This window comes from Prionailurus bengalensis, chromosome C1 (genome assembly GCF_016509475.1).
Source record: "Prionailurus bengalensis isolate Pbe53 chromosome C1, Fcat_Pben_1.1_paternal_pri, whole genome shotgun sequence".
NCBI classification, from domain to species: Eukaryota; Metazoa; Chordata; class Mammalia; order Carnivora; family Felidae; genus Prionailurus; species Prionailurus bengalensis.
Genome location: NC_057345.1, coordinates 39,995,437 through 40,224,636, shown reverse-complemented (window position 1 = coordinate 40,224,636; position 229,200 = coordinate 39,995,437). Strand labels below are relative to the sequence as shown.

Genomic DNA, 229,200 nt, shown 5'->3' with positions numbered 1-229,200 from the left:
TTGAACAGATAGATGGATGAAGTGGGCCTCCTTATAGCATTCCATGAAATGCTATGAAGTTTCATGAACATATTTATTTATTCATTCTATATCTCTCAGGGTAGAGTTTTTTTTTTTTTTAACAGTGTAAGACAATTTTCTTAATACATTATTAAATGGAAAAGTAACGGGGTGCCTGGGTGGCTCAGTCGGTTAAGCGTCTGACTTTGGCTCAGGTCATGATCTCGCAGTTTGTGAGTTCGAGCCCCGCGTCAGACTCTGTGCAGACAGCTTGGAGCCTGGAGCCTGCTTCTGATTCTGTGTGTTCCTCTCTCTCTGCCCCTCCCCCACTCACACTCTGCCTCTCTCTCTCTCAAAGATAAGGATTAAAAAAAATTAAATAGAAAAGTAACTATATGGTCGACTAATCTTCAAAAAACAGGAAAGAATATGCAACAGAAAAAAGACAGTCTCTTCAACAAATGGTGTTGGGGAAACTGGACAGCAACATTCAGAAGAATCAGACTGGACCACTTTCTTATACCATACACAAAAATAAATTCAAAATGGATGAAAGACCTAAATGTGAGACACAAAACCATCAAAATCCTACAGGAGAAAACAGGCAGCAACCTCTTTGACATCAGCTGTAGCAGCTTCTTACTAGACACATTTCCGGAGACAAGGGAAACAAAAGCAAACATGAACTATTGGGGCTTCATCAAGATAAAAAGCTTCCAGGGGCACCTGGGTGGTGCAGTCGGTTAAGCGTCCGACTTCAGCCAGGTCACGATCTCGCGGTCCGTGAGTTCGAGCCCCGCGTCGGGCTCTGGGCCGATGGCTCAGAACCTGGAGCCTGTTTCCGATTCTGTGTCTCCCTCTCTCTCTGCCCCTCCCCCGTTCATGCTCTGTCTCTCTCCGTCCCAAAAATAAATAAACGTTGAAAAAAAAATTAAAAAAAAAAAAGATAAAAAGCTTCTGCACAGCAAAGGAAACAATCAACAAAACTAAAAGGCAACCAACAGAATGGGAGAAAATATTTGCAAATGACCTATCTAATAGGGTATGCATCCAAAATCTATGGGTTAGATTTTGGGTTAGTATCCAAAATCTATGAAGAACTTATTGAACTCCAAAAAACAAATAATCCAGTGAAGAAATGGGCAGAAGACCTGAGCAGATATTTTGCTAAAGAAGACATCCAGATGGCTAATAGACACATGAAAAACTGCTCAACATCACTCATCATCTGGGAAATACAAATGAAAACCACGATGAGCTACCACCTCACACCTGTCAGAATGGCTAAAATTAACAACACAGGAAACAGATGTTGACAAGGATGAGGAGAAAGGGGAACCCTCTTGCACTATTGGTGGGAATGCAAACTGATGCAGTCACTCTGGAAAACTGTATGGAGTTTCCTCAAGAAGTTAAAAATAGGACTATCCTATGATCCAACAATTGCACTACTAGGTGTTTACCCAAAGGATACAAAAATACTGATTCAATGGGGCACCTGCACCTTGATGTTTATAGCAGCGCTATCAACAATAGCCGAATTATGGAAAGAGCCCACATGTCCCTCGACTGACAAATGGATAAAGAAGATGTGTTTTCTGTATACAAAGGAATATTATTCAGCCATAAAAATGATGAAATCTTGCCATTTGCAATGACACGAATGGAGCTAGAATGTATTATGCTAAGTGAAACAAGTCAGTCAGGGAAAGACAAATACCATATGATTTCATTCATATGTGGAATTTAAGAAACAAAACAGATGAACATGGGGGAAGGGGGAAAAAAGGAGAGAGGGAGGCAAGTTATAAGAAAGTATTAACTATAGAGAATAAACTGAGCATTGTTGGAGAGGAGGTGGGTGGGGGATGGGCTAAATGGGTTATGAGTATTAAGGAGGGCACCTGTGATAAGCACTGGGTGATATATGTAAGTGATGGATTACTAAATTCTACTCCTGAAACCAATATTATGCTATATCTTAACTAAAAATTTTTTAAGTGAAAACTTGAAACATTGTTAAGTGAAAAACAAAAGGAAAAGAGATACGAAACTATCATCTGTAGTTAGTGTAGGTATGTAGGTATGTATATATACACTTGAATGAAATCCAGTAAAATGCTTCTGAGGGATCCAGTTATCAGTCAGAGTGTGCATTAAAACACCTCTGAGAGGGGCCCAACAGGCGATCTGGTAATAGGGAGCTCAGTGGACATCAACTCTAGGCTGACTGAAGTAGGGCCTCTAATCTCCCTCTAATGGTTTCCACCTGGGGAGGTAACACAATGCTAAGGGAGGATAGCACCAGTCTCTTCCAGGATGGGCCAAGACCTGGGTCTGGAGATGAACGGGGGTTTCCCCCCATTTTGGTCTTAGCCTTTTGGCTGGGCCCAGGTTTGCTCATTGGAGACCCAAGTTAAGAGGGCCTCCAGGCAGGGGTACAACTTCCTTCTTTCAAAAACCCATTTGGACAGGTGAATGTTAATTTGTGGATCATGGAAGGCTTTAAAAGTCAAGACTCCAAGAACAAAAATCATAAAGAAAAAGATTAATAAAGCTATAAAACTTTTAGACATAATATTATGTAACTATTATAATTACTTGCTTAAGGTATTTTCCATAATGGGCTGTGAACTCCATGGGATCAAGTGCTGTGTATACCTTTTCCACTGTTTTTTTGACTAGTCTCTGGTGCATAGCAGGTACTCAAATAATGCAGGTATCCCCCAACTTTTCAAGTGTTTGCATTAGGCCACTTTGCTTTTATGAAAGACTTACATTAGTACCTGTTTTGGGTAACCAGAAAATATCTGGAGAGGATTTTTGCTTTCATAAATAAAAGCGAAAATAGTTTTCAGCACTTGTTTTGCAGTGAGCCATTATAGAGGCAGCAGGCATGGAGCAGTCAGAGTGGCAATGCAGTCAGTTCCTTCCTGGGAACTCTACTCAGCAACTCGCTGCCATAGCTTTGAACTTTGTGAGCATCTGTGCTGTATCTCAATTTATTTTCTGCATCCTTGAGCAAGATATATTAAGGTGTCAGGCCAAAGAGAGGTTGTTTTTTTTGGGGTCTGAGAATGATAAAATTTTTCCATATAAATTAATGGTAATTGCTGCTTCACCTTGTATCATTTTGGCTTATAAAAGTTTTCATAGGACAGGTCTACTTTCGGATGTGGGGGAGATCTATAATAATAATACATAAAATAAATAACTGGGAGTTCACCATGTGTTTTGTATATGTTATGGTTACAGGGAATAATTTAATTAACAAAAAACCCCAAAAACCTTGGAATGCTCATTCTTTCTTTCTTGCATATGCCAGGATTATAGAAAAAAGGTAAGTTCATAAACCTTAGGGCAGATTGCAAAAATAGCCACAATACTTTGTAAATTCTCCCATCCAGACGTGGAGAGCACTTCAGGCTGGCTTGCATCTTGCTTTGGTCAGTAGAATAAGTAATATTGGGTAAGTTATAAGTCTAGGCTTCAGGAGGCCTTGGCAGCTTCCTCTCTTGGTATTCTTAAAACACTGAGACTACCACCAATGTGACCAAACCCAGGCAAGCCTGCTAGATGATGAAAAACATGTGGTTCAATTGACCCCATTAACCCTCAGCTGACAGCCATCTAACCCCCAGAAACAGACCTTCCTAGCTCTTCCACAGCTATACACAGAAAAATGAATGAGCCCAGTCAAGACCAGCAGGAGAATCGCCCACCTGAGGATAGCCTAAATTGCCAACCTACAGGATCATGAACTAAATAAATGGTTGTGTTAAGACACTAGGTTTTGGATGGTTTGTTATGTAGCAATAGATAACCGGTAAAGACCTCTTCAGGGGGATATTGAAGACTAATTAGAAGGTGTTTCATCCTATACCCTGCCAATAGAAACACAATTAAAATAACCAAACAAATCTCATCAGGAGATAGATAGTATGTAATGACTCTCATGATGTAGGAGCAACATTTAAAAAAATTTTTTTTTACATTTATTTATTTTTGAGAGACAGAGACAAAGCACAAGTTGGGGAGGGGCAGAGATAGAAGGAGACACGGAATCTGAAGCAGGCTCCAGGTTCCGAGCTGTCAGCACAGAGCCCGATGTGGGGCTCAAACTCACAAACTGTGAGATCATGACCTGAGCTGAAGTTGGACACTTAACTGACTGAGCCATACAGGCGTCCCAGGAGCAACATTTTCAAGAAGAACCATACTAAGCAGATATTTCTGTAATGGATACCTGTCTAAGGGAGAGATTGCTGGAGCTTGGTGGTGGTGGTGGTGGTGGTGGTGGTGGTGGTGGTGGAGTGGTTGGGAGTTGGTGGTGATGATTATAAAAATCCAGAAGTTTCTCAATTTCTTAAGTTATGGGTTCCCACAATTATTCTTCCTGGGACCCAGATAGGCTTTGCTCACTTATTCCTCTCATCTTAATGCCACCACAACTCTCTTGTCAGGGAAGTATTCAAATTCTCCCTATATTACTTGACCTTTAAGGATGTCCCCTTTCCCTTTCATGTCTCAACACCATACCACATACACTATGCCATCCAGACCAGCCCTGATGGTCTAAACACACTTCTCTTTCATGCTTATGTCTTCATATATGTTCCCTCTACCATGACCTCTTCTTCATCTGGCAAAACCCCACTTATCCTTCAGGGCAAAATTATACAAATTTACCTTTTGGGGGAAAACTTCCTCATTAGATGACAATTGGTCAAGCTGTCTCTGAGCCCCCAGATCTTAATTATAGCACCTTGTCTCATTATGAGCTAAACTTTTCTTTCTTTGTCTCATCTCTTCCCCTAAACTTGTCTCTTCCTTACCTGCCAAGTAGAGTCTCCATCTAATTCCTATTTGTGTAGGTTGATTTCTAGTGTAGCAACTAAAAAATATTCTTTGAATGAATGAACACTAATATTTGAACAGGGTTTTCCAGCTTGCAGAGAAACCATTGTCCCAGATACTCTCATTAGCCCCATTTTCTTTTTCTTTTAAAGTTTATTTATTTATTGTGTGTGAGAGAGTGTGAGTGCATGTGCATGTGTATGTACATGAATGGGAGAGGGGCAGAGAGAGAATCCCAAGCAGGCTCAGCTCTGCCAGCACAGAGGCTGTTGCAGGGTTGGTCCCAGGAACCATGAGATCATGACCTGAGACGAAATCAAGAGTCAGGTGCTTAACCAACTGAGCCACCCAGGCGCCAGAGCCCCATTTTCTAAATGAAGAAACTGAGGCTTAGTGTGGTTAAATGACTTGTTGGAGATTTCTCAGTGAGTAAGCAGAGGAGAGGCTGTTGAATTCTAAAGCCCAGGCTGTGTAATGCCTGTATTATCATTTAATCATTTATTTATTCCACAAATATTTAATTTGTGATCACTCTCTGCCAAATCTCCTGCACATCTTCCCACCTTCTACTTATGCTGCAATTCCTATCAAGCTCACTTTTCTCCACTTTCACATTCATCCCCTGGGAAGTCTTAATTGAACACAGGCTGAGTTATGTATTTATTTCTGTTCCACAAACTCCTTAATTTTCTTGTCATATCACTGTCTTCCCTTTGGGCTACAAGGAGAGTAAGGGCTTCCCAGAACCCCATTATGATCCCCATACCCAGAAAGTTCTTGGGTGGGGTAGAGTAAAGAGGCCATGTGAGTAATAAGCCTTAGAGATGATCAGCAGAGGACAGATCACGAAGGAGCCTCTTAGTCATTTGGAGACTTGGACTTTATCCTGCAAGCAGTCAAGAGCCAGGGATGGGTTAAGCAAATGAAATGTTATCACTTAAGGAATAAAGAAAGTGGAGCTCTTATAGGAAAATGAGAAGAGATAGCCAGAGAGGCTGGGAAACCAATACACAGGCCTGGGGAAACCAACACAAATGGAAACCTTCTAGTATATAATGGTATTCTACCCCAGTCTCCTTCGATCCTCACCCCTCACTTCATGTGCTTTTAATAGCACCTGTAGCTTTTCTTCAGTGGGACTGCCCTCAGGCTATTAGACTAGAACTAGCCTACTATCACAGACAGCTAGATGTGTCTGGGAGTTGACCAATGACTGTTGGGTTATTGGCAGGGAGAGAATGAAAGCCCAGCCCCACTCTTGAGTTGGGACGACTTACACTTAGGAGTTCCCCTGCAGGATCAGGCTAAAATCTACTCTCTGCAGGACTTTTACCTTGTTTATCTCCTTTCCTTGTCCTCCTGCTTTTCCTACTCCATTACTGGTTTCTTCAGGAAGCATTTCCTTAATCACTTGTACATAAATGCCCATCACAGAGTCTGCTCTGAAGAAGCCAATCTAAGACACTTACATGGGTACATACATTAATATAAAATGGGCATACAAATTGTGCTCATACCCCAAAGCAATAGCTCAGAAACACATATTATCCCCTCCCCACATACCTGGGTGATGAACAGATATAAGAAACCACGGATCCTACCTTTTAGGACCCTAGTGAGGATCAACCAATCCCATGAAGCTGAAATGAACTTCTGTTTCCTTCATTCATGAGAGATTTATTGTAATATTTACCATTTCCAGAATACTTTTAGAGTTGTTATTTTGCTGGGCATCCAAAATGTCTTGCAATATGGGCAAAGCATGCTTCAGCCTCATTTAACAGACAAGGAAGCTCAGAGTGACTGGGTGATTTGCCTGAGGCCACCGAGCTCATCTGGTTTCCTAGATTTCACTGCCTCTCTTCACCATTCTGTTCCTCTGGGGCTACTGGATCTAGACCTAGGGAAAAGTTTCACACCTTTGTGCTACAAGATGGAGATGCATAGTACAAGGGAGTAAATGGATTCCTGCACAGTAATCCAGTGCATCAAACCAAACCAGAGAGGCAAAGGTGTCTGGGAGTTAGTGTCAGGGTCAGATAGAGCACCTGAATGGTGAACAGGAAATAATGGAAAGTACTGAAGTTGAAGAAAACTATGTGTTCTTCAGGACCTTGATGGCCAAAGGAAGAGTAAAAGTATCCCTCAAAACAAACATTGCATACAGCACAGAATGCTGGGGGAAATTGGGGAATGGCAAAGCAAATGAGGCCACATGTTGAAAACAATATTAAAAAAATACATTGAAATGAAGCTGCTCAGGTTCTCCTGGACACAGTTCAAGCATCACCTTCTCTAGAAGGTGTTCCCTGGGCCCCAGATGGGACAATCTGGTCCTTTCTTGTGTTCTTACTGTTTCATGTTACCTTCTGTTACAACTTTTAATAGTTGGTAGAGGAATTTCAGTTTACTTGTCTCCCAAACTAGACTATGAAATCCATGAGCAGAAACTGGGCCTAATCACTTACGAATCCCATTGCCATGTTACACACTGAGCCATGATCCTGACCACAATTTAGCCTGGCCCTGGCCAGAGACTAGTCCTGGAACTCAGGTCCCAATTGAGCCCTAATCTTGGCCACAGATTGAGCCCTAATCCTAGTTATAGTCTGAACCTTGATCTTGGTCACAACCTGAGCCCTGATGTTGGTCCCAGCCTGAGCTTGGATCTTGGCCGTATATTGAACCATAAACCTGGCTCCAGACTGAGTCCTGATCTTGGTCCTCAACTAGACCCTGGCTCCATCTAATATACCTGTCATTTCACAAGGGGCTCAGCCCAGCCAACCCTCTTGCTGTTTAAATGACTCCTTGCAGGCTACCTGGGTGGCTTAGTTGGTTAAACGTCTCACTCTGGATTTCAGCTCAGGTCATGATCTTGTGGTTTGTGAGTTTAAGCCCTACATCAGACTCCATGCTGTCAGTGTGGAGCCTGCTTGGGATTTTCTTTCTCTCTCTCTCTCTCTCTCTCTCTCTCTCTCTCTCTCTGTCTCTCTCAAATAAATAGAAACTTAAAAAACCCTCCTTGCATACATGTTTATCCATCCTATTTCACCTATATCTCAGCCTTGTAACTCTATTAGATCTTGAGCACCCCTAGGGCATGTCTGTCCCACAGGCTGGCACAGGGGAGGCCTCTAAAGGCTGCTAATGAGAATGGGTTCACTGAGTGACCATGCCTTGATAAAGATGCACTGTGGCTGCACCATGGGAGGAACAGGAACCAATATAGTCAGATCATAAAGGAACTCTACTTCTTGTACCCTGGCCATCTCTGTGATCAAAGGACATTTGAGAAAAGATATCTTTTTTTACATGTAGCACAGTCCCAGGTAACAGAATCTGCTTTTCCTTAATCAAGAGTCTGTCAGAAGTGGGAGAACAGTCAGGAAGTTGAGGGCAAAGGAAGTGAGAAGGAGAACTTTTGCCTTCCCAGGCAGAAAATTAATTATAAATCAGATCGTGTTACCAGAATTGTTTATATCTGTGTTTTAAGAAATTTGCCATCTTCTGAATCTAATAGATGAAGCAGTCAGAGCTTGACTGCTACAACAGTTTTTAATTTGTTTGGAAATTAGTCCAAATGATGAAGAAATGCTTTTCAATACAACACAAAGGCAATACAATTGACACGTCTCCTTTTAAACAACAATGACAACACAGTTCTCAACATTGAATAATTAGAGAAATGCATACGTCAGACATAGGTTGTATACCCCTGGTTCTGAGAAATGCCACTCCTAAGGGGGATACTAACACCTACCAAGACCTCTTAGTTTAGCACTTTGGTGTCTGTATCATTTTACCCTTTGGAATAGAAGCAGGAGAGGGATAGGTAACCTCACCTTCCATTTCAGAGAGAGGAAATTCAGGCTTGAAGGAATGAACTAATTTGCCCAGGGCCACACAGCTGAGCTTGTGCTCTCTGCAACCTCCATGCTGCCTCTTTCTGAATGTGGTAAAGGCTCTGCCCTTACAAGGAACAGATAAATGGCTTTCCCCAGTAAATTGTGAGGTTTTTTTTAATGGGAAAATCACTCTGAAGTATTAAGTTGATTGATGATATAGACAAAGACTACATTACAGCCTCATAGCCCATTTTCATGTAGAATTGCATACCTGCTCCAGTTTTACCATCGTCAATCCACTGTGTGATCTTGTGCTTGTCACTCGTCTTTTCTGAGACTCTATTTCCTCTTCAGCAAGTGGGGGTAATATCTACCTCACTGATTTGTATGAAAATGAAGGATGTTGTTAGCATATTAGTATGTTAATAAGAAGTTGTGAATTATTTTAATTAATGACTGTGAAGTTTTAAACACTGGTCAAGACCAAGATGTTGTTACAACACCTAGAACCATTCTTGGCACCCTGTAAGTCGCTGAGCTATGCCTTCTGAGGTGTTCCCATGCCCATTCTCAGGGTGAGATGTAGCAGTGAGCTTTCAGGAGCCACAGAACAGCATTCCTCAACAGATAAGTGAGCTTTGAGACATCTTGTCATAAAGTTTGAGAAAGCTTCTCAGATACTCCACTGAAGAAGGGAAGATCACTCCTTGGTTTCCTGCTCTTTCTTCCACTAGGAAATTTCAATGGATTTGGGGATGGTCTGATGGGGCAGCCTTGCCTGTTGGAGCTTTTAAAATTGGAATTTTATTGTATTTTTTTCTGGGTCCTGAGAGGTAGACCAGATTTCCAAAAGAAAACAGCCAAAGGAAGGGTTTGCTAGGAAGAATCAGCATTCTGAGCAAATGTGCAGAGGTGCAGGGAGGTGACAACCAGGGAGGGGGGTGGGGGCCAGGTGGTCCTAAGGAAGCCAACTCCTCTGACAATTCAGAGCCATAGAAGAGTTTGGGGGAGAAGAGTGGCATTTATTGATTTTTCTGTTAGGAGCTGTACATATGTCAGCCATTTAACCTTGTGAGGTAGGTATCATCATGTGCATTTTATAGATTAAAAAATTAAACTTCAGAAGTAACTTGCTGCAGTTGCATAGTTTGGAAAGGTGAGAGCCAGGGTTTGAGAATTTAAGGTCAGTTCTAATCAATTCTAACACCCTTACTCTTTCCAGCACAACTTGCTGCACCCCTCCCACCCCTGCCAGTGCAAAATTATATATATATATTCAAATGGAAAATTGTGAGGTCAAGTTCCTGGGGGTGGGAGCCATGAGAGACTGAGCAGAAGGGGAGACCACAACATCCAGCTTCTAATTTCCTCTGTTCCTCCCAACAGGAGGCTCAGAGGCCTTCCATACTAGGTGTGCAAGGCAGTCTGCTATTCTCCTTCCTTTCCCTCATCTACTCACACCTGATGTTCTACTGGCCTTCCTGCTCCAGCCAGTTATCTAGCCTTTTATTGCCCTCTAAGATGTCTGAAGATAGCCTCCTTCAGTGGTTGGGTCTCAGTCCTAATAAGTGATTTATATGCACAACACACAGATGAGAAATGGTGGAGCTGGGCTGGAATCTAGGAAGTTAGAGCTTTTTGTATTGTACTGTTTTCACAGTGCCTACCAAATAGTAAGTGCTCAATGAGTAGGAATCCTCTCTTCCCTTCCTGCAGCAACAAATGACCATTCCACTGGAGGTTCATTGGCCCCTGCTTTCCCTTTGGAGGTGGCTCTTGTCACTGGCCAGGGTTCAGCTTTTTCTGGAGGAGTAGGAGCGCCAGTGTCTGCAGCTTAGGCTGGGGGGCTGTGGTCCAAGGGTCTGGCCCCAGATAGAAAGAGGGTGGCTTGGGAAGGCTCTGGCTGCTTTGCATGCAGGATGAGGGCTCCTCTGGTCAATTTGCTTTCACTAATGTCAGGCCCCTGCGGCGCCGTTGTCGGTTGCATAGCAACTGGCCGAGCAGTACGGCAGAGGTGGCCATGCATAAAAGATGACACATGATGGTGGGGCGCGGGGTGACGATTTGCAAATTTAGATACAGTCACAGCAGGAATATGAACTGGGCACTCGACAGGCATTGGGGGGTGGGTGGCTCTCTCTGTCTCCTCCCACCTCATTTAAAAAGCTAGGTTCCCAACATATTTACAGAGGTCTGGGGAAAGGGAGCGTAAGGGGAAAAAGGTGGCTTGACTTGAGCTCCCAGAAAACCAGGGGCTGGGCAGGTGGGGGCTGAGAGGGGAAAAGGGAGGGAAAAAAGATGGGTAGCTATAGAGGCTCAGGACATCCTGTGGATCCTTCTCAGACAGTCAGGCTCCTGGAGACCATCTCTGCCCCAGGCCTTCCCCTGCTCAGGTGGAAGGATGGTGAAAACAGCTATCTGGACATCCCTCTTCTCTCAGCAGCTCTCCTCTGTGCCACTTCTGGTCACTGCAGGGAGGTGGGGTGTGCTGGACTCTGCATACTCAGGTCTGGGTTCCAGTCCTAGCCCTGTTATTTCCTGATACTAGAAACCTCAGCAGGTGACTGTAAATCACACTCAATTCAATCTATCCAATAGCAACTGAGCACTTGCTATGAGCCTCATGCTGACCTAAGGCCTAGAGAAACAGTATTATAAAATAAAGTCCCTGCCCTTGAGGAGCTCTCAGTGTGGTGAGAGAACAGATGTTCAAATCAATAAATTATATCCTAGTGCATTGACTGCAAAAATAGACAGCGTTAGGGAGGAGGCGGCTTCTACTCTGAGTTTTAAAGGTAATATAGGGACTGGCCAGGAAAGCAAGGAATGGAGGGGAGCTCCCAGCCAAAGGAAGGTGTAATTTCAGCTGGAGATGAAGGGAACTTGGAGGTGTTTGATGTGGCCAGGGAGTGAAACTTGGTGTTTCAGTCCCAGTGAAGACATGCCTGGTAAACTCCAAAGGTCATACTGGACTTGTGGGCTCATCTTCCTGCCCACCTCTGACTTCACCATACAGGGGAGAGTTCCACTCAATGAAGGAGTAACAAACCGTACAATCACTGATGGCCACCTGGAAGGGCCTGGAAATCCATGTGACCTCAGATCCTTAAATTAGAGAGGAGGAGTCAGGGCCAAAGAAGGAGTGAAATGACAGGGGACACCCTTGACCTAGGTGGGGCAGAGGAGAGAGGAGACGGGACAGCAGTGAGTAGGTGGGTACCTGTCAGTGAGGATCCGGAGGTTCTGACATGATAGGGAATGTGGTGGTTTCATAAACAGGAGACTCCTTCAGGAAGAGCTGGTCTGGAAAATAACTCCAGGGCAAAAATGTCACCTCCAAATATAAACTCTGAGAGGACAGGTCCTTTTTTTGTCCTGCTTGACAGTAACAGTGCCAGGCACAGGTAAGTACTTGCTGAGCAATTGTTGACGAGTTCTTCTTGCTTGTCCAGGGCTTTAAAGCCCACTATTTTATTTGACCCTCCCTAAATCTCTGATATAGGTATTGTATCTCTATTTTTCAGGTGAAGAATTTGCTCAGATTGTAGCAGGAACTTGTCCAAAGTCATACATAGTGTCAGATGTTGACCCCAAGTTTTCTGACAGCTCCACCATGCCCTCGGGCCTCCACACATAGGACTTTTGCTCTGGGGTGAATTGTGGGTAATTACAACAATGGCAACAGATAGAATTACAATGTCAGGAATTCAGTCCAGAAGGATGGATTTGGGGTCATCACTGAGGAATAAAATTGCTTGGGAAAAAAGATGTAATTTGGCTAAAAACTTTGCATGGGCTTCCCTGAACAGGATCATGTATCAGAATGGAAGTTGGGCAAGGCAGCTCTTCTCATGCCTCATCACACTTTTTCATCACTCATGAGAACAAGGCAGGGGTTCAAATCCCAGCTCTGACACTTATTTGCCAAGTGACCTGGGATAATTCATTTTGCCTCTATTTCTCAGTTTTCTTCTCTGTAAAATAAGGACAATAATAGCATCCACCTAATGGAATTGTTGTGAAGGACTAAATAAATATATGTGACATGCTTAACACAGTACCTGGCATGTGGTAAGTGCTTGATAAAATAATGATAATAATAATAAATAATTATAATTATTATAAATATATAGTATATAATTCTTATATTTATATTATTATAAATATATAATATATAATTATAATTATTATTATTATGAAGGAAGGCAATCCAGCTTGGGAAAAGAGTCAGAAGATGGAAGGTGGGGGAAGACCTCCAGAGGGATCTAATAACATGAGTTGAGTCTAGAAAGTTAGATCAAGTCTAGGAGTAAGATCAAGAAGAGGAAGGATTTTCAGACAGAGGGAAGAGTAGGTGGTAAACCGCAGAGGCTGTATCTAGCTCTCTGTTTAGCAGATGAAGACACAGAGCTGCAAAGAGAGTAACTTCTCTGTTGAGTGCTATGCAGCAAGCAGTAGCAGAGTGTGGCTGGCCTCCAGGCCCAAGGCTGAGGGGCGGGGAAAGCTCTAGGTATGCCAGGCATAGGGCCTGCCGAAGAAAATGGCCTCAGCCCTCTCTGCTGGGGCTGTTTCTGGAGGGCACAAAGCAGGGTAAAAGTGGAGAGGTGAGGTGGGCCTTCTCCAATATCTAAGGAGTTAGAGGGAAAGCCAGGTCCTGCTTGACCTTTGAGCTGCACCATGGGGAGAGGGTAGTGGTGGCTCTCATGTGCTTGGAGCCTCTGACAGTTGAGGGGCTCACTGAACTGCCAAGTAAATGAGCCAAGCATTGGGTCCTCATGAGGATGTGTGATCTGTATTACTTACAGATCTGGAATCTGGATGTGGGAGCAGGCACCTGGTCTGTTAAAGATCTGAGGAGTTACCAGAGGAGGCAGATGCTTCTAAATCCACAATCCCCTGTGTGTGGGCTATGCATTTTCAATTGCCTTTACAATCTTTATAGGGTCTGGTATCTGTGAGGAGCTGGACAGAGATTCTTACCTGGAGTGTCCCATGGTGAGTCCTTGACTGAGATGAGCCCAAGAATGTTGGTCTTGGTGATAGACTCTCTTATGGAGTGTTCTGTTTGCTCCTGGGGGGGTGAGTAGTGGTGGCTAAAGGGACTGGTAGCTCCTTAGGGACAAATGTTGCAGTCTAGAGAAATGCACCAAGGCTTCAAATCTCTACTCTGTCTCCTGGATATCTGAGCTTTGCCGAGTTATTTAACTTTCCTCCTTTCCCTCCTCCATAAAATAGGGTTAATAACAGCATCAACCTCGTGATTATTCAGAAGATTACATGAGGCTGTGCATGTATAACACTTGGCAAACGAATGAACTGACACAAAGGAAATGCTCAGCAATGTTAATTATCATAGTAGGGTCTCAGATTTAACTCATTGTCTAACTCAAATCTGCAGTAAGATTGCGTCATGTTTTCAATTGATGATCTAACCTCACTTTTGAGCCTCCCATCTCTCTCCCCACTGCTAAGGGGGAAAATATAGTTTTTAGTTCCAGCCAGGATAAAATTCTGTGTTTTTTTTTTTTAAGTGTCAGTATCTACATATTACCTCATCTTTCTCTTGGAATTCCTTCTGGAAGATTCTCAACTTCACATTAGTCAGACTGGGCAAGGCTCATGTACTTGGAGAAGCAAAAGTGTATAATGCATTAACAATTTCCAAAATATTGCCTCTGCTACCCTTTTATTATTATATGAATGATATAGGGCTCCTGTCATCCACTCCAGGCTGTGGTTAGGATTGCAGCCGATCTTACTCCCCCAGGCCAAACAAGGCATGGGCTGTCCAGGGTGGAACGACTGCAGTGGGCCCCTTGAGGGCACCTGGCTGCAGTTGCAGAAGCAGCTGGTCACAGAAGCCCTCACCAGACGGCCCCTCATCTCTACACAGGCCTCATCTGCACCCACCGCTGCTCCCTGTGCCAAGGGAACGTGCTGCCCGCTCAGATCCAGCCACCTGATCTCCAACTGCAGCCCTGGTCTGGTTCTCAGAGCATTGTTCTGTTCAGAGATTTCTTTCAAAAGAAAAGCAGCAGCTCCAGTGGTGCTGGAAAAAAAATTCTTTATTAAATACAAAAAATAAAAATAAAAATAAAAATACCCCACTCTCTTCTTTCCTTCTGGAGAAGCTTCTCTGGATCAACATCCAACTCTCTGTCACCCACCAGCCATAGAACCCAGACTCAAAGTCAGATGGAGGGCACGGAGGCCCGATGGGGGCCACTTACAGATGTCACCACTGGCGGGGCTGAGCCGTGAGGAATCGGTCTGCAGCTACCTAAAACTTGTGTTTGAACAGCATCTCTTGCCGCATTCCTGCAGCTCTGGCCAGGACAGTGGCTGGAGAAGCTCTGCGATGCTCTGACTCACCAAAGTGCACATGACTTCAGATGATAGTAAGAGGTTTTTTTTTTTTTTAACGTTTATTTATTTTTGAGACAGGGAGAGACAGAGCATGAACACGGGAGGGTCAGAGAGAGGGAGACACAGAATCTGAAACAGGCTCCAGGCTCTGAGCTGTCAGCACAGAGCCCGACGCGGGGCTCGAACTCACGGACCGCGAGATCATGACCTGAGCCGAAGTCGGCCGCTTAACCGACTGAGCCACCCAGGCGCCCCGATAGTAAGATGTTTTGAGGTGACCATTAGCAAGTTACTGAACCTCTTCTGTGCCTCAGTTTCCTCTCTCTAAAATGGGAATAGTGCTGTACCACACAAGGTTATTATACAAATTAAATAGAGAAGGAGTTAATTTTCAATTTTTTTGGAATGTTTATTATTTTTGAAGGAGAGAGAGAGAGAGAGACAGAGTGTGAGCAGGGGAGGAGCAGAGAGAAAGGGAGACACAGAATTCAAAGTGGGCTCCAGGCTCTGAGCTGTCAGCACAGAGCCTGACGTGGGGCTCGAACCCACAAACTGTGAAATCATGACCTGAGAAGAAGTCAGATGCTTAACTGACTGAGCCACCCAGGCCCCCAGGAGTTAATTTTTAAAAGAACTTTTAGAATGGGCTCTGACTCATAAGATATGCTATGTAAATGTTTGTTAAACTGCAAAGGTCATCGCATTAAATAGCACTGGTTCATACAGTGAGAAAGTGGATTCCAAGAGGTGTGTACACCTTGACTTTCTACTAATATGTCTTGAGCATCTTTCTAAAACTTGCTTTTCCCCAAATGGGGTGAGGCTTCAGACTGAGAACCTTGGGCAGGCAAAGACCTCTCCAGAATTTAATACTTAAATTTTTGTTTTCAGTATAATTAATTTTACATTTATTTTCCCTTCCTGGTATGTAATATTGGTTTTCCACTTATGATAGTGGTATAAAATTTATTTAAGATAAAAGTGAATAAATCTAAAGAAAAATAGAAAATGAATAATGGTATTGGTGATATGTGGACATGGCAAAAGTAATAATGGGAAGTAAATCCTGGAATACTAAGAAAATCTTAGAAGCAGTAAATGTCTGTCTATGATCTCTCTCTCTCTCTCTCTCTCTGATATATATATCATATACATGTCTCTCTCTCATCATCATCATCATCATCATTTATCTATCTAATCTATCATCTTTCTATCATCCCTAAAGAGAAGAGGGTGTGGAGTGTTGACTTTTAGGTCTGTTTTGAGGAGTGCCTTTCTCTACCTGAGTCCCAAATGCCGGCTCTACCAGTGCGTGTGGTCCAGCTCTCTAGACACACCCCAGGCTGGTGCTTCTTAAGGCTCTGCCCCTGCAGGTCTCCCTCCCCTCACTCTCTCTCTCTCACTCTCTTTTAATCTTCTTGCCTGGCAGAGTGGCTGTAAATTACCACATTAATTTCCAAATCAAGCCAAGTTCCATAGTAACAGAACAGCTTCTATCCAGACCTGAAAAGATTCATTAGGAAGTTGATTTGATAAGTGCCCTCAACTTACTCCTTCAAAAGAACAGCTGCATTTACCCAATTCTGATAGCACTCCAGGGGCTGGGGCACAGAGTAGCTGTGAGCCTGACACCCGGGCTGCCAGAGTGAGTCCTGCAGCCGGTGCAGCAGAAAAGCCAGGGATTCAGGAGCACTGGACTGTGGACCTCAGGAGGACATCAGAAATTTGGGTACATGAGTGAGGGGGGTGCTGATTTGCCTGCCCCCTTTGAGAACTCTTGGATGCCTCCAACTTCTAGTTGGTAAACTTGCTGGGAGAGGTGCTGGGGGAATGCTTTAGACTGAGAGTCGCAGGATGCTGAGATTGTGACTTAGAGGCAAAAGTGGGGACACAAGACACCCCAATCTCTATATGTCAGGGGGAAGGACTGAGTAGCCAGGGCACATACTTCATGGCTTAAATGGATCGTAAAATGTTTATTTTATGAGATTTGAGTCATTTTCAATGTAAATTGTCCCGATAAGTTATTGCTTGAAAGCCTCCATATTCTCATCTATAAAACGGGGACAATAATACCTTCTCACAAGGTTTCTGTGAGGCCCGAGTGTGATCACATATGTGGAGCTCTTAGTGCAATGCCTGGCATGAAATTACATCCACCTATGGCGATGCCGATGATGAACGTGATGGCTCACAGTCCACATTTCTGACCACAGCACCACTATCTACCCATCGCTATCTCCCTCAGCACTCTCTCACTCAGCAAGTGAAGGGATCCTGACCCGCCCTTCCCTAAGCATCTCTCCATTCTCAGCACACCCTGTTGAGACTCTTGTCACCTTTCATTTGCATATGCTACGACTGGCTTCCCAACCAATGTCCCTACCCCAGTTAAAGCTGAGAGAGGGAGGTGAAGCAATTCCTCCTCTTTCCTCCTGCCTCCCCTCTCAGCAGAGTGGCTCTGGAGTGGTTAAAGCCCTGGAGGAGACAGATGCGCAGTGTGATCGGGATGCCCCACTCACAGGAGGTGTGACTTTGGGCAAGGGACTTGACTTCCCTGAGCCTATGTAAAATTGTATGATGCTTCTTCTTACTTTATAAAGTACTGTGCTGTTCAGTGAGATTGTGTTTATGAATTGGTTAGCCCAGAGCCAGGCCCAGAGCAAATGCCTGATAGATGTTAGTTACTCTGTTCATTTTCCCAGACTAGCCCTTGTGCTTGGCCGTCCCTGGAGCCCAGAGCTGGGAAAGACTCAGGCGCTGCCCTTCAGGTCTTCACTTTCCAGTGGGGGAGATGGACACCTGCAGGAACAGCCAGAACTCAAGGTACCAGAGGAGATACTCTAGGGGCCTCTCCAAAGGCTTCCTAGAGAGATCCACACCTGGAGACGGGCAGGATTTGCCATGTGGCCTCACATGGTGAGAACTGCATACATGAACAGAGATACTTAAGCCTGTTGCAAACACACTCTGATGTGAAGGGCCTGAACCCAAGTTTCCTGCAGGAGTCTGAAGAGAGAGAGACAGACAGAGACAGAGAGAAAGAACCGTCAGAGGGCACCTGGCTCAGCCAAAAATGCTGGGAGTGACTTCAGAGCCAGTTTCTTTTTAGTTGAGAAAATATTTTGAGGAGACATTGTGTCTATTGTTTTTGCATACTTTATGTGATTTTATTTAACTGTGAGAAAGACAGTAATAACAATAGCTGACAAATTATTGACAATCTACTATGTAGCCAAGCTCTGACTAAGTGCTTTTCGTGTATTATTTGATTTGATCCTCAGACAGTCCACTGGGGTTTATATGAGAGTTGTTTCCTTGTTTAACTGACAAAACAGAGGCTCAGAGAAGTTACACAACTCGGGACCACAGTTAGAACATTGCATCTACCTGACTTTGAATTGTCAGCTCTTCATCATCATTCTTCTCTCTGGCACCAGGAGATCCAGTTTGCAGATGGGAAAACCAAGGATCAGAGGAGCAGCCATCATTTTGGAAGGGAGTTGCAGGGCAGTGGTGCCACGTGGAGGATGCAAGGACAGGTGCTGGGGAAAACAAGGGAGTGGCACGTTGGCGGGGGGGGCAGCCTTCCAGGAACAGAACCAAGTGCCCCCCTCCTGGCAGAGCTTCCCTGCTGACAGGGCCCAGTTTCAGGCCAGCAGTGTTCTGTTGGTACAAAAACAACATTGTACAGGTTCCCTGGTTAAAGTCTTCCTAATAGCATTCATATTTGCATTACACATTCCTGTGGCCTGCGGTGGGGAGGGATCCCTTGTTTTAATTTGGCAGAAACTAATAAGTCTGAGTGGAGAGACATCACACATCAGGCTGAACATGGCATTGTCACCCCCTCTAATTTGTTAGACAATACAGCCCTGCTGCAGCTTCCAGTGTGGACGACGAAAAATAAACACATGTATATTAATGACTTTAAAAGATTTCCGTTTATCCAAGCGTGTCTTTTTCTTTTTATTCAGAATATCATCAGATCAATAATTAGTCCCCATACATTTTAATAACTGGAATTTTCACTTATGATTGTTTTTCATAATTTTGCATTTATGTTTGACAAGTTCAGGAACTTGTTTAGTTTGAAAAGGGAGAGAAAAAGTCAGGGTTGGTTTCTTCTTGTGTTGTGATGTCCAAAATCTTAAAAAGCAGTGGAGGTATGAGCTGAGAGGGGCTTGCTGAAATCCAGTAAGTCGCTTGGCCTGACTATGTTCTGGATGGTTGTAACCTTAGGGATGTGTGTGTTGGAGTGGGGGCAGGGATTGGATTCTTCATTATTCAGTGTTTTATGTTTTATTTTTTTAAGTTTATTTATTTATTTTGAGAGAGAGAGAGAGAGAGGTGGCAGGGGAGGGGCAGAGAGAGAAAGGGAGAGAGAGAGAGAGAGAGAGAGAGAGAGAGAGAGAGAGAGAGGTGGCAGGGGAGGGGCAGAGAGAGAAAGGGAGAGAGAGAGAGAGAGAGAGAGAGGTGGCAGGGGAGGGGCAGAGAGAGAAAGGGAGAGAGAGAGAGAGAGAGAGAGAGAATCCAAGCAGGCTCGACACTGTCAGCACAGAGCCTAATACAGGGCTCGAACTCACAAACCATGAGATCATGACCTGAGCCAAAGTCAAGAGTCAGATGCTTAACTGACTGAGCCACTCAGGCACCCCAGCCCAGGGTCTTATGTTTTATAATTAACAATAAGTCCTCCTCAGAAGGGAGACCCACTGGGGAATGTGGGGAAGCATTCCACATGCAGAAGCCAGCAAAGTGTCTTTAAGAGGTATCTTGGCCCCACACACTTCCAACTTTAATCTCCTTTCTCCTTCAGGAAAAGCCATTGTCACAGTAATGGTGGAAGGGACCTGATATCCACTGACACGTAATTCATGCCAAATCCTTTCTGTATCACCATCAAACCCATGACAACCTTGCCCAGCAAATATTATTACTCCTCTTACAGAAGAGGAAACTGAGTTTCATACAGGAAGCACGAGCTATCCTGGGCCACACAGCTGAGAGGGCTCTCAACTGCAGTTGGCCTGACTCCTTTGTTGTGTCTTCCCATCCTTCCCTTGCATGTCATACTTTCTACTTTGCCATTATGACTAGCACAGAACAGTATTCTTCCAGGGAGCATCCACTGTGGTCTCTACACCAGTGTGTTTCCCTTCATCATGGCACTGTTCTCTGCTCTGCGGATGTGTTGATGCCCCATATATGCACCTGTTTACATGATGTTTCCCACCTTAGAATCTGGACTTCTTAGGGTAAGGGCTATACCTATTTATATTCATTTACAGGGTTGGAAAATAAATCTTTAAGGGAAAAAAAGGAAGGGAGGGAAGGAAGGAGAAAGGTAGGGAGAAAAGGAATGAATTATACTAAAATAAATTATGCAGATTCTAAAGTTGCAGCCTGTCTCAATGCCCCATATTCATGCCGAGTGGAGAAGCCTCATTTCTATTTTCCCATCTTCTTCTTTTTATTTTTTATGAATGTGAAGGTTTATTTATTATTAAAAGCATATTATTATTTTTAAATGAACTAGGTGCTCTGAGTAAGGCAAAGAAAGGTATGACATGATCTTTACTATCCCAGACCTTATAATGGAGCTTGAGAGACACACATACAGGATCTGTTAAATAACTAAATAAGGGAGCTTATGATTCAGAAGGGGGAAGAGAGCAGGGATGCACATAAGCATCTGCAATGGGCCAGGAGCTGGGCTAGGTACTTTACACACATTATTTCACTCAATCCTCACACTTGTTCAGTGGGCATGACAGCCCCCCTCCCTTTTATAAACCAGGAGATCATGGGTTGGGTGGAGGGGCTAAGTGACTAACAGAACTACCTGGTAAAGAATGGGGACCCAGGTTTGTCAAATTTCCAAAGTTTATTCTCAGTCAGGCTCCCAAATGAAGAGAACAGACAACACAAAGTAGTTAGGTTACTAGGGGTAGTGGAAGCAGGCAGAAGATATCCTGTTACCCTTGCATCTCCTGGCCTGTTCACCTGCCAGCCCCAAGGTTCTCTTGCATTACCCAAGTCCTGAGCAATCTTGATGTTGGTGGGATGGCTTTGGGGCTCAACCTCAAGAGTGGGTGGATTCTGGAATTAGGCCCAAAGCCCAAGCCTGGTATGTTGGATACCAGCTGGCAGCACTCTCCCACATCTTCCTTTGTTGGTGTTGGCCCAGTGGATGCTTGCCTCAGTTTGCCTGATAGACCTCCACTATCCAACAGAGTCCTCAGCCTTGCCCTCAGTCTGTTTGGCAGACACACTGATCCTATAACTGGCTATTCCCTTTAATTGAAGGAGTAGAAAGCAATACTGTGTCAGCCAGTGTCTGGTTGAGAAGTAAACCCCTCTAGGTATTTCAAGCAAAGAGACTTTGTTATAAAGCTATTGGAGGGGTTGGAAAACAAAAGAGGAAATAAAGGGGGCGCTCCCCAGAAATCAGTACCGAAAGGAAGCCATCACTGCTCTTGGTCTAGAAAAGCAAAAGGGGGAGGAGTGGAGGCTTCACCCCCATGACATTCCTGGAACTGGTATCGGCACAGCTCCTACAACCCAAGAGTTCACACTCTTGTGGATTAACAGAAGCCGAAAATGACATCAATTTCTTCTGGCCTTCTTATCACACACGTGTGCTTTCCAGTTGTAGAATCAGACTGGATCCCAGTGGGCACAGGAATCTTAGAAGTGTAGTTATAGGTTTTCCGCTCTACAGGTGCCCAGAAGAGTTTAGAACAGCAGGTATAGAGCTGAAGACCAATGACAATATCCAGGACAGGATGGAAAGAGCAAGGGTTTGGGAATCAGACGGTTTTGGGTTCATATCCTGGCTCTGTGTTAATGGGTTCTTGGGCAATTTACCTAACTTCCCCTGACTTAGTTTCCTCATATGTAAAATGGGAATAATAGTAATTATACCTTCCTCATAGGGTTATTGTGAGGCTTAAATAAGATTTACACATATACAGCACTTAATACAGTCTCTGTCCATACTAAGTACTCTCTATAAATGTTAGTTGTTGTTGGCAGTAGGGTATTTCAGTTTATTTCTCTTTCATATACACACAATCCTGTGTTTCTTGAACTCCTTATCTCTACTTCCTTACCATTACAAATCAGTATCCACGTTCACCATCCATGAGTGCTTTTAAAAATGAGCCAGATCCTTGGAAGATATTGTACATTTGCAGAGAACCTTCCTGTCTATGCTGTACAAAAGTGGTACCCTACCCAAAACTGTGCTTTTCCTCACTCTCTTCACCCCAATTTCCCTGGTAATGTCAAGAAACTTAACAGGAATCAAGCAGGAGTAGAAAGTCTCACTATATGCCTGCATCTTTGATCTCCTTGATTCCCATGACAACCATTAAGATAGGGATTTTTGACTCTATTTCACAGAGGGGAAGACTGAGGCCCAGAGATATTATAGATTTAGGTACTGCACCTCCTGCTTCCCACCTACTCCTCTCTCCGAGGCCCCACGTAGGAATTGCAGGGCTGGACTGCTTGGTGATGCTCAGCTCCTTTGAGCAAGTGTTTCCTGGGCGCCCACGAGTGGTGGGCACACAGCCAGGCAGCCACTGCCAAGCCCATCCCATCTGGAGTCAACTCACGAGACTCACGCGGCTAGGAGGGGGTTGGCAGCAGGAAGAGGACGGTGTGAGAAAAGAACATCTCATGCTCCCTTTGCCCACGCATGAGCCTCTCCTAGAGAAGTTGGATCCAGCCACTTTATTCTGCTTTCTGGCACTTAAAATGCAATATTGGGCTGGTTCCAATTCAATCCCATCTCATATGGGTTTATTGGGCATCTACACAGATGGGTCATGCCCAGGGTCTGACCTAGGGAAGCTTATGGTTGGGGGAGGTAGATATGTAACAGTAAAGGCAACACTGTGTGGTTAGTGCTATGTCAACGAAGCACAGGGCTTATGGGAACAGAGAACATGGGTTCCTAGTTCTGCCTGGGGAATAAGGGATGGCATCTCAGAAAGAGTGGCTATTGAGCTGAGCCTTGAAGGAGGCAGAGGAGCTGGTTTGATGAAGGAGTTGGGGGTGCTGGCCCAGGCAGTGGGAGCAGAAAATGCAAAGGCCATCTGGGGAGCTGAGAGAGGCTCATGTGGCTGACCCATGGAGGGCGAAGGCCCTGGTGGCAAAGGCTGAGTCTATGAGAGGCCAGAAAGAGTTGAATCACAGAGGGCCTTGTGAATTATGTCTGTGAGCATGAACCTCATCCTGGGGACAATGGACAGCCACTGCTGGGTTTTAAGCAGGAAGTGACATGGCCAGATTCATGGTTCAGAAATAGCATTCCGTGGCCAGAGTGCAGTGAGGAATGACCCAAAGCAAGACAGGCCACTGAGGAGGAGGTTGTTGCTGTGTTTGTGGCCTAGACTGGGCAGTGGTACAAGGAATGGAGAGAGGGGCAGATTTGTTCAGGAGATACTTAGGAAACAGAAACAACCAACATAATAACAGTAACCATAGTAAGCAAACACATAGAACTGTCGCCATGTGCCAAGCACCAGTCTAAATGCTTGACATGTAACTGATTTAGTTTTCACAATAACCCATAGAAACATAACTGAAAGGGTATGTATCATATTCAAGGATTAGAGATTATATACCTAGTAAGTAGTGGAGTCAGGATTCAGTCTTGGGCAGTCTGGCTCCAGAGTTCAAGCTCTCAATCCCACATTATACTGCTCTTGAGGTTCCTGTGCTCAGTGGCTGATTAAGCATAGGGTGTGAAGGGCAGAAAGACTCAGTTTTCACAGAAGCTCACACTCAGCAGAGCAGGGCAGAGCTGAAGGAAAGCACAGAAAGCATAGCCTGAATCCTCTGTGGCTCGTGACCAGATCCCTTCTTTTTGGACCCAGCTTTTTGTCCTCACTTTTTACTATAGATTGAATGTTTATATCCTCATATGTTAAAAACTAACGACAGTGTGATGATATTTGGTGGTGGGGCCTTTGGGAGGGTTCTGCCCTCATGATGGGGATTAGTGCCCTTTTTTTTTTTTCAACGTTAATTTATTTTTGGGACAGAGAGAGACAGAGCATGAACGGGGGAGGGGCAGAGAGAGAGGGAGACACAGAATTGGAAACAGGCTCCAGGCTCTGAGCCATCAGCCCAGAGCCTGACGCGGGGCTCGAACTCACAGACCGCGAGATCGTGACCTGGCTGAAGTCGGACGCTTAACCGACTGCGCCACCCAGGCGCCCCTAGTGCCCTTTTTAAAGAGAGCACAGAGATGTCTCCATCCCTTTCCTCCATGCGAGGACACAGCAAAGAGACGGCTGTCTATGCACCAGGAAGCAGGTCTTTGCCAGACACCAAATCTGCTGGTGCCTGGATCTTGGGCTTACAGCCTCCAGAACTATGAGAAATAACTTTTGTTCAATTGTTTAAGCCATGCAGTGGATGGTATTTTGTTATAGCAGCCTGAGTGGACTAAGATACCCTTCCTGGAATCCTGTGGGAGTCTTGGCATTGTTCAGGACCCTCAGCTCCTGATGAACCCTGGGATTTCTAAGCCTTTCCTCCTAAAGGGGTCCTGAGGACACAGAGATACTTCAGACATGGTCCCTGTCATTGACAGTCTTGCCGGGAGCACTCCTGCTTCCAATCTCTCCCTGTCCCCAGCATACCCCATTCATTAGTATGTCCTCTAAACTACCTTGTGAAGGACCTTTTATTTTTCCATTTCCAATATGTTCTGGACCAATACTTTTGTAAAATACAATAAAAATGTCTCAGCAATGTCAAATTGCTCTAAAGGTTTCTAAGTCCTTGCTCTCACCTTTTCTTGATGTACTTCTCTCATTGTGGACTGGTAATAGTTCATGGATTAGCCCCAGTTCACAACCCATGCTTTGTTGAGCACTGCTCAAGTCTCTGACTCCAATTCCACTGCCACCACTCTAGACTAAGCTGCTTACCACTTGCCTAGACTTCTGCAGTAGTCTTCTAGATGGTTCACCCTTATCACATCCTGGTTGTCTCCAATCATTCTGCACCAAGTAGCTAGAGGAAGCATTGCAGCCCATAAATTGGGCCATGACACACCCTTGTAAACCCTGCTGGGGCTTCCCATTTTCTTTGGGGTGGTTTGTGATGGGCCCATTTCTACTTCTTGCTTCCTATTTAAACTCTCACTTTCCTACTAATTCACACACATTAGGCTCCACTTCATATCAAATTGGTATAGTTTTTAAAAATGAATGTACTCTTTCATGCCTCAGGGCTTTTGCACACTTTGTTCTCTCTACATGGAATGTCTTTTATTAGAAATTCATTCATTCTTTGAAGCAATACTTCTGGGACACTCACTATAAGCTAAATATCATGCTAAGCACTGGCACTGCAAAGGTGAAGACAATACAGCCCCTGCCCTTAGGAGCCCATGATCATAGGGAGAGAGATATGTTGACAAACACTGACCACATAGTGGAGCAAGGCAGTTACAAAAGAAAGCACAGGGCAGTGGGAGCTCAGAGAAGGGTTTCATAACTCAGACTGGGGTAGGCAAAGGCTGGAATAGGTAGCCCTTGGAAAAATCACCAACAAATCATTCAGAGCTCTTCCAGCAAGGGCAAAGGTCGGGATGAGGAAAGGTGATCTGGGCTGAGGAACAGCCTACTCAGAGGCTCAGAGGTGGCAGGCAGGGAAGGGGGGTGGAAGCACAGCAAAAGAAGTTTTCCTCATTGCTCAGCTGTCAGGCCTTTTCCCATGTCCTAAGGACACAGCACTGGTGCCAACTACCCCACACATAAATACACACCTATTAAATACACACAAATGTCAAAACATATATTGAAAGCCTTAAAAATATTATCCTAAGTGAAAGGAGCAAGACACACAAGGTCACACATTGTATGATTCCCATTTATGTGAAATATCCAAAAGAAGTAAATCCATAGAAACAGAAAGTAGATTAGCGGTTGCCAGCGACTGGAGGGAGAGGGAGTGTGGAGTGACTGCTTAATGGGTACAAGGTTTCCCTTTGGGGTGAAGATGTTTTGGAACTAGATGGATGTGATAGTTGCACAACACTGTGAATATACTAAGTGCCACTGAACTATACAGTTAAAATGGTTAATTTTATGTTATGTCAATTTTACCTCAATTTTTAAAAAATGTATGGAAACCCATAGACATATTCATTCCACAAACATTTACTGAATGCCTCCCATGTGCCAGGCACTGTACAAAGCACTAGAGATTCAGGGATAATTCCTGCCCTGAAGGACCCATACATGTAAATAGAAACACAGATATGAACCCATGCAGACAAAAATACATGCCTCATGAAGACATACAGACATATTCACTTAACATTCACTTAGCAAATATTTATTGAGTGCTTACCACGTGTCAGGCAATAGGCCAGATGCTGGGCCTACAGTGGGGAACAAATAGACATAATTACTGTCCCCATGGCTTAAGGACACGAACACATAATCATCTACAGAGGCACACCCAAACTGAAGTACAAAAACACACACACATACCTAAACAAGGACACATTGCAGCCACATATGTTTTGGGTGGAAGAAATGAGCAGTAACACGCAGGCAGGCAAGCATAGCCCCCCATGCTCCCTGACGTGCACACACATCCCTCATGCAATCAACGGGAATTCCATTAAAAGGCAGATTAAAACTGGCTTGAGATTTCAGAGCCTTCTCAGGAGAGGGGAATAAACAGACCTCAGTAGAAGGGCCTGGAGCATTGAGGGAAAAAAAAAACCCAAGTCTCACTTAAGTGATTTTTGGCAGAAATCAAATTAACGGCGAGACTATGGACCGCTGACAAGGTGCTCCATCATGCTCTGCTGTGTGAATGTGTTTCTTAGACATGTTGTTTTCATTAGCACTTCATTTGATAATGATAAATGGCATTTTCATTTGAAAGGAAAATATTAAAAAGTTCTGATTTGCAAGAGCAAGTTAGAATAAATGATATTATTATGTTCTGTCACTTGTTTGGCTCAGAGAAAAATAATAATAATGATAACAAAAAACCCCAACAGCTTTCCCTGCTGAAGAAACACAAGCATTTTATTTCTCCAGTGAGCCATTTGCTCACCATCAAATCTGTCCTTGGTGCAGAACCTGCCGGAAGGAGATGGTTTAGGATGGTGGTAGAGAAATGCTAGACATCAAAGGCCATTAGGGTGACCTTGGGAAGTCCTTGGGTCCTTGTGCGCTAGGAGGGGGAGGGATTGCTCACTGGCTGAGGCTCTGTTGGGACCTGGGATGCACTTTCTTGCTTTTGGGTTAGATTTCAGCTTTCTTTCCACCAATTTATAGAAGCCCAGCCTCCTCTGAACTTACTTCAAGCACCCCAGAGTCATGGTGGTTGACCAAGTCACTGCCCTGCTTACAACCCGTGAAGGGCTCCCCATCAACCTATAGGATAAAGTCCTAACTCCTTAGACTGGCATCCTAGGCCCTTGGCTACTTGCCCCTGACCCAACTCACAAATTCCCCCACACTCACTTTATGCTATAGTAACTCCATACCATCCCTTGCATATGCTTTCCTTTCTACCCACATGGCACACAGAGTCCCTGGACATCTCGAGTGAATTCCTACTCATTCTAGCATCTCCCTGTGAGATCTTGTCTGAACTGTCTTCCATGAAGGGGCCTCGTTATTGCTTCCCAAGTCTTATTTTTATGTACCTTATCACTGGTGTGAATGCATGAAATGGCCTGATACAGATGAAAAGCTGCGAGTTATTGGCATGGTGGTGCAGTTGGTGCGAGCAGGTGTGGTGAAAGGGAGTGCTGGGGTTGCAGCTGGCCCTAGCCTGTATAGGGCTGGTTGTCTTCAAAATCTCTATGGCCTTGCCTATCCCAAGCTAGTGAGTGCTCCCTACTCTGGCTCCCACAGAACTCTGGACTATCCTGCCCTGTGATCAATCACATCTTAATGTTTGCAGCTTTCTGGGTCCATAGTTTTGCTCCTTTCTTGCCCCTGGATCGAGAGCTTCTTTAACACAGGGTCTGCTTTGTGTTCTCTTGGTGCTCCCAGGGTCTGGCTCAAGTTCTGCTCAAAGTGAGTATCTGTTAGGTAATCAAGTGAGGAGATGATGGCATGATGGCTTCTCTAAGAAGGGCCTGTCACCTAAACTTAAGTAGAAGTTGTGAAAGTTGAAGGCTGGGGAGAATTGTTGTTGTTTGGGTGACTTTGTTCCTGGTATTTTTTCATATCAATAATGTAACCTTTCTTTTCTCCAGAGGTGAATCAGAGTCAAATAAGCTTGTTTGAAAACCTAGCACAGCTCGGTGAGGGTCGATGGCATTAGCATGCATTGGGAGATTTCCAACGTCTGGGTCAGCCTAGGCAACGGATAACTTTCTCTCCTGTCTCCTTTGTTGTAGAGGGAGCTTGGCGTGAGGGGAGAGGGCTGAGTCTGCTGCCTCTGGATGGAGTGAGAGCTTCTCAAGGTCAGTGACCACAATAACACAGGACTTTAAGGCTGTCTTTGGTCTTTCTTCCTAATCACTTGACTATTCACTGTCTCATTAGATGGCCTCCAAGAGCCCAGTTCAACTAACATGAGGTGAGCTCCCACAAAGTGCCAAATACCCTACTGGGTACTATTGGCAGGAGAGATAGTATACATCCTATTTTATAGATGAAGAGGCTGAGGTTTAAAGAAGGGAAGAGTCTTGTCTAAGGTCACACAACTGGATGGTGGATGAATCAGGACTAGACTCCAGGTCTGTCTTGCTCTTACCTAGGTTAAGGGTCTCCTTCTCCCATAGCATCCATAGGTATTGAGCCCTGGAATGGGTGCTGGGGGAGTTAAAGGGCTGAGTTAGTTGTGGATATTGGGACAGATAAGAGAATTTGTAGCCTGGCTGACACTGAAGGTCTCCATAGCCAAGCCCTACTTCTGTCTCCAAAAGTACTTCTGCCTCCTCCCTGCACATCCCACATCTTGACCTGTACTCCAGTCACAACTAGGAGTTCTCTAAGCTGACCCTGCCACCTTCTCCACCCCATGTCTTTGCTCAAGATGTCCCTCCCACTTGGCAAGCTCTTCTATCATCTTCACCTGTTAAGGTTCCTAGCATCCTTTAGGATCCAGCTCATATCTCATCTCCTCCAAGAAGCCTGCCAGCTGCATATGGTTTGGTATCCCCATAGCACTATAAGCCTTGTGGACGTGGATTTCTTGAACTATATCTGACACATAATAAGTGCTCAATAAATGTATATGTAATGACAATAACCGTAGTATGTTCACTATTAACATGGTAACACTTGGGCTCCTGGGTGGCTCAGTCAGTTGAGCGACCGACTTCGGCTCAGGTCATGATCTCATGGTTTGTGAGTTCAAGCCCCGCACTGGGCTCTGTGCTGACAGCTCGGAGCCTAGAATCTGCTTCAGATGCTGTGTCTCCCTCTCTCTGACCCTCTTCCATTCATGCTCTGTCTCTCTCTGTCTCAGAAGTAAATAAACATTTAAAAAATTTTTTAAAAAACATGGTAACACTTGCAAAATTTGTCTAGAATGGTGCTTCCAACCAACTTTGGGTCACCTCCTTTGAGAATCTGTTGCTGGGAGTCACAGACCCTCCTGCCACAAAAGCACAGAGGAGTCACATCTTATGCAGAGGTTAAATTCTAAAGATGGTCTGTGAGGCAAAAATCACATGTAATGGAAATTATTCTTGAAAATCCTTTGAATTTCCCCTAAAGTCCGGAGCACATAGTCTACACAGCAGTTAGTTGGTTTACATTTGGAAGCCATGTAGTATAGAAAAGCTTTTCTTTATAAAACGGAATCACCATCCACACAGCAAGATGCTTACCTATAAAAGAGGCATGAAGAAAGTCACATTTTTTGCAGGACCAGCATATTTGTGCCTTTACATACAAATTTTAGCATCATCTTTAAGGGGTTCATGGACCTCAAAGCTCAGGCATGAACCTCAAGTTAAGAACTTTTTATATAGAGCTTTAAAATGTGCAAGGCTCTTATCATGCAATAGCTTCCTTTAACCCTCAAAGCCATCCTTTGAAATGGATTTCATTGATACTATTGCTACTTTATAGATGAGGAAATTGAGATTCAGAGAGGGAAAATGAATTTTAGTTCGAAGACCTGGTCTCTTGTCCAATGACTTTGCCCAAAGACTCCTCATTCAACTGCTTTGATGGCCACCTTGGAGGGTTGTACTGATCCTTCGTCCACTTGTCAATGGAAAAGGAGGATGTGTGACCTTAGACTAGTTACCTAACCACTCTAAAACTCAGAAGCTCTGTTTGCAAAATAAAGATAATAATATCCACTGAGTAGTGTCCTTGTAGGATTAAATGAGCCATTAGATATGAAATTGCCTGGCAGGGTGCCTAGGATGTTACAAGGGCTTCCTAAGGGTTAGCCTTTCTTCTCCATCTCTGCTGGCACTCCTGGGAAATCAAACAGATAAAAGTCTTCCTCTGCACAGTGTCATCTCCCCTCCTGACCCGCAAAGGTCTTCAAAGAGTTAGAGTCCTGAGCAAAACTGCTTAAGAATATGCAAATTATTTTTCTTGTCTTTGAAATTTCTGGATTCTCAATGCCATTTATTGAGCACTGAGTGGAGAGCAGAAGAGCAGGCACCAGAGGTCTGTTCATCACATATTTTGTGTGACTTTGGTTAAGTGTTTTCAATTCAAGAAGTGCTTATGGAAAAACAAATGCCTCATTCAGGCTTTCAAGGTCCTTCATCCACCTCTGCTTGAACCCTCCAATGGCTTCCCATTTCACTTAGAGTAAAAACTCAAGTCTTAACAAGGGCCTATGGAGCCTGGATTAGTCAGGGTCCAGCTGGCAAGACACAACTCACACCAGGTAATCTAGTAGAGATCATTTAATGCAGGGAGTTAGTTACAGAGGTATTAGAAGAGCTAAAAGAGCAACCAAGGAGGTGAGGCAACTGTGAGATTAGCAAATGAAGGGGCTGCTACTTTCCCTAGGGATGCAGGAATAAAGGGAGGGGCCCAAGGACTGGAGCTGTTCCACCAGAGCCTGAACCTTGGTAGGCTTGTCTGGTGGGAGCTGGAGCCATGGGGGGCAGTAGCCCCTGCTTACCACTTGAAATATACCACTTGAAATAGAAATACCACTTGAAATAGAGAGAGTGAGAGATATACTTAGCTTTTATTCCCTCCCTCTCTAACCTGCTAGTGCCTCCCATTGGCCAAATGTAACCAGAAGCCAGAGGGCAAGGGAAAAGTACAGAGAAGAATGATATGAGAGGAAACTAGCCATTGATGGCACAGGACCTTTACAATATGGTGCACCCCTCCTCAGTCTCCTATCATGTCTCTGGTCTCTGGAATCATGTTGGAAATCTCACACTTTGCTCACTCTACTCCAGCCACATTGGCCTCCTCAGGATTCTTTGGATACTCCAGCCCTCTACATTTGCTATTCCTTCCATCTGGATTTTAACCACTAGATATCCACATGGCTCCCTTCCTTGCTTCTATCTCTTTCTAAGAGGGGCCTTCTCTGACCATCCTAATTAAGTTTCCACTCTCCTCCCCCACTCCTTATCTCTTTGTTGCTGTATTCTTCTCTCTAGCTTTTATGACCATTTAACATGTATGTATGCATATAGTTTTAGTGTTCACCTCCTTTCTCTAGAATGTAAACTCCATGAGGGCAGAGATTTTTTTTTCTGCTTTGTCTACTGCTGTATCCCCAGTCCCTAGAACAGTGTCTGGAAAACGGTAAATACTCAGTATTTGTTGAGTAAATGAATGGATGAAACAAGATCCAAATACTCCCTCATTTGTATTCATTTGTTCATTCAATAAATTCTCATGCAGTGGAGGGATTGAAGCAGGAAATGTAAGGAAGCAGTCTGAACAATTAGGATGCACTTCTGTTTCCCCATTCATAAGACACTGGGTTAGAGCAGGAAACCTCAAAGGACCCTTCCAGCCTCACCATTCTACAAATTTAAGAGTATTTCCCTGGCAGAAATACTTGGAAGATAAAATTAATCCTCTCCTTAATCAGCGGTTCCCACCTCTGCACGTGACTTGTCAGGGGAACTTTTCTCTGATGCTCACATGATGTGGGAACTTGTCACATCTTCCATCTCTGGGAACATCCTCACCTGAAATTGAAAGGTAAATATTTCAGTTGTGAGTCTCTCTGTCATGACTCAAATAATTTTAAAATTGCTTAGATGTCTTTGCCTAACAATGTTCAGATTGTTCTAATGCAGGGGAAAACGGTAGTTTTAGACACAGTAATATTGATAGCAGCTAGTAATTTCCATGTATTTCTCACAGTTATTGGCACTGGGAGGATTATCAAGGAGAACTTTTTAGTTATTAAAAAGATGTTCTATGTCAAGGAACTAGCATGGCACCTGGCAATAGAAGGTGCTCACTAGATAAGGATGTTTTCAATCATTATTTTCAAGGAGTTGGGCTGGAAAATGCCTATTTCCTGGATGCTATAATGTCATCAGGGATCCCAGCTCAAAGGTCCTCAGTAGACCACTTTAGAATGTTTGTATAAATGAATTGAAGGTTTATGACTAGGGGTCAGAGGACAGACAGTTCAGTGTTGGCACAATCTTCCTCTCATTCATTCAGCAGATAGTCTCTAGTGCCTTTGTGAGAACAGAATTCCATCCCTGCCCTCAAGCAGCTCCTCATCTAGTCCAAAGGACAATATAATGCGCTGTTAACATCAGTTAATGGGTCTCAGTGCAATGGTAGGGGAAGGTACAGGGTATTTCCATGAGTATTTAGAACATCAAAGGTGTTGGGGTACCTGGGTGGCTCAGTCGGTTAAGCGTCCAACTTCAGCTCAGGTCATGATCTCATAGCTCGTGGGTTCAAGCCCCGCATCGGGCTCTGTGCTGACAGCTCAGAGCCTGGAGCCTGCTTGGGATTCTGTGTCTCCCTCTCTCTCTGCCCCTCCCCTCTGCCCACCGTGATCTGTTTCTCTCTCGGTGTCTCAAAACTAAAATAACTTTTTAAAAAATTAAAAAAAAAAACAACATCAAAGGTGTTTCCAAAACTACATTTTTATTTTTTTGAGAGAGAGAGAGAGAGAGAGATGAGGAGCAGAGAGAGGGGGAGAGAGAGAATCTTAAGCAGGCTCTGTGGAGCCTGACACAGGTCTTGATACCATGACCCTAGAGATCATGACCTGAGTCAAAACCCAGTCGGACACTTAACTGACTGAGCCACCCAGGCACCCCCCAAAACTACACCTTGAATCAAGCACAGATTTTGTTTTGTCCCTTCCCTTACCAGTTCTAGCAAAAAGAGAAAAGGAACTAATATGGTAAGCAATTATCATAGCATTTAAAAGACTATATTGTTTATTTATGCGGTCATTTATTGTCTGTTCCATCCTTGAAGGCAGGGAATTTTACTTGTTCTGTTAACTGCTTTCTCCCCAGCTTCTAGAGCCAATTTAGGTGCATAATAAGACCCTGATGTGTATTTATTGGTTGATAAACTAGACCAGTCAAGTTTAGGCCGCTGTATAGGAAAAAGATATAAAACTGGGCCTTGGTCAAGGAAAAGAAGTTGAAAGAGCCCTGAGGTCCTTAAAGTCAATGGGGTCCATGGTCATTGAGAGCTGTGCATATGGGACAAGGTTGCAGAGATCAGAGGTGTGGCCAGATCATAGAACTCTTGAATGCTAGTCAGGCCAAGCATCTTGACCTGTGTTCTAAGGCCCTAGAGAGACACAGAAATATTTTTAACTGGATTGAGGCCTTCTCAGTCTCCTGCTCCATGACCTTCTCTTTCTTTCCAAAGAGCTTTCCAAGTTTCTTTGGTGTCACTTGCTTTATTTGGACTGGCCCAGAGTTATTTGGGAGTTCTGTAACCAGCAGAAGTCCTTCAGCACGTGAAAGAAATCCAGTTATCTGTTCCCCCTTCCCTAAATTCAACTGAACCTAACCCAAGCCCACATTCTCCCTGTAATTAAACCCAAACTCCAGCTAAATTAGGCAAATATTTTATTTTATTTTTATTTATTTATTTAAAAAATTTTTTTAATGTTTATTTGTTATTGAGAGACAGAGAGAGATAGAGCATGAGCATGGGAGGGGCAGAGAGACAGGGAGACACAGAATCCAAAGCAGGCTCCAGGCTCCAAGCTGTCAGCACAGAGCCCGACGGGGACTCAAACTCACAAACTGTGAGATCATGACCCGAGCTGAAGTCGGATGCCTAACCGACTGAGCCACCCAGGCGTCCCTAGGCAAATATTTTAAAATGGTAACTCAAAAAAGGGTGTTTTAGTAATTGTGTGATGAAGATGTCAGATCTCTGTCATCTCATTGCAGCCTGAAGGATAGTTGAGAGGGAAGTCACTTTGAGAGATTTTAATAATGTGTCCAATTCTTAATGTGTATGAGGATGATGACAACTGGATGTCAGCTTCAGAGAGGAAGGGTCAAATCTGCTTTGGTATGTCTGTGCTACCTGCCTTGTATCTCAGGGTCTTAAAAAAAATTATTATTGACAAAACTCTATATTCATTGGCAAACATTTCTTAAGCATTTACTAAGTTCCAGACATTGTCCTAGATGCTGGGACCAGGGAATCTGTGTTCATAAGAAGCAAAATCTTTGCCACAAGGACCTTTTCATCTAGTAGGGAAGATTTGACACAGGCCTTACGATCGTCACGAAGACTTTTCTTTATTTATCAGGTGTGATTTACATATATTTTTTCATTTAGCCCTCACAGAAACCCATTGAATTTGATACTTTTATTTACATTTTATTAGAAAAGGAAACTAACTGTTGTTAGATCAGTAAGTGGTACAGTGGGAATTTGAACTTTGGTCTGACCCCAAATCCATGCTCTTTCCACAGTGGCTGTGTCTTGCTTTAGAGATCTGGTGTGCGTATAGGGAGTAGAGCAGGAGAAGGGCAGTCACACGGCACATCAGAAATCATTAGGAATGATGAAGGTACAAATGGAAGCTGGCTCAAATTCCATAATCGTGACCAGGACCAACATGTACTAGACACTCACTATGTGCTCCCCCAAGTGCTAAATCACTGAATCCTTTCAACAGTCTGATAAGGTAACTATTCTTAAATTTCTACCTGTAGGGGCAAATGTGCCTTAGAGGTCCCTTCCCTCTGGCTGTGTCAGATGAGGCAAATATCCCTGGAGGAGGTAGTGAGACTTAGCGGAAAGAGTTTATAAGTTTTGGAGTCAGACAGACTGGACTAGAATCCCACCTTCCCTGCGGCCAAGCTGACGATGCTGGAAAATTGCATCTGACAACTCCGCACCTCTGATTTCTTACCTGTAAAATGGGAAAATACTCTGTGCTTCAAAGAGGTGTTAGGAGGATTACAGAGAATGTATTCAAGCCTCTGGCTCCTGGTCTGTACTCACAAAAAAGCAGCCATTTTTATTATCTCTGCTCTGAGCTCCCAGACCCCATCCCTGGGCCAGGCCTGGCCATATTAGCATGTGGAGTCTATTCTTTTCCCTGACCTGCTTCAGCTTCCCTTGAGCAGCCCTTGGCAACTGTCTGAAAGTGGAGGAGGAGGTGCTGCCTGTAGCCACCACCCTGCCCAGCTGGTGATGACCTGGAACGCCAGCCTGGCTCTCTTAAGTCACCAAGGCACATGGGACCGGTCAGCCTGATTCAGATGTCTTACTCCTTTTGTAATTCTTCTCAGGGGTGTCCTGACCTCAAGACAGCAGTGGCTACAGTTGCTTTCATTTTATATTTAGCTCTCCCTGAGCAGAGAGATGGGGTGTGGCAAGCCTTAGCAGAGGGAGAAGGAGGGGGAGAGTTAATGGCCAGGGCAGGAGTGGGGATACGCAAAGTGAGCCCTCACTTGAGGGCCTTGACAGGACAGAATTTCCATCTCCAGGTACTCTTCTGTCAGCAGGTCACTTCTCAACACGTCTTCTCGAATGCCAGGAACTTGGCTGGAATCTTGGCTGGAAAGCCTCAGGCAACGCTAGGAGATACTTTTTAATTTATACCATAGCAAAACAGCCTGTGCTGATTTTAACCATATTTATCCTCTTTAAGTGCAAACCATTCCTAGCTTTCCCTTTTGCTTAGTCCAAGTCTTTAACAATCTGGTTAAAATGCCCCCTAAACTCTGGCAGTGACACCTCTGAAGGTCCCTGGCTAACCTCATGTGAATCTAAAGACAATGGTACAAGGTAAGCAGATCAGAAGTGATCCCTAGATTATAGATGTGGAGTTCAGAGAGGGAGAGATAGTTGCTAGAGGTCACATAGTGTAAGCCTAGCAGAACAGGGAGCCAGATCTTCAGGTCTTAACATTACTCCACATTTTTTATTTCGAAAGTTGACAAGACAAATGAACTCAGTGACCTTGGAATAAAATCCACATTCTTTTTTTTTTTTTGAGGACTTTATTTATTTAATATGAAATTTATTGTCAAATTGGTTTCCATACAACACTCAGTGCTCATCCCAACAGGTGCCCTCCTCAATGCCCATCACCCACCCTCCCAACCTTCCCACCCCCCATCAACCCTCAGTTTATTCTTAGTTTTTAAGAGTCTCTTATGGTTTGGCTCCCTCCCTCTCTAACTTTTTTTTCCCCTTCCCCTCCCCCATGGTCTTCTGTTAAGTTTCTCAGGATCCACATAAGAGTAAAATCCACATTCCTAACTAAGGTCTGCAAAAGCCTGCATGATCTGGCCCTGCTTAGCAATCCAGAGTCTGCTGGCACCTCTGTTTCTTCCCTCACTGTTCTTCTGCCCCTTTTGTCCATTCGTTTCTTTCCTAGATCCCCTCAAACTCTCCCCACCTCCAGGCCTTTGCACTGATGTTCTTTGCTTGGCTCTTCCACAATGACTCCTTCTCATCCTTCAGGTTCCATTTCAAAGTCGTTTTCTGAGGGAGAAGACCTCTACCCTAAGTAGAACCCCTCTGTTATTTTCTCCCACAGCACCTTCCTTCTCAGCCTTTATCCAATCTGTAATTATTTATTAATGAACATATGGATGAATAACTTGGTGCCCAAGACATTCATTGCTATTAATTTAATTATTCACTTATTTAGCAAATATTTATTGAGCACCTACTAAGTGCCATTCTTTCAGGAGCTGAGGTCATAGTAGTGAACAAAATAGGTACCAATCTCTACATGAAGGGGAAATTTTCTAAAGGATAGAAGAAAAGCAAATGGAGTTAGTGTCACCCCAAGTGTTTTGGCTTGAGCGAGGTAGGATGGTGCTGCCATTTGCTGAAACGGTGAAGAGAGCAGGTTGGGTGGACAGGAGGGTAAAAAGCTATTCTTTTTTTGTTAAGTATAAGATGTCCTTAAGACAGTCAGGTGGAGGAGATGTCAACTTGGCAATTGTGTATTTGGCTCCAGAGTTCAGGGCAGAGATCTGGGCTGGAAATACACATGAGAATCATCTGAACATTAATTATACTAAAAGCCATGACCCTGGATGAGTGATCCTGGGGAGTGAATGTAGTTAGAGAAAAGGCCCAAGAAACCAGCCTTCAACATTTAGAGGTCAAAGAAATGAAGAAGAAACTGAGAGATGGCCAGAAAAGTAGGATAGGAAGCAGGGTCTTTGCTTGAGAATGAAGATGGGGGAGGGGGTATTAGAAATTTGAAAAGTGAGGAGAAAGCAGGAAAGCACCATCCAAGAGGGAGGGAGAGAAAATGAATTAGAGAAACAGTGCTACTGCAAGTAGTCTCGGGGCCCCTGTGAGGCTAGTGGTCCATAATTTAAAGGGAGACTGAGGGCATTAACATGTATTTTCCTCTTGTCATGTGCAGCTATGAAGGTGCAGGAGAAGAGTAGCTGGAGAGCTAGCAGGTGCAGTGGAATGAGGGCTGGCCAGGACATCATGAATGCATGCAAGGCAGGGTTAGATGTTTGATCTTGGAATTTACACTGGCTAGGAAGGGAATGAGGACAGTGGGGGTGGGGGAGGGGGAAAGGGACAGTACAAGGCAAATTGAAAGTCCCAGTGGGATTGAGTCAGTTTCCCAGAGGAAGTGGGAGAGGACGTAGGCACTGACAGAGACACTTGAAACTAACATTAGGGTGTTCAGATCTGAGGTCTGAGCAGGAAGGGAGTAATGAGGTGGAAGGGGAAGCAAAGGCTGAGGAATTGAGAAGCCAGGATATTGGAGGCATCTTCCATATGCGTATTGAAATCATTAAGGCTTATGATGAACTAGTTTCAGAGTCTTAGTGTGGTTTGGGGGGAGTGTGGGAGATGAGGTATGTGCCCAGCACACAGTGGGTTCTCAATCAATGTCATTTAGTCTTTTATTTGCTTCGTATTTGTTCGGGGCACTGAGGCTTCTCCCTCAGCTGCTTTCAAAGCAGAACTTCATTGAGGGTCGTGGCGTGGCTTGGTGGGTGGGGACGGAGGGTAGGAGACACCCTTGGGGCCCAAGCTGGCTCAAGGGAATGCGCAGGTCCCTGTGCTGAGGCTGCCCCACAGTTTAGGGTCCAGGCCCTCTGCCGGCTGCCGGCTGGACGCCCACCAGAGCTGCACGCCTCCGGCTCCGCGGCAGCAGCAGCAGATGGTGAGAAGTGGGTGGGCTGGGGGTATCTGCAACTGATCCCACAGTTGCTGGATTAATGAGGCCTCGTGCCCGCCTTCTTTTCTGCAGTGTGCCAGCCGACAGTAGCTTCCTTTGCTGGGGTGGGTTTGTTTGTGAGAAATTTTTTGGCAGTGAAAGCTCAGCACCTGATGAAAACTTCCTCTCCCCCTCATTTCTCCCCCTCCCCTTCTTCCTAGACTGGTTCTATGTATTCTTGGGCCTCGAGCCTTCCCCTGGGGTTCCTTCTAGTGTCAGCATGGTGTAGCTGAATTCACATAGACCTGGTTCTGCATTTACAGATAGGGACACTGAGGCCTAGAGAATTTAATCATTTATTCTGTAGCAGGAGGCTCAGGACTCTACATATATTCCATGCCCTTCCGGTGTCTAGCTACATCCCCGGGTTGACATAGACTTCATGAATGAGAACTTGGATGGTTCGTATTTAAGGCTCAGACATATATAAGCGTAGCTGATGGGCACTGAGGTCATGGGGATAGGGGCGTTAGCAGCCAGATTACAATAAGAACAACAGGGTCCCAAGAGAAAACATCACTGTAAGTGAGGAAAGCATCTGGCACAGAGGTCCAGACTAGCAAACAGGCTCGAGGATGAAAGGGACTAGACGAAAGGCACTTCTTAGCCCACTCTGACCTACCTCCACCCCTGCATATCCAAAAAATGATTTTACTAAGTCACCAGGGGTCTAAGCAACTCAATGGTAGGACTGTTCCTTCCCTAGCCAAGTGGGATAAGAGAAAGGGAGGGTGCATCCCTAATGATGAGCAAGAGTGAGAGAATGAGCAAGAGAGAGAAAAATGAGCCCTGTAGATCTGGAGGTAAGCAAAGACACTGAGATCTTCCAGTTAGTGGGATGGCAGGAATTGAATCCCCAAGGAGCATCAGAGGTCAGAAATAGGTCAGTGCTGCTGAATGGGGAGTCCTTAGATGCATGGAAGACTGATGCAGGCAGCAATAAGACAATGGAGATATGGAGGCAGGTGGGGATGGAACTCCTAGAGGTGGGGATAGCAGGCATTTGTAGGGGCATTGGACATCTGGGTGGGTCTGAAGACCAATGTGAGTCTCTTCAATGTGGTCAGACTGGGAGGCATAAGTAATGGCCAAGTGGGACAGGGTAATAATCAAACTTAAATCAGTGAGGCAAAGTTGCCTAACCTTTTTCACATAGTGTCATACATACAATAATATTTTTTTTGTCCCAATAGGGTAGAGGGACAAGCTGTTTGGGGTCAGAAATAAATGGCCTGGGGACTCTGACAGCCCAGAGCATCACCCAGCTGCTCAGAATGTCAAGGAAATAGAATGAGAACATCAATAAAAATGTGTTCACTGGCTGGGAAACTCTGCAGTAAGGAATGTATTTTTTTCTCATGTAATGAGAAGCACAGGGAAGACAATCCAGGCTGCTGTAGCAGCTAAGAGATGCTACTGAGGACCATGGTGCCTCATGTGTTTCAATTCTGTCATTCATGGTTATTGGCCGTTGCCTTCATAGTTGCAACATGGCACCTGCAGCTCCAGATATCACATCAGCATTCCAGGGGGGAAGAAAGAAGAGGTGGGGAGGACAATGACAAAGGGAAAGTAGAATGTCAGCTGAGTTTGCTGTCTTTTAGATCTTTCCTGGAAACCTCACCAGGGACTTGTTACATCTCATTGGCCATAGCTGTGTGATGTGGCCACCTCTAACTGTAAGAAAAACTGAAAAATGTTTTGAAGCTAGGCGTTTTGTTGCCTTAATAAAATTAGGTTCTGTTAGAAAGGAAGAAGAGAATTAATATAGGCAGTTTTGCATGGTTTAATATAAACCATGAGGCAGGAAGAGGAGAGGATGAGGCTAGTTAAGCAGTCAGAGCCTAGATAATGCAGGGCCTTGAAGTCATGCTCAGACATCTGGACTGTCACCTGTTTGGGACTCTCCTCAGGGGATATAGGCAGGGAAGGCATTTGGTCAGGTGGATATTTTAGGCAGCTCATTCTGACTGAGGGGATAGGAGGGGTACAGATGTTAAGGAAGGGAGGTCTCCTGTGAGGTTAGTGCCAGAATCCATGTACATAGAAGATGTCCAGTTGTCTCTGATGAGCAGATGAGACTTAAACTAGGATAGCAGACATGAAGAGGGGGAGGAGGGGATGAATTTGGGAAATTTTCAGGAGGTAAAATTCACAGGATTTGGTAATTGATTGGATGGTTGAGGGAAATGGGTAGAGTTAAAAAATATTCCTGGGTTTCCCACCATTGATTGGGACGTGGAACAGAAGAGAAAGAGCTTGTCTGGAATATAATATTTGTTCAAAATCACACAAGAAATTGGTGGTAGGGCTGGAAATTGAACCCAGGTCTCCTGAGCCAGTGTTCCTTCCATTACTGCACTTGATACTCTAGCCTCTATCCTCTGGAGCCTGGAGAAACAGTGCACTCATCTCTTTGGACACACTGATTCTTTTCCCCCTTTCTCGGTCTACCAAGTTGAAAGACCAGGGATGAAGTTAAAATGGCGGTGGCATCTGCTTCTGGGGGGCCCAGTTTGATGAGGGTATTCTGACAGAGCGGGCAGAGGGGCCACCATAAACATCACCCCAGCTCTCACTGATGTGATGGGGTCAGAGAGTGCTTGGTCTGAGCATTCGCTTCTCCCACAATTATTCTTTCTCTAATCCCTGCTTCATGTTTGGCTGGCACATTAATTTCCTTTTGCTGCTGTAATAAATTACCACAAACGGAGTAACCTTAAAACGTCAGTTTATTCTCTTACAGTTCTGGAGGTCCTTACCTTTTTCAGCTTGTAAGAACCACCTGCATTCCTTGGCTCATGGGCCCAATCTTTTCCTTCTGTCATCACATCTCCTACTACTGATTGATCTCCCTGCTGCCTTCTTGCTGCCCTTATGATCATATTGGGCTCACCTAGATAATTCAGGATAATCTCCCCATCTCAGGATCCTTAACTTTTGCACACATTTGCAAAGTCACATTTATTACATAAGGTAACATATTCTCAAGGTTCAAGGGTTAGGGTGTGAACATCTTGGGGGGTGTTATTCAGCCTACCACAATTGAGCACCTTCACTGACATTCTTTTTGTGCCCAATCTTGTGCTGACAAGTAGGTCACCGTCCTTTCCCCTGATGAGCTTACAGTTTAGTGGTGAAGGCAGAGATGTAAACAGCAAATTACTCTGCAGGCTGAGAGACGGAAGCACAGGGACTTTGGGAGCCCAGGGGAGTGGTACATAATCTGACTGGGAAGTCAGGGAAGGAGCTCCCGAAGAGATGGCATCCATGCTGAATTTTGAGGAATGTGTGAGAATTAGCCAGATGAATAATGATGAGATGATGGTGATGATGTTGCTAATGATGATGATGGTGATAGCAAACATTTTTATTGTTATTGCTATTTTCCAGGTTGTGTTTTAAGCACTTAACACATATTAATTCATTTGATTCTTCCAGTACCATATAAAGTGGGTGCTTTATCATCCCTGTTTTATATATGAGTTCATTGAGGCTGAGAGAAGATGATCCGTTGGCTGGAATGTGGGTCCTTCCCACTACTTTTAAGGTAAAGGTCAAAGTCCTCTCTGTGGCTTGCAGGGGTTATCAGGTCCCTGCTACCACTCCCAGCCCAGCCCCAGCCCCACCTCCACTGCTGAGTCACTATGCTCCTTCCCGCTGAGCCTCCTCTCCACCTCTGGCTCTTTGTCCATGCTCTTCCCCTCTGCCTAGGATGAGGGATGCCCATCTTGTCCTTCAGACCTCAGCTCAAATGCCACAGTAGCAGGGCATTCCTTGTCCTCTGATGGGCAGGTGTCCTTGTTACTTTCAGAGCAGCCTGTACTTGACTTTAACAGCATTCGTCCCCAACTGTATACAAACATCTCTTTTGTCCCCTCATTGTATCCTCAGTACCATACAGTAAGTAATTAATAAATATTTGCTGAATCAATGAAAAACATAAGGGAAAATGAAAATCTAGGAGAAAGCAGGAGCAAGACCATCAGAGACCATCTAGTCCCTAACACCTTCCTTTAACTTCTGGGAAACTGAGGCCCAGTGAGGTACAGTGATATCACACAGTATGTCAGGGGGCTGAGGATTCTGACTCCTGGTCCTGGGTCACTTCCATGGTTCCCATTGTGATGCTCCTGACCTTGCCCCAATGCCTGCCTGTCCAAGTCTCATTCATCCTTCAAGGTAAAGCTGATTCCTACACATGTCTAAGGATGCCTTTCTTATTACACTTCAGTCTCACCCTTCCCTACCAAAGTTACACTTGACTGTTTTTTTTCTCTGTGCTCCCCAAACAACCTCTGGTTTTGTTCTTGTTCTTCAGTGCTCTGCCTGCGTTTGAGCTCTTCCAAGGTAGGCACTGCATTTGATTCCTCCATCCCCAAGGAAGCATGCATACAGTGGTACAAATGTGGGGTGTCAAAGTGTGCTGTGAGACAGGAAAGAAGAGGGATATGGGATTGTCCAGGAATCCCTAACCCAGCCTGAGGGGTATGAAAGTTTCTCAGGAGGGACTGGATTGTGAGCTGAACATGTAGGATTAGTCATGTGGATGATGATGATGATGATGTGTGTGTGTGTGTGTGTGTGTGTGTGTGTGTGTGTGTGTTGAGTGAAATGGGGCCTGGTTGGGGGTGGAGCAGTGGTTCAGAAAGGGCATTCTAAGGAAAGGAATCCTAATGTTTGTAGGATGGGATAAGGAGCTAGTCACCTAGGGTAGGATTGGGCAACCCAAAGCCCTTTTTTCTCCCAAGGATTCAAATGAGGAGATTGAACTGACTTCCAAGGGCTTTCCATAGCTAACTAAGCAGGCAAAGACCAGGCTGACTGTGTGACAAGTGGGGGAGGGCTGCCCTTTACAAATAGTCTAATTGGATCTGTTTGTCATCTTGAGACAGAACATATGAGTCTTTCTTGTGCCTACAGCAAAGACAAGCAGGGCTTGGGGATATCAGTATTCCTCTGCTATCCTCCCACTGCTGTCTACCTATGTTCCTTAGCACCTATCGCCATCCCCTCACCAATCCCTGGAAGGCCTGTCTCCACTCCATCTTGCCCAGCTGCTTCCCACTGTACTGCACAGGCTGTCCAAGCTGCCTGTCCTGCCCCAAGCCCCTGCTCAGGGCAATTCCCCCAAGCCATTCTTTGCCAGCAGGCCATGTTGTGTAGCATGTGACTTCAGCTCTGGCTTCAGGACCAGGTTGGTCTATGAGAAAGGGAATTAATTGTGCCAGCAGCCTGTGAATGCCAATGAACCAAGGCATTCAGGTTCCTCTCTCTAGAATTTGAACAGTTTATTTAGAGAAAATTGGACTGCTGGTAAAGGGAACATCACTGAAGAGTCCCAGGGAGGAGGTGGAATGGCAGAATCACTGTAGTGGCCAGGCACCAGAGGAGGGACCGACAGGGTCTGTGGTCCCTGTTGTATTGTTGTATTTCAAGAGGAGCTCAAATTCTACAAGGCTGAGTGAAATTTCCAAGTGCTTGTTCTCATATGCATCCTACTATTTCCTCCCTCCTTGAGGCTTTTTCCTTGTTCTTTACATCCACAGGCACCCACCAAACCCCCTTCCCCTGCCAAATGGTCCGGCCCAAGCTCCTTGCCTCTGGGGATCTTTCTGGCTACTGTTTAATCCCTACCACTGTTGACCCTTGAACAACACAAGTTTGAACTGTGAGAATCCACTTACGTATGGATTTATTTTTACGGCACTGTAGATGTATTTTCTCTTCCTTATGTTTTTCTTAATAATATTTTCTTTTCTCAGGGCACCTGGGTAGCTCAGTCAGTTAAGCATCTGACTTTGGTTCAGGTCATGATCTCATGGTTTGTGAGTTTAAGCCTCGTGTTGGGCTCTGGGCTGACAGCTCAGAGCCTGGAGCCTGCTTCAGATTCTGTGTCTCCCTCTTCCTGCCCCTCCTCCACTCATATTCTGTCTCTCTCTCTCTCAAAAATAAACATTAAAAAATTAGAAGAATAATATTTTCTTTTCTCAAGCTTATTTTATTGTAAGAATAGCATATATAACACATGTAACATACAAAATATGTGTTAATCAACTGTGTGTTATTGGTAAAGCTTCTGGTCAACAGCAGGCTATTAGTACTTAAGTTGTGGGGGAGTCAAAGTTATATATGGATTTTTGACTATGTGGAGGTCAGTGTCCCTAGGTCCAGTGTTGTTTAATAGTCAACTGTACTCTTCATTGAGTGCCAGGAACTTGACATATTTTATTTATAATCTGTCCTTCTCTGATCAGGACTCTCAGAGACATTAAACAATTTGCCCTGGGATCCAAACTTAGAACTTTCTTTCAATAGTGCTTGTCCTTCTACCAGGCCATACTGTCTTTCCTCTCTGGGTACCAAAATACTGTTTCACTCCCCACAGATTTTTCAGAATTTCTTGTAATTCTCCTTCCAGCACAGAAGCTACCTGGCATGGCTAAATAATTGTTTCATATGGCTTTTCTTTATAACAAAACTCTAAAGTTCCTTTCTTTTCTTGTTTCCTGTCATAGCCCATTGCACAGTGCCATGTACAAAATAGGTGGGAGAAAAAAATGCTGAATATGTTTGTTTATTGCTGTGTGCCCTACCTCAGTGCCTGGCCTGTGGCAGATGTCCAGAGCAGAGGTTCTCATGTAGACAAGGCTTAGGTTGATTCTCCCACCCCCAGCCTACCTTACATCACAGGTAGGTGGGGGTGCAACAAGTGTGGTATCACACAGAAAGGCCCTCAGTGTGGTTTAGTGGAAAGACCTTGCCTTGGAGCCAGACAACGGGTGTAAATTCCAATTCTGCGACATGCTGTAAAACCTTGGGCAAGATGCACAACATCTCTGAGCCTCTTTTGTCAGGTGTAAAATAAGGATTATAGTGCCTCCTACGAATGTTCTGAGGATTTGGAGGCAATACAGATAGCAAAAGGAGCTCTCATCATGGCGATATTGTTCACATGATGACTTTCTCTCTGAGGGAGACTTGAAGGGTCAGCTCCAAGTGTGGCTGGCTTAGCTTGTAAACATTTTTTATCCTATGGTCGGTCCTATCCTCAACCCCTTTCCACCTCATTGACTTTTGGTGGTTTAAATAGACTTGTCAACGAAATTTTCATTTTTAAACACTGTTGCTCATCAGTATTTAAAAACTCTCATTTTTAGTTTTTCCTTGTCAATTTGCTTGTAAATCAATGTTATGGGATCTGTTTTTCCATTAAAGAGTTGGGGATTACCCCAGGCACAATGCATTAATGTTATTTCCCTTGTTCCTTACATAACAGGACTCATCTCCACCTTTAATTGAAGTAAGGACCATTTGGTAATTGTTTTGGCTCTGATTATGACAGAACTGGCTCATAGCCAGGGTGGTATAACTGGGGGCTTCGAGGTCAGGCAGAGATAACAAATCTCTTCCGAATCTCTTTTTGCTCTATGTAAAAGGAGGATGATACTCCTGAGTTGGCAGAAGGACCAAATGCTAAATGTATAGTGCCTGGCATATTGGAAAGATAATAAACGCTTGTGCTCTTTCTAGAAATAATCTCTTAAACCTCAAGGACTTTGGTGGAAACTGTTTAAAATAATTACATGGTATCCTGGAGTGGCATGTGAGTCTACTTTGCATTTGAACCACTAGTAGATTAAGCTGGACTTGCATAGGGAAACCTTCCTGTAATTAACCTGGGGTTGGGTGATTTTAAGCCAGTTTTCATTCTGCTGCAGAAACAAAAAAAAAAAAAAAAAAAAAAAAAAAAAAAAAAAAAAAAAAGAGGAGACTGAAGAAATGCTATTCCTTTAATTGAAGGAACACTTTTATGTTCTCAGGTCTATTTTAATCTTAAGTGCCGATTACGCATCATTCTCTCCTGTTAACAGACACTTCTGTAAGTGATCTGCACAGAGAGAAATATGATTCTTACATAAATACTGTACCATGAGAAATTATCTTATTACTTAATATGCCAAAAAGCTAATAAGATAAAGGAATGCTACGAGTCATTTTTGGACAATATTAAAACTTGATTGTAGCTCGTGGAAATAAAATGTAATTTCCTTTTATTATTCTCTTTTCCAGGTAGAACAAAGGCAGTGAAGGGTGTAGGGATATTATACAGCTGTGCTCCATGAGCATGTGTTAAGGCTGTAGAATGGATCCTGGCAGGATGACCTCAAATTAAGATTTTAATGACTCTTCCATTTAGAAGACACACTCTTTCCATTAATGCTGCCTTGTCAGGTATGATTTTTGAATTTGCAAGTGAAAGTAAAACACCCCATTTCCTATTCAGTTGTACAAGTGCTTGCCTCTGTGTATTTGCATGTATATGTCTGTTGAAGAACAAATGCATAGTACTTACAGAAAGTAAGGGCAAAACAATTCGAACTGAGTTTCCTGAATTGCCTATGGTGAAAGGTGATTAAGTGCCAAATTTTGACAAGGTTAAGGTAGTCAGACACAAATACTGACTGCACAGGAGCCCTATGAGACTTTGTGAGTTTCAAATGTACTTTTAAGTGTTGTTCTTTGGGATTTAAATGTTTCATTTATAAGTGAACAAATAATGACTGATCTCAATGAAAGAAATTTAAACAGGACCCAAGTTGATAAACTGTTCTGACTGTAACTAACATTTGGTCACTCTTTGATCCTTTTGGTCAGATGTAAGTAGTTTTGATGCTGGTGGTGATGATGTAGGATGGTTACAGACACAAGCACATGTTTTTTGCACTCTTCCTATCAGTCTGAGAAAAATAACACTAAGTAAATGCCTTCAGCCTTCCCTGACATGCAATTTTTCATCCAAGTAAAACATAACGTACCTAGGACCTAAAAAAAAATGTAATAACCTCTGCTTTCTTGTGATTTGCTAAAACTTTCCCACAAACACCTACAAGAAACTATATAACGTTTGTCTGGAGATTTAAGGTACAGGCTTACACTCACAGCAAAATGAATTTTTTATTGGTTGTTAGGCAGACATGTTATGCTGATGTTGGGAAGTGCTACCAAGAGAGTGTATATAGAATGGCCTTCCATGGATATTTTAAAGACCTATTTAAACACGTACAGCTCTTTGTGAAACTGTCAAGATAGGTCTGTTGCAGGCTGGGGAGTGAATTACATGAACTGGTTAAGATTCCACCAACTTCCAATATTCCAAAATAATGTATCCATTCATTTAAAGTACACTAAAATGACACTTTTAAGGATCAGAGATGGTGATAATTGGTAATAACTATCTTAGGTTTAGCAGTAACATTTTTAGACCCTATACACATGTTTGTGAAGCCGTTTTCTCTGGGGGCAGCTATTTGTGCATTTTTCTTCAGAAAAGAAACTTAGGGACTTGTCTTTAAATAAAACTGAAATAACCCTCAAGTTCATCTATGTAAAGTTCAGGCTGACTTCGTTTTAATATTTAGCTTGGTTAATTAAATCCCATTCTTTTCCCTGAATTTAATTATCCCAACTACTGTGGTAATTTAATATAATAATAAAAAAGGGGAAGGGTAATGAGAAATGGAAGAGAATCTGACTATTTCTTCATCTGGCTCACTTAGAGGCATTTCTTCTGCTAGTGTCAGTTTATGGATGGTGATGTTTTATGAGGTATTATGAATTTTCAATTAGTGAGAAAATGAAAACGAAAGACAGTAGATCATCAATGAGTGGTTGTATCGGGAAATCACTAAAAAGCTCATCTGTAAATTTAAGGGAACATTTTAATATGACTTCATGATACCTTAGACATTTAGTCCCCCCCTTGAGGTTGAGCTTAAAATCCATGTTTTTTATACACTGTATAAGTTAAGTCCTTGTTTAGGTTTCTATTGGAAGTAAGAAAGTCAAATATTTGCTACTTCTAAGCAAAAATGAATGCTAACATAACAAGGTAACCTTTCTTGTTTTGCTACCACTTCCAATGTAAATGGTCTGTTTCCTAAAGACTGCTCCAGCTCTGCAGTCTCAACGCTGAGGTGCTGTGCAGTCGACTCAGACTTGGAGTCAAGCCCCAGCTGGAGACTTGCCAGCTGTTTCAAGTTACTTAATCTCATTGAGCCTCAGTCTTACCATCAGTGAGATGAGGACAGTGCTATCCACCTCTCCCAGATTGCTGGAGGACAAAGTGAGAGAATGTAGAGGACAGCACAGAGCCTGACAGGAGATGCTCTGCAAGCAGTGACTTCCTTTCTTCTGAACAAGTCACAAATATGCTTATAAATGAATAACCGACACTAAATGTATCACAATGCCAAACATAATGCCAAATGTACCAGCTTGTTATCAATCAGTGCAGTGTTCGTCACTTTAAAGTACCAGTGATTCACCTGGGGATCTGGTTAAATATAGATTTGCATTCAGCCCGAGATTCTGCATTTTAACAAGCTCCCAGATGATGTGGATGCTGCCGGCAGGAGCCCACACTTTTACTCGTATGGAACTAGGGCAATGACTTTTGAATACCGAATTGACTTTGAGAGACTGGGCTAAGTTGCAAAACACAATTTTACTCTACCTTTTTTTTTTTTTTTTTTTTTTGCGTTTGTTTAATGATAAAATTACTGGGGAAATTTGAAGATGCTACAAAAAAAGTTTGAATGAACACATTTAAAAATCTGGGAAGCTCAAATCCATTCTACACACTTTCATTTATTGTCTGGACAGATAAAGTACAAATAATTCAAACACAACAAGATTATGAAAAAAAAAACATTTACAATACTTTCCCTCAGAAATCATCTAAACTAGCAAGATTAACATGAAGTCATTCATTATAACTAAAGTATACAACTGCCTGGTCCTAAGATTTTTTTTCCTTTTTTTTTCCCCCAAGAGTGAACACATTATAGAGAAGAGATTTTGGCACGCCTTTCCCACTAATGCTTAGCAAATGCATCAAAACTTTGCCAGCAAACTGCGTTCATTCATAGCAGGTGATGTAAAAAGTTTTCCCTGAATGTTGAACGAGTGTTCTCTGAACTGAAATCTGGTGGGTTTTTTTTTTTTCAAAACCGAAAAGAGGAAAAAAAAACAGAAAAAAAATTTAAAGGAGGAGTCTATGATGCAGCCTTGGTTTTCGTTATCTGTCTACCACTACGACTACTACTACAGTTTGCCTCTTCAGTGTGAAAACAACAGTTCTGTCTACATGCACTTAGTGGGTTCAGCATGGGAAAAAACGCACAAAATAAGCACAAGTTATAAATAACCATAACGTTTTATTACCATTAAGACTAAACTTGTATTGAAAAGATTTTATATAACAAGACAAGAAAAGCAATAGCAAATTTAACTATCAACTAGATTATGCATAGCGAGTAACTGTTTCTATTACCCAGGGAAGAGCATGAACCCTTGTATTTTTTTGTTTTGTTTTTGTTTTAAATATATAACCGTACAAAGCACAAACATACTAAAATGATCAGTGCACTGGACGTGGGAGAATGCTCCCTCAGTCATTTTGTTCCCTTAGCTCTGTTTTTTTTTTCCCCCAATCTGAATTACATTAAAATAAAGACCCAGTTGTTTTTATTTTTCTACTGTGCAGTAAGAAAAAATATTCACAACAAACATGACAATATATCAAACAATAGTTCTACACAAGTTACCTTGATACCTCTTTAACTGTCACTTAAATATCATAAGAAAACATTTTAAGACATATACAAACAAAACTAGCCAAGTGTTACAACTTATAATAAATTAACCCAAAGAAAAAATAACTTTATATATATATATTTATATTGTATATACACATACACACACAACAGAATGACACAATAATATGCTTCTTCCCATAGTTTAAGTAAACAAATAAGTAGTCTAGCCAATCTAGCTATATTTGATCTCGGCCATAGGCATCATCACATCGGCGATTAAATAAATAAGTGTTTCAAGCAACATAAACAGTGTTTCAAATGTACCAACACAGCCCAATTCTACCAGCATGGGCTACAAAGTGAATTTGAAAATTCCTTAATGAATTTAAAGCAAATGTATCTTTTGTTTTCCTCTCCTAAACACATTACATTTAACTATGATACTAAGATATGTAAATAATTTCGTAGCACCTACTGCTCAAACTAAGGAAGTTTTAGATCAAAAGGAAAATTAATCTTTTTAATTTTTGTTCTGCTGACATCCCATACTGATGACTTAAAGAAAAACTGTCTTTCAACTCATCTCCTTGCTTTTGGGTTTTGACTGTGGGGAACTGTGGTACCCTGGGTAGAACGAACACTCCTTTCCCCTAGTAATTAATAATTGTTTTTTTATTATTACATGCTATGAAAAGATATGAAGATCATCTGTTTATAGCCCATCCTTCAAAAAACAGTCTACGAATCCAGTTTAAAACACACATCTTGATCTCTAAAAAGTTACCAGTGCAGTATGAACGCGACAAAGTTGTCAATTTCCCCTAAATTAGCCAGTCAAAATATTTTTTTCTCAAATCCAGATTCTCTTGTAAAAATTCTTTATATTTTATAAAAATAGATTTTTCTTGAAACCCATTTTCAGCAAAGAGACCACCTCTTTGGCAACAATGTTAATGTTATTAAATTGTTAATGTCATCAGGTATCCCCCTTGCCCCCATCCCCTAACAGAAGACTGTTTTTAGTTCACATGATATAAAAGAAAAAAGGAAAAATAAAAAAATTTGCAAAAGTTTTTTTTTCATTTTTGCAATTTTTATTATTCCTCTTTAATTTGTGTGGGGGGTTTTTACCAATCTGATTGGATCAACTTTTTGACAAAAAAAAAAATCTTTTTTTTCTTTCTTTGAATCCCATTACTTTGTAAAAATTGTTTTATTTTTATTTTTTTTTTGTTTTTTGTTTTTCTTCTTCAAATGAGCGAATGGTCATCTTAAAAAGACCCACCTTCAAGGAAGGTAGTAAAGTTAGCTGGCTGGGTTAAAATCCCTGCACATCGCTATCTATGTATATTATATTCAACAACGACAGCTATGAAAGAACATTCAATGCATCAAAGGTATTTTTTTGTTTTTTTTTCTTTTTTTTTCTAAGCATTATAAAATCCTTTCCTGGTACACCTCAGGATAATCCAATGTTTTAATACTTAGGCAACACTGGCTTATAAAGTCCATGGTTGAATATAAGCCTCGAAAAGTTTGTTTCTCTCTCTTTTGTGTGTGTGTGTGTGTGTGTATGTGTGTGTGTGTTGTTCGTATATATTTATATATATATTTTAATAAGTAAGGATGGGAAATTCAGGACTTGTGGGCTTTGTTGGTTTTAAAGGAAACTTGCAACACTCGGTCTCCTAGGCGGTACCCGTTGAGGCTGGCAATGGCCATGGCTGCCTCATCATAGTTGGTCATGGTGACAAAGCCGAATCCCTTGCACTTATTGGTGTTGAAGTCGCGGATGACCTTAACGTTGTTCACTGCGCCAAAGGGGCCGAAGAGCTGCCAGAGGACACTCTCGTCGGAATCAGGGGACAGGTTGTAGACAAAGATGCACCAGCCTGTTCCTGTGTGACCAGGGATGTTCATTCCCACAAGGCTTGTCATTCCGTCAATGGTGATTGGGGAGAACCTGGGGGGACAGGCAGAAGGGGGGACTGGTCCAGACATCAGTCTGACCACGGATAACACACAGATGCACAGACACAGACATGGGGCAGAGGGCTGAGTGAGTGTTTGCAGGAGAGTCTTCAAGGTTTAAAAACCAAAATGCAACAACTAATGTCTGTGGCATTTCTTCTGAATGGAATGGCTCAATTGGCTAAGGGACATAAATGCCAAGAGAAAAGCTAGGTCAATTCCTAATAACCATAAGAAACTCCTAGAGCAAGGCTCTACCGTACTTCTACCACAGTATATGGTCATAGGGTATCCCACTCTGACCCTTATCCTCCCTCCCCACAACAGACAGCTCTTGGGGGAGGGGCTCTATTTCATTCATTCTGTTGCTCTACTTATTCACTGAGGCACATGTGGGACTATCACAGACATAGTGACACATAGAAAATAATAAATACTTATTGACTGCATGAGTGAATAACACTGGTGGATATCAAAGCTTGGGAAATTTTTTTTTTAATTTTTAAGGCAGATTAGGGGATGGCCCGAGGAGTTTTCAAGTCTACCATCTTTGCAGTCCCCTGACTTATGGTTGTCAAAGATCTCTTGATATTTTGTGGACAGAGATGTGTGACAATGAACAGACATGCCTTGTTATTAACCACATGGGTGGCCCATGTTTCATTTAGCATTTATTTAAAAGAGTTCAGAAAAAAAAGCCCAACCAATAATATTAACGACAGATCACTCCTTGATGCTGTATTATCTGGAATTAATTTCTAAGCATCACAGGAGTAAGATTTCAAGTGGTTTGTGCATTTATATAACTTGAATTAGAAAAGCAGGAAACTGTTACTTGCCTATTATAACTTCTTTTGTATTAGCCTTTGAAATCTCAGTTTTCATGCTATCATGAAAAGAAAACCCTTCAGATTTTATTCACCGTCTGATAAAATATATACCGTGTGATTCATAATGGATGCATCAGATTATGTTACCAGTGCCTACAGCAGAAAAATATTTGCTAACTTTTTGTTTTATACCAAACATATACAGGGATTTTGTCCATATCCACTGACTAGTGTCTTCGTTTTCATGTGGTTGGGTTTTTTTGGTTTTGTTTTTGTTTTCTGAAAAGGAGGATAGGAGGAGGAAAGGAAGCAAAAACTGGGGACAAGAATGGGGTAAAGTGTTACTTAGGATGTTTTAAAAATAAGCAAATGTTCTTGGAGATTGGAAAGTCCTATGGAAGAATAGTTCTGCATGTAACTAGAATTTAGGTAATCAAGTGGCTGCTGTAGATATGCTAAACATAACTCAATAGGTATTAATTTTGGCATTATTCACTAAGTCAATCTTCCCTCTTGCTAAAAAACAAATAACAAGGGGCACCTGGGTGGCTCAGTCAGTTAAGACTCTGACTCTTGATTTGGTTCAGGTCATGATCTCATGGTTTGTGAATTTGAGCCCTACATAGGTGCTGTGCTGGCAGCGTGCAGCCTGCTTGGGATTCTCTGTCTCCCTCTCTCTCTTCCCCTCCCCTGCTCTCTCTCTCAAAATAAATAAATAGACATTAAAAAAAAACAAGTAACGAGACAAAACCAAAAATCATCACAGTAAGAATTCTTAGAAGGGCAAATGCATGTCTATTATTTGCATTATTTCTGAAGACTGTCTTCTCAACCTTCTCTCCTCCAACTGAGTGAATTGACTCCTCTCAGTTTAAAGGTAGAGAACAGCTATAAGTAATTATTTTAAGGCCAAAGTCAGGAGCCAGCAAAGAGGTTTCAAGGAGAGTCTCAATTCTAGTTGGGAATGGCTACCTGGAGCACTTTGGTAGGGAGGAGCCTGGATCCAAACCTGGGCTTAATAGGAAAGGAGAGTGCTCTTATCCACTAGTGACGTGTGCTCTGAGTGGGGAAGCACAGGGGGTGGCGGCATGCACGCTGCAACTGTGTGCCTTCCCTGGCCTCGTCCGTGCATGAGCATTCCTCTTTCTGTAACTGGTGCCGCCTCACTCAAGTCAGAGGGGAGCAAAGGGCAGAGTGGGAAAAATGCACAAGTGAGAGGGGGAACAGGCAAGCAGTGTGCTAGACACGTGGAAGTAATTCAGTTATCCTCACTGGTGCCAGGACTGAGATTCAAGAGGCTGGCACTCTCGAAGTGAAGTCTGCAGTCAAGTTATTCCCTTTACTGTGTGCAGTTTCCAGAGTCAGGGTACTTACCACGCATGGCCAAGTGGTGAAAGAGCTGCCTCATATGGGGGATGTGACTGGGACTACTAAAGACCACATTGCTTTCCCTGACTGTGGGAAGGGGAATTAAAGTGTGCAGCTCTACTGAGCAGGATGATGAAGATGCTATGTCCCTAGCAGCTCAGTGGAGCTTATCAAAAGCACATATGGGAATCTCATGGACACACTGACATAACGCACTCAACTTCCAGAGATTCAGCTTTCAGACTAGGTCTGGATCACTCTTGTGACTGCATTCAGAGAGCCCCCACAAACCTCGATTCTATTTGAACCCCCAACCCCACAGAAAGGCTTTAAATGAAAGAAACTGCAAGTGTAAAACATATATACATGTATAAAACCAAGGGAGGATTTATAATAACTGTTAAAACCTGTAACAAAAGAAACTCCTGGTTGAGGTGCACACAGATACACTTCATTCTCAGGCTGTACCCTGAAATGCACACTGAGCTGGGGGTGGGAGTCAGCAGGTCCTCCACAAGTTTATTCATGCTTTGGCCAAGGGCTGGTAGTCCAAAATCTAATTTTTCCACTGACAATCATAAGATTGTCAACCGTGATTAGCAAAGTGTTCTAATTTTGATTTGCTGGAATCTGCCCTCTTAACTGAATCTTGGCATTGCTAATGCAAAACAGTTGCTCTGCAAGTTTGCAAAGTCAGCTGGCAAAGACTAGGAGCCTTCTCCCTTGGGGGAGCCGTCTAGAGAACCAGATTATCAAGGGCTTGGTAGCTGTGGCACCTGAACCATAGGAGAAGCCCACCTGCAAATAAAAGAAAAAGTGAAACACACAAACACGCTTTGTGTGCCCTAAAAGAAACAAAACCAACTGAAGTCTGAAATTAAAATTAAGAATTTGACATGCTGGTGGAGGAAAAAGGAAGAATTAAAAAAAAAAAGTAAAGTTAGTGAATTAAAAAAAAAAATTTCTAGCCCCAGTCTGTGCCAACACGGACATCTGGCAATCTGTGGAGTTTTAATTACCTCTTTACGCCATAGGCCATATTAAGCAAATTGTCCAGCCTGCAAAGAGAAGGAGGGTCTCTGGGTTAATGCCTCACAGATGGCAAGATCGCTCAATGGAACTATTAATAAGAATGCTCCATTTTCAAAGAAGAAAAGCTCGACAACTTTCCCCAATGCTTAGAAGTCTATCCACTGGTCGTTTCCCCCTTTTCTGCCTCCAACTATGAGTAATCCACGTTCAGGTCAATGCTGGAGTTTAAAGCAAGTGTCTAATGAAGCTCCCTTTCTTTCAAGATCTGAATTAATCCCACTCACCCCTCCTCTCAGAACATTTGTGTGGATTTCATTTTATATTGTGTGTGAGACTGTTAAAAGGGGGCAGCTTCTTAAGTTGTTCACCTTTTATTACAATTCACCTTTTACTGCAATTAAACTTGTGAATAAAAGGAATACACGTGCATGCACAAGGCATTATCAGAATAGATCTTTTCTCTTAATCTAGCTACATTAACTAAATCTTTGTACCACACACATTTTTTTGAGGGGGAAGGAGGAGTTTGGGGTTAAGATTTTTTACAATGAGCTGACTGTTTGCAACCTGAAAGCTCCTCCCAGCAAACTGCCATTATGTTGTAATCTCCGTCATGGTCAGTATTTTACTTGAGGACAAGCTATTCACACCATGGGGCAGTAGTAACCATAGTTTCCACCATTAGAAGCCTGCTGGAAAGGCTTTTTACATAAATACTGCATGTGCTCTCACACAAAATAAAAATTAGATGACTTGGACTCCTCATGAAATCATTAACCATTTCAAATTCCCAGGGCATGGGAGGACACTGCTAAGGCTGATTTTCTCCTCATCATGGCCAGATGGAAGGGCCTACTATCTTCCCATGTGATGTGTGAAAAGGAGAAAAACCCTTTCATTAAAAGGAAGTTGGGGCATGGGTGGAATAAAATCATTATTTAGAATTATTCTTAACGAGTAGGTCAAGAATATTCTTAACTCTTGCACAATAAAGGCAGTCAAGGTAAGACTGCCTTCATGGAGTGAAACCTGCCTTTCAGAAATGCCCCAGGAGAAGGGAAGTGCCCCCATTGCACCGGGAGGGTTTGGTACCTGAAGGAAACACTAATAAGTCTTAGGCAAAATCTTCCTTCTTGTCCCAGAATCTACTGACTTAACAGTCAGAGCGAAGTTAACACAAAAGAGAGTACCTGTCCCTTCCCCAACCCAACAGAGTTACCTGTAGAAGAAAGAGGGGGACAGGCCAAACAACCCATCATCTGTCTCCTGGCCTACACTTTTCTTTGACTTTGTTAAAAGCCACTCCCTCTGCCTTAAGTCTAAGCTACTGAATGTGGTCACTTATTTGTGATTTAACTTGTTGAAACAGAACACCTTCTTGTTTGATGAAATGTAGACATTTTGTTTTAATCCAAGAATCTGAAGTTTAACCACAGCCACAGTCGTAAGTTGAAAGGGGGCTTGGAAGAGCATCTGGTCGGACCATCCCATTTAACAGTAGTGGAAACTGAGGTTCAGTAGGGAACTTCACACAGTGATTCCTGGGGACAGAGGTTCTTATGCTTGTCCCATCTTTCTGGGATGTGGGTTTCCCTGGCCCCCACCCAGCTCTGTACATGTGGAGCAGCGATCTTTCCCCCATGGGTGTGCCTACCTGAATCTCTGGGCCTGGTGGTGAAGCGGGCCAGGGTAGCGCCGATTGGGAGACTGGTAGAGCTGGGAGAGCAGGGCCTGGCTGGACTTCTGGCTGGGGTTGTTGGCAAACTTCACAGTAATCGGTTCTGTAGCACCGCTGGGCTTCTGGCCATTCAGCCCTTTGATGGCTTCTTCTGCCTCGATTCTCTTATCAAACCGAATGAATCCCACCCCTCTGGACACTCCTAGGGAAAGAGAAAGAGCCTTCATAAAAAGTGAACAAAGCACACTGGTAAATACTCTGAGAAGAGATGGGCTGGGCCCCATGGACCTCCAGTGGTGAGTGGCCCCACTTGTGGGGCCAGGGCTGAGTATCCCAGAATCTCTCTCACCCATCAAAATGCATCTGCCTGCATTTCTGCCATCATGGCTCTGGGCAGGTGCTTCCCACCCACAGAACACAGGCACCTCTCACATCTGTCCATTCCAGCCTCTACACCAGATTGCTCAGTTCTCGTCTCCTTCTAGTTGCTCTAACCCATCACCTCCTGTCCAGTTTGTAGTCCTGCAATGTGCCCTCTGCACCTAGCAACCATGTAATCTATTTGACAAGCAAACTCTGACCACATTACACCCCTTCAAAGCATCTTTTACACACTTTTTGTAACTTTTCAATTCTTTACTTTGTGCATGGTACCTGTTCCTCACTGCCTCCCACTCCACATACAGAATAACAAACAAAACCCACAAAAAATCCTCCCGTGGCTCTATGTTGCATACAGATGAAGTTAGACTTTCTTAGCATGGCATTTAGTGCTCCTGATGATGTGGTCCCAAATCCCCTGTTGAGTCTCATGCCAGCCATACTGAACCACCACATATTCCTTGAACAGGCTGTGTTCTTCCTTGACTCCATGCCTTATGACATGTCCTATCCACCTATTCTACAGGACACATCATGTCCACCTAGAATTTTCTGTCCCTCTTTGTGCCAGATAACCTCAATCCATCCTCCAAAACCCTGCTCAAATGTCACCTCCTTGATGTAGCCTTCACAGCAATCTCCCCCTGCCCAGGCACAGCACACCTTCTCCTGAGCCCCCGTGGTACACTGGACAGCCCCCAGCAAGTGCTCATCATAATGGAGTCCTGCAAGGACAGAACTGTGCCTCCTTCATCTCAGGCCCCCAGTGTCCCTCTGTACAGTGTCTGGGGCAGAACTGGCTTCAGTAAGGGTCTATTGCAGGAGTCAAATGAGAAACACACGCTGAACTGCTCTCAGGGGGTGTTTTAAAATGGGATCAAATGGAGAGTAGGTAAAAACATTTTGTCAATAAAAATGCAACCCAGGGTACCTTACATTTCTTACTGAGAGGTGGTAGATGCCTTTCTTTATTATGGACAAAGTACCACAGTACCAGGTCTTGGGTTCATGTCCCTGCACTGCCACTAACTAGCTGGGCAGAAGTCAGATCCCCCACTTAAGACCTCTCTTTTTTCACGTGTGAAATGAGGCAGCATGCGGTTCCCTCTAGCTCTATAATGATATCATTGGAGCCGGAGCTCTAACACAGGTTCTTTTCACATACAAAAGTAATGTTACTTGGTTAAGGGTTGAAAGAGACTTTGAAGGTCATTCAGTCCCACTCACAACCTGATGCCCGAATCCTCTTTATAGCCCTGCCAAGTAGTTTAGCTGCTGCTGGAACAGTTCCCATGATGGGAGATCTACGTCCTAAGATGGCCCATTTTAAATGTGGGCATTTGATTGATAAGAAATCTTTCTCTTATGTCAAAAATCTGTCTGCGCATGATCCATACCCTTTACCCTAAGTAACCATTATCTCTCTGCTCCTATGGGTCACAGGGCACTGGCTGTGGCATTGAGACACAAGGAAAGAAATGACAAAGAAACACTTAACCTGTGACTTGATCAACCAGGATTCGAGAGGTGATGATACGGCCATATTGCGAGAAAAGCTGCTCCAGTTCCTTCTGGGTCATGGTTTTGGGAAGGCCGCTAACGTAGAGGTTAGCATCCCTGATTGAGGCAGAGCTCGGACGGGCATATGAGACCTAGGAAAAGGCAAGAGGAGCTAAATCCATTACAGGCAACACCCTCTGAGTAGAGACTGAGTCAACAACTGAGATGACAGCCCCTTGTCTATCATTCGAACTCATGGTGTCGTTTAAATATCTCAGTAGTTCAGATTCTTAGCTACTCTTGTAATCGTAATACGAATCCTGAGAATGGCAACAGAGGAACAAAAGGAGAGGTGACGATAACTTAAAACAAATGCACAGATAAGGGTCTCTAAGTGCAGAACAAAATAGCTACTGTATGGCAGCTGTTAAATGCAGAACGACCCACGCATGGAGCTCTGAAGATTTACCTCCTGGATGTGGGTGTATAGATGATTTACTGTATCTAACACATAATAATCTTTGAATAAACCAAAAAAAAAAACCTCCATGAAATTCTGCTCTGCAGATTTCTCTCCTTGCCACCCTCCCCACCCCCAAGCCCTTCGTCTTCAACACATTAAAGCGATCAGGTTCTCTGCAAGATTTTTTATGTCCCATCCTCTGTGTTGTTCCAATCTGCTCCCACAAGGTCTGCTCTCGCTGAATGACAAAGTGCAATGAAATGGGGCTTCATGAACATCTGCTTGTGATACTGGATACATGACCTTGTCATAACATCTGCAAGAACCGGGTACCTTCTAACGTGGAGGAAGAGCAGACAAAACTACAATCAAGGAAAGGAGAGCAGAGGGGAAAGGAGGGAGGGAGAGGGCAGTGGAAGAAGGAAGTGAGCCTCACGGATGGTTATAATAAGTTCGACTTTGTAAATTTGTCCTCCCAGATCTCTCAACTGCTTTTTTTCCCCCAAAAAGCTAACACAGAAGTGTAAACAGATCTGAAATTCCATCTGCAAGAAGCCAAATCTGTAGCAGTACACATAAGCAAAGCAAACCCCAGCAGTCATTAATTTTAGACTTTCATTTACTTATTTATTTATTTTTTAAGAAAACAACATCAGACATTTGAAATATAATTTACAGCTAGTCTAACAAAAGCACTTTCCTGCTAAAGCTATTTCTGGGGTGGTTATGGCTCAGAATAGATGATGAAAACAGTCATTTCAGAGCACATCTGACAATGTTGGACAGGAAGGGACCTATATGCCTTAGCATTTTTCAGTTGGGAGTCTTATTTAATCCATATATCCAATTTACAAGATCTGCTAAGACTCTGGGTGTGAGTGAGTGTGCATGTGCATGGATGTGTGCGTGTGTGTGTGGTACACACACAAAAGCATGCGTACAAAAGAAATTGTACATGTTAAACTGGACCCTTGGCATCAAGAACTAAAGCTCCAGCAGTGGAGGAGAACTTGCTTCTGAGAAAGGGTCTGGCAGTGTACCTAGCAAAGAGGAATGAAGGATGAGCAGACCCCCTCACCCTTAGCACTCTCTCCCTTTCCATGACAGAGATGCCGAGTCCCTTTATGGGTTCCACACCTAAAAATAGATGTTGACTCAACAGATAAAATGATGTGAGTGACTAATCTGCCTCGTTGGTCTCCTCCTGCTGATGGAGCAAGGCAGACTGTCTGCAGTATCTACCTCTTCTAGAAACTGAGGAGGTGGCCTCTGTAGGCTCTTCTCCAGCACAGGGCTGGCAGGCAAAGGGACCTTTACATGGAGTCCCTGGGGAGTGGGAGCTGAAGGACCAAGAATCTCATGTGACTGGACAGAGCATCACTCCACACAAGGCTCTCCTACCCCCATTCTTTACAGAACAAAGTCCTTCAGATTATAATCTAGCAGAACTATGTTTTAGACATGAGGAGGGAGTGGTAGGGACAAGGAAAGAAAAACAAGTAGTGATATGTCCATGGTAATGAGAGTTACCCCTGTCTAACCCCTGCCAATTATTGACAAATTAATAACCTGTATGACATTTGTGCTCCCCCAAAACATACCCTCCTACTTCTATGTCTTACAAGGAAAAATTTCCCACCTACTTTTTCAGGCCCTGATCCTATTTTTCTTTAAGGCCCAGATCCAATGCCATCTTCTCTAGACAGCTTTCCCTGATCTTACCTCCTCCTAAAAAGCCTCCTAGCAGTGTTCTTCAGTGAACCATACCCATGATACTTAACCCATTCTGACCTTGATTTACCATCCCTCTGTCTAGACTGCTGATCTCCTTGAGGTCATGGTTGTGTGTGTGTGTGTGTGTGTGTGTGTGTGTGTGTGTAGGGGTGGTGTATCTTATTCACCTTAGTGGCTCTAGCTCCCAGCACAGAGCCTTATACCTGCAGAATGCTAAGCATCTAGTGAAAGAATAAATGAATATATCCACAGAACAAAATGAATGATGTAGGAATTAATGACTCTGGAGTTAACTGCAGCTTGGATTCCTCTACTTAGGAGGATCACCAAGAGTTAAGCGTGCAGAAGCATAGCTGTGTTTCCCTACTAAGCTAAGAGCTAAGGGGAAGGTTTCCCATTTCCCAGTGTCTGAGGTTGGAAGGACTGAAAGAAGACTGTTCTAGAAGTAGACGCCACGTAGAGGCTTTCTCTTGGCAAACACTTCCCGAGGACCTATTATGAACCAGACACAGTGCTGTGTGCTGGGGATGCACAACAAGAAAGAACACGGAGTGGTCTCTTGCCCTAAAGGATTTCCAAGTCCAATGGGGATAATATACAACATACAGAAGGTACCCAATAAACATGAGTTGAATGGAAGAATGGTACACAATATGGACCAATTATCACAATGCTGTAAGATGTGTGCTATTCTAGGGTTGTATAGCTGGGACTAGAACACAATGAAGGGGAGGGTTTAGTTAAGGGTTATAAGGGCCAGAAAGAAGACAGAGCTGAGATGGGTGTGTGGTGGGGTCAGGGCATGGCGGCCTAATGATAGCCCTCCTCTGGTGTGAGGACAAATAAGACGATGAAGGTCAATGGCTTAGTGCAATGCCTGTTTGACACTCAATAAATGCACAATGGATAATAATGACCTTGATACCCAATGGTCTGGGCAGCCAGAGCTGGGGTAGAGAGGGGAGCAGGCTTAGGACATACCTGCTGGGGAAAAGGGGTAGACATTGGAAAGTAAATGACAGAACCAAAACCATTTCCTCAGAGGATGATTCTGATGGAGGCAGAATTCCTGCCACAGAGCAGTAACAAGTGCCAAAGGTGAACAGCAGCACCTTGATAATTCACCAAACCTAACTCTTGCTTACTTTTTCTCCTCTATTTGAAAAACTTAAGTCTCTTGTTATCTTAGTCTTCCATCCAGGAAATCTGTAGAAGTAGGTATGGGCAAAAATGACAGAAAAAGGATCTCCCTACATTTAATATACAAATGCTGATTCCTGGTATTTGTACTTTTCAAGTGTCCTCATACATTTATGAAATCCAAACTGAGTGACTATAGGGGTCAGTTCCTTTGTTAGGCTGAAACATTTCTCAAAAATTATCCACTTCTAGCCCCTGCAGACAGCCAGCCATTGCTGGTGTATTAACCCCACTAAACTAGTGGCCTAGAGCCCAGGGCTTCCAATGCTAAAGGCAGTGCCCTAGAGAATCCCATGCCTCAGTCCCTCAGGATCCTGCTCACTCCATTCATCCAGAACGTATGAAGACAAGACTGGCATTTCTAGGCTGGCACTGATCTTGCTCTGGAGCTCAGAAAGAGCTGGGAATACAGGGGCCACTCCTCTAGCTCTGGGTTAGGATGGCCCAGAGGCAGGTGACTTTACAAATGACCTTGATAAAAGATTTGCAGTGCCTCCAAACTCCCCATCCCTGCAGGCTTACAGTAACCCTGACCCACTGCAAGAGTAACAGTACAGTGTGGAGTTTACAGCCCTGACTGTGAGCTGGCTCCCACACTCACTAGCTACTACTTGGGCAAGTAATTTGATCTTGATAAATCTCAGTTTCTCTACTGGTATAAAGGGGGACAATTTTCCTTTGATGGGTTATTATAAAGAAGTGAGATAATAGATTTAACAGGGGTAGCACATTCCTAGAATTTAGTAGATATTTAGTAAATGTTATTATATTATTACTACGCAGTGAGTACTACAGGCTTTTGTGGGCAGTGTGGGACTCTAGCACCCACTGGGACACACCTTTCAACTTTACCACACAAGCAAACATCTGGGATACCACCAGTGAGCACCTATAGAGGCACCACTTTCCTCCTGTCAGCCTGGTGGGGTCTGGGTGATCTGTTACCACTTCACTGCCATGAATTTCCTCTAGCACATTTCTACAGATTCCACTGTACTTTCCATATCCACAAAGTACTTCCCAATTTCCAATGTGACTTCACAAGTCTGCTGTCAGTGATTCTCATCAAGGTGGTGCAGCAGCATTATCATTCATCACAGATGGGGCAGCAGGACCCCCGCTGGGGGCTGCCCCTCCCATACAGCACTTTGCTCGCAGGTTCCTTCACCTGTTCACAGCCATGGGGGTTGGCCTGGGCAGGGATGGGGGAACAGCATGGCCTTGGGTAAAATGTTTCCTGAATCCTCTGGCAATACCTTGCCCCTTGTCTAACCTGCCGTGGTACAGAAAAGGGAGAGTGCAGTTCAGAGGGCTGTTCCTGGCAAGGGGTTACTCATCTCCCACTTCCAGTGTTAGCTTCCATGTGGAGGGAGCCCCCTGGGTGTAGCAGTCTAGGCTTCTTGGTACCCCCTCACCTCTCTTCTCCAGGGGAAGTACAGTGACCATTCTGAACAAGCTTCAATACTGGCAATAGGCACAGAAGCCTCAGCCACTGTGTACTTCTTCCCTTCTGGCAGCCAGATACCAGCTGGAAGCACACTTTCTGTTCCAGGATCTGTTCGATGAGAGCAGGAAGCCTGTGGGGTCCAAAGTCCCTGTAACATGGTATGTCAGTCTGTCAAAGTGTGGGGTTATGTGTTAGGAAGTCCAGTGTGTTCAGGAAATCCATCCAGGACATAATCTGTATTAAAGGTGACCTTAGGATTCAATATGCTTTTCTCTTTTGTGTTATCTCTCACCTGATTTACAGTGGTTTTACAGGATATGGAAAACAAGAGCATCACTTGTTAGGTCCCTTCAAATCATAATAAGGATCTCTATCATTGACTGGATGTCTCCATGAGCTAGGCATTCTATTCACAAGACTGCTAATCTCTACAACTGTGGTTCATGGTAAGTGGAAATAAAGGTGACAGGTGCCATTGGTGATACCAGCAGCAAGCACTATCCTTGAAATCTGCTTCACAGAAATTTGGTGCTGGAAGTGGCCTGAAAAGTTCTGGCTGAGATCTCAGACAGCTGGCCACCCACCTTATACATTACATAGGAAGCTCACTATTTCATGAGGTGCTCTGCCCCATCACTGGCCATCACTGACTATTGGTAAGTTCATCCTTCAACTGTGTTCAAACCTGTCTCTTCTATAGTTTCCATCCTTCTCCTATTTCTATTCTAGCTCCACACACTAGGAACATCCTTCCTGTTCTCATTGCCTCTTATCCTGTGGGTTTCTCTCACTGATAGGTGCAAGTTGGAGCATCAGGAAACTTTATTTTGAGACAGGCCTTTGTTCCAAGGAAGTTCTTGTTTATGTTACTTTAACTGACACTGAGCATCTATTCTGGAATGGAAAAGAGAAAACAGTTAAGAGCAAGGGGCTTTGGGGCTAGAAAGATATGAATTTAAATCCTGACCACTTCCTAGTTGTGTAAGCTTGGGGCAAGTCACTTAACTTTCTAAGTTATATCACTTGAATAACATAGCTTAGAAGCTTTCTAACAGAGTTCTTGGAGCATTAAACAAGCTAATACATATAAGATTTCTAGGCACTATGCCTGGCACCTAGGAACTGCTCAATAAACAGCTCTGATATAATTGCTATGGCCTTATGTGAAACACTGGTTGGTACAGAGATGAAAACAGCCATCCTTGACATGTAGGACTAATAGTCTAGCAGAGGAGACACACACAGAGACCAATCATTTCAAAAGATCAAGCTGCAGATTTTCCCCAATCTGTTGTAACACCCTACTCTCTGAGTGAGCATAAACTCCCCAGAGTACATAGATCCCTAGGGGATATTCATTCCAAAGAGACCAGGAGAATGGCAGCTGAGAACAGTCTCTGGTGCTGCCAGGGCCTTCTAGGAGCAAACCCTTGCAGGTACCTCTGATTCCCACCTCCAGGAGCAGGGAGAGAAGAAAGAAGCCAGCTGGCTCCTAGAAACAACAGCTTTGATTGTGAGGATCAGCTTTCCCTGTATCTGTGGCTGCAGCCCTGCCCACAGGCAGAACAGGTGCCTGCTTATGTGGCCCCACTCCTCATACTTTCCCCACCTGTCACCTGATACATGATATTCTTTTATCAGGGGCAAGACCTGATGGTAATGTTTCTAATGAGCTCTGATTGTGCCACTTCTCCCTGCCCAAAGCCTTCAATGGTTCTCCAACACCTTGTGATGGATGTTCAAATCCCTCATTTGAGCATTCAATGCCCTCTGCGATCTGGACCAACTTCTCAATTCCTGCTAACTCTCCATGTACTCTATGCCTCAGTTCAAATTTAAAAAAGGTCAGTTTTCAGAATATGCACTTAAAGTTTCCACTTCCTTATCTTTGTTCTTGCTATATGTTCATCATGATGTCAAAATGAACTCCTGCTCATCCCTACAGACCTGGTCTGAATGCTATCTCTTCTCTGAGGCCCAGGCACAAATGACTGCTATCTCCTTAAACTCCATAGATGATATACATTTCAACAGCAGCAGCTATCACTGTGTCTCCCATTGTGGAGTTTAAGAGTATCCAAGAATATCAAGAGAGTGTCTGGCATACAGTAGGCAGGATAAATATTTCTATGGTGTGGTGATATATTCATATGTCTACAACTTTAACAAAGTCCATTAAATTCCAAAGAAGCTTACTTAGTACAAGGATATTTCTGTCCATCTAGTGGCCTCCAGAAGGTAGAGACATGCTAACGGTTTCATGGCCTGGTTAGTGGAAGAGCTGGTCTCAGACCCAGAGCTGAAGACATCAGTCTTCTCACTAAACTGCAAATCCTGATTCTTGCTATATGAAAGATTGATAAGATTACTGTAGCCACCTGGGAGCTCCATAATACTTCCTACGATACAAAGCCTCTATATGTGCTGCCTGAGGCTTAGTAAGGCTCAGACTCTTTATTTTTTTATGCATCTTTGAAGCATGTACATCTCTGAAACATGCAGATGGGAAAAAGTCTTCTCCTGTCATGTAATTTTCACCTTAGGGATAACCCTATTCACTTTTGTCATCATTCTGGGAAGCATTACTTGAGTACCCCACTATAAGCCATGATTACCCATGAGATATTATTCGTTCCATTTTCTAGATGACTAATTCTGGTTCAGTGAGATCAAGTATTTGTCCAAGGTCACATAGCCAAACTAAGACAAAGCTGGATATGACTCCAAGTTCTGGGATCTTTCCACTATACCAGGCTAACGTGGACAGTGAAATAAAAGCTGTGTGCTTGGCACAAACTGCTACTTTCTCTGGAAAGTTATCAAGCTGACAAGATCACACTATAATATTTTATTAGACTGTTGCAGCTGGAAGGAACCATTCTGCAGATGAGGAAATGCATCCAGGGAAGTAAAGTAAGTTGCCCAAGGTCATTCTGGGAGTTTTTGACAGAGCTGGGACTTGACCGACTCTTCATCTTAACTCAGAGCTCTTTTGAATGGACAGCAAAAGGGAAGGGAAGAGGGATTGGCTCTATGATCTTTGACAGACCAGCTGATTTTCTCTGGGGCTTCATGATAGCCATAGAGAAGAGATTCCTTATTCCCCACGGCCACTGATGTTCTAGGCCAGCGCTGTCTAATCAAACCTAGGATCATGAAAATGTGTTGCTTGATATGGTAGCCACTAACTACATGTGACTACAGAGCACTTCAAATGTACCTGGTATGACTGAGGAACTGAACTTTTCATTTGACTTAATTTTAATTAATTTAAACTCAAATTTAAATAGCCATGTGTGGCTACTATGCTGGATAGAAGAGTTGAAGTCCAGGAACCACACAAAAATTCAGAATCTCAGAGCTCAAAGGGACCTTTAGATCAGACTCTAGTTTGGTATAGGAATCTCTTCTACATCATCCCTGATGACTCCATTTGAATGTCTCTAAAAGAGAGTCACTACTATCCAAGACAAATGTTCTACCCTGATAGCTGCACAGGGTCTCTTCCTAGATTCTTGAAATATAGGATTGAGTTTCAGAATCACTGCAGACTTCTTTCCCTTAGAGAACAAAAACCAACCACTGTGGGTGAATCTGAGTATGGCATCATCTTTGCCATCTTCCTCATTTGCCTCTGGACAACCCTTAGAATGTCAGGTCTCTTTAAAATGTGGGGCTGAGAATGGGACACAGACACCAAGGACAGGTTGACCAGAGTGCACAAGAAAGCAGCATTACTTCCTGTGATCTGGAATCTACAATTCTCCTAACACAGCCGAGGTGCACTGGCTTTTTTTAAAGCAGCTCACATCCTACTGTTGGCTTCTTTCACACTTGTAGACAACTAAAGCCCCCAAGTCCCATTCCACACACTTCTGAAACCAATATAAGGTAGCACTATAAGGTGTCATCTTAACCTGTACCTGTCTGATTTTCTTTTGCAATCCAGACCCAGGACACTGTGGACAACCTTCAAGAGATACTGGAATTGTAACAGCCTCACTGGGCAGAGAGAGCAGGGAAGCTCTAGTTCTCTCTCTCAAACTCCTACACCTGTATCTGAAATCATTCACTCAGAGGAAGTTAGCAGGGCACCGGGAAGCAGAGCAGGCAAACGGAAGCTCTCACCGGAGAGAAAGAGCAGCCTGGTACAACTGGGGTAAACGAGTCTTCAGTTTCCACTGCTGTGGCTATGTGCCCTCTCTTGGGTCCTTGGGGATTCAGTGATCCAGCCTCCCCTGCTGACCTTGGTGGGGGAAGTGCTCCCACACTGCTCTGACTATAGCTGTAATGGGGGAGGAGAGAAAAATGCCTTTTTTATTATTAATAAGACTGAGGGAGGCAGTCTATCATTTCTGGGTGGGGTGATACCCGTCAGCAAAAAATGATCTGCCAACTCTCTGAGAAGCATTAAGAGCAGTGATAGGAGAAATAATTGCTTATGCCGAGTGCAAAGAAAAGATGCTTCAGCGGAACAGAGGCCTCTAGCAAGGCAGGTGGATTGCAGGGCGAGGGAGGGAGGCCTAGCGCCCCAATGACCCCTGGCAAGAGGAAGAAGTGGGAGGGGCATACTGGAACCTGCAAAACTCAAGTGTGGAAAGATCCCCTGGAGGCACCGTTAGTGCTATTAGAAGAATAAAGCGAGAACAGAGAAATGGCTAAGCAGCATCATGGTACAGAGAGGCCTGAAGACAGGAGCTCAGTTTGTTTTCCTTCCCAGTGATGGGAAGTTTCTTCCTTCTGAAAAGCCCTTACTCAATGCACCTTCTCCTTCTCAGTCCTGCTCCCTCTGGAGCTGGGCTGCTGCCTTGTGATAAAGCTTCCTTCTTAACTCTTCACAGCCCCTCTCCTGACTGAGTGCCAACCCTCCTGGGTTCACTCCGAGTGGCAGAAGCAGCCTTTTGTCCCCTCCTTCCTGCTCCAGTCCTGAAAGCACTCACACCTCCAGTTTGCACAAGAGCTGTGCTCTGGGAATGTTTTCTTTAAAGTCGTATTTTTTTAATATGAGTAATAGCTTAATGTAATTATTTGAAAAAGACAAGACACAAAATCATTTGTAAACCTGTAATGCAATGAGAAAAGGAAGGAAATATATAAAAACGTTAACAGTATTGAGTTGGGAATGGCTGATACTGCCACATTATATGATAATGTGTTTTCCAAATTATTTATAAATAAGCATGCCTTGCTTTTAAAATGAGTAAAAACAGCTCCTAAAGAGCTAATGAAAACCAGTGTCTAGGCTGACAAAAACCTACCACTACAGCTTGCAAGCCACTGGTTTCATCCGTCCAACACCGCAGGTGACACACCGTCGCCAGATGAGCCTTCTTGGAACTTTGCTTTGACCAAGTCCCTTTCCTGCTCAAACCTTGCATAGCTTCCGGGTTCCCACTCCTCCACCCCAAACCAACGGGCAGCCCTGCAGCCCCATAAGCGCCCCATCCCACTGCATTAGAGAAGATTCTCTGTATGTTTGTGCCCCCCATGAGACAGGAGCTTCTGGAGGCAGAGCAGTGAACACTTCTTTACTCCTCTGCCCTTGAACTCAGGTTAAAAATCCAAACTGGTGTCCCACTATTCTGAAAGATTTACTGGGCATGATTCCAAACCCTCAAATTACACTCTGGATCACTTTTTACTGAAGGTTCTCAGTGTAACTTGAATATCAATCCAAACTTTTTGTAAAGATATCTCTTTTGAAGGTACTACAGACATCTAATTTTCTTTGTTACTAATTAATGCAACAAAGAGCTGGACCACTACAGCTGGATTCAATGAAGTGCTTCCTAGTAAGCAGCTGAAATTACAGTGTGAATTCAGAAGCTGCTGTTTTAGAACCCATGGAGAGAGGAGAGGGCCCAGGACTGGGACAGGCATCCACTGTGGAGTCAAGGAGTACCCGGAATCATTTTCCAGAACCCACAGTCATTTCACCCAATACGTCCCAAAGTCTAACGTGATCTCTGTTGGAGACAAGTGAGGAAAAAAGCTCAACAAAGAGCACTCTCAAAACTCTAAATGGGGCAAATCATCTCCACTGTGTTCAGAGTTGAAATCCTAAGAAAAGACCCACTTTCCCAAGTGGAGTGCCAGGCTGGTCTGGCAGGCTAGACATGTAAGCCCACGGTCCATGCTCTGTGCCTCTCTAACACATGTAGATGGGAGAAAGTCTAGGGCACTGCCATCTCTGGGTCACCTAAATCCCAGGACCTAGCACAGAGCCTGCAAAGCAGGGGTTCAAGAAGAAAAGACCTGAACTTAGGTCTGTACTCAGGTTGATGGCAGAAGTCTCAAACCACAAGTCTGTTTAATGAAGAACCTGGAAGAACCACACAATTTGTTTGCTTTTTATATCTCCTTCCCATGCCAGGGAGTATTATCTGTGTGTGCAGAGCCAAATACAGACCCAAACAATCTCATAGAATGCACGTGCTGCTGAGCAAACACACAGTGTGACCTTCTAATACTTACAGCCTACTGCTAGAGTTATTTTTAAAACACCTTTCTTTACTCCAAATCTCACATACCAACCATGTGATCCTGGGTAAGTCTCCTACCCTCTTTGGGCCTCAGTTTCCTCAACTGTACAAAGGAGAGAATAGCACCTTCTTACAGGGCTATCTTAAGAAGTAGAGTTCATGTGTGTAAAGCATCTAGCCCTAGGGATGTTTCAAGAATTCAATCCTCTCAAGCATGTAAAGGGGTTAGAATACTGTTGGTACACAGTAAATATTCAATATAAGGTAGCATTACTATTATTAGTAGTATAATTATAATAAATAATTATTATTATTTCAAGCATATGCTCACATATTAAGCATCTCCTCTTGTGGCAGAGTCCTTCACAGGCCCTTCAGATGCTAGCTCAGCTCAGCTGCTGGTCACTTGTGTGCCATTGGACAGGTCATTTCATCTCTGAGCCTGGCCACTTTCTCCCACTAAACAAGTTATAATCCAAAGAATAATTCCTCTGTAGTCACGTCTCCAAACATGTACTAGATGTTCCTAGGAGATCACTGTAACACATGTTTCCAAAAAATATATTTGTTTGATCCAGATAGGCACGTTATCTGCAGTCATCCACACTACTCATAGGGGCTTAATTAATGAATCACGTTCTTTCTCTGCTTTGATGCTGTGTCTATGCCAAGACTGTATTCTCTTTGAGGACAGAGGCCTGGCCTTGCCCTCTATATGCCTTTGATATTGGCACATAGTCACATTACATCCACCTTACTAAAGCGACAATGAATAGTTGTTAACAGGGAACCATCATTTGGGGGCACCTTCCACTAGGAGGTGAATGAATCATTCACGTCCAATAAGCAAAACAGTGTTTTTGTACTTAAATTTGACTTCAGAGGCCACACACTGCTTGCCCACAGGTCAACTATTAAGTTTTGTTTGACCTGACTACCTATGCTCTAAAAATTTTAAGTTGGTTTCCAACCTTTAGAAATTGACAGATTTGGCATTAAAAATATCTAGATTTCAGTTTTTATTGAATAATTGGAAGACCTGGCAACAATCTGGGCTTAAACAATCTGTAGTAGCTGACGAGTACCTGCCATTTTTATTGCTCTCCACCTCACTATAGTCTCCACCCTTCCCTTAGGGCTTTCTAGAACTATCACTGAATTTAGCAGTTAATCATTAAAACCTAGGAATTAAAATATAACAACAACAATTAACTCTTGGTTTTCCTGCAGCTATGTTGTACATTACATTTGAAATAGGGTGTTTTGGGGCACCTGGGTGGCTCAGTCAGTTAAGCATCTGACTCTTGGTTTTGGCGCAGGTCACGATCTCACAGTTTGTGAGTTCGAGCCCTGCATCAGGCTCTGTGCTGACACAGCAGAGCCCGCTTGGGGTTCTTTCTCTCCTTCTCTTTCTGCCTCTCCCCTGCTCTCTCTCTCTCAAAATAAATAAATAAACTTAAACCAAAAATTTTTTAAAAGTATTGTGTTTTGCACAAAGCACTTCAAAAATGCTCCAGAAATGTGAGAAGGAGGGACAAACTTGACCATATCTTGCAAACATGTACTAGATAGTTCTGGGCAGATCTCTGTAAAGCATGCTTCCAGGAAGATATTTGTTTTTTCCAGATATGAAAGTTATCTATTCCTTCTTGGGAGTCAGAGCAAAGAGATAAATCTCATGTCACTTATCAAAGCAGACTGAAGCAGAAGTAAACAGTGGCCTGAAAGGCAGAAAAGCAATTTTAAAAAATTAATAAATGATGAGACTATTAACAGCACATGAAAAGGGTTTGCTTTTTTCCTCCCCTTTAATATGATTTTTACCTTAAACATTGTGTCCCTTTAGGAAAGGGAAGAAAAGTTAATAAAAGAACCTATCACTCAAACTTAATTTTTAGTATGGCAAATAAACTGTTTAATGAAAGGGCTGAAATCCCCAGGTTTGCACATTAAATTTTCATTCGTAGTAGAGGATGGAAATTATTGATTCAGCCATGGCATCATGCATTTTGAATCCTACAATGCCTCGGAAGCCCATGTTACTGCTGGGTGCAAATGTGTTGGCAGCGTTTTGATGCAGGGTGAGCACAGGGTGGGTGAGGGGGTGGGGCAACGAACGGATGTAGAGAAGAGAAGGCAGACAGCCTTCCCACAGAAAGAAAATAATCGACGTTCCTTGTCTGTAAGATCTACTTAGACAAAGCACTACTTCTGATGGCATGATGGATCAGGGGGTGCATTCTGAGAGCAGAAATGCCAGGTCCAATCAGTCTTTCAGGAAACCCAACAGCTTCATGGAATATTAAAAAAAAAAAAAGGTAAAATGGATGGCTGATGATTTGATCCTAAACTCTTGGGAAGGTTTGGGTTTCAAGAAAACTGTAGAGGAAAAAAAAAAGTACCTTTCTCAGTTCAAGGTCAGGGTGTCCATCAAGGGAAGAGTAAATGTCTGACATTCTAATGCTGAACTGGATAGCACAGAAAAATCAATCAAACCCACAAATACAGCTCTCAACCTGGTGTGGCCTCATCAAACAATCAGGGACGTGAGCATCCCATCTTCACGTAAAGCGTAAAAATAGGTATGTTTTTCCTTTGAAAGAAATTAATCCTCCTGCCTCTCAGAGGACTGCCCCATAATTAAACAACTCTTAATTATTTCTCCATTAGATAGCTCAAAGGGATTGATTGTAAGATGAGACTGAGGCAGCCTGAATCAGGCTGATTTGGGGGTCTTTGTGTACTACAGACTGTATGAGACCATGAAAGCAATCACTTTTGGAAATAAGCTAAACTCAATTGCAAAAGTTAAGCTGCTTAAAATGAAGGAAGGAAGGAAGGAAGGAAGGAAGGAAGGAAGGAAGGAAGGAAGGAAGACAATCGGATAATAATATTCCAAAAAAAGAAGATTTTTGTTTTGGTTTTGCTTTGATTACCTCCTAGCTGAAATTATCTTATACCAACAGTCTCTCTCTGTCAGTCCTGATGTTGGAAAAGTGGCTCTGTTGAACTAAAAAGTTCTGCTTTTGTGTTTTCATACGCTGAGAGCTGGTGCCATCTATAGATTTCCATTCTGGGAGAGGTTCTCTTTTGTCCTACTTTGCGTCAGACCTGCTGTCGTGAGGATAAGAGCGCCCAGGAGACACCTCCCTGTGGTTTAATAGGCTATGAAGGATGGGACTCATTAATGGGCTGGCAGCTGCCCCCAAGCAGGATGCTGCCTGGAGGTGGGGGAAGAAGGGGAAGGGAGACTGAGGAGGAGGAGAAGGCTCCATCCAGGAGACCACCACTAGCTATCAGAGGGGGCCCTCAAAGCAAACAGCACCACCTCCTGAAGGATCTCCACAAGGGGAAATCTGAACCGAGAGAGTGACGGCATAGTCATAGAAACCTCTGGAGAAACAGGCTCTGGGTAACTGTTTCTCTTTTTCGACTTAAAACAACCCCACCTGAGATATTATCTACAGCTCTAATTATTTTCCAGTTGCTCGAATGTTACTTTTTCTGTCATTCCTTTACTGTGTTCCTAACAATTTGATAGTCCCCATCCCTATTATATTAGTGTTTATTTATAACAGATTTTTTTTCTTTTCTAGTCACAGTTAGGAGGGTCCTTGTCCCCTTTAGGTAAAGCCAAACTGTTTCAGCCTGCCACATGAGGCTCCTGCCCACCTCCCATCCCAAATCAGACCATGCTATCCTATATGCTGTTCCCCACTCATAATGTTTACGTTCATTTTCACAGCTTCCCATGTGCTGTTCCCTCTGTGTGGAACAGCTTCTCTGGCTCAGCTTCTTCCCATGGCTTAGTTCTGGCCATCTTTGCAGGCTTGGGCTCACAGGCCTTCTTGGTGGGCCCTGACACCCCATCTGCCCTCCAGTCCCTTCCCTCTACTCAGCCTACATCTCATTCTTTGTAATGATCTGTGTCCTCCACTTAGCACTGTGGATGATAAATGTCCTTTGCATAAATAAAGAACACCACTTCCAGCTCCCTGATAGCCTGGATTTATGAGATCAAAGGAACAAAATTTAACCAGTGCCTCCCAATCAGGACAGCATATCACTTCTTACCTTTATGGTTTTGGTCTGGAGTCTGAGTCCATTTAAAGTATTGATGGCTTTCTCTGCATCCTTTGGATCAATATAGTTAACGAATCCATACCCTAAACTCTGTCCTGTGGAAACATTTTAAAAAGAGAAAGAGAGAAAGAGAGAGCTCAGTATCTTTATAGCAGTAATACTTCCCATTGCAGTGAGTCAAAACCCTCCTCTAGTATATGGTTTCTTTTACACCAGGGTTTACCCCAGGTGAAGTTTCCAATTCTTCCATCTCTCACTTTGGTCAGCCTATGAACTCCCAGCAGCTGCCCACGTTGGGAATGGGTAAGTGCCCCTGCACATCCACATACATACACAAGTGTCCGCTTAATTGGACAGAGGTGAGAAGGTAGTTGAACGAGAGCAGGTGTGCTTTGTTAGATCTGAACTGGAGTCATGGGGCTTTTCCTATGGGCAGTGTGACTGTGGAGAGAAGTCACTGGATGTCCCAATTTTTTTCCCCCATGTGTCTTCTCTGGAGATAACAGCACTTGCCAGAGACAAGTTTGAAAGGGTTAATGAGACACTGTGTATAAAATGCCTACCAGGTACATTGCCTAGAATATAGTAGCTGCTCAACGAAAGACAGCTATGCTATGCTCAGTCCTGTAAAACTGGGGCGAGCGCTCAATGCGGTAGCTGTGTCTGCTGCCTCAGTCATGCCAGCCACGCCCACACTCAGAGGAATGTAGCAGGATCTGAGCAGCAAAGACTGAGACATTTATAGTGAAGGCATGACCAGAATTTAAAGCAGTTGCTACAAATCATTGGTTGCCCTCATCATCCTCCCCTCCCAGCCCGAGAACAATTTTAAAAAAAGAGGAGGTTCTATTAGAAAGAACTGGGGAGCTCCTAACACAAAGGGGAGAGTGCAAACACATTCTGCAAAGAGGATTTAGCTCCTTTAGGTGGAGATGGCATCAACTTGTCTGCAAAGAGAGGTAGCAAGTGACAGGGCTCCCCCCAAGTGAAATAAAAATAATGTGCTTGCGATCGTGCCACTGATTATAAATAGTCCATCAGCTCTGCCATGTGTCATCAGCCAGAAATATCATTAGGAAACTTTACATTTTTTGACATACCCTTTAAGAAATACAGAGCTTAGGGTGGCTGAAAAACCAGCTTGAACTTCCCAAGCAATGTTATTGATTTGTGGGCGGCAGTGGAGCCGAAAGGGAGGAAAATGACAGGACGTCACATGTCAGGGAAGACTGATTACATAAAGCTCTTTCTGGAGTACCCGGGCCAGGGCTGGGAGACAATACAGCAAAAAGCCTGCCATGTCCTGGTGACAGGAGCCCATTTCAGCAGCCAAAAAATCTTTCCAACAGCTTCTGTTTTGCTGGTAAATGTCTGTGTTTGTGTTGGTTGTAGGAGGGAACCTGGGAAAACAAGTTGGGTTCTGGATCAGAAAACGGGTGACTTGGTTATCCTTTATAGGACGCAAGCAAAGAGGATCATGAGTAATGGCTCAGTGCCCACTTTTGTCCCCGAAATGGAAAACCCAAAATGACAATACTTTCCATTAGAAAACTCCTCTGTGTTTTGGAATAACAGGAAAGACAGGAGCAAACTTGGCCAGATATACCCTTTATAGGCAGAATTAGTAACTGAAGGAGGAAGAGTGAATGCTAAACACACTGTAGCTGCTGGGGCTCTTCTACATGTGTGTGTATGTGTGTGTGCAGAAGAGTAAAAGTGTGTGTGAGAGAGAGGTGTGTGTGAATTACATGACCCTGCCACATGTTCTGAGAAACGTTTGCAAATCCTAAAATACAAGAGGCATTAGTTTAAAAATATCATTATCCTAAATTTGGCTCCACCTCATCAAGCCCAACTAAATTCACCTAATTAAATCCATTTTCATCATTCAAATTTATCAGTTCTATTTTCCTTGTAAATAAGAGAAGCCTTAAAAATTGCAGCACTAAAATATTCTTACAATTATTTATTTTAAACAGTTGTGCACCAAGTTGAGATGCTTTGAAGGACATTTTTAAAGCAATAATCTCAATGATAAACCTTAGCTAGTTCTAGGAAACAAGTCAGACAGTCAATTTATCCAGCTAAATTGAATTTTTATAAAATTAAAATGAAATATGAAAAAATACAGACAAAACACTCACCACTTAACTGCAAACACTGAACCTAAACCCAAATAGTTCATGATTCGTCATGCTGATGGAATGTATGTGGAGAAATTTATCATGCCTACCAGTGGTGCACATTCCCTGATACACTAGATCTTTCTTTCTAATTATCATATAGTTATGGTAATCTAAAATAAATACAGCAGCTATGTTTTTACATTCTATATTTTATCTTTGGTTTAGACCCTTGCTTCAGGTCCTAGGAAGGTTCTGAAGGTCAACTGAAGGAAAGGACTCCTGTCCAGCAAGCTGTGTCATACCTCCCCACCTGCTTGTATCAGTCCCAAACCCACCATCACCTCAGGTTGACTGCAATTAGCACAACTGTGCTGTCATCACCTGCTCTAGGTTTAGAGAGAAACTGCACTTAACATCAGGAATGAAGGTGCTTTGGGGAAAAACTAAAAACCAGATGAACATCGTTTCAGAAAGGAAGAGGGGGGAAAGACTAGAGATTCTCCTTGATCTGAAATAACGAGGTACAAACTCTGAAACAGAACACTGCATTCAAGCAGAGGGGAATGGAGGTGAAGAACATTGCCTGGGAAATAAAAGACATGAGATAAACTGGCATCACAATGAAACTACCTGTGCTACCTTGTTCACAAATGGCTTCCTCACGTGCTTCTTGCCAACGTAGGAGGAGTCCAGCTAAGTCCAATAAAAAATACTCGATGGAACTAAGCAGTCTCTTTTTAAAAATGCTTATTTATTTATTTTGAGAGAGAGCGAGAGAGAGAGAGAGAGAGAGAGAGCACAAGCGAGCGCAAATGGGGGAAGGGGCAGAGGGAGAGAAGAGACAGAATCCCAAGCAGGTTCCCCGCTGACAGCACAGAGCCTGAAATGGGGCTTGATCTCACGAACCCTGAGATCCAAGCCCTGAGATCATGACCTGAGCCGAAATCAAGAGTTGGACTCTTAACTGACTGAGCCACTCAGGCACCCCCTAAGCAGACTAAGCAGTCTCTTTTAAAACACTCTAGAGAGGATTAAATCCCAAGGTAGAACATATAAAAACCCAAGCCTCATTTCTTTAAAAATTATTAGTAGGGGGGAGAGTAAAATGAGGAAGAATTCTATGTTTTAACTTGTATGTATGATGGACATACATTGTTTGATGAGTTTTGGGTTTGCAGTCCTATATTTAAATGCACATGGAAAAATGTGGATGAAACACATTCACAAAAAATACCAACACTATTTCCATGGGGACTAAGAGAGCCATCATGCTGGGAAGGCCCAGGGGACCCAGTCTGGAGCCTAGAGCCAAGTGTGTGTGTATCTGCATCCCAGAAATAGATAAGGTCCTCTTATTATTTTTTCCCAAATAACTACATTTTTCTTTATCAGCAATAGTAAGATTTCACCAGATAGGTATAGCAACAGTATTTTTAGAACAGAAAGTTTTTTAACTTTTGTTCTCAATTTAGGAGTTTATTTTGATAGCAAGTTGGTCAAATAAAACAATTAAATCATTGAAGTTATGTTTATTGAATCATCAATAAAAAAATCAATAAAGAACAGATGATATTATAAAATGAAGACTGCCTCCAAAATTTGTAAACTGTAGTGAGCACATGACTCCTTGATGCTCAGGTGATCAACCACCCTGACATGTGTTACCACTCCTTAATAGTCCTGTCCAGCAGGCATAGATGAGGGATCCCCAGTGACCATGCATGGGCAGGAAATGCTTTCTTGGTAGTTTGGGATGGAAACTTAAAATTAGAATGTAGTTTCCAAAGGGAAACAGTTATACATAATGGCTACACTTTAAGGCACTTCAGTGTATTTTAGATTAAAGAGGTTCACAGGCTTTTCTTAAATCTGAACATGAATATTTCTGTTTTTATAAACTGCACATATGTACATGCACACACACAAACACATGATGGGTCCTCCTACTCTGACATGGCAACATCTCTATTCTGTTGTAATAATTTGTATACCAACTTCTCCCCTTGGAAACCAAACATTTCTCCCTACAAGAACTAGCTTATAAAAGTTTGCTTCCTTGAACACAGTAGGTGCCCAACAAATATTTGAGGGACGAAAGAGTGGATACATATGTTTGTACCAATCCTCCATTTCTAGAAGAATGCTTTATGTTTGGGGGAAAGGTGGGATACCTGGGGAATTCTTTTTCCATTTGTGAGAAAGGGGGAACATGACAAGTGGACACCAAAGATTGGAAAAGAAAGCACAAAGGATGTCTGGGTAAGCTCTCCTCCAGCACAGATCAGGTGCTGCCTGTCTTCTGCCTTTCCAACGAGCTTTGCCACCCATTCTGTCACATTTGACTCTCACAATAACCCCATGGGAGAGATAATCATCATTTTATAGATGTGGAAACTGAAGATCAGAGAAAATAGTGCTGGATCTTAGTCTAGATCAGGGATTGGCAAACTTTTGTTATACAGGGTGAGATAGTAAGTAGCTTAGGATTGGTGGGTCCTCTGGTCTCTGTCATGACAACCTTGCCATTGTGGCATGAAAGCAGCCGTAGACAATATGTGTTCCAATAAAACACATTTAGGAAAGCGGGCAGTGGGCTCAATTTGGCCTTTTGGCCATAGTTTGCTGACCCCTGGTTTAGATCTTTTGACTCCAAATCCAGTACCCTTTGCCATACTCACAGTTAACTCTATTTGAAGTAAAATGTCCCTGACAACTATTCCAAAGCCCTGAAATACCTCTGAGGCTTTTTTGAATCATCTAAGAAAAACAAAATTATCTTCAATAGTTGTGCTAAGCATTTTTATTGCATTCAGACTCTAGGAATCACCCTTATAGCTGATTATAGTATCATTTTCTTGGTCATTCTGGATAGAAGTTGTTTTCCCTTGCCTTTGGGGTCCTGGGGGTTATGACAGCAGGACCCCAAATGTGACATCCTCATGGCTGACTGCAGCAACAGAGAAGCCATCCCTTTGCAAGGCTGGCTGGAAAGGACCTCAGCATTTTGCACTGCCAACCTGCACACTTTGCTCTTTCTTTCTTCAAAAATCGTCATTCTCCAGAAACCTAACTGCTACTCCCCTCATCTGCAAAGTCCCTGAGGGGGCAGCCAGATGGGTAGCTGCTGTTGATAAAAACTTCTGAGTTGAGTAAGGATTCTTGTGAATGTTAGAACCCCGAGCTCAGGATGAAATTCTGTTCTCCAAGCACATGATAAAATCCCCAGTCACCTTAAGATCACCTGCATGGCAGTAATCCACATGCTGGGTTAACTGCAGCCAACTCTGAATCCCAAGACTCCCTCCCTGCCAGTCCTGAGATGTCAGATGGCTCAAAATCTACCTGAACACACCCTAAAGAGGGTCAGAGAGACCTGAAGCTGTTATTACACACTTCAGCTGTTATTACACACTTCAGCTGTTATTACACACACACACACACACACACACACACACACACACACACACTGTGTGTGTGTGTGTGTGTGTGTGTGTGTGTGTGTGTGTTTCAAAACTTATTTGCTGTATAACTTTGGTTAAGCCATTTAAGCTTCATCAGCATATTCCTTTATCTGGGAAAACAGGGATAATCCCTTATCCTCACAATCAGAGATTCACTGTGAGGGTTAACTATGTTAACACATAGACTAACAGCAGCTACCATTTATTCAGGGTCTGCCTTGTGTCAGGCACTGTGCTAAGTGGCCTACTGTTACCCAATTTAATCCTGTGTGAAATGGGTACTATCAGGCCCATTGTGCTGCTAAGAACAATAGACTAAGACATGTTAAGTAACCTGCCCAAAGGTAACCTGTAAGTAGGGTCCACGGTTAGGATCTGAATAAGCCCAGATCTGTGTGACTGCTGGGCTCAAGCTTTTCTCTCCACAGGGCCTGGCTTCTGTGAAAAGGCACAGCAGAGTGTCCAGCATCAAGTAAGCACTCAAGGACATGCACACACTCTGTGCTGGGGTCTCTTCCCCTTCTTCACACTGACTGGGGATGCTTTGAGATTCTGGAGCATCCATGGCTCTGTTCCCACCCACCCCACCTCTGTGGGTTTTACATGGTGTTGGGCATTCTGGGTCTTCACTTTTCTTCTGCAGGCTCAGGGTTAGTAGAACCAACTAATCAGAGAATTTCTTTTCTTTTGGTAGTTCACACAGTTGCTTCAAACTAAGTATGGTTTAAAGTTTTTGTACTCTAAGTGTGGTCCCTGTACCAGTATTGTTGGCATCATCTGGAGACTTGATACAGAAATGTAATGATGTAAGAAATGCAGCTTCAGCTTATTGCTGTGTGGCCTTAGCTAACCAAGTTCAAGTAATGTCCCTACACATTGGTTTCTGAGAAAACTATACATCTAATTCTTAGTAGCAGGGAAGGGAAGCACAGATGGGAAAAGTCCTCAGAATTTCTTTGTGTACACTATTTCTTTTCATCCCCCAATTCTGCATTCCCACTTTGTTCCTTTCTGCTGCAGTAATTGTACCTGTAAAATGAATTTAAGATTACTTTTTCATGGAATTATTAGGGAGATTAAAAGTGATAATGCATGCAAAATGCCTGGCATATTAACAGATGCTCAGTGGATGCTGGTTCCTTGTCTTTCTTCTCTCATGCCCCATTAAATATTGCTTTCTATTATTGTCTATGAGACTGTTATCTTCTCATTGAGGTTCCAACCTTCTTAAAGGGAGAGAATGTTTTTGATGCTTTTCTTTTATATTGGAGCACATAATATGCTATAGGCACACAGACTCCATGTATAACAGGCATCTACAACATGCCAGATACCATGAGTGGGCCCCCAAATGACCAAGATATTGTTCCTGACTTCAGGAGACTTAATATGTAGAAGGGAAAAATAGATATAAGAATTAATTATAGCTCAGCAAAAATAATAAATATACCAGAGATATTTCTTTTAAAACCATATACAAGAACAAGAACAATAACAAAAGTATACACATAATAGAGGAGATGAAGACTGATTCTGACTGAGCAGAGTACAGAAGGCTTCCTGGAGGTAGAGGCACATGAGCTCAGCTTTGAAGAAACAGTAAAATTTTGATAGGATTTTCCTACCAAGGGATGACCTTCCAACCTGAGAGCTGAATCCAAGCACTGCATGAATTTACCCCACAGGTATTTACTGAACACTTGTCATGTGCGAGACATAGTTCCATTTACTGAGACTAGAAGAGAACAAAAATACTTGGTTTCTGCCATCACTGAATCTATATTCTGATTGAGGGTGATGGAGCAAGACAAGAAACATAAATAAAATATAAAAGTTGTCAGATGATGGTGAGTACTGGGGAGGAAATAAAGCAGAGGAGGGAAAAGTACAGGGGATGGGGTTGCAATATTTTAATAGAATGGTCAAGTGAGGCCTCGCTGCTAAGGTGACATGAGAGCAGAGACCTGAGGGAAAGGAGGCAGCCAGTCCCTTCTCTCTGAGGGCAGGGCATCCCAAACAGAAGAAATCTTTTTTTTTAAAGGTTTATTTATTTATTTTGAGAGAGAAAGACAGAGAAGGAGAGGGAGTAAGCAAGAGGGGCAGAGAGAGGGAGACAAAGAATCCCAAGCAGGCTCTGTACTGTCAGCACAGAGCCTGATGTGGGGTTTAATCCCACAAACCATAACATGCTCCTGAGGCAGGAGCATGCCTGGAATGTCAGAGCAATGACACAAGTGAACGTGAGGGCAGCCCCCACTGCACTTGCTAAGTGACTAAACAGAGGAAAGGGGCACCCCTGGTTTCTTCAAACTGACTCTGTAATGCTGCGGAATGAGACATATATGAAAACCGTGCCAGCCCACTCCCCTCAGCCCTGCAGATCAGGGGAACGATCTCACTGACATATCCTTTCAAAACCATCTCTTAATGTATCCCTGTTCCTCACTAGGTGGGGAGCAACTTGGGGCCAAGATGCTATTTTATTCATCTCTGTATCCCCAGGACTTACCAAAGGATCCATAACATTGTTGGATAGTCAGTAAATACCTGTTGGGTGAACAGATGAATATGATCTATTCACATACATACTTACATCCTCTTAACCCACTCAATTTCCCATATACCAAACAGAAAGGGACCAGGAAGAGCTGCAAACTTTTTTACCAGGGCCTTACCCATGTCCAGAAGAATCAGTACCATGAGACACATCTGAAAGACCTGTAGTCTTTAGTCTGAAGGAGAGAAGACTCTAGAGGTGCTCAGAGCCAATTCTAATATTTGAAAGGTTGTCATGGGAAAGCAGGGGTAGGCTTGTCATAAGGGAGAGAATAAAGATCTGGGAGAAGAAAGTTAGGGAGCAGATTTCTGCCTTGATAAAAGGAAGAACTTTCTAATAATGATTGATGAGAGTGTGGCTGCCTTGTGAGATGGTAAGGGTGCCATGACTAGAAGTATGCAGAGACCAATGTTTGTTATCAGGGAAGGGGGCAGCAGTCAGCAAGACGGACTGATCCCTTGTAACGCTAAGATGAAAGGTTCTAAATTATATTTTATTTATTAATTTGAGGAACAAGGGCTAAGTTTTTTATTGTTCATTTCTTGCATTTCCAGTATTCCTTGGTGACATCTGTGGCCTGAGGCTCTTTGCCATAGTCCTGAACCACCACACAACTGCAACAACCACTTCATGGGATTTTCCTTCTCTGTCAGTTTTACAGAGGCCTACCCATTCCCCTAGTTTCCTGTCATCAACCTTAATTTGGTTGATTTGGTGTTCAGCACAAAGGGCCTCTGCCAGCTTGACATACATAGGTTCATCCAGTTGGACGCAAGCACACAAAGATGGGCTTGGTGTTTGCTTGTCTAAGGCTTTGGCAGCTTCATGAATTCCATGTGCTAGGTCATCGTGGAATGAGTCTTTCAACACTTCTTGTAAAGCAGTATTAATGTCCATTATACCTCCAGCTACAATGCCTTCCCTGGCCATGGTGGTGGGTTATGGGTGGAGCCAAATCTTGAGTGTACTCTAGCCTCCCCCTCTGCACTACTGGGCGGCAGCAGGGAAAGAACTAAATCGTATTTATTTTAGACCCAACACTCCCAACTTGTTTCAGTTTATCCTGATTTCTAACTGAGGAAATAAAAAGGATAGAGAATAATTACTAAGCACCTACAAGCAAAACACATTACATATATCATTATTTAAATCTTCACAGCTTCTGGGGCGCCTGGGTGGCGCAGTCGGTTAAGCGTCCGACTTCAGCCAGGTCACGATCTCGCAGTCCGTGAGATCGAGCCCCGCGTCAGGCTCTGGGCTGATGGCTCAGAGCCTGGAGCCTGTTTCCGATTCTGTGTCTCCCTCTCTCTCTGCCCCTCCCCCGTTCATGCTCTGTCTCTCTCTGTCCCCAAAAAAATAAACGTTGAAAAAAAAATTTAAATCTTCACAACTTCTGAAGCAGACATTTTTTTATGTAAGTACTATTTTTTTTTATTTAAATTCAAGTTAGCTTAAAAAAATTTTTGTTAAGTTTGAAAGAGAGTGTGATTGGTGGGGGGTGGGTGCAGAGAGAGGGAGAGAGAGAATCCTAACTAGGCCCTGCGCTGTTAATGCAGAGTCCTATATGAGGCCCAAATCCATGAACCCATGAGATCATGACCTGAGCCGAAACCAAGAGTTGGTCCCTAAACCGACTGAGCCACCCAAGTGCCCCAAGTTAGTTTTTTTTTTAATGTTTATTTATATTTGAGAGAGAGAGAGAGACTCTGACAGGGTGCTAGTGGGGGAGGGGCAGAGAGAGAAGGGGACAGAGGATCTGAGAGTAGGGGAGGGGCAGAGAGAAGGGGGGAACAGAGGATCTGAAGCAGTCTCTGTGCTGACAGCAGCGAGCCCAACGTGGGGCTTAAACTCACCAACTGTGAGATCATGACCTGAGCTAAAGTTAGAGGCTTAACCAACTAAGCCGCCCAGGTGCCCCTTAAATTCAAGTTAGTTAATGTATAGTGTAGTACTGGTTTCAGGAGTAGAGTCCAGTGATTCATCACTTTGAGGCAGGCATTTCTATCCCTGTTTTACAGTAGGGGAATCTGAGGCCCAGGAAGTAGATGTTACATATCCAAGGTTATTTGGCTGCAGAATAGTAGCCAGACTCCTCTGATTCCAGAGCCTGTGCATTTTTTTTTTTTTGCTGTGCCCTGGTTTCTTGAATATGTGCTCATTTGTATGCTAAACACCTGCTGGACATGGCACAGTGTGTCTGAGACTTTGACAGAGCCTGAGTTTTCTAGGACTATCTCTAAGTCCTCATTCTTCTCATTTAATTTCAATATATACCACCCAAGTATCCCATTCCCACTTTCTAACTTGGTTGTGCCTGCCAAACTGGATCTAGTATATCACAGAATGATAGTCTTGGAAAGGACTTTAGTATCAATCATCTTCAAGTCTGTTCTCCAGATTCTGAAACTGAGGACTGAGGAAGAAGCAAGGAGTTCATGGTCTACTAGAAAGTCAGACCTATGAATCAATAATGATAGTGGAGTATGGTTCAGTGTTATGACAGTAGGAAAGAGGGATTTCTGAGACTAATTCAAAAAGATTGATAGGAGACAGCCACACAATAGACAGAGAAGGGCATTCCAGCAGGAGGAGGAAGCATGAGCATCTATCCCTTGAGGAGACAGACCTGCCATTCGGTTCACAGCCACTACTTCCAGGAGGCCGCTGATTGTTGGTATCAACCTGAAATGTCAATACTGTTTCCATGTTGAATCTGGGCTCAGATGTATATGTGATATCTCCCCATACCTCTAGCACAGATTGAAGAATCATTTAGGCATCTGAAATTCTGAGTGTGTCTGCTTTCTGCCAACAACAAACACTATTGAAAAAGACAGGACCTGGTCTCCCTTATTTCGAATTCTTGAAGTATTTAAAATTACATTGAACCAGTACTAGGTTATTTCCAGAGGCTACATTCTGGCTTCCTAAGTAGACGTAGTTTCCTTAGAAGCTGAGAACTCATCATGTAGCATCAAGATGGCAATGAGCAAAACACTTGTCCCACAGTGGGCATTCAGTATGAGCTTGCTGAACTAAATGTATTTCTTAATGGACCCTAAATCCCTTAAGGGCAAGGACATGGATCTTATTAATCTTGGTATGACCAATGTCTGGCACATAGTAGGCTTCCAATAAATCTATGTTGAATGAATGAATGAGTGAATGAACTCAATAAGTGAATGAACTCAGTGAATAAATAGGAACAAAAATAGTTATTTTTTGAGTGCTTACCATGTGCCAGTTATTGTACTGAGTGCTTTATTTTTTTTTCTAGCTTTACTGAGATATAGTCAACAAATATGACTGTAAGATATTTAAAGTGCACATCATGATGATATGATACGATTTGATATGATGTGCAATGATAAAACACATTTATTTATTTACTTATGCATATTTTTGGTGAGAACATTTAAGTTCTAGCTGAGTATGTTATTTCTCTCATCTCATCTGCTCCCTGAAACAATCCTACAAGGTAGGCATTATCACTGCCATTTACAATCAAGAAAACTGATGTCCAGAGACCTCAGATCCCAAGACCCAAGTCCATCTGGCTCCAAAGTCCAAACAGGCTGTTAACAGAGTTTCCTGATTTCAGAGGCAGTATCACCCAAACTGTTCAAGTAAATGTGAAACAAAGCCTGTGTTACTGGGGTAAGGTTCATGGAAATGCAGAGTATACAAAATGATTTCCAGCAGTCCCCAGAGCAGGAAGGACTGGTTACAAAACTACAATATTCCACAAAGAAAGCCAACCGACAAATTCCCAAAGGAGGTTTTTTTTTTTTTTTAACCTCTTTTGGTTTGTCCTATAAAATAAGTTGCTCCAATGACAGATCTTCAAATATGTATTTCAATAATATACCTCAACAAATGACAAAATGAAACTAATCTGAACCCTATTTTTCTTCTGTCTGTTCAGGGAAGAAAGGTGATTCGTGAGATAAAAAGCTAGTATCAAGTACTTAGTTTAAAAAAAAAAAGCTTAAAGAGAAAAAAATAGGTAATGTACGAGGGATAATAGAAACCTCAGCGACAACCACCTCACCCTTCAGCATTTATCACACAAAAACAAGTGTTCAGACTGATGACCCTGGGGCAATGAAAGATTCTTAATCGAAACAACACTCAATTAAATTATGTTCAGAATATTCTTACAGACAGGAAAGAATAGTCAAACATTTAAACATATTTTTAACAAGGGTTGAAACAAAAAGAGGAGGATTTTGGCAAACTCCCAGCTAGTCAGAGAAATGAACCAGAATTCTTAATTCTTGGTTGGCTTACTCTCACATACAACAAAAGGTCTGCATGTCAGACAGACAAGACTTTCCACCCAGAATGGATGCAAAACCAACAAGTGATTCCAGAAATGCAGCTGATGTTAAACGATGGTCTAACAACAACAAAGGAGGAAGGGGTAGAAAAAGTCATCAGGTTAGTAGTAATTGTATACACTGTAATTAGCCTTTGGGCAAAATGAGATTCTGTGGGTGAAATGTCTGTGGGTGAAAGGAAGTGCTGTGTGTAACACTAAGACAACGGCTTCCAAAACTCCCATCAGACACTGTGGAGAAGGCGTGTGTGGAGGCTTCCGATATCATGTTGGGATTTAGATTAAATGAGATAACTTATGTGAGAGGGCCTGGCACAAGGTAGATGCTTTATAAATATTAACTGAGTATAAATCTATTAAAACTGTCTTTATCCAAAGTAAAAGAAAATTCATGACTCTCAATGAAGGAGGTGAGAAAAATAACTTGTCTGTGCAGAGCTGGAGAAGGACTTTGTCGGAGAATCTTTGTCAGTGTGTCATTTCTGAAATCAGGGCTTGGGGATCTCTGGCCTTGGATTCACCACTAACAGCGGTGTGAAATGCAGAGATGAGTACCCCATCCCTATCATCAAGGAGTTCACTGATAGTGAAGTACCAGACAGGAATCTCATGATCATGTTAGGATCTGACAAATGCTAAAATAGATATTTCCCAGATCCATGAAAAAAAAAAAAAAGAAACAAGAATCAAAGCACATTTTCCCTTTTCATCACCAGTCAGCTTGCAGATAAGAAATAAGACAAAATCAAGAAATAAAAACCCAAGAACAAAAGGACTCATGCAGAAATGGGTCTGTAGTGTAAGAAGCAAGGAGGGAAGCCATCTTCTTTGATTTTTTTTTTTTAAAGCTAAGGGCTTCTTGGGGAATGGCTATTCTGTGCAAGTGTGACCAGCATCATTACACTGAGTCAAGTACCTGGGAGAGGTGAAAATGAAGGAATGCCCAGGAATGTGTGTGAGAATTGCAAACCATAAATACCTTCTATGGCTCACCTCTTTTGGGCAATGGAAAATGAAATGTTACCCTGACAATCAGAAAACCAAAGGAACTCATGATTTAAATCATGCCCAGAACATGCTTAGTACTCGGTAATTTTTAACAAAAATGCCTAATGTTTGATGGGGCTGTGTTGGTGCAGAAGGGATGGATCCATCTGGCACCATATTCGGTTTCTCCTGAGAGCCATTAAGACTTTCCTAGGACACCAAGGCCTCTGCTTGCCCACTCATGTGTAGTAGAGAACCCCACCTCTTTCTTAACAGAAAACAGGAGGTCATCAGGTAGGAACTATCCCAAACTGCCTCCTTCCCTTCTACTATAAACTTATCCCTAATAGAGCTCCTCCTGGCTTAGAATGACAGTCCATAAAATGCTGGAGGAAAAAAAAGTTCCTAGGGCAATGTTATATATTATACCATTCCTTTTAAGATTTGTAACACGCATTAGCACAGACTCAAAGAAGCAGTGATTAAAAAAAAAAACAACCCTTTTTAATTTGGTTCACTTCAGTTTCCCAAACTCATTTGGTCACAGAACCTCTTTTAAGAAAACATATAACCTATTAAACACCTTTGGGAAAGACTTTTAGATGAGATTCCCAAATGAGCACTACTCTTTGAAACAGGACAGAATACTGCCTCAGGATATAATTACCCTAGCCTGGGGGTGTGGGCCCCAGCTCTGAGCTATAGTTCCTGAGATACCAGAGGGGCCCACAGGAAAAAGGAAATGAAGCCAGAGAACAGTTCTAAGGTCTCTTTTTACTGTAACAGTCTATGATTCTGTTTCTCAGAGGACATCACATAGACTTGCTCTGGGATAATCTAGACACAGGACAGAGATGCATAGTGGGGAGGGGGTCAGACGTCTGAAGACATATTTTCATCTTGTACAAATCTGGGTCTAGCTCACTATGTATCAGCATACAATAGCTCAAGGAGTTTCACTCAGAGAACCAAAGACCCAGGGGAGAAACAAAACATAATTGTGTGTGGCTGTATGGACACCAAAGCAGAAGTACACATGTAGAGGTGGACAGATACAGCCATACACTTGCACATTATCTATACTTAACTAACTAGGCACAATACCCTGGGAGCCACTTTAGTATTACAGATAAAAACAGAGTCAAACAGGAGTGCCTGGGTGGCTCAGTCGGTTGAGGTCTGACTCCTGATTTCCGCTCAGGTCATGATCCTTGGGTTGTGGGATTGAGCCCCATGTCGGGCTCCACGCTGGATGTGGCCCCTGCTTGGGACTCTCTCTCTCTCTCTCTCTCTCTCTCTCTCTCTCTCTTTCTCCCTCTACCCCTCTCCCCCGCTCACGTGCTCTCTCTCTAAAGTAAATTTTTAAAAAATAGAGTCAAACAAACATGGGTTCAATTTTGTTCTGACACTTAGAAGTTGTGTGACCTTGAACAAGTTAGTTAACTTTTCTGAGCCAGTTTCCTTACCTGTAAAATAGGGCTAATAATACCTACACCTCACAGAACTGCTGTTAAGAATTATATACTATTTACCAGATGCTGTTCTGCGTGTTTTATATGTTGATGCTCACAATAATCCTATCAATATCCCTATGTTACAAATGAGAAAACCGAGGCACAGAGAGGGGAAAAACTTGCCTGTTACACAGCTAGTAACTAACGAGGCTGGGATGCTAACACAAGCAGTCTATGTCTTAATCACAAAGCTATCCTGCCTAGCACAGTTCCAGATTATAGTAGGTCTATGATATTCCCCGGGAAGACACAGACACACATACACAAATATACAAATACCCTACACCTCCTCTTCCTCTCTCGGATTTAAAATGTGCTGTTTTTGTCATTAGTTTGTTACACGGGCAGTTCAAGTGGGCAGCATGCAGACACCAGCTTCCCAAACACAAGGATCCTACGTGGCTCTTCAAGGAACAGAAGAACAATTCAACATTATAAATGATGACTCACGACCACTATTTTCACAAACAGCCTGCTAATTAAACTTTCTTATGAACCTTGCTAACCAATTTTTCCAATGCATGGAGGAAAAATCATTCATTATAGACCGGAATCCGAAATCTAATATTAACAGCACAAGTAGGATCTGTGGCATTGTAATTTGATCAGCTTGAGCATTAATAACAGTTAGACACTGATGTCTGAGGCAGTTAATCAGCTTTTGTTGAGATGTACATAGATAACTGAACAAAACATCTGGAAGACAGATGAGAAAGTAAAACTAGCTTATCATAAGGGGTTTAGTATTTACTTTATCCTTACAAATTCCCTCCTCACAATGTTCTATCTTCTAGGTGACCACAGTAATATCCTGAATTGGTATAGCACTTTAACGACTTACCAACACATTAGTAGCTCATCTCCCATCAACACACAGTAAGGTGGAAAGTACCAGTGTCGTTTTCCCCATTTTATGTACAACAATCTGAGGCACAGAACAGTTTGATCCACTGCAAGTCCCATAGCTATAATGAGAACTTGGTGGAACCTTCCATTTTACCATGTTGCCACTCATAGAGGTGGCCTGGTTTTAAAAACAATCTCAGAAATCATCCTGGCATTTTCAAATACTGAACTGAAGGCTTTCATTTACAATCTTCCAGAACCACTAAAACTGCTATTCATTATTACCGTAGCTATTTCTGAGGTTTACTGGAATACATCCTACACAGCCACATGCAAGATTCAGGATGAAACAGCAAGAATGTGAGGAACCTTCTCTGTGAAAGTCTCTTGTTCCAACTGGCAGCAGCATGTGGTCAGACAGACATGGGTACACAGACAGCTCGGTCAGTCACTTCAAACAACGTGAGCTTTGGTTTCCTCATCTAAAGAATGGGGCTGCTATTACCTCTTGGGGTTGTGGTCAGGATTAAATGAGATAACAAATATAAAGCAACTGGCATCCAGCAGTTCTTAATAAATGTAAGGTCCCATTCCACTCTCCTGCCTTCTCATATGGCATTTCCTATTTCCTATTTGGAATTATATAACTGAGGACTGAACCAAGAACAAATAGATACCTACTTTTCCTTTCCTCTGTCTTTATCCATCTATTGGCCCAGGGGTAGGACACTTGGTGAGAAGAGGGAAGCAGTCAAGAGACAGAAGGGGCCCCTCCCATTTATAGGCTGCTTTAGTTTACAAGTGCCTCCACATGTGTCAGCTGTTTGAATTCCAAGTCCCATGCAAAGAAAGTAGGGTAAGGATCTATCTTCGTATTGTATGTCGGGAAAATGGGAGGCCCACAAGAAAAAGTGACTTATGCAAGGCCAGGCACATACCTATTATGTGTGTGTGTGAGAGGGGCTGGGGAGTAGTGCAAGATTTCATTGATATCTGTCTCACTTCTGGTTAGAGTTCACTGCACTGTGTCTGGTATTTCTGAGAAGGAAGCATTCGGTATGTGTGTGTATGTTGGGGAGGGTGGAGCACTCTGGGGTAGTGTTGTATTTCTTTTGTACTTAGACAGTGGTCTGTCTCATTGAAAAAGCTCCACTTACTGGCAAGGGGCACTGGGGAAGAGAAAAGGTGGCTGAGAACTAGTTCCAGTTTCCAGGGTCAGGGCCAGAAGGTGAGAGCAACATTTGATTTTCCTCTTTGCTGTCCAGCTCAGAGTCCTGGACAATGCAGAACCTGCCAGAACTCATTGCAGGGACCCTTACCAGGAAGATGGTAGCAGAGTACTGGAGTACCTGTGTGCCCAGCCTCAGGGTTTGAGGGGAGAGGGGAAGACTGAAGAGACCTGGAGACCAGTTAACACCTCAGTTCATGGCAGCAGGCAAGGAAGCTCACTTCAGAACACTTCCTTTGGCACATTGTTTACAAAAACAGTGAAAACAGGGACTCCAGTCAGGCAGCCTCTCTCTGTTGCTGACTTCCTTGGCCAGAAAAAAACATGTCAATCAATCCAACATGGGCTCAAGCAAGAAAGATGAAGAAAGAAAAACTCTATGTATGTGATTTCAGGCTTCATATCCCATCCTGTATCATAGCTGGCAAGTGTCTCCACAGAGGTCTGTGGGCTAATGTGAGTGTCGGGGGGAAGGTGGGAGGGGGCTGGGATCCTGCTTACCACTTGAGAATGGGATCAAGGTTGTCACCATCCATTTTTCCTTCACGTAAAGAAAACTTAGGCTAGGTGGTTGGTTACTTCTCAGACAAGTCACCTAGCCACATGTAATTTAATTTTCCTTCTGGTTCTCCTTTTACCATTCATTCTATGCCCATTTTGCTCCACCTTGCTTTTTAAAAAACCCATAGCTATTTTAATTCTAGCTCTCTTTCATATTATCTTACAAAGCCAATTCAAATCCTCTTTTAATCAAATGGCACGTGAGTACATAAGAAGGCAAAAAGAGGAGACAGGACAGGCAGCAAGCAAAGAAAAGAAAAAAAAGAAGAAAGCAAGGAAAAGAAGAAGCCAAGTGTTCTTGACTCAAGTCTTCTTTGGGGGGCACTGGTCTCAATATGTTGGCTATTTTGATAGGGTCAGAGGAAGTACTGAATGTCAAAGCCTTTGAAAACAGACACAAAGGGAAATTTGGGGGATTATTAAGTATACGCTTTATGCTCATACCACCAATAAAATGATTAAATCTGAGTCAAGATGTTTGTGGTAAGAAATTCCATTATCAGCCATAGGAATTGGGGTAATTACCCAAACTATCTGTATCCACTTAATGGTAATGGGACCTCACATATCACCAGACATCCAACTACAAAACAAGGGCCAAGCAGAAAACCAAATTTGTAAGTCAGCAAGAAACTGAAGTAGGTGCAAGGAGAGTCACTGAGAGAACTTGTGCCTGACCTCAGCAAGATAAACAATGATTCTCAAATCACAGACATCATGGGGAGTCTGCAAATTGTCCACCTCCTTCTGTGTTAGGTTGGGTTATTTATTAGGAAAGTAGAAAAAAACACAGACTTTGGAGTCTGACAAACTTGGGTTCAAATCTTAGCCCTACCGCTTATTAGCTATGACCTTGGATAAATTACTTAACCTTTCTGAGCTTCAGTTATTTCATCAACACAAAGGGGCCACTAATAACACTTTCCCACGGAATAGTCCTGACTGTTCCATTCACTATCCCTTGAAGATGTCTCTGAAGCCTTGCTCAACTGCTTCCCTCTTCATGGACTAGTCTCCCACAACCTGCTCTCTACCAAGATCAAGGCTCATTTGACACTTGTTCTGAGAACCCCAGCCTACTGTCGTCTTTCTCTCTTTTGAACACCCATAGCTGATGTGTTCATATTCATTTAGCACAGCCAGAGTGACAAGGTAACAGATCACAGACTTTGCAGTCAGACAGATCTAACCCCACTCTCCAGCTAACTGTTCTAAGTCTTGGCTTCCTTATCTATAAAATGGGGATAATACCACTGATCATACATAACTGACATAAAGCTTCAATGAGATAATATATATAATACGTAGCTGACACACAGCAGGCATTCCATCAAAACTCCGTCCTTCTGTGACGCGTCCTTCTGTGCTAATGAAACTACTAGCCAGGGTCAGGAAGGGTCAGTTTGGACCTTGGTGAAAAACAAAACAAACACCCCCACCCTCACCCCCACTACCATCACACGCAAAACAGTAAAGGTGGACAGACATGCGTTCCAGCCCCTTCCAGAACTGCAGGCTGCCGTAGGACCCTATACTTTGTCCTGGCTTCCCCCATCACTGCCCTGCTGGCAGCAACGTGTGGGCACGAACTATGTCTTATCCTCTCTGGCTTCTTCACAGACCCTGATACAGAATTTAAGAGAAGAGAAGGAAGGGAATAACATTTATTTGGTCTGAGAGAGCAGACACTAAATAAATACTGTTGGCTGAATGAAAATGTTTTACAAATGTAAAAGCCTTATCCAAATATATGGTCTCTATCTGAATTTTATCTTCTCTCCAAACTAGAAATATCTTCTCCTATCAAAGCTCAATTTGGGGACTGTAGAAAAAATAAAAAGGCAACTTAAAGATCTTTAGTTCTTACAAGGAATGAAGACAGATACAGAGTTCATCAGTTAAGAGCAGTAAGGGAGATGTGGAATGGGGCTGTTGTGGGGTGGGGGAGGCAGACTGAAAAGAGAAATCACCCTGCCACACCTCCCAGAAGACAAGAAAAAAAATGAATTTCCCATTAACACATTTCAGAAAGCACTTTCCTCCTACCCTGAAGCTGATGAATTACATTTTTAGATAATGTGTGGAAATTTCAGTTTGACATTACCTTCCTGCTTAGTTCCTAGTCTCAATCAACCAGGTCATTCTACAGAGAAGGGGGAGGGAGTGAGGGAAGGAGTGTGTGTGGGGGTGTGTGTGTATGTACTGGGGGAAGGAGGGGAGGCTGGGTGAACAGGGAATTGGTCCTACGAACCAAACAGTCAGCTAAAGCACAGAAATAGAAAATCCTTAAAATACCCAGGCCTGATTCACATCCCAGGTAAAAATCCTTTGAGACATTTCTCTTGGGACATGAGAATACTTTCCTACGGTTATCTGAGTTTGGAAGCGGGGCAGAACCATCTAATATGGAAGGGAAGATGAAGGGGAAGATAGCCAGGGGGCAAAAGGAAACCATACCTGCTCTATAATCCTGACTCCTGCCACCCTGGGAAAAGAATTATATCCAAAGGAGCAGAATGTACCTGTATAAGTTCTAATCCTCACTGATCCATTCAGTTGCCAACCCATCCTAATTAGAAAGTATGGGAGGTCTCTGCCCCATGGGTGTGTAAGAGGCACAATAATTACATGGTTTACTGTTTGCACTTAACATTCTGACATCTTCCAGTTCCCCTTAATAAGGGAGACCCCTATTCTTCCATTTTGTAACCCTACTAGGCTGCCAAATCTTCTCCATAACTGAATATTTTCCATTCACCCCCAACAATAATCACTTTCCCTCCCCAAGTCCACAAGTCAAAATTCTTTCGTTCTTCTTTGTGGAATACAAGTAAGATGACTGCAGGGGGATGAGAAATAAAATGACAGATGCAAATCTGCCTGATTTTCCTTTGAATTCAAGAAACACGTTGCACTGTACCAAACACATTTTCAAAGTCAGCAGCAAAATGTGCTGATAAATGCTACTATTTCCTGTACCCTTCTCATCACTAGCCCTCTGATGTGCATGTAGAAAAGTTCATTTAGCTAATCAATATCTTGGGATTTTCTTGGATTATACATAATTGAGACTGGGTTTTAACTATGCTTACATTTAAGGCAGCATCCATTTTAATACAGTGCTTGCAAAATCAAGAAAAAGAAAACACAGTGAAGAGTATTTTGTGAAGAGACAAAACCTGAAGTTAAAAAAACCACTCTGTTCTTCTTTGTTCAGGTAACTGGTGACCTGCTTAATTAAAAAACCACTGGTCCTTATTGTTATTTTTTTAATGTGTAGTATGCTCTTTTCCAAAACAAAAGATTTTGAACTCTAATTGTGTTTTCCCTGAACTGAAAGTTTTCATTCCCTGGGTAATATAAGCTGAGTTCATTTGTTAAGGGGAGAAGTCAGTTGAGTATTTTTAGAGAAACTGCCAAAGATAAACTATAAATTGGACAACTCACAATTAGACAGTCCTGGGTTCAAGTCCCAGCTCCTCCACTTGGAAGCCAAGACACCTTGGGCTAATTACTCAGTTGTTCCTAAGTCCAAGTTTCTTCATCTGTAAAATAACTATCTTGAGGATTACATGAAATTCCATCAATTCATCTCAGCACAATGCTTAGCACATAGTGCACAATAAACACTGGCTATTATTGTGAGTCTCCAAGAAATCCCAATTTACTATTTAAATGAGCTACTCTATTTAAAGCATTGAATACCATGCCCAAAACACACAGAAGGCACACAGAAACATACAAAAACTTCTGCTATTATATTTATTTGGCTGGGTGTTGTAAGAAAGTATGCCAATAAACTCACCTTAGGCTGAATTCACATTTTAGGAATGAATTAAAAGCACTTTCATATTTTAGGATTTTTCAGGGCCTTTTATTGTTTATAAAGTTATCTCAGAAGTAAAACTCACTCAAATTTCCATAGTGCCCTAGAAGTACAGTTTCTTGAAAGTATATGAGGTAACATAAAGCAGTCCACAGCCCTCACTCTCCTTTCTCTTTTTAACCCAAGAGACCATACTCCATGCAATGCCTCCTGACCTTAGAGGGCCCTAACAATCCCCCCACCCCCGCTGCTGTACCCACATGTCACCTACTGAGAGGGACACACAGGATTAATAGCATTTTCACAAATCTGAGAAAGAATAGAAGTTACCCAGTGGCACGAAATCAAAACTGAGTTGGTTCCTTTAACTGGAGATGTGATTCCAGATACAAAGGTGGTGGCAAAGCATTCATCCTGATGTCCACAGCAGTGAAGGGTCTTTTTTGCCTTGTTCTGCCTTTTCCACTGAATAACATTAATTAAGCCAAAGCCAAGTGTTATAAAGAAAAAAATGAAAAAAAAAATGGGCTAGAGGTGAGGTTTAGGAAATGCTGTCTTTGTCAGGGTGCAACTCTAACCAGCTTTGTTTTTTGGTATGCTTAACTTCATCTGGTGATGCTGCTTCATAATAGACTACTGTGTCCTAAGAGGCATACTCTAGCTCTACTTCCTGTGTCCAAAACACAAAGGAATAAAAAAGGCTTTTGTTCTTAGACTGGAATTTTAGCTCTATACCTTTGCTTTTCTTCCCTCTACCTAAATCCTAACCTCATCTTTCAAACCTCTCCCAGCAGCTCCAGCTAACAAAAACCTCACCCTTTCTCAACCATCTATAGTCTTACAGTCTGTTCCATGCCCTGGACACTCTATATATTCAGCTTTATAACAGATAATGTTCAGTTTGGACCACTCCGTCCTCAAAACCCTCCCTTCAGAGCTCTTACCTGCCTGAACTGGGATTTATAAAAAACAAAAAAACAAACTACACTGTATGGGCACATGAAGAGTAGTATCAAGTAAAAATTCTTTTTGATCGCTAGAATGCAAAAAATCACACGAGCTAGACAAGTAGATCAAAACTGTTTGTTTTACATGGATTCATTTCTGGGGATTTTTCTTTGTTACTTTTTTTCTCCTTTCTGTCTTTCTTTTGGAGAGCAGTGATAACGAGGTAGACAACTATTAAAATGTAATTTAGCATCCCAGTTCTGCTGGCTTTAAGACACACCCTGAGCCATCTAACTGCATCCTGCCTAAGCCATGTTTCCTCCCCTAAAATACTGAGCATCTCTAATGCAGTCTCAAAGCTTGAAAAAAACAAAAGGGCAACAAAATTAAAAATGAGAAACTAATTCAATTCTTTGCAGTTCATGGGAATAATATAATTTCTACCAGGAGTTTGATGTTTTTTTGCCTGAGTTTTGAGGTTGCACAAAAGCTCGTGGGCCACACACCATGTCCCTTTCTCTCCAGCAGCAGAGTCTGCAGATGGATGAAAGAGAGAAATGAAGAACATGGCTTCCTGTGCCATCACGTGTCCACGGCTGCACACAAAAGCAAGTTGGGAGACATGTTTTCTCTCTCTGGTACCTAGATTATCCTGATAAGTGTCCTTTTAAAATTGGAAAAAGAAAACCTAATATCACTGAGAAGATAAGTAACAGAGATGTCCAAAAGCACTATAACAGAATCTTAAACCTGGCACTTTCAGTAAATTTGGTTCTACTCTGAAGGCTGAGTTGTATCCCCAGAGGATGATAAATATTGTTATCTTTGCCTCCTGTTATACACAGGAGTCTAGTTTAAAGCCATGGTGCATTAGGTAGAATCTCCAGAGGGTGGCCAGCAACTACTGCTCAGAAGATCAAAATGTTTCATTGGGTTATGGGGCCAGGGTTAGGCGGGGATCTTCGCTTAACACAGGCAGGGGCATCCTGCACATACTTCCCCATAAAATCATGCTTTTGGAATCTGGGGGTGAACCCCAGCTCCACCATCTGGTGATAATTGTTTTGCAGGGGGAAATTACTTGACCTCACAAGGTTTCAGTGTCCTCATCTAAGAAAATGGATGTTATTCTCAGGGTTAAATCAAATAAGGTATGTCTAGTGCTTAGCAAGTGCCTAGCATAAAGTATCTGATAAATGATAGCAATTATGTCCTCAGCACCAAACACTTAAGCCCATGCCCAAATTTCCTCTATGTGTTTTCAAATGGAGAATTCATTCACAACCCACAGTCAGGAGCCAACCCAGCCTACCTACAATGCTTTCAACAACAAGTCTCACTCTCTTTCTCTTCCTCTGAGTGTCTCTCTTTCTCTCTTTTTTTTTTTTTATCGTTTTATTTATTTTTGAGACAGGGAGAGACAGAGCATGAACAGGGGAGGGTCAGAGAGAGGGAGACACAGAATCCGAAACAGGCTCCAGGCTCCGAGCTGTCAGCACAGAGCCCAACACGGGGCTTGAACTCACAGACCCGTGAGATCATGACCTGAGCCAAAGTCAGCCGCATAACCGACTGAGCCACCCAGGCGCCCCTCTCTTTCTCTTAATTTGATAAGCTGGAACCTTCTAAGGGAATCCATTCACTTAGGGAGTGGTTTGGGCTGGAAAATCTTAATCTTGAATTCTTATCTCTTTGCCACTTCCCACCCCCCAATCCTCCCACTAGATATTTAAACTCCTTGTAAACTTCACAGGATCGAGATGTATTGAGATCTGTAGGAGGTGTTGGAGGAAAAGGGGGGACTGGGATGTTAAAAATCAGGGCAACAAAAATACTTATGATGTCATTTACCCTGACTTCTGAACCACCGGCAGCAGCCTTTCAACTTGCCTGATGTTCCACCTTGCCTCTCCCAGCCTGTGTTATCACCTCCCACCAAATGTAGGCCTCAGAGGGTCTTCCATTAGAGCAATTCTCACTCCTTCCCCAACTCCCCACAGCCCTCTCTCCCTCCTTCTCTGACTTTTAGCGTAGTCAATTAAACCTGAACAACTGGTGGATGGAGGAAATATGCTGCATCTATGGAATGGTACAGCAGGGACCAGTTTCACTGTTAATTTAAAATGCTAGAATTAATTAGGTAGTGTAAATGAAGAATTTAATAAGCACTCTTTACAACCACAAGTTCTACTTTTATTAAACACTGCTACCAAATGAGGGCAAATATCTCTGTTCTCTTATATATTTCCTTGCCTCATTCCCAGAAGTTCCCTGCAAATAAAAAAAAATTTTTTTTGCCTGAAATTTAAAAAGTGCATAATTATAAATTTATGCCTGAATTATATTTCTGCTTTCAACCCATAAGCTTCTTCTTTAAGCTCAGATGCTACTGTCTCTGCTTGTGCTGGAGAGGGTGCTAAACAAACCAAAGTTGACAATTTTGGTTTTGTATACCAAATTAAAGGCTGTCTTCGAAGCTGTCACTCCTATTCAAATCTACTCGGTGAACTACCAAATTAGCATTCTTTCAGTAAAGGAATCTGCTTGTTTAAACATGTGTCTTTAGAAAACAAGGAACAACACCATGAATCAGTACTTTTAAAAAATCTCACTACAGTTCTAAGGGAAATCTTTTGAAAAGGTGATTAATAATATTCACTAATATAGCTGGCAGAGTCCCTATTTAGAAGGTAAGGCTACACCAAAAATACATTTTCTATACAGGAGTGGGAGGAAGAATCATATGCTTAACTGGTTTTAATTTTGTGTGAATTATCATCCTATTATATAAAGATTATTCAGGAATCTAAACATTGGCTGTCTGAGAGGACAGGCAATTCTGTTAAAGGATGGATGATACGGTGTTCTCAGATAAGATCATCAAAGCTCCGGTCCTATTTGGAGACCTTGATAAAATTTCTCTGTTCAGCCACTTTCCTTGTAACATACTATATGCCTCTGTAATAACAACATCTCCCATTTACTAAGAGACCACTATGCAATAGGCGTTACACTATCCAGTCTCTCACTTAATTCTCAAAATAAGCCCTTTGAGATAAATATTATTTTCCAATTTTATAGATGAGGAAATTAATTTTGGAGGGTTATGTGACTTTTATTTTCAACAGTTATTTTAGTTTTATGATCTTGCAAGGTACTTAATTTATATAGGAGACAAATTTACAAGTGAATTAGAAGAATTGGAGAACACACACAGCTATGTGCACACGTATACACTGGATTCTCAGACTTAAAACCAAGATGATGTATCTTCCTATTTTAATGACAGACTTTCCTTTTTCTTAATAGGCCAGTTGCTTGTCAATTAAACTGTCCAGAGAAAAGGAAACAAAAGTCAACACTCAAAAATGACAAATGCTCAGGTGGGCGGAATGATTTTAGGAATGGAGCATCAGAGATGAGCAGCTGCACTCTGTCATGACGTAGCCAGTAGATTTCTAAGAAAATATTCTCACTTCCAAAAAGATTACAGGGACACTTTACTCCAAAGAATTACAGTATCAGTGTCTGGCAAACATTAGGTCTTCAGCAAATGGCTGTTGATTAGAAAAACATCGGAAGCTATAAAATGTTCAAGTATTGAAATTGTAAGGGTATTGTGTTACTATTAAGTAAAAAGTCTCCGACTTCTCAAAGAGTATGCTCAAAACAAAACAAAACAAAACAAAACAAACAAAATACCTCAAATACAGATCTTCATTAAGCTTCTCCCTCCTACTGCAGAGTAGTTTTATTCCAGAATAATCTGCTATCCTTACAGCCTATTTCTCCCAGAGACAATGGGCAGTTGTGATCTCCATCCACAATGGCTCCCCCGCCCCATTAAAACACTGTCTCAGACACTGGACACACACAAGCCAAATGCTTGAGAGGAAAGGAATAGATAAAAACTAGCATGGAGTACAGGGAGGGTGGAGGGCAGAACTGAGAACTATAGAACAAAGGGAAAGGGTGGCTGATTGAGAATAAAAGGGGATCAAACCAAAGGGTTATTTCACAAAAGTAAAGCTTGAGGAAGCTCCAAAACCTCATCTGCTTCCAAGTCCTACCAATCTGCAGAATGGTTTTATGTAGTGTACACGCTTGCAGGAGCTTACGACTGTGTTCCCACGCCATCCCTGAAGGCAGGATACACGATGCAGACACTCAGATGCATTAACCATTCACCGTGCGTGTGCGTGTGTGTGTGTGTGTGTGTGCGCGTGCATTCCTGCTAAGGTCTGCACATTCAACGGAACAGATAGCTGCTGATCCTAAGCTTAGAATATTGAAGAAGACCATACCTGTAATTTTGTCTCTCACGAGTTTGCAGGATTCTATTTCACCAATGCTCCCAAAGAGACTCCTGAATTCCTCCTGGGTCATGTTCTGGGGTAAATAGTTGACTATGAGGTTGGTTTTGCTGTCATCTGTGGCTGCCCCTGTCTGCATGGGAGAAGGACAGTTTCTATTGTTGCTGGAGGGTCCATTGCTTGTATTGGATGTCGGGCCATTTGACACCTGTGGCTCCATGGTGCTAATTATCTAAATAAAAATAAAAATAATAAAAATAAACCTCCTGAAATCTCAAAGACACAAAGTCTCTTTCAAGATTTTATTTTATTTTGTACTTTGAAAAGAAAGGGAACAAGATAAAGCAAGATGGAGCAAAAGAGACTGGGTTGTGAACACATCCAATTTAGAAGCATGTTTTTAACCAAAATGTTAAACTCCCTTTGCTATTTTTAGGCCAGCCCATAGATTTTGAACACAGACTAGAATGCAATGGGAACGCTCCCATTATTTTGTTAATGAAAAGCTAATTCCTGTTTTCATTACACAATCACTCTCAGAAATGTATACTTAAGCCACACCAAATTATAATTAAAATGTAAAGTAATAATCATGATTAAAATTATAGTTCCATTAAAGCTGAAAAACTAAATATAGAGGTCTATGCTCACAAGATCAAACACAGTACCTGTTTATTAACTATCTTATAAAGTAAAATGACATTAAATTAAGTGGGGGCCATTCCATATCGGAAGGGTTTGGATTGTCACTGATGTTTAAGCACTGATCAAACTTCAGATTTCATCAACACACACCAAGGAGCTGCTAAGTCATCTGATGATTCTTCTCCCTAGCCGCTCCATTACTGTTTCTCCTGGACCTCTAATAAAATAAAGAACATAAAGGAAAAGGTCTCTCTGGGTCTCCACCTTAGGTCCAGCACAGCCTGAGGCTATCCTCTCACACTTTACTCAAAAAGGACTTTCTGTGGATTTAAATATTTAATTAAACAAAAATTTCCACAAATGAGTGAACTGTTCCAGGCAGCATGTATGGGAAAAAAGACAAATAAATCTTAGTCTCTAGCCTCAAGGAGATTACAGTCTATGGAAGACACAGACCGGCAAATGGCTCACAGTAGGACAATGGGCATGTAGTAGGGGAACAATTAGCCCTGCTTTATAGGATGTGATTGAGGAAAAGTACTGAGAAGATGAAGCAGGAATAAAGTTCTACGGAAAAAATGAATTTAAGCTCATGGAGCCTGGTTGTAAAGAGGCCCTATAAGGCATGACAAACATAGAGAATCATAAAACTGCAGAGCCAGAAGTCACTTAAGGAAATAAAATCTAGTAAAATCTAGTTCAAAACTCTCATGTTTGAGATGAATTCCAGAGACATCCAGTGAACGTGTCATCGCAAACTGGGGCAGAGCCTGGGCCTACAGTTTTCCTGGCCTCGAATGCAGCCCAGCAATCCCTCTTTTCCATTCTATCCTATCACCATCCCTTACTAGTCCTTCATGATAAGACTTCCATTGCCTCCGAAATTGATCAATTCTTTGGAAATGGAATCATGCTCTGCCTTTCACTAGCTGTGTGACTTTGAGTAAGGGACTTCAATTCTAGGAGCCTTAGTTTTCCTCATTTGTTTTTTTTTTTTTTTTTGTTGTTGTTGTTGTTTTTGTTTTAATTAAAAAAATTTTTTTTACATTTATTTATTTTTGAGAGACAGAGACAGAGCACAAGTGGGGGAGGGGCAGAGAGAGAAGGAGACACAGAATCCGATGCGGGGCTCAAACCCACAAACCGTGAGATCATGACCTGAGCTGAAGTCAGACGACCAAGTGACTGAGCCACCCAGGCACCCCTAGTTTTCCTCATTTGAAAATGGGAACACCTGCCTTGCGAGGTGGTGACATGATGTACAGAAACCACCTGAATAGTAGTGGGAATGTAATTCACATTCATTGATATTTATTTGTTTTTATTTTTTAAAAAGATTATATTTTTAAGTAATCTTCATACCCAATATTGGGCTCGAACTTAGAACCCCGAAATCAAGAGTTGCATGCTCTACTGACTGAGCTAGCCAGATGCTCCCATCATTGATATTTATTAAAGTCACTCTACCAATTGTCTGACATCACTTGTCTCACTTCTCACAAGAAGGCAATGAGGCATATTCTTATATTCTCCACATCTTGTAGACAAGGAAAGCAAGGCCTAGCAGATATCTGATAACTAGCAGCTTTCATTATCATCACCATTTGGCTATTGAGAGAATTTCTGGGGGATAAGCACTTTTATATCATACACATGTAGTAAAGTGTGCAAACCTTAAGGGTACAACTCAAAGAATGTTTACAAAGAGAACACAATTCGTACCTGAGTAGTCACCTTTCAGATCATGATATAGAACATGACTAGCATTCCAGAAGTCTTTCCTGTGTCCCCACCTCCATCATTCACACCTCCTGAAGGTAACTGACTTCTAATCCAGAGATTTGTTTTATCTGTTTTTGAACTTTAAATACATGGAATCACACAATATGTACCCTTTCATACATTATGTCTGGGTGTCATCCATGTCGTTAGATATAGTGGTAGGTTCTTCTTCTCCACTGCTGTAGAGAATTCCACTGTATAAAAATATTGGGGGCAACTGGGTGGCTCAGTCAGTTAAACATCCCACTCTGGTTAAGGTCATGATCTCACGGTTTGTGGGTTCGAGCCCTACAAAGGCTCTGTCAGTGCAGAGCCTGCTTGGGATCCACTGTCTCCCTTCTCTCTCTGCCTCTCTCTCTCTCTAAAATAAATAAACATGTAAAAAATTAGGGGCACCTGGGTGGCTCAGTCAGTTAAGCGTCTGACTTTGGCTCAGGTCATGATCTCACAGTTCGTGAGTTTGAGCCCCACGTCAGGCTCTGTGATGACAGCTCAGAGCCTGGAACCTACTTCAGATTCTGTGTCTGTCTCTCTCTGCCCCTCCCCCCCCCCTCAAAAATAAACATTAAAAAATTTTTTTTAAATCACATTTTGGGGTGCCTTGGTGGCTTAGCTGGTTAAGTGTCAGGTTTTGTCTCAGGTCATGACCTAATGGTTTGTAGTTCTGAACTCCATATCAGGCTCTGTGCTGACAGCTCAGAGCCTGGAGCCTGCTTTGGATACTGTGTCTCCTTCTCTCTATGCCCCTCCCCCACTCACACTCTGTCTCTCAAAAATAAATAAACATTAAAAATAATTTTTTTTAAATCACATTTTATTTATCTCTTCTACTGTTGATAAACATTTGGTTGTTTCTAGTTTTTAACTATTTTGATAACGCTGTTATGAGCATTATGTACTTGTCTTGTGGTTTACACACACACACACATTTCTGTTGGGAATATTTCTGGGAGTCTATTTTTGGGTCATAGAGTATACTTATGTTCTGCTGTAGTAGCCACTGCCAGTATCTTTTTTAAATGGCTGCACCAATTTACACTCCCACCAGCAGAGTATGAAAGTTCCAGTTGCTGCACACCCTTATCAATACTCGTTGAGACTTTCTTGGTTTGGTTTTATTTTTGCTTATTTTCTCATTGAAGCAGAGTGATAAAGTAAAAAAGGAATATGTTTTTAGTCAAGGCAACAGCTGATTTAAATTGTAGTTCCACCACCTGTTAGCTATGTGCTTTCAGGCAGGTTACATCAATACTCTGAGCCTCAGTTTCCTCTTTGTAAATTGGAATAAAGCCTCTCGTGTAGGTTTATCTTCAGAAAGAATGCCTGGAGGCATAATGACTAATATTCTGCATCATGCCCTATATAGGTGTTACTTTAATTCTTTCCTCTTCTGAATGATCATAAATCGGAAATGAAACCAAAAGAAAAAAAAGTCTCAAGAGGAGTCAGAGAAATAAGGCAGATGGAGCAAGGTGAGGAGCTTCTAAGATTCTTTATCATTATAAGTAACTTAAGTGGCTCCCCTTATCACATCATCAGAACTTTTTTCTTGGATTCAGGTCAACTGTGGGATTCTGGAAGGCTGGTTGAGACAGCAAGGAGAAAACGAAGAGTTTCTGAGAAGAATCTTATTATTTTAAATGTTTATTTATTTGAGAGAGAAAGAGAAAGAATGGAGGAGGGGCAGACAGAGGGGGGCATAGAGGACCCAAAGCAGGCTCCAAGCAGCAGAGAGCCTGATGCAGGGCTTGAACTCACAAACCATGAGATCATGACCTGAGTCGCAATCAAGAGTTGGAATACTTAATCCACCAAGCCACCCAGGCGCCCCATCTGAAGAATCTTAAATCAAACTCTTCTCAGCACTGATAGAAACTGTACCAACACAGCCTAGTCAGCTGCTCTGTCCAGGAAACAATGAGGGAGATGCGCCCAAGGGATGTGTACATGCTAATGGAGATGATGTCGTAGAGCATCATCACAACTCCTGGCTGGGAGGCAGGTTTCTGCTCTGCCAAACTGTTGGGCCTCCTGGGCCTGAGCCGTGTCTCCATTTGCTGTGTCGTCTCACTGCCTCACTAAGTGTCCAGGCAACAGACACAAGGAGCACTGCCAACTTGATAAGGAACTTAAAAGCAGAATTTATCTGGTTCAGAAGGCTGGGTTGGCAGAACCACAGAGCTACCCAGCTGCTACATTTTGACTTAATGGCAAAAGTGCTAGTCCCATGATCTATAGAACACCTTCCCTGCTGTCCATATTTGTCAAGTTACCCTTCTTTTTATTTCTTTTGATTTTTTTTAATGTGTATTTATTTTTGAGACAGAGAGAGACAGAGTGTGATTGGGGGAGGGGCAGAAAGAGAGGGAGACAGAATCTGAAGCAGGCTCCAGGCTCCTAGCTGTCAGCACAGAGCCCCGACACAGGGTTCGAATTCATGAACTGTGAGATCATGAACTGAGCCGATGTCAGACGCTTAACTGACTGAGCCACCCAGGTGCCCCTGTCAGGTTACTCTTCTTATGGCTCTCCCACAAACACCTAGAAAATATCCTGCACCGAGGCAGCCTTTTCGGCATGAATGATGGAGTATGAAGAAGAATGTAAATCATACCTAAGCATGTTGAGATGCTATGGGATCAAGACTGTTAAAGGTCACCTGACAGCCAGGTTCATCTTTTGTTCACTGGATGCTCGCCTCACAGACATGTGTGGTGAAAGCCAGCACTTGTCCATGTAAACATCTCACAGGTTTCCTTGCTCTAGAGAAGCCTAGGAAGCATCGAGTCTGCAGTAAAGTCATGTCAGTTCCCCAAATCTTCCCCTACATCTTATGTGCATTTCCTAAATTATGCTGACTCCTGGACTGGAGCCCCATCTGTAGATCAGACAACCTTAACTGGGCTCAAACTTTTGAAAAGGATCGATGAGATGCAATATTTGGTACTGAGCTACTTCAACCGACCAAACCTATAAATTAGGTCAAGTCATTCTTGGCTTATGGAGATGGAGCTCTCTTTGCTCTGCACACAAACTACAATTATCCTTTTGTGTATTCAGAAAGAACTGATGAAAATACACACAATCACACAGAGTTTGCTCAATAAAAAAGTACAATGCTAAAGCTGAGAAACACTTGTAAATGTTTAACACACATCACATAGTAAGCCCCTCACTCATCTTAATGATGCATCCCAGGATACAAGACAGGCTTAAAAAAAGGAATCACAAATGTAAAATGTCAGAATCAAATCCAACACACAAGTGAACCAAGAGGATTTTAAAACATTACTTGGAAAATAAGAGAAATTGCCAAGGTCTAAAGATATGGAACCCAAGAATATTAAACTGTAATATTTTAAGGTTATATGACGTCTTTAACGAGAGGACACCTGTAATCTCAACTTGGGGAACAGACCAGAGGTAAACGTATGTTAGCAGGAAGTATATCCTCCAATAAGTGCAGAGGCTGGCTTCACAAGATCAGAAGACTTCCTTCCCCAGGCTAAAGCCTTTGATATTCTAACAGCACAATTTTCATTGCAAATAAATATATCAGTTACTCAAGTGTGACTATGTATTTTCAGGAAACAGTCTGTGTGGGTCTCATGGCCAACTTTGCAGCTGACCAGGTTCCAAACCGTTTTTGCCCTCCTTCCCTCTTACGAATGGCAATTAAGAACAGAATTACAGTGAGCATCCAGGATAGAGCATTGAGGAGGTTCAGTTGACTTCAACTCTAATGGTTGTACAAAGCACTGCATTAAATCTTTTATGTTCCTGTGATATATTTTAAGAAACATTATACAGGCAGAAAATTTCAGGGATAAACTATTAGAGCAGTGCACAATAACACAGGCACTCAAATCCTGTCATTGTAAATGTCAATGATTTGAATGACTAATTATTCACACTCAACGCATTAACCTCACCCCTCCCACCACTTTTTTTTCAGAAAAATATACAACAAAAGCAAGAGGGAAGGCCTCAGACATGCAGCTGCTGGATCAGCACTCAGGGATATTTATCTCTGTGGAGGGAGGTAAGAAGCAGAGGCCAGGCTCAGCCTCATTCTTAAGGTGCTCCTGAAAAAAACAGCCCATCGTAGTGTCTCCATCGCCACAATCCTGGGTCCTTAGGCCCCATAGCCTTAATTACCTGCTCAATCCCATCTTTTATTTTGTTCCCCCAAAGGTATCTGCTTCACTGTTTCCTGGACTTGTCAGGTCAGATGCACATAAAAAATGGCGTTTATTTCCATTATGGCTAGATCTTAGAATGCTAGATGAACAGAGATGGAGCCCTGGAGTGCCAGGCACTGTGCTGGGCCCTGAGGATACAGAGACAACAAAGACAAAGAGATAGCCCTCATTGAGTTCCTGATGGAGATGCATGACAGATACCAGAGAACACTAAGGACCACAAAACCCAACCCCATAATGTTAACAATGAGGAAACCTAGGACCAGAAAGGGGAAATTACTTGCCCTGGGTGATACTGCTAGTTAGAGCAGGAAATGGGACTTAAGCCCAGGTCTACAGACTACCTCACTTGTGTACTCTTGTGACAATGCAGACATGGACATTTAGATGAGGGTTTATTTCTCCTTTTCTGGGAAGAGGGAGTAAGGTGGCCATATCATAAAAATGCCCTTGAACAGAGGTGTGGAGACATGTCTACCTCCATACTTTATTGAGTATAGCACTTTACAGTTTACAAAGAATGGTGACCTGAGCTCCATAGCTCAGAGAACACATCTGTTTTGTTTATTATAGCATCTCCTGCATGTATAACAGCACCTGATGATTCTAAGTTCTGGATAAAGGACTATTGAATGAATGAAAGTCCTTGCACGTTCAGTAGTTCACTAGATCCCTCAAACAACCCTGTAAAGTACAAGCCAAAAGGTATTAATGTCATCCCATTCTTAAATATAACAAAAGAGGGCAGAACACTTACTGAGTACCCACTATATGCCAGGCATACATTTAGATATTATTTCATATACAGATTGTAAGAGGCATTTGTTCAAGCAGGAGGGCTGAATCTTTGGCTGACATGAGCCCCCTTGAGAACCTGTTGAATGCCTTTTTCCATTCTCCCCAGAAAAATGTACACACACACACACACACACACCATTTTACGTACACTAAAGGCAATCCTTTGTCTCCAGATTGAAATCCTCCAGCTGATTCTAAGAATAGCAATACAATCAAAGTGCAAAAACTTCCCTTCCTTCCCAAATCTTTCTTTTCATGTAACTTCTTGTTCTCAGAATTCATGAATTCATTAACCAAACAAATATTTATTGCCAAAGGGTCTACATGTCAGAGGAGAGAGCAAGCATGTCTTATGGCCAGAAGGTCCTTTAAGTATATTAAACCGGACTATTGTAAAATTCTAAAAATGTACTTAAAGTCTCCTTTAATATTTCTTCCATCAGCTCATGGACTCCTCACAGTTCCTTCTGTCCTTCACTCTTCACAAGGCTTTCATCTGCTCAAATCTGGGGAAAGACTAGAGATATAGGGCTGGTCTTCCTCTTCACAACTAAGGACAGTTATTGTCCCGGGCACCAGAGAGCCACCTTGGAGGCCCTACCGCAGCTCCCTCACCAATCCTGTCTGCCATACTGTGGCCTTACTCCAATATTTTCCATAAAAATGCAGTCCCACAATAAACTGCTTGGTCTTGCATTTACATATCTTAACCCACTTTACACTCTCAGGATTTACTTCATGAGACACATAAAGGGTTATGACTTTATGTTACAGGAACCTGTGCTATGGTAAAACGCAAGACTGACATTCGTCATCCAAGAGCCCAGTGCAGCGCCCTTGTACTCCTATCACGGCAGTTCTCAACTTCTGGTTTTCTGGAGGAGGGGTGGTCTCAAGGCTCAATCTGGGCAAAAAGACCAAGAGAAAAGAAACTAAGAAGGTCACAGGAATATGGTGCTTCTTTTCCAAATACTCTCCCCTTTACTTTTAATGCCCTCTAAATGTCAGCATTCCCAGAAACTAGAAAGATGGAGTGTACTGATTGCAAACATGTCTCAGGTGTGTACATCTGAGACACATGCACACACGTATTTTATTCAATATTTTAATGAGTATTGAAAGGTGTTTTCTTTTACCATGTTGGAAGGACTTTTGAAAATTTATGTATAAAGGCTAACCCTTATGTAATAGAACAAGCGCTCCCGAGAGCATGAAGAATAATGTTTACCAAGGGCAGTCACTGAATCGAACCATTAAAGAAATAGATTTAAATTATTCATGAGAACAAAAATAAAAGTCCTAATTCTCTTTGTAGGCATTTCCCACTTAACCCTTATAAAATCCTGACACGCAGTATGTTAGACTCTGGTGGTGCAGCCCAGACTACTGCATCTCACCCGCCTTTCAAAAGCCTGAAAAACAAATCCCCAAAGTTAGAAAATTACACAGCAGGCTCTGTGTTCCTGAAGACAGATATTATTTTTAGGAATAATTCCTCACTTCTCTTCTTGCTCCTTTAAAGATACTAAAAATGTCCTTACAACCCCCAATTTCATATTTTTTAAAAGTTTTATCCATCAGCTCATAAAATCCACACTCTCCCCTCCTTCTCTTCAAGAGGCTTTAATTCACTCAAGTCCCTTCAGATTAATATTTTTTTCTAAATGCAATGCTTTCCTAGTTATGATTCAACTGGGAGGGAGACACATGTTATTAATGGGTTCCAAGAGCAGGGGCTGAGATTGATGATCTGATCACTCTAAAAGGGAACTTGGGAATATACTCACCCCGCACCCCCACGCCCCCCACCAAATTACAAGTGATGACTCACAAAAGACCCCTGGAGCAGAAGAATCTGGCTGAAGACTGCACTCATGTCCTTCAAAAACATTTGTACCAAGTTTCCCTAATTCTGCTGGAAGGTAACTAGAAAACTCTAGAAAAAATATTTAATTCCAACTGGGGAAAACATGCTGACAGTTTAATAGTACCTTTGGGTAGATGCACAAATAACCTGAAAGACCTATTTACTCTAGGAAGTTATGTGGTAATAAATTCTCAGCATATCCTTAAAACAAGTGCGTTCAAGTCAACACAAGTTTATTGAATGCTATTATAGACCAAGGCATTGTTCTAGGAATACAGACAACAAAACTAATTTGGTCCCTGCCTTTAGAGTGTTCAAGTTAGGAGGATGGAAAGGGAGGGCAGATAAACAAATAATTAACTAAAACCAGTTGTATATACCCCTTTCTTTAAGCAATTGCCTCCAGAGTTTCTCTAATGACTCTCCCTCCTTCCCAAAAAAGCACATACATGAGATATACACGGACAAGTTCTGATACTGTACTGACAGTCCTGTTTCCAGTCTAAATGCTTGCGTCCTAAACAAATGACTGTTTGTAACAAGGAGGTAAGCTTAAGGCATTACTCCTTTGAAACAGCATCTTCTTCACTGGAGAGGAATACTAGGCATGCCAAAAGTATTCTCAGTGGGGGTAGTCAGGGTTTTTAAAAACTCAGCAGTCGCTGGAGAGAACAAGAGGCATTAATACTTAAAATAGCAGGGCCAGCGTGGATATGAAAAGCATAATCAAAATTTAATTTCTCTTAGGCATTATTCTCAAATTCACAGAAATCCAAGTTTTTAATCTTCCTCCCCAGATACAGCACACACATTTCTCCTCCTAAATAAATACTGGCCTCCTTTATATCTTACAGTGTTTCTTTAGGGCTTTAGTTTGGGCCTAAAATGATTTCCTGGTATGCCTGTCCTGGGGCAGTCCTAGTAAAACCCCTGGGTACTTGGTTTTGGCAGACTTTTACAGCAAACCTTCCAGAGCTGAGGGATGACCCGGCCATCCAGTTCATTATAAAGATGAGGAAACCTTTCTGTCACCACCCCTTGAACCCCCAATTCAGTGCTCTTTTCCAAAATAAAGATCATCTCAAACTTTCAATAAGCCTTCTTTGTTAAAGACATATTTGAAAAGCACAAATGTTTTCATTTCAATATAAATACAATTTCATGGCCAAGCTCTCGCTTTCTGCAAAAATATTAGATCTAATAAAAAAATCAACAGGAGGGGCACCTGGGTGGCTCAGTCGGTTAAGCGTCTGATGTCAGCTCAGCTTATGATCTCAGTTTGTGAGCTCAAGCCCCAGGTCAGGCTCTGTGCTGACAGCTCAGAGCCTGGAGCCTGCTTCAGATTCTGTGTGTCCTTCTCTCTCTGCCCCACCCCCCTTCTCATTTTCTCTCTCTCTCCCTCTCTTAAAAATAAACAAACACTAAAAAAAAACTTCAAAAAAAACCTTCAAAAATCAATTGGAAAACAATTCCTTTCCCATTCTACCCCTTAAGCTTCTAAACTCTGAATATTTAATGTGGACAAAATAACCAAAATGCCTCATAATTAGCTATGGGTACCTGTCGGGGCAGGAACCAGTTGTGATGGTAGACACGTCATCTTCATACAAAGAACATCAATGGATAATTTGTAAAATTGCTTCCAGAATTATCAAGTTGAGCTTCTTTTTTTTAAGTTTATTTATTTATTTTGAGAGAAACAAAGCCTGACTGTGCATGCGCTCATGTGCCTGCGCGAGTGGGGGAGGGGCAGGGAGGAAGAGAGGCAGAATCCCAAGCAGGCTCCACACTGTCCACTGGAGCCCTATTTGGGGCTTGAACTCATAAACCAACCATGAGATCATGACCTGAGCCCACCAAGAGTCAGACTCTTAACTGACTGGACCACCCAGGCACCCCAAGTTAAGCTTATCTTCTGATTAAATGCATAATCAATAGCCAGTGGTATAAATATTGTATACTTATAAAGTGCCTGGCTGGTGGCTCAGAGTGTAAGCAAACTCACCGGGATTCAGCTGAACGAAGCAATGTGTTATTCTCCATCTGTATCATAATCTGCAGCATGGGGTCACTCCTCCGCATTTGTGTTAATGCACACTCAGATTAAATTCTTCAGAAATACAAATAAAATTTTTTTTATTAAAATTTTTTTTTAATGTTTATTTATTTTTGAGACAGAGAGACAGAGCATGAACGGGGGAGGGGCAGAGAGAGAGGAAGACACAGAATCGGAAGCAGGCTCCAGGCTCTGAGCCATCAGCCCAGAGCCCAACGCGGGGCTCAAACTCACGGACCGCGAGATCATGACCTGAGCTGAAGTCGGACGCTTAACCGACTGAGCCACCCAGGTGCCCCTAAAATGTTTTTTTTTTATTGTGAAAATTTGTATTTGTTTTCTTAACAAACCTGGGTGGGAATGGGGAGGATAGTGAAGGGAAGTAGAGGGAGTCAGTATCTAGAAAATTCTATACAGGGCAACCTTCTCTTTGTTAAGAATTGTATAATGCCAATGGTTCTTCCAATTGTGCAATTCAAAGGAGAAAAGATTATTTGGGGGCATACTGAAGCTAAAGATACTAAGTGAAATAAACAGTTCTCAGCACCTCAGTGTATGTGTAAGTGGCCATGGTAAATTAGACCTGTGGACAATTCACACAGCCTCATGTTATATCTACATGTTCATTACTGAAAAAATCTTGAACGTCATTCTGATAGGGCAGTTTTAAATTTGAAAATTACTTTATCACATTTGAAATTTTATTTTTAATTTCTTCCTCTTCTGAATTTCTTTCTTTCTTCCCTTCCTTCTCTCTCCTTTTTTCCTTCTTTTTTTTAATAAGAAGGATTCATTAGAAAAAAAGACTTTTTGACCTGATAGGGGAACTTTTTTCCTCACACTACCTCAGAGAGTTATTTGGGACTACCATTCATCCTGGACACCCCCTGGGAAGGCAGATGGGTGTGAGTAAAATGGGACTCTAGCCTAACAGCGTTCCTAAGAATGCAGACCTAGGCTGGGAGAAGTGTATCTCTGAATTATTTGTGGACAGCTTGTTCACATAGAACATAGAAATTCAAGGTTTGCAACTGTCAAGCTTTAAGGTGCAGTGAAATAGTCTCATTCACATTGGTGGAAATGTAAACTGGCACAATCTTTCTGAACCTTACGTTCATATTCTTGGACCCAAGGATCCATTCTGAAGCTCACAAAAGCACTGTAAAATTCTAAAGACCAAAAGTATGCATGATAAAGTATATTATGAAAAGTGTATCTTAGAAGAGTGAAAAAATAGAAACAACCTAAGGGCCCAACAAGAGGGGATGACTAAGTAAGTTACTGTATAGTTTTACGACACAGTATTCTGCAGCTGTTAAAATTATGTTTATAATGGGTTTTATAACAGAAGAAAACATGTATGATAAATGTAGAAAAAAGTGAAATAAAAATTGATTGTCTTGATTACATAAAATGTACAATGTAGGAGGGAAAAGTAAAAATACTAACAATAAAGGGTGGGATTATAGGTGACTGTTACACTCGTCTCTATCTTTATTTTCCAAGTTTTTGTCTTACAATGAAAATACAGCACTTTTATAATCTGAAAGGAAGTTATTTTTAAAAATGAAAGAAAATGTCAAATCCTTCAAACCAGTTTGGAGTCACAGTATTAAAAATTATTCCATCTCCTTTCCAGAGCTGTCCTGCGGGATCTCTCCTTGGCCACACTCTGCTCCTACATTAGAGGACACATAGGAGCCCAAATGAATAAAAATCGCATTTCTTGAAACGGCCTGTGATTCAGTCTCTCCTTCACCTAAATCACTGTGTATTAGCAAGGTTACAATCTAAGTCTGCCTTATCGCCTGGCAGCAACCTTCAGGAGGACAGCAAGGAGAGAAGATGATTTATAAGAAAACCATTCCCTGGATCGGGGAGTGAAAAGTACTGATCCGTTCTAAAAGCTCCTGCTGACAAACTCTGATATTATGAACATTCTGCACTTGGACAAAAAGCTCCCACTTTTCTTAATTACATGGTCTGAGCAGGAGCCTGCTTTTAGGATCTGCCCAATCACACAACAGCCATTTATTTTCCCAACCGCAGCTGCCAAAATTTCCCTGATCTCTGTTCTGTGCTCCATCTTCAAGGACATCTTGTGAATGTATGACACTGTCAAGCAGCATTCCATGCCATGCTTTTTAAGCTTCTCTCTCTCTCTTTCCTGCATACAGAGATCTTCCTAATACATATGTATTAAAAATCTCACGAACAAAAAGCAAAGTGGAGAGGAATAAAAAATCACAAATACCACACATCAGAATGTTTGTCTACTTTAAGACAGATACTTTATTATGACAATGAACCATTAACACTCTTTGTCCTCTGTATGATTGGTTTCCTTTAGTTTTATGGACTCTGCATCTTATAATTCATTGTGTCTCCTCTTTGTAATACTGCTAGAAAAATGAGGGGCAAATTAGTAGCCCTCTGTGTTTAAGGAAAGAACACAGAATCTCCCTGCAAACTTTTGATTCTTGTTTTTAATGTTTGTTTTATTTTTGAGAGAGAGAGCAAGGGGCAGAAAGAGAGAGAGACAGAGGATCTAAAGCGGGCTCTGTGCTGACAGCAGAGACCCTGATGCGGGGCTTGAACTCATGAACCATGAGATCATGACCTGAGCTGAAGTCGGCTGCTTAACTGACTGAGCCACTCAGGGGCCCCTTGATTATTTTTCAACACAAACTTAACCTCTGAATTTATCTTGTTTTTTTTTTTTATTCTCTTAATTTTCCTTCACCTCAATTTCCTCATTGTTCTATTTTTTTAAAAAAGAAAAATAGATGTAGTTTTACATATTTTTATGATGTTGCCTTATAACAACAGAGAATTTTGGATTTGAATAAAGAACAAGTTAATATTTTTATCTTCACAAATCATCTTTTGTCTTTCAAAATATGCTTCTGAAATCTCACTAATTCATATAATTGGACAAAAGTCAAACTGGCATTTTAAAAATTCAGAAATGGTAAGACTTTTTAAAACACAGGATAAAGTTTCAAAATTGTTACCTTTATACTAAAATTTAAACTGCATTATATATAATTCTCAGATAAGACCCTTGTAGAACTAATTTAATAAGTCAAGAATAATTTGGATACATGTATATACACTAAGGTATTGAAGAGTTTACATCTTTGTTGTTTTTTTTTTTTTAATTTTTTTTCAACGTTTTTTATTTATTTTTGGGACAGAGAGAGACAGAGCATGAACGGGCGAGGGGCAGAGAGAGAGGGAGACACAGAATCAGAAACAGGCTCCAGGCTCCAAGCCATCAGCCCAGAGCCCGACGCGGGGCTCGAACTCACGGACCGCGAGATTGTGACCTGGCTAAAGTCGGACGCTTAACCGACTGCGCCACCCAGGCGCCCCGAAGAGTTTACATCTTTGAGTCAGGTAACCATGTCCTTTGAAATCACAAAGTAAATTTGCTTGGCAAACTGCTCCAATTCTTGATATATTCTTTTTATCCCAGAAATTTATCTTAAAAAAAACAAAACAATGAAAGGCTAACAATATTCAGAGTCAGCTGTTGTCAAATTAACAAATTTTAGGGCAAACTAAATTTTTTTTAATTATAGGCATACTTTAAAGCAAGTCAAAAGTTTTAAAAATTTTTTTTAATGTTTACTTATTTTTGAGAGAGAGAGAGAGACAGAGTGCAAGTCAAGGAGGGCAGAGAGAGAGGGACACAGAATCCGAAGCAGGCTCCAGGTTCTGAGTTGTCAGCACAGAGCCCGATGTGCGGCTGGAACTCACGAACAGTGAGATGACCTTAGCCGAAGTTGGGACGCTTAACCAACTGAGCCACCCAGGCGCCCCAGCAAGTCACAATTTAATAATGACAATATTGAACTTCATTTGAACAGCTCTTCCCCACAACTGAAGTTAGTTCTTAAAAGAAGAGGAAAGGCAGCACAAAGGAACAAAAGTCAAGCTAACTTCCTTAATGTCAATGAGTTCCTTCAATGGGCCAGAAGCCATTATGATAAATGCCTGAGATACAGGAGAGAAAGGGGTTTCCTGCCTGCAAGGAAATAAATAAATCAGTAAATAAGTAATTACTCTATAATGTCATAAATGTGGTAATGGAGAAGTATATACAAAGTGCCCAGCAAAGTCCCTGCTTGGAATATAGCAAAGGCCCAATAAATGGAGATCCTGTGATAACACTGATTAAAAAGTGCTTTGGGTTACACAGGAAAATGTTTAGGCAAGCAATTACCATGAACTTCTAATACTACCAACAGCGCATAATAAACAGTGATAGATGTAGTCAGGTAGGTTACTTCACTTAATTCTCCCACAACTGTGCAAAGTAGGTAACTGTCGTTCCCCCTACTTACAGTTGGGGAAACCAAGGCTTGAAGAAGTGAAGTCACTCTACATAAGATGAAGGAGAAGTGAGGCCTGAGGCAGTATCTGCTCTCACTCAGCCAGAACCACAACTTGAACTCAAGTGTGAAACCAAACTCTGTCCCTTCTGAAACCTCCAAGTCAGAGGAAAGAGCTCCTATTACCATAAAATGCAACCCCAATGGTCTTGGGAGAAAGTAAATGATCGAATCCAATTAAAAACCTACTGGGCTATATATCTACCATTAGTCATTAAAACTGTCAAATAAATGGATGCTAGAGGAAAATCTTAGTTCAAAATTCCACATGGTGTACAGGCAAGAGCATGAAGTTTGGAGTTTGTATTTGAAAACTGGCTCCAGCCTTGACCGTGGTTTAGACACTTAAGACTCTGAATTGCAATTTAAATTTACTCATCTGAAAAATACACATAATTCTATCTGCTTTGCAGGGTGGTTGTGAAGATGAAAAATAACAAATTTAAGGCATCTGGCTCAGAACTTGGCACACAGTAAGGACACAATACATGTTCATTCCCCTTGTCAAAATTGTAACATTCTAAAAACATATCCCCATTAAAATGAGGCAGTAAAGTTGACTAGAGCTAGTAACATTTATCCTTGGAATTTAATTTCTGAAATGGAAAAAAATACTTAAAAATGTTAGTACTCATCACCTATGTCAATAGCTATTTCCTTCATCTTCAAAATGTTTCACAAACATTAACTAATAAATTCTCACAATAATACCAGTAAGGAACATACAGAGCAAAGGGAAAAGGATTAAGTGAACTTTAAAAAGTGAGTAATGAAATCACCATTTTTAACATTTACAAACATAATTTCTGGTACACTTTGCCTTTTTAAAACACCCTCTACTGTGAGTGGCTTAAAGTTAGATACTTCAAATGTAATAAGTGCAGTCACTCAGGTTTCTGATTTCCCAAGAGGAAAACCCTCTTGTTTTCATGGGAAATTTCAGGAAATTGCCACAGTGCTCTCTGTGGAAGGATAGCAGAGGGCATTTCTGACTTTCCACATGGACCTGCTCAGGGTGGAAGCATAGAGGTTGTCTGTCCTTGGTGCACCCTCCACTTGGACTGCTCCTTCCTTCCTGTGGACCCCAAGGAGCAGCTACCTTGACCACATGCACTTCAGGAGAATTTTACAGGGCACTGTTGGAAAGGTGTGGTGGGAAGTGCAGAGATAACACAGAAAGTGTTATCTTCCTGCAGAAATGGAATGAAGCCTTACAAAGTCACTGGAAAGAATTCTTTAAATCACATGTTAGACTCAGGGGATTTTATAAGCACATTCACACCCAGCACCCCATTTCATCTTCATGAAGACCCTGAGAGATGAGTGGGCTTTGCCCCCCTCCCCTATCATTTGTATTTTACAGGTGAGCAAACCAGGGGCTAAGCAGCAAACAGAAAGCAGAGTGACTAGCCCTGGTTCCCAAGGTACAGAGCTGGGATCTGACCCCGGGTCTTCCTGTCACTGACTCTCATCTTCCTCCTTTACCCACCACAACCTCCATAAACCCTGGAAATCACCCTCCCAGCAACATTTTCTCCAGCCTGCAAGGACAAACTAGAACATGCTGTGGTCTCTCCTGTGCCACACTCTGCGCAGGCACTCCTGTTGGCCTGGAAAGCTGTCCTCTCCCACCACCAGGCCTAACAGACCTTCCCCAACACCCCATCTTTCCCCAGCTCCCACCTCTATCCTTTGTACATGCTTCCGTCATGGACATTTACTACACAGCCTCGAGACTCTCCATCTTCCTGTCTTTATCGCTGGACTGTGAGCTCCTTGAGGACAGGGGCTGTGTTTGATTCATTTGTAACCCCAGGGACCAGTGCAGAGCTCCAGGTTTTGTTGGCAGACTAAATGAATAAACAGGAGGCTCTCCAGGTGCTCACCTGCTCTCCATAGCTAAATCTGCTTTCCTTGCTCTGTTCCCCACCATTCCTCTCTCATCATAAACCTCTCTTGTATCTTTCTCAGCTCTTCAAAATCAATTTAAAAATAACAGCACTTTTGGGGCACCTGAGTGGCTTAGTGGGTTGAGCATCTGACTTTGGCTCAGGTCATGATCTCATGTCGTGAGTTCAAGCCCCACATCGGGCTCGCTGCTGTCAGCCCACAGCCCACTTCAGATCCTCTGTCCCCCTCTCTCTGCCCCTCCCTCTCTTGTGCTAACTCAAAAAAATAAATAAAAACATTAAAAAAAATAAGAGCACCTTTACCTTTTAAAGCTATATTGCACTTATCACGCTTGTCTTCCTCAACTTCTTTCAAACTGTCCCCAAAGACTGTATTTTTAAGGCCATTTTCTGGGGAAGGCCATCTTCATAGCCTCTTTTCCTTTACCATTCATTCATTCCAACTCAGACTGCCTCTGTTTCAGGCCTAAACTCATATTTTATTTTCACTTTGGGTCTAAATCTGGCTAAGGGCTACAGGTTAAGAGTCCCACAGAACACTTGCACCTAGGAGAGTTGCTACAAGTCACATAGGCAGAAGCCAAAGCCAATGGAGACTCAATACTTTGCTGTAACAACTATCAAAGCTAATGACTTGCGTGTTATTTAAAAAAAAAATGATTGAATAAACCATCATATAATTGCTTCTACTTCCATTCAATTCAAATCAATTTAAACACTTATCCAATATCTATCTATCTAATGGTTAGGAACACAGGCACCAGAGCCTGAATGCCTAAGTTCAGCTTTGTGATTTTGGGCATGTTACTTAACAATTCTGTGTCTTAAGTTTTCTCAGTGTTGACAGTGTTTATAGGAATGTGGCAAAGATTAAATGTATTATTATGATTAGATGACTGAGTTCCATGGCATTTGATCCCTGCCATTGAGGAATTTAGTCTTGTAAGGGATGGGGGATGGCAGTGGTTAATGGACAGATCTGTGAATAGACAGAATTCCAAAATGCAACAAGGCAGGTACCATAGTCTGCCTTCTGTGGTATGTATGTCTTTTCCATGTCTTTACATGTGTACTTCCTCTCCTCCCACTAAAATGCTTCTCCCACCACCATCTAAATAACTGGGCCATGTTGCAAAGTTCAGTTGAAGTCTGACTTCCTGACCCAGATGGCCTTGGCACCTCCTCTCTTTGCTTTGCTGTGGCATTCATACTCCACATTCGGTCACAGTCTACCTGCCTGTCTCCCCACTGACTGGGAGCTCCTGGAGAACAGGGCCTGAATTTTAGTTGACTTCTTGCTCCAGGCATGGAGTACACACGAAGAATCTGACCAAAGCCTGCTGAATGAATCAGTGATCAGCGGCAGGTGCAGGGTGCCAGGAGGGTTTAGAGGGAGAGAACACGGGAACATTGCACGAGACTTCCTTTTTTCCCAACCCACCAGGCTCTGCAGTGTGCTGAGAAAACCATAAGAGAAACTTGTGGTTCTATATTTTTAAATCCTTTCCTTAAGCCTTTTCTTCACTCTTCCTGTGCTGTTTATTTTAGATGAGTACAGGCATGAAGATCAAAACAAATGTGAACTAGTGGCTAAGGGGGGGCAAATAAATTTTGGGAGACTCACAATCGTAACATGCCACTAAACACAAGAAGAGGAAAATATTTAGGGCTTCACCCGGAGCTCTGCACAAAAGGTGCACTGCCAAATGTTCAGTTATTCTTCTACTCTTAAGAGTGTTTGATGCAGAATTTTGCTTTTTTTTTTAAAGTAATTTAAATCTACACATTGCAAATGAAAACAAAAGAGCTTTGGCAACAGAATAAACAGTATCTCTCCTTTTTTAATCTTAATATTTTAATCTAATTTTATGCAATAATATACACAATGGAGAGAGGAGATAAAAATACATAAAATATACATATCTATATTTTAAAACTAATGCTTTCTGGTTGCTTTCATCATGTAGGTTTATTTACAATTCCAGTTAATGCAGTAGTCTTGGCCTGAATACTTTTGACCTATGAAAATACATATTCAAAAGTAAGCATTTCAACTTAAAAACTTGACAGCAGAGTCAAGAACTGAACTCAGGATCTCACGCTCCAAAGCTCTTTTACCAAGCTCTTTTTATCTTCTGCTGGCATCCACGAGCCTTTCTTGGATGATATATCCTCAGTTTTGAGGTTATCTGTTCTCCTCTTTGAAGGTTATGCAATGGGAAGTAGCTTGCATATTTTAGTCTAAATCTCTCCCTATGAGCCCTACAAAAAGTGACTAATATCTAAAATACACACCATAGCACCCTAGGTGGATTGAACTATTTTTTAAAATAGTCCTTTATTAAATGCCTACTGTGTGCCAGGACCCGAACCAGGCACTTTACATATGCTAATAATCCTTTGACCAAGTCTTTGAGGGGTGCCTGGGTGGCTCAGTTGGTTGAGTGTCTGAATCTTGATTTCGGCTCAGGTCATAACCTCACAGATTGTGAGATCGAGCACCAAGTCAGGTTCTGCACTGACAGGGCTGAGTCTGCCTGGGATTTTCTCTCTTCCTCTCTCTCTGCCCCGCATCCACTTGCATGCACTCACTCTCTCGCTCTCTCTCAAAATAAGTAATTAAACTTTAAAAATAAAAAAATAAACCAGTCTTTGAAGTAGGTATTATTAACTGTATTTTATAGACAATGAAACTGAGGCTAGAACAAATTAGTGGCCTTACCAAGACCCCCCCACAGTTAAGTGGGAAAGGAAAAAAAAATCCTCAATTTCTCTGACTCCAAAGCCTATCCTCTTAACCACTAGATTACTTTTATGGAAATGAAGAATCTTATGATAATGACAATGATTATTGAACTTTTTGAATGATTGACCTAACCTTCTTTCTGACCTTCTTGGGATTTTTATCCCCATTTCATAGTCTCAACTATAGGGAAATAGAGTGGAGCTTCTCCCTCACAGACTGAAGACCTCTGGTCTTTTTATGAGTTCTCTATGTTGGGTTTTCCTGAGGCCCAGAAACCTCAAACCAATCTTTTAATTTCCTGCTACTCCAGGGATGACCACCCCAAACTGAATGCAGGTAGGGTATGCCTGTCACCCCAAGAGTCAGCAGCTAGTCAGAACAGGACAATGACTGCTCCAGCTTACAGCAGAAGCAAGACGCTGGCTGAACTGTTGTGGCCTCATTACACATTCACAAACAAATACTCATTAGTGCCACTCTCCAACCCATTATCTGACTGTATTTTTTAACTTACTATATTAGAGAGAACATGTGTGCACAGCAGAGGAGAGGGGCAGAGAGTGAGAAAGAGAGTGAGAGAGAGAGAGAGAGAGAGAGAGAGAGAGAAAATTTTAAGCAGGCTCTATGCTTATGACAGAGCCTGATGTGGGGCTCAATCCCATGGTCCTGGGATCATGACCTGAGACGAATTCAAGAGTCAGATGCTCAAGACTGAGTCACCCAGGCGCCCCTCATTGTATGTTTTAAATAGCATTTAATCACATGGAATTATAAAACATCACACAATCTATCTACTAATTCTACTTACTTACTTATTCTGTTGCCTGTCTTCCCCCTCTAAAATGAAAGCCCCATGAGGGCAAGGACTTGTCTTAGTTACTGCTGTATCTCTAGTACCTTGAACAGTGTCTGGCATATAGCAGGCATCCAACAAATATTTGAAGAATAGGACCCAAATTAATTTCACATGACAATAATAATGATGCTTATCATTAGCACTTTATATGCTAAGCACTGTTTACATTCTTTATTTTTATTGTTTTAAGTTCTTAAAGTACATTGGTCCATTAAATCCTCAAAATAACCCTAGTTTACAGATGAAGAAACTAAAACATTGGGGGGTGGGGGGCGGGATTAGTGATTTGCTGAAAGTCATAATTGATAAAGCCAGGATATGAACTCTGGCAATCTTCACTGAAGTCTCTATTAATAACCACTAGGCTAAATGTCTATCATCAGTCCCTTCCTTTTAAGAAGTGAATAATATAAAATAGGAGATAGAACATGGGCTCTGGAATCAAACAGACTAGGCTTGTAATTCCCAGTCTGATACTTCTTAGACATGTAACCTTGTAGAAGTAACAAAAACTATGTGGTGCTCTTTCTAAAAATGGGAATAAAAACACCTGCTTCAGGAGCACCTGGATGGCTTAGTCAGTTAAGTGATGGACTCTTGATTTCAGCTCAGGTCATGATCCCAGGCTTGTGGGATGAGCCCTGTTTGAGATTCTCTCTCTCTCTCTCTCTCTCTCTCTCTCTCTCTCTGCCCCTCTCTCCAGCATGCATGCTCTCTCTCTAAAATAAAATAATAAAAAATTTTTTAAAAGAAAAAAAAATACCTGCTTCCTAGAGTTATAAGGTTCAATGACATAACCTAAGTTTGTTCTGTTTGTAAAGCCTGACACATACACTATAAAAGGTCACTATTATTGTGATGTATCATTGTTAACCATGTGGTAGAGACCAAGGGACATAAAGAAGTCTGAAAGAAAGAAGAATTAATGAGGAAGTACAAGGTGAGTCACGGTAGTCAGGGAGTTTCACGTAAATAAGGCATCCTCAAGATCTTCAACCCAAAGTTACAGAACTACGGTTGGTGAGCAACAGCAGTGTCAAAATCAGTCTTCATGGCAGAGGGCTTTGGGTCCAACTTCCCTCTCACAGGCTAGAGGATAACGGCGCACCTGATGGCAACCCCTTTATGAACATATAACCAACATCCAACTCTATCATTCAGTTAACAATTCATTACCGAGCACTTACTAGGAAACAGGCACAGAGATAAACTCAGTCCTGATTGTTGAGGTGGCAGTGAAACAGGAAAGTCAACAACTGATAATGCACGGGGGAAGACCAATGACAGAAGGATGCTGGCAGTGCTCATGAGTCCCAGCATGAGTCACCTTTCCTAGGTGAGAAGTCACCTATTTGTCTCTTGAAGACAGGTGAAGAAAAGAAGAAGGATGTTTGACACCAAGGGATCTGTTTGAGCATAGGTACGGAAGAGCATGGTGAAGTTCCACAGTGGAGAATGAATGGAAGGCCGAGAGCTGCAGGATGGGAGTCTGGAAAGGAGGGTGGGGACAAGCCACAGAGGGTCTCATGGGTGTTGTGAAGGCAGCTGGGCTTGATCCTGAGCCACAAATCTCTAATGTAGCCATCTCTGAGATCACATCTCAACTGTGTGCCTGTAGCAAATACACTGGTTCCCCACAAAATACAAACAAAACAGGGGCACCTGGGCAGCTCAGTCGGTTGAGCATCTGACTTCGGCTCAGATCATGATCTCACCGTTGTTGGGTTCGAACCCTGCATCGGCTCTGTGCTGACAGTACGGAGCCTGGAACCTGCTTAGGATTCTGTGTCTCCCTCTCTCTCTGCCCCTCCCCTGCTCATGTTCTGTCTCTCTCTGTCTCTCAAAAATAAATAAAAATGTTAAAAAATTTTTTAAAATACAAACAAAACAGCACTAAGAAAAAGAAAGAAAACACTATTTTTTTTAGGTTCACTGCCATATTTTCTTCCTGAATAGATCATAGGCATTTTTAGCAGTAGGGGAATTTATCACCACCTCATGATACTGTTCCCCTTTTATACGGTGAAGTCACTTTAAACTCAACTCTGTTCAGCAAATGTTACTCTCCTTTCCCAGCACAGCACCTTGAGCAACTTAGTAAATATTTGCTGACCTGGGTTAGATTCATGAGTGACAACTGTATAAGGTAACCTTGCACCAATGGGTAAGCAGGGGCCCACGGGTAGTAGAAGATAAAAAGACGAATATCATGACAACCTTACCCTCAATGAACGTGAACCTCCAATGATGCAAAAGAGGCACATATGACAATAATATACACACCCCAAAGCAGAATGCAAGGGTGCATTCTTTCAGCAGTGGGCTTTGCAGGTGGTGGGGCTGAATCCCACTCTCATTGCACTTTTGCCAGATACTCAGAGGCTATGTGTCTATGCTAAATCCTCAGAGACCACTAAACAGTAAGTACTTAGCAAGGTTTTATTAAATGGACCTATTTAATCCTCACAACAACCCCAAGAAGTATAGATTATTTTACAAATGTGGAAACTGAGGCTCACAGAGGTAATGTGACTTGCTCAAGATATAAGGTTAGTATAGAAAGAATAACAATAACGACAATAATAATTATTGTTTTTCATTCTAAGGAAGCCCGCCTTCTATTTTCATTCTCTAAATGTTTCTGCCAATGGTTTCTCTTTTCATACTAAGATAGAGAAGGTTCTCTCTGCCTGAATGAAACTTGAAATTCATAATTTGAATTTTTTCTAAAAACATTTATTTACTTTTTGAGAGAGAGAAAGGGACAGAGAGAGAGAGAGAGAGAGAGAGAGAGAGAGAGAGAGAGAGAGAGAATCCCAAGCAGGCTCAGCATTGTCCACATAGAGCTTGACACAGGGCTCAATCCCACAACCATGAGATCATGACCTGAGCTAAAATCAATAGTTGGATGCTTAACTGCCTGAGCCACCCAGGTGCCCCCACAATTTGAATTCTTGAGCTCCGGTTGGCTTTTCTCTGTTGCAAGTTTTAGGAATTTCAAAGGGCATAGGTTGGTTTTAGGGCAGATGGATCTGCCACTTTCCAGGCAAGGACATTCTTGAGTCCAAAGGTTCTCCAATACTCTCCCACTCCCTTCCCAATCACCAGCTATTAATCCAATTTCAATTCAATTCAATAAATCTGGAATAATTACTATGTGGCAGGCACCTTTCTCAGTACTTCCAAAATTAAATACTTGGTACGGAAGTTTCTGTGGCTGCCCTCCTGTGATTAAATCACATCTCACCCACTTTCACGCACAGTAAAGCCTGAAGAGCAGAGAACAACTCGGGCTCCTGGCTGGCTCAGTCAGTTACGCATCCGACTTTGGCTCAGGTCACGATCTGGTGGTTTGTGGGTTTGAGCCCTGCGTAGGACTCTGTGCTGACAGCTAGGAGTTTGGCGCCTGGAGCCTGCTTCAGATTCCGTGTCTCCCTCTCTCTCTGCCCCTCCCCCGCTTGCGCTCTGTTTCTCTCTCTCTCTTTCTCAAAAACAAATAAACATAAAAAAAAGAGCGGGGACCAACTGACCCACCAATATTTGTAAAGAAGTACAGTGCTACCACAGAGTAGGCATCTTAATACATTTTCATGGAACTGAATAAAACGTTTAAATTTCACTCTAGAATCAGACACACCTGAGTTCAAATCAAATCTGGCCCAATCAATTACTGCCTGTGTAACCTTAATTTACCTTTCAAAATCTCCGTTAGTTCATCCATAAAATAGGAAAATTAACATTTACCTTTTAAGGTTGTTCTAAGGATTAAAAGGGATGGTGTGTAAGGCACAGTGCCTGACTCATAGTAAGAGCTCAAGAAATGAAAGCTAATCTCATTATTTCTAGTCTCACCTTTAGATCACCTCCACTACTTACTACTATCATTAGTATTATTACTTTGAAGGTTCAGCTAGGTGGCATGACCAAGGAATAAGATTTGCTAGTTAATAAATACTTTGATTAATAGAGAGCCGTAGCATATACCATGCAGATAGCATGAATTTTCGAAGACTAAAGATACAGTTTCACATTAAATGTAAAATAATCAGATGCCATGCTTCCTTTAATAATTTGGAAGATACTAGAGATCTTGCATTGCATAGCTCTGAAAAAAAAAAACGATGGATTTTGTTTGTTTGGAGAATGCGGAGCTCATGATCATCTAGAACAGTGTTTTTCAAGGGCCTGGGTGGTTCAGTCAGTTAAGTATCTGACTTTGGCTCAGGTCACGATCTCGCGGTCCATGAATTAGAGCTCTGCGTCAGGCTCTGTAATGACAGCTCAGAGCCTGGAGCCTGCTTTGAATTCTGTGTCTCCCTCTCTCTCTGCCCCTCCCCTACTCACGCTCTGTCTCTGTCTCTGTGTCTCTTAAAAATAAATAAACATTAAAAAAAGTAAAAAAAAAAAAAACAAAAAACAGAACAGTGTTTTTCAAAATTTACCGACCGGAATCCAACAAAGCAAAAAAAGTAAGAAACATACTGAACACACATCAACTTCACATCACAACTCAAAACATAGGCAACTGAAACAAAAGATTCATGAAATAATACTTACCCTTCCTAAGCACTAGCTACTGATGTTTTCTTTTCTATTTCATTTATTATTTTACTTAAAAAAATTCTGGTCAAAAGACCCAGTAAAATAACTGGAGGCAAAACTAAACCTAGTAGTTTACTAATACTGCTATTCTGTCTGTGAGGGTGTATCAAGGATATGGTTTAACTGATCCTCCCATCAAGATATGGATTCTATTTTACATATTAAGAAACTGAAGCTCTCAGCAAGATGAGGTGACTTGGACTAAGGTAGACTAAATGGCAGACCCAAGACTCACAAGTCTTCCAACTCTGTAGTTCAGGCTCTTTAAAAAAGGATAACTCAATTCAGTAAACATTTAAATTGAGTAGTTACTGTGTGCCCAACATCGAAATAAGAGAGCATTTGACATGATCTCTGCCCTCTAGGGCTCACAGACTACCAGGGAAGACAAGCATGCCTTGGTACATGCACTTGGAAGTCTGAAGCGGGTATATTCTATTCTGGGGGAAATAAGTTTTTTTCCCAAACTACCACTATCCTATCTCTGGCCACACATTTTCCCATGACATGAGCACTGGTACCTGCTGGTGAGAGAATGCAGAGTGCTCCTCTAACGGCACATTTCTTTACAATCTGAAATAAAGTTGGTATTTTTCCTCCTAGTGCTTTTTGGCACTGTAAGCCTAAAAGCAAGCCTCAACGTGACTTCACCAGTGTGCATCATCATCATCATCATCACATCACACTCTGACCAGAAGAGTGCTTTAATGTCAATTCTCTCTGAACGACCAATATCTAATTAAGAAGCATCTTTAGGGTGACTTCAACTTCTGAGAAATCATGACCCAATAAAGGCAAGTCTTCCCTGCAAAACAATCAGGAAACTAACAATCCTTTGAACATTCCAGAGCTACTGATTCAAATAAAGTTAAAACCAAGTCAAAACACCTTAACCTTCCTAAATGATAGCTTTTAACTATTTCTTTAACTTTACACATCCTATGCTGCATTTACACCAGACTACTTATTCCTTAAGCAAGTGCCCATCTCTGTGCCTTTACTTACATTCTTCTTTACACACAGAATTCTCCCTTTCCCTAGTTTCTCTGCCTATCCATCTTTCCTGGTTCCACCCAAATGACATTTCCTCCGTGAAGCCTGCCTCCTTCCTCCAACAACAACGAATGTCTCCTCTTCTGTATATTTTACCTTCTCTGCTGAGACATTCTTCACATTCTGCCTGTCACTGTCCTTACCCACTAGATTAGAATACGTTTTAAATACTATGACATTCCAGAAGGCACCTAGAATGTGATTTATATGCACAGACATGCCATTGTATTTGCTAATTCCACACTGAAAAACTTGATCTAGAAAAGGAATTGCTTCACTTGTTTTGTTTTTGTTTTTGATTTCCCCTAGAGACGTAAACTTTGGCTAAGCTGGATGTATTCCTAAATACTTTGGAGCTAAGACTTCTGATATTCTTAAGCATGTATCCTAAGGCAGGCAGCTAAGCTTTATTTTCTATAAAAAGGGGTTAATAACACATGCCCCAACTACATTAAGGAGATCAACCTGACACCATAGAGCAAAAATTATACAATGTTAAGTGAATATGAGAAATGATCTCCCTAGTCACAGATCCATTACAGAACTGTGCTGGGAATAGCTCAAGTTCTAGAAATACAAACTTGCTCCTCTGTTCTTAGAAAATTGACACAACGGTAGCTCGGGAAGAGTGCTGTTATGATTATAGCAACTGCAAGCCCTGTCTCCAAAATACACCAACTAGAGACCTGTTTAAGAGTTTTTATTAAAGCTCCTCTAAGCTAAAAGTCTTTTCTTCTTGCAGATAACCTTAAGCCAGTGGTGTAAAGCAAGAAGGAATTGAGACTCAAGTACTGGCTTAAATAGGGGTGAATTTTTAAATAATACAAACATTTAGCTAGCCAAGAGATCCTAAGAATATCCACCTGCCCCTCCCCTGTCTAGTCACCTGCTCAAATCATTCACCTGATCATCTCTTTTTGGTCCTTCATTAATACGTGTGAGATTTTTCTAGGCTAAACTGTACAGAAACCTCTTCTACCCTTCTCCATATTCAAGCCCCTTTCTTCCACTGGCGTATTTCTGCCCGAACACACACAATGTAAAAATCGACTAAATTCTTCCAGAGAGCTTGCATACCATATATGAGGCTGCTTACAAAATCCTTAGAAGAACTTGGTGAAACCTTGAAATAGATACACATGGAAAGAGAAAAATTCTATTGTCTGTTTCACAGTAAAGGGTCTTTTTTTATAAAAGCATAAGTCCTGGAAAATAGTGCTTGGGGGATCAGATCAATTTATAATCCTTCCCCTGATTTTAAGGATTAAATTGAAGGAAAGAAAATTACTCCCTTTCACATCCTTCCCATGACCATATAAACTGGAATCCAAAATCCATGACATTAAAATAGTGTTCTAAAGGTTACGTTTTCAGTTTAAGTCTCAAGCACCTTCAGGTACTACTTGTATTATTTCTTTGTCCTCACTTGTGACAGCAACAGGTCCCAATTTAAAGCAAGTTGTCAATTTTATTAAATGTGCCTGTTTATTCCCCCTTTCAGAGCCTTGGGAAAAAGGCACAAAGTTAGGCTCAGCTTAACACGAGTCCTGACACCACTACCTTTCCCAAGTGTGTGTGACCAACAGTTACATCAAGGCCTTCCTCTTTTCTCTTTCTTTCCTACAAATTGGAAGGTATTAAATTGAGGGCCAGCATTCTGCTCACATCTCCCACACCTCTTCAGTCAATGCAATCGCTTCTAGAACTGTTTGCACTGCCAAAGCCATCCATCATCCTGCCTCACCAAGCAGGAGAAAGAAAACTGATGGCGAGTTAGAAAAATCTCATTAAGCCACTTTTTGCCTCAACCTCTTCACCACTCCTTGAAAATCAGAACTTCAAAATTCAGTCTTTTGGGGAAACAAAAAGGACAGAAAGAAAAAGGTGATGTGGTGAAGAGGGAAAACATAGTTCCAAAATAAGTTGGTTTGGGCCAAATTCAAATAAGTCACAGGTTATAATAACATATTTTAGACAGCAGAGATGATATTGCATTAATGAGCTTCACTTTTTTTTCTGGTTTTTATCAGTTGACTTCTGAATTTCCTAACAGACTCATGAAATAATAATAATAAAAAGAACAGCACAAACTAAAATTAATTTTATGTTCACCTTTTTTCTCTTTTAACAACTAAATCCCAAGTTAATTCTAATTCCAAAGGAGACCGTGAATGTACCTTACAAAACCCTAGGAGAAACTTAATAAAGCCACACAATTCCAGGGAAGAACTGAGGGACTATCTGTGTTTAAAAATTACTGTGCCACCACCCCTGCCCCCTTCCTTGAGTTCTGGGGAGAGGATGGAGACTATGAGGGCATCATTCAATGTCACTTCTCCCCAGGACATCTGGCACGGGCAGACTGAAGGAGACTTAACATCCTCTAAGCACCTTTAATATTCAGGTGTATGACTGATGCCTTCACATACCATTTCTCATTTGATCCTCACAAAAACCCTGTGAGTCAGGCATTATCATCTGCATCTTAAAGATGAGGAAACTGAAGCTCAGAGGCTGAAGGACTTCATCCAAGATCACCCTTTTACTAATAGGGAAAGTCAGGATTCTAATCCAAATCCACCTGACTTTAAAGTCCTTTGCCCTTCCTGGTTTCTTAAGACAAAGGGCAATATTTCCAGATGGTTGCTTGTACAGGCACACCATGAAAGTCCTGTAAATCCACAGGCAGACTTGTGGCTCCGTGGCTTCTGAGCTGGCCCTGCCAATAAAGACATGGAGACAGTGGTATCTAGTAGAAACAAATCTAATTTTTCTACATGTGTACAAATCGATGTGGTATGTATTTAGCCTCATCTGCACATTGGCCCTCTGGGTCCTAATCACAATAACCAGGTTGATTTCAGGATTGGAACCTTTTCTACTACAGAGGCGATTAAAATATAATCAAGCTAGAAAGTTATCCTCCCCCAAAGCCACCTAAAACAGAACAACTCCAAAATAAAACCAATTTACATATTTTAGCCCAAATTAAAATGTAAAAGCTAAGGATTCCCTTTTAATATCCTGAATAATAAATGCACATTTATGTAAAGCTTCCTTTGGGGAATGGTTACTATGAGGACAACTTTCCCAATATTATTCATAAATATCACTTTTGTTTTGGTGTTACAGTAAGAATCTGGACTTGTGGGAATTGTACTGTCTGTACCCAGTGCATCAACAGAGATAATTAATATTGAAGACAAGTACAATATCCAGAATTTTAGATGTGTGGTTGGCTGCATTACAAAAAGTAACATAAGAAAGGATGAGTCAAATCTGGTCAAAATCACACATTACAGGGACTTAGTCGTTTACTCCATTTTAAGTGAGCACTCTCCTAATAAAAGTTTCATTAGTAAAGATTGCAAGTTCTCAGGCTTTCCATGACAGACTTTTAAATAGCACTTAGAGCTAAAGTTTATTAAAGCTGTATTTACTACTACTGCATCTTCAAAGGGGGCACTTGAAAAAAAAGTTCAATTCAGCCTATTATTTTTCATGTACAAATTAGAAAGGAAAACTCTGAAGGTTTAGACTGGCAGCTTAGGAAAACATAGGCTACTTCAGAAGCCATTATTGGCACATCCAGAGCACACTGGGGGTCATGGCTGTCTATCTATACATACCCCGCCACACACACACACACACACACACACACACACACACACCATGCAGTATTTAGTGTGTGTCACAAAGTTACTCTATGATTTCTGCTCTATGTGCAGACTTACAGTTTGCACAGGTACATGCCAAGAGGGCCACTATCTTCTCAGGTCCTCCCCAGAGGGTGACATGGGGAAAGGTACTCAAAGAGTCATCTCTGTTGGAAGAAAGGCATTCGTATTTCTGTAAAATTAACAGGCTCTAGCCAAGCTCCACAGTAGCTGACAGAGAGATGAGTTCCTCCCAAATGCCTAAACTTTACTTTTCCTGAAAGTAAACATCTACATATATGGAACCTTATAGACAAAAATGTCCAGAAGACCTTTTATTTCTTTCTAATTTTTTTTTAACATTTATTTATTTTTGAGAGACAGAGAGAGACACAGCACAAGCAGGGGAGGAGCAGAGAGAGGGGGAGACAAAGAATCCAAAACAGGCTCCAGGCTCCGAGCTGCCAGCACAGAGCCTGACACGGGGCTCGAACTCACGGACCGCGAGATCATGACCGGAGCAGAAGTCAGCCACTCAAGCAACTGAGCCACCCAGGTACCCCCCCCCCCCTTTTATATCTATCTTTTGGAGTCATGCCTAGGCTCTTACAAATACAAAAAGAAAAACATTTGTGTACTTGAATGTTCAAACAGATCTCTTCTCATAACTTGACACAAACCTCATTATGTAACTTCCAACTTTAAAATCCCTCACCACAACGTTAGCCCCAATCACAGGGACTTAGCCTCTTAGAAGTTTTTTGATCAGTGTCAGAAGAAAAAGAAAACGGTGAAGCTGAATTCCACCTTCCAAAGAAATACACATAGCAAGTCCTCAACAAACATATCTTCATCCAACAACAAATGATAGCTAACCTCTACTATGAACACAGTTGGGAAAACAACTTCAAGGGCTAGTTGCTACAAGACAGTAGATGACAGCAGGTAACTGATTCATACAACAAGCAGGAGTGGATTCAATGCCACAAAGTGCAGAGAGGGGGAAACCTCCACCCTGTAGTGTGTTTTTCAGAATTCGCCATCTTGGCTAGGATGGTTTCTCTGCTTCCTCGTATCCTGAAAATAGAACTAAACTTCTTATAGAAAAAATGTTTATGAATAACATTTTATAGCTTTAACATGAACAATTTAAAAATTAAACTCGAGTTTAAATGTTATTTTTCAAACCAGAGTCCAAGGTAAGTTATTTAAGAGATACCTATGACTTGTAATCTTTTTCCATTTAAAAAAAATCACATATGCTAGTTTTGCACTTTATTTTTTTTTGGTTAAAAATAAGGCTTTCCAAAAACAAAACAAAACAAAAAACAAAACCCAAGCACAACAATTACATTGACCTTATTTCTTCAACATTTTCACTGCTTCCTCAACAAAAATTATTTAAAGATTCCTTTATGGTGTTCAGCATTTCATGATCCTTATACAGAAAGATCCATATTGAGGGGAAAATATCTCTGGTATTAAATACAATGAGGAACTGAATAACGATCTTCCCCAAAGCAAAATGGTCAGTCCTAAAATGGTCAAGTAAAAGGCAAAAGCTTGGCGGTGGAGCGTGGGGAGAGAGAGAAAAGAGTAGAGAGAGTGACAGGGTTTAGGGGAGCCACCAGCAAATTAGGACTCTAACACTGCATAATTTATTTCTTAATGAATGTACAAGGAACAGCATAAATATTACCATTAAGCGGAGTGAACAGCCAAAGCAAGCTAGCTGGCTGATTGCTTTCTTATTTTTTATTCTTTTGTAACAATTCCATTTCCAAAGTGCTTGATTCCTAACACTGATGCTCCATAGCTATTGTGAGCACACTGCCTGAATACTTAATGAAGTAAACAACAAACAAAATGGCTCATCTTTGGTGCCCCTAGCTAGCATCCCAAACTGGATATAATTAAAGGTGTGAACAAGCAAGCAAGGAAGTAATGAACCTGCAAAGTCAAGGTTCTGAGAAATTATCGGGCATCCCGCACTGCACCAGTTCAAATTTATCACTCATTATCTCTTATATCGGCAAGTGCGGATCCACATGTTGGTACCTCTCTCCACTCTTGTCCTCCGGCCTTTTTTTTTCCTTTCCATTTCTAGATGAGTAATTTATGACAATTACTGCTTGTGACAATTCCCACCCACCCCCAGATCACCTTTCTTTTTACCTTTAAAAAGTCACTGACCTATAATGGCCCTCTATCCTTAAAATACACTGAGATTTTAAAAATAAAAGATGTTTCTAAAGCACACACATACACACACAAACTCAACAAAACAATGCACAAACTGCTAACACAGCCACCCTACCTCCTACTTGTTTTCACCAATGGTTAAAGATTAGGTTCAAATGTTCCCAAAGAAAAAACAACTCTCCTTCCACAAACATATACATTTTAATTTGAACCCAACCCCTTGATTGAAAGAGCAGCTTCTAGCTCACAAACACTGTTAGGGATTTGCACATTTATAGTTTCTCAAGTGGCAACTGAAGAAAGGTGTTTGGTTACGAATGGAAGTCTGCAGGGTCCGGATATATCTTTTTTGATTGAGTTTTATATTTCTTCTAATAAGAAAACTCTTGGAGTCTGTGAGGAGGAGAAGCCACTTCCTATGGGAAGCCAGCCCAGTTTGGTTTTCTTTCCATTTTTAGATGCACATATACTTGCAAGTATGTATACACATTTGGTAATACCAAATAAGGAAAACCTAAGACAGGTGCAGGATTCCAGAAACACACACACATGCTTACACAGATACACACACACACACATACACACACAGAGTCTCCCTCTGTCACATACACATAATTTCTACATATCTATCAAACGCATGGAAGAACGAACACTGGGCAATAAAAGGTTGACTTCACTTTCAAAAGGAGAATTGGCCAATTCTGTGCAACATGGTCCATCTACTGGAAGATGGTAAGATAAAAGCTTGAGAATGTTTATGTCCCTTCATACCCCCCAAATTCCCAATGACATTGGGAAAAAATACTGCATTGCAGCATTTGCCAGCGCACACTCATGTGTCTAGCATCCGCTGGCCAGCTCACCAACAAATGTACATATTAAGTGTCCAGACATATAAATTAAGTGCCTGGTGGCCACAGATCATTGGAACTGATGAAGAAATTTGTCAAGGCCAAAGTACTTCTGTTCACATACAATGACCTCTATCAAGACCGCCATTCCTTATTTGTGGTACACACAATTTGTTTCAGTTTTCTTTTTTCTTTTTTAAATTAAAATAAGGCATTAGGATGCCAAGGGCTAATTGAAGCAGCGTATATCCTCATGGAAGGAATAGTATTTGGTCTACATATAGGAAAAGATTCCACCCACGATAAGGAAATAAGTGCAAAGGGAAGAAATCAAACCAAAGAAAGGACTTGCCCTGAGGGAAACCCTTTCATTGTTCATGGTAATTCTTGAGAAAAACACCTTGATTTACCCACAAATTCTTCTAGAGACCCTGAATACACACACAAAGCACTATTCAGGCAATGATTTCTAGATTTGAAATGTCAAATAGATTATCCCCAACAGAAATGCTAAGTTTAGAATACCTGAAGTCTATCACGTCTCAGACCCTTTTTCAAGACTGAGTTAAGAACTAAAATGCAAACACGTAGCTCATTTTCTTTCTCTTTCTTTAAAAAAATATTCGATCATTATTAGCTCATAACAATCTGGCCTTCCCCTCACAACAAAATCCTTGAGTGTTCAAAGGACCAAGGAAGAGCTATCGGGAGAGAAAAAAGTTTGAAGGCTTTGGAAAACTATCAAACAGAAGCAAGCTCATCTATATCTGGCCAGGAGGACGACTTGAATGAATGGCAGTTAGAAATGAGTGGAACTGAGATTACAAAAATGAGTGCTCAAGTTGTCTGTTAGGCTTTTTTTCTGAGATATTAAAATTATCTTGTAAGTCAATGATTCTCAAAGCAGTTTCTCAGCTACTTCCCTATCTATGTTCATTCTATCCTTTTAAAAATTTGAATATTAAATGATTTAGCCAATATGTTACAATGAGGTATACAGAAATTCTGACCATTAAGCCTGGGATGTAGTCAGGCTATATATTTTTTGCAGAAATATATCTGATCAGATTTTCATTTCTCAATAAATGCACTCTTAGCCTAGTGCTTCCATAAAGGCACACCTCGTGCAGGTAGTAGGCATTAATGTTTTTAAGACAAAGAAGCAAGAAAGGTCAGCAGTGGAACCACGTGTCTTTTTTACAACCCAAGACAAAGTGCTAGTTCTATGGAAATGGTTTTGCCCTAAGGAAAATATGCTAGAAATTCCTCAGAAAAAAATATGTTAGAGATAATAAAAAAAAACCTATTCTAATTTTTAAGAGAGACATATGCTCAAGACAGAGAGCAAAGGTTCAAGTATATGACATATGACAAAAATAAGTTTATTTATTTTTACTTCAAGAGTCAAAACAAATAAAAAAAATCCCCCAATAAGAAGACAAAACAAAAAGAAGCATCTTGCAAGGTAAAAAGAATGGGCGGGGGGTGGGGGTGGGGGTGAGTGCAGAGATTTGCAATGGAGAGAGTAAAAATTAAGAGCACTTTCAGTAAAGCCAATTACATTTCCGAACCTTTTAACGTATTTCAGTATTTTTTAATCTCTCATTTTTGGGCTTAATATTAGCTACCTGATCGTGTATCTAATTTGGAAGAAACCAGAACAGATGATGGTTTTTATGCGACCTCCTGTTTGCCTAAGCACTATACCTTTCAGTCCTTCTGGTACCCACCATCATGAGAAAAAGAGACTACTAGTAAAGCACACTCAGAGGAAAAGGGAGAGATGCCTGTCACCCAGGGCACGCACGGGTCCTAGACGTTCAGAGACTCTAAAAAAAAAAAAATCAGCTTTTCGCTCAGTTATGCCAAGACTAGACCCAGGACCAAATGCACTGCAGTGGTTGCAAGGGTACACCTGATGGACCTTGTGGTTGGAGGTATGGAGAGGTAAACGAAGCAAGAGGCTAGAATGCAGCTTTTCATTGATTATTTTTAAAAGTAATTTCTACTCGGGATATAAAATGAAAGATACAATGAACTCCCTGGAATTGTAGTATCAACATCTGATTTAGTAAAAACACCAAAATCAGCTAGCACAAAATCATTGCTTTAGGGTAGATCTATACTACCTATATTTCTCCAATGGATATTTGCTGGAAATTTCTAAGAAATCATTTGCAGAACCTATCAGCTGTGGGAGTTCACTATTATGCTTCCGTCAACTTCATTCAATATAATTTACATTTTTTTCAAATGGCCTCACAGGATTCCTTGCGATTTTTCGCACGTACAATTTCACAGCAGGGGAAAGGGGTAAAGAGAGAGAGAGGAAAAAAAAAAAGCAAGATTCCCTTCCCTCCCTTCCCCCCTCCTCTTCTTCTTCTCTCTCCCTCTCTATTTTTTAAACCAAAAAAAAAAACAGGAGAGACAGAACAGATGCTTAAAAATAGATTTCTAAAAATCACTGTAAACCAGAGTTAGAAATGTAATTAACACCTATTTATAAAGAATAATTAAAGTTGGGCCGGCCACAAAGAACAGCAAAGATAATCGAGGTCCTGTCCTCCCCCCCTTTTTTACACTGTTTGCAGTGTGTTCTCATGATAGCCACCTGCTCCCTACTCGGCTTTTCCTCTGTTCGTTTCCCCGGCAACCTTTCATTGGGTTTTCCTCCCAGCTATCGCTTTCAGTTGGGCTGCTCGGTCTAATCTTATTTGTTTTACACCCATCAAAACAAGCAGCCAGACAAAGGCAATCCTCTAAGAATGGGAAAAAGACCACAGCTTTGTTATAACATCTATGCAGAGCAAAAAGTCCTCCCCAGGCTTTTCTAGCAAAAAATAAGTGAGATAGATATGAATTTACAGCCTCCCCACATACCCGGCTTTGAAACCCTGTGAAAGCTATTGCTGGTGAAATTCAAAGTCAAAGTGGGCACTCGTGGCATTTGATTGTGCCATTTTGTGCCATATCTTCAGGGTCAACATCAGGCGACAGGAGTGGCACTCAAGGAGTTTCCCTGCTTCTTTTTTTCCCGAAAAAGATGATGCTAAAAATAGATTTACTACTTTGGCAGAATGGTTTTCCACTTCCCTTTCCACATCCAAAAGTCCTGCTTCACAATTGCATCTGCTGGTACTGAACCTCACCTCCTCCACCCCTCGTACCCAGCCTTCCCCATCACTCCTAGCAGGAGACTGAAAAAGAAATGTGCCTTTAACTTTAACAGTCATGTAATTCTGTTGAAAGCTCACAGAGGCGGTGGACACGCCAGCCAACAGCTACGGTGACATTGTGATTGTCAAAAAAGACACCAGCCTCGCTTGGCTAAATGTGTGTTCGATGGAAGAGGCAGTGTGTGTGCCTTGTGTGCATGCAGTGCCATTACACTTGGAGATGGATGCTGGGTTTCAGAAAAGAGAAATACTAATAAACACACACACAGACACACACACAATCTGCACAGTGATTTACGATGCACAGTCCATCATCCTTACACACACACACACACACACACACACACACGCACACACACGCACACACACGGCTGGAATCTCCAAGCTGCCTTCCTCTGAATTTTCACTTACCATCTTCAAGCCATTCCACTCCATCTGTGATCAGAAGAAGATGGACCCTCACACAGTGTGTCAAAAGCGGAAAGGAACGTTATGTAAAAGCTGACATTCCTTCTTACAGAGCTGCTGCCCAGAGAAGGAAGCAACAACTCAACACGCCAGGCACCGCTACACATACAAGCCGCCTCCTCTTTTTTATGAGGTCATGACAGGAAACTCTTTGAAATACAAGATGCAGCATTTACTGAAGCCCAAATAAATCACTCTCTTTGCCGTTTTGACTGCGCAGTCCCCCGAAACACAACTGCCCATCTCAACGTTCAGTATCCAGGAACTGCCTCTCAGCTTTAAATTTCCAGCACGGAAATGGAGATTCCTAACCCCGCTACATCCCCTCCAGCCCCACAAAACCCAGGCACATAGACAAACCCCCTCTCCCTCACAAAAAAACACAGAACAAAACCCTTTTTTTTTGTCAATATGGTCTCATGTAATATAATCTCTTTCAAAAAATCAGCAATTATTTTGGCCCACCTCCCCTCTACATCACCCCCCTCCTTTATGTTGAAGGGAAAATTGACAATGACCTGTTAAAAATGACAATCTATTTCCCCACTGCTTTTCAATAAAAGGACCTACCGGCACTCTCTACACAAAAGAGATAGTAAATGTAGGAACCAAACAGCAGCAGAGAACTAAACTCTTGTGCAAGCATAAGACTGGTCAAGGTGTAGATGTTTTTCTTCCCTCCAGCAACACAAACAACAGATTATAAATCTAGTCATACCTACCATAACCATTCTTATTGGCAAATATTGGGTCTCGCAGAGCTTCGACTCTTCTCTTAAAATTTGCAAAGGTTTCAGAATGTATTTTTTAAATGACTACTATTGTTATATATATTTAAAGATCCACAAAACACAGTGTGGATGATTGTAAAGTAAATCAATTATTTGGGGGAGGGGATGGGGGGAGAGAAAGAAAAAAAAAGAAAGAAAAGGAGCAGTGAGCTGAAACCCCCGATTCTAGGATGTAGATAAGAACAACTGAACAGAGCCTTGCTGAAATTGGCTCGAAGCTTCCCCTTTTTACATCCATTTATGGGACCATCTGTCAGCCGAAGCCAGGATCTGATTGGCTGGGGAAAGGAAGGGAGGCGTTGCAACATCAGGTGCTATTTAAATTAGCTACTGCCAGATTGACGATGTTAATGATTTGGTGACCTCTACAACAACAGAGACCAGATTTCTGAACTGCTTCTTGTGTCTGGTAATTAAGGCCAGGCAGAAGCAACAACAGCCATACTTGTATTTTTACCTTTTCTCTCCTCCCAGCTCAAAAGTACTGTAACAACTGCAGGTCACCCGCCGCTTGCAAACCTTAATAGTGGGAGTGTCCTCCCTTTCCCCTGTCCTGAGGGCTGCACCATCAAACCCCTCTGACAGAGGGCTTTTCCAGTATGGAATATTTTCAACCACCTTATCTTTCTGGACAGTTGCTTTCTAGTGAAATGCATATTTAATGATCTGCCTCTAGGCTTAAAGATACAACAAAAGCACTTTAATGTGCTAATACATCCACGTTTTAACTTTATTATTTCCTAATATTGCTGATTTTCAGTAAGTAATGCTCCTTGTGCAGCTAACATGGCCAGGGTTTCAAGAGAAGGCAAGTTTGAGACTGTGCTTGTTCTGTGAACTGGGTTCATACAAGTTTGCTTCAGAAAACTACTTCCTAATAAAAAAAAGAAAAAAAGCTGGGGGGGGGGGAGGGGGAAAGCTGTCAGCCTCTACCTTTCTGCCTTCTGTCTGAGCTTTTCAAAACAGAGAATGATGAATGATTTATTTAAATGAATATATTTCTCAACTTGGATAGAGGCATGATCTGAATTTTTAAAAATCCACTAAAACACATCTTCTCTGCTTTCACTACTGCTATAGAGAATGGTAAAGCATGCTTTTGACAACAGCATCATTTCATAACCGGTGCAGAGGGCTCATCTTGCTTAACTGAACACGTGATTTTGCTTCTCTCCTTCAAAAGATGTCTTTTATCTTTGGCCCCTTGAAAGACTTGCAAAGAGCTATTTAGCAAGTGTGTGGTGATATATACAGTTTGTCTGCCCATGCTACACATGTCATAACCTCTGCGACGCCAGTCTTCCAATAGGATAGTAATTTGTTCTGGTTTGGGTTTTAAAATGGCTTACCTGAAGAGTTTCTGCTTTACTTCTATCCAAAAGGCTAAATTACTGCTATTTATTTAATTCACAATTTAGTCAATTTGTTCCTCAATGAATACACAGAGGTAACAAGTATTACTAAGGAAATAATTCAACATTATTTTAAATCTTTGGCTGTAGTTGACAGCAAGACGGGACTGGGCAGAATAGAAATAGAGGCCGAAAATCATGCTACACTCTGGGCTTCAAAGTCCAAGAAAAGACAGGCCCATGAAAAATTGTTAGAAAAGAAAATGACCTTTATATTAAAAAAAATTAAAACTGTTTTTTTCCCAGCTACTATTTCATGAACACACACACACACACACACACACACACACACAAATGCACATATTCACACTTTTAAAAATACAGATACACCACAAAACGGTATGTGCTGGGTACACTCTATGATACATTCAGCTGTTCGAAATAAAAATACATGAAAGAGAAAAGTAGAAATGTTAAAATGGTAACAATAGTTATGGTGAAACAATACTGGTCTAAGTAAACTTTTAAAATAATTTCTCCAGCAAATATACAGAGTCCCACAAGTCACAACAGTACTATAGTATCTGTTGAACTGTGTTCTAGGGACGAATTCATAGGTTAAGTGTTCTAAAGAGCTCAACATACAGATACAGGGAAGGTACAGGTGCCCCAAATCAACAACAGAAACTCTGAATGCAATCCTATCAATATCAAAATATTGTGAAAAGAAAACCATGAACACAATGCTGAAAAACACAAATGAAAACAGCTCTGCTCCAGAACAAAATCTTTACTTTGTATCTCTCTGGAGGTTATAAGAGTCAGAATGTCTTAAAAGCATTCTCTCCCTTCCTTACTAATCTCAGCACACTTAGGTATCAATCAACAGTAGGTATATCAAAAGATGTTCTGGCCACTTTTCTGAAACAGGAACTGTATATTACAGTATAAATAATTAGCTGGTTGTGCTAGGCTAAAAAAATCCATGCACTTTGTATATTGATTACTTCTCCAAAAAACCTCCACTCTAAAGTCTTTCAACGGAATCCTCAAACAAATGCACAAATGTCCTCAGAGGCCTTTTCTCTAAAGACAAAGGCAGAATCCTATTGTTGGGAAAAGTCAACCTTATTATTGCATTTCCAATAGTACCATTCATCTTTCAGAGTGAGGGGCTGACCGCTCCATCAGTGGTGTGACATTTGTAAAGCAACAGATTCTCAATATATTATCTCAAGAATCAGGCAGGCGAGTCTCCCAGTCATGCATGATTTTTTTTTCTGCCACAATCCTCCACCACCACAGAAAGAAACTTGTCTCACTCAGGCAGCTAAGGCAACCTAAAAATGATATCCCAGAGCTGTGGGGCTGCCAGTGCCGCTGTATCCCTCTTACCATAAATGAGCAGTTTCTTGACTCATTAATAACAATTTCCCTTAAAAGAAGTAATCTCATATCAGTCAGCCCCTTGCCACCATGCACACATCCCAAAGGTTGCAGATATGTCAGCATCAGTCGCCGGCAGCCAGCTTTCCCACACAGAGTCCAGATGGACTGTACCAGAAGCCAATTCAGCGTTAATAACTACCTACTCCGCGCAGTGGAGAAGCCTTACGTGGCACAATGGGCTAGGAAACAGCAGCCGGCTGAAACTGCAAATAAAAAAGACAAACCAAATTCTCCAAAAGCACCAAAAGGAAGGAACAGAAAGGGAAGCGTGAATTGTATTCCTTGACTTCCATGAGAAGAAAAAAAAAAAAGAGAGAGAAAAAGAAAAAAGAGGAAAAAAAAAAAAAGAAAAAGAATCCTTCATAAACATAGGGGGAAAAAAATGAAGGGGGGGGGGGAGGGAAACAGATGCTGCCCAGAAAAAAAGTGACAAAATATTACCTCATTATTTAACAAAGCAGCATTAAGCGTCCTGCTGATTTCAAACATCTTGCCACAGATTTTGTTTTAAGAGAAACAGATAGAATCCTTTGCAAAGCACTCCGTCTGCAAAGGGTTCTTCAATTTTCTTGCGCGCCACGGAACAGTCAATATATTATTTCCCTAGAGTTCGCACATTAAAACCTCTAGTCAGTGAGCTGAATTTTCCCCTTATCTCACACACAGTAGACTCCTGTTATATGTACTGCTCTCTTTGCAAGAGCAGCCTGCCCCAAACATGGCTGGTGTTTAAACTACTCTTTAAAGTAACAGTTCACTATATAACCACCAGGTGGGTAGAGTGCACAGATTCAAATGAACCATCTTAAAGGATCGTGGTGTTCCCCCCCACCCCCGCCCCCGCCTTTTAGGTGTACAGTGTGACATGATAGGCATCGTGTCTTGTATCTCTCTGTATCTTGTCAAAATAAACAAATAAAATTCCTTCTCCTGACTTATAGGGAGGAAACAAAACACCATCACCAATTCTAATAAGAACTGTGAAGAATGAAACACAAACACGCTTTGTTTCATTCAGCAAAGGATGAACAAGGAAAATGCAATCAACACAGAGCAGGGCCGTGGGGGAGGGACCAAAAACTCCCTGGAAATATTTTCCTTTAGCAAAAAGAGAAGAATATTGACTCACGTGATAAAAACCCATCAAAAGTGAGCATATGGATGAATCACATATAAGATGGAGGAAAGAGTTTAAGGGTTGTACAACTTTTCTTCTGAGTAAAGCATGAGGTTATTTGATAGGGTCTTTTATGATAGGAAATAACTGAAAGCTTAAACATAAAGACACTGGAAAAAAAAACAGAAACAAAATCTTAAGCATCTCTTTTAAAAATACAATTATACCAATAGCTATAAATGACCACAAGAGCAAATGAATCATATCTCTCCTCAGTCCTATTCTTTTTCCCTAAGATCCACCTCAACGTGGAACATTTCTGTCCTGTGTTATTTTGGATGTATAGCTAACTTGGTGTCTCCTTTGTACAATTCTATTCCAATTAATTTGCTCCTCTGCCAGGAATAAATAGAATGTCCCAAGCTGAAAGCCCCAAGTGATGGAGGGTGGATGTTCAAAGATAAAGAATCACCTGGACATAAATAAATCTCATCCCTTATATTGTTATATGGCCTGATTTAAAGGAGGATATTATTAAAGAGCATGCATGCACTATTTTACGTTCTCTCGTATCTAAAAGAGAAACCAACACACACAGATACCTGGAATTTTGTTTTCTTGGCTGGACAAAATTAATGCCCTAGAACTTACACATCCTCTTGCAAACACAAATGTCGATACTAGTATTTTTCCAGCCCATCCAGGCAATATTTAGCCACATACAATAGTGACTGTCTCCTTCATGTTTAAGTCTAGGCTGCCTCGCTTAATACCATTTAACCTCCTCGCATATATTAAGTTTCAAGTGACAATTTTTAACTGGGGAATGAGAAGGAGTTGCTCTCATCAAATTCTGGTTGTATGAAATAAGCTAATTTGTACACTCACCATATGTCTTAAACACTAATTAAAAAATGTCACTTTCTTCAAACATTAAAATGTAATCAGCCTAGTAAATAAAATATTCCCGAGTTTTCTTGCCTTGGTGATAATTTAAAGAGTGTTTATCTCAAGGTAACCTCTCTATTTTGATTACCAGGAAAGGCTTTTGATTTGAAAAAAGAAAAAGGGAGATATTGGGGGCTTGGGGAGTGAGAAGAGTAAACCACAACTGTACGTAGTTACACAAAGGAAAATAAGATGAAGCGGGGTTTTAAGGACCATAGTCTTGTTACCCTAAGGCAAATCCAGCCAATCAATACCACCCATTGACGGTCTACCATCTGCCATGCTACCCAGCGATGTGGCTAAACAGACCTGTTCCATATGACCGTAGCCGGCTCATTTTCAGTCGATTAGGGCAGTTCCAGAGCATTCACGTGCAATAGCACAAAACTCCAAGTCTGACTGAGCCTCTCTCTTCACACCAGTCCCTCCCAGCACAGCTGCAGACTTTTTTCCTCCTGTTCTGGGTATCTGGATTATCTCTTCTTGCACCTCAATTGAATTAGCAAAATAGGGTGGGAAGGTAGAACAAATAGACACACACACACACACACACACACACACACACACACACACACACAATTGCTGGCCCTTCTTCACTGTCATGCAGAAATCAGGAATTCCACGTGCTCTGTCCTAATATGATTATGGCACACCATTTAAATAGCATCATCAGTGACTATGACCTGACATTTTCCTGTAGTGCTTGCTATTTCTTGTTATCTTCTCCCTCTTCCCTTGAAAAATAGACCCAAAACTGTTGGCATTTCTTCCTTTGGAGAAAATACAATCAGTATGCCCAGACAATGGTATACTCTATTTAAGGGCTTTGGATAAAATTTAAAGCCTAATTTTCCTTTGATGAATTGTGGCACTGGTTTTGTCTTTCTTTTTCCTGTTAAAAACATTAAATCAAATTTTATAGGAAAATGGAAACATACCATAGAGGCAAGAAAAATGCACCAGACTGACATGGAGTCCTGGAATTCACTGTCGATGTTCTCTTAGAGATATATGACCTGACCGTATGATGCTTTTCTCTTTCCTAAGTAGTTTTGTCTACTATGGATTGCAGGAAAGAGCTACAAGAATGCTCCTGTGTAGAAAAATGTGACAAATGGATGTCTAGTCCACTTAAATTGCCTAGAGTTCACCTGTGCAGGTAAACCAACCTCTGGGTTGATTCACACTTGATCTTCCCATTTTCTTTCCATTCCTATGCCTTATGCTAGAAAAGCAGCTGAAAGCAGATTTCTTTTCAGAATTAAGGTACGCTTTTTCAAAAGTGCCTTTGACCATTCCCTTAAAGCACTAGGATGTCTTTCTGGGAAAGAAAATTTAAAGGACAGGAAAACTGCCTTACTTACAAAATTCTGAAAAAGGTAAATACACATTTATCAAAAAAAATCTAATTTAGGTGGAGTCCCTGTCTGGACTTTTCACTGTTATATTCTTCATCACAGCCTAAGAAAACTCAACAGGGTCAATGTGCAAACACACAGAGATTTCTGAAGATCCCTGCATTAAAGGATTTCCATTTCAGCTCAGATGAGCTTCACTAAAAATAATAAAAAAAGAAACAAACAAAATACCCTCATGTAAATATAAATCTTTACAAATCAAAGGCCACTGAACAGATAAATATGGAATAGCCATACCATCAAAAGATTCAGTGTTTAACCAGATTAATACAGTTTAGAAAATAATTCAACACAAGAGTTTTTTCAAAAAAAATTCTGGACTCATAATTCTGCAACTACAAATAAAGAAAAAATGTATAGTACCGTAAAAAAGTATTGTAGAAGAAGGAGGAGGGGGAGAAGGAGAAGGAAGGGAAGATGAGAAGAGGAGAGGGAGGAGAAGAAGAAATAAAATAATAGGACTTACAAAGTACAAATAAAAACTGTTTTTTACCAGCAGTCTATTGTATACTGAACACTACACTAGGCACTTGATATGCACAATTTCACACAACATCATAGGAATCACAACGGTTATATCTAAGCATTCTTCTAGAAAGGTGTTTTCCTTATCTAAAAGTAAGACTTCCTCTCCATCACTTCATAGAAGAATATGCTTAATAAATATCTGTTGAATGAATGAGGAAGATGGATACAGACTAGAAGAGAAAGAAAAAGATGTAATTTTTTCTCATCTAAAAGTGACCAAGAGATTTCTTTGTGAAGTGCTTCTAACTAAACATGTCCTCAAAATGTATCTCATTTAGCCTGTCATTATGACCAGGCTATAAATCTGAAGTGAGTGAGACAAAGGATTAAAGCTGGAAAGCAAAAAATTTTAGCAGGTAGGATGAGTACCTGATTCAGACCTAATTCTCTACTTCTTCCAAATCTGGCAAAATTCCTTACATACAGTAGCTGCTTAGCAAACATCGGTTGGATGAACTCTGATGTCCTGAACCCCTTACAGGACAGAGCTAAAGCTGGAAAGCAAAACATTTTAGCAGGTAGGATGAGTACCTGATTCAGACCTAATTCTTTACTTCTTCCAAATCTGGCAAAATTCCTTACATACAGTAGCTGCTCAGCAAACATCGGTTGGATGAACTCTGATGTCCTGAGCCCCTTACAGGACAGAGCCAGGCTCCAGGCAACACTCAATTATGAGGAAGGAATAAAGATCAACGATTCCATTCAACATCATCTCAAAAACTATCCCAAGGCCTATTTCATGTGATTCAACTAGCAGGCACTAAACACCATCTTAGGGAAAAAGATATGCTAGGCTGCCTAAGCCTCAGTTTCCTCACCTGTAAAATGGGCACAGTAATACTTCCCTTAAGGTTTGTTGCCAAGACTAAAACAGATAGGCTTGGTAGGGGCAGTACTCTATATGGTACTTGTTATTAATATGGAAAATAAGGAAAACTGTATGAATTAGTACCTAGCTATAATTCAGTCTTGCTGAGGAAGATACAATTCAAAGACTCTCAAAAACATTTAGAGAATAATAAGACAATAATAACTAAGAAAGGCTGAATGGGCTGTTCCAGTTCTAACCAAAATGTCTGCTGCAGATTAGGACTTAGTCCAATAGGTAAAGTTCAGGGCTAAATTCTGAGTGTGAAGAATAAAAAGAAATACAAGTCATAATTCCCACCTTCAAGAAGCTTACAGTTGGGTTGGGAAAGAAACATTCATATTTATGCATGAATCTTGATAGTGTAAGGAATAGAAAAAGAATAGTATCAAAACAAAATACTGAAGGATAGTTGATGGTGAGGATGCCTTCTGCATTGATGAGGAAAGCCTTCAGGGGAGAAGCTGGAACTAATACTAGGCTTAAAGAATGATAGGATTTGTCTAGGAAAATTCCAGATATTTTATATAATAACAAAGGTGGGGGGTATGGAAGGAAGGGGATATTGGCAGCCAGCTCATTGTAGCTAGACCCCCTCTGAGGTTTCCTCTAAATCTATTCCAATCTCTTCCATATTTTTAAAGTTATAAAAAGAGGAATATTATGATATAACTGTGGGAGAGCAGGCCTTTTATTCAGTAAGTACTTTCATAAAAAGAATAGGAATTAATAGTTACGGCACATCTACTCTGTGTCCAACATTGCACTAGACACTTTGCCTATAAATCTCATTTAATCTCATAACTCTGAGATTTCCAATAGGGAAACTAAACATTAGGGAATTTAAATGATTTGCTCAAGATCACACAGCTAGTAAGAGGCATATTTATACATATCCAATCTCAATCCACACTCTTCACTATAAATACTACCTTATATAGAAGAGTGTAGATCTAGAGAAATTTAAGTCTTATTCTCTATGTTATTATATATTCAGAAACTAACATTCAAAGTAATGTCATTGATATCTGCTGACAGTATAACAATAACAGTAAAAAACCAAACCAAACCCAAGAACAAAAAACCTAACCTATGCTGGCAATTTCAGTATTCTGCCACCAGGTGATGATAGAATCCTGGTCCTATGAGAATTACCAAGGTCATGTTTTTGCCTGCTATAATTTTGTGTGTGTGCTATTCCTTCCTCCATCTCTGGTAGTGGAGGAAAGAGTGCCTGATCCTCAGATGGACTTGTCTACTAAAGCCCCAAGACATTAATCTTTCCAAATATTTTCCGAATTTTATCAAAAATTCAACTCTGAGCATAATTCTAAATGTCAACAATTTTCAAAACAATTTTATTACAGATTGTATTCAATGAATAATAGTTCTTTTTTATTTTCACACTCTACTGTGAGCTTGCAGGGTAGAAATTGCATGTTGTTTGCCTTATCATCCCAGCACGAAGAACGTCAGTACCTAGAACATAGTGGGCACTCGGTAAAAGAACAGAAATAATTGGTTCCAAATATTTTAGAAAAACTTTAAAACCAAATGCTTAGGACACAATTGTTTCGTACTTTATTCATTAATAAACAACTTTCTCTTTCAAGTCACCCTTAATGCAGAGTTATTATAAAAAGCCCTTTCCTGAGGTTGCTCATCAGCAGCTGCATTTCTCTCAGTGGTCAGGTACTTCCTTCTGCCTTAGGAACAGTCTACATTCATTATAAGCCCTGCCCTGCACAGCAGTCTTGTTTACCTTTTCACCCTTTTTATGCCCAAGAAAGTTGCTTCCATTCTCTGTGGGAGATGAAGAAAAACCATGAAAAACAAGAGAGGCATGCTATATACCTGTCAGAAAGAGGCAACTCTCCACTTGACCCTTTTTAGTTCTCTTCTCTGACTCTGAAGCTGGGGGAATGATTTAACTACTTTTAAGCAGAAGAGTAAAGTTGCACATTAGTGCTGAGTAGCTCATTTCCCTTAGCAACCCCTTAGCAACAGCAGCTTCAAGTTCAAAATACCTCCTTGAAAAGGATCACATCTTTAATGAAGATGAGTATTTTTTTTAATGTAAGGTTTTTGAACAGATGTTTTAACATTACAGCCCCCAAAGCCTTGTAGGCTACAGATATCTATTTCACGCTAACTTTTCTTTATGATATTATGTGGTAACCATAATGATGCTGGGCTCCTGTGAAATTTCAGTCTCTGGAAAAGCCCTGGTCTTACTCTGAAATTATTCACAAATACATAACTTTTATTTTATCAAGTCACCATTAATCCTAGGTTATTACAGAAATTATACTTAAGTTCTTTAAAAAGGGTTACTGATATTGACCTCACTATTCGGTTTGCTCCCTACTGAGAACAGTGAACAACTTAAATCACAGTTTTTAAAACCTACATCAGGGTTTTACAAACTATATTTATTATATGTAACCTAAGATTCTATGGACAGTTTAAAGAAAAATATAAAAAGAAAATTCCAACTTTACAAACAGGTACTTACTGATTTTATTATTCAATACTTACTTTGTTTACTTCATTGTCTATAAACTGGATGATGGGATATCGAATAATCATCACATTTAATTGTTTTTACATTGTCAGTGAAATGAGAAGGCTTGCAAAAGGTTTTGCTAACCATCAAGAACCCTTAGGGATATAAAATGTTCATGTCATATATGTTATGCCTATCATTAAAACTTTTATCTTGTTCAAAAATTTTGAAGCTCTTTTGTCATCTTAAAGTTTTCATAATTCAAATAATATATAAACTTCTGGCTTGAAATTTGTTTATTGTCTATTAGCACATGGGTCCCTCGGGGCACAAAATGCACAAGGGCTTAGAACAATGAACATCTTCACTATTGATCTACGTGTGCCAATTCCATGATGTGGACAGAGAAAAGACGTATTTTTACTTGGTATCAGTAGATAACAAAACCGTACCATTCACCTGACATGAAGTTTTATATGTTTCCACGTGTCAGGGTGTTACTGAAGGACGTGCCTAGAGCAATGACCTTTATACACAGTAGGTGCTTGATGTGTGTTCCTGAAAGTAAGATCCATTTTAAATCACTAGGGAATATACAAGAAGGAGCCAGAAGACCTCAAGGCCAGTTCCATCTCTACCACTAATAATTCTATGACCTTGGGCAAATCACTCTCCTCTTTGGACCAGAATCTTCTTGATTAAATAAGAACTGAAACTAGGCGATTTCTGAAGTCCCTGCCAGCTCTAATATGTCAGAGTCTATAAATAAATAGTTTTTAATTAGCAAACAAAATTTTTGGTAAGGTTAACTCAGATTTTCAACTGACATTAAAGTGTAAGAATGCTGGCTAAAGGGAAGTGAAGCTTTTGAGGATTTTAAAATCTGTCTCAAATGAAGAGCCAGGTTGGTATTATGTTCCTCCGATATCCAGTCTGGTGACCAAAGTTATTTTAATAAAATACAGAACTAGAGACAGTTGGTTAAAATCATTAAACTTGCAAGCTTTGACCTGGACCTTGATCAAGTTTAAAGATTCTCTTTGAGTTTTAGTGTCATCATGTTCAAAATGGGACAATAATAATGCCTAAGGTGTGAGGCTTAAGTGAAAAAATACACATAAAGCATGTATTATTATAGGGTATAGGAAATGCTGTTACATACTCAAAGATGCTAAATATTTTTAGTATTAGGTAGAAACACATGAAATTGTTTTTTTAGATTAAACAGAATCAAATACTGTCACTTCTATTTTGCTCAAGCTATGTTTTTTTCTTCTCCTGCCTAAAACACCTTCCATGATCCTCACTGCTTATATCAAGTCCAATTATTCAGTATGGAATTCAAGGCTCTTTGCAATCTGGTCTTCATTTAAGCTTTCTGAGTCCTTTGGGACATTCCCTCCCATACATACAGCTCTAGACATGCCAGTCTATTCTCCCATGTTGCTTGGCCCTTCTACCTCATGCCTTTGTTCCTGCTATTTCTTCCATGTGAAATGCATTCTCTCCCTGGAAAATCACATTCATCCTTCAAGGCTTCAACCTCACAAAGCAAAATGATCTGATTCATTATTTGAGCTTTTATAGCAGCTTATTCTTCCTGCCTCCACCATCACAGTTGTTTACAGGTCTGTTTCCCTGAGCTGCTTTCAAGATACTCCAGGGTGGGGCACCTGGGTGGCTCAGTTAGCTAAGGTTCTGACTCTTGATTTCAGCTCAGGTCATGACCTCACAGTTCCTGGAATTGAGCCCTGCATACGCCTTTGCGCTGTTAATGTGGAGCCTGTTTGGGATTCTCTCTCCCTTTCTCTCTGCCCCTCTCCTGCTCACACACAGGTACATGCACACTCTCTCAAAATAAATAAACTAAAAAAAGAAACAAAAAGATACTCCAGGGCAAGGGCTGTTCTTATGTGTCTTTGTTTCCCTCCAGTTGAGCGCATTGGCTGTCTTGTAGTTTGTGCTCAGTAAATATCTGCTAAAGTAAAATGAACATAATCACATGGCAGGTTAAAATAGAGTTTCTCTTAGGGGCGCCTGGGTGGCTCAGTTGGTTAAGGGTTGGACTTTGGCTCGGGTCATGATCTCACGAGTTCGTGAGTTTGAGCCTTGCACAGGACTTTCTGCTATCAGCAGAGCCTGCTTCGGATCCTCTGTCCCCCTCTCTCTCTGCCCCTCCCCTGCTTGCATTCTCTCTCTCAAAAATAAACATTAAAAAGGAAATGGTTTGTCTTAGAAATAAGTCAATCAGAGAATGATAAATATCATATGATTTCACTCGTATGTGGAATTTAAGAAACAAAACGGATGAACATAGGGGAAGGGAAGGAAAAGTAAGATAAAAACAGAGAGGGAGGCAAACCATTAAAGAGACTCTTAAATACAGAGAACAAACAGAGTTGCTGAAGGGGTGCTGGGTGGGGGGTAGGGCTGAGTGGGTGATGGGCATTAGGAGGGCACTTGTTGGGATGAGCACTGGGTGTTATATGTAAGTGATGAACCACCAAATTCTATTCCTGAAATCATTATTACACTATATGTTAACTAACCTGGATTTAAATAAAATTTAAAAAATGAAAAAAAAAATAGATGAGTACCAAAGAGGACTCCAAAAAAACCTGAACTTTTGGAATCCACCCCTCCAGAGAACCGTTTTTTTTTTTATGTGAGAAATCTCTACCAAAGTAAGGTCTTTATCCCTCTGGAAATCCTCAAATGACTAAAATCAGAAACTCTAAAGTGGAAGTTATTCTTCAGGACAAATCCATCGAGCTGAAGCCATGAGCCTTCAACAAAGACCACTGTCTTACTACTAGAGATGGCAATGCTCTGTCTGCGACCTCATTTAATGGCTATTATATGAGAGTTTGCACACTGAATCTGTGCTTCCATAGCTGGAGAAGTACCAGTTGCAGAGAACTCCAATAAGTCTTGGATGATGTGAAAGGCATGGAAAAGAGGAGGATACTTCAGCAGCCTGGAGTGTGAATTCATCATTTGCCCACATTACCATGCTCTACACAATCAGGACTCTGGAAGAACTCTAGGATGTGCAAGTGCTTGAGAGAATTAATAACGTATTCTAAATATTCTTTAATGTTACTGCCTATATGAATAATAACAGTTAATATTTAATGTGTGTATGTATATGTATGCAGGTATGAAATTACATCATTATGGATATGTGTATGTATATACATTTGTATATATGTATGTATATATATAATTTGTATATATAATATATATGTATAATTAGTTTAAAAGGAGAGTCAAGAGTCAACACTTCTGCACTATAGGAGTAGCAGGCTATTTAGCTGGTTTGTAACTCCAGAGGATTTACTTTCAAGGGTTTTTTTCCAAGTAAGTGATTTTTATCTAAGTAAAAGCTTATTAGAATTCTTAATATATAAACAAATAAAACAGTACTGCTCTCATGGTTGGGAAAAGAGTGGGTCCCACTAAACCAATATAGTCTAGTCTAAATCTAGTCTTGTCCAGTCTATAGTGCAGTAGGAAAAAAGTTAATTGGGAATCAAAAGACCTGGATTCTAGCACCAATGAGACCACCCTTAGGCCCAAGCCTCCTCCTCTAGTACATCTAATTCAAAGCATTTGGTAATTGCTATCCAAAATTACAAGCATAATGCCTCAGTTTCTGGGGTTTCTCAAGCACACAGGATAAAAGTGCTTACTCCTCTCCTACTTTCTACCTACCTTAAATCTCCCCAGTTAATCTGTTTCCCAATCATTCTTCAATTACACAAAGTTCAACAATGGTGTAACAATGGTGACAGTGAGGACACACAAGGTTAACAACACAGGTTTCACAAGTACCCAGAGCGGGCTTAGAAAATAGACCTGGTATCTTGCTCTTGTCCTTCAAGATATCTCTCTCTAGTCAAGAAAAGTTATCTGTAAGCTTCTCAAGAGTCCTGAGAACCACTTAGTTGTGTAGATCTATCTCCTTAACTTTTCTTATACCCACTGCTATTTGCTTGATTCAAATCTCTGTATCTCTCTCCTAGATTTTTATCAACATATCCTTACCTCCAATTTTGACTGAACCCCATTAGCCAGACACACTGACCTTTCTAAAATTCCATTTTAACCACATTGCTTCCTTGATTAATATTAATCAAAGTCCATCCCTCTTCTGCTGAGATTTCCAGTGAAGGTGTGTCAGCAGACCTCTAACTGTACATGTTGATAGGACATTGTTTCATAACACAAATGTATATAAGTTCAAAGTCTTCTCTTGCATGTCTGTTTCTCCTACTAAGCTTGAACTCCTTAAAGGGTGGGGAACATATATTATTCATAATAAATTATGGATGAATAGATTAACAAATGAAACTTTCCCTAAACAAAGCTTCCAAATAGTTGCTTTTCTCCTTTTTAAGCTGCAGAGAGCTATAGGTAGCTTTCCTCCATTTGCAAAGTGGCTTTACATAACAACTACTATCTACTGAGCACTTACTATGTCAGGAATTAGTATTAGCTCTTTACATGTATTAACTCACTTAATATCACAATAATCCTATAAAGTAGGTACTGTGATTGTTAACCCTACATTGACAGATAAAGACAACTAATGAGGACAGAGAGAGGTTAAATAATATACATTGACTCATTATAACCATTCAACAAACATTCAGAGTGTTTACTGTGCTATTTTCACAATCATCTATTAGCAGGAAAGAATATGTACAATCATCACTTTAAAATAAAGGCAAAACCATGCCTTGTTCATCCTTAGGGGTCCCTAGAGTACCCAGAAGAGAATCACATTCAATAAATATCTGCTGAATAAGAACTGAATTAGTGCCTCTGAAATCTAGTAGTGGGCCCTTCTACATCAACTACTTTTCTTGACTGATGCTTAAGACAAAGGACCTCTCCTTCTTTTGGTTGAATTCAGACACTTTTTAGAGTGCAAGGAGGCTCTATTAATAATTACACCAAGACAACAGGCATAAACCAGCACTGTCCAAGGACAAGAAATCCCACTGATATCCATACTCTTCAAGAATCCCTTCTGGAATTATATTTAGGGAAATAACTTAGGTAAATAAAGATGCACACTTATGTATGTATCTTTGTATGAGCTATTCTCTGTCTGGAACACAATACCTCCCTTCTTCTTCTGCTTAGTGAACCCCTACTCATCCTGCAAAATAAAGTTAAAGTATTAATTCCCACTAATTCATTCAGCAAATATTTACTAAGCACCTACTATGTGCCAGACACTAAAGAATTAACATTAAAGAAGGCACACAAACCCCCTGCCTTGAGAGTTTACACTGAACTGAGGGCAGACAATAAAGCTTCCCAAATTTCCTCAGAAAGAATTAGTAGTTTCTTTTTTGACTTCTCATAGAACTTGTTCTCCAGATTACTCCATTCCTCATGGAATTGCAATGGCTGCCTTCCATTCAAGACTGTGAGCTCTTGGGGCCTCTAGGTGGCTCAGTCGGTTACTAAGTGTCCAATTTTGTAACCGACTTCATCCAACTCAGGTCATGATCTTGCAGTTGGTGGGTTTGAGTCCCACGTTGGGCTCTATGCTGACAGCTCAGAGCCTGGAGCCTGCTTCAGATCCTGGTTCTCCCTCTCTCTCTTCTCCTCTCCCACTCGTGCTCTCTCTCTCTCTCTCTCACTCAAAAATGCATAAATGTTAAAAAAAAATCAAAGAAAAAAAGACTGTGAGCTCTTTGAGAAACAACCCGTCTTTGTCTATGTGCCCCAGGACTGACACAGTGCTGGGTTACCCAACTGAACTGAAGTCCACATGCTTTCCTTCTCACGATGCCATAGCTACTAACATTCCCTTGAGCTCACTGCTTGATTGCTGAACATTTTAAAAACACCAAGCAATCTCTTGGCATCCACAAAATACTGTTCTTAGCACTGGGATGGCAATGTGGCAAGAATGTGATATGGTTCAGGATCTTTGAGCATTTATAATCAGACTTGGGGGGCCAGGTTTATTGATGACAACAGGGACAGAACAAGACAAGATGGTACATAATCAAGAACAAGACGGTACATAATCAAGGACTCGATTGTGTGGATCAGACTCAAAACATTCCCTAAGTTCTGAGAATTGAGATGTCAACAAGGGACCCAGAAACTAGGGTGAACACAAGTATTAGAGAACATCAACCTTCACTTTAGCCCAGCAATGTGGCCAGGCTGCCCCCTGGGGTTTACCACTTTCCAAAACCATCCCCAAATATGCCAGGATATCCTTACATGGATCACACACATTCTCTTAAGCTTCTATGCTTTTGCACAAGCTTGTGCCCTAACTGGGATGCCTCCATACCCCTTGTATATGTGATGGTCATTAAGATTCAGCTCAAATGTGGCCCCCTTTGTGATACCATCCCTGAACTCCCTAGGAAAAAACTGACCATGCTTTCACTGTGTGTCTAAGCCTGCTCCTTCCCCACATATATACCCATTGTGCTCTGTCTATACACTTAATTGTATCCATCATTTATTTATCTATAGGTCCATCTCCCTTACTAAGTTATGAATCTGTTGAAAGCAAAGACCTTAATTCATCTTTGTATCTCAATCACAATGCCTGGCATGGAGTTTGTGGATGGACAGATGGATGAATGGATCAACATACAGATGGACTCAGTTATGAGTTTGTGTGTTGCCCCCCTCCCCGCAAAAGAGCATCAGCTTATATAACCTCATGTGGTCTAGTGAAAGAATTTGTAAGTGTAGAGATTTGGGTACCAATCCTGAAGTCCCTTAATCTTAAATGAAGTCACTTAATCTCTCTGGACCTCAATTAGTTTTATCTGTTAAATTGGGATAAAGCATGAAATCCCTACCTCACGCAAAAATGACCGGGAGTTTTAAATGAGATGAAAGAAGTGAAAATGCTTACAATAAAATGTTGCTTCAATTTTGGTGTGGCGGGGGGAGCATCAGCCACATCATATTATCTGGAGATATTTTTAATTTAAGCCAATACGTCCTTCCTTCTAATCTGACACATGGCTGTGCTTTTTCTAGGTCTGCTAACAGAACAACTAGGTGACAAACCTCTGTGCTAGGAGTCTCTGGGATGAGTTTCTTATTCTCTTGCTAGACAGGAGAATAAGAATTTGTCCTTTTGTGGGTCTGGGGCTTCAACTCTCCAGGTCTAAACATTTTTGATGGCCTTGAACTAATTTTGGCCACCATCGACAGAATGGGAGTGGAAAAATCCCCACCACATCTGCCTTGTCAGGGGGTGGAGGAAAGAACTTTCTAAATAGCCTCATTATTGGTCCCAGCTGAATTCTGCTCCTGTTCCATGATGCCAGCAAAAGCATTTTAGTAAGATGCTGCCAGCATCAAAAGCAGATCCACTTACGGTTTCCTGTAAGCGTATCTGCAATGGCAGAAGGTGGCGGGTAGCCAGGTGTGAGTGTGCGTGCTAAAAATCTCCAATACGTCAAGCTGGAAGAACAATTTATGAAATGAAATTCAATGTTCTATTTCTAATCCAAGAACTCAGTTTAAGGCACCGGAAATTCGGCTGGGTAATTCGGCTTTAATTCTCTGCTGCTTTACTGAATTACAGGATCTCAGAACAGACAGAGAAATGTCCTCTGTATTCTTCTAGCTTGAACATGTCCCACCCCACCCCGCAGGACACTCCAAAAAAGGGTTCATCAAACTCTGCTTACATAGCTTCAGTGAAAGGGAGCTCACTACTGTTCTAATCATTTGCCCAACTTGGGGTTAGCTCTGACTATAGGGCAGGGACCACCATGTATCCATCCTGTTTCCTTTTCTGCCTGGCCACCCAGCTAGACTACAGTGTGGCTGAGTAACTGAGATCTGACCATTGGAATGTGGGTGGAAGTGATGTGCATCCTTCCAGGCCTGGTCCCCAACAACTTCTGTATGGTGCTGCTTCTTCTGTTTCCTCCCTTTACTAGAGTAGATGCAGAGGGTACAATGCTGAACTCTGAGGCTGAAAGGAGAGCAGAGCCACTAGATGGAGGGGGCCCAGGGCCATGAATGACCATGTAGAGCACGGCCTCCTGCAGACCCATCTGAACTGTGATATGAGATATGAGTGAGAAGTTCCTTAACTGCATTAAGCCACTGAGATTTGAAGGCTGCTTGCTACAATAATTCATAGTCTGACAGAGACCTTTCATCCATTTTTTTTAAGTGGCAACACCAGACTAAGTAAGTGTCTTAGTAGTTACTGTATCATCATCTCTCTTAGAAGCCTTAGTGATATTAGTATGATCTATACTTTGTATAGAACATATGTACTATTAGCTATGTACTATTAGCTCCTGAAAAGTGAAAAGGAGTAGTGCAGGAAGGCAGGGGAAGAGGATATGGGAAGGAAGGAGAGGTGGGGAAGGCCACATTCTCTCAAGAACCAGTCTCCTTAAGCATGTAAACTTCATTTATCTCTTACAATAACCCTACGAAATGGAATCACCACCATTTTAAACAGGCAGAAACAGATACTCACGCAAGTTGATGTATATAACTCAAGTATGCTTGGGCTCAGCCATTTCCCACTGATTTCAGCACCTGAACCTACCAACTGGCTTCTGTGAACAGACCTCACAACCTCCACCTGCCTCTCTGATCCTCAAACACCAGCCTCAGAATCCCTGTTATTATGCTTGCCATGTTAGGACTCCAAATGCCAGGTGTTTTCATGACTCTTAAACAATTGAGTCCTTTGGACACTGGGTTTCCCCATCTGGCTGTTCTTCTGCAGGTGGCCTTAGCAAACTGCTATGTTCTCCTGCACCTGGCCTCATCCTTCCCATACCTGGTGGCATCTGCTGAGAAAATGTGCCCCTACAGCCCATTCTGACTACAGGAAGGGTGAAAAAGAAAGGTGTTTTTTAAAAGCTGACACCCATCAGGGAGCCTGGGTGGCTCTGTTGGTTAAACATCTGACTCTTGATTTCGGCTCAGGTCATGATCTCACAGTTGTGAGACTGAGCCCCGTGACGGCCTCCAAGCTGGTCATGGAACCTGCTTAAGATTCTCTCTCTTCCCTCTACCCTTCCCCACTCATGCTCCCCCACCCCCCCCAAAAAAAAAGAAAAAAAAAGCCAACACCCGAACACCCGAGGGAATGTTGAAATTGAATCAAAGTTCCAAAAAGTTTGAAATTCTCAGCCTCTCATCTTCCCTACTGCAGAGCTGGTGCCCTTGTGCTGACAAATGAAGCTGATGTCAAATTGGAAACAAATATTTAACAGCCCAACCCTGGACAAAGTCTAAGATCTAAAAATGTATGGGTGGCTCAGTCAGTCAAGCAACCAACTCTTGATTTCAGCTTAGGTCATGATCTCACAGTTTGTGGGTTTGAGCTCCATGTTGGGGTCTGTGCTGACAAAGCTTGCTTGGGATTCTCTCTCTCCCTCTCTGTCTGCCCCTCCCCTACTTGTGCTCTGTCTCTTTCCCTCTAAATAAATAAACACGAAAAAATTTTTAAAAAATGTATGGCCCTATGTCTACCAAAGTTCTTAAAATACTGGAAAGCCAATGTATATCAAAAGTCGTAATTTTTTTTAATCGCATTAGAAGCTATGAAGATCATCTTAGAATCAAAAGGAAAACCTTCCAAAGTAACGATACCTTATCTTTTTAACTTAGGTTGACCACCTTTTAAGAATCTGCATTAGGTGTCCTCTGCCCTGCCTCATAGCCTCCTCTGCTTCCTTTCCAACACTGCAGTACTTTTCCCACTGTTATGACCAGTTTATGGATCTTTCTTTCCCACTACATTTAAGAGTTTTGCAAGGCCAGGCAGGGACCATAGCTGATACTCCTCTTTATTCCAGTGCCTGGCAGTGTGCCAGATAATCCTTGTGGGGCTGGTTAATTTTCAGTGTGGTTCGTAGTAGCAGTGCCGCTCAATTCCTTTGCTGTGGAGCCCTCAAGTCTTGCTCTGGATCAGCATCATCAGCTGTGAAATGGGGCTCTCACTGCACCCAGCCTACTCTACAGAGTAACTGCCAACCCTGAGTCAGAACCAAACACAATCATTTGAATGGATCTGAAGTATCGCTGATGCTCACCAAGGTTTAACTGATTATTCTACCCTCTAACATTTGGAGAACAGGGTCTGTGGGAAGATGTAAGAGGTACTGGCTGGCTATGTGGGTGGATTCCCTTTATTGTTTCCTGGTTTCTAGTGCCCTGAGTGATCTAAGGAGCCTGACCATCCCAACAGGTGGAGGACATTCAGTGGCTAACATTGTGTAAGTAGCATTACTACCCAGCTAAGACCTAAAGACCAGCAGGTGGCTTTCTTTTAAGAACTTTATGAGGCATAAGGCCATGCATTTTCAGATGTCATACTTTGTCCAAGGTTGCATTGTTAAATATTTGTTTTCAATTTTTACATCAGCTAAATCAAGGCAAGGGCACCAACTCTGCAGTGGGGACGATCAGAGGCTCAGAATTTTGCTACAGATGCTTGTGGAAGAATTAGTCTACAGAGAAAAGGATGAGCTGGATGACCTCCTAAAAAGATTCTATGATTCAGATGCTTTACACAAATGTTAACGAATAACTCAGCATGGCAGGGAAAACAAAACCAGTGCAGTAGTGCTGTTTAGGTATTATGTGTGTTTGCCTTTAATTAAGTGATTTCAGGAGCCAAGAACTGAGTTCCCAGCCCAGCAAAGACCTCTGGCTGCAGTGACATCACAATGCTAATGCATACTTTATTCCTGGTTCAGCAGAAGACAGGCCAAGTTCCATCCACCAGTTCAATTTGTGAGCAAGGATATTCCCAGTCAACAAAAAGCTATTTCTTACAAGTAAAGCAAGTGTTCTGAAGTGCTTACAACCCAAACACACAAAAGGTATCCAGGGTATCCTGGGTCTATTGGGTCTAGAAATCAGAATTTAATAAGGCGATAAAACTGTTCTATTGGTCAGCTTGTATTGCCACAACAAAATACCATGGACTGCATGGTTTAAACAACAGAAAATTCTTTTCTCACAGTTCTGGAGGCTGTAAGTCCAAGATCAGGGTGCCATAGGTTCTGAAGAGGATGCTCTTCCTGGCTTGCAGATGTGACTGCCTCGTGTTGACTGTGTGCTCACATGGAAGAGAGAAAGATCTCTCTCTCATAAGGCCACCAGTCCTATTGGATTAGGACCCCACTCTTACGAGCTCATTTTTTTTTCTTATGAGCTCATTTAACCTTAATTGCTTCCTAAAAGTTCTATCTCCAAATAGTGTCACATTGGAGGGATAGAGCTTCAACATATAGATCTTAGAGGGACATAATTCTGGCCATAGCAACTTTCACATGCAAAGTTCAGTGTCTATTTCAGGTGGTTATAGTTTAAGTTGTATCACTAAGGTGAAATTCACAAAAATAAAAATATATTTATCCTCAATGGGTTATTTAAAAATTTTTTTTAATTAAGTAGTCTCTATGACCAACATGAGGCTTGAACTCACAACCCCGAGATCGAGAGTGGCATGTTCTACCAACTGAGCCAGCTAGATATTCACTTGATGGATTATAGCTAAGATTAAAAAAAAATACAATCCAGAAGATGTATGTTGTTTGCTATTCATAATCAAAGTTGTAAAATATGTTTCTCTGGAGATTGTAAGAAGAGAAGCAATGGAAAGTACTGGAGTGGAAGGCATGAACATCAAACATCTTTATCCTGTAACTAACTAGCTGTGCCACCGTGGCTAAGTCCCCAGCCCTCTCTGTGCTTCTGTTTCCTTATTATACCAAGCTGGTTTAAATAATAAAACACATTAGGGCACCTGGGTGGCTCAGTTAAGCGTCGACTTGAGCTCAGGTCATGATCTCACAGTTCATGAGTTTGAGCCCCGTGTCGGGCTCTGTGCTGACAGCTCAGAGCCTGGAGCCTGTTTTGGATTCTGTGTCTCCTTCTTTTTCTGCCCCTTCCCCACTCATGCTCTGTCTCTCTCGGCTTCTCAAAAATAAGCATTAAATTTTTTTTTAAATAAATAAGAAAACATTATTAATTTAAAATAAACTGTGTTTCAGAATGCCATTTCTGGGTGGTTGTTTTGAGGATCCAAATCAGTATAGTGATTAGGAAAAGAATCTCCTGTTCCAAAGGGGTCTACATAAGGAAAATAGTGGATGGTAAAATAAATATCATTAATCCATTTAGTTTTCTCCTTTTGTTTACTTTTAAGCCCAAAAGATAATTGATTGCCCCTTTATACCCACCCTCCTCCTTGATACTAACATTCTCCCTTTGGAAAAAAAGATTAGAACAATCAGTAGCATTTGGGAATGTCTCCCTTTAGCTGAAGAACAGCCAAGGCCAAGAAGTGACTTGAGGGACCGAGAATGAAGCACTGGCCTTGGATCTGCAGAGACCCAGAGACAATGCACTCACACTTAAGCAGCCCCCATCCCTTTGGGAATATAATACACAACCTCCCCTCCCTGAGCAGCACACAACAAAGGAACACTGGCCACAATCCAATTATGGGGGGAGATGCACCACTCCCAGGACAGCCAGCAGGAGGGAGGGGTTGGGAAAGCTCATTGCAAGAAGAGCTCTGAAAATATATCTTATATAGAATGCAGGCTTCTGGCTTGAAAACATTAATTCCATTGCAGAGAGTCACCGAACAATTTCCCAAGGATTCCCAAGATCTCTTAAGCCATAAAAAGCATCCTTATTATATTAGTATGCTAAAGAGTTCCTCTGCGTACTATTCTAGGAGATAGAAGGGAGAGCATGAAAAAAAAAAAAAAGCTGAATGATTCCAAGGAAGCAAACAAAGAAACATCTTTAAAGCTTATATGGTTACACCTAATTTTGAAATCTATTTTTTCAAAGCCAAATTGGAAAAAAGTTCATGCCAATTTTTGGGAAGGTACTACAGAACCAGTTATTTACAACCCAAACAGCTTTGGTGTTCCTTTATACAATTAAAAAGCACCTTCAAACAAGATATGCTTATCAAACTGTAAAATAAGAAAAAATAACCCTTTATCCAAATCCTAGACTTTTCTAAGCTTAAAATAATTAACAAGGAAAAATATTGATAGGCTTGATTACATGTAAATTCAAAACATCCATAAGTCTAAAACAATAAAAACTATAAAGAAGATGAGCTGAAAAAATATTTACCACAGGTATAAAAAAGGACTACTGCTTTTGAAAACACTCACATAAATCACAGAAGTTATCAGTATAGACTCAGACAAAACACACAAACAGTTACTTAAAAGAGGACTTAAAACTGGTTAATAAATATGGAAAATATTTAACTTCACAACTAGTTGTAAAAAAAATGTTTACATTAAAACAACACTGATAAGGGGAGATCTCAGTATCTATCTCCCCCTTCACTGACCACCTAAGGAAGATGCTTGCAGGAGCAAATCCAGTCAGGTTCAAGAGCTTTTTATTGGATCACGATCTCAGAGGGTATAGTTTTAATCATGCCATGCATGAAATATTATCAATTTTTAAAGGCTTTGTTGAATTGGTATATTTGAATAAAAATGGTATCTCATCTGTCAAGGAAATGATATTGAAATGGCATGTGGACAGGTCTAAAACCAGCAACGATAGGGCAAATAGTCTTCCTTTGCTCTGAACAAGACTTTCCTCACCAATCCAATGCAGATGGGGAAAAGGGACAAGAGGCAACCCCATTTTTAGCCTCTGGCCACGTCTAGGCCCAGCAAAAGGAATTTTTCACAAGGTCCGGCCCAGATTACAAGGACTGAAGACAGAGCTCATCTGTGCATCTCTTGCTTGTTTTCTTCACTTACATTTCTGTGTGACCTCACAGGAAAAGGAGTCCAGAAAAGGATTTGAGTGTTCTTGGAACTCTGGCTCAATGCAACCTTATATCATCCCCTTATCAAGTGAAATTCCTCTATTCCTCTATTCCTTCAACAAAAATGTCCTGGGCACCTACAATGTGCAGGCATCATTTGAGCCACCTATTAAAATAGCTAAGGCTGTGTGTGTGTGTGTGTGTGTGTGTGTGTGTGTGTGGTCTATTTTTCTTCATTTATTTATTTTAAGCCACTTTATGGAGGTGATGGTTTCACAGATATATACTTAGCTAAGACTTCTAAAACTGATCACACTGGCAAAGGTAGAGTGAAAGAAGCACCCTCACACAGAGCTTGTAGTTATATACATTTTGGGCTGCTGGGATGAAATTTTTGCAGTAATATGAAGCAAGAGCCTTAAAAATGTTCCTACAGTTTGACCTCATAGGTGAACAACCATGAAACTACCAAAATAATAAAGAAAGCATATTATATATGAAAATGTCCAGTATAGAATCATGTGTAAGCCCACGCTAGGCTAGACGTAAAAAGGAGACATGAGGATACAGTAAAAAGGCAAATAAAATAAACTAATGGTAAGATGCAATAAGTGCTACGAAAGAAATCCACATGGGGCTAAGAATGAGAACAGGATCTACTTGAGACAGACATTAAGGGAAAGCCTCCACATTGAAGCTGGGGCCTGAGTGATGAGAAAAAAACTAATCATTTGAGAACCGAGACAAGAGAAGTTGAGCCAGGCCAGTGCAAAGGTCCCAAGGCAAGAGCATTCTTGGCCGGTTCCCGGAACCGACAGAAGGCCAGTGTGGCTGCAGTGTGACATGCAAGGTGGAAGGTGGTATGAGATGGAGTCAGATGCAAAGGCAGAGCCAGATCCTATAAGGAAAATGCTTATGCCATTATGTTAAGTGAAAACGGGAGGGTCGCAAATTATGTTCACAGTATGATCTCAGCCATGAAAAAATATGCATAAAAAAAGACTTGGAAGAAACATACTAGAATGTTAACAGTGGTTATGTGGGAGAGGCACAAAAAGCATATTGGCTTTGGAACTAGAAAAATTCATGTTATATCCAGGCTTCACTAACTTACCACTTAGGAGCATAGATATTTAACCTTTCTAAGCCTTAGTTACCAAATCTATAAAATTAGAATTAGGTCTCCTCACAACAGTGAGCTGACACATAGTAAGCATACCTTACTTAAAGAGCATTTTTTATTATTACTGCCACTGCTCTTGGAAAAGAAGATTATGGGTGATTTATCTTCTTTACACTGTTTTAGACTTTCCTAATTTTTAACATTCAAGCACGTTTCATAATCAGAAAAATACAAACTTTGTTTTTTAAAAGGTTCTGATAGCTAAACTATCACTGTGTATGAACTACACTGTGTTAAATCAAATGCCTTTCCACTGCAACAAATGCATTTTCACTGGCATACAAGGCATTTAAGGCAGCCCCAAACATTGAGGGCAATGCAACATTTATAAGGGACCTTTAGCAATAAAGGTTCAGCTATGCAAACATGCAGAGACTCACAATTAACTCGAAATATCAAACAAGTTGTTATTGACCTTTTGGGAGTATCAACAATGCCGCAGGTTCTCTACAAAATACAAAATTAAGATACATGGATGGATGCCCAGTTTGGTCCTAAAACAACCTTCAGAAACCTTTAACAAAAATCACAGAAACCATTCTTTTTGCTTCAATCCAGCTGATCTAAAAATTTTTGATTTGCTAACTTTCTTGAAAATGGACTTTTCACCTAAAATTCTATGTTTAATGAGAACAAAACTGGTGGCTCTAGAAAAGTCTGATGAGCTCTTGTGCCCACCTGTGGGTAGCCAGAAATATATGTTCATCCAGAGAAAGGGAGCAGGGAGCTTTGGGGTCAGGCACACCTGGATTCAAGTTACAGTTCAACCTCCAAGACTCTGGAAGACTTGAGTAGTTACATAATCTCTTTAAATTTCTGGCTTCCTCACCTGTGAGCTACTTTTCTAGATTAGTAACGATGTACCTAAAAAGACTTATAGAATACCTGGTACCTTGTAGGCACTCAGGAAATGATAGTTGGTATTATTCTCAGGGGAGGTTACTTCCTGGCCAGCACATCTCACCTTTCCGCATCAAGAATGCCAGAATCCTAGGGTAACCCCTGTCTCAAAAGGTTGGCTCCTTCTGTGGTTCATGTTGGTTTACCAAGCACAAAGCATAAAATGTAGGCTATTCCATAAATATGAGTAGGTAGGTACAAAGGTATGTAGGTAGGCAGGCAGACAGGCAGGTGGGTGGGTACAAAGAGAGGGAGGAGGAAAAGGAGAAATTTTGTTCCATAGAGATCAAATGCTAATTCTAACTAGCAATCCCATGTACAGAAATGAAGACCATGTCTTGCAAGCTGAAAATCAGGGCATGAGGTCTAAAAAGAGTGCTATCAAGGGACAATGGCTCAGAATATCTAAAATCATGACTGCTAGAGAAAGTTGCCTGGTAATGGAAAAGTGTGTAAACGACTCTATAAAACCCATCCCCACTGCAAGATGTGTGTGGGTCATATCCATTAAAATAACCCTAGGGTGCTTATTAAAATGTATATTCCTAGGCTCCAGCCCAGACCCACTGAACCAGAATCTGGATGAGAGGCTCAAAAATCAGTATTTTAAAAGAGCTCATCAGGTGATTCTTGGGCATGACAAGAGCCATTAATCTAAGGGAAACAGAACTGAAAGTGTTCTTAATTGTGATTTCTTCAGTCTGTGAAGGCATGCAAGTGAAAAGTCATGTGCATCTAGCACTTCATCTGCCAGAGACCTCTCTTAACCACACGTGGCCTTTCTCTATGTGCTGTTCATAGCCTTCTTTTTGGATATTCTAATGTTCTTGATGGACCATCTGATTCATTAGAGGCAAACTGAATTCATTTTGGGGTATGACTTGCTATACTCTAATTCTTTAAAAATCTGTAATTATCTACAAGCGGCAGCTTGATTAAACAGAACAATGGACAATGCAGAATATACTTACTACTCTCTCAACCTAGGGAACAAGGTTTATGTTTTTATCCATCATCTCTAGGCTCTTTCAGCACCTCCACAAGAGGGCAGTCAGGGGAAAGTTTTACTTCTGTCAGAAAGCCTCTCCTTAGAAGCTCTCCTAATCTTTGGGTCAGAAGGTGGTTCTTGTTTCTTCTTAAAACCAAAACCAAAATCAAGGATCAGATACATTAAGTTACACTTTTAGAGATATAACTGAATATTGATTCTACAGGACATAAGTTTTTTTAATGTTTTATTTATTTTGAGAGAGAGAGATAGCGTGCAAAAGTGCAAGCAGGGGGTTGGAGGAGGGGCAGGGAAAGGCAGAAAGAGGGGGAGACAGAGAATTCCAAGCAGGCTCTGCATTGCACTGAGCCCAACCTGGGGCTTGCACTCAAGAACCATGAGATCATGCAAGAGTCAGACGCTCAACTGGCTGAGCCGTCCAGGTGCCCCTCTACAGGACTTAAGTTTTAAGTAAAAGGGTTTTTGCATATTTCTTCTCCCATTCTCTCTCCACCGTGACCCTATCACCTCTTCAACAGGTTCATGAATTTATTTCCCTCCCATCCAGTGGCTCAGTGAGAGGAAAACCAGTACAGAGCACCAAGTGTCAATGTGACATTGTGGGGAAGCCAGGGAAGGCTGCCTGGTAGGGGCGACATTTGAACTGAGACCTGAAGGATGCATAGGCAATGAGAAGGCTTTCTGAGAAGAAGGGAAGGGCATGCACAAAGACACAGCAGCATACAAGATTCTGACATATTCAGGGACTAAAAGAGCTTTGCTAAGACTTTAGATTTTATGGTGGAGATGTTGCATTTCAGCAGAAAAGTGACATGATGAAATGTGTGAGTTAGAAATATATACACACGTATGTTTGACAGAAATCATATGATGGAATTCACAGTGTAACTGCCTGAATACATCAGTGCTGTGTTTGTGTGCATGTGAGTGTGAGTTTGTGTGTGTGCGTGTATGTGAAATGAACAATGTATTACACCTTTGAACTCACATACATAGTTCTTTCTATAAGCAGCTGGTCCCTGGAATTGACTCAGAGTTACTCAATATTCTTGATCTCTGGAACATTCATCTTTCATGTTGATGGCTTTTGCTGTGTTGTTCTCATGTCTGAGCCCTACAAACTGACAGAACTGTGACAGAACTGACTCCAGGGTCAGTACAGAGTTGGGAATGCTAGGGCTGGCATTCAATTATGTTTAATTAACCTCACTGATAACAGGAATAGTTAATGTTAGCAATGTTTAAAAACTGCACTAGGACTTAGAATTTTTCTGAGCCTATATGGAATATAAAGTGTGAAGATAGATAGTCAAGAAAGTGCTTCCAGCTGCTCTAACCATCCCGGATTAAGGTCAGAGGTCAGAACAGTCATTTTAGTGGAAAGGAGATCAAATCAAACCAATCCTAGAGGTTTTAAAATAGGATGGCATAAGCACTTTTAAGATGAGATTAATAACAAAAGAGAGAGGAGAAAGGGTGTCTTTGGGGAAGTGAGAGGAATAAAAACAAGGGTATATACAAACTTCATGGTTCTTACTGAGAACCTATTCAAAAAAATAGACTCAACTCGGTTTAAATTTTTTTCCTGATCCCCGAATATATTACTATTAATGTTAACAACAAAAATGCTATATTTGTCTAGCATTTCACAGCATGCTTTTACATGTATCGGATTTCTCCAGTAGAGGCTGGGGTGAGCTGCCCAGATCCTCCTTCACGACTGAAGAACTTAGTCCCTTAGATAGTGCTCAGCTGACCGGAGAGAGCTGTCTCTCCCAAAGTCATGCCCCTTTCTTGGGGCACCCCACATCTAGTGACTGGTTGACATAGGGTATGAAGACCTGGAACCCTTGCTCTAAGTACACTTGGAAGGGCTATCTCAGCTTTCCATCCCTTCATAGGGTTGGCTGAGGCCTTCACTGAGACTGTAGCCCAGCCCCACTGGTCCTTCTGTCTGATCCTGCTTCTTCCCTTCCCCCCAACTTCCCTCTGCTCTCCTCCACTCCCTTTCCCTCCCTTTCTCTTTCTTCCATGGTGATGATCCCCAAAGTACCCCCTAATAAATCTCCTGCAGGCTAGTCCACATCTCAAAAGTCTGCTTCCCGGGGCGCCTGGGTGGCGCAGTCGGTTAGGCGTCCGACTTCAGCCAGGTCACGATCTCGCAGTGTGTGAGTTTGAGCCCCGCATCGGGCTCTGGGCTGCTGGCTCGGAGCCTGGAGCCTGCTTCCGATTCTGTGTCTCCCTCTCTCTCTGCCCCTCCCCCGTTCATGCTCTGCCTCTCTCTGTCCCAAAAATAAATAAAAACGTTGAAAAAAAATTAAAAAAAAATATCCTTTTAAAAAAGTCTGCTTCCCAAGGAATACAACCTGTGGGAGTTATTATCCCAATTTTGAAGATGGAGAAACTGGACATCTTAGACAGTAAACTAATTGCCCAAGTTCACCACCTGATTAGAGATGACTAATGACCAGAACATAGACCCATCAGATGTTACTCAATGGACACCAGTGTGGTAGGGAGGCTGGAAATAGAAAAATGAATAAGGCCCCAACCCTTCTAAGCTCACAAAGGAGTAACACAAACAAACATAGCCATAACCCCCAAGGCCACCAACAGAGGCTCCTGTGTTAGGCATGAGAATGGCATAGAGACAGTGATCAAGGTGTGGGATCTGCATAGGGAGCGCCCTTTGTTCAGTCCCTATTTCCTCTGGTACTTATTACCTGGGGAGTGAACTTTGCTTTTGACATCTATAAAATGGACCATCCTGCTAGCAGGATCACTAAGGGAACTCTTTGTAAAACACACATTACAGCAGCTTGACATATGGCACATTGGGGTGTGGGGGGTCAACTCCTTGCATGATTTGTAAATTCCCCAATTTTAATGGCTTTAAGTGAAGAGGACACTTTCTAGTTCTCCACTCACCCTACCACTCCTTACTAACTTATTCTCCGCTGCTTCCTACACACTGATGTTACCTGACTGGCCAATGAAGGCAAGTAAGTTTGTCTGTGTGTGATCACTGTCACCCCCACCACTGCAACACACATACATACACACATACATGCTACCTGTACATATATACGTACATAGCATGTATTTACATATTAGGTGCCAAGCTCTGTTCTAAGCACTTTACAATTATCTCATTTCATAGAAGAGGAAATTGAGGCATAGAGAAGTTAATAACTTGCCCCTAAGGTTGTGCAGCCAGTGAAACAGCTGGCATTGAAACCATGACAGGCTGGCTCCAGAGCCTGAGGTCCTCCTCACCATGTCACAGACAGTTTGTATGCAGTAACAATTATAGACATGGACCCCTCTGAGGGTAAAAGGAGAGAGAGAAGGTCATTGTGAGAATTAGATGAGATAAGGCAAGTAAAACAGGGCACTAACTGGCATGCGGGAAGCACTAGGTAAATGCATGGTATTATCATTAAGGAATAAATAAATACCTTTTCCCTTGAATAAATGGTAACACTCTTATGTTTGTACAGTATTTTTTTTTTAACTCTCATAACATTTCTACAACAAGCACGGGATGGTTAATTCATATGCCAACTTGACTGGGCCACAGGGTGCCCAGCTATTTGGTCAAATATTATTCTGGGGGTTTGTGAAGGTGTTGTGGATGAGATTAGCATTTGAATGAATGTACTGAGTAAAGCAGATTGCTCTCCCCACTGAGAGTGGGTTCATTTAATCAGTTGAAGGCCAGAATAGAACAAAAAGATTGGCCCTCCTGTGAGTAAAAGGCAACTTCTCCTGCTTGACTGCACTGAGCTGGGGCATCAGTTCTTTGCTGCCACCCAACTCTAATTGAAACATCAGCTCTGTCTGGGTCTTGAGTTTGTAAGCATTCAGACTGGAACTGCACCATCAGTTCTCCTGGCTTTCAGGCCTCTGGACCCAGAATGGAATGATACTGTTGACTCTCCTGGGTCTCTGGCTTGCTGACTGCAGCTCTTGGGACTTGTGAGCCTTCATAACCACATGAGTCAACTCCTTCCAATAAATCTCTCTATATGTACATACATCCTCTGGAAAACTCTTGACTAAGTAACCAATACAGGAAGTATTCTCACCTTTCCCCTCTTACAGATGAAGCTAGAGGTTGAATTCCTTTGCACAGTTTATAGCTTATTTCTTTATCCTTCATCACTGGAACTCTCTGGGTCCTGCTGATGACACTTTCATTCATTTAGGGAACATCAAACAACTGTTATGAGCCAGGCATTGTACCCCTAAATAATATTCAAGTCCACTCCATCCCTCTCTATTCCTAGTCCTCCTGGCTCTACACTGTATAGCATGCCTTAAAGCCATGACTAGCCAAAAACCAACTCACAGTCTTGTTCACATGGTCCACTGAAAATGTCCAGAAGCCAATGGGAGGCACAGGAGTCTTACATGGAAGTCCAGAGTCTGGCCCCATGTTAGATTTCTACTTTTCTAAGTGCTTAAGGACTTTGGTACTTGTGGCCTGCCCAGTATAGTTATGGCTACCATTGTATTTCAGGCAAGACTCTTGGTATGTTCCTCATCTACAAAGCCACTAGATCTCAAACCCCAGAAGACAACCAAAAGTTAACATTGCATGTTAATGTGCATACATGTATATGTATTCACTAAAAGGTAAGGAGTTGTTTTATCCTTAATTCATCTTTTCATAAATTTTTCAGGTATATTATTGATTTTGCATTGAAATAGTTTTGCAAAAGCATTTTAGCTAGAATCCTTATTTAGCATCTTGCAGACCACAACACCTAGTAATAATGATTTTTCACAAAAAGAGGGACATGGGTTTTTGTGACTTTGCTTTAAAAAAAATCAATAGAGCATTTGTGCCTGTATTAGAGATTAAAATAGCTTTTACCACACAATTAAGGTAGGCTTTTTAAAAAACAATATAAGAGACTGTGTCAAATGTCCTTGCCCCCACCCAGAAAATTTCTAAGTCTCTTAAAAGTTTAAAGATACAGAGGAAGGGGAATGACTAAATATGAAATTAAGGACACTGAGTTTATATCCCAACTTCGGTGCCTACAAAAAAGGCACCGAAGAATACTTCTTCCCGTGTAAAGATGGAGTAATAACCCCACCCTTTCCCCAGGTGCTATGAGGTTTGAGGAGATTGCCTGAGCAAAGAGCTGAGTAGAATGTGATGTGGGAAACAAAGGCAAAAGAAAAAAGTAAATTTCCTTACAACTTACAGCCCACTGACATGTCCTTAAAATAGGCAGAGTGATGTTCTTTCTGCCCTCAGGTTCTTCCCTGTGCTTTAATAAAACCACCTTCTTGCACCAAAGATGTCTCAAGAATTCCTTCTTCGCCCTCGGCTCCAAACGCCAACATTTTTACATCAGGATGCACAGATGTAGCCACTTTCTATCTTGAAGCTTGAGCTGTATGTAAACTAGGGCACCATCCACACAGAGGGAATTTTAAATTTTCATCTTAATAACCATTGACTGAGCTGGGCATTGGGGATGAATGGGGATTAAGGTGAGTAAGATCTATCTCTCCTCCCAAAGACTTCATAGTCTGGCAGAGATGACAGACTTTAGTGAATGACAACCCAACACAGGCACCAGAGTCAGATAACTTTGACCTCCCAACTCCTCCTCTTTGTAGCTGGGGGACTTTGGAAACGTTATTTCCTATCTTGAAATTTCAGTTTCCCCACCTGAAAAAAATGAGACAATAGTACCTATACCTTCTAGAGTTGTGGAAGGAATCAGATAAAGGATTGAGTACAATGTCTGACAGTAGTAAGTAATCAATCTTTGTGTCAAGATTATTAGTCATGTTATTCCCGGAAGTTGCAAAGACCACAGATTTGAGGGACCTTCAAAGTTAAGTTGGAATCCTATTACCAGGAAGAGGAGGATCTATGTACCCTGCCTTGGTAAGTTAAAGGAAAAGATGACTTTTTTTCCAGGACTCTTGTCATTCACCAGTGATGATGACAGTGAGTGGCTGATACCCAGTGAGTCTTGGCATCTGTCTCATAAAACAGTAGGAAGAACCAGTAGGGCTGTGTGGACAAGCATGCCCCAGTGTCTGTGAGGGAAGAAATGTAGGGTGGTTCACATTCATGCAGGGGTACAGAAGGCATCTGTGAATTATCTAGGCTACAGTTTATTTCTCTTTATTCTGGTACTTTGCCCACAGTGCTCCCTTCACACGATGGACAGCAATTTGAGGGGGAAAGGAAATTGAAATTTGCCTGGGCTAAGTAAGATTAGGCTTGGACACTAGTCCATTTGCCTACTCATTTATTCATTCATTTCAGGATTTGCACTCATTTCTATCTGATTCCAAAGTCCACATTCTTGCTATGCTCAAGGGCCCTCTCATGCTCACTAAATGCAAACCGGGAGTAGGAGACAATCCAACAGTTTGTTTAAAGTTTGCTGAAATTCAAAAAAAGCTAATCATTAAGATATCCAAATCATTACAAGTGTTTCAAATAATTTCCAAGTGTTTTAATAATTTTAATACAAATAATAGGTGCCATTTGTTGAGTACTTACTGGGTGCCAAGCACTTTATATGCATTTATGTCAATTTATGTGAGTGCCACTTGATATAAACGATTACCACATACATTCCCTCAACAGTTTTACAACAACCCTTTTGGGGTAAGCAGTCCCTCCCTCATCTCCCTTCTCCAGTTATGAGACTCATTTTACAGACAAGGAATCTGAACTGCAGAGGAGGTCAAAGGACTTGAACAAAGTCACACCATCAGTAAGTATAAGGCCTTTAGAAATCTTTGCCTGTCCAGTTTGGTTCCAGCCCCATCATGTTCAGACAAAACTCTTTGGTGTTCTCTTCATATACCCGAATCCAGTTCTTTCCAACCTACCTCAGCTGCCTCTCTAAAAATCATCTGCCAGTGATAACCCTGAACCTAACAATTCCTAGTCACCTAATCCTTAGGAAGCTGTATCCATAGTGGACCTCAACTTGACCCTGACTCTCTTTAATCAAATTGTTCAATAAACTTTTATTGGTTACGTTAGTAAAAATAGAAAATGCATTACCCAGTAAAAAAGTTGCTACAAAGTTGAAATTAAGAAGTCTATCCATGCCACAAGGAATGGATAGTATCAGGCATATTTATCCCTGACAGGAAATACTGTTTGAATACTTACCATGTGCCAGGCACCACTGGAGGGGCTGAGGAGATAAGAAAACAAGACAGACAAATACCCTGCCCTCATGGAGCTTCCATTCAAGTGAAGGGAGAACAAACAAGTAATAAAAAATAAAATAGGTTAAGATAGCAGTGAGTAGTATAGGGGAAATAATGCTGGATAAGGGAGATAGACAAAACAGGGAAGGAAGGAAAGTTCTTCTGGACTATGAATAGGAAGGCTCTCTGAGGAGAAGTAATTTGAGCAGAGGCCTGGGTCAAGCTAAGGAGGTAACCAGCCAGCTGCTTGAGGGTCTAGAGGTGTGGGTAGAGCAGGAAGGCAGTGAGGCAGGAGCCAGTTGGGCATCCTGGAACAAGACAAGAGGGTCAGTGAGGCTGGAATGGTGATCTGAGAAGGTTGTGAGAGGCAGGCTGAAATTATACAATACTGGATGTTGCAGGCCAAGGTTAGGAATTTGGATCTCATTTATTCTACCAACAATTCTTTGGAGTACATGGTATTTACAGAGGAAAACACTGAGTTCTAAAATGATTATACAACTTTCTCTGCCCCTATGAAATCTCACCATTCAGCTGTGGAAGTTTCATATTCTATATTCTTGCTATCAAATGAAAACACGGGTTAGTTAAGAGGAAAATGAAAATGATAGGGAAAAAGAGCCCATAGAAGAGCCCACAATCCTCCCACACCACCCTCCACCAGGAACCAGTCTTCAATAGTGCTAAATGAGTAGAAATCTCAATGAAGACTCAGGAAAATAAATGCAGTGTTCAATCCTCTCTGACCAATGCAGTTCTTTTGCACTCCCCAGAACTAGAAATACCATTCCCAAACTGCTATCCTCTCCATCCTAGTGACCATTATTTATATCACAGATATACTTCTATGTCCAACCACATTAACAATGCCAAGATAGCTTCAGAAAACAAGGAATCTTGTTGCTTGGCAAAGCCAGGGGCGGCAGATACATCAATTCCAGCTTAGGCTAGCTATTCCCTGTAATAATTCTGTACTTATACCAAATTCAGCTAAGAGGAAAAAGAAACTACAGAATTTCATAGAAAGTATTAATAACAGCCCTGACACTAAAATAAAAAGGACTTAGAAATGTTTAAACTGGTTAGGCAATGCCTTCAATCGGCCTTCTCCAGAAATTCCTGATGACTGATCCCCTGTGAGTTACTGAGTGTAGAGAGGGCTACAAAGGAAATAGCACCAAGGTTAGGAGGTTGGGCTCTGAAGACTACCTGGGTTGAGGGGGTGGTTGTAAGGGTTTAATAATGTAATTCATGTAAAGTACTTAGTGTAATGCCCAGCACATAGGAATAACTAAAAACCAAGCTGTTATTCTTATTACCATTATTGCACAGATAAATAAACCCCAGACCCTTCCTGAAGGATGGTGAAGAACATCACTAAGAAGAATACTACTAAACAGAGATGCCAGGAACAAGGGTACAGGGGAACCAAGCCGACATATCTAAAACATATTTATTGAGCACCTACTCTGGGCTCAATACTTGTGGCTAGGAATATAAATGAAGTGGACAATATGACTTACGCCCTGGAGAAATTCACTACAACTTTCCTTTCACTAATGGATGGCTCTGAATCAAATAAGTAGTTCATAAGCATCCATGTCTAGTGTCACACAAAACATAAATGGAGTTCCTGCTTTAAAAAATAGCTCTTTGGAGGATGCTGGGTGGCTCAGTCAGTTAAGCGTCCGACTTCGGCTCAGGTCATGATCTCCACAGTTCGTGAGTTTGAGCCCCACATCAGGCTCTCTGCTGTCAGCGTGGAGCCTATTGGGATCCTCTGTCCTCCTCTCTCTCTGCCCCTCCCCTGCTCGTGTGTGCTCTCTCTCTCTCTCCCAAAAATAAACAAACATTGAGCTCTGGGGTTAGAACAGACAACCCATCTAGGGAGATAAGGTTCAACCAGAAGAAACAGTAGGAAAACAAGCTAAGCGTGAGAAGGTGTGAGGGCAGGGTATAAATGTTACAGAAACCAGAGACAAGAGAGAATAATGGGGGCCAGAGAGATCCAAGAGGGTTTCATTAAACAGGGGACAGAGAGTGAGGTGTCTTCCTTAGCACAGTGATTAGGTTGCCATCCAGAGCAGGCAGTCTTCTTAGCTGGTAAAATGATGCTGCTGTTAAAGAAATTGAAATGTGACACAGAGGTACATAAACAGAACTTGCATGAAATGACATCTGTTTCATATGAGACTGTAGGATGTAGTAGAAAGAGCATGGACTTAGAGCCACAAGGCCTCGGTGATTATTGTCTGTGAAATCCTGGGTAAATTATTCCTTCTGAAATACATAAATGTTTGTGAATAAGCAAAATAAATAGAAATTAAATTATTATACACTGTTTAAATCAGGTACAGCTCTATGGACAGCAAAACCAATCTCTGGTCCTAGAAGAGAAAATGTCTGTGAAATGAAAAAGGGATTACTTTTAATTCATTTCATCCAGGGGAGCCAAAACAGAATAGGCCATCCTTTTTGGGAAAACTTATCTGTAGACTTCCATGTAAATCCATAGCCATCTCAACTGAATACTTGCAAGAAGATCCATGGGTTTCATACAACCAAGTGTGTGATGTTCAGAAACGGAATTCAAAACTCAACTCTTGATCACCTACTATGTATTAGATTCTGGGATAGGCAACAGGTATATTTTTATGAAAAAGACACCATTCTTGTGCCCCTGCAGAGTTCACAGGCAGTTAACCATGCTGTTCTAACATGGTGCCAGAACTCCTTCTACTACCTACTACTAGACAGCATAGACTTTAACCCCTAAAACCTCCAGTCATTGGTTCCAGGTTAGTCTTAACTGCTCCCCCTTAAAAGCCTTTTCAAAATAAAAGATGGAGGTTCACCAACTCCCCTGAACCTGATTACCCCATCTCATCCACCCCAAAACCAGTCCAACTAGAATGCTCTTCCCCAAATACATTTCTTATTCTATGTCTAGTCATGTCCACTTTTTTATCTCAGGGTCACCTGGTGGCTCAGCCAGTTAGGCGTCCAACTCTTGAGCTCAGCTCAGGTCTTAATCACTGGGTCATAAGCTCAAGCCCTACATTGGGCTCTGCACTGGGAATGGAGCCTACTTAAAAAAAAATGGGGGTGGGGGGAAGACCTCCATTTCCCACCCTCATCTCTCCATAATCCTGACCACCTAAAACAACACCCCTAGGTCTCTCCCCCTAACCTGTATTATTTTATTTAATAGTTTATTAGCTTGTTATTTATATGCCTGCCCTGCTAGAATGTAAGCTGTGTCCCCAGCACCTACCATGGTGCCTGGATGCAGTTGGTACTCACAGAACATACAAATTCTATATCACTTGATACCTTTCTGACAATATCTGTCCCTTTTGGCATGGTAATATTATATGTGTACTCATATGCATAAATATGTCTTCCCTACATGGTAGTAAATTCCTTGAGGGTTTGTCTGTTTCACCTCTGTATCCTCTAATACCCATGATAAAGTGTTTCCTTGATTAATGCTATTGAATAAATAATGTGGTCTCTTGCTTAAGACCTGTAGAATAAATAAATAATATGATCCCCTTCTCATCAGACTTCTTAATCTTGACTTTGCCAAACCTCTGCCTCAATCCTCAGAAATATGAACATAATTTGAGTGGTAACATGGAAAAGTTAAGGACCTTTTAACCACATTTCTTCTGCTTATTTTTAAGAACTATACTTGACCACCAAGTTTAAAGGTTATTTTTTCCCCATCCAGCAAACCCTTACCTGGTACAGCTTTTGCAAACACCTATCAATTTCTTGGGGGTAAAAAGTGAATCAAACCTTTAAAAAGCATGCACTCTTCTAGAGTGCACCAATCTCTGCTTGCTGTGGGTATAGCTATTTTTATCAGGTGATACTGTGATATTCCTTTTCAACACATGATATTCACTCTTTCAAGCTGTTCGACACTGTTCTATTTGGTTTTATGTTACATCAATGAGACAGTTTGAGGGAAAAGGAAAAATGGGACATGCTATATTTAGTAGCACCACTAAAACCCTAAATAAAAACTACCCAGTGTACATCCAGGACCCTACCTTCCAACCCAAGATTAAGGCCAAATAGGAAATGCCTTTATCCAGGAGATATTTTTCCTAAGAATGTTAATTACAGAAAGCCATTTGCAGTGTCTCTAAAACTTTAAGGAGTTAAAAGTCATACATAAAAGTCACAGAAAGGCCAAAATATTACTGTATGTATTTGTATTTTCATAGTATTTTCACTCTGGGAAGTATCAGCCTAATTAGATTTTAAAATGATAACACATCTGGTTACACATCTGGACAAGATGAGTTTGAGGCAGTCATGTGACAACTATGAAACACTGGTTAACAAGCACTAAGAAGAACAAAATTCAAGAAGATTTAGGCTGGAGTATCAATGTCTCTACATAAAGGGAGAAAGTGAAATCCCATGGAAGTAAATAAAATGACCCTGGAAGAGTCAGGAGAGCAGTTGGCCGAGAAGGAAAGCTTACTGCCTAAGCATTAGCAACCAATGTATGCTGAAAGGGTAAGAAAAAGATTTCAATAGAAGTACATGCTTAAGATAGTATCTAGCACCTAGTAAAGGCTCAAAAATACCTAACTCACAGTCTCATTATAAGACTCAGTATTTATAGGCAAAAGGTCTTTGTAATCTACAAACCATGGTACAAATATTTGTTTTCATATTTCTAGAAGGAATGTAAAGGTAGTATGGTAGAGCAACTGTGAAACTAGCCACATCTTCACCCCTCCTTGTATCCATGCCCTTTGCAATGTGACTTTGTAGATCTTACTATCAAGAGATGTAATCTTTTTTCCCCATGCCTGTATCTGGGCTGGTCTTGTGATGTGCTTTGGCCAACAGGATGCAGTAGAAATCCCAGGGTGTCAGTTCTTGCTTACTTTCATTCTTTCTTGGATTCATGCCTACCTGTCATGTGAACAAGCCCTGACTGTCCTTCCAGAGAAAGAAAGACTATGGAAAACATCCCAGTGAGCCCTGGGAAGACCATCCTGGAACAGCCTGTAGCCCACTGACCCTACACATGTGAGAGAGCCCAGCCAAGATCACAGAGTTACCTTCCTGCCCTAGACCTGACTGCAAATGTATGAATGAGCACAACTGACATCAAAAGAACTGTCCAGCTGATCTGTATACCCATGAGCAATTATAAACACTCACTGTTTTAAACCACTAAATTTTAGAGTGGTTAATTATATAGTAATAGGTAACTGATACAAGTAGCAATAAATAAAACAACCTATCAGGAGCCTTACTATGTGCCTAGCACTATGCTAACAAGCATCTTACAGGGGTTGTTTCATTTCTTTCTCACAGTAACTTTATGCAGTAAATATTACTATCCCCATTTTACAGATGACAAAATTGTGGTCCAGAGAGTTTAAGTTGACTTCCCCAATGTTGTATAGCTAGCAGAAAATGGGGCCCAAATTCAAATCAGACAGTACAACTCTAGAGCAGCACTCAAGCCCAAAAAAAGGATCTTCTACTTAATCCAACATAAATAAGTAACTTTTTTCCAGTCTTTTCTACAACAAATAATCTGCCCTAACCTTTCCCTGTCTTTCTGATTTTTCCAACACAAAGAGCTATTTCTATGAAGAATAACCTTAACAGCAGTGATTTAATTTGCTGATATATTATCTCATTTAATCCTTAAACAAACCTGTGAAGTTTCTATTATCAACTTTGTTTTAAAAAGAAGAGGAAAAAAAACAAAGGGGGGAGGAGCTCAGAGAAACTAATCCACCTCCCTAAGTCACACAGCCTGTGAGCAGCCTCACAGGGCTGTAACTCCAAGTCTGATAACTCCAGAGCGCAGGCCCATGCTGCCTGGCTGCTCTTCTGAACCACCTCTGGGTTCTCCAAGCAGTTCAATCTTTCCTGCAGTTCATTCGCCTGTGGCCCAATTGTTTCATTTAGCAAATATATACCAAACACTTCCTATCTGCACCAGCCATAAAAATGGCTCCTGAGGAGGCTTCAAAGCATTTAACTCCATGTTCTCTGCCTTCAAGGAACTCACAATCAGTTGGGGATTCAAGACTGAAATACACAAAAAGACTGAAATTTAAGAAGTATTAGTAACTGTCAAATGAATGAAATAAGCAGTCAGATTCCAGAGTTCAAAGGAAAGTAAGAGAAACATGGACTGACAAGGCTTCACATGGGAGGGACCATGACAGATGCACAGGATGGGAGTTTCCTGTGGGAGCACAGTCTTCCATTGCTGTAGGAATATGATTTTGTCGTAGGGTTGTCATGGTGATTGCTTCTTCAAGATATCCACATGGTGACTATTCAAATCTGGTTGGTTTGGACAAGAGTAATTCCTTGCAGGGGGGCAAAAAAGACTCATCTGAGAGGTGCCTGGCTGGCTTAGTCAGTAGAGCATGCGATTCTTTATCTTAGGGTTGTAAGTTCAAGCTCCACATTGGGTGTAGAGATTACTTAAAAATAAAATAGAATCTTAAAAAAAAAAGACTCATCTGAGAGTCCTAGCATATCCAAAACTTGGAAGGGTTAATAACTGGATTCTGGAAGCTTGAAGCAACTAGCAGGTCATGACAATCAACAGATTCAGAAAACAGACAATAAGTCTAGACATTGTCTAGACCAGTCCCATTAGGTAGTAAAAAAGATGGACAGAAGGACCAAGAAGAAATGCAAGGCATGCATAATGCATACAAAATGTCAGCAGCTTGTGTTTCAGCTTTTGAGAGTCAGGGGAAAATTAGTTACCAATAAAACACCTGCATTTGAGAAAATTCAACCTGTTTCATTTCCAGATTATTTTTTTTCTGTTCTCAGAATCCAGAGAGGCCCTTCTTGTTCTGACACAATTTAGCTTCCCAGGATTACCTCTTGCCATCTAAGCCCTTCCATGCTACAATGCACTGGCTACATTGCGATGCTTGCATTTTCTCAGCATACCTAGCTCTATCACACACCCATGCTGTTCCTGGTCTCTGGGGCTTTGCATAGAGCCATTCCTTCCACTGGATCTCTCATCTCCTTTATGCACCCTATGCATCCTTGGTTTAAAACTTCCAGGTTGAACAGAAGAAAAACAGAAATCCTGTGGGGGAAAAAACCACCATAAAGGAGGAAACAGGCTGGTACAGTAGGCCTAAAACCTCGATGGGATCAGTGGTTCCAGGTACAGTGGGAGGTTCTAACTGAAAGCCACATTTAACAGTGCAAGAAAAGATGTGTGATAATGAAATAACTCTGTCACTAGGAGCCCATGTCACAATATCATGGGATCCCTACAAAAACAGGTAGACATAAAAAGAGGAAAATGCTTGGGGCACCTGGGTGGCTCAGTCGGTTAAGCGTCTGACTTTGGCTCAGGTCATGATCTTGCGGTTCGTGAGTTCAAGCCCCGCGTCGGGCTCTGTGCTGACAGCTCAGAGCCTGGAGCCTATTTCAGATTCTGTGTCTCCCTCTCTCTCTCTGACCCTCCCCCGTTCATGCTCTGTCTCTGTCTCAAAAATAAATAAATGTTAAAAAAGAGGAAAATGCTTGCGCTATTGACAATAGCCAAAGTATGGAAAGAGCCCAAATGTCCATTGACAGATGAACGGATAAAGAAGATGTGGTATACATATACAATGGAGTATTACTCAGTAATCAAAAAGAATGAAATCTTGCCATTTGCAACAACCTGGATGGAACTAGAGGGTATTATGCTAAGCAAAATTAGTCAGAGAAAGACAAATGTCATTATGACTTCACTCATATGTAGAATTTAAAATCAAAACAGATGAACATAAGGGAAGGGAAGCAAAAATAAAAACTGGGAGGGGGACAAAACATATGAGACTCTTAAATATAGAGAACAAACTGAGGGCTGCTAGAGGGGTTGTGGGTGGGAGGATGGGCTAAATGGGTAAGGGGCATTAAGGAAGACACTTGCTGGGATGAGCACTGGGTGTTATACATAGGGGATGAATCACTGGAATCTACTCCTGAAATCATGATTGCACTATATGCTAACTAACTTGGATGCAAATTAAAAAATAATAAATAAATAAATAAATAAATAAATAAACAAAGGAAAATGCTTGACCAGTGACTGGAGAGAGGGGAGCATCTGAGATCTGGAGGTATGAAAAATGGCAACAAACTCAAACTGGCAGGAGAAAGAGCAGATGCTCCAAGAGGTCTTGTGGGGAGAGCAGTGGTCAGCTAATGAGATGAATGCAGCAAGTCTTAGTACTAGATCATTCCAGATGCTGATAAAGGAACAGAAATCTAGAGACAGGGGCCACAGAGGAAGCTGAAAAACAAGCAGGTCACATGTAGGTGTTTCCAATAGTGGTGGTAGCACAGTGGAAAGGCAGCTTTATAGCAACAAACAGAACAGCATACAATGGCCAGGATATATGGTAAAAGGAGGCATCAAAGAAGAAGAAAAGTAGAAACGTAAGTAGGAGGAGGACATATTATATGATTATATTCATAACAATGATAAAAATATTCAATTTGTGAAAGGTTTATTCAACTATAAAGCACATACCTATGATAGGCATTATTTAATTTGTAGGAAAAAAATAGCCTTTGAGTATGCCCATAGACATAAGAGAGGGACAGAACTGATAGCTTGCCATCTGGTACATGGAAGAATATAGACATACTGGACTCAGTGACAAAGATTTAAAATGACCTCATCTAAGATCTATGAACTGGAGGAGTCTAGGGGACATTCCGGTTGTATTTGTTTAGAACCCAATTGCCCTGCTAGAATGAAAACTCCTTGAGGTGAGAGACTGTGCTTCTCATTCACCACTATTACCAGTACCTAGCACTGTGCCTAACACACAAGGGACACTCCATAGATATGTGTTTACAGTCTTAATAAACAAATGCATGGATGGATGGATGGATGGATGGATAAAAATATCAGCTTACCATATCTGTATCATAAACAAGATAGAAAGCATTTGTCCATGTTTGAACCCAAGTTTTAAAGAAGACAAAAACATCCCTGAATTCAGGCCTGCTGATGACAGTGAGAAAAAAAGTGAGATTCTCTCAAGAGAAAGGTATAATTCATTTGCCTCCTTACCATTCCCGTCCTGTGCATTCTCTTCTAACATCTCTTTTCTATTCACAGCTTGAAAGGTTCTAGGTTTGGGAGTTAACAGGCAAGCAAACAAATGATTCTCTTCATTCATTGATTCAACAAACACTTTTGTAGCTAGGCATGCCACTAGGCACTGGGCACATGGACAAGCAGGAGACAAGCAGTAAACATCAACTAAGGTGGTTGTGGTATGGTAAGACAGATGGTTCCTGAAAGAATACAGAACAATCATGCCCAACTCAGTTTTAGGGGGGTCAGAGAACATGACAGGCATCCCAGATGGCATGGGGCAGGGGGATAAGAAGAGGAAGGGGATGTCCATACCAGGGGTAGAGGAAGTGAGAAATGACACAAATTAGATTCCTTCCCTTTAGACTCTCAGGCCCCCTGCATTCATCTCATCATTGCACTGAGAGCAAAGATTGAAACCATCTGCTTATTTTCCTTGTTTTCTCCACTATATTATGGGTTTCTTGAGAGAGATAAGGGGCTATATAATTCATTTCTTTATTTCTAGAACCCAGCAGAGTTTCTGCCATACAAAGGATACTTAATTGGATAAGAACTTAAAAAAATTTTTAATGTTTATTTATTTTTGAGAGACAGAGAGAGATAGAGAATGAGCAGGGGAAGAACAGAGAGAGAGGGAAACACAAAATCCGAAGCAGGCTCCAGGCTCTGAGCTGTCAGCACAGAGCCCAACGCAGGGCTTGAAACCACGAACCGTGAGATCATGACATGAGTCGAAGTCAGTTGCTCAACCGACTAAGCCACTCAGGCGCCCCAATTGGATAAGAACTTTAGAATGGAGAGGTAACATACCCTAATGGTTTAAGAACATGATTAAAGGCACTGAAACCAATTTAGCTATGAGACCTTGAGCCACCTCTCTATGCCTTGTCTTCCTTATCTGTAAACTAAGGATAATAATAGTACCTACCTGTATCAGTTGTGTCCTCCCAGAAGGAGACACTGAGATAGGGTCAGGGATGCAAGAGATTTATCAATTTATTGTGAGAATACAGGGAGAGGAAGTAGAATTGGAGAGAGGGAGCCTCACACCACAGTAAAGATCAGACAAAGGCTTGGCCAACCCAAAGGGGAGCTCTGGGACAAAGATTTTCAATAGGAGGAGTCCCACATTGGGCAGAAATGGTCAGGTTCTGGTATCTCCACCATTCTCAGTCATTGGCTGGGACTGTCCAGGAAAAGCATGCCCTTAAGGCACTGCAATTGGAGGCTGTTATCTGTGCTCCTTGCAGATAAAGTGAGTTGTCTCTTGAAGGGAGGTCTGAATAGCAGACCTCCATGGTGGCCACAGTACCTAATAGGGTTGTGATCTTCCATTAGTCAGTACAGATAAAACACTTAAAACAGTGCCCAGAAACTTAGAATGTACTATTAAAGTATTTCAGTCTTTTTTGGGAATTATAAACTCAGAACACCATAGGGGCTAGACAGGAAACATAAATGTGTAAATTGGCCTGAGTAAAATAAAAGGGAGAAAGAGGGCCCATGGTCTCTGTAGTTTACCTGAAGAGTACATAATCTACTTAATGATATTAAGATTAAAAACAGTATCAAAGAAAATAGCAACTATTAAAGCCTGGCTAAGATTCAAACTTTGAAAACTTAATTTGTATATAATTTTATGAATAAACAGAAGCTATTATGCAAAGATCTTGTCAATCATTTGTGGTCATTGACAGCTAAGCAGGGCATCACAGGCACTCTGTTTTTCACAATCCATGCTGGTGAACTTGGCCTCTTTGATATGTTAGGAGTGATATTACAATCTCAGAAGGCATCAAGGAATATTGGGGTTTCTTCTGTATTTGGTTATTCAAAGTTTTGATACTTTTTAACGTATGGAGATGCTCTGCTGGATTTGAAACATGTGTTTATTTAAATTTTTCTCCAACAAGAGAAAAAAAGAAACATTACCTTGAATGAGGAATATAAATCATGCTTGAGTATTACAAGGCACTCAGGGTATCTGTCCCTTAAGAAGTAAGCAGACAGCTTTGTCCAGCCAGACTCCAAAAGACAGAGTAGGTGTGGCATGACCAGAGTTCTGGGCCTGTGAGGGCATGGAAACATGAGCTCACAGTGCCACTGGGTTCTGAGGCTGTCTGAGACTTGGCAGATGACAGTGGGAATACTGCTGCTACAAATGGGGTCATGCTGGTAGTAGTGTCACAGTTAGAAGAGGACCCAGTCTAGCACATCCTCAGCTACTGCCTGCCGAGGTTCTCCTCAACATGGTAATAGCAGGAGACTGCTTCACAAAGTCCTTGGTCATTGCTCTGGATCCACCTGGCCCAGGCAAATTGCAACTCTGCCATCAGTGCTTACTCAAGACTTAGCTGCAAAGGGCAATACCACTCACGAGTCCTGAGTGGGGCATACTGATGTACTCTGAGCTTCTGAGGGCAAAAGGAACATGGATACCCCAGTTATACCTGATTATGTATAATAAAGCTTCTACTGGAAGTCAAGCTTTTGACTTTAGATGTCAGGTGCCTGTATAACCATCCTTGATGACACATGAAAAAGTCATACCAATCTCTCTGAACTCTGAATTCTAAGATCTATATAAAGAGATTTGACCATTTATTCTGTTTTTAACTGCACTGATAGTATATGATAGACAAACTTGAGGGCACAAAATAACCTTTATTTGAATTTTGCATCATAGTATAGTATTTTTAAAAATAATTTATCAAGGTGAAATTTACATATTATGAAATTAACCATTTTAAAGTGAACAATCAGTGGCATTTAGTACATTCACAATGTTGTTCTCTCTAGTTCTATTTAGTTCTAAAACATTTCAATCACTCCAAAGTAAAACCCCCTTGCTCATTTAGCAGTTTCTCTCCATTCCCACTCCCATAACTAGTCCCTGGCAACCACCAATCTCCCTTCAAATTCTTTGGACTTTTCTATTCTGGATATTTCATATAAGCACAATCATGTGTCACCTTTTTTATCTGGCTTCTTTCACTTCTTTCAGTGTATTTTGGAGGTTCACCCATGCGGTAGCCTGTACCAGAACTTCATTCCTTCTCATAGCTGAAGAATATTTCATTATATGTATATACCATAATGTTTATCCAGTCATCCGTTGATGGACATTTGACTGTTTCCACCTGATGGCTATCATGAAGAGTGCACTATAAACATGTGTGTACATGTACCTGAATAACTGTTTTCAATTCTTATGGGTACCCATGTAGAAGTGGAACTGTGGAGGTCATATGGTAATTCTATATTTAACATTTTGATGAACCGACAAACTTTAACACAGTTGCTGCATCACTTTATAATCCCACTGGCAATATATGAGGGTTCTAATTTGTCCACATCTTCGCCAACACATTATTATTATTATTAATTTTTATTTTTATTATGGCCATGCTAGTGGATGTGAAGTGGTATCTCATCATGGTTTTGATCTGTATTTCACTAATGACTAATAATGTTAAACATTTTTTATGTGCTTTTTGGCTATTTTTTAACTTACATGACAATCAGGGATACAAATTGAAGTTATAATTCAATTGCATATGGGACTCCTAAATGCAAATAATGCAACTGAGGTGATGATTGAACAGATACCTACCATGAGCTTCACTAAGTTCGTCCATGTACAGGTCATGATAACCACACCACAACTCACTAAGTTCTGGTTTAGTTGTTTTCTTTTCAAACATTGATTGTAAAAATGGGTTTCCATTTCAGAAATCTTATCTTTAAATCAGAAATATGTGATGCCTAAGAAAATGTAAGTTCCACAAGTGCAATAATTTTTATCTATATCATTCTCTCTGAATAAGGTACATACTAAGCACTCAACTAATTAAAAAAATCAAATTGACTATCTGGCCTCAGAGACTGTAACTAAATGTAGATAGTAAAGTAGAAGGATGCATCTACAGTAACTCCTCAGCATTTTTCTGCTCAGGTTCACTGGGTAAATGATGATGCCATAAACTAGGATAATGAACACAAGAACAAGAACACTTATAATAAAGAAATTATCTCAGAAGTCTTACCACTGGTTCAGAGTTCCATTTTTACTTTTGTTCTTCAGTTTTAATGCTCCTTTTATACCACTCTTTTTTAAAGTTTATTTGAGAGAGAGAGAGAGTGAGTGTGTGTGTGTGTGTGTGTGTGTGTGTGTGCACATGCACACACAGGGGAGGGGCAGAGGGAGAAGGAGAGAGGGAATCCCACGCAGGCTCCACTTTGTCAGTGTAGAACCCAATGAGGGGCTCCATCTCATGAACGAAGAGATCATATAACCTGAGCTGAAATCAAGAGTCAGATGCTCAACTAACTGAGCCACCCCGGAGCCGTTATACTACTCTTTTTATGCAGAAAATGTAAGAAAAAAGTGACAGAATCCTCTACAAACATAAGGTAATAACACTGCTACTCACAAACATTTCTCACCTTAATTTTTTGTGGTTTGCTTTTTCTTCTTATAGGTCCTATCCTGTCCTCATCCATGCTGAATATCACTCCATCCCACATATGTCCAATTTTCCATAGGAAAAAAAAAGACTATTATGACAGTCTTTACAGTACAGGTTATCCCAATTTGGTTTGGCAACTTTATTACGTCTCTTCTGTCTTATGAATCAGAGAATGTCCCACTGAACAGAACTTATCTAGAAAAGCAGATAAACAAAAAACTGATCTAGAACTTTTCTAGAAAAGCAGAAAAGCAGGTCCATTGTGATGCCATATGACAACATTTTGTAACTAGAGGACAGATCACTGAATTTTTGTTTACTTCAATCACTTCTCCTTGTAGAGTGTGATTCTCCCATTTCAAAAATCAGAAAAAATAATTCAAACTTACTTTAATTTGGTAAAAATGTTTGATACCACTTGTATTTTGAAATTATTTTAGTATAAAAATATTATAACCTTGAATAATATACACCTGAGAAGAACAGATCACATCTTCAGAGGAGAGAGAAATACTATTTCAACACACAGTAAGAGTGTCCCATGTATACTAAAATTTTTTCTTCTGCCCTATCTCTCCAAACAACATAGTAATTTGACTTCAAATTACAGTATAGTATTACAGTTAGTATCATTTTCCCCTCAACAAGTGATAGCATGAGTGGACAGGGAGAGTTTGTAGTACAAAACACTCACTTGTAATACAAACTTGGGATCTGACTTCTATTATTACAGTTATGCACCAGGCACTTTCAGGAACACTAGCTCCAATGACCTGAGTAAGATCCTCAAAACTGCTGCTTCCCAGATGACCCTTTGTTGAGAAATTCATGCTGTGAGAACTAAAAGATCTTTAATATCAGAGATGTAGGGAAAAGATGGCCAACTCATCTTCAGGGGGAAAAATAAAAGAAAAATCCCTTCTATAATAGCAGCAGAGCAAGCTAATACAGGTCAACCACAGGTGTCTATACATTGAGTAAGAGGCCAGAGTTGTACAGAGTCCTACTCAGGCTTCTAGCAGCAAAAACATGACTCCATGGCATGGACTCCCTAATTAGAAACTCTAGTTGATGACAACCCCGAATTTTTGCTTTTTATCTTTTCCTTGCTACCACCCTCACCCCATCTTTCTGACATTTTTTTTAACGTTTATTCATTTTTGAGACAGAGACAAAGCATGAATGGGAGAGGGTCAGAGAGAAGGAGACGCAGAATCCGAAACAGGCCCAGGCTCCGAGCTGTCAGCACGGAGCCTGATGCGGGGCTCGAACCCACGGACTGCGAGATCATGACCTGAGCTGAAGTCGGCCGCTCAACCGACTGAGCCACCCAGGTGCCCCAACATTTCAATTCAAATCAGTAAAAACAACTTCAAAACTTTTCTTATAAAGGTTTTGGTTGAAGGGCCTTATACTAAGTCATTTGCTCAATAAATATTTGTTGATTGTCCACTAAGTAGAGGGTCCCAGAACTCAGTAAAGGGTTCACTAAGTAGAGGGCCCCAGAACTCAGGAGATAGAGTGATGAATAAAATCCATTTCTGTCCTTGGGGTGCCTGGGTGGCTCAGTCAGTTAAGCATCTGACTTCAGTTCAGGTCATGATCTCACAGTTTGTGGGTTTAAGCCCGTGTCGAGCTCTGTGTCTCCCTCTCTCTCTGCCCCTCCCCAGTTTGTGCTCCCTCTCTCTCTTTGAAAAATAAACATTAAAAAAATTTTTTTAATCCATTTCTGTCCTCAAGGAGTTTGGCTTCTTTCCTCAAGTGTGGCAATTCTGCCTGCAGGGGCCACAACGTTTCATGTGATGATTTCCAACAGAACTCTGATGGGTAAGTGGTTCTCCTGACAGATACTGGGGCTCAGGGCAAGGGTAGTTGATTTTGTAGGCAGAGAGAACAACAAATGCAAATAAGCAAAAGCAAATATGAAGCATGTTTGGTCAACTGCAAATGATTTAATATTGTAGCAAGTGGAGGATTTGAATTGGAGAAAATCAAGGGGGATGAGGTTAAATATAAAGGTAAGGATAGATGGAGAATGACAAACCAACAGCTTGGGCTTTATCCTGTGGAGAGTGGGGGACAGGGAGATCTAAGTTGAGATCTACAACTTTGAGACAATGTTTGGTGCTGGGGAACAGTTGGAGGGGAGGAGACAGGAAGGTAAGACAATGTGTAAAGAGGACTTCATGGTAGACCAGTAGAGAGATGAAAAAGGAAAATCACAGATTATTCACATTGTCCTTATTTTTCATCACCCTGAAAAACCAAAAGCAGTCTAATTGCTTCCTGATGTTGTCTCCATGCTTTTCTTATGAAGATATGATATGTTAAGGATTTTGTCTGGGGGCAAGAAAGTGAATAATATTTCTTTCTAAAGAGCCCTATTCTTTACAAAAGCCTTTCCACATTTAAGGAAATATCAATAAATAATATCCCATATAATATACTTTTAACCGGAGACCAAAGTAGAAAGGCTTTTCAATAGTATCCGCCAGCTGGAATATATTCCTCTGTGGTATATTTAAAATTAATTGTGCCTCTGAGTCACAAAAATAGGATTCAAGTCCCTATTCCATCATTTACCAGATTTCTCTCATTGACAAGTCACCCAACTTCTCTACGTTGTCATCTTTAAAGCTGTGCCTCAGTCAGGGTCCCAGACAGGAAATGGAGGGCACACTCAAAGCGTAAAATTAGGCAGGGTTTAATAAGAGAATTCATCAAGGGAGATGAAGCACCCCAGGCTGGCAGAAGTGGAGACCCTTTGCCATCCCTTAGACCTTAGAAAATCCAGAGAGAAAGCTACAGTTGTAGGATGGTAGGGGTTGTGGCCTTCACACACCACTATTAACCAATAGCCTAGCACTGGAACTCAATTTCTTTCTGCCCTCAGATATCCTGCTAGTACACCACTGGCTGAATCCTTCCCAAAGCAAAAGGACAATGGACCTCACAGATGCAATCTATGAAAGGCAGCCTCCAAATCCACAGAAAGGATGGGGAAAAGGGTAGAGAGTAGATCTAGAGAGCAAATGGAAGACACTCAGTCCAAAAATGTAATAATGGCTCTCCACCTTCACATAGATTTGTTGTGAGGGACAAATATGTAAAAAAAATGCTTCATAAACTGTAAATAAAGTAAACAAATATGATAATTATGTGATGCATCCAATAAGAAGTAAACAAGAAAATGCTATGGTGTGGGAATCCTGAGGTTGACACATCTCAAGCTTTCCAATCAAAAGTATCCCCTACACTGGAATTTTTACTTTCTGCTTAAAAATTTAAGTCATGAGGACACAAACCAAATTGAAAAGGAATTTTTCAGTACCAAATGTTTAAGTCGAAGTGAAAAATTGATTCCCTAGTGAGGTCAGTGTGACAACAGTAAGGCAAGACTCAGTCATCTGCACATCAGCATCTCCATGTTAGTTTCCTGCCCTTCTCCTTTCCCAGCTCCAATTCTAACTTTTGCTGGTGCCAGAATCAGCAACAATTCTAGAAGTGATTCCATTTTTTATTGTGGTTCAGAACCAATTCTTAAAAGCACCAATACATTTGTTAAAGAAACATTCAGGAAGCATTTGCAGAGCCCCTACAATGTGCGTAGTATATAAGTTAAACATCTATCTACTTAGCAGTGTATGATGAACCACGACAAAATTTATTCAGCATACAAACATTATAATCCAATTTATAATCTTTTTTTCCTTCTTGTTCACTCCTCTCTAGCCTAGAGTGACTTTCTTGCTGTTCCTTGAAGCCTTCTAGGTACACTCCTGCCTTAGGGCCTCTCCTCTGGCTGTTCCCTCTGCTTATTCTCCAGGGAGACATATGGCTAACTTCTTTACTGCCATCAAGTTTGTTCAGATATCACCTTCTCAATGAGGCCTGCTCTATTCAAGATTGCAATCCCCCACCCAAGCTCCTCATCTCCTTTATCCTACTGTACTTCCTCCAAGCCCAGAGCACTTATAACCTTCTAACATGCTATATAATGTACTTGCTTATTATGGCTACTTTTCATGTCTATCTCCCCTTGCACCCTTATTGACAGGGATATTTGAATGTTGTTCACTGCATTATCCCAAGCACCTACAACTGAGCCTTGCCCATACTGGACACTCAACAAACATTCGCCAAATGGATGAGTCAGTCAATTATCTGATCAATCATGTGAAATGAGGCTCAGTGATATTAGCAATTTTTTTCTTAATGGAAATTTTTAAAGTCAAAAAAAGAAAGGTTTGTTGGCATTGCATTCTAAGTCTAATAGCCTCACCTCAACTATGATTTGTTCCAAGTTTTTGCTTGCAGGTAAAAACTGATACAAGTGATGATTAATCCCCATTATAATTAAATATAAAAGCTGCAACATTTCTGTTAAAAGAAATTTAAGATCAAGAATAAAGCTGGTACTATAAAAGATAGTGTTTGTAATTAACACGCTGTGGATAACTGTAAACTCTATCATTATACAAATAAAATGTAAAAATTCTTAAAGCAACTGGGAACACTGCAGCAGCTGCAACATCAACACTAGCCACTTTGCCAGTTTGTTCAGAGGCTGTGCAAATTAGCACAAACTGATAGTAACACACAGAATGCATTTGAGAGCCATTTTTGCACAACATAAGTTTAGTTTTTTTTTTCTTTAGATAAAATATCATATCCTGATGCATGAACATGAAGAGCCAAGATGAACCTCAAACTGGTAAGGGGAATAAACCATGAGGTGGGCAATTTAGGTACCTCTGAGTAAACTATTTTTGATTTAAGGAACTTTGATTTAAGGAACTTAAGGGCTTTGATTTAAGGAACAAAGGTTGTTTGTGCAGTAAATTTGGGTCCATAAATTCATGGTTTGAATATGTACAAAATATGTATAAAGGTATTAGTATAATTATTTTGTTGGAGAGATACCTGGAAAGTCAAACAAGAGCTCAAAAGACAGCACTAAGTATAAAGGTATCAGAGGAGTAAGTGGTTTCTTTCCAGAGAGCCAAACCTTCTACCTCCGTTATCCAAAGTACTAAAAAGGCAGAAAGATTAGGACGCTGCTGTATAGCTATCTTTCCCAATCAATGAAGGACATGATTTTTAGTGGACCCATGCATGGAATACTCAGCTTAGACAATGACCCTAACTCTGCCTCAGTTGTAATTGGCCTTACATGTAAAAGGTGTGTGTGTATGTGATGGATATGTTTGGGTTTCTCACTGCAGTAGGGAACTACACCATTTAGATCAAAATTGAACTGTTCTAAAACAAGAATCAAAATCTGACTTGTTTCATATTCTATTGTTGAGTTATTTTGAAAGAACCAACACAGCTTTTTACTAGATACCATGTGTTGTGGGCTGACCTATAACCTCCCAGAATTAATATGTTAAAGTCCTAAACACTTACCACCTCAGAATATGATTATTTGGAGATAAAGACTTTAAAGAGGTAGTAGTTAAGGTAAAATGAAGTCATACGAGTGAGCCCTAATTCAAATATGAGTAGTGTTTTTATAAGAAGATGTGATTAGGACACATACACACACAGAGAAAAGACCATGTTAAGATAAAAAGACAACCATCTTCTAGCCAAGGAGAGAGGCTTCAGGAAAACACCTGTTTTTCACATCTTTATAGTGAATTGACATTAAAATATACATAATGTTGATTTCTGACCTCCAAAAAAGATGAATATGAATCTATCAGTTTTAATAATAACATCTAGCATATATCAGCATTTACTACATGCCTGGTGCTGTGCTAAAAACATGTTAGGTATCTCACTTAAGTATGAACGATACAAAGAATTTACTGAAAGCAAGAAAAGGGATAGAAAATGACTCTGGCCTTTCAGGAACTGTGCCTACTTGATGGATATATTATGCAAACAAGTACTACTGGATCAAATAAAACATTTTAATCTGATTTTAAAAAGCTATTTAGTAAAAACTAACGCTATATGTACGTTTCAAATTACGTAGCATCTCAGCACAAGCCACACAATCATTCTTCTCCATAGACCATCAGTCCTGCAACAACCTGAAAAATGAGAGTGCCTTCTATGACCCAACATAAACTTATGAAGAACATATGCTCATATGCAGAGAGGCCTCTGGAAATGAATCACTAGATTAAGCAGAATTAGGTTGGTATGTCAGCTACCACCTCCATAAAGATATATACTTAACATATTGGGAGATTAATTTTCTTAATTAACTTTATTGAGATGTAATGCACATACAACCAAATGCACACAGATCTTAAGGGTTCAGTTTTGATGAGTTTTGACAAATGGATACACCCTTCTAATCAACACCCCAATCAAGATATAGGATATTTTAATCACCCCAGACAGTTCCCTCCTGCCCTTTGCAGTCAAACTCTCTATCCAACCATAGGTAGGTAGGTATTTTTAAGTAGATATAGTAATAGTGATGGTAATAGCTATTGCTTAATGATAGTGAACAACAGGAGTATTTGCTGAGTGCCTAATGCCAGGCACAGTACTTATATAGTATTCTATTTAATTCCCTGTTGAAGGTTGGTATTATCCCTGTTGATCTACTGGGAATAAAAAGGGAGGGATGGTAGGACCAATAAATTAATTATGCAAGGTCAGATAACTACTGAGTCGTGAGATGAGACCTGAACCAAGAACATCTGAATTAGAATCCCTTATGTTAAACTATATTGCCTCTACACAAATGCTAAAGTGTTCTCTGTTAATTCAAAACACACACTACACAGTGGAATTAGCGAGGCCACCAGTTCTACATCACAGCCTCACCACATCCAAGTACCTCATCTTAACAAGCAAGCAAAGGCTTCAGGGTCTAATACTAATGATAACTAAAGAGGATTACTTGCAAATTCTTTAACTGAAAACCTGCTTGTAAATCCCTCACATATTTCTAAAGTAGTTGGGAGAGGGGGAAAATCCTCTATATAGGTGGGTGGGTCACAACTCCATCAGTCCCAAAGAATGGTTAGTGCTTTAGAAAATGAATGGAAGGAATCCAACCATCCACTTGTTCTTAGTCAACCACAGTGCCACAGCCCACTTTACCCAAGGACCACGAGGAAAGGCAGCGTGCAGCACTGCACTGTCATTTTTTTATGGATTCGTGGAGGCAAACATCTGGATTGAACCTTTTGATTCTTCATTACACTAATTTTATTCAGTTTAAAATTCTACCCACTCACATTTACAAAACACTTCACACAGACTACTTCCCTCATGAATGAAGTTCCATTCAAAACTTTAAAACATCAAACTTATTCTGAAATGACTGAGGTTAAAACTTATTCAGTGTCAATTTGCAAGTGTTATAAAATATAAAAAACTAGGCACACAAATGCAAGACAGAAAGGGAGGCAGCCTCTTTAAGGGATACTACTAAAATAAAGCAGCTAGGGGTGCCTGGGTGGCTCAGTCCAATGAGCATCTTGATGAGACTCTTGATTTTGGCTGAAGTCATGATCTTGAGGTTCAGGGGACTGAGCACCCCCCCCCCGCCGCCCCCCAGTCTCTGCACTGACAGAGCTAAGCCTGCTTGGGCTTCTCTCTCTCTCAAGAAATAAACATTTTAAAAAATAAAATAAAATAAAGCAGTTAGGTAAGGGGCACAGATAGGCTTTCAGGATCCCACAAGGCTCCTGCCAAACTGCGTTATGGAGGCAGTATTTGAATCCCCAAGAGGAGGATTTTATGAGAATTACCACCGTTGAACGATACCAGCTAACACCTTGGGAATCAATAAGACTCACTTTTCCCCAAACCTGGAGGTGTTTCCTAGAAGCCCTTACCCTTGGTTTCCCTATAGTCTACCTAAATCCCTTAAGATATGTTGGGGGAGGGGAGGTTCTCTTCCTATTAGAAACGAATTCATCTCCCGTAAATTAAAGACTTCAGGACGTGTGTTTACTGAATCCCCAACGTTTGACAACCCCCAGCCCAAAGAGAAAACAACAATCAGAAAACACTGATAGCCCCTAGCCAACACCTGAGCCTTCTTTTTCCTCCGCTAAACGAGAGCAGTGCTTAGTGAAACAGAAGCGCCCTCTCAATCTCATCCAGAAATATCCCAAGCCCAGGTCCACAGCTGCCAGTAATGGGGGGAAACCATTGGAGAGTGCAGCTTCTCAACAATTAACGGGAGTCACACTGAGAGACAGGCCCCCGGAGGATCCATGCCCGCTCGCCCAGCACCCTGGGGCCTTGCTCGCTCGAAGCCGCCCGGACTTTTTGGCGCCACCAGCTAGTTCAGCAAAACCACTCCGAGGACAGCTCTCGAAAGGCGCAGAGGGGAGTGGCGCAGGGCGGCGGCTTCTTCGCGCGGGCACAGCCCGCAGTTGCGGGAGAGAAGGCGCGCGCCCACCCAACTTTCGGTTGTCTCCCCAGAGGCCAGGGGAGTCTCGGGAGGCCAGCGGGGGAGTGACCCGGAGCCCAGCGGGAACAGAGCTGCCAGATGGGCGAGGGAGGGGTCTCCAGGAGTCCTCCGACCAAAGGCGCGCGGCACGATTCCCAACTGCAAGGGCTCCCACTCCCTCCGTGGGAATCGGGGCGGCCGGACTGGGCGCCGGGGGCAGCCGAGTCCCGGCCACGTGGCCGCGTGGCCGCCGGCTCCCGTGACAGCGGGTGGGCGGGGCGTCGGGGGCGCGGGGCCGATCAGAGGCGCGGCTACCTGATTCTTGAGGCGCATCTTCCTGGCGGTGCGGTCCGGCAGGAGGCGGCAGCTGCTGGGCGCGACACGGCGAGCGGGGCGCGGGGCGCGGCGCGCGGCGCGCGGGGGTACGTCCGCGGAGTCGCACAGCGCTCGCTAGCTCGCTCGCTCGCCCGCCCAGCGCGGCGCGTCCGCTTCGCCACCCCCGCCGCCGTCGCTGCCGCCACCCCCACCGTCGCCTCCAGGGGGCGCCCCGCGCGAGAGACGGAGGACTGGCCCCTGTGAGGCAGGCTCCCTTTGTGGTCCTGGCGCTTGGCCTGGAATCTATGCTGGAAAAGGTGAATGAATAAAACTCCCTTTCCTCCAATACTGCTGCCTGTTCTTAAATTTTAAGCGTGGTAGCTGCTTTGCCGTTCATGTCTACCAACACCATTTGGACCAATGTTATTGGCAAAACGCTGTGCTGAGCCTTGAGAGTTTACAAACTTGCCCACTTTGGAATCCTTAGGATAAATCTTACCCTTTGTGGGAAGGCACACTAGGAACATGGCCTGTCTCCGGCAGGCAGTGTGGGCGCTTTAAGTTGGTCCCTCAAGCCATGTTTAGCTAGTTGACTCCTGTCCAAGTTATGTCCAAAGAGAAGTGAGAAATGGAGACAATGAATGACATCACTAAACCCCAAGCAAAATGGCCAACACTTTAGTGCTCTATAATTTAAAATAAATGTGTTAATGATAATTTAAGGTTAAACTGTTTGTTGGCCTGATTTGGGAGAGCCCTTCAGTTTTACTGTCTGGCCTGCTAAACCACGCCAGAGGTTTGAATAATATACAAAGTTAGTTCCATGCTGGGTAATGTGATGATAATTAAAAATGTGGGTGGAGGGCACCTGGGTGGCTTAGTCGGTTGAGCTTCCGACTTGGGCTCAGGTCATGATCTCATGGTTCATGAATTCAAACCCCTCTTCAGGCTCTGTGCTGACAACTCAGAGCCTGGAGCCTGCTTCAGATTCTGTGTCTCCCTCGCTCTCTGCTCCTCCCCCACTCACACTCTGTCTCTCTCTCGAACATAAGTAATAAACTAAACATAAAAAAAAAAGGTAGGTCAGGGACCCCTGGGTGGGCTCATTCGGTTAAGTGAGTGAGTCTTGATTTTGGCTTAGGTCATGATCTCACCCATTGCAAGATTGAACCCCACCCACATAGGGCTCTGCACTAACAGTGCAGAGCCTGCTTGGGATTTTCTCTCTCCTTCTCCCTGCCCATCCCTTGCATAGTCTCCCTCTCTCTCAAAATAAATAAATAAACATTAAAAAAATAAATACATAAAAATAAAAATGGGTAGGTGAAAAAAAAAAGGGCAAGTGGCTTCTTTGGCTCTCCTGATCTTTATAAAACTTCCATGTTCTGAATTCAGAAACTCACAGACCATAGGGTTGTAGAGAATGTCCATTATTGCCTACAGAAAATCTACCTTGATTCAAAATACAAGAAATACAAGTATGAATATGAATTACTAAGTAAACTGCTAAGTTACTTAGTAATTCGTAATGCTCAGGATTCCCAAATTTTTTCTTGTTTTAGGGCTTGATTCATTGAGACCTTCAAATAAACTAAAGAGGAAGCCTAGGTAATAAAAGGACTTGGGGGACACCTGGGTGGGTCAGTCGGTTAAGCATCCAACTTGGGTTCAAGTCATGATCTCACAGTTTGTGAGTTCAAGCCCTGCATCAGGCTCACTACTGTCAGTGCAGAACCCACTTCAGATCCTCTGTCTCCCTCTCTCTTTGCCCCTCCCCTACTTGAGCTTGTTCTCGTGCGTGTGCACTCTCTCTCTCTCAAAAATAAACATTTTTTAACAAAGGATTTGGAATGACAAATGAAACAAATTTGATGTTTTTTCAATATAATAATAGCAATTAGTTATTGATCACTTATCATATTTACTTTCCATGGATTATATCATTTAATCCAAGTTTTAAATGATTTCATTCTTAGTGCCTCCTTAAAACTGAATAATCCCTGTTTGTAGTAAGAGCTGTTTTCCTACAATCTCATTTATGTAATACAAAAGAGTTTTGTACCTGAGAAGATGGGATATACCAACTCAAAATTCTGCTAACTAGTATCCTTTGATCTGATATCTCCATTTCTATAAATTTATTTTAAGGAAGTAATCATTAATGTGTTCAAAGATGTAGCTCTATGATTGTTTACTGTAGCATTCTTTGGAATGTGGAAAGATTGGAAATCCTCTTTAAGGGTCAACAAATGGGACTAATCATACAATGTAATAGTCTGCAGACATTAAGAATGATACAGTAGATAAATATTTATCAATGTGGAAAGATGTTCACAGTATATTTCAAAGGGAGAGAAAAAGCAGATCACAAAATTGTATGCTTAGAATGATTCTGTTTGTGAAAGAGTAACAGTAATTATTTTGGAAGGTGGGCTCTTGAGTGATTTTTAGTTCTCCTTTTGCTTACTTCTATTTTTTTATTAAGTTTCTGTAGTAAATTTTTATTATTTTGGAATTAAAACAAGTTTTGTTTTAATGAATCCATATCCCTGATTATTATCAAAGTACCTACAATGAGCAAGGCATTGTGGCAAAGGTGAGCAGATAAGAATTCAGTGCAGTTTAGCACAGTAAACTGTGCTAAGACTTAAGGCTAAGACTATGTTCTTTAGCCACTGTAGTTAGGGCATTAATTAGACCTAGCTTCCAAGTTATAGCTCTGCCCTCTTCAAGGTATGTCATCTTGAACAAGTTACTTGGTTTTTCTAAGCCTAAAACCAGTGATGATAATAATAGCTAACTTTCAAAGAGAATTTACTTTGTGCTAGGCAGTATGCTAAGCACTCTGTATATAATCTCATCCCCACATCAGCTGCTGAGGAAATTGGGGCTTAAATTAAGGGAAGTCAAATAACTTGCCCTAGTTTACATAATTAGATAAATACATCACAGTGTGGTTATGAGGATTAAATGCAAGGATATACTTAAAGCACTTAGCCTAACACACTGCCAGGTGTGTGTGTGTGTGTGTGTGTGTGTGTGTGTGTGTGTGTGTGTGTGTATACATATACATATATGTATGCATATGTATATATACTGTCATTTTCAATAATTTAGGCACAACCCTTATAGCAAAGTCTGTTCTTTATAATCATTTTATTACTCAGATCACCTCTCTAGTGAGTCTAATTTGTCTATTCAGTGGGGTGGGTAAGAGCATGGGCTGGATCTAAAGCCTGCCTTGGTTTGGATCCTAGCTCTACCACTTACTAGCTCAGTGATCTTGGGTAAGTTACTTAACCCCTTTGTTCCTCGGTTTTCTTGGCTGTAAAATGGGCATAATATTAGACTGACTTCATGGGGGTTGTTTTCAGTATTAAAGAGTTAACAGAGCAGTAAGAACAGTGCCTGGTATACTTAGAGTTCTTTAAATTATTATACATTTTATAAATTATAAGTTGTTTTTATACATTGATACAAAGATTTTAGTACATTGCTTATGTTGATATCTGAAGATACTGTTATTTAACTTAAAAGGTTAATGCACAACCTGTCAGGATTCATAGGAGGAAGCTGTCCCCATTTAAAAGAAATCCATGTAGCATTACATGTGCTTGTATTTACTAAAACAGAATTCAAACCCAGACACGATATACACAAAAAAATACCAATTCTTTCAGTCTAACTTTTCCAAAATCAGTTCAGCCATGAATTCTTCAAAGAAAAGAATCTGGCATATTTAGAACTTCACTTTGTCATGCATTTTGTTTATTATATTCAAAGATTTGATCTATTCTCTGGATTTATGAGGTCTTTTGAAAGCAACTGAAAAATTCTACACATAAATAAAAAATAATACATCTTCAATTTTATACTCAGATATGTTAAGGTAATACTACTTATGAAAAATCTCATAAAAAACAAATCATCATAGCATTAAGGATTATGGTACAGGAAAATAAAACAATTTTTCATCAACCGAAAATATCTTTCAGGCTGATACACACACACACATACTTCATTAAATGCAACATATTAAAATTTAATTTTATAAACCTAGTATTAACTATTTAAAACAAATGTTTTGGAATTACTTTAAACTCCCCAAAGTATAGTGTTAATTTACATTCCTTCCCAATACAAACCATAAATAGAATCTGTTATAATTTTACAATTACACGTCATATTGTGACTCTAGGATAGTCAACTTCATGTAACAAGCAATTAGTAAGAGCATGGAAACTTACTTTCTTCCTCTGAAAGGCAATTCCTGTATTAAGGACAATGTTATTTTTCTTTAAAAGTCTTGAATCTTCACACAAAGGCATCACAAGTTCATTGTGAACCTTAATTATAAGGGCACCTGTGTTTCTTTGTTTATCTGGTTGGTTGGACCTGAGGATTTGATTTGCCACACTCCTCCCCTGTCCCGCCCTATTTCTCTCTTAATGAGAACAACTTAACAATAGCATCTGTACAACCTCCGGGGCTCAAATAATGACTGGGGAGGAACACAGGTATTAGTTATGATGGGAGAGCATTACCCTTCAGGTAAAGGGTAAAATTCAGGGTAGTAAGAGCTAACTTGTGTGATAGATTGCTTTTAAGACACAGGAGAGGTTTCAGAACATGAGGCCCCACCCCCATCTACCCAACCCCAGCACCACCCCACTCTTCTCCCTGGAGAGTCAGTGTGAAATTAGATGGAGTCAGGCTAATCCCACCTCTGTCCTTCAGGAGCTCTGTGATCTTTGGCAAATTCTATTATCCCTTTGAGCCTCAGTTTCTGTATAATGGAGATAATAAGTAGAGATAAACTTACCTCTTAGGTTTTACGAAGATTATTTTTAATGTTAATGGAAAAAGTGTGTGCAGTAGCCATTAATACAAGTTGCTTCTTTTTCCCCTTTCTCCTCTGCAGGAGACACATTCAAAAAGGCTCCAGCTATGCCCATCCATAGAAGAAGAATAGGCATGTGTGAAGGTATGGATAATATTAGAGGGATTTGGAAATTTGACATAAGATAAAAAATGCATCTATTATTTTCATCATCAACATCTGGGCACGCAGTAGATCTAGGCCTCCTGCTAACCACTGACAGTGGAGTTGTCTTCTGTCCTCCAGAAGGTCACAGCCCAAGGGGACAGTAGACAAGGAAATGACAGGCAGTGATAATACGATGTAACACTGTTAACAAGTGCTAAAACAGAAGGGTCAGGGATCTTGAGAGTGCCATAGGGGCATCCAAAACAGCCTGGGGGAGAGTGGGTTAGATGGGAGAGGGACCTGGGAAGATTCGTGGAAAATAAATTATTCTAAAACTGAGTTTTGAAGAACAGGTAGGATTTAGAAGGTGAAAGACTAAACACTGAAGCTTGATAGAGGTGAGGTGCCTTTTAAAGAAAGACCTGCTTGGGGAGCCTGGGTGGCTCAGTCGGTTAAGCGGCCGACTTCGGCCCAGGTCATGATCTCGTGGTCCGTGAGTTCGAGCCCCGCATCGGGCTCTGTGCTAACAGCTCAGAGCCTGGAGCCTGTTTCAGATTCTGTGTCTCCCTCTCTCTGACCCTCCCCCGTTCATGCTTTGTCTCTCTCTGTCTCAAAAATAAATAAACGCTAAAAAAAAAATAAGAAATAAAAAAAAAAAGACCTGCTCTACATAGCTGTGAAATAATTTGTATATTCCATTGTCAGATGAAGGCTACATTGTAATGTTATTATTATGGATATAACAGAATTTGTGCATTCTCTAATGTTTGATCACATGAGATTTCACTAGGAACAATGAATAAGCTTTATTTTCAAATAAGCCCATGAGCATATGTTTAGAAACATTTTATTAGAACCTTTGATGTAACAGTTTTAATTAACTATTCTTAGTTGCTCCTTAACTGTTGCAGTTTGCACTTAATAAATTAGATAATTAATTGCTTAGTAGTAGAAAATGGCTTGGCCCATCATGACATGCAGGAAATGATAAAAAGAGTACTCAGTCTTCATATAGGTTTTATTGTTGTAAAGGACCTTAGAGATCATTGATATCATCCTCCTCATTTCATAGACAAGGAAAGGCAGGTCCAGAGAAGTTCAGTGATGTGCCTAAGTTCACACAACTGGTGAAAAGCAAATCCCAGTTCTCTTGGCTTTCCGCACATTGCTGTCACCAATGGCAATGGCTACCATTTACTGGATAATTCTGTGTGCTGACGTGATTAACTGGAATCTCTAAATATTATTTCATTTATTGACATTGCTAGTCTAATGCCTATGCCTTGAATCCTTTTAGAATGGAGCAAAGAATACTTTTTTTTTAATTTTTAATTTTTAAATTTATTTTATTTTTTTGAGTGAGAGAGAGAGAGCACAAACGTGAGTGCATGGGCAAACGAGGGAGGAGCAGAGGAAGAGGGAGGGACAGAATCTTAGGCAGACTCCACGCTTAGTGTGGAACCCCACTCAGGGCTCCATCTCACAACGGTGAGATCATGACCCCAGCTGAAATCAAGTCGGCGGCTTAACTGACTGAGCCTCCCAGGTGCCCCATTGGAATAGGTACTTTTATTATTTTATTTATTTATTTTAATGTTTATTTATTTTTGAGATAGAGAGAGAGGGAGCATGCAAGCAAAGGAGGGAGGGCAGAGAGAGAGAGGGAGGGAAGAGAGAGAATCTGAAACAGGCTCCAGGCTCTGTGCTGTGAGCACAGAGCCCAATGTGGGGCTTGAACTCACAAACTGTGAGATCATGACCTGAGCCGTAGTCAGATGCTTAACCGACTGAGCCACCCAGATGCCCCTGGAACAGGTACTTTTAAAAAGTAAATGTTCGTGGGTGCCCATTTGTGAGTGGCTCACATTTAAAAAGTAAATGTTTGTGAGTGGCTCAGTTGGTTATGTGGCCAATACTTGATTTCAGCTTGGGTCACAATCCCAGGGTTGTGGGATTGAGCCCCACATTGGGCTGGGCATGGAGCCTGCTTAAGATTCTTTCTCTTCCTCTCCCTCTGCCCCTGCCCCCACTCTGTACATGCTCTCTCTCTCTCTCTCTCTCTCTCTCTCTCTCTCTCTCTCTCAAAAAAATTAAATTAAAATTTAAAAAATATATAAATTTTTTTAAGTAAATGTTTGTTATGTGGATATCAGTGAATAAAGAAATGGTGTTCACATAGTTTGTTTCATTAGCTAATGTATTTCTTTCAAAGCTAGCTTTAGTTTTATGTATATATTTCAAATTTTGTTTCTAAGATTCTCCTCTAGGAGTTTGAATTCAGTTCAGTTTGACAAATATTTATTGAGTCTTTGTGATAGCAAGGAAATCTTTCTTTTCTGTTGCATTTTCACTGGATGTCAGGCTTCATGAGAGGCTGTGTCATGCCAGGAAGGATCACAAGCTTGAGAGTCAAATCCCAGCTCCACAAGTAACCGTCTTGGTCTTGGGGATCTTGGCAAATTACCTATTTTCCATATCTGTAAAATAAGGGTATGAATTAAATCTACCTTAAAAGGTTACTCTATGGATTAAAATGAATGAAATAAGGGAATCCACGTTGTTCGTGTCCATTTGTTCTGCAGATTACTCATATTCTTTAGGCTGAGCAGTATTGTTAAAGGTCATTTATTGTAACGTGTGGCAGATTGTATTTTCCAAATGTATCTACAACAGTATCTCCCAGCTCACCTGTTCTTCTGCAATGTGACCTTGCTGCTCCCTCACCAAAGGGGATTCTAATCCTCCTCCTCCTTGAGTCTTGGTCACTCTTAGTGACTCTAGGTCACATTATCTATTGTCCCTTCTTTCTTGCTGATAGGAATGCAGATGTCATGATAGGAGTTGAGATGCGAGTTGGCAGGACAACAAAACAGAAAGACTCTGGGATCTTGATGATTATTTATGTTGTCATAGCAGCCGTGGACTACAATAGCCAGACTTTTACATGACAGAGGAACAAACTCTTGTCTTGTTTTTAGGCCACTTATTTTGGACTTTTCTGTTGCAACAAACCAACCAATATTCTAATCAACATAATTAGAGATACTGTAATGAATCTAAGCTCCTGGCATAAAGCAAGTGCTCCATGGAAAGTAGGTAGCACATTTCAAATGCAAAAATTATCTACTGCCCTCCAGGACATAATCCTACCTTTCTAGGTGACTTTTACACCTAGTTCACTGACTTCTTCCACATAGCCTTCCTTCTATCTCTGCCCTCTGGTTCATCAACAGACAATAATAATCTTTTTGATCACTTAATCCCACTAATCTTTCAATCCCTCATCTCTAATGACTCATTTTCCCTTCATTTCAGCCATTCAGCCTCACTGTTGACCCCAGGCTTCATTATGGCATTAAATGGCTCCACCTCTAAGTTCTAGAATTCTGCCATATTTTCTCTCCTAGCCCAGGCTGTTCCAAGTGGGCCTCTGTTGGTTTCCCAAAGCACCTGTACAGTCCTCTGTCACAGCTAGTGTCACTCTGCTTTGTCAATTTCAGTTCCTATATCTGTCTCCCTACTTTATGAGGAGAGCATTTTGAGCTTTTTGAGGTTGGAGATTGACTTATTCTTCTATATAACTACAATTCCCATCAAAAATATGTCTACTAGTTGGAAGTTCTCAGTTTTTCCTGCCTCCATGCCTTTGCTTATGCCATTCCTCCCTAGGAATATTTACCCCCTACTGCATTGCTTGCTTTTAACATCAGACAAATCCTATAAGGTTTATCTCAGATGTCACCTCTAAGAAGTTTTTCCTGAAAGGACACTTTCCTCCTTTGAAATTCCAAAGCATTTCAGTGTTATTTCTTTACAGGCACTTTGATTTTGCAGTCAATTCAATTATTGAGTACCTACTATTCACTCAATACATGCTGCCCATTTCATTCATGGCTATCTTTTATGCCTTATAAATACCTGGTCATCCTGATTTTGCACAGAAGAAACTGAAACTCTGAAAGGTTAGGTGACTCTTCCCATAGTCACACAGCTATAGAGTGGTGGGATCACAGTTCACTCCAAGGTCAGTGTTCTTGTGCTGAACTGTGTTGTTCCACTTATGCTTTGGATTTTTGTCCCTTGTGTAAATGTCTTGTACCTCTGTTTGAATTTTTGTGGGCCAGGGCTATGTTCCTTTGCCATCTAGCCCAATCATTTGCACATATTGAATGCAGCAAATTCATAGAAAATAAAATACTGATTTAGAGACTTTCAGAAAACATCTATAAGGCAGTACATAGACTCCTTCTTCCACTCTCATTTTCCTCTCACTGACTCAGGGGGCCTGGCTGCCAATGGACTCACACTCTACCCTTCTAGGAGCAGTTGCTAATTCAAACACCCTCATTAACAATCTGTGGGGCTCCCACAATAATTATGGTGGGGTTTTAACTATCTCCAGTTCCAACAATTCAACAGCATCTATCTTTAACCCATTTTAATGGTAGGATCTGAAGGAGAAGAAGTAGATAGGGATCTAATAGTCTTCTGTGCCACCCTATGTCCCTCTCAGTGTTCCAGAAGAAAAGAACCTGTCAAAAAGCAAGAAAATGTATTAAATCAGCTACATAAATTGTGATTTATGTCAAGAACAGTTTATCTGTTCCTTAGCTGTGTAAATGTTGCAATTTTTTAATCAAGGTAAGTCTAAAATCAAAGAACATTTACCAAGCTACAATTGACCTTGACAGAATAAGCACCCCTTCTCCAGCCATGTGGTTCCCATGATACATTAGTAATTTCAAACATTCCTTCCCTCCACAACATCACTCCTCTCCTAGGGAAGAAGGCCTAGACCCCAGAAAGTTCAGTTTGATTTTGCTTAATGTCTATTTTTCCCATTTCACTTTGAACTTCTTGAAGCTGGAACTCTGTTAATTATATATTGTGAACTTAGCTCTTAGCAAAATGCTTAGCACAAATTACACATAGTGAATGTTTGTTGAATGAATAAATAATCTAACTTAGTGTTATTGAAACTTTTTTAACTGGGCAAAGTAAATATAATTTATGCTCTACCCTGCCTCATTGTATGAAACAATACTTCCCTTTAGTAATTGCAACACACTCTGATGTTTGCTACCAATCCTACACCATCCTATTTCATTTCTTTTAAATGCTTATTGTGACCCAATACATTGATTTATGACCCTAAGCAGTTCCAGACCTAATTTGAATCAGATTAGGTATAAGAGCTATGTTTTATTTTGTACATAGGTTATTTTATTTACCATCACCACATTAAAAAAAAATTTCAAGTGTTAAGTGAGGACATAAATTTAAACATATGGGGAAAAATTCTTTGCACAGAACAGACAATAGCTCTCCTCTGCAGGGTCTCATAGTTTTTAAAGTTTGCTTCTTGGGGTGCCTGGGTGGCTCAGTCAGTTAAGTGTCTGACTTCTGCTCAGGTCATGATCTTGCCATTCCCGGGTTTGAGCCCCGTGTCGGGCTCTGTGTTGGCAGCTCAGAGCCTGGAGCCTGTTTCAGATTCTGTGTCTTCCTCTCTCTCTGTCCCTCCCCTGCTAGCACTCTGTGTCACTCTCTCTCAAAAATAAATAAACATTAAAAAAATTTAGAAAAAAAAAGTTTGCTTCTTGCCCTTGGAAACACCAAGAAAGCTTGGGGTGAGAATGAATCATTCTTGCCACTGAGTGTTTCCCAAAATGTATGTGTCCATTCTTCCTTGGGCGACCAAGTAATAATAACACCAAGTAATAACAACACCTAACATTTACTGAGTACTTACTAAGTCCTAGGTAATGCCCTTCTTCTTGTTCTTCTTCTTGTTCTTGTTCTTCTTCTTTTTAGTCCCATTTCTTTATTTTTGCTTTGGTTTCCCTTGCATTGGAGTCAGATTCCAAAAAATATCATTATGATCAATGTCAAGGAGCTTATTGCTTTTGTTTTGTTGTAAGAATTTTATGGTTTCAGGTCTTATATTCATTTTTAAAGTTTTTATATTTATATTCTAGTTAGTTAATATATAATGCATTAAGAAATGTTCTTTTAATCACTTTATATGTGTATCCTCAATCCTCACACACACAAAAAAGCACTCTTAGGTAAAAACCATTATTATTCCCATTTTATAGTTGAGAAAACTGAGTCACAGAAAGACTCACACTGCAGAGTCAGAATTTGAACCCAGGCATCCTTAAGAAGATGTGTATGTCATAGTTAGGCTGCTATATTCAAATCTTGTCTCTGCTTCTTAAAAATTGTGAGATCTGGAGCAAGTAACTTAACATCTCTGTGCATGTGTTTTCTCAACTATCAAATGAAGTTGGTGGTAATAATAATAGTTCCTACCCACAAGATTTGTTGGAAAGATTAAGGCAGTTTATATATAATACTTAGAAGAATGCCTGGCACATAGTAAGCACTTACCTGCATACTACACCACTGTACTAAACTGTCCTTATTGTTCATAGATGTTTCTTCCACGGTAAGAAAACATTTGCCCTGGGGCGCCTGAGCAGCTTAGTCGCTTGGGCCTTCGTCCGACTTTGGCTTTGGTCATGATCACACAGGCCCCACGTAGGGCTTTGTGCTGGTGGCTCAGAGCCTGGAGCCTGCTTCGGATTCTGTGTCTCCTTCTCTCTCTGCCCATCCCCAGCTTCCACTCTGGCTGTCTCTCTCTCTCTCTCTCAAAAAAAAAAAAATAAACATTGAAAAAAAAAAAGAAAGAAAGAAAGAAAGAAAGAAAACATTTGCTCTGAAAGGGACCCTAGAGATCAACTAATTCCACTTGGTCCTATTGCAGAAGGGAATGGTCTGAAGAGGAAAAGTAATTTATTTGTCAAAATAGATGTCGTAGAGCTGGGACTAGAAGTTGGGAATCCAGTTTCTCCATCAAGTGCCCTTTCCACCACCCTGCCTCTCTCTCCCTCATGTATTTAGTTTCTTAGTTGCTTGCGAACTCTACTGTTCTGTGCATTCCGTTTTCTCCATGTAATTATGTTGCTAGAAATAAATCTAAATGCTGGATGCTAGGGAAATTCTTTTACTCAACAGGTTATACCACAAGCATCCTGCTTTCTATGCCCATTCATTGCAGGTATTTAGTATTTTATTATAACATAGAAGGTTAGAAAACACAAACTTTGGAGGAAGATGAACCGGCCAATTCTGACTCTATGACTTGCTAATGACTCTGTGCCTAAATTTACTCTTCTGGGACCTGGCACATAGTAAGCTGCTGCTCAGCCTGCTGCCTTGGCCTCCTCAGCTCTTCCTTGTCCCTTTTCCTTCCCCTCCAGTCTCTTCTCACAGCTGCCTGGTGCCTTCCTAAAAATGTGATTATGTCCCTGCTTTGCTGGCGCCCCTCCTCAACACTTTCCAAAGGTTTTTCAGTATTTGTAGAGCAAGGACCAAAGTCCTTAAGATGGAATACAAGGCCCTGCTTGTCCTTGCTCCTGCCTGCTCTCTCAGGTACTGTCCCAGGAACCCAAACCCTTTCACTCCCTTGAAAACACCATCGTGTGCTGCACCACAGGAGTTTTGCACATTCTGTCTCCTTTGTCGCCATTGCTCTTACTCAGGGTTTGGTTTAGTTAATGCCTACCTTTTCTTCAGCTCTTTCAGTGATTTCTTTTAGCTCAAACATTGCTGTCTTAGAGAAGCCTATCTTTTCTAAGTCACTTTGTAGAATGCATTATTTTGAAATTTTTACTTTTTGTTGTTGTTATTCCTTGACTAATCTCGATGTCTTACACTGGATTATAAGCTCTGTGGGGATCAGAATAGTATTTTCTTTCTCTCTTTCTTTCTAATTCAGAGCCTGGTATGTATTAATTAGGCTTTTTGCTATGCATCTAGCCTACATTATATGAAATTGTCTTAAGAACTTAGGCCTAGTGGGTATTTTATAGATGAGGAAACTGAGATTCAGGGAAGTTAATTCATGAGAGGTCATATTGTTAGCAAGTGGTGAGGTTAGAATTTGATATCAGATCTTTCTAGTTCCAAAACTAGTTTTCTTTCCTTTATACCGTATTGTCTGTAACTCAGGAAAGCTTTAATCTTGATTACCTTTTTGTTAAAAAACAAATTGCCTTAATAGGTATGTTAGCCAAATGCTAAATTTCTTTCTAGATATGTGCATATTTTTAATAGGGAAGATGGCAAGAATTGTGTATCCACGTGACTGTCATTAGAAAAATGTTACTTAACTCTAGACAGCTTGCTTTTAAAACAGATATCAATGGGGGCTCCTCAGTGGCTCAGTTGGTTGAGCATCCATCTGACTTTGGCTCAGGCCATGATCTCATGGTTCTTGAGCTCCACATCAGGCTCTATGCTGACAGCTCAGAGCCTGAAGCCTGCTTCAGATTCTGTGTCTCCTTCTCTCTGCCCCTCCCCTGCTCACACTGTCTCTCTCTCTCTCAATAATAATTAAAAATTTTAAAACAAATATTAATGACTTAGTTTTATCCATATAAATTCCTTGTGTCAGATTTCACTTTGTGTATTTGTATGTGTATGGTGTTTTTATTCTACCACAAGGACTAGTATTTGAGAAATGAAGTTTGCCCAAGAAAGAATGAATCAGAAGTTTGAGATTTAGATACTTTGGCTGGCCCACATTGCTGAGTTTAGGGAAATGCAATTGTTGTAAACCAAGTGACTTTTATTCATGACTTTCTCATGTTTTCTTTATTTCTACTCATTACAGCATCTTTATTATCAGTTTAAAACAGATTTTTCCTTTTGTAGCTTGTTAGTTTTATCTTCCTAGAATTTGTTGTAAGGAAGTAAATTGTAGATTTCACTTTGATTCTGATGCTTCCCTGAACTTCAAAGATTATGTTCCCTCAGAGAGAAGCTTGGATTCTAAATTTTATCTCAGAAAATTATACAGGCAACATATTTGAAGTACCATAGTGGAAAAATCTAAAAGAAAAAAATGAATGCATGAGCTCTCCTTTTAAAGAAGGTGTAAATAAGAAAGAAGAATAAGGAAGGAAAAAACAGTGCTATATGAAGAGTACAGACCCCCTCAAGCTTTCAATGTCAAATCTGACAAGATTTTTTCTTTAAGGTAAAATTGTCTTGAAGGAAAAATGGGAACTGACTATGATTTTCAATGAAAGGAATAGAAAATTACTCTCACTGTAGCTTTTCTTCTAAAAAACAGTGAGCTCATACCAGCTCTTTGCAAATATATTTTAGCCCCAACATTCTCTACTGTAAGTGTCCAAGCTCTGTTCCATGGAAATGCTGCTTTTATTTGGTAAAAACAAAACAGAGAGGACTCCCATTCCTTAAGTGTGAGCTGCACATCATGACTTCCTCCAAAGAATATAGTACAGAAAAGGGATAAAGTGTAACTTTTTGGTGGAGAAGCCTGACAAACCCTACTTCAGCCAGATGATCAAAGTCAACATCAGTGTCATAAATCATATTGATAGTATATACCCTTGATGTGATATGATGTAGATGGCACTTTACCTCTGTGGTTATCCTCCCCAAAATCCGTAACTGCAGCCTAATCATAAGAAAAACATCAGATAATTTGCAATAAAGGGGCATCCATCAAAATACTTGAGCACCATTCTCCCAAATTGTCAAGGTCATTAAACACAAGGAAAGTCTGAGAACATGTCACAACCACGAGTAGTCTAAGGAAACATGTCAACTAAATGTAATGTGGCATTTTGCATGCTACCTTAGAAAAGGAAATGGACATTAGGAAAAATGAAGGAAATCTGAGTAACTCTGGACTTTAGTTAAGAATAGTGTATCAATATTGGTTCATTAATTGTAAAATATACCATATTAATATAAGATGTCAATAATAAAGGAAACTGGGTGTGGGGTATATGGTACTCTTTATACTATCTTGTCAATTTTTCTGTAAATCTAAAACTTGTAAAAAGTAAAATTGATTAAAAAAACCCTGACAAATAAAAATGCTTATAGGGTCATCCAAAAAGCTTCCATGGGGATTGAGAAGAACACAACAAATGTTACATAATAAGCTCTAACATTTATACACTACTTTCTATCTTAGGAAATGACTTGATATATAGTATTTCATTTAATTTTAATTTTAATTTTTATTTATTTATTTATTTATTTATTTATTTATTTATTTATTTTTTATGAAATTTATTGACAAATTGGTTTCCATACAACACCCAGTGCTCATCCCAAAAGGTGCCCTCCTCAATACCCATCACCCACCCTCTCCTCCCTCCCACCCCCCATCAACCCTCAGTTTGTTCTCAGTTTTTAACAGTCTCTTATGCTTTGGCTCTCTCCCATTCTAACCTCTTTTTTTTTTTTTTTTTCCTTCCCCTCCCCCATGGGTTCCTGTTCAGTTTCTCAGGATCCACATAAGAGTGAAACCATATGGTATCTGTCTTTCTCTGTATGGCTTACTTCACTTAGCATCACACTCTCCAGTTCCATCCACGTTGCTACAAAAGGCCATATTTCATTTTTTCTCATTGCCACGTAATATTCCATTGTGTATATAAACCACAATTTCTTTATCCATTCATCAGTTGATGGACATTTAGGCTCTTTCCATAATTTGGCTATTGTTGAGAGTGCTGCTATGAACATTGGGGTACAAGTGGCCCTATGCATCAGTGCTCCTGTATCCCTTGGATAAATTCCTAGCAGTGCTATTGCTGGGTCATAGGGTAGGTCTATTTTTAATTTTTTGAGGAACCTCCACACTGCTTTCCAGAGCGGCTGCACCAATTTGCATTCCCACCAACAGTGCAAGAGGGTTCCCGTTTCTCCACATCCTCTCCAGCATCTATAGTCTCCTGATTTGTTCATTTTGGCCACTCTGACTGGCGTGAGGTGATACCTGAGTGTGGTTTTGATTTGTATTTCCCTGATAAGGAGCGACGCTGAACATCTTTTCATGTGCCTGTTGGCCATCCGGATGTCTTCTTTAGAGAAGTGTCTATTCATGTTTTCTGCCCATTTCTTCACTGGGTTATTTGTTTTTCGGGTGTGGAGTTTGGTGAGCTCTTTATAGATTTTGGATACTAGCCCTTTGTCCGATATGTCATTTGCGAATATCTTTTCCCATTCTGTTGGTTGCCTTTTAGTTTTGTTGGTTGTTTCCTTTGCTGTGCAGAAGCTTTTTATCTTCATAAGGTCCCAGTAATTCACTTTTGCTTTTAATTCCCTTGCCTTTGGGGATGTGTCGAGTAAGAGATTGCTACGGCTGAGGTCAGAGAGGTCTTTTCCTGCTTTCTCCTCTAAGGTTTTGATGGTTTCCTGTCTCACATTTAGGTCCTTTATCCATTTTGAGTTTATTTTTGTGAATGGTGTGAGAAAGTGGTCTAGTTTCAACCTTCTGCATGTTGCTGTCCAGTTCTCCCAGCACCATTTGTTAAAGAGGCTGTCTTTTTTCCATTGGATGTTCTTTCCTGCTTTGTCAAAGATGAGTTGGCCATACGTTTGTGGGTCTAGTTCTGGGGTTTCTATTCTATTCCATTGGTCTATGTGTCTGTTTTTGTGCCAATACCATGCTGTCTTGATGATGACAGCTTTGTAGTAGAGGCTAAAGTCTGGGATTGTGATGCCTCCTGCTTTGGTCTTCTTCTTCAAAATTCCTTTGGCTATTCGGGGCCTTTTGTGGTTCCATATGAATTTTAGGATTGCTTGTTCTAGTTTCGAGAAGAATGCTGGTGCAATTTTGATTGGGATTGCATTGAATGTGTAGATAGCTTTGGGTAGTATTGACATTTTGACAATATTTATTTTTCCAATCCATGAGCAGGGAATGTCTTTCCATTTCTTTAAATCTTCTTCAATTTCCTTCATAAGCTTTCTATAGTTTTCAGCATACAGATCCTTTACATCTTTGGTTAGATTTATTCCTAGGTATTTTATGCTTCTTGGTGCAATTGTGAATGGGATCAGTTTCTTTATTTGTCTTTCTGTTGCTTCATTGTTAGTGTATAAGAATGCAACTGATTTCTGTACATTGATTTTGTATCCTGCAACTTTGCTGAATTCATGTATCAGTTCTAGCAGACTTTTGGTGGAGTCTATCGGATTTTCCATGTATAATATCATGTCATCTGCAAAAAGCGAAAGCTTGACTTCATCTTTGCCAATTTTGATGCCTTTGATTTCCTTTTGTTGTCTGATTGCTGATGCTAGAACTTCCAGCACTATGTTAAACAGCAGCGGTGAGAGTGGGCATCCTTGTCGTGTTCCTGATCTCAGGGAAAAAGCTCTCAGTTTTTCCCCGTTGAGGATGATGTTAGCTGTGGGCTTTTCATAAATGGCTTTTATGATCTTTAAGTATGTTCCTTCTATCCCAACTTTCTCAAGGGTTTTTATTAAGAAAGGGTGCTGGATTTTGTCGAAGGCCTTTTCTGCATCGATTGACAGGATCATATGGTTCTTCTCTTTTTTTTTGTTAATGTGATGTATCACGTTGATTGATTTGCGAATGTTGAACCAGCCCTGCATCCCAGGAATGAATCCCACTTGATCATGGTGAATAATTCTTTTTATATGCTGTTGAATTCGATTTGCTAGTATCTTATTGAGAATTTTTGCATCCATATTCATCAGGGATATTGGCCTGTAGTTCTCTTTTTTTACTGGGTCTCTGTCTGGTTTAGGAATCAAAGTAATACTGGCTTCATAGAATGAGTCTGGAAGTTTTCCTTCCCTTTCTATTTCTTGGAATAGCTTGAGAAGGATAGGTATTATCTCTGCTTTAAACGTCTGGTAGAACTCCCCTGGGAAGCCATCTGGTCCTGGACTCTTATTTGTTGGGAGATTTTTGATAACCGATTCAATTTCTTCGCTGGTTATGGGTCTGTTCAAGCTTTCTATTTCCTCCTGATTGAGTTTTGGAAGCGTGTGGGTGTTCAGGAATTTGTCCATTTCTTCCAGGTTGTCCAGTTTGTTGGCATATAGTTTTTCATAGTATTCCCTGATAATTGTTTGTATCTCTGAGGGATTGGTTGTAATAATTCCATTTTCATTCATGATTTTATCTATTTGGGTCATCTCCCTTTTCTTTTTGAGAAGCCTGGCTAGAGGTTTGTCAATTTTGTTTATTTTTTCAAAAAACCAACTCTTGGTTTTGTTGATCTGCTCTATAGTTTTTTTAGTTTCTATATTGTTTATTTCTGCTCTGATCTTTATTATTTCTCTTCTTCTGCTGGGCTTAGGCTGCCTTTGCTGTTCTGCTTCTAGTTCCTTTAGGTGTGCTGTTAGATTTTGTATTTGGGATTTTTCTTGTTTCTTGAGATAGGCCTGGATTGCAATGTATTTTCCTCTCAGGACTGCCTTTGCTGCGTCCCAAAGCGTTTGGATTGTTGTATTTTCATTTTCGTTTGTTTCCATATATTTTTTAATTTCTTCTCTAATTGTCTGGTTGACCCACTCATTCGTTAGTAGGGTGTTCTTTAACCTCCATGCTTTTGGAGGTTTTCCAGACTTTTTTCTGTGGTTGATTTCAAGCTTCATAGCATTGTGGTCTGAAAGTAAGCATGGTATAATTTCAATTCTTGTAAACTTATGAAGGGCTGTTTTGTGACCCAGTATATGATCTATCTTGGAGAATGTTCCATGTGCACTCGAGAAGAAAGTATATTCTGTTGCTTTGGGATGCAGAGTTCTAAATATATCTGTCAAGTCCATCTCATCCAATGTCTCATTCAGGGCCCTTGTTTCTTTATTGACCGTGTGTCTAGATGATCTATCCATTTCTGTAAGTGGTGTATTAAAGTCCCCTGCAATTACCACATTCTTATCAATAAGGTTGCTTGTGTTTATGAGTAATTGTTTTATATATTTGGGGGCTCCGGTATTCGGTGCATAGACATTTATAATTGTTAGCTCTTCCTGATGGATAGACCCTGTAACTATTATATAATGTCCTTCTTCATCTCTTGTTACAGCCTTTAATTTAAAGTCTAGTTTGTCTGATATAAGTATGGCTACTCCAGCTTTCTTTTGGCTTCCAGTCGCATGATAAATAGTTCTCCATCCCCTCACTCTCAATCTAAAGGTGTCCTCAGGTCTAAAATGAGTCTCTTGTAGACAGCAAATAGATGGGTCTTGTTTTTTTATCCATTCTGATACCCTATGTCTTTTGGTTGGCGCATTTAATCCATTTACATTCAGTGTTATTATAGAAAGATATGGGTTTAGAGTCATTGTGATGTCTGTATGTTTTATGCTTGTAGTGATGTCTCTGGGACTTTGTCTCACAGGGTCCCCCTTAGGATCTCTTGTAGGGCTGGTTTAGTGGTGACAAATTCCTTCAGTTTTTGTTTGTTTGGGAAGACCTTTATCTCTCCTTCTATTCTAAATGACAGACTTGCTGGATAGAGGATTCTTGGCTGCATATTTTTTCTGTCTAGCACCCTGAAAATCTCGTGCCAATTCTTTCTGGCCTGCCAAGTTTCAAAAGAGAGATCAGTCACGAGTCTTATAGGTCTCCCTTTATATGTGAGGGCACGTTTACCCCTCGCTGCTTTCAGAATTTTCTCTTTATCCTTGTATTTTGCCAGTTTCACTATGATATGTCGTGCAGAAGATCGATTCAAGTTACGTCTGAAGGGAGTTCTCTGTGCCTCTTGGATTTCAATGCCTTTTTCCTTCCCCAGTTCAGGGAAGTTCTCAGCTATTATTTCTTCAAGTACCCCTTCAGCCCCTTTCCCTCTCTCTTCCTCCTCTGGGATACCAATTATGCGTATATTATTTCTTTTTAGTGTATCACTTAGTTCTCTAATTTTCCCCTCATACTCCTGGATTTTTTTATCTCTCTTTTTCTCAGCTTCCTCTTTTTCCATAACTTTATCTTCTAGTTCACCTATTCTCTCCTCTGCCTCTTCAAGCCGAGCTGTGGTGGTTTCCATTTTGTTATGCATTTCGTTTAAAGCGTTTTTCAGCTCCTCGTGACTGTTCCTTAGTCCCTTGATCTCTGTAGCAAGAGATTCTCTGCTGTCCTGTATACTGTTTTCAAGCCCAGCGATTAATTTTATGACTATTATTCTAAATTCACTTTCTGTTATGTTATTTAAGTCCTTTTTGATCAGCTCATTAGCTGTTGTTATTTCCTGGAGATTCTTCTGAGGGGAGTTCTTCCGCTTGGTCATTTTGGATAGTCCCTGGCGTGGTGAGGACCTGCAGGGCACTTCCCCTGTGCTGTGGTGTATAACTGGAGTTGGTGGGTGGGGCCGCAGTCCGACCTGATGTCTGCCCCCAGCCCACCGCTGGGGCCACAGTCAGACTGGTGTGTGCCTTCTCTTCCCCTCTCCTAGGGGTGGGATTCACTGTGGGGTGGTGTGGCTCGTCTGGGCTACTTGCACCCTGCCAGGCTTGTGATGCTGGGGATCTGGTGTATTAGCTGGGGTGGGTAGGCAAGGTGCTCGGGGGCAGGAGGGGCAGGCTTAGATCGCTTCTCCTTAGGTGATCCACTTCAGGAGGGGCCCTGTGGCAGCGGGAGGGAGTCAGATCCGCTGCCGGAGGTTTGGCTCCGCCGAAGCGCAGAGTTGGGTGTTTGCGCGGAGCGAGCAAGTTCCCTGGCAGGAACCGGTTCCCTTTGGGATTTCGGCTGGGGGATGGGCGGGGGAGATGGCGCTGGTGAGCGCCTTTGTTCCCCACCAAACTGAGCTCTGTTGTCAGGGGGCTCAGCAGCTCTCCCTCCCTTTGTCCTCCAGCCTTCCCGCTTTCCGAGCAGAGCTGTTAACTTATGACCTCCCAGACGCTAAGTCGCGCTTGTTGTGGGAACACAGTCCGTCAGGCCCCTCCGCTTTTGCAAGCCAGACTCGGGGGCTCTGCTTGGCCGGCGAGCCGCCCCTCCGCCCCGGTTCCCTCCCGCCAGTCCGTGGAGCGCGCACCGCCTCGCCGCCCTTCCTACCCTCTTCCGTGGGCCTCTCGTCTGCGTTTGGCTCCGGCGACTCCGTTCTGCTAATCCTCTGGCGGTTTTCTGGGTTATTTAGGCAGGTGTAGATGGAATCTAAGTGATCAGTAGGACGTGCGGTGAGCCCAGCGTCCTCCTAAGCCGCCATCTTGCCGCCTCTTCTTCATTTAATTTTTAAACTATCTAGTGAAGTAGATACAATAATTACTCCCATTTTGCAGTTAAAAAGAGTAGAGCTCAAAAAGATGAGGTGACTTTCTGGGAATCAAACACTGATCTGACTCTAGTTTGAATGATCTTTCCGCCACATCCCAGTTACATATTTATCTAATGTTCCCGAATGTTAGCCACAATGTAGGCACGAATAGAGCTAGGGTTTTAATGGTTAATGAACATAAGCCAAGTGAATAATTCCTGAACTCTTTCCTATTTGACCTTAAAAGACATTTATCTAAGATCTTTATTTAAGTGTTGGTTAGTAGCATCTTACCAGGAAAAGTCAATGAATTGTGTTTGTCTCTCACAACAAGGATATGAAATGTGTTACCACTGAGAGTAGGCAGTAGTTTACTTCTCATCACAAAGCTTTCTTTTTCAGGTCTGCACGCTTTAGGAATATGACCTTTACTCAAGGCTACTTTTAAACATCTCATTTGGATTTTCAGAGTTTGCTGCTAATAGATGGTGTTCGTACTTTGAACTGGGGAAGTGTTCAAAGACCAACAATGGTTTGGGAATCGTTTACAAAGCATTCCAGCTGTGGTGGCCATATGCCACTCCATCTGCCTGTATTGTGTGGGTATTGTTCTGCAGTGTTCCATAGCATGCCCACTCTTGCTTTTGGATTACAAACTCCTTGGGGTATGGATGTGGTTTTTTGTTTGGACCATTTTACCTGCTGCAAAGCAATGTGTACTCTTTCTCCCTCCAAATACAGAGGACATGTAACTCCTAAACTGACATTTGTAGGAGCTGTGAAAATATACATGTATGAAATTGTGTCTTTTGCAATCAGTTTATTGTGGAAAGGTGTTGGGGGCGGGGTCTACTACTTAAAATGTCAGCTGAGACATGTATAGCAACAACAGTAATTTGGATATTCTTAAACACAGCTATGTGAGATGCACTTACTGTACAGAATCTGTCTCTATCCTATCAGAAGCTGGCTTACGATTATGGATCTTGTTGGATGTCCTGAGGGTTAGTGGACCCAGGTCTCTACCAGATCTTAGTTGGAGAGTGGGTATGGGAGGGAGGTGGACAGGGCATACACAGAGAATTTTGAGGAAAAGAACTCCCCCAATAAATGTTTTTAACTTCTTGTATCACTGGAAACTCTACTGGAAAGAAAAGTCTAGATTATTTTGATCACATTTGGGGGCATTTAGACAGAGGATGTTCTTAGCACCTTTGGGGTTCAAATCATTTATATGACATCAGAGACTATACTCAACTCCTGACACCACACAGAAGCCTTTTTTCTCTTGTTCACCTCATTGTGGAGTCATCCCGGATTACCTGCATTTCCTGAGTATTCAAGCTGTGTTCTCTCTTACCCTCTACTCTTTACATCTGTTACTGGGTCCTTTACCTAGGATTCTTCCCTCTTCCCTACTTATCCTTCAAAACTCAGTTCATATTTTACCTGACTCTAGGAAATCTCCTTCCATTATTCCTCCATTTAAATTGCAAGTGTAGATTAGGTACACCTTCTTTGTGCACCCCAAAAACCTGTACACAGACCTATCATAGCTTTTGTTTGTTTATTCATTTATTAAGTCATTCATTCAAAACTACTTATTAAACATCCACTCTGTGTCAAAAGCTATTCTAGCTGCTGGAGATACAGCAGGGCACAAAGCAGGTCAGGTTCCTACTTCCATAGAGCTTACAGTGGGGAAGATAGTCAATCAATAATTAGGCAAATAATTAAATTAGGCAAATAATTAAATGATTTTAGATGGTGAAGAAAAAAAAGCATAATGTAATAATGCATAATTGAAGGTGGGAGCTATGTGGATTGAGTGCTGAGGGAAGGTTTCTCTGAGAAGGTGACATTTGAAAAGAGACCTGAATGATTAGAGAGCAAATGATGTGAAAATATAGGGAAGAGAAGTCCAAGCAGAGAGAACAGGGAGCAGTGAAAGATGCAAAGGGGAACAAGCTTGAGGTGTTTGAAGAACAGCAAGGAGCCTGTGGGACTAGAGTATTGGTGAATGAGGAAGAATGTGGTAGGAGGAGAGTTTGGAAAGTCTGGCCCAGTAAAGTCATGTTGGACGTTAAAGGCCTAGGAGAGAACTGTATGGGTTGATGGAGCCAAGATTTGTAACTAGACTTGTCACACTCCAAAGCTTGTGCCTATCATAGTATATTACCTATACATATCACATTCAATAATATAGTGATGGGAAGTGAAATGTCTAAGCTGTTCAAAATATCTAATAAAGATGTATTAATGCGTAATAAAAGTGTTTTGGAAAAAATTAATCATATGCATTAATTAGGAAAGAAATATACAGTTTTAGGCCTACTATTAGTGACTGACCTATTTTGATCATTTAAGTGAGGATATAGGTTTTTATCTGGCTAAACTATTTTGAAAACTGTTATGTTTATAAATCAAAGAACATCTCAATTCTAATTCCAGACTTATATCACTTATGATATTCAGCTTTCTTTTCACATATTATATTAAAAAGAATCATGGCCTAGTGTTTCATTACATAGGCATAAATTTTCAGATAGTTCTGAGATTTATATATTTGCATACACAATTTTAGGGATACTGTGACTGTTTACTAGACATAGGTAACTTGCATATCAATCACTTCCTCTTAAAACTAATAGAAGAGATGTATATTAATTTGAGCACATCCTGAAATTTGCACTCCAACAAAAATTCTGGATATTTAGGTTCATGGGTATAATCTGTAGATCTCTTCTGAAACTTTCACTCTATTTCTACCATGTGACTCTATGATTCTAAAATTTGTTACTCCTCTGAGTACTGGAGAATGAAGTTCTAGGACTCATGTTCTACCTAAATGTCTTCACTTCCTTGAACAAGTCAGCAACTTCTTTGTTTCATTTCCTAAAGTTTAAGGCTCAATGTGTTTAGGTATTTGTCACATCAGTAAGAAAAACTAATCTTAATGATACTGGGTGACCTACCAAAATGGAGTCCTTTAGCTTAGAGTCATTTAGCTTCGAGTCTTTTATTTTATTTCTTTAATAAATTTAAACAAGTAATCTAATGTTATTAAAATAAACTAGGTTTCCACACCCTACTTCATCTTCCAAATACACCATAAATAAGTACCAGTTAAGGGCATGAGAATGAATAAAGTTGGAGGTCTTGATCTGTACCTCATTAAACTACAGAGAACTCAGCACACCTAGTTCATACCATTCACCCTTTCTCTGAAAGAGGCATGGAGTCTGGGGTGCACAACTCTTCTTTCCTGATGCAAATAAAGTATTGATAACAATTTTCCCCCTTTTTTGCAGGGGACCCATCTGTGACAAGTGTAATCAGCTTATCCATGTTTAAACCAAACTTCTCAAATTTCTTCTTGGCAGATGGTTAAGTTCTATCAGTTCATGTGTCCTGGCTAATTGGGTAAAACATTTTTTTCCCCATAAATATCACAGCCAGCATGTTGGCAAGTGTATCATGTGACAGGTACTCACATGCTCTGCCACTGGAAGCATAAAGGGGTGAGGTCTTTGGGGAGGATTGCTTTCAGTTTGTTTCAAGAGACTTGAAAAGTTCATCCCCTTTGACCCAGTGACCTGATGTCTAAAAATCCAAACAAGGAAGTGATCAGAGTTGATGATCAAAGATATATGTATAAGGATGTTCACTGTGGCATTATTTATAACAGAAAAAAAAGTAGGACTTGATTGGCCCAAATATCCAAGAAGTGAATGGTTAAATTAGTGATGATGCATCCCTAAGATGGAGATTTTGCAACAACAGAAATAATGTTTTCAAAGAATACTTTCTGACATGAGAAATAATAAATTAACCTTAAGTGATGAAACTAAGGCATAAATGATACAAAGTTTAAGATCTCAATTTAAAAAAGTAAGTTTGCGGCACCTGTGTGGCTCAGTCGGTTGGGCAACTGCCTTCAGCTCAGGTCATGATCTCGCAGTTCATGAGTTTGAGCCTCCTGTCCGGCTCCATGCTGACAGCTCGGAAGGAGCCTGGAGCCTGCATCGGATTATGTGTTTCCCTTTCTCTCTGCCTGTCCCCCACTTGCTCTCTGTCTCTCTGTCTCTGTCTCTCTCTCTCTCAAAAATAAATAAACATTAAAAAATTTTTTAAAAAAGTAAGTTTATATGTGGGTATAATACATTCTATCCTTCTCCACAGGAGTCACTGGGTACAGGGGGTTGGTGAAGTCTGACCCTTCTTGAACTATCTGTATACAAAATTGCTTATGGAGGCAGCTCCTAGCAAGGAGTAGGAGAAATAGGGACTGGAACCCATCCATCTTCAGCAGTTCCTTGTATGGAAAACTGAAGCTTTCCAGACTTGGGCCTTCAAAAAGAGGGTGGCCTCTGTGGGAATTTCTAACCTTGGGACCTCTTTCCCTTCTCAATTTCCCTGAACTTTTTCCTCTTTAACCCCATCTTCTAAGAAATCCCTGAGGTCCATGCTCTCATTCCCTCCTTTGGGAATTCTACTTCTCATTTCTGAAGGAAGATAATCTGCCCCTCTGACCTTTTGTATGTTTCTGGTTTGGACCAGTTTTCCCTCAGCCCCTACTTTTCTCAGTCATTTCCTGTTCCTAAAAGAAAGATAATCACTGTTCATTTTCTCTTTAGTTCACCCAAGAAGTAATCATATCTCACCAAGGGCTGGTGTGTGTGTGTGTGTGTGTGTGTGTGTGTGTGTGATCTTCATATTTCTTGGAAACAATAAAGATTTACCAAGGGCAGCATTTCTCTTCTATTACCAAATATTTATCCATGCTCCTCTCAGAACAGTAGCCCCTGGCATTATTGTACTAAGAAACCATTGGTGCTCTCCTGAGCCTGATTTGTATTTCGAATCCACTGAAGCAGCTGTCAATGGCTCTCCCTCTTTGCTACCCAGAGTTGTGTTACTGCCAATTGCATACACTTTAATGACATGACTTAACCATAAATTTAGAGGTAGGAGCTAGTAAGAGGACAGATTTTTCAGTTTAAATTGCCATAATGTCTCTTACACTAGTGAGGTTTTCCTCAAGCCAATGCCAAGTCTGACTCATCCAGGTATCTCCTTACCCCCACTGTCATTGTTACAATACTCTGTCAATCAAATTGAGCTGCCTTTATATTATCACTATGATTTGAAAGTTTGATATGGAAAAGGCTGGGAACTAATACAATGTATTAATGAAAAGCATGATCTTTGGAGTCATGCCTGGCTTCAAATCTTCCCTCTACCACTTAGTAGCTGTATTACAAGCAACTTATTGACCCTCTCTCTCTGTTTCCTGGTTAGTAAAGTGGAGATAAAACCTATATCATGTGCAGAGAAATGGGAACCCTCTTATGCTGTTGCTGAGAATGCAAACTGGTGAGCCACTCTGGAAAACAGTATGGAGGTTACTCAAAAAGCTAATAATAGAACTACCCTATGATCCAGCCATTAAACTACTAGGTATTTACCCAAAAGATACAAAAACACTGATTTGAAGGGATACGTGCACCCTGATGTTTATAGCAGCATTATAAACAATAGCCAAATTATGGAAAGAGTCCAAATATCCATCTACTGATGAATGGATAAAGAAGATGTAGGAGCGCCTGGGTGGCACATTTGGTTGAGCGTCTGACTTCAACTCAGGTCATGATCTCACGGTTGGTGGGTTGGTGCCCTTTGTCAGCCTCTGTGCTGACACCTTTGCAGATTCTGTGTCTCCCTCTCTCTCTGCCCCTCCCCTGCTTGTGCTTGTGTCTCTTTTCAAAAATAAATAAATAAACGTTAAAAGAAAGAGCCTTTGCTTAAAAAAAATAAAGATGTAATATATATATAATGGAATATTACTCAACCACAAAAAAGATTGAAGTCTTGCCATTTGCAGTGACATGGATGGAGCTAGAGAGTATTATGCTAAGTGAAATATGTCAGTCAGAGAAAAACAAGTACTATATGATTTTACTCATATGTGGAATTTAAGAAATAAAACAGATGAACATAGGGGAAAAAAGAGAGTGACAAAGCAAAAAACAGACTCTTAACTATAAAGAACAAACTGAGGGTTACTGGAGGGGAGGTAGGTTGGGGAGTAGGTTAAGGAGGGCATTTGTGATGAGCACTGGGTATTGTATGTAAGTGATGAATCACTGAATTCTATACCTGAAACTAATATTACACTGTATGCTTAACCAACTGGAATTTTAATAAAAATTTGGGAAAAAAAAGTCAGTATTATCTGACTTTTTGGATCGTTTTTCTTATTGTGTATGAGTCCCAAAAATTAAATAAAGAGGCATAGACTTTGAGTTGTCCCTCAATATTTGTTTTGTTCCTCCTCTTCATTAGAGAACCCCAAGTTTTAGAGAACTCTGGGTCAGAATTAGTTTCATGAGCATGTGACCTGTGCGGTCACCCAGGATGCAGTGCTCAGCGTGTCCCAAGATTAGTTTAATGTTTTGCTGTTGCCATCTTGAAATTCTTAATACTTCTATAACAAGGGGCCCCACATTTTCCTTTTGTACTGGGCCCTGTCAATTGTGTAGCTAATCTTGATCTGGGCACACAACTGTCCATGATAGAGACTCATTTCTCATTCTTTATTCAGCTAGGAGTGTTTCTGTTTGCAAATTCTGCTCAATGGGATGTAAGTAAAATTGTATGTGCAGCTCCTGGAACGTGCTCTTAAAAAGACATTCTTGGGGCGCCTGGGTGGCGCAGTCGGTTAAGCGTCCGACTTCAGCCAGGTCACGATCTCGCGGTCTGGGAGTTCGAGCCCCGCGTCAGGCTCTGGGCTGATGGCTCAGAGCCTGGAGCCAGTTTCCGATTCTGTGTCTCCCTCTCTCTCTGCCCCTCCCCCGTTCATGCTCTGTCTCTCTCTGTCCCAAAAATAAATAAACGTTGAAAAAAAAAAATTAAAAAAAAAAAAGACATTCTTCCTTCTTGCCGGCAGAAAGTCTTCTTCTTTTTTTTTATTTATTTATTTATTTTTTTTTTTGAGAGAGAGTGAGAGAATGAGCAGGAGAGGGGCAGAGGGAGAGGGAGAGAGAGAAGCGGTGGTGGGGGGAGCTAGAGACAGAGGAAATAGACAAAACTAAGAGCTCTGAATAGATCAATAAAAAGATATCTAGTAATATCAATCAAGAAAAAAATTGAAATAACAAAATTCATAATAAAAAATAAAAATATAGTCACAAGAGAGATTTTAAAATAAAAAATATGATAACTTAAAACATAAATGAAATTCATATATTTCTGAAAAATATAAAATGCCAAAATTGGCTGAAGAAAATACAAAATAACAGCCATTGAAGAATTTGAAATGGTATATAAAAATGTTCCTCCCCAAATTCTCTAGGCTCAGATGGTCCATTTTATTTTCTAACATAGACATAAACATTTTAAATAAATAGTTGACTGAATCCAACAATGCATTACAAAAGCAAACTAAGATCAAGTAGTATTTATCCCAGCAATGCAAAGATGTTTTAAAACTAGAGTATCTATCAATTTGTTTAACCACATTAAAGGAGAAATATGATTATCATAGTGGATGCAAACAAAGTTTTTGTTTTAAAATTTAATACCTCTTTGTAATTTAAAAACTCTTTGTAAACTATGTTTACATAGTCTTAGACTTTATGTCGAAGTTTACATTTAATGGAAAAAATTTAGATGCAGTATTTTAATATCATGAAAATACAAGAATCCCAACTATAAACTACTTTTTAACACAATACTAGAGGCTCTGGCTAAGGCAATAATAAAGGAAAAATAAATATATTAAATAATGGGAAGGGAAAAGACAACTGCTATTTTGCTATTGATCGTTCTTATAGGTTAATATAAATCTGAAAGTCAAGAAACTATTAGACATAATATGAGCATTCACAGAATTTTACAATTATAGCATTAACTTACAGAATCAATAGCATTTGTCTACATGAGCAAAGCACATAGAAAACAATTATAGTACCTGAGATACCACTTGTAATACTATAAAAACTATGAAATGTCTAAGAAATGCATTTTATTTATTTATTTATTTATTTATTTATTTATTTATTTATTTTACAGGGAAGGATAATACATCCGTTTATTTTTATTTTTTTTTAGTTATGAAATTTATTTTCAAATTGGTTTCCATACAACACCCAGTGCTCATCCCAAAAGGTGCCCTCCTCAATAGCCATCACCCACCCTCCGCTCCCTCCCACCCCCCATCAACCCTCAGTTTGTTCTCAGTTTTTAAGAGTCTCTTATAAGAAGTGCATTTTAAATAGTGTTGTCAGGGAAGACTTCTCCAATAATGTAACATTTGAGATGAGATCTGAACGAAATGAGAGTCAGTCAGGCAGATATTCTGAAAAAAGAGCATTCTGGGCCAAGGAAACTGCAAGGACAAATGACTTCACACCTTTGAATTTTCTCTTTCTTTCAACATCAGAATATTTTCCTTTCTGTAAAGTTTAGTCACGTTTTAACATTTAAATAGTTTATCCAGGTTAAGAAGAAATCCTCAAATAATTCTTTTATAGCCTTGGCACAGAGTAGTTGTTTCCTTAAACAAAACTTAGAAGATAAGAAAAGAATGATAACATTTCTAGAAAGACAAAACAGCAACAAACAGTAGAAATGCAAATGACAGGTTGAATTCAAAAATATTTTCATCTCTCTTCTTCCCACCCTATAGTTCATTTAGCTGACCCCCCTCATCCTTAATACTCAGCTCCAGGGTCATTTCCTCCAGAATACCTTCCATGATATCCACCAAGGGCATCCCTCTTTGATGCTTCTACACTTTTCTGAGCATACTTGTATCACTGCTCTTACTACATTGTTTGGAAATTGTAAATTGGATTTGTGTGTGTTCATCTTTTCTTTCCAATTAGTTTGTAAACATCAAAAGCATGGGATTTTTGATATGAAATTACTTGAGAGAACATAGCACCATTCCAGTCTTCCCTGGGGCTACTGCTATCTGACTGTGTGACTTAAACTCTCTGAATCTCAATTTCATCTTCTGTACAGGATGATATTAATACTAATTTTACAGTGTTACTTTGAGATTTAAATGAGTTGGCACATGTGAGAAATGTGATTATAATTTGAATATTTCTCTTTCCATACTGTATCTAACTCAGTGACAGGCACATGGAAGGCATCATTTTAATAAATGTTTACAGAGGGAGTGAGTGAATCCTATAGGGAATATTTTTTTAGAAGGAAGTCACCCTGGCTGTATGGTGGGTGGGTAGTGGCTGTCTGTGGAGATAAGAAACCCCAGGAAATCCCTAGGGAAGGCAGACTTCCTGGGTACACTCTGAATGATAGCATGGGAAAAACAGCTCCCAGGAGTCCATGAGGGGGGCATTTCTACCCCACTCCTCATGCTGTGCTATATATACCAGAAAGAAGTCTCTGAGGACTTCAGCAGGTGTGAAGCTTCCTGCCCAGCTTCCTGAGGAGGAGCTGACATACAGGAGAACTGAAACTGGTCTTTTTTTTTTTTTAAGTTTATTTATTTATTTTGAGAGAGAGAGAGAGTGAGAGAGAGAGAAAGAGAGAGAGAGAGAGAGAGAGAGAGAGAGAGAGAGAGAGAATCCCAAGCAGGCTCCATGCTGTCAGCATGGAGCCTGACCTGGTGCTTGATCTCTTGAAATGTGAGATCATGCATGACCTGAGCTGAAATCAAGAGTTAGACACTTAACCAACTGAAACACCCAGGTACCCTGAACCTGGTCTTTTTAAGTCCTGAATTTTCCCAGGCATTTTCTTTCTTCTGCCCGGTTGTAATTTGTCTTTCAATGCTGTGGGACAAAACTTTCTGCATGTTGTATATATATGCTGTCCAATATAGGGTGGCTACTGAGCACTTAAAATGTGGCTAGTCTGACTAAATAACTGATATTTAAATTTACTTAAAATTTAAATTGAACAGGGCACGTGTATGTTGTACATAAAAGGGTCTCATCAAATGGTAATTTGAAATGTCAACAAACACATTTGTATAGAATTGCACTGTTCAAATCTTTTTTTTCCTGGCTCAAATCTATACTCTACACAGCAACCAGAGGAGCTGACCAGGTGTCTGACCTGCTTAAGTATTCCTCAGTGGGTTTTTTATCACTGTCAGGATCAAGTCCCCCCATATATGAGTTCTCCAGAATCTGTCCTTACCTATTGATGCAGCCACTCCTGCCTTGCTATCCATCCCAGACACACTGTCCTTTGCTTTGCCCATGCTATTCCTGTTGCCCCAGCTACCCTTTCCCCTTGTACCACTGTTTTCTTTGCCCAGCTTATTCCTACTTGCCCTTGAAGAGTTAAATCAGACACTCTCCTCCAGGAAGTTTCCCCTAAATATCCCTTAGCCTATCACCTCTACCCCAGGATGGGTTGTGTGCTTCCCTCTGGGCTCCCACAGCCTCCCATGCTTTCTTCTATCAGAACACTGATCATGCTGGGTTATAATTATGGATTAAATCTCCTTTCCCTTTTGGGTTGTGAGCTTCTAGAAACCACAGACAGTGCTATATTTATTTCTTTATTTTCTGTGTGAAAAGTAATAAAAGGAAAGCTCATTTAGAAAGGAGTCAGGAGGTGGGCAGAGGGAGCTCTCAAGTCCAGCACTCCTGGTCACTTGCAGACCCACTTCCGTGAGGAACAATGAGAAACAGTCACAACACAGTCAATGAAAAACAGTCACGACATACTCAATGAAAAGCCAGTATACTTTAGACTCCTAGTTTACTCCAGTGGACTTTATAACAGCCTTTCTAACTTTCCCCCTTTTCTCTATGAGAGAGTGTATCTCTCGTTTGCTGGGGGCCTTGCCTATGGTTTTGCCACAGTTTGCTTGTCTCAGACTGCAATTCTCTATTCCCAGATAAATGTGTTTTTATTGGTAAAACAGCTGGCAGTTTTGTTTTTTCAGAAAAATTTTTAATGTTTACTTGTGTGTGTGTGTGTGAGAGAGAGAGAGAAAGAGAGAGAGAGAGCGAGCAAGCATGAACAGGGGAGGGGCAGGGAGAGGGAGACACAGAATCTGAGGCAGGATCCAGGCTCTGAGCTGTCAGCACAGAGCTCGACACTACTTGAGGCTTGAGATCATGGCCAGAGCTGAAGTCAGAGGCTTAACCGATTGAGCCCCCCAGGCGCCTCTGGCAGTTTTATTTTTTAAGGTTAACACTAGCATCTGCACAAGACCTGGCTCAGAAATGGAATCAAGGTATGTTAATGTCAATTGTTCTAAAACATGCCAGGTTCTTTATTTACCATAATTATACTTATAAAATGCATTTTAACCTGTCTCATTATTTGTGACTTAGAGCACTCTTTGTGGTAGGCAGCACTGTTGTTTGGGTTTGTTGGGAAAGGAAACTGAGACTCAACGCCTCTTTAAGTGATTTGTCCAAGGGTTTGAGTAGAACCTGGGTCCTCAAACTCCTTTTTTCTATCTTCATACTTAATGAAGCTCATTTGTCCTCTTCAGCCCTCAGTGACCCTTCCCACACTGAAATTCCTACAGCCCTCACAGCCTTTACCAGTGATGTGTGAAAGCTTGTGTGTTTTCATCTTGATAGTTGTATTGACATGGCTTGTGAATTTTTAAATTTTTTTTTTCAACGTTTATTTATTTTTGGGACAGAGAGAGACAGAGCGTGAACGGGCGAGGGGCACAGAGAGAGGGAGACACAGAATCGGAAACAGGCTCCAGGCTCTGAGCCATCAGCCCAGAGCCCGACGCGGGGCTTGAACTCACGGACCGCGAGATCGTGACCTGGCTGAAGTCGGACGCTTAACCGACTGCGCCACCCAGGCGCCCCGCTTGTGAATTTTTAAACTACTCAAATATGGAGGGATATTTCTGATGAGTATTTTTATGTAACTTTTTGTAGAAGTTCTTGTGGTGCCCAAACCTTATTCCTGATTTCAGTGTATTTCTATGCCTATTGCTAGCTCAAATGCTTTCTGGTCACTCTTGCTTTTCTGCCTCAAGGCTTTCTTTCAAATCCTAGAAGACTGCTTAGCCCTGGGCAAGCATAACCAGGAAATGTTAAAGAGTTCAAGCTGGGGTATTGAGATAACCCTCAAATAATGGAGATGGAAATTAAGAGGTAAATGACCCAGTCTCTTTGTTCTTTGGTGGTGCAATGCTGAAGCACCTTCTACATGGTTTTCAGAGGGTCTCCAGTGAGCTTAAGCCCAGTTGTCTACTAAAGCAATCAGCTCAATATCACACATTTTTCTTGGCTTTTCCGCTTTCCCCTCTTTCATTCTCTCCCCCTCACATCTGTTTCTGGAGCTTACTTCCCAAAAAAATTACCAGCACCCAAATCCTGGCCTCAGACTCTGCTTTT

General features: G+C 41.2%; 1 protein-coding gene and 1 pseudogene across 6 annotated transcripts; both read right to left on the bottom strand.

The window, feature by feature from the left end:
* Nucleotides 1-49,320: 49,320 nt before the first annotated feature.
* On the bottom strand, nt 49,321-195,892 carry ELAVL4 (ELAV like RNA binding protein 4). 6 transcript variants are annotated; one of them, XM_043574938.1, is made up of 7 exons: nt 195,794-195,892; nt 101,157-101,397; nt 74,451-74,554; nt 59,049-59,202; nt 57,146-57,371; nt 55,479-55,517; nt 49,321-52,295 (listed from the first exon to the last, which is right to left on the bottom strand). In XM_043574938.1, the coding sequence occupies exons 1-7, from the start codon at nt 195,809-195,811 to the stop codon at nt 51,926-51,928; spliced, it is 1,152 nt and encodes a 383-aa protein (XP_043430873.1). In that variant the 5' UTR covers nt 195,812-195,892; the 3' UTR covers nt 49,321-51,925. The 6 variants fall into 6 exon arrangements, with proteins under 6 accessions (XP_043430873.1, XP_043430871.1, XP_043430875.1 ...); XM_043574936.1 differs by lacking the exon at nt 195,794-195,892 and adding an exon at nt 142,466-142,585; XM_043574940.1 differs by lacking the exon at nt 195,794-195,892 and adding an exon at nt 142,466-142,584 and having other exon boundaries at nt 49,321-52,253.
* LOC122480490 lies at nt 83,108-83,583 on the bottom strand (annotated as a pseudogene).
* Nucleotides 195,893-229,200: the final 33,308 nt, after the last annotated feature.

Bases quoted from the DNA above. Each gene is read 5' to 3' on its own strand.
- ELAVL4 (XM_043574936.1), bottom strand. From the start codon at position 142,513: ATGTTTGAAATCAGCAGGACGCTTAATGCTGCTTTGTTAAATAATGAG. The intron at 74,555-101,156 runs GTATGGTCTTCT...ATGTTTCCACAG, and splicing joins CGTGAGAGACAAAATTACAG to GACAGAGTTTAGGGTATGGA. The intron at 52,296-55,478 runs GTAATTAAAACT...ATCCGTGGTCAG, and splicing joins ATGGCCTATGGCGTAAAGAG to ACTGATGTCTGGACCAGTCC.